At 45.9% G+C, this 275666-nt stretch overlaps 7 protein-coding genes and 1 long non-coding RNA gene across 42 annotated transcripts; 3 read left to right on the forward strand and 5 right to left on the reverse strand.

Moving 5' to 3' along the window:
• Positions 1-1814: 1814 nt before the first annotated feature.
• On the reverse strand, positions 1815-7425 carry LOC112673722 (uncharacterized). 12 transcript variants are annotated; one of them, XM_049100593.1, is made up of 4 exons: positions 7253-7421; positions 3275-3372; positions 2398-2503; positions 1815-2159 (listed from the first exon to the last, which is right to left on the reverse strand). In XM_049100593.1, the coding sequence occupies exons 1-4, from the start codon at positions 7364-7366 to the stop codon at positions 1830-1832; spliced, it is 648 nt and encodes a 215-aa protein (XP_048956550.1). In that variant the 5' UTR covers positions 7367-7421; the 3' UTR covers positions 1815-1829. The 12 variants fall into 12 exon arrangements, 1 of the variants encoding a protein (XP_048956550.1); XR_007405646.1 differs by lacking the exon at positions 7253-7421 and adding an exon at positions 6750-7095 and having other exon boundaries at positions 1874-2159; XR_007405647.1 differs by lacking the exons at positions 3275-3372; positions 7253-7421 and adding exons at positions 6247-6302; positions 6750-7085 and having other exon boundaries at positions 1874-2159.
• SDCBP2 (syndecan binding protein 2) lies at positions 3369-19995 on the forward strand. Of its 3 annotated transcripts, none has more exons than XM_025469569.3 (9): positions 3369-3785; positions 11048-11120; positions 11772-11826; positions 12556-12656; positions 15884-16042; positions 16605-16780; positions 16858-17029; positions 19123-19214; positions 19463-19995. In XM_025469569.3, the coding sequence occupies exons 2-9, from the start codon at positions 11067-11069 to the stop codon at positions 19515-19517; spliced, it is 864 nt and encodes a 287-aa protein (XP_025325354.1). In that variant the 5' UTR covers positions 3369-3785; positions 11048-11066; the 3' UTR covers positions 19518-19995. The 3 variants fall into 3 exon arrangements, with proteins under 3 accessions (XP_025325354.1, XP_048956548.1, XP_048956549.1); XM_049100591.1 differs by lacking the exon at positions 3369-3785 and adding an exon at positions 6155-6254; XM_049100592.1 differs by lacking the exons at positions 3369-3785; positions 11048-11120 and having other exon boundaries at positions 11809-11826; positions 12556-12660.
• A 595-nt stretch (positions 19996-20590) lies between these two features.
• On the reverse strand, positions 20591-57637 carry SNPH (syntaphilin). 8 transcript variants are annotated; one of them, XM_035705545.2, is made up of 7 exons: positions 57478-57637; positions 57114-57219; positions 34017-34044; positions 32628-33280; positions 31825-31932; positions 28237-28386; positions 20591-24978 (listed from the first exon to the last, which is right to left on the reverse strand). In XM_035705545.2, exons 4-7 carry the CDS (start codon positions 32807-32809, stop codon positions 23802-23804), a joined length of 1617 nt encoding a protein of 538 aa, XP_035561438.1. In that variant the 5' UTR covers positions 32810-33280; positions 34017-34044; positions 57114-57219; positions 57478-57637; the 3' UTR covers positions 20591-23801. The 8 variants fall into 8 exon arrangements, with proteins under 8 accessions (XP_035561438.1, XP_035561443.1, XP_035561437.1 ...); XM_035705550.2 differs by lacking the exon at positions 34017-34044 and adding an exon at positions 36634-36689 and having other exon boundaries at positions 32628-32724; XM_035705544.2 differs by lacking the exon at positions 34017-34044 and adding an exon at positions 36634-36689 and having other exon boundaries at positions 31825-32031; positions 32628-32724.
• An 8524-nt stretch (positions 57638-66161) lies between these two features.
• Positions 66162-95849, reverse strand: RAD21L1 (RAD21 cohesin complex component like 1). 6 transcript variants are annotated; one of them, XM_025469575.3, is made up of 15 exons: positions 95725-95849; positions 94920-95015; positions 93684-93857; positions 92397-92526; positions 90409-90502; positions 87924-87997; positions 84090-84260; positions 83090-83185; positions 81595-81705; positions 79497-79723; positions 79156-79255; positions 77711-77835; positions 75721-75816; positions 73306-73383; positions 66163-67684 (listed from the first exon to the last, which is right to left on the reverse strand). In XM_025469575.3, exons 3-15 carry the CDS (start codon positions 93825-93827, stop codon positions 67496-67498), a joined length of 1635 nt encoding a protein of 544 aa, XP_025325360.1. In that variant the 5' UTR covers positions 93828-93857; positions 94920-95015; positions 95725-95849; the 3' UTR covers positions 66163-67495. The 6 variants fall into 6 exon arrangements, with proteins under 6 accessions (XP_025325363.1, XP_025325360.1, XP_048956399.1 ...); XM_025469574.3 differs by having other exon boundaries at positions 66164-67684; positions 87891-87997; positions 94861-95015; XM_025469573.3 differs by having other exon boundaries at positions 66165-67684; positions 87891-87997.
• A 10209-nt stretch (positions 95850-106058) lies between these two features.
• C24H20orf202 (chromosome 24 C20orf202 homolog) lies at positions 106059-125486 on the reverse strand. 2 transcript variants are annotated; one of them, XM_049100193.1, is made up of 4 exons: positions 125351-125486; positions 112565-112606; positions 111992-112143; positions 106059-108180 (listed from the first exon to the last, which is right to left on the reverse strand). In XM_049100193.1, the coding sequence occupies exons 3-4, from the start codon at positions 112052-112054 to the stop codon at positions 107947-107949; spliced, it is 297 nt and encodes a 98-aa protein (XP_048956150.1). In that variant the 5' UTR covers positions 112055-112143; positions 112565-112606; positions 125351-125486; the 3' UTR covers positions 106059-107946. The 2 variants fall into 2 exon arrangements, with proteins under 2 accessions (XP_048956150.1, XP_048956149.1); XM_049100192.1 differs by having other exon boundaries at positions 112530-112606.
• Positions 125425-131401, forward strand: TMEM74B (transmembrane protein 74B). Of its 3 annotated transcripts, none has more exons than XM_025469582.3 (2): positions 125425-125566; positions 130384-131401. In XM_025469582.3, exons 1-2 carry the CDS (start codon positions 125425-125427, stop codon positions 131121-131123), a joined length of 882 nt encoding a protein of 293 aa, XP_025325367.2. In that variant the 3' UTR covers positions 131124-131401. The 3 variants fall into 3 exon arrangements, with proteins under 3 accessions (XP_025325367.2, XP_025325368.1, XP_025325369.1); XM_025469583.3 differs by lacking the exon at positions 125425-125566 and adding an exon at positions 126302-126586; XM_025469584.3 differs by lacking the exon at positions 125425-125566 and adding an exon at positions 126704-126790.
• An 11009-nt stretch (positions 131402-142410) lies between these two features.
• On the reverse strand, positions 142411-187874 carry PSMF1 (proteasome inhibitor subunit 1). 4 transcript variants are annotated; one of them, XM_025469581.3, is made up of 8 exons: positions 187717-187874; positions 183590-183733; positions 176261-176413; positions 174536-174618; positions 163496-163681; positions 146658-146711; positions 145147-145305; positions 142411-144664 (listed from the first exon to the last, which is right to left on the reverse strand). In XM_025469581.3, exons 2-8 carry the CDS (start codon positions 183716-183718, stop codon positions 144613-144615), a joined length of 816 nt encoding a protein of 271 aa, XP_025325366.1. In that variant the 5' UTR covers positions 183719-183733; positions 187717-187874; the 3' UTR covers positions 142411-144612. The 4 variants fall into 4 exon arrangements, with proteins under 4 accessions (XP_025325366.1, XP_048956148.1, XP_025325365.1 ...); XM_049100191.1 differs by lacking the exon at positions 187717-187874 and adding an exon at positions 183834-183941 and having other exon boundaries at positions 142411-143442; XM_025469580.3 differs by lacking the exon at positions 187717-187874 and adding an exon at positions 183834-183941.
• LOC112673728 (uncharacterized) lies at positions 163983-179480 on the forward strand. Of its 4 annotated transcripts, none has more exons than XR_007405411.1 (7): positions 163983-164100; positions 168640-168749; positions 170838-170968; positions 172298-172373; positions 176233-176439; positions 178436-178531; positions 179255-179480. It is a non-coding gene; the product is annotated as an uncharacterized LOC112673728 (long non-coding RNA). The 4 variants fall into 4 exon arrangements; XR_003145022.3 differs by having other exon boundaries at positions 163984-164100; positions 176236-176439; XR_004808901.2 differs by lacking the exon at positions 172298-172373 and having other exon boundaries at positions 163985-164100.
• Positions 187875-275666: the final 87792 nt, after the last annotated feature.

A 275666-nucleotide genomic window follows, 5' to 3' on the forward strand; every position in this document is an offset into this window, starting at 1 on the left:
TTGGATGTACCAACTCGAGGTGCCCCTGGGATCTGTATTTTTTGGTATTTGAAAAAAAAAATTAAGTAATCTTTATACCCAGCGTGGGGTTCAAACTCATGATCCTCAAGATTAAGAGTTGCCCACTCTTACTGACTGAGCCAGACAGGTGGCCCTATAATCGGTATTTTTAACACACATCCCCCTAGAGGTCTGTGCTGTGGATGGCTGAGGCCACTGCTTTTGGAATAATAATATAGGACCCAGTGGGAAGCAGAATGGAAGTGGTGAGGGTCCAGATGGCTGGGCCAACAGAGTAGTGGGGTGTAGGGTCCCTGACATTAGCTTCACTCTTACTAGAAACTTCTATAGTAGCCATATCAGGGACAGTCCAACCTGGATTTATGTTCCAGAATGCAGCTAATTTCTGTATGTTTGATCTTTGATCACATTTACAACTGTAATGGACACATTTTTTTCTCACTTGGATAAAGGAGTAATTCAATAACGTGGATATCCTAAGTCCAAATTTAGTTAGCGCCTCCCAAGGACCAGGCAGGTACTTTCATCTGTGTGGATAAATACAAAGTGAAATTATTCTCATCTCTCACGTGGGACACTGAGACTCAGAGAGGTGAAGTCACTTGCATGAGGCCACACAGCCCAAGTAGGGATTTGAGTCCAGGCAGGCTGGGATTCCACAGCCCATACAATAAGCTGTGCCCCTTCAAGATAACACTTTGGGGGATCGTGTGGGAGTTAGAGCTTGGGGTCTCAGACAGGTGCTGTTTCCAGGAATGGGGCTGAAGTGTTAGATGGGACCAACTGGGGTACAAGTATGAGGGAGTGTGGGCCGTCAGACCCAGACCTCTGACTCACTAGGGCCACTGGCTACCGTGTGGTATATCTGACTCAGCTGTTCGGGGATGGGAAAGACTCTGAGGCCAGGCAGCTCTGTTGGGTTCACCACCAAGGTCTGGCCTTACCACGCAGGCTGTGTGGCCTGGTCCATTCTCTAAATCTGGGGGCTGCTGGGAAGAATATGAGATCGGGTTATGCCCCACACCCAGCATGCAGAAGGAGCTGTGAACAGCCCCTGCAGTCCTCATACTGTGGTATGGGCACAGGCGTGGCCACCTAACTGGGCTCATGCCACCTAAGCAGGCTCGTGCCACACCACCCAGAGTCCACGCTGAGAGTAGGAGCACCCAGCTGGTGCTTCTCTCTGCCTGGCAACCATTCCCCCTTCTTCCAGAAAGAGCACTTGTGTTTCTCTAACTTGCAGCCACACCGACTCCATGAGGAAGTCAGAAACTGGCATTTGCTGCATGTGAGCTGCGTCCTAGGCTCTGCCCAGGCTTCCTTCATCTCACCCTCAGGATGAGCCCAGAAAGCAGCCACCAGTACTCCCATCTGTAGGTGTGGAAATGGAAGCTCAGAGAGGTGTACGAAATGTGCTACGTCACAGGCCCCGGCTTTGGATCTAATGCCCCAGAACGGACCATTTTCTAAATAAAACTGAGCCACTGTGTTTACCAGGAGGGGCATTTGTTCATTCAGCAAACACGAGATCCCACTATGGGCCAGGCCTCCGTGCCAGGCCTTAGGGACAAGGACCATGCAGCCGAGCCCCTGCCCTCAGGGAGTGCCCATCCCAGATGGTACAGGTGTCCTTCCACAGGCCAAATCCAAGTGGCAGTAGCTGTCTGCAACATTATTGGGAGAGGATCCTGAGCCATCTCTGGGCTCAGTGGGAAGGGGAGTGAGGTAGTGGCTGATTGATTACTCAGGTCCCCCGGGGCAATCCTAGGGAGTTTCTGAGTGTAAACTGCCTAGTGGATACCCATGTCTTAGACTTCTGACAAATGTGGAACGCAGCAGAAACAGATCCTGGTTGGAGCACAAGTTCCAATTTTTATTTTGAAAATGGCCACTGCCCATCTAATAACTAAGCCTTGCCAGTGCAACTTCGGGTCTAACTGGCAGACTGATGTACACAGAAGACGATAGTTGGATCCAGAGGTCAGAGGCTGGGGAGGCCAGACAGATGGGGATGACCAGGTGCCTTCCTGGAAGAGGAGCTCAGAGATCTGGTGGGGGGCAGGGGAGGCATTCCAGAAGTAGCAGGCAGGCAAGGGGATGGAAGTGTGAGGTGGGTGTGAGGTGGGGGTAGACTCCACCTGAAAAGACAGTAATGGGGACAGGCCGCAGAGGCCCTATGTCAGGCCTGGGAGTTTAGTCCTGACCCTTGGGTAGGGAGCAACTGGAGACTTTGAGGAGGGGCATGTCCATGAAAGATCCTCCTGGGTGGCCAGGATGCTGGGGGGGGGGGGGGGGGGGGGGAGGGGGGAGAGTGAGAGAGGGGAGGTGCTAGGACATCGTGGAATGGGGGGGTGGTTTGGGGAGTAGGAGTCCCACCTCTGTGCTGACATGTCGTGAGACCACCGGCAGGTCTCTTACTCTTCTGGGCTGGTTTCCTTCTCCGTCTTCTCCCAAAGGCCCTTTCAGACCATGACTGAGTGAACTAAGGTGTGTGGGGAGAGGGAGTCACGTGATTCCATTAGCATCACTATTTTCTACTTTTCTTTGGCCTCAGAGACCTGGCCTAAGATGGGTCCATCACCCATGGTTTACTCCCTGCTTCAGGCCCATATGGCTCAACCTCCAGTGCATTAGCCTCACTGAAGAGAAAACATGACCTTGGAGCCACCTTCCAGCTGTGTAACTTGAGAGGAACTTTGCTTCTCCCACCTACTTAGCAGGGAGGATATGGCCATTGAGAGACCTTCACAGCACACAGGGCAGTGAGTGCTCAATTAGTGGCAACTGCCTTTCTCACTATTGTTCCTGTCAGGTTTCCTGGGTAGGACTCTTGGCTGTAAGCTCCGTGGAGGCTGGCGGTGTCTCCTCCCTGGGGCTGAACGCCAGCTGGGCCCCCAGTCAGGACGTGATGCCCAAGGCTAGTACAACTCTGCCCAGGCTCGTCATGGGGACTATGACGTGGACCTGCCCGGCCAGGTGAGCAGTCTCGATACTCACCCCACCCTGGGCGGATGCCCTGCGTCATTCCTCATGGGACTACCCCAACACAGGTCCCCAGTCCCTCCCGAGGCACCAAGTGTGACAGGCACTTATGTTCAACCAAACCCACCAGGACCTAAATTCAATTCCTCCTCCTTTTCTGTTTAATTTTCTTTGATTATTGGTGGGGGGGGGGGGGGAATAGGTAATACATTCAAATTCTTCAAAATTTAAGAGGTACCAAAAGTGTATCATAACCCCTCCCCCACTCCACCTAGTACACAGCCCCTTAGTTCCTCTTCCTGGAGACAACCAATCTAATCTTCCTGGGCTCTGGGATCTCAATGCCTTCTTGTTCACTGGGATGCATTCCTAGAAGGGCAATGATGGGTCACACGTTATGGCCATTTTGTAAGACCTTGGATGTCCATCAAACTGTCCTCAAGTTCCACAGGACTGGATGTCCAAACCAAATCTGATTTCCTCAAGGTCAAGAAGTCTGTTACTATCCCTCCTTACAGCAGCTGTGTGTCCCTAACCTGTGGCCTCACCTCCACGTCTTGACTAAGGCCAAAGCCCTCCTCTGGGCCTAGTGACTTGCTTTGTTTATACACTCACAGGGATTTTACCTAGGTCCATCCGGGTGCATCAGCTGACTGGGGGGGCGGGCACCACCCTTCCCAAAGCCGGCACCTGACTGGGTCAAGGGCCACCACCTTCTGGGAGGTGAACAGACTCTCTCAGCAGTGGCTGGAAAAGGACGCTCAGCAGCACCTGGCCAGCAGGTAAGAGCTGGGGCCTACTGACCGGGACTGGAGCCAGTGAGGCTGGCTCTTGTATGGTGTGTCCTGTCCCGACCCTTCTGGGACCTCCCAGGTGGTTTTCTTTCAAGGTGGCTCCCCTCCCTCTGGTGTGAACTGGGGTCTCCTTCTCTGACCCCAGCCATGGGTCAGGTTTGAGTGCTGAGTGAGCTGCAGCCGGACACCATGAAGGCTGCAGGCTCCCTCCGAGCTCCAGGACAGTGCTCAGGAGACACGGCCCACACCCTGCTCCCTGAAGGGGGCCTTTGGAGGGCCAGGCAAGGAGTGGATTTCCACAGGGAACCTGGAGTCTATGCCTCAGTTTCTGCTTATTTTTCTGCCTGAAGCTCTTTCTACCAGCTACCCTATCACAGCAGGAAGAACCTGCTGAGGAACTGGCCAGTGGTTGACCTCCCTCAGAACTGGTTTCCTCATGTGGACACTGGGAACATCCCCACAGTTGGGAGAACTGAGTGAGCTAATGAATGGAACCAAGGGGGACAGCCTGTGCCCTCCACACAGCAGAGCCTCAGAAAATGGAGCTTCAGACAAGGCTGTTGTGTGCTAGGAAGACACTGCACTGGCTCGTTACATATGGCAGCCCAAACTAACCAAAGAATTGTTTTTGTTTTTAAATAGTTTTTGTTTTACATTTTCGATTTCCAAACTAATAACAATTTTAACACCACTATCACTGCTCACTGGGGTTCCCTGTGTCCACCGTTGTCCCTCTGGTCAGTTCTCCAAATGTTAGCCAAAGGGGACTGTCAAAATGTTAGATTGGACCATGTCACTCGGCTGCTCAACATTCTCCAGTGGCTCCCATCTCAGCAGAGTAAATGCCAAAGCCTGGCCATGGCCCCCTGGGAACCTGACCACACCCTCTCCAACCTCCTCACCACTGGCTCTCCATCTGAATGAGACTCCAGTCTCACCGGCCAGATGCTCTCTGAACAAGAGGCACCCCGACCTCATGCCCTCAGCCTTGATGCTCTTCTCTACCCCTTTAGGCTTTTATAAAAGTCACTCATCACTCCCACTCCACAGTGAAACCCTTCTGGATCTCTCAACACTCTACCCTCCATCCTGCTTTATTTTTCTCCTCATTATTCCCTACCACCTAACACAGCAAACACACTTATCCAGCTAGAAACACTCAAGGACAGATTTTCCTTTTGCTCACTGCCTCAGTACCTAGAACAGCACAGGGACTTAGGCACTCAGTAAATGTCCTGAATGAATAGCTAACGATGATTGCATGTCTTATGTGCTAGGTACAGTGCTAAGTGTGCTTCACACATATCTTAGTTCTTAAGGATCTTTAAATCTCCACAATAACTCTGTGATACAAGTACTGTTACCCGTATCACAAAGGAAGAAATGACAGTCAAAGGGGACTTGTCCATGTTTGCTTTCACAAATTAGAGGCAGCAGTCTAAACCCAGTCCTGCCTGCCTCCCGGGGGCCTGCATTCAAGAGCATCTGCATTCCCTAATGACGTTCACAGCCTTCCTCTAGCAGGCAGCACAGCCCTGAGGAGGAGGGTGGGGGGTACATGCTGGTGGCCTAGCAACAGCCTCTTCTTTCTAACCCACCACAAACTGGGCTAATCTGGCCTTCCAGGAGCTATTCCTCTGACACTCTAACCCACGCTTCCCTCCCGCACACACTGTCTTCTGAAGGATGGATGAGTTGTCCACAGGAACAAGTAGGAGTCCCATAGTTTCAGCTCTCTTTGGAACAAGGTGTTCCAAAATCCAAAGATGAGAACTGACGACCCCTTTCAGCCCTGCTGATCTCCCAGGACATGACTGCTGGATTGCAGTGGGTGGTGTTCCTGCTTGTATCAAAAAGTACAGAAGCTCAGGGATGGAAATTCTGTAAAGTGCAACGTAAAGGAATATTCCTGTGAGAGATGGGTTATTTTCCTTTCACGGGAGCCAATTAATTGCAGGAAGCCAGCACTCAGCTAAGCGAACTCTTCCATTGTCAGACTGGAGGAGCCAGCCTTGTAGTCTACCTCATTAGGGCAGCGGGTTTTTTCCTCCCTTTCTAGGTCCAGAGCTTCTCTTCAAAGGACTTTTTTGGGGCTTTCCCTTCCGTGTCTTGCTTTCCCAGTCCTTTAAGAAACAGTAACTTGGGACGCCTGCCATGTGCCAAACACTGGGCTCAGCAGTGGGGAGACAGGCAAACAAACACAGCACAGAGGAAATCCAATCCTAGGGAATGTAGAAGACCTTGCTCACAAGAGGTACTTAATAAACATTAGTGGAATGAATGGTGAATAGGTGAATATGAGGTTCTGGGGTCTAGAGAAGGGAGGTTTGCCTAATTCTGTGTGTGGGGGGGATTTGGGGAAAAGCTTAGAACTCAAGGGGACAGTTCACCAGATGAACAAGAGGGAGAGAGAAGGCATGAATGGCATCCAAGACAGAGGGACAGGTACCTGAAAAGGTAGGGAGGCATGAACCAGGAGGGTGAGTTCTAGTGTCAGCAGGCAGTCTGGAATGAATGAAATGCAGGGTGAGTGTGGAAACGTGAGGAAGTGTGACTGTAGATGGTGCCCTCAGGAGTTAGGTCATGAAGATTTGAATGCCAAGTTGAAGTTTGGAGATTTATGCTGAGGGCGAGAGCTGGGTATGGCTTCAAGAGCAGGAGTTAACGTTAACTTCCAGATTTCTGGCTCAGACCAGGGGGTGTACTTGGTGGGGCAGCTGCAGAGGGGAAGCAATGCTAGGGGGAAAAATGTTGTTTGGAGAACCTGCGTAACCTGCAGGAGGTAGTAAAGCTCTGGAAGGCAGCTGGTCTCTTGGGTCTGGGCCTCTCTCCCCCTGGAGTAGCACACGGCTCACCCACTTCCTTCCTCCAAGAGGCTTTCCTTGGTCACCCTGGTCTTTTATCCTGCACCCCGAAAGCCAGCCTGCCTGAACCCCTTAGGGAGCAGCACACCCGATTCTGCCGTGGGACGATCTGCCCGGCCGACCACGAGGCCCCCACCCTCCGCAGCGGGGTGCGATCACTCAGCTACTCGCCGGTGGGACCCCCGCGGGATCTTGGTGGAGCGGGGGCACCTGGTCAGAAGTCAGCCCGGCAAAAAACGACCTGGAGGGACGCCCAGTGACGTCACAGTGGGTAGGGAACACTCGGGAACGGAAAGCGCTTCGGAAGCCTGAGCGACGGCGGGACTCCATTCCAGCAGCAGGCAACGGGGAGCGCAGGCGTCCCTACACCCTCCTCCCTCCCACTGCTGCCTTTCTCAGGGTCGCCCGCACTCTCCCTCCTCCGCAGGCCGTAAATGGCCCGTAAATGGGGTCAAGAGCTTGGCGCGGGGGGGGGGGGGGGGAACACACTCGTCCCTTTAAAGCTCGATCGGCTCTGCGCGGCCTCCAGTCCCGTAAAGAGGGGGCAAGGGGTCCGACAGAGCTTTTCCATCCCTTACTCTGCAGCTTTACCTGATTTCTTTTTGTGGGTGCCGGCACCGGCATGGGCACCTGGAGAAAGCGAGAGGCAGGCTGAATTCTAACAGCCCAGCCGGCCGACCGCCCGAGCGGCCCGGGAGCCGCCATTCTCGACCCCGCTACCGCGGGGCAGCCTGGGAGCCCCCCTTCGCGGCGCGCAGGCCCGGGTGTGGGACGCATGCGTCCTCGACGCCGCAGCGCGCCCCAGCGACCCGGCGGGCTCTGCGCAGGCGCCGTAGCCCCGAGCCGCTGGGAGGCGGTGGTCCCGGCGGGGGTCGCAGCGAAGGGGCCCCAGGGCGGGATCTGAGGGGATCTGAGGGGATCTCAGAGCGGGATTGCGGGTCTTTGCGCCGTCCGGCGGGCTGGGGAACGGGCCTGGGGTGAAGAGCAGGGCCGTGCCCCGGCCCCCGGTGCGTGGACTTGGTGCTTGGCTGCGCAAAGCGGGGAAGTTGAGGCCGAGGGAGGAGGCGGGTTCGTCCGGAACCGGCGGTTCCCCGCGGGCCAGCCAGCAGGATGCTCCGACTTTATCATAACGGCGGCGAAACACGGGCGAGGAAAGTAGTTTATAGCGGAAGCTTGGGCCCTTCGGTTTGCCAGAGCTGGAGCTGGATGACGCCAGAACGCGTGCGTCTGGGGTTGAGACCGTATTCGACGGAGAAGTTTCCGCCTGTTTCGGTTCGACGTCAAAGGCCAAGTATTTGTAAACGGGTGTGGAGTGAGTGTGACAGCCACGTGCGGGCGCACAGGGCCGCGTCCCGGGGTCTCAGCGGCCGTGGGGGGCGTGGCGCTGCAGCCTCCCTTGACTGACCTGGTAGATGCATTTCTTGCGTATTAAAACCAGGAAACGCTGTGTCTGTATATAAAACAGGTTATTAAAAAAAAAAAAAACCCACAACACAGGTTATAAGCAGGCTCGATGCCCACAGGAAGGTTTGGGAGGACGCTGGAAAGTTGCACAGGACAGAGGACGGTTTGTTGCGAATGGTCTGCGGGTCCATTACAAGAGGCCCAGATCTCTGCGGCCTGTGTCCTAAGGGTTCGTGATGTCCCCCACAGTCTTCTGACACCCAAAAATGCCTACAGAATTTCCAATCTGTTCTCGGAAAACCACGGATTTATTCAGATTTAACCATTTTTATCACCATGCATATTAGCCGTTATTGTGGTGGGGAGGCCTAGTGTGTGGTGAAGGGGACACGGCCCCTCCCTGTCTTTGTGAGGCGGGGTCCAGTATGTTGATCGTGTAATATGGTAAATAGCTTGACAGCAGAGGCAGCACAAGTCAGGGATGGAGCACAAGAAGATCCAACCAACTAGCGGGGGAGGGTCCAATGGCCTGAAAAAGGCAACCCAAGAAACAGCATTTGAACTAAACCTCAAAGAGCACCACCCAGGGAAGGGCGGTGAGCCAAGCAGAGGGCCCGGGATGGCTGAAACAGGTCCAGGGCCCCTGGCGCACGGTAGATACTCAAATGCTACGAGTGGGTAGACCGATGATTGGATGAGGCACAGCATATTTGCTGGCTGGGAGCCATTCCCCACTAGATCATACACTGTTAAAAGGTAGGGGAATACCTGCCTCCCAATTCTGCCCAGAGCTCAGTAAAACTGAGCGGGGCCTCAGAGGTGGAGGTGGTAAAGGTCCCAGATGCAGAGAAAGTGCTGTGTGGTTCTGGCCTGGGAGTGGTTTCCAGGAAGTGGAGCTCTGATTCTGCTGTCCCAGAGGGCAGCCACTGAAAATGTAACTGCTGTGCTGGGGGATCCCTGGGGGGCTCAACGGTTTAGCGCCTGCCTTTGGCCCGGGCGCGATCCTGGAGACCCAGGATCAAGTCCCGCGTCGGGCTTCCTGCATGGAGCCTGCTTCTCCCTCCTCCTGTGTCTCTGCCTCTCTCTCTATGTCTATCATGAATAAATAAATAAAAAATAATAAAAAATCTAATAACTGCTGTGCTGCTTCAGTGTTAGAAAAAGCCAGGCAGGGTTGGCCTCTCATTTTCACATATGCTCTTCATGCATGATCCTGGTAACAGGGCGTGTTTTGGCAGACGTCACCTGCTGAGGACTGTCCCAAGATAAAAATCTCCCAGAGTATGTGCACAGTGGGGAAGGCCACAGGCAAAGGGGTCTCTTTGCCCCAGATGGTCTAAAGGAGGTCAGAGCCAGTCCCCCTTTCCCCCGGGACAGTCTCTCTCCTCCTGAGGTGATCATTTCTGCCACAAAGATCAGACTAGGCCAAGGATCCGGTGCCGCCTGCTTCAAAGAGCCAAGCACGTGACATAACTGGCTTGGGTAGTTATGGGAACTACACAGCTGGCTTGGCTACTTTGGGAACTGGGAGAGCATAGGCAGCACCATCTAAGAGGCTGGCTGCAACTCAGCCTGGACTGGGTGTTGCTGTGCATGATTCTTGCTCTTGCAGTTGCCAAATGTTTTGACTTTTTTTCAATACAAATTAGAAGCGAAGACTATTTTATTCCCAGACTTTAAAATATTTGCACTAATTCAAATTTGAAAAAAATAAAAAACAAGACTGAGAGGTGAATGAAATACATTTGGGACCTCTGGTCCTCATTTCCATCCTAGGAAGGTGGGTACCCTTAGGACATCAGAGCAGGTGAACACAAAAAAGGAGTGCCTGGGTGGTCACAGGGAACTGAGTGGGCTGTGCCAGGGGTGAAGGGACTCCAGCCCTGCCAGGTCCAGATGCTCTGGGCATCTCCCCTGAGGGACCCACAGGGGCCAAGGTCATCCTCATCCATCACTGTTCCTTCTTCTTCCTCTGTACCTGCTGCTTTGACAACCCTTCCTCCCCCGGCATATCATTACTTCTAACTTGCCATCAAATCTCTCCTCTCTCACATCCCACCCCTAACCCCCATGTTGTGTGCAGACCTCCATCATCTTCCTGCCCCTCCCCAGGCCCTCCAACATCCTCCAATGGGTCTTACCTCCTCTCTTGTTGTTCTCCAGGTGGAAGTCAATAGGCCCTTCTGCATGAGCCTGGGATGTCTTAGCCCTGCTTAAAGCCCCCCTGGTGGCTCACCACTACTCTCAGTATCTAGCCCATATTCTCTAAAGTGGTCCCCACAGACTTCTGTTTCCTCCAGAGATTGGAACTGGTGGCTCACAGGCCATATGCAAACAGATTTTATTTGACCTTGCAGAGTACTTCATACATTCAAATTAGTTGTCTAAATGCAAAACTCAAAACACTGCCTTTAAGAAGCTTGGAGCTTTACAAGGAGAGAAGTGGAAGCCTAGGCTAAGATCAAGGCTGGAAATGGGTGGTATACAGTAGGTGCTCAAATACTCAGAGGGGAACAGGGATGTGGCTGTGAGGGAGGGATTCAAAATGCCCTGCTGCCTTTCTATTGTAATTAAGACCCCTGGAATTCTGTGCAGTTGTGGGATGATGCTGTACGCAGCAGATGCTCACTATGAACTTGCTGGAATGAATTTGGGTCTTGAGTGACCAGACCCCCTCAGCCCACCTGACCTTTGAAACTCCTGCTCTTCCTGGCCAGCATGTCCTGGGTGGTCCCCTAGGGTCTGGGGTCTGAAGCCCAGAGTCAGTTGAACAGGTGGGATGGAATTTTGCAAGGGTGGAGATATGGGCTTGGGAACAAAACAGATTTGGGTTCAGACTCAGCTCCCCCATCTCCAAAATGGGCATGATACCTTCCTGATCTCTCTCTTGTCCTGAGAGTCCTGAGTGGCACCCATGGGCACGAGGCAGACATCCATGCTTCCTCTCACCCCTCACCCCTCCTCACTCTCTGTGCCCTGAAGGGTGTTCTGAGGAACAGCCATGTCTACCCTGTACCCGTCTCTGGAGGACCTGAAGATGGACCAAGCCATTCAGGTAAGCCACTGGGCATGTGTTAGTCTAGGCCCTCGTGGGCCCTTTGTGATTGTCCCAGGGTGAGTAAGGGAGGCTTGTCTTGAAAGGTGCTGGGTGTTGCAGGTCACCACTGCAGGGCCTGCTGGTGGACAGGAGGCTAAGGCAGTGGAGTTACAGCAGGAGTGGAGAAGGCCAAGCAGCTGCAGATAGGCCTGTGCGTCCCAGCACTTCCTCCATCCCCGTTCAGGTAGACGCCACACTGTAGACAGGCTTCCAGAGTAGACCCCTTGGGCATGGCATGTGGCCTGCTCATCCCCAGAAGCTTCTTCCTTCCATCCACCTTCCATCCACCTGCAGTTCCAGTGGGTTTTGAGAATTTGGGACTTGTCGACTGAGAATTTCGTTGGGAGGTGGGTCTTGATGTTCTGGCTGCCTCATGTAGCAAGCGGGTCATGACATTTGGTGGGTTGGGCACTACAGGGAGAACCTTCCCCAGAAACATGGACATCTGCAGAGACCACATTTACACATCTCCGAGTTCCGTTGGATGCGCCACCCTACCCTAGGCCTGCCAGCATAATTAAGGCCCTGACCCTCAGCCCCAGGGAGCCCCAAGCTCCAAGGTCTGCGGGTCCTGGCCACAGCTGATCAGTGCATCTCACCTCTCCCCAGGCCCAGGCCAGAGCTGCAGCCAGGATGCCCGCCCTGCCAGTCTCCCAACCTTCAGGTGAGCGAGCCGGGGTGGGGTGCTCCTGACTGACAGTGACCTCTTGTGGCCACTTCCAAGCACTGCCTCTTGCCTGCCGCCCTGCTGTGGGCTTCCTGCACATTTTACCCCCGCCAGAACCCTCTGAGGGGACCCTGAGAATTCTGTGGCTTAGTGAGAAGACCAAATCCTCTGATGTGGGACTAACTTCTATGGCCAAGTGAGGAGACCGGGATGTTTGTGGTGGCCCCCAGAGATGATGGCAGTCCTGATTCAGGTCCTGTGGCAGCTACCTTGACCACAGGCCCACTCTTTCCCTCCTCACTGTGCATTTTCCTGGGAGCTGCCCTGGGGTCAGATGCCTGCCTCCCACAGCCCGCCTCTCCCCATCCCGTGGATTTCCTAGGAGCCGGGGCCTCACGTCCCCAGCACCAGCCCTGTGCTTGGTGTCGCATGTCTGGCTGGTGCCAAATAAAGTCTGTTGCGTTGAACAGCCAAGTGGTTCGTACATGAGGGATTCTGTGTCCCAGGCTGCTCCTGGCGAGATCACTGCCCCTCAGCCCTCCTGAGGGGAGAACCCACATCACCAGCGAGTGTTCCCTTGCCCTCTCAGGAGTAAACAGTGTCCCTGGGCCCTGTTTATTAATACAGCTGAGTGACACGGGGGAGCCAGGCAGGCATGGCCAAGCACGCACCCCTGAGTAACACCTCTCCTCTTCCTTCCCTTCCCTTCCTTTCCCTTCCCATCAGTTTTGTACCCGAGCCTGGCGGACTTGGAAAATTATATGGGTCTTTCCCTCTCCAGCCAAGAAGTCCAGCAGAACCTGCTTCAGCTTCCAGAAGGTGCTGGTGTAGGTAGGTATTCTTCTCTTGCCTGATGTGGGCACAGAAATGTTCCAACTTGCCCTCCTTGGTTTCGCCGTTTGCACAGACTGGAAGCTCCTGCTCCCTGGCGTGCCTGCGGCTCTGTTTCTTGATGGCACTTCTCATTTTGACCCGTCATTAAAAGTGCTGTGGGGTTTCCTGCAGTCTTGGGCAGAGCTGGAGGACCACTGCCTGCCCCTTGACCTCTGGCTTCGGGCTGCTGGATGAGAAGGGAGGCGTTAAACCCAGCCTGAGCCTGGAGGCATCTAATGTAGGAGCGCCTGTGCCTTGAGAGCTGTTGCCTGGATGGCAGAGCCGAGAGGGGGAGCAGCTTGTCACCCAGCTCTGGTCCCCAAATTAAACCACAATGCTTGCTTGATTCCTGCTCTCCATGGTTTTGGGGAGCAAGAGACATCATGACACTGAAATATTCCCTCCTGAAAATACGCTCATTCAGAGACCCAGTGCCCACCCAGACCCCCTCCCAGTGGGCTCCAGCATCCCCACGGGCCGTTGGTCAGCGTGCTTGTCTGCTGTCCTGTCCCCAGGCTGCTGAAAATTGGTGGCAGAGCACAACCCCAAGTCCTGTTGAGGCTGAAGGGTTTCGTGAAGTGAAGGGAGTGAGGATGAAAACTGCCACAGCCACACACACACACACACACACACACACACACACACACAGCCACTGGCAGATGAGGGTCTGACAGGAGAAAGGCCACCAGGAAGGGGACACGTGGGGCCTGGGGTGTTTCCCCACAATAACCCCCCATAGTCATGCTGTGAAATACAAACTTCGAAGCAAAGAAAGTCCCATGGTGTATACTTCCCTTGTCAGCCTTTGACTGAATTTCTCTTCGTTCCAATAATGAGGACGTGAGTGCATTTCACTGAAATGTTGATACAAATATGACAGGTGGATTCATTTTTATAGCTAAAAGTTTTATTTTTAACTTTTTATTTTTCAATAATCATGAACTCCTGGGAAGCCACAAAGACAGTATAGAGAAGGGCACAGAAAGCTGTACCCTCCAGCGAGTGTTCCTAATGGTTATGCAGGAAGTGGCTGCAGAACTACAGGATAAGGAAAACGGGCATTTTACGTTGGTACAGTGAGCGTCTGTAGTCCTGTGTCACTTTGTCACCTGTATAGATAGACTCATGTAAGTACCAGTGCAACCAAGGCACGAACTGTTTCGTCCCCACAAAGGTCTCCCCCAGGCCGGCCCTTCGTGGTCATGCCCACTCTCTCCCCCTGACCATCCCTAACCCCCTGGCCACCACTAGTCTGTTCTCTGCCTCCATGATTTTGTTTCAGAATGTTATATAAATGGAATCCTACTGCGTGTAGCCTTTTCAGATTGGCTTTTTCCACTCAGCATAATGCCCTTGAAACCTTTCCAGGTTATTCACTGTATTAATAGCTCATCTCATTTTATTTGCTTATTTGTTTGTTTTTATTTCATTTTATTTTAATTCCAGTATAGTTAACTTTCAGTGTTATATTAGTTTTAGGTGTATAATACAGTGATTTAACAATTCCATACATCACCTGCATCCTTAATCCCCATCAATGCCCCCCCCCCCCCCCCTTAGTTCATCCCCTTGCGTTGCTAAGTAGCAGTCCGTGGTATGGACATCCCAAAGACTTTTTAATCCATTGAGAGTCATTTTAGTTTTTTCCAGTTTGGGGCTGTTACAAAGTAAGTTACTATGGATATTTTTGTATAGTTCTTTTGTACAGACATAAGTTTTCATTTCTCTGGGATAAATGTCCAAGAGTACAGTTGCTAGGTTGTATGATAAATGCATGTTTGAATCTTGAAAAGAAACTGCCAAACTATTTTAAGAGTGGCTCTGCTGCTTTATTTTCTTGCCAGCGACACTCTTCCAGTTTCTTCCCATCTTTGCCAGCTTCTCACTAACGTTTGCTGTTATGATAGGTGTGTCAGTGATGTCTCATCAGGGTCTTAATTTGCATTTCCCTCACGGCTAGTGATGTTCAATGTCCTTCCATGTGCTGTTTACCAGCTATGATTTTTTTCAGTAAAATGCTCTTCGTATGTTTTGTTCATTTTCTCAATGGATAGTTTGTTTTTCTTTTCTTTCTTTTTAAAAAATATTTTATTTATTTATTCATGAGAGACACAGACACAGGCAGAGGGAGCAGGCTCCCCTCAGGGAGCCTGATGTGGGACTTGATACCAGGACCCTGGGATCACGCCCTGACCCAAAGCAGACGCTCAACCACTGAGCCACCCAGGTGTCCCTCCTTTGTCTTTTCATATAAAGTTTAGATTAACCTTGCCTACATCTACAAGACATCTTGTAAAGATTTGGATAGAAATGGCATTGAATCTTTATGTCAATTTGGGGCAATTGATGGCTTTATTATGTTCTTCTAATTCATGAATAGAAAATTCCTTTCCATTTATTTAAATATTTTTGATATCTTTATCAGCCACTTTTTTGTTTTTGTTTTCAGTATGCAAGTCCTACATATGTTTTGTACACCTACTCCTATGTTTTATTTTTGAGTAATTATAGTTGGTAGTGTACTTTTAATTTCAGTTTCCATGTGTATGCTGTTAGTGTATAAAAAAAGTACAGTTGATTTTTGTGTGTTGATCTTGTATCCTGTGACCTTGCTGAAGTCACTTAGTTTTAAGAGTTTATTTGTAGATTCCTGGGAATATCCTAGTAAATCATCCTATCATCTGCAAATAGGGACCATTTTATTTCTTTTACAGTCTGTATGCCTTTTATTTCCTTTTCTTACTTTATTGCTCTGGGTAGTTATTCCAGTACCACATTTAAGAGTAGTGGTGAGAGTGACATCCTGACTTGTTCTGGGCTTTACGGGGAAAGCACTCGTTTTTATACTTTTTGCTTACATTTTTTTTCAAGACAAAACAAATCAAGTCCTTTTTCCCCCTAATTGCTTGCTATTTGCTGTGAAATTTTATTTTTAATTGGATTTCGAAGGGGTCTTCTCCTGACACCAAAATGAGGGTTTCTTTTCTGTATACCCATTCTCTTTCCCCTCATTTTCCTGGCTGTTTTTCAGGGGGTATAGGCTTTGATGCCTCCTAGTGGCTTCACGGAGCCATGCACCCTAACAGGCCCTGAGAGAGGAGTGTGATCTGGGGATGGGAGAGGGCCCAGGGACCACTGCATCCTTCTTTCCCCATCCTTATGAGACCCCTGGTGTCTGCAGATGGTGGGCTCTGGCCTGTCACTGGGCCAGCTGGTGGCACCGCTGTCTGGAAACAGCCTTGGCACACGGCGAGCAGAGATCAAGCCTGGGGTGCGCGAGATCTACCTGTGCAAAGATGAGCATGGCAAGACGGGGCTACGGCTGAGGGCCATTGACCAGGTAGGGCTGAGGACTGGGCAGGAGAGGAGGGGGCATCTCCCACACGTATTGCCCACCAGCCTGGGAGGGGGGCTGCGGGCCCTGTCCACAGTAAGGAAGGTGCGGAGCAAGCAGGGGAGCCAAGGCTTACCCAGCCTCAAGCTGAGGCTCTTCTTCTCAACCTCCCTCCCCTAAGGCCCCAGGGTCAGTGCTGGGTTCTAGAATGGACCTTCCACTTGTGCCTCCTGGGCTCCTACCATTCGGGGTCTCTCTTCCTCCCTCTCCTCCATCAGAGGGATCTGGCTTCCAGGCAGCTCAGCTGTCTGCAGAAGGTGGAAGCCGGCGGGACCAGTGCCGTCATAAGAAGCCATGCAGTCCAGGGGCTGGATCTTAGCCTCCAGCCAGGGTTGAGATCTTACCCAGCTGCTCCCTGGCTATGTGGCCTGGAGTATTTTGTCCCCAGGAAAATGGAGTGACCGCTGTCCTGCCAGCTCCTAGACGATCAGGAGGCAAACAGCAGCCGAGGGACCTGGGCTCCGAGTGATGTGATGGGGAGCTGACCACAGGGCCCTGCCTCCTCCAGGGGCTCTTTGTGCAGCTGGTGAAGGCCAACAGCCCCGCGTCTCTTGTGGGGCTGCGCTTTGGGGATCAGATCCTGCAGATTGACGGCCGAGACTGTGCCGGGTGGAGCACGGACCGAGCGCACCGGGTGCTGAAGAGGGCATCGGCAGAGAAGATCGCCATGGTCGTTCGGGACAGGTGAGTGGCCAGGCCCCCGGTGCCTCCCTGTCTGGCCCCAGGCACGTCTAGGCCCGGCTCACGGTCTCTCCCGCCAGGCCGTTCCAGCGCACTGTCACCATGCACAAGGACAGCACGGGCCACGTCGGCTTTGTCATCAAGAAAGGCGCCGTGGTCTCTGTGGTCAGAGGGAGTTCCGCGGCCCGCAACGGGCTCCTCACCAAGCAGTCCGTGTGCGAGGTGAACGGACAGAATGTGGTCGGGCTGAAGGTAGGTGCGCTCGGCCGCGGAGCTCAGGCGCTGAGAGGCGGGCAGGCCGCCGTGCCCCTGAGGCTCGGATCCCCGCGCTCTGGTTGCTGTGGGCTAAGCCGAGGGAGGTGGAGCTCTGAGCTCAGCGCAGAGCACCCGAGCGCGGGGCAGTGCTCAGGGAGCAGGAGGCCGAGGAGAGCGGGGCAGGCGGTGCGTCCAGGCAGGGGGTGCGTCGGGACAGGGCGCCCGGGAGGGGGCTGCTGCTTGCATGGATACCTGCCCCCTCCACGGCACTTCTGCTTGCATAACTGGCTCACATTCCATAATAGGAACATCTTGGAAAATTGCTGTTCAGAGACACACTTCTTCTTTTTTTTTTTTTTAGATTTTTAAAAAAGATTTCATTTATTTATTCACGAGAGAGAGAGAGAGAGGCAGAGACACAGGCAGAGGGAGAAGTAGGCTCCATGCAGGGAGCCTGACGTGGGACCGGGTCTCCAGGATCATGCCCTGGGCTGAAGCAGGCGCTAAACCACGGAGCCACCCAGGGATCCCCCAGAAACACACTTCTGACCTCTGTTCATCTTTGGAGGGTGTGTGTGTTTTATCCTTAAAAAGCCAGAAGGAGCAAGGGGTGCAGGGTCTAGCGGATGTGGACTGAGCAGTGGGCGCCTTCAGGCACCGGACCTCAGAGGATGATGAGTCGTGTGGCTTTTGGTCCCTGAACAAGTGAAAGTGGTTTGATCCTGACTCGCTGCCGCCTGGACAGAGAGCGGTTCTTCTTCGAGGTTGTGATTTGGAGGGAGAGTCCTATCCCCTCCTGCAGCCAGGGCTCCAGGGCTCCCCCCAGCAGAAGTGGCCTGGGCAGTGGCATCTCACTCCGCAGCTGGCACGGCCTTCTAAGCCAGTTCTCCACCCCTCCCCAGGGCCATCACCCCGCCATTCCTGTCCCAGATCTGCTTCCCATGCTGGACTGTCTCCCCACCTCCCTTGGAGGCTGGCTCTGGAGGCTCATGAGCATTGTGATCAGGAAGTTCTTCCTGATGTGAGTCTGTGATCCCTCCTACTGCATATCTCCCCCTCGGGGATCAGGCTTGACAATCCAAAGGGAACCCTTTATGCCTGAGAAGTTGACGAGGCCAACACCGATTCTGAGTAGCTTCCCTCTCGGGTACCTGCAAACGCCCTCCTTTCAAAGCATTCCAGTTCTTTGATCTTAACTCCTCTGGAGACCAGTCATGCTAAAATGTGCCAAGGATTCTCTCTTCCTCCCCGAAGGCTCAGGGCATCATGATGAACTTGCCAGTTACCCTGGCAAACCGTGGTGCTCGGAGGCTCTCACTGGGTTTCTCCGTTTCCTGAACGGCCCTGTGTAGTTACGCATTTTGAGATATTTGTCTTCTGAAAGCTGATCTGTTTCCACCGTGTGGCTGTCACTGGTCCCATCTCGCACATCTCGCACCTCACCAACTGAGCACATAACCAAGTTAGAAGTGCGTGGATGGTCACTAGTCTCTGTGAAAGGGCCGGAAGCTCTGCTGTGGCCGTGCTTTAGAGTTCAGTCTGTTTGGCCCACGTGGCATAGGGGCTTGTCCTTTCCTGTTCTCCTCATGGTCTGAACGGCGTCTGCAGACCTTTCTCTCTTTACCGGTCAACAAAGTGTAAGCGGAAAAGAGCCCTGGAGGGCTCGGCTCGTCTGGCTGGCCAACAGGAGCCCAGCGGGTGGATGGATGCACCCGATGGCCTCCACTGCATGGTAATTTTCCAGAACTTGAGTGTGACTGAGTCAGGGAGATGGCATAGACAATGTGGGCGTGGTGAGTGAGGCGTTGGAGCGCTCCGGTGGAAGGGGACGCAAGGAGAGTTTGTGAGGCCTATTCTGTGTCAGGCCCACAGGACTTGCCTTCAAGGGGAGAGTGAGGAGAGGCCTGCTCATTTTTACCACAGAGATCCTCAGGTCGGGGGCTCACGGTCTTGCTCAAGCGAGGCCTCACCTGGCTGCTTACCTGGAACTCTCCCCTAATGGCAGCAGGGTCTTGGGGGTGGGGTGCTGACCCCTCCTCTGCAGAGGTGCCCCTGGCCCCAGGGTGACTGCCCCCTCACTTCCTCTCCAGGACAAAGCGGTCACAGAGATTCTGGCCATGGCCGGGAACGTTGTCACCTTGACCATCATCCCTACCGTGATCTATGAGCACATGGTCAAAAAGTAAGGCTCCCCCTCCTAGCCAAGCCCCTACCCCCACCTCCCCACCTCCTAGCCAAGCCAGCCTCCTCAAGCCTCACGCAGGGCACACACCAGCCTGCCCCCCTTCACTCCCTTCCAGGTGGCTGGTGATTGGAAGGGACTTGAAAGTCTTAGGAATGGAAATGAAGGTCCCCCTGGGGGATGCACAGGCCGGGAGGGAGGAGAAGCAGGTGCTGCCAGTTTGGGTGACTCCTCGTTGCTGTATCTAGGTTGTCCCCGACCCTGCTCCACCACGCCATGGACCACTCGATCCCAGATGTCTGAAGCCAGGGGAGCACTGCTCAGCCGTCCCATACTCTCCACCCCTGCAGGAAAGGGCTCAGAGTCCTCCTAGGACATGTGTGGGGGGCTGTGCCCAGGCCAGGGCTGCGCTGAGGGCACATGTTCCAAGTGGGGCAGGTGGGGTTCCCGGTGGGAAGCCACCGAGACACACGGGGCCTCCCTGGAACCTCTGACCGGGAACTGCACGCAGGCCCCCAGCAGTGATTCTCTGTGCCTATTTAAATGCTTAGCACGGAGGCAGTCCGGCCAAACACTTCTTAAAGTTGCAGTTGGGCCCCTCACAAGACTTTTGCTGCGCCTACCAGAAAAACAGCTTCACGTTTTGAGAGAACACAACTACATCCTTTGTGAGACTGTTTTCTTTCTCCTTCCCTTCCCGTCTGTCACAAACTACATAGTTATAATCCTTCATTTTTGAATAAATACTTGATTTTAAATAAAAGCCTTTCTTCAAAAGTGATTGAGAATTCCAGAATCCTTGGTCCCATGACACGCCAGGCCTGGTTTTCTTCTAAGCAGCGTTGAGACCGTGGTCTTTTCTACACACAGTGCCTAAGAGCAGCGCTTTGGCCCTGCCGCCATCACGTGCTGCCTGCCAGTCGGGGACAGAGGTGCTGGAGTGGAGGAGCAGTGTGGGACTCTGGAGGAGGGACTCTGGCTTCAGAGCAGCCCTGCTCAGCCTGCTTCTGCATCTGCAGAGAGCACAGGAGATCCACTTCAGGGATACCAGAGTGGATGCGGGGCACTGACAGGCGCCAGCAGGGCTGACCCTCAGGGGGCTGGGAGAGGCTCTTCTAGGTCCGAGATCATCTGTGTGACCCAGGAGGGGAGTGAAACTTCAGCTGCCGCAACAGGTACATGACAGCGCTGAGCCAGCACGAGGCTGTCTGGTTCCAACCTCAGAAAGGCCCTCTTTCTGCCAGTCCTTCCCTGTGTGTACGCCGTGTATCCTAGATTGGCAGGGATGGTTTAAGCCTCCTGCATCCCTCTCAGAAAACAAAAACAAAAACGAAAAAAACCCACCACGATATAAAGAATCAGGCCGAGGGTCTTGCTGTGGTTTCATGCTTTAATTCAGAGCTGTCTGCTGCAGGTACAACTCTATCTGAACAGAAGGACAAAGGAGACAAAATGAAGACCCTCCCCACCTCCCCCCTTCCTGTATCCCCTGAATTCTCCATCGAGGGGATGGCCGAGTGGGAGAGTACACTGTGATTTGTTTGCATTGTCCCCATAGGTCAGAGAGGGTGTCACGAGTTCCCCGGGCTCAGGCCCTCGGTAGGCTCTTGCCCTGGAACTCTGCCGATGCCCGCCCCTCCCCAGGCACTGTCAGATACCCCGGTGCTAGCGGTGCCTGGGAAGGCTGTTCAGTGAAAGGCTAAGTTATCCCCTTGGGAGATGCCCGGAATAAACTCCGCCGGAGGCCAGCTCTCTGTGCAGAGTCCCAGCCCTGGCTCTGATTCCTGCCTGAGGCTGGACCAGAGGAGCAGCAGGGAGGCCCAGACCCAGGCCCTCCATCTAAGCAGAAGCCACTTCTGGCCACTGAGCTCCAAGGAACCAGCAGTTCAGTAGGTGGTTCCTGGGGAAATGTCCCTTAGGATCTAATCAGCTCCAGCTGGAGGCTGGCAGGAGGGGAGGCCCCGACAATTTCTGCTCCGAAAGCTGAGAGCAGGAGGGAAAGGCCATAGCCCAGCAGGACGAGGTATTAAGCAAGAAGAAAAAGGGTATCTTTGGAGGAGGAGCCCCGGGCAAGCAGCCCCTGCCCCTGGCCTTGCCCTCCTGCCCCGTGCTCTGTGCCCTGCATGACCAGGGCCGGGAACCCGAGCCAGCAGGCCGCTGTGCCTCCACTGCTCGGAGCTGCACATGTCGTGCTGCCCCTTTTGCATAGATGCGGACACTGAGCACACACACGCGCACACGAAGGGCCAGGCCAGGGCCACGGCAGCGTGCTCTCAGGTCCGTCCCAGGGCTGGGCGCTGAGCCACTGCCTCCACTGACACAGGAAGAAAAACCCGTTGAAGGCCCCAAAAGAGAAGACCCTCCATGCTGTGGGCGAGGGCCCTACAACCCAGAGCAGTGGCCCATCTCGAGGGCCTTCTCCAGAGGGACACAGTGGGCTCCGGCCTCAGCCCTGACCACGTCCACCAAAACACAAGACACAATAGGAAGGCCACAGAGAGCAAGACACAGACAGAAGCGGAGGGGCTACGCAGCTCACAGAATTCCAGTGGTGAAAAATATATAGATTTCGTGTTGTCAAATATAGTCATACATTTATTTTCTCGGCAAAGCTTGGACTATTTCTAAGGAGACACTACGCAGCTTCGTGAGTACACGGCACAGGAGGCTGGGGCCACGGCCAGTCCCGGCTTGGCTTTGGATTGGGTTTGTCCACTGCCCCTCCATGTCACGACCCCAGCATCTGTGGGGCAGCCCCAGCCAGGCCCCAGTTCAGGTGTGCTTCGGCTGGGGTGGGGGTGCTCCACAAAGGATGGCTGATCTGAGGCCCCAACTGGTGGGGGGAGCTTTGGAGGCACAAAGCGTTGTGGCAGAGGGGGCTGTTGCCCCCATGGCTGGACTGGCTGCCCCTGCCCAGTGCATGCAGATGCCCCACCTGGAGCGGGGGGTGCAGGGAGGAGGGCTGGGAGCCCCTAAGTCAGGCGGCAGCTGTCGGAGCAGTGGGGGTGGGCAAGCAACCTTGGCAGAGAATCAGAGTGGCCCGGGGCCAGAGGGACGAGTAAGACTCAGGGTCCCACCAACCCCCCCAGGTGTGGGGCCTAACCTCTGAAGAGTGTGGGGGGTGCCCAGATGGGTGTAAGTCCCACTATGGAGCAGGAGTGGGTTTACTCTGTAAAATAATAGTGGTGGTAAAATCAGCAGCATTGCTGGGGGACCAGATGTGGTCCCAGGGACGGAAGGGGGACAGTGAGGCTCCCAGGCCAACTGGCCTCAGGCTGTGAGCAGAGAGTCTGCAGGCTCCCCTGCCCTGCCCTGTCCCTGCCTGGGAGACGACCCGGGGCACCCTGCTTTGGCCTGGATGAGCATCATGGCTTCAGTATCCCATCTTGCCGCTCATCCTGCTGGAATTCCTTCCAGAGGCAGACAGGTCTGAGTTTAGGAGCCTTCACCCTAGAATGTGAGCAGCCCTCAGTGGAGATGCTGGGGTGCGTGAGGGCCAAGCCCCAAAGTGAACATAGTGCAAAGCAGAAGCTGGGCCCGAGGCCCCCATGGAACCTTGGGGTGAGCTCCGGGGGCAGTCATGGCCTCTGGCTTCTCAAACCGAGTCCGGCCCTGCCTCCTAGCCCGCAGGACCTGTCCCAGGAGGCAGAGGGGCCCTGCTGCGCAGCCAAGGACAAGCAAGGAAGGGCTGCCTCCTCCTCTCGGGCGGGCGGGCAGGCAGGCGACAGAGGCTGCAGACAGAGCCGGGGCTCAGGCAGGTGTTCCAGCCCCAGCCCCAGCCCCAGCCCCAGCCCCTCCCCCAGCTCTCACGGGAACAGTGATCTGACGCAGCTGGAAGTGCCGAGAAGGGAATGGATCCCAGGGAAGGTCTAGCACAAACAGACACAGAACCCACGCTGTGCTCTGCTACCTCTTGCCCGTCGCCACCTTTGCTCCGGCCCACGCCTGTGGCCTGACCACGGTTCTGAATCCCGAGGCAGGGAGCAGCCCGAAGGTGCTGGAACTGCAGCCCAGGCCCAGGGTTGCCGACCCTGCTCAGAGTCCTGGGCCGGTTGCCTGTGCTCTGGGCGGCAGCTGCCTCCCCGTGAGGAGATAATACTGGCCTGGAAGGCAGGACTGAGGGCAAGGGGTGGCTTGAGAGAAGGCGTGGGTGGGCAGGTGACCGGACGGGGACGGGACGGGGCAGGGGCGGGGAGGCTCCCACGGGCGCCTCAGGCCAGCCTCCCCAGACCAACACACCAGAGACTTTCCAGGGCAGGGGCAGTGAAGGTCCAGACAGACAGGGCCAGGTTGGGGGGGCCTCCCCACCTCCTCTCTCTGCAGCGTGTCCCACCTGTGTGCCTCCCCACCTTTGGTCTCTCTTCCCTTTTCTCCTGTCACAGTTTTGGGGTGCCTTCCCCCAACTCTGACTCCCGGCCCCCCAACACTGTTCAATTCCTGAAAAAGCCACTTCCAAACCCAAAACTAAATAAATAAGAGGAGGCCCCGGGGAAGGAGTGGGAGGGAGAGCGGCACCCCTACAATCAGTGGTCAGGCCGCCGGAGCCAGGCCGGGGCCAGGAGGGCGGGAGGGAAGGTGGCGCACTGCTCACAGCTGGGAGCCGCCGCCCGCCTGGCCCGGGCCCTGCTGGCTCAGCGAGCGGCAGCTGATCCTGCGGATGGAGTGCAAGGCCACCGTGCAGCAGCCCCGCAGCAGGGAGCTGATGTTGTAGATGGGCTGACCCTGGCGCCGCTGTGAGCGGCAGAGCCAGGCCACCGTGGGCACAGCTGGTACCACCACAGCCAGCAGATCCACGATGTAGTGGCGGCTCCAGTAGCTCTTGGGCTCCTTCTCAGCCGCGGCCGCCTCCTCCTCCTCTTCCACGGGGCATGCCACACTCACCGACAGGCTGGGGCTGGGGTTGGCACTGGGCCGGTGTGGGCTCGGCCCTCGGGTGACAGGCTCCGGGGCCTCAAGCTCGTCACCCACCGTCACAACCACCGCCAAGTCAGGGTCTTTGGGCCCCGGGGGGCGGGGCTCCAGCTCCGGGCACCTGTCCCCGGCATCAGGGATTGCCCCGCAGGCCTGGGCCTTGGTCACTTTCTCCAGGATGGTGTCCATGTCCGGCTGGTACTGCACGAAGTCTGTCTGGATGGCTTGCTCCTGCATGCAGCTGGCCTGCACGCCGGCTTCCAGGCCACACAGCAGCTTCTCATAGGTGTTGCTGGCAGGGAAGCGGGGACCCAGGCTGAGGCTGCTGTGCAGCGAGCCCTCCTCGGGGCCGCAGTCCACCCCTGATGACAGCAGGCTGCTGGCCTCCAGCACGTCCGTCCGGCTCAGGGTGTCGTCGGTCACGGCGAAGCCACTGTCGACCCCATCCTCGGCAGAGGCCCCAGGGTGGTCACCGGGGGGGCGGTCACCGCAGACAGCCGGGTCGCTCAGCTTGGTGTAGGTGGAGCTGCGGGTGAGGGAGCGGGCGGGGGACCCGCCAGCCGACTCCCCGGCACCATCCTCCTTGGTGGCGCCATTCTGGGCCACTTCCATACTGTGCAGCAGTGTCTCCAGCTTCTTGTTCTGGATGTTGATGTCCACGAAGTACTTCTGCAGCCCTTTGTCCTTATCGATCAGGTTGTTCTTGACCGTGTCAATGACCTGCTTGAGCTGCTTGATCTCCTTGCGAGCCTCCTTCAGGGCCAGCTGGGCCTCCACGCGGTGGCACTCCTCCTCAATCCAGTCCTCCTGCATGCGAGACAGCTGCATCTTGAGGTCGTCGATCTCAGTGTCTCTGTGAGTGGACGAGACACACATGCTCACTGACTGGCCTGCCACCACCATGGAGGACAAGCAAGGAAGGGCTGTTGCCAAGGATTGGGGGAGGGGGGCGGCCAATACCTCCCGGCCCAGAGCTAAATGCAAAAGGCCTGATTCATTGGCTCCTTCTCGCTCCAGAGGGGACCAGAGGGGTGGCCAAGGGGCCTCCTCCCCACCGAGGGCAGTGGGGAAAAGAAACGTCTAGCCCTGCCTCTGCCTCCCCAGCCCTGGAGGCTGAAACCTAGACGACCGACCGTTCCCACTTAAATCCGATATCTACAGGAGAGATTAGATATGAAAGATACTTAGTGTATCAATCAATGCCTAGCACTGTAAAACCCAAACACATCTGTTTTAAAATTTTAATATAAGATAATAAGAACTAAAGCTAAAATTTCTGTTCTGTGGGGAGGGACATGGCCTCCTTCCTGTAGGTGAATACTGTCCCCGGGGGTCCCTGGCCAGAGCCCCTGGGGGTAGAGGCGGTGGGCTGCCGCACTTTGCTGAGGAACTTATTGCTGTCATGTGGGGGGAGCTGTGGGCTTCACATGTCCCCTCAGTGTAGGGATGAAAGGTGGTGGGTGTGATACAAGAAAGTGGTGAGGGATCCCTGGGTGGCGCAGCGGTTTGGCACCTGCCTTTGGCCCAGGGCACGATCCTGGAGACCCAGGATCGAATCCCACGTCGGGCTCCCTGTGCATGGAACCTGCTTCTCCCTCTCCCTCTGCCTATGTCTCTGCCTCTCTCTCTCTCTGTGTGACTATCATAAATAAATTAAAAAAAAAAAAAAAGAAAGTGGTGAAAACAGGTGGCTCTTTTTTATCTACACTGATCATCCTTGCTTTGTATCTACTGTGAAGACGATGGGCCAAAAAGTTGGACAAGAAGGCCCAAGCTACTTCTGAGAGAAAAGGCCAGTGCCAGGCAAACCAGACACAGGCACCCCGAGTCACAGACAAATCGGGGTGTGGGGGAAGGAGGTGCATTAAAAGAACATTCTATCAAGTCTGGCAGAGAAGGCAGCAGGAGACAGGGCAGGCTATTGTGAGGGCAGTGAGGGTGGAGGAAAGCCACTCCTGAGCCAGCACGTCCTGCAGGGTGGTGCAGGGGGCGGGGGCCATCCACCCCAACACCACTACCTACCCCCAGCCAGATGGCCCACGTGCCCCACATTCAAGGAAATGCAATCCACGCAGGGCTTGACCATCACTGTGAGGGTGATGAGCCCAGCAGAGGGACCATCCCAGATCAAGCACTGGGCTCTTTTCAGAGCCAGATGAGATGGCCAGTGCAGGAAATGAGGCTGAAGTGTGCTCTGCAATGTCGAAGGGTCTGGGCTGAGGGGCTGCGGTGGCCAGGAAGGTCAGCCAGGGCATTATCTGGAAAGGGGTGGACTGGACTGCCCCCCAGGACACAACCTTGTGATGGCAGCAGGGACTGGAGTGACTCAGAGTGGCAACGGCAGATGGACCCCCACGCATGAGACCCTTACTGGGGTTCACTCTAGAGAAACCTTCCCCGTGGATTCCAAGCCCTGGGAGGGAGAACGAGTTTGGAGGAAGGGACTGGGCTGCTCAGTGTGGCTGGGCCCCGCCCCTCTGTCCTTGGAGCCAGCGGGACCCCCAGGCCAGGAAGCCATGCCTTTCCCACCCCGTCTAGGACATCACACTGGAACTGAGCCCTGAAGGATGAGTTTGCCAGCAAAGCAGAATGGGGGCAAGGCCATCTCAGGAAGTAGGGACACAGCAAACAAAAGCATGGAGTGTAGAAGCTTCTTTAAGGAGCAGGGAGGTTACTGCAGGAGGCAAGTATCAAAGTGAACATGTGGAGCGTGTGTGGTACAGCAACAGAGCAAGCAAAGAGCTGCCACAGGTTCCCGCAAGAGTAACAGGCAGAGAGTGGCCAGGGATTTGAAGTGTAGGCACGTCCATGCCAGGGCACTGTGCCCAAACCGCACGGGGCAGATGGTCTGCTTGAGCCGCTGGGCCAGCCCCAGACAGGAGGCGGGGAGACGGGCTGTCTGCTTCCTGAGGACGTGAGCGCAAATGGCCAGGCAGACCCAGGACTATTTTCTAAAAACAGAAATCCCAACTATGAAGGAGGCCCACGGAATGCCACCTGTAACTTCCCGTAGTTCAAAACCACAACAGATCCATACCGGATTGGCTACTTGGCAGCGCTCTGGTCACGGAAGACGTGCTCATGCATATTGTATGCTTCCATTTATATGCCATGTCCAGAATAGACACATCCATAAAGATGGAAAGATCAGTGGTTACCAGGGGCTGGGCCATGACTGCCACTGGGAACGGTGTTTCCTTCTGGGGTGATGAAAATGTTCTGGAACTAGATACTGGGGATGGTTGCATGATTCTGTGCCTATCCCAAAAATCGCCGAAGGGTGTGCTTCAGAGAGGTGAACTGTACGGGATGTGAATTACATGCCAAATAAAGCTGCAGAGTTTTAAAAAAAGAGGAAAGAAGCCATAGTCGTGGGAACCTGCCCTGACCTCTGGTGCCTGGCATAGTGCCTGGTGTGGCTCAGAGTCGGCTGCGTGTCTGAACTGACAGTCTGGAGGAGAGGGAGAAGATGACAGAGTCAGAGGGCAGACCTGAAGCTTTGATCGTAAGAATGAAGCCGGAAGCCCAGAAAGTTAGCAGCTGAGAGGGTCAGGATTGGCCCCCAGGTCTGGAGAATGTGCTCAGAGGGGACTGTAGGGACTCCTGAGGGACCCCCGGGCTGGGTAGGAGCTCGAGAAAGGTTTTTCATGCTCACACACATCATATGCAAGTAGATGAGCAGAGAGGCCTCTGGGGCCTGAACCAGTGGGCCAAGAGCACCCTGGTGACTCCCTGGGAGGAAGCAAAGGGGGACTCACAGGGAAGGTAAGCCAGGAAGAATGCCCTGGGCTCCTGATCCTCAGGTGAAAAGGAGCCAGAGGGCAAGAAGCAGCCAAAAGGGACCACCAGGCCCAGACTGGGAGAGGACCAGCAGGCCATCAGGGGAAGCTGCTCCCTGCCTGAGCCCAAGCAGCCCCTGTGGCAGTCCAGAAGAGCAGCTGAGGAGACAATGGGGATGGCTGAGGGCTCTAGAAAGGGGCTCCTACAGGGCTTTGCTGGAAAGGAAAGGGCAGGTGGGTGTCAGGAAGCCCTCAGCCACTCCTTCCTCCCAGAAGTGCTCCTCTGAGTGTGGAGAGCATCTCTCCAGGGCTGCCCTGGGCCAGCGGCTCACCGGTCCTGGAGCCGGTCCTGTGTGTCCTTCAGCCGGGCCTTCAGGTGCCGGATGCACACCTCCTTCTGCTGCAGGGGGGTCAGGTACTGCTCCGGGGTGGGGGGCTTGACGCCATGGTTGTCGCTGCACAGTGTGTACTTCATGGAGCGTCTGCAAGGAAACGTGTCAGTGGGAAGGGAGGAAGAGGTGGCTCATCGTCCTGGTCCCACAGCCAGCAGGTGCCTCCAGGCTAGGCCTCCCCCTGGGGCCTGTGTGGGCATGAGAACGCCCAGACCTTTTGGCAGGTAGGTTTTATCAAAGCTCTTGTAAGGGAAGACCACAGTGGGAAGCTCAGGGCTCCTCTAGTTAGGGGTGCAGACACAGGGCACCACAGGACCCACAGCCTGGCACCCGGCTGTGTGGGGCACTCTACTGATGTCATCAGTCATATGACTCCTGCGGTGGTCCCAGAACTCAGGTGTCTGGTCTCCTAACCCAGAGAATGAGTTGGGCACTAGAGCCTGGGGGCAGGTGCACTTCCCTGTGTAATTCTCCGGGGCTGGCATGGGGGTAAGGGCTCACCCCAGGTAGGAGAACGCACCCCCCAGGCTGAGAGCCTTCACTGCCGGGCCTGCAGGAGTCCGGGGCGGGGGCGGGGGGCCGGGAGTGCAGGCACAGCTCTCTCCAACACACTCCGGTGCCCTCCTTGCCATCTTCATGTACACGCAGGCCTGCACAATCATGTACACACGTTTCCTTGGAGCGCGTACATCTGAGTAGTTACCCTGGCCCACTTGCGCCTGCGTGTCCACCTCTGCGTGCACACACCCAAGGGCACATGGCCCCACCATCCTGCAGCCATCCTCGGGAACGCTTGCAAGGCCTGGGACACCAGCCCATGCATGGGTTCACACAAATGCACACACTTTCCACACACACACACACACACACACATTCTCTGAGGTCACATCCAAACACATGTGTGAACACCCACTGGCTCTGGGCATCTAGTCCTCAATAGCTAAACCCTGAGGTGGCAGCAAGCCAGATGCCACATGCTGCCCAGCCTGAGGTGGCACAGGCGTGTGTGTGTGTGTGTGTGTGTGTGTGTGTGTCATACCCAGGTTCAGCACTGCCAAGAGGAGGAATTGCCACCCAGTGCAGGAGGAGGGAGGGAAGGCGGGAGGGAAGGAGGGAGGGCCTGGCCTCGCACCCAACTCTGATATGCTGTGGCCGGGCCACAGTGTCCTGCCTGCTGGTCATTCTGGGAAGCCTCCTCAGAGCTTGGCCTCAAAGCCTGGGCTTGTTCTCATGCAGCCTGGCAGAGGCCTCGTGGCCAGCCAGCCCTGCTCCCCTAGGGGACGGGGCCAAGGACATCAACAGGTCTGAATAGACAGGCCCTGGTTTGCTGAAGCAGCCACGAGGGAGGCAGTTTGAAAGGTTCCATGGGGGCCGTCTAATGTTTGCTGAGGATAAAGAATTTGTAAACTGTCAGCCACTGAAGAGAATGTGTGTGGATAGAAGAGAGAAAGGGACACGATTCTCTTCTGCTTACTCACCTCGTGGTCCCTAGGTTAAACTCAAGCCATACCACACGCCAGCCTGTTTTCCTGGTGACGGGGGCAGAGGGGTGGCGTGGGTCGGGAGCTGGGGACGCCCCCTCAGTGGGCTCTAAGAATCTCCTCCCAAAAGAGCAGCCATCCTGGTGGCCGCCGTGCCAGGACTCGGGCTCGAGGGGCACGGATCTGCAGTGAGTGGATCTCCCCCACAGGCCCTGGTTAAACTATTAAACTAGTGCAGTTGAGAATTAGAGACAAAGCTGTTCTCACTCTTCCAACTTGCTTTCATGACTGATATATATGTATATATATCACTCATGAATATCACTCATATCACAGAATATATATATATATATAAAACCCTATATATATATTCTGTTATCCATTTTATATGTATATATGTATATATAGTGGAAAAGAAGAATATTCTATAATCCATGGCTCTCTGCTATTCCCGTCTCAGAATGCCAGTTTGCACTGAAGCCACAGCCCAGGGCAGCCACTATTGATGTGGCCAGAAGATCCTCCCATGCTGCCAGTTCTCAGCCTCAGGGCTGGGACCGTCCCAGTGAGCTGCAGTTATGACAAGCACGGCAAAAATCTGCTACTAATGAAAAAGTGTTAAAGTTGCCAATTGTATACTTTTCAAAATTTGAGCGCTGTAGTACCACTCTCGCCCCCTGCGCTCAGGGTGGAGTGACGGCCAGGAGGCTGGGCCATGGGTCCTGCACACATGTGTCACCCATCACATGTGTCACGGTGGGAAACTCTGAGAAGTGCCACCTCAGCGTGATCTGAACGTCACTTCACACCCATGACACCATCTCTGCTGGAAGAGCAGGACCAGCCTTCCCATGAGGTTCTCTGGCTGCAGGAGCTGCAAGTCAGCTGTGGTGGCCCAGGACTCTCACATGGGACCAAAGGCCTCATGATGGCAGCTACCAGTTACAGGCCACCTGCAGACATCGATTCGTTGAAGCTGGAGGGACGTTGGGCACCCAACGGGAAGGGAGATTCAAGGGACGGGAAGTTGGCTGCCCAGCCTTCGCTCCCTGGCTCCACTGGGGAATCAGGATGGGCCGCTGGAGCTGTCACCCCCTGGTTTTAGAGAATGCTCAGCTTCCCTTCACCTGCCTCCCCAGCAGATCCTGCTTTTCCGTTCCTCCTTCCCTGAGCCCCACAACATAGCACGTGCCACATTGTAATGCACTCCGCTTTCCAAACCAGCTGCACCTCTGTCACTGTCCAGGTGGTGCCTGAGGAAAGCAGGGCCACAGATGCCGAGTGGCCTGCCCATATATCCATCCTTGCTCCTTCCCCAAGAAAACTCCAATTCTGTGAGAGCTGGTACCATACCAGGGACAATGTGGTGCTCCTTGTGCCACCAGCCCCACAGCCACAGCCAATCACATCACCCAGTGCCAGCTGGCAGCGTGTAGATAGAATTCCTGGGGAAGGTGACCCTTCCCAGAAAACAGGAGCCTCAGGACGCCTGGGTGGCTCAGCAGTTGAGCGTCTGCTTTCAGCTCAGGTTGTGATCCCAGGGTCCTGGGATCAAGTCCCGCATGGGGCTCCCTGCACGGAGCTGCTTCTCCCTCTGCCTGGGTCTCTGCCTTGCTCTGTCTCTCATGCATAAATAAATAAAATCTTAAAAAAAAAAAAAAAAAAAGGAAAACAGGAGTCTCTTGTAGTAGCGGAGGGGTGGCCTTTCTACCTTCCTCCTTCCCTGCCCCGATGCTGACCTGACGCCTGGAGGTATCAGAGCCTCTTATAAGGGTGAGGACAAAAGCTGTGCCCTAAGGATGGTGGAGCAGGAAGATGGGCTGGGGTCCCCAACACTTCAGGGAGCTGCTTGCCGCTGGGCCTAGTTCTGAAAGCATCCCCTTGCTTGTCTAAGCCCCTGCCTTGGTCACGGGCAACGGGGCGCCACCCTCCCCTTCACACAGGACCTGAGGCTCTGAAGGACCAGCTGGAGCCCATGCAGCCAGGAGCGCAGGAGTCCCGGTCCCCACCCATGGGGGTGCGGTGTGCAGGTGCACAGGGGGGTTACCTGGGCGTGGGGCTGCTGTCGCTGCCCTTGCAGGAGCCGGAGTTGCTGCTGCTGCTGAGAGAGGAGGTGCCGTAGGCGTCCCGCACGCTCACGGGCGGAGAGGTGCGCCTGGAGGCAGGAAGAAGAGGCAGGTGCTCGTTCTGGCTGGCGGGCAGCTGCGGGCACTGGGCGAACACTGCCAGGCCGCTGCGGCCCAAAGGGCCCCCGCTGCGGGGTCACGGCCGGGGGAGAGAAGCAGAGGAGAGAGGGGACGTACACACAGGGGTGACAAAACAGACAGCGCAAATCAAGATGGAAAACCAGGAGGAGGCTGGTCCTCCTGGCTCCCCAGGACGGGCATGGAGGCTGGGCAGGGCTAAGGGTAGGGTCCCATCTGCCCTAGCCAGGGTTCCTCAGCTTCCAGGGTTCCAGGGTGCCCCTGAGCCCAGAGGAGGGCCCTGCAAGGGCTGACACAGCTGGGGCAGAGGGGGCAGGCAGGGGTGGGGACAGGAGGGGGGCACACACAGGTCGGAGTCAGGGGGGCCAAGTGAGCCAGAGTGGATGATAGCATGAGTCCTTCTAGTCACCGTGAAGCTCAGCAGCAATACTGAGGATGGTGGGACCCCCAGGGCTTTAATGCTTCAGAGAACCTTTCTATCCACTGTGTCATTTGAGCCTCAGCAGGAGGTGAGTGTTAGCAAGCCTGTTCTAGAGCTGGGAAAACTGGGAAATGACTTGCTCAAGGCTACACTGCAGGTTGGTGGCAGAGGGGGGAACGGAGGCCCTCCCCCTTCCCGCCCTCCGAGGCCAAGGGGGGCACTCACCTGCGGGATCCAGCAGAGGCCCGTCTACTGCCCGGCAGGGACATGGCCATGAGGCTGCGGGTCCGGGTGAGGGGCGGGATGGGTGGTGTCCCCGGGGCTGAGGAGAGAGGGCGCGTTGGGGGTGCCGCGGGGAGGGCCGGACCAGGCCACGTCATCCTCTCGTTGGGGCCGCTGCCTGGCATGGCTCCTCCTCTCACCCTCTGGCAGGACACCCCAGGACTGAGCGAGGGCCTGGTAGGCCAGGCGCTAGCTGCAGCTGCCTCCACCAACGAAGTTAGCACACTCTTGCCACCTGACTTAAGACCTTGATCGATCGTCAGAGCCTCAGGGGCAGCCAGAAATCATAGATCCGACCCCGTGTTCTCCAGATGATTGAATGTGGAGCAAGAGCTCAAGGGCCTCACCCAAGGTCACATGGGCATCGAGGCAGGGCCTCCTGACCCCCAGTGCAGCACTGAGTCCTCTATGCTACAGGCCAGGCCCTCCGATCCCTTACTCGGACCCCACCCTGCGCTGGACAGTCCTCCCTCCTTGGCGGGGGCTGCTGGTTGGAGGACTCCTGGAGCAGGACCAGGAACCCCAAGTGAGGCTGGGCTAGTCTCGACGTCACCTTCCCAGAGCACCCGTTGGCGTGTGGCTTGGGGGCTTCCTGTCTATAGTGGAGACAAGACAGACCGACATACCAGCACACGTGTAGAAAGACATATGGATACACATGAATGTGAAAAGGTACTATGTCTCTGCCATTCCAAGACATGCCACACACATCTCCATGAACATGCTCGGGGCCTTCCCATGATGCAGGACATGCAGCCAGGCCCTCCCGCATGCATGCTGCACACAGCCATGCCTGCACCCACCCATGCAAACATGCATGCTGACTGGGGCATGCAGTAGGACCTCAGAGCATGGGCTCAAAGCAGATGAGGAAAGGGGTAATGGGTACAGAAGCCCTCCTCTGTCTGGGGACTCTTGGTGGGCTGGAACTAGTAGGAAGTGACCAGGCCTACAGAGACCCATCCTTGGCACTCTTGACAGGCAGGTAGAGGCTTAGGCTCCACAGGCAGCCCTACAGGGGTTAAAGGAGGGGAGAAGCCCCATGGTGGGCTGGGTGTCAGCTGTTGTAGGAAGGAGTCCCGCACCGGGCACTGTCCCAGAGCGCCTGGAGTCTGAGACGGGGGGCCCGGGCTCTTTGCAGCCACTAGTTGTGTGCCAGCTCCAGAGACCCCTGTTCCCTCCTTCCATGCTCACGGCAGGGGCTGAGGATAGCAGCCTGGGTTACTGGAGACCTGGCCAGGGATACCATGCCCTGACCTCTCCCATGCTGGAGAGAAGCGTTCACCACGCCCCACTGTGCGCACGCCCCAGGCCAAGCACATTACTACGTACAGTGTGCCATTGACTCCTCCCAAAAACCCTATGAGGAAGTGCTGTGATTAGTGCCCTTACAGACAAGGGATCTGAGCCTCCCAGAGGGAGGGACTCACCCCCGTCACACCCCCAGGGTGTGGCAGGGCCAACAGGAGAACCAGGCCAACACCAGAAGCCCAGGGGCTGGATCTCAAACTTTGGGGTCCCCCGGCTGGGCACCACCCCTTCTCGTGTTAGGGCCTCGGGGGAGTCGGCTCATCCTGCCCGGCAGTGGGGCTGCCTCCTGAGGGGACAAAGGCGCTGCTCAGGTGGCCTGTTTCCTGGCTGTGACACAGAGTGTAGCCTGTTCCTCTGGCGGGCCCAGACACAGCCAGCATTGTCTGCCCGGAGGTGTCGGATGCCGGGCGCAGGAGCTGCCGACACTGTGCCTGTCACCTGAGCTGCTCGCCTCAGCTCAGGGATGTGTCCCCCCCCCCCCAACATCGTGCCCCCATCGTCTAGGCAAGGCCTCCTGGCACTGTGGGGTTGGCCTCAGGAGGAGGCACCGTGGGACAAGAGTGCTCCCCACACTTGTCAGGGAGGTTGTCAAGGGCTCCATTCTTCCTGCGCACAGCCCAGGGGGTACAGAAGGGCGATCTGTTATCACACTTGGGCCTAAGGTGGCAGAGCTGCAGGGCCAGACAGACCCTGGCTTCTAGTCCCAGGCGGCCTGACTTCCCTGGCAGCCTCACCCCTTCCCTTCTTGCTTTTGGGAGGATGCACTGAGGAGGTGGTGCCTTCAGGAGGACTTTCCAGCAGAGGCAGGAGGGCTCAGGTCCGAGGACAGGCCTCACTCTTCCAAGCCAGCTCGGATAAGGGTTGTTAAGGAGCTAGGAAGTTCAGGTGGAGTCCTGGGCCTGTGTCCGGGGAGGCAGGCAAGATGCCTGGTTTGCCTTGGAGCTGAGTGTGGCCTCAGTACAATGAGGGCTTTGTCTCAGCGGTCCCTGCTCCTACCTCGCTTGGCAACCCCACACCTCCCTCCTCTTGCACTCCCTCTTCCTTCCTCTCTGGCCCAGGGGCTGAGAAGGGGACAGCATTTGTACCTGGATGGACCCAATGGTCTCCTGGGAGGCCAGAGCCAGCCATTCATCCAGGACAGAGGCGGAAGTGGCATTCCCCTACTGGGACAGGACCTTGCAGGTGGGGGTCCCTAAGGGGAGGACAGAAGCCACCCAGGCTCAAAGGGAGCCACCTCTCCAGGATCCTACTCAGAAGCCTGGGTGTGCCCTCTCAAGTCCTCCTTCCCTCTCCGGGCCCCAGAGAGGAGACAGGTTGCCATAGTCTATGTCACTATGCCACCTGCCTTCTCCCCTGGAGTCCCACAGCCCTTTGCCCAGGCAGCCAGAATGGAAGGTGGAAGGAAACCCTTCACCATGGGGAGCTGGGCTGAGAGTCTCCTGTCACCTCAACACCAGAGGAAAGCCAGCCCCGCACTCCAGTGTCCCTCCACTTCCCCATCCTGCCCACACCAGGACAGCTCCGCTGCACGCTCCCTTTGATCAGTCCCCACAAGGCCTGCAATAGGGTCCAGGGGACACAGCAGGATCCAGGCAACAGGATGCAAAAGGATGCAAGAATAGAGTCAAACAGGTCTGGGCTCAGATCTCAGCCTGTCGCCCTCCCAGTGCATGCCCTGGGCATGTCACTCCCCTTCTCTGCGTCTCAGCTTCCTCATCTATGAGTGGGGCTGTAACAGAATGCACCTCGTGTGGCTACTGTGGCAGGTTAATGCATGCCCAGGGCTCAGCCTAGCACGCATCACATAACACACACTCAAAAGTGGGAATCGCCAGTATCTTGGAAGTAGATCATTGCAACACAACGTGAGCTTCAAAACAGAAACAGATTCAAGACATCATGTGGTCTCATGAGGGTCAGCAAAAGCTTCTCCAAAGTGAAATTTACACTGGGTTTCAAAGGATGAATAGGAGTTTGTCAGTCAGAGAAAGCAAGTGGGAAGGAAGGAAAAGGCTGGGCAAAGGCAGTGAATAGTTCCATGGCATGGTGGCTGGGGAAACCAGGGGGTCTGGTGAGGTCAGAGGCACAATGGGGGTGAGGCTGTAGGACAAGGCAGTGCTGGCCACACAGAACACCTAAGCCAGGATCTTGTCCTCTGGGCAACAGAAGCCAAGGAAGGGCCTTTGAAGGGGGAGGGACATGATCAGACTTGCAGTTTAGAAAGCCCCTGGTAGGTAGGGGGCCTTTGTGGAATGTGGCTGGGCAGGGACAAGAATACTGGCAGGGAGATGAGCTAGGTTATCAAGACCTCCCAGGTGAGAAATGAGAAGAACTTGGGTCAGGGCAGCAGCAGAAGCAACAGAGAAGAGGCCATGGAACCTCAAGATACATCAGAGGCCCCCCGATACATAAAAATAGGGCATAACACTTGATTCTGGCGTTCAAGGCCGGCTCATCTATACCCTTGCCCACGTGCTCTCAGCGGCCTGTAGACCCCCAGGGGAAGCCCCAGCAGTCACTGTGACAGCTTGCTCAGCTGTTGGTCTAGCCTGCAGCCGTTCCCCACCGTGCCCTCATGCATACATCTGCAAGGCTCTGCCCTGCAGGTCTTTTCCCATGGACTTCTCCCATCACTTACTGTGGTGACCACTTAGCATGCCATGCCTTGGGTCGAAACTCAGGGACCACCACCCTCTGGGGGAGTTCATAAAAATAAACACAATCAACACACAACTGTTAGTAACACAATGGGTTAAGTGGGCACATCTGGTAGGCCAGGAGTTGGATTAGATGGTCTCTAGGACACCTCTGAATCCGACATTCTCTGATTCTGCGCTGTTCATGAAATGATGGACTTCCAATTAATGCTTTCTTCTCCTTCCATTATTAGGGCTCCTGGGTTTCAGCTCCCACCCCTGTAACATGAGAAAGCTGCATTTTTCAAAAAACACTGTGGCATTTTTACTCAATCAGCATGTCATGGGGGAGAAACCAGGCACTTGCATTAATTCTTGCTAAGTGGAAGTCCCCGTATGTACAATAAATGATTTTTTTTTTTTTTTTTGCAAAGACTCAGCCATCAATAAAAGAAGAAAGCTACCCTAAAATCCAAGAGAACAGAACAATCTGTGTCTCATGACTCGAGCCTCTGACAGCTGTGGAAAGCCAAGCATTGCGATCAACAGAACAGAACTTGGGAGGGGTCCTCGCTGTGCCAAGGCAACATGAGAATGCAGAACATTCCTCCTGTGCAACAGCAGAGCGCCTGGTGCTCCTCGAATGCCAAAGCCGAGAGAGAGGCAGGAGATGGAAGCCTGGCCCGGGGCTGTGCCAGCAGCCGTCCTCCACATCTCCGAGGATCAGTCCTACCAGAAGCTCAGTAAACCTGCCACTTGCTTCATGACCTCACCGGCCCCCACACTGTCCACACCCTCAGAGAAACTGAGGACATTTCTTCTTGAATTTAGGAAGGGGGCACTGGTGGCATTTCCCCCACTGGCTGTCTGTGTCCTGCAAAGCCGGTCTCAGTGCAGGAACCAGAGATGGGAGGCACGGGGCTCCTTCTTCTCACCAAGGCCACCCCAACAAGGTGGCAGGACAGACAGACCCACCACTTGGTCAGATGCCCTGGGGGCTGCCCGAGGCCAGCAAGCCACTCCACAGGCATCCTGCAGTGATTAGACTCGGATTCCAGACCTTGGCGAGCATCGAGCCCCCATGGTCTGCAAACCACCCGAGAATTTGCCCCTAGTGCTCAGGCCCCCTTCCCTCTTCACCCACAGGGGCTCCTCTGGTATCTGTTCCATGCATGCAAGGTCTGCAGTCAGACTGCTGCTCTAGCTAAAAAGGGTTTGTGGTTTAAACTCTATGCACTGTGTGTTTTCCACAATGAGCTACTTCACATCTAGAAGGATGGCTGTAATCAAACAGACAGACAATAACAAGCATGGGTGAGGGAGCGGAGAAGCCGGAGCTCTGGTGCACGGCTGGTGGGAATGCTGGTGATGCCACTGCCACCGCCACCACCACTGCTACCACCATGGAAAACAGTGTGGCACTTCCCCAAAAAGTTAACCATAGAGTTGCCATGCAACCTCGCATTCCCTGGTAGGCGGATGCCCCGAAGAACAGAAGACAGGAGCTTGCACAAAGACCTGTTCAGGAAGAACAGCATTATGCACAGTGGCCGAAAAGAGGAATCCCAGCCAGGAGGCCACCAGCATCCAGCGACTGGCTAGACTGAACGTGGTTTGTATGGCTAACGGAACACCATCAGTCCCAAGAAGGCACAAAGGGCAGACACTTGCCACAACATGGGTGAGTGGTGCAGTACAGTGAGTGAAAGAAGCCAGACACAAAAGGCCACACATTGTCTGATTCCATTTATATTAAACGTCTATAACAGAAAAATCAGTGGAGACCCAAAGCAAATGGGTGGTAGCCAAGGGCTGGGAGAAGAAGAGGGAATGGCTGCTGATGGAAGGCTCTTTGGGGAAACATGAAAATGTTCTGGAATTGGACAGTGGTGATGGATCACAACTCTGTGAATATTCTAAACCACCCTCCCAGAATTCTACATTTTAGGGGGGAGGGGTCCCTTTTTTAACATGTAAATTTAATCAATTAACATATAGTATATTATGAGTTTCAGAGGTAGATGCCAGTGATTGATCAGTTGCACACAACACCCAGTGCTCATTACATCAGGTGCCCTCCTTAATGCCCATCACCCAGTTCCTCAGCCCCCCCATCCATGTCTCCTCCAGCAACCTTGTTTGTTTCCTATGATTAAGAGCCTTTCATGGTTTGTCTCCCTCTCTGATTTCATCTTATTTTATTTTTCCTTCCCTTCCCCTATGATCCTCTGTTTCTTAAATTCCATGAATGAAATCATATGATAATTGTCTCTTACTGACTTATTTCACTTAGTATAATCCCCTCTAGTTCAACCCACATCATTGCAAAATGGTGAGATTTCATTTTTTTGATGGCTGAGTAATATTCAATTGTCTTAAGTGGATAAGTTTTAAAGGGTGGATATAAAAATATTTATTTATTCATGAGAGACACAGACAGAGGCAGAGACACAGGTAGAGGGAGAAGCAGGCTCCCTGGGGGGAGCCCGATGTGGGACTCGATTCCAGGACCCCATGATCATGACCTGAGCCAAAGGTAGACATTGACCACTGAGCCACTCAGGTGCCCCTAAAAGGGTGTATTTTACGGTGTATGAATTTTTATCACAATAGAAAACAGATTTTTTAAAACCTACATAATATATGTTTTGTGAATACAAATATGAGCAGTTCTAAAAGGACAGGCATAGTCCAAAAAGGGGGAGGGAATCACTTAGGCTGGCTCAGCCCAGCTGCCACATGGTGAAAACCAGAAGCAGCCCCTCCGCCTTCTGCCTGACTTCAAGCACTGACCAGGGCACTTCCCTGGTGCTCCTGATTCTGGGTCAGCCCAGAGGAGACAGGAGACAGAGGCTGCCCCTTCTGAAGTTTGGCCTATCCACCAGCTCATCTGATCCTCGCCTGTCCCCTGTGCAGGGAGGCCAGGTGGAGACTGTTATGTCTGACACATGGAAATCCGAAGCTGCAAGACCGCCAAGGTCACACCTTGGACTTCCATGTCGTAGGAGCCCGCATACCTACTGCATCAGAAGGTGTCATGATAACAAGGGAACTGGGACATATATTATTATGCTGCCTAAGAGAAGAAAAGTACTTTCCCATAAGACTCTAAGATCATGGTGGAAGAGCCGGGGTTATGTCCCCTATGTCCTGGCTTCTCGTGCATCTACAAGGTAGGACACCAACAAGACAGGAGGCAAGCAGAGCAAAGACCAGAAATTTCTTATGTGCCTCGCTACCTAACCAGCATCTCTCCCTGCACCCCCCAGAACCCACAAAGGAGAAGCCCTCACCATGAAGACCACCGTTCTCACCTCTCCAGCAGCAGTGGCTTCCTGTCCCTCAGCACAGATTCTGAGCGAGCCCTCCACTGAGGGACCCTTGGCGGCTCCTCCGGGCTACCTTGCCTGGTGCCTCTCGGTGACCTTGGGTCTCAGCTACTATGCATTTGGTGGGAGTCACCCTTCTGACCCCACCCATCTCTTCAGGAACCAGTCCAGGGAACAGATGGAGGGCTGGAGAAGTCCTCTGGCTATCAGAGGCAGGAGTGTTTCCAGCTATTCCTACCACGGCCTCCCCAAGGGGATCTCTCTTTTCCCTTTTTCAGAGATAGTCTTTGTTTTACCACCACCTTGGGCGCGTCAGAGCAGGTCCAGGAGTGACTCTGGAATTCCTGGCACCCAGCTGCCCTGGGGTAGCCTCCCATGTGGGGAGGGGGCAGCAGGGGAACACTGGTTTCCATCCCCCCACCACTCCCAGCTGCTCCAGGGCTGCCTGTCTGCAGATGCCCAAGAGGAGGTAGGTGAACTGAGGGGCTCTGGTGTCGGCCCCAGCTTGGTGGCCACCTGGCAAGTGGTTCTGGCAGATGGAGGCCCTCAGCAACCTTGGATACAGCGTATGCTGATAGAGCTGTCAAGCCTGAGCCTGGCTCCCCTCCCTACCTCCTCCTCCTGAACTTCCAGCTCTAAAGCATCCCAGGAAGGGGATGATGGCCAGGCCTCCCCTTTGTCCAGGTCTCTACCTGGCCCCCTCTCCTACTCTCACATTTACCCCCAAGCATCAACACGGTTATCACGCTCTCGGGAGTCCAGGATGGAAGGGATGGTGGGTAGACTTTGTCACGACCTATCATCCTACAGCAAGAAAATAAAACCCAGAGAGCCTGTGATCTGTCTGCGGTTTGCCCAGTGCCCGGCCGGGAGCCCCATTCCTGACACCAGTGACACCAGTGACGAGGTTCCTGCAGCACAGCCCCCATCCCTCACCCTTATTTGAATCTGGGCAGAAGTTCTATTAAGATAAGAACAAAGGGTAGCTTTTTGGATAAATAAGTCATGGAAGGGAAGCCTAGAGGTAAGACAGAAAACGTCCCATCTGCTTTAGGGCAGCTCATGAGTGGCAGGTAGTAAAACACATGGGAATCGAGGCCTCAGCCTGAGGGTGCACTGCGGCCTCGGCAGCAATAACAGGGTTCAGACTCTGCTCTGGGCTTCCTGGCCACCGAGGCAAAACAAGAAATTATGCCCAGTCTTCTCATTCTCTTGGTGATAGGAGAGCAAGAAGCAGACCAGTTCTTCAGGAGATGTAAAGATCTTGAAGTGAATACGAGAGACACTGTTGCATGGGGTTTGCTGTGGGGAAGGAGGACTGCCCTGTGGGAACCTGCAAGGTCAAGGAAAGCCAGTGGCCTCAGGGCCTCCCTGGGACACTCTGTGTGTGCCCTGCTCTGCTGCTTGGAGACTGCAGGACATGTGGGACACGTGGGACACAAGGACCAAAGGGCTAACAGGCTGTGGACCTGTCATCCCCTCTGCCTGGGACCACAGCCCCTTTCCATGGGGACAGCTCCCTCTGGACTTGAGATCACAGGGCTTCCATGGTCCCGGGAACCACACCAACTCCCACCGCCTCTGGCCTGCCCGCCTGCCGGTCCTCCCTCTCTCTCCTGGCATTGCTTGACAATCCAGTCCGACTGCCATATTTTCCCAAAGCAGAAAACCACAGACTTGCCAAAGGCCACAGTATGAGCTGCAGGAGCGGGGACACAAGACTGAAGGTGGGCCAGCTGATTCCCATCGCACCAACCATTCTGGGCATGCCACACCTTCTGGGAGCCAAGTCTCATCCACCTCCCTGAAGCTCCTGGGGGCCCTGAGGGGGGATACTCGTCCCACTTGCCCAGTCGGTCCTGTTTGAGCCCAGGAGCCATGCCCCTGCCCACGTAGCAGGCCTCGTCCCTCCTCCCAGGGCCCCCTTCCTTCCTAGCTGCCAGCTTCCCTGTCATCCTCAGCAGCTGATCCCTGTCTGGCTGCCTTCCAGCGGGCATTTCCCCGTGTCAGGCCCCATTCTTTCAACCTTCACTAAGGCGACCTTCAGTGGGGTCCCATATATGGCTCACACTTGCTGTAGGAGGGTGGGTGATCATAAACCCTTGTCTTAAGAAGTGTTCTCTCTCTGGAGGAGCTGCCCCACCCCTTCATTTACTGAAAATGAGCATTTAAAAATGCTTAAAAGGGAGATTCTGCAAACATCTATGTTCTATTTTGAAAGTCCTTTGAATGAGGTTAAGAGGCTTAATCTAAAAGAAAGGAACCAAGGCTTTGGGCTCAATTATAGCTGGATTTGAATTCTAAACTCCACCACTCACCATCTCTATGACAGTAGGACTTGATTTCTCTGCACCTTAGTCTGCAAAATGGGGCTACATACAGTTGTTGCATTTGAATGTGGTCATGATTAGCTATAAGGTCCGCTAAATGCCCAGCAAGGACTCAGTGTACAGAGAGCCCTCCACAAACAGTAGTAATTATTTATTAACCTAAATCTATTCTTACTTTTAATGTTATTCACATATTTTACATCTTTATCCCACTCCAGAATCTAATCTAAAACATTATAATAGCTAGTGTCTCAGAGGTCCCTGACTACAGAATCATTTGTATATACTTAGGTCCCCTGGCCAAGAAAGAAAAGAAGAGAAGAGGGGAGGGGAGAGGAGGAGGAGGGGAGAGGAGGAGGAGAGGAGGAGAGGAGGAGAGGAAGAAAGAAAGAAAGAAAGAAAGAAAAAAGAGGGAGGGAGGGAAAGGAAGAGTCACAAATCAATCATTGCCCACCAAATGGCAGAATTTTAAGACATTGCACTTTCATCTAATAGAAGGTCTTTTTTTTAATTTCTGTTTTTTTTTTTTTTAAAGATTTTTATTTATTTGACAGAGAAAGAGCAAGAGGGGGAGCAGCAGAAGGGGAGGGAGAAGCAGGCTCCCCGCTGAGCAGAGAGCTAGATACAGGGCTTGATCCCAGGACCCTGGGATCATGACCTGAGCTGAAGGCAGATGCTTAACTGAGTTACCCAGGCGTCTCTAACAGAAAGTCTTAAAGATGAACATATCCAAAATACAAACTCCTGCTCTGGATGTGATGCTTCCTTGCTCCCTCTTTGGCCCAAACCACCAGCTCCCTCCAGGTCCCAACAGTCTCAGCCCTATAAGCTCCGTAGCCAGAGGGATCCTCTTAGAGTGTGAATTTGGTCATGTCACTCCTCTGCTCAAAACCTTTCTCAATGGTCCCATGTTGGAATGGAAGCCAAGGTCCTTACCCTGGTTGATGTTGAGTCTTGCATCCCATACTCCCCCCCCCCCCTTCTCCTCTGACTTCACCTCCTGCTCCCCTCATGCACCCTGCTCTAGCCACACTCCCACAGGCTGTTCCCTCTGCCTGGAACGTTCTCTCAGGTCTCTCTCTCCCTGCAGGTCTTTACTCCAAGGCTCCTTTCTTGATAAACCTGCCTTGACCACTTTATTTAAAATACAACTCTCCCTCCCTCCCCAGCACTCCTCCTTTCTGCGCATGCATTTTTCTCCACAGTCCTCAGCAACAGATACTTCTGCATTTACTTTATTTTTAGAATATAAGCTCCAGGAAGGTAAGGGTGTCTGCACATTTTGATCTTTATCTAATTCTCAGCACCTAGACCAGTGCCTGGTACATCATTGGTCCTCAGTGAATATTTGCTGAATAAGTCGGTGTGTGTGCACATGGATTGATGTCAGCACCCAAGTAAGTGCAGGTTTCTTAGCAAATCAAAATAGGGGAAAACAACAACAACTCTATGGCACTTGGATTATATTATCATCCTTTGTACACATGGTGTCTTATCTGGCGGCTTGTCTCTCCTACTGGATCATGAATAGGGAGGGAGTAATCTGAATCATCAGGATGTAGCAAGGACTGGGGGGCAAAACCCTTAAAAACCACACCTGGGGGGAAAAGCTGTCACTTAGCACCTTGCCAGGCCCCCAGGAGTCCTGGGGGGACTCCCTCATTTATGCTCTCAATTCACACTCAGGACCCCCCACAGGTTAGGGAATATTCTTTCCATTTTACCATGAGGGAAGCTCAGGCTCTTGGGGGCCAAGTGACATGTCTGAGGATGCAGGGCAAGCAGGTAGCAGTGCTGGGGTGGGGGGGCCTGGACTGGTGGCAGCTGCCCCCCAAATTACATCTCCACACCAGAAGGTCCAATTAGTTATGCCAACTATTTTGAATCCCGATAGTAACTCCTAGACAAAGATGGAAACACAATTATAGTGGATCCTCATTATCTGCGGATTCTGTATTTTTGAATTCACCCAGTTGCTAAAAATTATTTGTAAACCCCAAATCAATACCCGTGATTCTTTCATGGTCATGTACATTAGGGTGGAAAACGTGAGTTCCCTGATATACAGGTTCACAGCTGGAGTGGTAGGCATCCAGACCTTGTTTCACTTCTTTTACTGCAAACATGTCTTTTTGCAGCCTATTTAGTACCACATTTTAAGCATTTTTGTGCTTTTTGTTGACTTTGCCATTTACAATGACCTGCACTGTAGCACTGAGGCACTGGCTAGCCTTCCCATGCACAAGAAGGCTGTGATGTGCCTTCTGGAGAAAATCTGTGTCAGGTGAACTTTGGTATGAATTACAGTGCTGTCCGCATGAGTTCAATGTGAATGAAATCAACAACTTATATTAAAGAAGGTGTCTTTAGACAGAAACACGCATAAAACAAGATTACATATTGATCTGTTGATGAAAACGGTGTGACCTGAGGTCCACAGGAATCCAGCCCCCTGTGTTCTCCCTCAGGAGCAATGGTTCTGTATTCACTAATTCCAGGTTTGTAGTGGCTTCACAGAACATACTAGTGCAAAGAACAAGAACTGACTATACCAACCCAGCTCTCTAGTACACAGATCTGCACAACATGGGTCCAGTTGTGTTTATGCACAGCATGTGTGTACACATAATCCCACTCTGTGCTCAGCCCCAGGCACTGAACACTGCCGTTAGCACCAGCACCACCAGGTCTCCTCCGAGGGGACATAATGACCACATGTAGGAGCTCAGGGGGATAGAGTCAGACGCTCCTGGATTCAAATCCCAGCACAGCTGGGAGTTGTGTGCCTTCAGGCTGGTCACACTCAGGGCCAACTTCCTTGTGGATGTGTGAGGTTAATCATTGTCATGATGATAAAACAAGGTTGTGCAGGACAACTGCCAAGCACAGTGCCCAGCACACAAGCCACAGCTGGGACAGCAGCTGGGCAGAGCCTTTTAAAACCCCTGTATTTGCCCAGGGCATGGAGGGGGCCCAGGAGACCCACTTAGGGCTCCCTCCTCCTTAGCGAACTGGCCTTCCTCCTCTGACAGGCCTGGGCCTCATTCTGCCCAGCATTATCTCCAGGAGCATTTAGACGAGGAGTCCAGGAACCAGACAGTCAAAGCCAGAGGTGCTAGAGACAGGTGACTCCAGAGGTCCCAGATGGGCAGCCCATAGGCCATATCATTATGCCTGTCGACCACTTTCCCTTGGCCTGCATACATATGTATGTTAATCTAAGTCAACATTAATAAATTGAGAAATTTTTTATTTTAAAAATCCAGATTTCTGGCTTGTCTTAAACAACCTGAAAGATCTTGCCTCTCTGCATCTGCATTCCTGCATGGCACTGACCAGCCGAGGCTGGGAGGCAGCTCCTTTTTGCTAATGTTCTTATCAGCACTCTTGCTCTTATACCTGGGCTGTTTTGCTTGTTAGCTGCCTAACACTGGAGTTTGGAACCTATAATCTAGTCCAATCTTACTTACAAGTAAGTTGGGGGTGGGTGGTACTTGCTTGAAGCCCCAGGTAAATCAGTGGTGGAGCCCCGACTCGAACCCTAGACTTGCAGCTCTGAATCTGGGGCACTCAGATGCACAAGGAGGCTGGGGACGCAGAATGGATATATTGAGCAAAAAGCTGCTGGGGCCCAAGAGCTAAAGCAGAGAACACCTGCTCTGGCGGTAGTCAGCAGAACATGCTCCTCTCCCCACCTGCTGGCGAGCTGAACTTCCCCACCCCGTAAGATAAGCTCTTGCACAGGCTCTGTTGACACAGTGCTCTCGGGTGTCCCTCTCACCTGTCTCGTCCCACCCTTCTACGTCCCCCACCCCTGCCTTGAAGGCGAAGATCTTCATAATCATAAGGGGCCCCTGGATTGCTTTATCCTGGGGTAAAACCTAGTTCTTAGCAGAAGATCCACTATGAGCATTAGCTTCCTCACCTGCAAAATGGGGTATCAGATGGGAAGATTTAGTAAGATAATGTGTGTGAAGAGCCTGGCACACACTGCCCAGTGAACACTAGTTTCTTTCCCTTATTTTATAAACCAAGAGCCTAGAGACAAGTGAATGGTTCATTCCAAGAAGTTCAAGGAATTCAAAGGGACTGCCTTAGCTCCCACTAGATAGTTTTAAAAGATTAAATATAGTTATATTTGTGAAGGTATTTATTATAGTTATAAAAGTAGCACACTTAAAAAAAAAACCCTCCAGTTTTGCTACTTAAAGATAAACCACCGATTAATTTCATTGATACTTCCTCCAGTCTTTTTCTAAGCACAGAAAAAATTTTTTACATAGTTATAACCATGGTATATATGCACCTTTATAGCTTTTAAAAATTTAATATAGCTTAAGAATTGTCTGTGCCATGGCATTTTCTTTATAAAAATTTTTTTCTAAGGTTTTTTGTTTTTGTTTTTCTTTTCTTTTTTCTTTTTCTTTTTCTTTTCTTTTTTTTTTTTTTTTTTTAAGATTTTGACACAGAAAGAGAGAGAGCACAAGCAGGGGGAGCGACAGGCAGAGGGAGAGGGAGAGGCAGATTCCCTACTGAGCAGAGAGCCCAACATGAAGTGGGGCTGGATCCCAGGACCCTGGGATCATGACCTGAGCCGAAGACAGATGCTTAACTGACTGAGCCACCCAGGCGCCCCGAGATTTTATTTTTTAAAGTAATCTCTACACCCAATGTGGGGTTCAAACTTATAATCCTAAAATGAAGAGTTGCACACTCCACTGACTGAGCCAGCCAGGCACCCCTATAAAGTATTTTGTGGGCTGCATAATTTTCCATTTCATGGATCCACCATGGTTAAGGTAACTTCCTCCCTTTTTGAATATTCAGACTTCCTGACTATCAAAAAAGAAAGCTATGATACAGACCTTTGTGCATAATTATTTTTCTGTACTGAGAACTACTGCCTCAGGATAGATCCCCAGTGGTGGGTTTATAGCGTCAACAAAGATGCTGCCAAACTGTTTTCCTAAAGGGTTGAGTTACCAGATGATTCTCTCACCCATAACATATGCACATGAGCTGTGTTTCCCATTTGACAAAACTACTGGCACTTAGCTCTGCCTCCTAAAAGGCAAAAAGTTCAGGCTCAAACACAGGAATTATCGGGGATGATCTTTCCGAGTGTCTTCAGCTTTGGGACAAGTATCTTCACCTCCACGTGGCAAGGAGGGGGGATCTCCTGGAGATATTTAGCTCTAGAATGGCCTAGAGCCTCTCCTCTCTCCTAATGACAGCACTTCTTACCTGTGTGGCAGCTCTGGCAGGGCTGCTTCAGTCAATATTCACTAAGCCTCTACTGGGTGCTGGGTCCTCCCTAATAGAGGAAGGAGTGAGTCTCTCTACAGAGCTCAGGAGGAAGTATCCATGAGCAGGGCTCTGAAAGATGAGTGCAGAGCTGCCCATGGAGGAGCATTCCAAATGTAGGGTCAGGGCCAGCATTATGGCGGTGGAGAAGGAGAGCTCCAGGGGTAGGGGCACAGGAGAGTAGAGAGGGAAGCTACGCATGGGGTGGGGAGGGCCTTTTGCGCCTACGAGTTTTGAGCAGGGGAATGACAAGGTCAGGTTTATCTAGTGCTCTACCAGCTGTGCTGGGGATGGGTGGAAAGAGATGAGTGGGGGTACCAGGAGACCCTAGAGGAGCAGAGGAGAGGGAGTGAGAGAAGCAAAGATGGCTTCCAGAGAAACTGAGGACGGAGGCTCCTCAGAGCCCAGAAGAGAGGGGCAGTAGGGAACGAGGGCACAGGGAGATTTGCGGCAGTGCCCAGGCATCTGGGTAGGTTAGGGGTGGTGGATGCTACTCACTGCCTGCCCAGTGTTCAGCCTCCCCCTTAGTCACAGAAGCCTAGTGTGGGGCAGGGGTGGTGTATCCCCAACCATGATCCACACAAGCTTGCAGAGGGGCCTCAGCCGTGCTGGCCTCGTGCTGGGAGCAACAGCACCCTGCAAGGGACCAAAGAGGAGTGGGCATCATGCCTGCAGCGGCTCAGGTCTCCATAGGGGCTGGGGACACAGTGGATTCCAAATCAAGGCCTAGCAGACACCTGCTGACAGAAGTCAGGCAGCCAAACAGAATGATCTGGAAGCCCTGGGAACCTCACAAGCTCAATTCAGGTACTGGGAAAGCAGCCCTGAGAGGGCCCCACCATCCACCTCTCCTGGGACACAGCCTGGCACAATGTCAAGAGCCGGGACACTCAGCTCTGCCACTGACTCATGAGCCTCAGGGCACAGCTCCTTTGACCTCTTGGTACCTCATTCTCTCCATCTGTAAAATGGAGATAACACCCCCCGCTTGATGGAGTGGTTGTGCTAACCCTGCTTTCTTCCTTGCAGCCTGTTTCCCATCATATCGTCTTCCCAACCATCTCCACTGAGCTTACCCTGTGGATTCATACTTTTTGCTGATGTGATACCCTCTGCCCAGAAAGCCCTTCCAAGCTCTCCTCCTCCTCGTCTTCCAAGCTCAGTTTGAGTACGGATGTATAGCTTCATAGGAGATGGAGTTCATACTCCCTCTTGGGAGGCCTCTTGCACATGCTCCCTTCAGAATACCTCTTACACCAATGAGACACAGGCTGTTTGCACACACGCTCACCTGTGGACCACAATCTTCCATCTTTTGAGGGTTTCTAAGTCTACACACCCACCCACAGACACATACACACAGAGGAGCCGGCATAAGCAGAATGTGGGCTGCCAGCAAGTGGTCAGAGGGCTTTGGCAGAAGAGGTGATGTTGTCTTCAAGCAGGCACCACCCAGTCCAGAGAAAAGCAGAAAAGATCACCCAGCACTGCTCTAGTCTACACATCCCCACAGTGGCCCAGCGTGGAGCCCAACAAAACTCAATGAACATACGGCTACTTTTCCTCTGCCTCCCAAAGGCCTTTTGATGGCAATAGAGAGTGCCAACATCTACTCCACATCCTTGGAGTTGGGACAGCCAGCTGGAGAGCTCTACTGGCCTCTCACTACTGACTGTGCCCATCTTACAGACCAGGTGAGGTGGCTCAGAAAGCTCACCTGACTCGCCTAGGGTCAAGGAACAAAAGGCATCAAGGTATCCCACCATGGGCCCTCTTCCCCTCCAGATCAGAGGTCTGTGTGGACTCTGACACCACACCCCACGGGATCTCAGGACTGAGAAGCTGTTGAGATGTGTGGCCTTTAAGAACCTCTAGGATCTGTCCTTCTGTATTCTGCATGTGGCAGAGAAGGCATGAATTCAGAAGCAGGGGTCCCTCAGGAAGCCAGTCTCCCTCGAAGCCTATCTTTATCTCTCTCCCTCTCTCTCACCCTCTTCCTGTCTCCCTCCCTGTCTCCCTCTCCCTCTCTCTCCCTCTCCATTTTCTCTTTCTCTCTCTCTCCCTCCCCACCCCTCTCATTCCCACATGTGCATGCATACACTGAGTCTGTAACTCTCACTGGGCCCTCTAGGGCAAGATCCAGGTTAGAAGAAAATACTTGCAAAATACATATTTGACAAAAAACTTGCATACAGAATGTATGAAGAACTCTTATGACTCCATAAGAAGAAGACTGGGAACCAAATGATTAAATATTAAAAGTGGGCTAAACGTTTAAACAGAAACTTCACCAAAGAAGATATATGGATGGCAAATAAGCAAACAAAGAGTTGTTCAACATAATGTGTCATTAGGAAAATGCAAGTTAAAGCCCTAAGGAGATACCACTGCACATGGATTAGAATGGTTAGAGTTTAGAAGACTGACCATACCAAGTGCTGGTGAGGATGTGGAATGAATAGAACTTTCATATACTGATGATGGGATTGTAAAATGGTTCAACCACTCTGGAGGCACTTGGGAAGTTTCTTCAATATTTAAATACATATTTGCCAAGTGATCCAGCCTTTCTACTTCACTCCTGGGTATTCACTCAACAGCATAGGGAAGTATTATCCAAACAAAGATTTATACCCATATATTTACAGCAGCTTTGTAATTGCAAAAAACTGGATAAAACCCAATTGTCCATCAGCAGATGAAGGGATAAACTAACCACATCTTTTCTTTATCCATACAATGGAATACTACTCAGCAATAAAAAGGAAGATATTGAAATATGGGACAATATGAATCTCAAAATAATTATGCTGAAAGAAGCCAGACACCCCAAAAAAGAACGAAGAAAAGCACACACTGTATGATTCTATTTATATAAAATTCTAGAAAATGCGAAGTCATCGATACCGATATAAAGCACATCAGTGGGTGCCTGGGGATGGGGGCGGGTGCCAGAGGGAGGAATTACAAAGGGGCAAGAGGAAATTTTGGGGGATGATGGATTTGTTCATTTCTTAATTGTGGTGATGATTACACAGTCAAAACATGCCAAATTGTACACTAAATATGTGCAGCTTGTTGCCTATTTGCTATAATTCAATAAAACTGGAAGAAGGAAAAAGAGGAGAAGAAGCGGGGAGAAGAGGAGAAGCAACCCCAGCAAGCAGGAGTCTTCCTCAGGAAGCCAGGCACACACAACGGACGCACACACGTAGGTAGAGTATGAAACTGTCACCTGGCCTCTAAGAGTCTCTCAATCCAGGATTCCATCTAAAAGGGACACCAAGCTACCTGTCATCTGCTCATTACTTTTCCAGAGTCCTCCCTGCATGTGTGGCTTGAGCTGGGCCCCAGGGCTTTGGAGATGAACCACACAGAGTGCCAGCCCTAGGAAGTCCATTCTGTCAGCAGTGATGCAGCTGCCTTAGAATTCAGCCTGAACATGAGCCACAGGTCTCCAACACCCCAGCCAGGTTCCCTTCACACCTTCTCTGAGGTCCTTCTCTTCTCAAGGCTCCCTCCCCATGCAGATGCCACCTTTCCCTCTGCAGTGGCCATGTGGCAGATCTGTATGTGGAGAGCACACTCCCAGTCTGGGCCTCAGCACAAGCTCAGCAGAGAGCAGCAGACCTCAGATGCAGGGCCAGCATGACCTCCAGAGAACGGGACCTGCCCCCACATCCCCCCTGCACTGAGATGCTGCCAGAAGCCTCTCCTCACGCCCATCTCCTGAGGGTAGCTTCTGTGCCAGGCCTTACAGGCGTCAGCCAAGTCCCCGCTTCTGAGGCTGCTGAACCCAGCTTCCAGAGCCCCCGTGGTGGGGAGGCCCGGCCAGCACCAGCTTCAAGGGGGCAGTGAGGGGTCTGGAGGCTCAGTCCCCGGAGATCTGATCCTGTTGGTGCTGCTGAAAGGGGCACAGGGTGGACCTTTGGAACCGTGGGCCCTGAAACAGGGATCACAAAGTGCCAAAGTAACATGGCCTTACAGACAACAGATGCCCCAGCCCAGGCCTGCCATTCCAGCCTTGTTGCCCTTCTCTGCCAACGTTCTTACCCGGCAACTACTAAGCACCACGTGCCTGGCATCTAGAACTGTACATGAGAGGACACAGACGGATGGCCTGCCACAGATGCATTTGAATATGTGTACTTAAAAAAGTTGCCTAGTTGGCCACATTTTGGAAACAAGAGATGTCACAAACATCCCATTTCTGTCTTATAAATCAGAAGATCTGCAAACACACTGACCTGCACTCTTGCATGGCAGCGTGCCTCTTTCCAGTGAGCACCTTCAAGTGTGTTACATTCCTTAAACAGCCACCTGACCTGTTTTGCCACTGTAGACAACTGAGTTTGAGGTCCCTTGCTTTACATGTTTTATTCTGACATATAGACTTCCAATGACTTTATGAGGTAGATAGCATCATGTCCCCATTTTACAGAATAGGAGACAGAGCAATGTGACTCCAGAGCCAAATGCAAGAACACTGGTCTGTGACAAAGAGAGCAAAACATGGACAGTAGGGCTTTTAATAAAGCAAAATGCATTTAATTTGAAAAAGTACCTTTTTTCTGATATTCTTGCTTTGGGGATATAGGTGCTAAAATGCTCTTTCTCTCACTGTATGGCAGTGATAGTAAACAAAAGTCTGATTAAGTGTCATTTGAATGTCCTTATCTGTCAAAATAAAAAGTTGGCAAACCTAGGATAGATTCCTAAATGTACTGATCTTTGAAATCTAAGTCCGAGAACCACTGCTCTGATATGTAGCCTCTCAGCCCCAGAATAACAGTATGCTTTTGCTATTTCTCCTGGTTCAAAAAACAAAACAAAATAAAGTCCTAAACCACTTCTGTCTGCACCTCATCTTACCTTTGAAGAGGTGGCTTTTGAACTGAGTGTTCCCCAAGCCCCCACCCTCCAGCAAACCCACAGAGCATTTGTTCCCTCTTGTCATATTTCTCTCATTCCTCCTCAAGTTACAGTTATGTGTATCCTACACACTTGCACAGCCCCCAGAGAGCTCATAGAACAGAAGAAAGAGTCGGCCAGTCAGCACTTGAAGGGCCCTTAGAGACCCCTGCCTCTGCCTGTCAGTTTGTTTGTGGCATAGCCTCAGGCCACATAGGGAGTTGAGGGCAGACCAGAGCTGAGATGAGGACCCAAGTCTCCTGATGCCTGGGTGCTGGCCTTTTCCACTTTGCCAGGCTGCTTCCCAGACTCTCCTTTCTGGTTGGCTCAGTACCTTGATTTAGAGGACAGTGCTGAGCACGTGACAAATGCTGCATGAATGTCTGTCCATTAGGAGGGGCAGAGCAGCCTGGAGAACACAGGCCTCCTCTTCTCTATGGGCCCTCTGCTCTGGCTGCATATTACCTGCATCAAACCTTCACTCAGTGTGAACTGCCCATCAAGTGAAGAAATGGCCCTCCAGCCTCTGGTGACCTGGATGCAGAAAGACCCCATAGGTCTCAGGAATACAATTCCAATTAGGCCAGAGTTATGATCTCAGCCTTGCCGAGCAATCTTGGGTAAATGCTTTCACCTCTCCAGATATCAGGTGCTCCAGACAGGTGGGATGCTGAGAATAGAGATGAAGAATTCCCCAAGCCTGTTGGCTTGGTTATCTGGCATTAGATAGGCTTTCCAAGAGGAATTTCAGAGTCTTGCCTCTAGAAGCCTCTAAAGACAGGAAAGGTTCTCATCCGCCTGGGACAAATGGATTATTCCATTAGAGCTGTGCCAGAGTGAGCTTGAATGGTCCCTCAGACTCTGTGGCTACTTTTTGTGTTGCTGGGGTTGAAAGCCAACAAATCTTTAGAACAGTTTGGAAGTGTCCTAAGCTGGGTGGATGATGATGATGACGGTGATTCATAAACTCAATTCAGAAAACAAGGACATGACAATGGCGTCATCTCTCTAAAGCCTTCCTGGCCCACTGAGTAGGAAAGATCATCTCTCCTCTCTGACCTGCCATTACACACTGTCATCAGTATGCATCACAGCTCCTGGATGGTTTGTCATACCTACATGTTTAGATGTTTGTCTCCTGCTTAGACATTAGTTTCTTAAAACTAGGGATCACCTCTTACTCTTTCCTGTATCCCCATGCACTTAACCCAGGGCCTGACTGAGAAATAATAAACAAATGCTAATCAACATTTAGCTAGACAAGGGATTCCTTCCCCCTATTCTGGTATAAAGTGGCACTAGGTCTCTTAACGCCAGTAGATGCACCCAGTTTATCTGCAGGATGGAAATGCCAACTTTCAGAGGGAAACTGGCTTACCTAAAGTTACTCAGTTAACAAGACAGCCCAGGCTAGAAGTAACCCTGTTGACTCCCAGCACAGCGGGCTTCCAGCTAAATCTTCTCAGCTTGTAACACATTAGCTGTGTAACTCTCTGCCCTGGCTTTCTCTCTTGTGAAATGGGTAAAAGTCATAACATGATTATCTCAGGAATAAATAAAACAGAGCACAGCAAATAGAGAGCACATAAAATGCGTGTCTGTCATGACTGTCGTTCAGGGTCAGTAGTGAAAGGGCCCCCACCACCCATCGGCAAAGCAGGGCTCACAGTGAAAGGAACCCTTCACAGCCCTGACTTACATGCTCTTCAACCCAGCAAGTCCCCTGCAGTCATCACTTTGGGGAAATGCCTGATCTCTGGTCATGAACCCTTCACTGCTTTCCCTTCTTCTAACCCCGAAGCGTGTGCAGAAGAGTACACACAATTCACAGTGATGACAGCGAGGTATGTTGGGGTGAGGGGGAGTGAAACCTTTGGAAGAGCATGCTGTTCTGGGTCAGACAGACTTGCTATCAGATAACATGCTGCCCTTCCTTGCTGTGCAACTGCAGGCAAGTCAATCTCTCTCAGCATTGCACTCCTCATCTTTCAAATAGGTATAATTTGTTATGAGGATCACCTGAGGTAGGTAATGGCCTGGTATTCCACAGATGATACTAAGAGTAATAATACCTGTCCCATTTTTATTTGACAAAATGTCAGAACCAGAAGGGGGCCTTAGGGATCAAGTAGTCCAGTCCTGTTACGTATGGGTGGGGACCCAGAGGTCATGACTGGCCCAAGGTCACACAATGGGGTGGGGGTAGAGTGAGACCTGGGGCCTGGGTCTCCAGATTTTCTGCTGCCTGTTCACTTTGGCCCACTTGATTCTCCTCATCCTCCCTCCCCCACCTGAACACTCCCAAGAACGGCAAGGGGCTGGAATTATGTTCTTCCCAATCCTTTTCCCTTCACGTTCATCTTAAACCAGTCAGCACCATCTGTTTGTCAATGTCAGCCTTCTCCCAGGGACACTGAGCCCCTTCCAGCCTGTCTTGCAAAGAAGGTAAACCAACTGCTGGCTACTGGCAACAGCACTAATAACACTTTTAGTAATAGTGATTAATGGCAACCAGCAAACCTGTATAGTGCCCTGTGCTCAACAGTGCTTTTCCTACAACTGTCAACACATTCCTGAAGTTTCACCCTAACCTAGTTAGCTTAGGGGCATAATTTCTTCAAACGTATTCAACACTTACTGAACACCTACTTTGTGCCTAGCCACAGGCTAGGGGTTGGAGACAGAGGAAAAAGACCAGGTCTCCACAAGGAGTTGCTCAGAATCTAATGGAGATTTAGGGGAGGTGGGGACATAACTCCATTTGGCCCAAATGATTCAGCAGCAAAATGCCCTGCCCAAGCCTATTGGGAGCCTTCTTTATCATGCTGTCAGGAGACAGAGTGTATCTGTGGAATACATTGGAGGAAGAAACGGTGAGTGCTAGGCTGAAAGAACAGCAGGGGGAAGATGAAGAATAGAAGATACAGACATCAAAACACTTGATTCCCTGTCTCAGGGAGATTCTAGTGGGAGATTCCAGGGAGGGCAGGGGAGCAGCAGGAGGCCCCATACAGGATCAGGAGGCCTTGGCCCCTGATCCCTGCAAGTACACAAGATTTCGACGCTTCTCTTCCCTTAGGGATTTTGCCTTCAGATGCCAAGATTTTCCAAACCCAGTGCTGGGCTACACATGCCTCCTTGGGACCATCATTCGCTAGAATGATGTCACACCCCTAGCAGTGGAAACGTTTGTACCTCCTGGTTGCTTCCTAGGCCCTCAGCCCAACACACTCCAGCATTCATTATCCCCTGGCAGGGATGCCATCCGCAGGGACATGGAAGAGATTGGTGAGGTGGGGGTGGGGGGAGAAGAGGCTAAAAGCAGCCACTCTTCCTCTCTTCCCCCAGTCTCTCTCTCAAGTCCTGTGTCCCTGAACACCTACCATGTGTTGGGCACAGGCACTGTTTTAAGGTGCTTCCCTATAGATCTCATTTAATCATCACTCAATCCTCTGAGGCATGCCTGCCTCTTCCCAGATTTACAGATGAGGAAATTGAAGCTTGGGGATGGGAAGCAACCCCACGAAGGTCACCCCAGTGACGGCGTAAGGATGTCACTACAGTACTGTCTGATGCCTCCTGTTCCATGAGACTCACAAGGTCATGTTTCACTAGAGGAGTCCAGAGTTGAAAGAGACCAACTGAGGAAACCCCAAGTATTTCATAAACCCAAGTTTAAATTCTGGGTTGCTTTAGTAGAGGGGTCTCCCTGACATGTAAAGTGCTGCGTGAGTGGCATATCACAACTCTACAGACCACCGAATCCAACTCCTGCATTTAACGGATGAACAGACAAACACCCACGCCTAAAGGATTTTAAGATGGCTACTGGTGGCCTACTAGCAAGCTAAGAGACTAGAACCCCAATCCCTGGCACTTTGCATACACCACTCTGCCTGCAGAGATCACCCTTCCCTGATAAGCTCCTCCAGCCCACCCCACACCACCAGATGGGCAGGGAGGGCAGAGGAAATGGGCAGCTGTGCAGCCAGGCCTCCCCTCAGCCTGCAGGGTGGAGGAAGGGAATATGGGGCTCCCGGGGCTAGTAGGTGCTCTGCTGGGGAGCCGAGGGAGGAAGCATCTTATCCCATGGAAGGTCCAAGGGATGGAGGCTCAGGTCTTCCACTGCAGGGGTCGTGGCATATTTTCCCGATCTACTGTAGGGCCCTGATGCTTCTCAGGGGGAAATGTGGTAAAGAAGCAGTCACTGGCATTTGACCTTGGGTTGGGTGTGGGGTTCCACCCCTCTCCCACCCCTAGGTACCCTTACTCCTCCTCAGAAAACGAAAGAGGCTCCAATATTTGCCAAATGCGGGAAGAAGAAGGCATTTAGGAACGGGGTGGTCCCTAAACCTCTCCTAATCGCCCACCTTGAGCATCTTCCCTGCTGCAATCAGCATCCTGTAATTAGTGATTTTCACGGTTTGGGGGCGGGGTGGGGGGGAAATGAAGGGAGGGTGAGAATGAGTCACAGTTAACCCCTCCTCGGCCGGTGCCCTCGCGGGGATTCCACCGCAGCGGGCGGTCGCCAGCGCCCCCCGCCCGCCAGCCCGTCCGCCGGCCGGTGCAGCGCGGGGCCCCCTGCGGGCTCGGCCGCGGCCTCCTCACCTGTGTCCACCGGCGCTCCGCAGCCTGCCGGCTCGCACCGCTCCGGCCCCGCTTGGCGCAGCGCCTCTGCAGTCGCGGCTGCAGCTGTCTGGCCCGGATCAGCAACCTGCGGCGGTGGGGGAACACACAGACAGGGGCTGGTGACCGCGGGCGGGGACGCCGGGCGGCCGAGCCCCCGGCAGCTGACAGCTGGGGCGCCGCAGCCAGAAAGCCCGGGGGGCAGGCTGCCTGCTGGGCGCTGGGTCCGGTCAGCTCCCCGGCGCGGCCCGCGCCTCCCCTCCCCCCACCCGCACCCGGCTCTCGCGACTGCGGTGGGTGCAGCTGGGTGGCGGGTCCGGAGGTCCCTGGGGGTCCCCGTCATCACCTGCGGAGGCTTCCATGGCTTCGGCTGCCCTGCCCAGGCCGCCGACCTGCTCTCCGGAGCCCCTGCTGGAGGCGGCTCGCCGGGGCTGGGGCTGCCGGGAGGGAGGGGACGGGAGGATGAGGTGGATGGAAGGGACCAGCCAGTGGGCGGCTCGCTGGCAGCTGCGTAAGCGGCCCGTCTTCACTTTCCTTCTTAAAGAGATAGTTGGCATCTTGCTCCAGAGGGCGCGGGAGCCGAGCAAGCACGGGGTGGGGTCCTCTCGCACCTACATGCCCGCCTGTGCTTAGAGCTGGGCAGCAGCTGATGGAGGAAAGCGCATTGTCCACTGACAGACTGTGGGATCCTGAGCAAGTCCTTTGACCTCCCTGGGCCTCAGCTTTCTCATCTGTAACATGGGTTGATGATACCAATCTCACTTCCTGGCACACTGCCGGCTTTTGTTAAATACTAACATCATCTGAATTCCATTAGGAACATTTTTCACTTCTGAGTACCAGGGTTACTTATTTAATGTGAATAGCATCTGCATTACGAAGAAAAATGATGGCAAGAATCTGAAATAACTGAAAACGAAAATGTTTGTCTTTGAAGTATTAAGATGGTGAATCTTTGAAAACACGGAGAGATAATCACAACCTAAATTAAATGTTCTTTATACACCTGTTCCCTCTGTTTTCCATCTGCTAATGCAGGGGAAACAAGAACAAAGAGTCCAGAAAAGTGGCTTCTCTGCCTATCCCTTCCACTTCTAGCCATGTAGCTTTAGGTAAGTTAACTAGCTCTCTGGACCTGTTTCTTATCTGCTCCATATGTGAGAAGCGGGGTGCAACAGAGGGGGCTCCCTCTTTTTGCAGCAGCCCTTCTGGTTAGTTATTCCTTTGCCTCAAAACCATCTCTCACTTTTTCAGATCTCTGCTCAAATGTCACTGTCTCAGGGAGGCCTTCCTTGACCACCCTACATAACACAGTAATTTCCTCTTCCCCTACTTCCTTTAACCTAGTTTTGCTGTATTTCTAGTTGACATATTGTATATATACTACTTGTTTGTCCGTCATTGTCATCCCTACTAGAATGTACTCTATGAGGGCAGGAACTTTGTACTTCCCCTGCTATATTTCCAATACCTAGAGTAGTGCCTGACACATATCAGGTGCTCAGTAACTACTGACTAAGTGAATGAGAGAGCAAGCATACATTGTGCCAGTCTTCCATAAGAACACAAGGCCAGATGCCATCCTGGTCATCAAAGCTCTTACATCCTTAAGTCTCTGTCTACTTTTGGAGAGACTGAACCTGGTACCTTATATCCTCCACCTAAACTGAGGGAGAAGAATTTGTAAAGTGATTTTACCAAGTTTATATCATGACTCTGCAGTACTAGCCTAGTGAGAAATAGTACTTGTACAGGGGGAAAAAAAAACACTTTATATTTACTGTTCCTTTTCAAAGTTAAATCTTTTCCTGTGGCTGGAATTTGTGGTAAATCTACCACTCTGTAACAATGCCTATAATTTGAAACTTATGCCTATAAATATTTTTAGTGTTGGTTGTTTTCTCCACGATTCTATTAAATTGAATTTTTTTAGTCAGATAGCCATCATTACATTATGCTTTGTGGAAAAACGTGGCAGGACAACTGTAGCAGGAATAGGAAATTGTAGTTGAAAAAGCCATGTGAAATAAGGTCTGCTGTCTAAAAAAATTAATGCTGTATTAGCAAGTTAATCGATAAGATGCTCTATCTGCCCTAAGGCCCACTTAAATTATAAGTGATTTCTTTGCATTTGAAGCAAAACCAAAGGAAGCCATGCAATTAGTTTTCTTATCAGGAGGTAATTTCTAAGATCCTCATTTAAAATTTTAAAAAAATTTTTGTCTGTACCATAGTTTTGGTTTTGTTGTTGTGGTGGGTTTTTTTTTTTTTTTTTTTTGGCTTGATACTCAGAAGACTACATTTCCCAGAAATCCCAACAAGGAACTTCTCCCAATCAAGAGAGAGCACCTCCACCCACAGTACTTCCATCTGGGATGGTGTTAGTGGAAAGAATTCTCTCTTCAGCATCATAAAGCATATGATGAAGAGAGCCAGTATTTAGTTATGATGTAAATTACAACAAACGAGGATTTTAAGCATAAATCAGATTATTCTAAAGAAATCAGTAGTTTTGTTTTGTACTAATTGGGAGATACTTAAATTTGCTTAGTTTCAAAGATAATTTTGGTTCCAATTCTGGGTAAACACTCCTCCCACTGAATGCAGCAAGAAAATCTGAACAAGTAGCGGCTACGTGAGGAGTCTGAAGAGAAAATACTAACAGGCAAACTAGGGAAGAAGACCAGAATTTTCTGGCCTAGTAAACTAGCAAATATACGATTTTTATTTCCTCTGGTATCCCCTGGCCTAGTCTCAAGGCAGCCCAAATCTGGAATCGGGGGATCAACACAGAGAGCTCTCAAAGCAACTCTCTAGTTCTGACCTGAGGGTCAGGAAAGGAGACCCTTTATGCTCAGTGTGAGTGGGGGGAAAATAATTTTTCTTTTCTTTTTTAATCTTTTCTCCATTGTCTCACAACCCAGCCCTCAGGCAATACTGCAGTGGAGGCTAGGACAACAGGGACTCATGTGTCTCAAACTGAGGGAGGAAAGACTTCTCCAATCAAAGTAACTGTGGTTCTGAGAGAGGGTGAACCTCTAATGTTTTTTGTCTCCTTCTGTCCTCCCACCATTTGGCTCCAGATGCAGGTGCAATTGTGGGAAGAAGCTAACAAAACAGAAGAGTAAATAAAACTCCACACTCCAGCTTCCTGGTGAGTCCCAAAGAGGAGAAACATCATCATCATCATCATCATCATATATTTTCAGTTACTTTTAAAAACATAAGGAAAAAAATCCTGAAAGGAATCAGAGAAAAATGATATATTAATTATACAGGAAGAATGATTTGAATAACTGGATTCCTCAACCAAAACTACAGATGGCAGGGCATCTGCCTTTGGCCCAGGTCATGATCCCAGGATCTGGGATCGAGTCCCCCACAGGGAGCCTGCTTCTTCCTCTGCCTATGTCTCTGCCTCTCTCTCTCTCTCTCTCTCTCTCTCTCTCTGTTCTCATGAATAAACAAAACCACAGATGGCAAGAAAAAAATGGAACAAAATTTTTAAATTGCTGAAAGAAAAGATCAGTCAACCATATCCAGCAAAATTATCCTTCAGGAATAAAGGTGATATAAAGACACTTTCAGACTAAGAAAACTAAAAGAATTCATTGTCAGCAGACCTGCTCTGAAGGAACTGCTGAAGAAAATTCTTCAGATAGAAGGGAAATGATATTAGAAGGAAACGTGGAATATAAGGAAGAAAAGAACAATAAAAATGGTAAATATCTGGGTAAATTTTATAGACTATTTTTCTCCTCTTGAATTCTTTGAAGAAGTTTCAATAAGTTTGACAGTTGAAAGCAGAAATCCTAACACAGTCTGGTGGGGTTTCAATATATGTAGGTAAGACAATTGCATTATAAGGAAGTGAGTGTAAAGGAACTTTTATGATGCAAGGTTTCTACCCTCCACTTAAAGTAATAAAATATCAATTCTAAGTAGGGTGTGAAAAGCTAAGTATATATATTGTAGTTCTTAGAGATCCTTAAAAAATATCTCTAACAAAAGATGTAGTGAAAAAAAAACAGGTAAATTAAAGTGGAATTCTAAAATATGTTCAAATATTCCAAAACAAGGCAAGAAAGGAGGAACAGAGAAATGAAAAATACAGAGAACAGTAAACAAATAATAAAATAGTAGATCTATATCCAAACATATCAAATATTACATTAAAAATAAATGGTTGAGGGGCACCTGGGTGGCAGCTGCTTAGTCTACCTTGGGTTTGGGTCATGATCCTGGAGCCCAGAGGTGTCTGCTTCTCCCTTTGCCTCTGCCCCTGGCTCATGCTCTCTCGTTCTTTTTCTCTCTCTCAAATAAATGAAATCTTTAAAAAAAAAAACGGTTTAGATACACCAATTACAAGAGATGATCAGAATGAATAAAAAATTACTTAAATAGATGCTGTCTATAAAAAAGCTCACTTTTTAAAAAAGATTTTATTTATTTATTCATGAGAGACGCACAGAGAAAGGTAGAGACACAGGCAGAAGGAGAAGCAGACCCCCCACAGGAAGCCCAATGCAGGACTTGATCCCCAGACCCTGGGGTCATGCCCTGAACCAAAGGCAGATGCTAAACCGCTGAGCTACCCAGGCATCCCTATAAAAAACTCACTTAAATATAATTATATAGGTAGATTAAAAGTTAGATATATACATACCAAAAAAAAATATATATATATATATACACACACATACCATGTGATCACTAATCAAGAGGAACCTGGAATGGCTTAAGATGAGAAAAAGTAGACTTTCAGAGCAAAGAAAATTACCAGGGATAAAGAGAATTATTATACAAAAATAAAAAGGTCACTTACCAGGAAGGCATAATTATTAACGTGCATGCACCTAATAAAAGAACTTCAAAATACATTAAGCAAAAGCTGTCAGAACTGAAAGGAGAAATATACAGATTCATGATTACAGCTACAGAGATGAATACTCTTTTCTCAGTAATCATTAGAATGAGTAGACAGAAAATAAGCAAGGATAAGGAAAAGTGAAGAGCACTGTCAATCAACTAGGTCCAATCAACATTTATAGAACACTTCATTCAACAACTGCAGAATATATTCTTTTCAAGTGCCATGGAACATCCACCAAGACAGACCCTATACTGGGTCTTAACAAATTCAAAGAATCAGACTCATTTAAAATATGTTCTCTGGACCAAGACCAGAAATAAACTCTAGAAAGATAACAGGAAAATCTCCTTTGGAAATTAAACAGTATCCTTCTAAATAATCTACAGGTCAAAAAGAAGTCTCAAAAGAAATTAGAAAATATTTTGAACTAAACAAAAGTGAAAATATAATGTATCAAAATGTATGCAATGCAGCTAAAGCAGTACTTGAAGGGGAATACATAGCATGAAGAGTTTAAATTAGAAAAGAATGGTCTCAAATCAATTAAGCTTCCATTTTAGCAAAACAAACTCAAAGCAAGCCAAAGGAAGGAAACGTCAGAGCAAAAATTAATGAAATTGAAAAAAGAAAAAGAGCAATGAAACCAAAAGCTGGTTCTTTGAAAAGACCAATAAAATTAATAAATCTCTAGAATGACTGAAAAGAAAAAAAGAGAGAAGACACAGATTAACAGTATCTGGAATGAAAGAGGGGTTACTACTGTGGACCTTGAAGATGTTAAAAGGATAATAAGGGAATACTCCAAACAACTCCACATACATAATCACCAGTTTAGATGAAATAGGACAATTCCTTGAAAACTGGAAACTACCAAAAGTCACTCAAAATGAAATAGATAACTGAATAGCCCTCTATTTTAAAAATGGAATTCATAGTTTAAAGCCTTCCTAAATATTAATCTTCAGATCCAGATAGTTTCATGTGTGAATTCTACCGAACATTTAAAAAAGAAATAACACTAATTCTACAAAGTCTCTTCCAGAAAAATAAAAGAGGTGGAAACACTTTCCAAGTTATTTTATGAAGCCAGTATTACCCTAATACCAAAACCAGAAAAAAAATAAGAAAATTCAAATTACCCTCATGAACCAATATCCATCATAAACACACAAAACAAAATCCCAAACAAAATACTAGAAAATCCATATGAAAACATACTCACCATTGTTCATTATTAGAAAAATGCAAATCAAAACTATGAGTTATCATTTCACATTCACTAAGATAGGTATAATTATTTATTTATTTATTTATTTATTTATTTATGTGTACTAAAATAGCTATAATGTTAAAAAGTGACAATAACAAACACTGACAATGATGCAAAGAAATTAGAACTCTCATACATTACTGATAGAAGAGTAAAATGGCGTAGCCACTTTGGAAGACAGCTTGATAGTTCCTCAAAAAGTTAAACATAGAGTTACCATATGACCCAACAATTCCACTCCTATGTATATATCCAAGAAAGATGAAAATACACATACACAGAAACTTAAATACTAATGTTCACAGCAGCATTATTCTATTATAATGGTCAAAAAGTAGGAACAACCACATGTCTACCAACTGACGAATGGATAAACCAAATGTATATCCATATAATGAAATATTAATTTGGCCATTAAACAGAATAAAATACAGATACATTCTACAATGTAGATAAACCCTAAAAATGTTATGCTAAGGAAAAAAAGCCAGACACAAAAGACCATATGAGAGTCAAAAAATGCATTAGTTGCCTGGAGTTGTGGGGAAATGGGAGTGAGGAGTGATTATAATAAGTATGGGGTTTCTTTTTGAGTGATGAAAATGTTCTAAAATTAAATAATGGTAATAGTTGCGTAACACTGTGACTATACTGAAAACATGAAGCGAATACTTTAAAAGGGGTGAATTCTATGGTACGTAAATATGTCTCAATAAAGCTGTTAAAATAAATTAGCAAATAGAATCCAGAGATACATCATAGCCAAGTAGAATTTATCCTAGAAATGCAAAACTGCTTAAAAATTCAAAAATCAATTGGTGTAATTCACCATATTAACTGTGTAAAGAAAAACCTCATGAAACAATCAGAAAAGGTGTTTAACAAAATTCAACATCCATTCGCGCATACACACACACACACACACACACACAAACCCAACTCACAGCAAACTAAGAATAGAAAGGAATATTCTCAACCTGACAAAAATTATTCCTCCCCCACAAACCAGCTATAGCTAATATACAGAATGGTGAAGATGAATGCTTTCCTCCTCATATTGTGAACAGACTGACAAGGAAGAAATGACACTGTCCTTCTTTGTGACATGAATGCCTAAAGAAAATCCCAAGGAATCTACAAAAAACAAACTCTTGGACTAGTTTTTAAGTTTAGCAAGGTCACAGAATACAAAATTAATCCACAAAATTGTATGAATGATAAAATTATAGAGATGGAGAACAGATTAGTGGTTGCCAGAAACTAATGAGGAGGGTACGGAAACAGGTGGCTGTGGCTTCAAAAGGGTATGACGAATGTTTTTTGTGATGAAACTATTCTGTTTCTTGACTGGTGGGTGGGAGTCACATGGAGCAACATATGCAATAACATTGCATAGAACTAAATACACACAAACGAGTGCATGTAAAACTGGTGAAATATGAGTAAGGTGAACAGACTGTATCAATGTCAATTTCCTGTGATACCGTACTATAATTATGCAATTATTGTACTATAATTATGCAACTGGGTGAAGGGTGATCTTTCTGTATTATTATTATTTTTCTTTAAAGATTTTATTTACTTATTAATGAGAGACAGACACGGGGGGGGGAGGGGCAGAGACACAGGCAGAGGTAGAAGCAGGCTCCATGCAGGATGCCCAACATGGGACTCGATCCTGGGTCTCCAGGATCACACCCTGGACCCAAGGTGGTGCTAAACTGCTGAGCCACCCAGGCTGCCCTCTGTATTATTTTTTTTAAAGGGCATGGAGTCCCACTATGATCTAAAAAGTAACAAAACATCAGTTGTTTAACTCTCATACTGCTAGTGTGAGTACAAAAAGGTACATCCACTCTGGAAAATGATTTGATAATTTCTTATCAAGAAATTCTTAAACATTTCTTAAACATGCACTTACCATGTGATCCAGCAATCTTACTCCTAGATATTTACCCTAGAGAAATAAATTTATGCTTACACAAAACTGTACATGAGTGTATGTGTACAGCAGCTCCATTTATAATGTCTTTTTTTTTAATTTTTATTTATTTATGATAGTCACACACAGAGGGAGAGAGAGGCAGAGACACAGGCAGAGGGAGAAGCAGGCTCCATGCACCAGGAGCCCGACGTGGGATTCGATCCCGGATCTCCAGGATCGCGCCCTGGGCCAAAGGCAGGCGCCAAACCGCTGCGCCACCCAGGGATCCCTGCAGCTCCATTTATAATTGTTAAAAACTGGGAACAACTTCAATGTCTTCCAGGGGCTAAATGAATGAATAAACGGTGGTATATCTAAACAACAGAATACTATTCAGCAATAAATAGTATCAAACCACTGATACATGCAACCACTTAGACAAATATCAAAGGCATTAGATTATTGAAAGAAGCCGTTCTCAAAAAGATGACATATTATTTGATTCCATCTATAGGACATTCTTTTTTTTTTTTTTTTTTTTTTTTATACGACATTCTTAAAAAGACAAAACTATAGTCATGTAAAAGAGTGGTTGCCAGGAGTTAGGATGGGCAAAGGAGTGATTACAAAGGGATAAAACACAAGGGAGTTATTTTGGGTGATATAATTCTTGCTATCCTGATGATTGTAGTGGTGGGCACAGGAATCTTAGACATGTGTTAAAATTCATAGAACTGTGTGCCAAAATGAAAAAGTCCGTTTTTCTTTATGCTAATATAAAAAATAAAAGATTTTTTGGGGGGCGACTTTTAATCATGTATCTCTCAAAAAATAAAAGACATTTTTATTTTTTTTATTTTTATTTTTTATAATTTTTTTTGAGAGACATAGAGAGAGAGGAGGGGGGAAGGGGCAAAGAGACAGAGAATCTTTTTATTTTTATTTTTTTATTTTTATTTTTTATTTTTTTTATTTATGATAGTCACAGAGAAAGAGAGAGAGAGAGAGAGAGAGAGAGGCAGAGACACAGGCAGAGGAAGAAGCAGGCTCCATGCACCTGGAGCCCGACGTGGGATTCGATCCCGGGTCTCCCGAATCGGGCCCTGGGCCAAAGGCAGGCGCTAAACCGCTGCGCCACCCAGGGATCCCTAAAAGACATTTTTAAAAGGCAATTTTGACATATCAATCTCATAAATTAACACATTTAAAGAGGCCATTTAGAATTTTGTTTGCAGCATAATTCCAAATACACGGGGAATGAAGAAAGTACTATAGGCTTCACTTTATAGTATATTATGGAGCTCACAGAGCATTACATGAAAATTTCCTAACTCAACCTTCAACTAAGAAAAAAGAAAAACAATGGTTTTAATGTCAAAAATACTTAGCAAAGGGCAGCCTGGGTGGCTCAGCGGTTTAGCGCCACCTTCAGCCCAGGGTGTGATCCTGGAGACCCGGGATAGAGTCCCACATTGGGCTCCCTGCATGAAGCCTGCTTCTCCCTCTGCCTGTGTCTCTGCCCCTGTCTCTCTCTCTGTGTCTCTCATGAATGAATAAATAAAATCTTTAAAATAAATGCTTGGTAAATACTAAGTAAAAGAACATTTATTTTAATGACCTTTACTTTAAATGTAGCTGCAGACAACATGCTAAACAAGTGTCTACTAATTTTTTAACATAAGAAGATTTAATTTTGCTGACACATGACTGGTAGTTATAATAATCATTAAATAATAGTAAAAATGTTAAATGAACGATAAATAGACTACAATAATTTAAAACAAACATGAATTTTAGAACTTTCAATTCAGATATTAGATTAAAAACCATGGCAGTAGGTCAAATCAAGGATTATTTGCATTGTAGAATCAAATAAATTATTGTCTGTTGGGGGGGGGAGCAAGAAAGTATTAATTGTTAATTAGTCTCATAGAATTTAAGTAAATAATCCAATGTAAAATGACTTTTAAAAATATCCTTAAATGTTTTTTGAAGGCGCATAGTATTTTAAGAACGTATTCTAAATGCAACATTCAAGTTAGGGAGATGTTGTAAATACTATACATTCAAGTTAGCTAAGTTAAACATATTACTTAGCTACAATTAAGTTTTTCTGTAAGTATATAGGTTTCCAATTCTGGCTATGATTATTCTGAATTTACAAAGAGGAAATAGGAGTCAGCCTATAGATGAAACGGATCGGACCTTTAGCTGCTTCCAGACAGCTTCTGCATTAAATCGAACAATCTATACAGAGATTCCAATGATTACATAAATCTGCATGTTCTGGATTTCCTTCACATATCATAGAACATTGGTCCCACTGTAGCTATAATATCTGCATAGGGAGCACTCTGGCTCAGCTCAATAGCCTGCTGTTTTTTTAGGACAAGAAAGCTATAAAATTTGGCAGCAGCTTGTTTCCGGTCACTATTTCTGCAGAGCTTCATCAGACTAAAGTACTGCATTCCCATCCTGTTGGATTCCTGGGAAAATAATCAGAAAAGAAGAAAGGAAAGAGAAACAGCATCATTAAAAGTACAGCAGAGGATGCCTGGGTGGCTCAGCGGTTAAGTGTCTGCCTTCGGCCCAGGGTCGTGATCCTGCAGTCCCCTGATCAAGTCCCACATTGGGGTCCCTGCATGGGGCCTGCTTCTCCCTCTGCCTGTGTCTCTGCCTCTCTCTCTCTCTCTCATGAATAAATACAATCTTTAAAAAAAATAAAATAAAAGTACAGCAGACTGTGAATGCATAATAAATAAAATACTGATATTTTTGATAAGTGTGAAACCCTAAGATGGAAAAATGCAAATGACTCATTAGTAAACTTAAAAAACATTATAGGTCATTGAGTATAAGCTTGGTTCATTGAGAAAATACATGCAAAAGAACTCCTAAAGTGTTATACAAATTTCTGATGTGTTATACAAATGTTAGATCTTTGACAAGATCTAAAATTTGATGTTAACATAAATGGCTCTTGTGGAAAGTGCAGTTAGTTTACGCTTGCAGGCAGAAAACAATCCACAAGAGTTTGAGAGGCTTCAAATACAATGAAAATTATCAGCTTCTTTTCCTTAAAGGTACTGAGAGGTGGTGTTGACTATAAACAACTATAGTTATAAATGTAAAATTACATTTATATATCTTAGTGGTAGAGGAATATGACTATCTAAACATCTCCCAGTTTCTTGGCACATACTAAAAAAATGTTGGATTAAGCTTAAGGCACCCATGAACCTATTAGAAAAATTGAGATGCAATGAAGTATTTAATTATGGATGAAGATAACTCCTTTTGTGAAGCCTAGTACTTGGAATCAGAGTTCTAGAATAGAAGTACAGTATAGTTTTTTTTAGTTAGAAATACTGTAATGAATATGGGCCACTATCCCTTGAGCATCTTACTCCTTTGATAGCTTAGCTGTAAAGCATTTTTAGAAATACCATATACAGGTTTTTTTGGGTTAGTCCACAATATTTAGCAAATTAATAAATTAGTTTATCATACTTTATCTCAACAAAAGAAGTGGACCAGTACCAGCAGCCTTTCAGAGATGGCATGCCAAACCTTTACTTAATCCCTCTTGAGGAGACAAGATGTGATTGACTGGCTTTTTCCCCTGGGAGAGAAGAGGGACACCCTTTTCTTTTTTAAAAAAGATTTTATTTATTTCAGAGACAGAAAGCACAAGCAGGGGAAGGGGCAGAGGGAGAGGGAGAAACAAAATCCTTTCAGAGCAGGGAGCCCAATGCAGGGCTTGATCCCAGGAGCCTGACATCAGGACCCTGAGATTAGGACCTGAAGTTGAAGACAGATACTTAACCTACTGAGCCATCCAGGCACCTCAAGGGGCAGCCTTTTCAATTTCAAGAACCCTTTTGAAAAACACCCCAAGGGGACAAATATGCAAGAGTGAACACACGTGCTTATTTATTCTGTTCCCTCCAGAAACGCCTCTAAAATGAAGGTAAGGGACACCTGGGTGGCTCAGCGGTTGAACGTCTGCCTTTGGCTTGGGTCGTGATCCTGGAGACCCAGGATCGAGTCCCACATCGGCCTCCCTGCATGGAGCCTGCTTCTCCCTCTGCCTCTCTTTCTGTGTGTGTCTCTCATGAATGAATAAATAAAATCTTAAAAATAAAATAAAATAAATAAATAAATAAAATAAAATAAAATAAAATAAAATAAAATAAAATAAAATGAAGGTAAAAGAATAAAAGGTGACAAAGGAAGGAGATAAAGACAAAGTGAAAGACAGACTGACTTAGCAGAGTAGAGAAAGTTAAAACCTAATTGCCAGCAAGGAAGAAAGACAGCAAAAAGCAAGCCAGTGTGAGCTATAGAACCTTGGAAAAGCTCAGGTATTACAGGCAATAGTATGTTATAAAATGGAGACAAGAATTCCTCAAAAGTCTGCTTGGGAGGAGTTACACTCTCAGGTCCACTCCACCACTTCACTGAACCAGGAGACCACAACTACAATACCCTACCAGGAGGCAGAAGGTTGCCTTTTTAGAGCTTCCAATCACTGAGACTCTAGAATTGGAATGCCAGGCAACTGTGGATGGTGAAGTGTCATACCACAAGCTGGGGGTTAAGTGAAATTCTACACACTATACAATGAGATAGCAAAGGTCTCTCCTCCCTCTTCTCAGTTCCTAAACCACCAGCATCATGCTTATATCTCCTAGGCAACAGATTTGATTTAGCTGGGAAAACGGACCATGGGGAGGGAGGGGATACAGATAATGGTGCATGTGTGGGAGCAAGTATGTGTGTGTGTGGGGGTACCACCCGATTATCTCACTATAAAGACTAAGTCTCCAAGGCCCACCCTTGCTTATATAACTTCCAATCTGATTTTTGCTATCTCATTTTTTTTTGAAGATTTATTTATTCATTTGAGAGAAAGAGAGAGAGAACATGAGTAGGAGGGGCAGAGACAGAGGAAGAAAGAATCTCAAGCAGACTCCTTACTGAGCACAGAGCCAAGGTGGGACTCGATCTCACAACCCTGAGATCATGACCTGAGCCAAAACCCAACAGTTGGGTGCTCAACCAACTGCACCACTCAGGCACTTCTTTGCTATCTCACTCCTAAATAAGAACAGATAACCAAAGATCTACCAGATATTTGGGTATAATTTCTAACATTCAAGACCAAAAAAAGAATACATTCAAGAGAATCACTAAGCAAACAGAGACAATGCAAGGACCAGAAGAAAACTATAACTTATGAAAGAGAAGATTCTGTATCCATAAAACATGTTAGGGATGATTATTGAAAGAAAGCACATTAGTGGTTGCTTGGGGAGGGAGGAGGGAAACCAGTGGGAGAGATGGGACAAAGAATGATCAAGAGGCACAAGGAAACTTTTTGGAGTTGTAGATATATATGTTCACTAATTTGATTGTAGTGATGGTTTCACAGGTATATACATAATGTCAAAACTTATCTACTATACACTTCAAATAGGTGTGGTTTATTGTATCTTAATAATACCTCAAAAAGCTGTTAAAAAACTAAATAAATAAGTGAAAAGATTAGAATGCTACAAAATAAAAGAACAATTAATAACTAAGAAAAAACTCCTGGAAGACAAAAAAGGTAAAAGCAGAAATAAAATTCAATAAAAACTGGAAGGTAAAGTAGAAGAAATTTTCGAAGGAGTAGAAAAAAATAAAAAGACAAAGGGAATTAATATAAGGGGATAAAAGATTTTTTAAAAATTAAAGGTGCAATTCAGGGGATCCAACATTTGACCTGTAGGCAATCCAGAAAGAACAGATTAACAAGGAAGAAATCTAAGAAATACAATAAAGTTTCCTAGAATTCAAGGACATGAACTTTCAGAATAAATAACCCATTACATGCTCAGCACAATAAATAAAAAAAGACCCATATCAAAACACATCATCATGAAATTTCAGACCACTACAAATAAAGAAAAGATCTAAAAGTTTCTAGAGAAAAAATCAAGGTCACCCACAAAGGATTGCCAACCAAGCAGCATCTAACTTTTCAGTAACAATACAAAAAGCCTAGATATGTTACAAAACCTTCAACATCTGAAAGATATTATTTTCAAACTATGTTCAGAGATATCCAATCAAGTTACAGGTAAAATAAAGAAATTTTCACACCTGTATATAGGGTGACTATTTCCGGTGTACTCTTTATCTCAGGAAATTATATGAGAGGATGTTAACCACCAAAATATTTAAGGTAGAGGAAGATCAAAGCATCGAGAAATAGAGAAACTAACATAGAAAAAAGACAAAGGAATTCTCATGTTATGATAAAGGAATGCCTCAGGACAAAAATATGAAAAAGACCTAGAGAAAAAAAAAAAAAAGACCTAGAGAGTAGCTAGTCTAATCAGAACAAGAGGATGATGAGCTCTGGAAGGAGTATCTTCAAGAAAACAAACTGAAACTGATCAATCAATTGATACAATTTGACCATCCTAAGAGGGGTTTCATTATGTTGTCAGAGAATTTAAGAAAAGAATTAAGGATGAGTAGATAGATAGACCCTAAGCAAATGGGAAAAACGAGGCAATGATTAACCAAAAAAAAAAAAAGAAACCAACAAAAAACAACAACAACAAAAATGATAAAGTTGACAAGAAATGTAATTACACTAATTTTTGCATAGTCTTGGTAGCAGTGACAGCTGATTATCCCTTAATATCCATTCCTGTCTTCTTTTATAGTAACAGAATTATTACCTGGGCCCAAGGTTGTCAGATAAGGACTACATTTCCCAACTAGATGTGTCATGGTGACTATGTGCTGGGTCAAATGAAATGTGAAAAGTGATACAAAGAATTTCTGGTTGTACTCTTAAAAGAAATTTTGCTGCTGAATGGAATGCAGACATGTTGGGTACTTAGCCATTTTTGATCCTGAGAATAAAGAAAATGAGATAAAGGTAACCTACCTAGGTCTGACAACTTTGTGAGTATAGTGGTCATATCAGATTATACTTTATCTTTTTAAAACATTGATATTTTGGCTGTCTATCAAAATCAAACCTGCATCATAACTATTTTAACACTGTAAACACTGAATACTGTACTAAAAACAGACTGCAGTAGCAAAGCTATAACTAAACTAAATTTTCATTTCATGTTGAAAGAAGTCAACAGATAAAACTTAAAAGCTGAAATATCAAGAAAGAACAGTAAGAACATAAAATTAGAAATATAAATATAGGGGCACCTGGGTGGTTCAGTCGATTAAGCCTTTGCCTTCGGCTTGGGTAATGATCTCAGGGTCCTGGGATTGAGCCCCACACTGGGCTCCCTGCTCAGCAAGGAGTCTGCTTCTCCCTCATGCTTGTGCTCTTTCCGGCTCTCTCTTGCTATCTCTCTCTCAAATAAATAAATAAAATCTTAAAAAAAGAAATATAGACATAAATACTAAAAGAAACAGCTTAATGTAATTGCCTCTGGTGAGCAGGATTTAGGAATAAAGAAGGTAGGATAAAACTTCTGTGTTTCCTTCTCAGCCTTATACATAGAACTACTTAACTTTAAAATTATATACATGTATTTTGATAAAAATAGAAGTTAAATTTTTGAGAGAGAGGGTGAAAGTGGGGGTGGGGGGAATTGGAAGGGGGAGAGGGAGAGAAAGAATTCCAAGCAGGTTCCATGCCCAGCACAGAGCCTGATGGGGTCCTCTATCTACCTTGAGATCATGACCTGAGCCAAAATCAAAACTCAGACACTTAACTGACTGAGCCACCCAAATGGCCCAAAATATAAGTTAAATTTTACAATTGTCTGTTTTACTCTTAAATTATTATAAACTTAGTTCCATATAGTTGATAGCTTGCTAAAGACAAGAATGGGACATACACTAGATGTCTTAGGGGCAGGAGTATAGGTAAGAAGTTGATTAGAATATACAGGCACCAACAAACTCCCAGAGTTACCCTGGGTACAGTGCTCAAAATCACTTCCTTCTAGTAGAATTTGGTCTCAACAACAACAACAACAAAACGAAGATGTCTTCATTTTTATTAACGTCTAAAAGATTGAAGCCAAAATTTTATTTGTTTTTAAAAACAAAAATAGGACAGACCCTACCACCTTACCCGCAAACTATTTAACATCTGTAGGATTCTTCGATTCCATCTCTCTGTATCAATACTTTGTTCATTCCCCGAGGACTCCTGTTTGAATGATTGATAAAATATTTCCTTTTAAACAAATTTTACCAAATGCTTACTATTTACCAAGCGTAGAGTTAGTTGCTACAAGAAACCCAATTATAACACTGGATACTGCTAAATAAGGAGCTTATATAGTCCGATGAAGGAGAGAATTGGAAACATACAAATATAGATCAATCTTTCCAGGATTATATATAAGCTACCGAGGCAATGAGGGGCTCCAGTAGGAGATTCTGCAGTCTTTATTGGTAGTACATCCAAGGGCCCTGTGTCCTTAATTTCAAAAGTAAAATTGGCAGTGACTTTTGGTTAGGACTATCCTAGCTCTGGTCAATTTGAACTGGGTTGACAGAAATATACATAAAGCTATAGAATAAACATAAAGCCTTATAAAGGCCTTTATCTGAACTTACCTGGTGATACAGAAGATTAATAAGTGATATTTGGCAATCTGTGTACAATTGAGTTACAACCTTTTTGATTTTAAGGGCAACTTGTCCAAAAAAGATCAACCCACTTCCTGTCATATTATCTGAATAGATTCATTCTTTCCAGTCTTTAAAATTTAGCCACCTTCAGAAACACCTCAATATTTAAAAATTGTCAAGTTGAAATCCCTTCACAGGAACTCACTCTAAGTTCTTATCAACTGACACTTTATGAGCTAAGAACAGAACCGGGTATAGGAAAGGTGCTGATGAATCTGACAAAAGAACAAGTCTACAAAGTGTGGGGGGTGAGGGGAGGGCGGAGGGGAGGAAGGTGGCACCGATCTGACCTACTTTATAATTTTTCTTAGGCTAGCTCTGACCATACAATCATCCTTACCACAGGTGCACTGTTTGTCAAGTGTCACTTTACATGTACCTTTGGAGCCCAGACTCTCCAATCTGTTTTTAATTTCACAGACTCCAAAATGATTTCAGAAAGTTCCAGAATATTCTGCATAATATTTTGAATCATTTGAAGCTAAGGGGACTGACTGCCAAGACCTCATTCCTCCAGCTATACTGGCTTCCTGGTCCTGCCTAGATAGCCTCCTCTCTTAAATTCCAAAGGGAATGACCTGAAAATATGGTCATTTTATTCTGAAGAGTTTTCCAAATTCCTCCAGGCACAATTTATTTTTATTTCTTTCTGGTCTGCCCTGGGATAAATGAGTTCACCCAATTACTAACATTTATTATATTGTTAAATACACAAATGCTGTTTTTCAAATATAAAAAGCAATGGCCCAACTCTTTGTTAAAGATCCATGAGATTGCAGCTTGACCTATAATTGCACAATTAAACTAACCAGGAAAAGGCTCAGAAAAAATAGTCTGTGCACTCTGCTAAAGCCTATCTACTTGATCTATCTGGACATCCTACAGCTGAATCCATTGTGTGGAAAGTCCAGTGGATTATTAAAACAGCTGAACTTGTGCTGTGTTGTGGTTTGCTTGACTATGTATGAAAATAACCTGTCTCTACAGAAGCAAAGAGGCGAAAATGAATCAACCCACTTCTGGCTGAGCTGTTTGTATGTTTCAGGTAAAAAGTTCAGGTATCTATCCTGTCCTAGATTATCCAGAGAATTCAGTTTGTTTTCTATATATGAAAAAGGAATCTAATAGTCTTGGAACTCATTATAAAGATAATTTACTTAAGAACAAACTAGCATCTGGCACTAATAGCTATTTTGACATTATTCAATAAGAAACTTTTGCTAAAATTCATTACAATCTTAAAAATGCTTTCAGCACTGTGGAACAAGGACTGGAGAAATAAGAACATGATACGTATGGAGCCAGGTGAGTCAGATATCATTTCTGGCTTTGCTATTGAATTGTGGCCCTTTGAGTAGACTTTCTTTTTCTGATTTCTAGAAATCTTGGACAGATATAGACCTTGAGCCATACAAAGTTTTGGGGAAAAAAATGTCATGTTTTGTTTTTGTTTCTTGTTTGTTTGTTTGTTTTTTTGTAAATAAAGTAAAATTTAAAATGCCCTAGGATGCTCTATTATAGCTCTGCTTCTTTAAAGCTGTAATAAGATTGAATAGTGATTCTCAGTATTTTTAACCTATGACTAACTTTGATAACGTAAAAATCTCACAATTTTCTTTAAAATTATTTGAGGTTTCAGAAGAAGTTAAAGAAAGAAAAATAGGTCAGAGCAATTCTGAGTACGTTTTATCAAACTACTGACACATCTCTTTGTTGAGATCACTAATTTAAATAATAATTCTAGAAAGTAACACCATAGCTCTAAGACCAATTTTTAGGTATAAATAAAGTGATAACTATTTAGGAACAAAGTTTTTAAGAACATTCTCAAGACTATGCATATATTTACCAGCTCCACTGGACAATTCTCAATTTCTCGTGCTAACATAGCATTCATTAGAGAGGATTCTTCAGCAGCCGAAGAGACCAGTTCAACAATAACTTGCTAAAGCAAATTAGGGAAAGTCAGGTAAGTCGTCACAGTAGTAGTAATCACAGGAACAATTTTATTTTGTTAAATGCTTTAATCACATAAATGCTCATTTCTAAAACTAGTTTAAAATGTTACCTGCATTCACAAAATATTATTTCTGAACTATCCCAGATAGCCTCTGTTTTCCATATGTCTCCTACAAATGAAGAATTGGCACACCCTTGCCCTCTTGGCTGCCTATCTTTTCCTCTCCTACTTCCTTCACCACTGTAGACCTCATATCAAACACATTCATGGCTGTGTGACTGAGACCATTTTCTTTTGAAGCATTTTGTCTAGCCCCACCCCCTACCTTTATCCTCATGCCAGTACCAGGTGGCAGAGGGAGAACTCTAAACAGTGCTGAAAGTGGGGGAAGGGATATTAATATCTTTATGTAGAGCCATGATGAGATTCTTGCCACCACTGCTGGAGCTGTCACTGGCAAAAGGGAAGAAAAACTGTGCCCTCTGGAAGGGGAGCAAAGGCATAAGGGAAAAAGGAAAAAGAGAAAGCAAGAAATTCTCCATTCCTTATTATCACCTTTTTTCATCGTTACAGAAGTGTCGGCCCCCTTTTCATCTTTAACCAGTCTTCAAGTTAGGAACTTCCTACAACAAAGCTTACTTGATTTTTAATTTCAGGTTTAACATTTTTAGTAAATATAAGGAGCTGCATTTTATTCTTTAATCTACATATTTGTCGAGAATTATGTTTTTTCTCTTTTAATTTCTATGAATATTCTACATTTTAGGTACTTCCAATTTTGTAGTTACTTTACACAAATGTTTCATAAAGATTTGAAAATGATTAATCAGAATCAAAATTTTTCTGTCCTGTCAATGTGCTCCCTTTCCTGATTATATTTCACAACTGTTCATCATTTTTGGAAGTAGTAGAAGAATGGAATTGAAGCTTAAAGCATAAATGTAGAGTTAAGAGGGTCAATAGAATTGTACATCAATCTCTTTAATTCAAGCACTTGGGAAAATCTATTTTGATAATACGTTAAAAAATCACGAACTAAACAAGCTTATCTATCATAATTTTCAGTAAGTACACTCTAAGAAATGCTTGAGCCCAAATAAGAAAGATAGTAGTACTGGCAACACAGTATCTCAATATCTAGTGTACTATCAAATATATAGTAAAATACATTATTTTAATGCATTATGAAATTGTCCTTCCTTCCAATGGCATTCACTTCCAGTGTGGATTGACTTTGAATTCCCTGAATAATTATCAGAATACAGTGATGGTGAAACAAACCAGAAAAGCACCAGTTTATTTTTATCTGGTTTGCCTATAATATTTACATTTGTACAACCACCAAAGTGACAATGGGGAAAATATTTTAAAGCACATTGTTTCCAACCATGTTCTTAAATAATTATGTTTTTTTTAAATAAAAATTACATCTTCAAATAAAATTTTTGTTTAGTCATGGGTCTTTAGATAATCTTTTGAATTCAGAGTTAAGGTAGGTCTAAAACACAGCCTTAGAGGTGAGAAGAGTGAATTTATGATCAGAAACAACATAGGTGCACTGTCTAGAGTCCTAAGAAGTTCCATGATATACTGAATGTGGGGCCTAGTAGAATATAATCAGATTCAAGTACATTCATTTATTTGATGTACTATGTAAAATATTTCAGTATGAAACTACTTATCTTGTGATTTACTATCCAAAACTTCTAGAAAATACTGTCCTGTAGATGCTTTACATAGTACTGCCACTTACTAAACAAATTACAGAATAACATAAGATGAAATATAAACTATAAATGTAAGAAGACATACTGGAGTCTCAAGGTTCCTTCACTCTGTGTCAGAAAAATAATATTTTTGTGATTTTTCTTTAACTTACCTCAGAATTAAAATTTTTATTGATATCTTCATGAGAACTACACTTAGATCCATTAATCACATCCTTCCAAGTTTTTGATTGATTTAAGTCTTGCTGGGAATTTGGCTCTTCCGTCTTGGAGGTCTCTGAATTATTAAGGAAGTAAAGATGATTTCACCAAAATATCTTTCAAACTTAAATTTGGGATATGGTTATTACAAAAGAAAGCTTCCAACAGAAAACTTGGAATCCAAGAATTTGGGCAAAGGGTACAAACGTTCTTTTTTTTTTTTTTTTAAATTTGATTCGTGTATTCACTATTTATTGAGCATCTGCTAAGCTTTAAGATTTTTTAATTTATTTATTTATTTATTCAAGAGAATACACAGAGAGGAGAGAGAGAGGCAGAGACACAGGCAGAGGGAGAAGCAGGCTCCATGCAGGGAGCCCGACGTGGGACTCGATCCCGGGTCTCCAGGATCACACCCTGGGCTGCAGGCGGCCCCTAAACCGCTGAGCCACCGGGGCTGCCCCAAACGTTCTTATAGTTTCTCAAGTCTCACATATTTATCTTCTTTTTCTCCTTGTCTGCTTCTTATCGTCTCCACTTCCCATCCTCCACACTATCTCCTCCCCACTCACTCCCACACAAGCACTTACAAGACAATATGGATATTTCAAGCCCATCTTGGTGTATTGTTCAGCAGAATTTAATGCCTTTAGGACAGGTGCTCAGGAAACAGATTCACTCACTACCAAAGGTGGCTTTATTATTCCTTTATAATAGTCACAATAATAATAAGTAATTATTAATACTCTGTGTATCCTCCAGGTGAATGGAAATATCTATGTCTCAGGCTAATTGCATTGTTTAAATGCTATTCTTATCACTAGGTGACTTTTCATGTTAGCTGTCTTTTTTTTAAAGATTTTATTTATTTATTCATAGAGACACAGAGAGAGAGAGAGAAAGAGAGAGAGAGAGAGAGAGGCAGAGACACAGGCAGAGGGAGAAGTAGGCTCCATGCAGGGAGCCTGACGTGGGACTGGGTCTCCAGGATCATGCCCTGGACCGAAGGTGGCGCTAAACCGCTGAGCCACCCGGGCTGCCCTCATGTTAACTGTCTTAAAGTGAAACATTACCCTACTAGGTAAAATAGTTATATCTGTTGAAGGTTTATGAGTACTGCCTATATGGATCAGGGAGGTAGGAAGGAGAGAGATTAGGAAGGATCCACATAGTATATATACTTCATCTTTTTAATGTAGCTTGTTGAACAAAAATTAATCTGCAAAGCAAAAAATGGCAATGCTGATGTAAAAATTTCTTTTAAGTTGAAATACTCTTACAGAGATGGCATTTATACTTGGGAATGTGGAATTGGTTCCCTTCTTCATTTTGAAATGTAAAATGACATTTTGTTTCTACAACATCCCCCTCAATACCAACAGTTAGTATGTCTCACCTATTATGTTTTCACTTCCTACTTCTTCCCTTACTGATTCCTTCTGTATCCATTTTCTTCCAAGTTTAAAGCCAGAGGACAGAAAGCATTTTGTAAACAACTGTAAAAATATACATTTTTATTTCTTGCTTTTGCACAAGGAAACAATTCAATAAAATATAAGCACAAATGCTAAAAAGTGAAAACTATAATTCATGCACACATATCAAGCAAATTAACTCAAAAGAAAAAGGGTATTTTTTACAAGTTTATATTCTGTTGTATATATGAATATAAATATGTATTTATTTATTTATTTATAACCAAACACTGCACCTATGTAAAAAGATGGAAACTATTACCATCTTCAGTTCAGCATGAGTCAAATCCTGGGCAGCAGTTGACAGAAGTGTGTCCACTCCTCCCTTTTTCTTCCACATCATCAATCTTTGGGTAGGAGGAGCAAGTTCCAAAACCATGAGTGTGTCGGTAAAGCAAGTAAGCTGTTTATGCATAATTTTGCTACTGATCTCTTTGACTGGATCTATGAGCAACTTTCTCTTTTTGCCTTTTCTTTTCTCAGCAATGTCTAAATATAAGAAATAGGCATAAATGTGATTGGTTGTACAGCTCTGTAAAATGATATTCTAGGCACTGCATATCTAAGACACGTTTACCACAATGCAACCTACGGAACTGCCATGGGAAGAAAATCTCTTTCTCTCTACTGAAAAATTATGCTTCACAAGGTTTTTGCACAGCTGTACAGTATTTGAACAGCCAACAGTTGATGCCTTTTATAAAGTGTTCCTTCAAAGTGCTTAGGAGGAACACTGTTGACCTAGCAGGTAGACAACTGAGGAAATGTGGAGCAGAGGATATAATGAGAGTGAAGTTGCTCAGTTTTTTGAAGTTCCCTAAAATATCCATATAACAGGATATTTTTGGGATCCCTGGGTGGCGCAGCGGTTTGGCGCCTGCCTTTGGCCCAGGGCGCGATCCTGGAGACCCGGGATCGAATCCCACATCAGGCTCCCGGTGCATGGAGCCTGCTTCTCCCTCTGCCTATGTCTCTGCCCCTCTCTCTCTCTGTGACTATCATAAATAAATAAAAATTAAAAAAAAAAAAAAGATTTATAACAGGATATTTTGAAACATTAATTTGTATTTTTCCAGTATATTTTTCTCTTCTCCATTGAAATTCCCTCCTCCATTGAAATTCATATACAAATTCCAAGTAGGTAACTAGGCCCATGGGATTTCACTCCTTTAGATAAATTTACCAGGTAAAAAACAAAAGTTAAGCTCTTCCTTATGAAGATATAAAGGGGGAGGGTTAGATTTCCTAAAATGGGTGAAGATCTAAGATCAGATGGAGCCAGAAGGAAGAGTAACCTGCCTGCTAATGTGCCTTAGTAAAATCCTGGGAACATGACAAGATCCCAGAAAGGCTGGCTGTGTGATGACCCCAGAGGCTATTCAGGCTGGGACAGTGGGTACCACAAACTGTTGTGGCTGATGACCACAGTTTACTTTCCACCTGCCACACCCCTCCCCCAAATTTGGATGCTACATGGCTTAAGGAACACAGGGGAACTATACAGACTCAAATTTTTGCCAAACCAGTGAGATAGAAGCTCAGAGTTGCATACAATAAAGAAAAAAACTTGAATGCTTTGTTTCTTGCATGCTTGAGTTTATAACTGAAATTCATATCAATTATCCTACTAAAGGTATGTTGTCCTTACAAGGTCAAGTTTATATTAGATTCATATTTATCTTTTATTCCTAAAAATATGTGTGCGGTTAAATGTTAGAGGGTATATGCGTCTCTTCTGATCCTTTTATTCCATCTTACTTTATATTCATTTGCATGTTTATCTATCTTCCCAATCAGACTGTGAGCCTCTTAAAAGCAGGTACTATGTCTTCTTCATTTCTGTGCCCAACAGAGAGTAATGATTCAGTAACTACTGGCATTGAACTCAATTTTAGATTTTCCAGTTTCCCAAACTGGGTATATAGTTTGACCAGGACTGACTACAATGAAAGGATCACATCAAATTTCCTCCACATTCTTTCCCTTTTGTATTGCAAATGTCACTACTGGGTTGACTACCTCCTATAATATTTTACAGATTTTCTCATGGTAAATAAGATAGTAGTATATCAAAAATAAAAACAAAGTTTTTTAAAACAACTAAGCATTGTTTTTATTTACATTAAAGGAAAAACAACTAAGCCTGGGTGGCTTAGTCAGTTAAGCAGCTGACTCTATGGATTTCAGCTCAGGTCATGATCTCAGGGTCGTGAGATTGAGACCCATGTTGGGCTCCATCCTCAGTGGGAGTCTGCTTGAGATTCTCTGTCTCCCTCTCCCTCAGTCCCTTCCTCCACCCCCGGCTCTCAAATAAATAAATAAATCTTTAAAACAAAAACAGAAACACAAATGAGTCTGACCTGAAATATCAATTGGTTCAAGAGTAATTCCTTGTTCTTCAGTTGATAATGAGGTTTCATCCATTTTTCCATTTTCAGGTAGACATATATACTCTGGATTATCTGGTTCCACTAATAACATCACCATAAAAATAATTTTTATAAAAAAGGTTATGTGTAAGCTAGATGCTTATATGAGAATAAAAGCAAAAGATAATGATAATTGAAGATTTATAATGCTAACTGGAGCCAAATCTGATTTTTAGAATCATGTACTTAATAGAGTTGAAGAGACACAAGAGATTATATGGCCTGGAGCCCAGTGTCTAAGTGAATCAAGTATCATCACCTTCTTTTGCACATGTGATATCTAAGGTTGGACTTAATAGATACTGTGGTAGCAACCACAGTACATGACTGATATAAATTTGATTATATGTCTGCTAAAGAACTTGTATTCTGGGATCCCTGGGTGTCTCAGTGGTTTGGTGCCTGCCTTTGGCCTGGGCATGAGCCTGGGGTCCCAGGACTGAGTTCTGCATTGGGCTCCCTGCGTGGAGCTTGCTTCTCCCTCTGCCTGTATCTCTGCCTCTCTGTCTCTCTGTGTCTCGCATGAATAAATAAATAAAATCTTAAAAAAAAAAAAACTTGTATTCTGTTAAATCACATAATAATTAGTTGACCCACAAAGAACCTAAGTAAACTTGTATCACCTTTCTTTTCACATTTTAAATTTCTACTCTGTGTTAGGAGGGAAATGCAACATCAAAAAGAGTGAAGACTCAACATGGGGCTATTCATGATTTTAATTCTTAAGAAAAATCAGACAAAGACTTCAAATAATTTGAAGGACTTTCACATGAATTTCAAGTAGAAAATATCCCCACAGGGATCCCTGGGTGGCGCAGCGGTTTGGCGCCTGCCTTTGGCCCAGGGCACGATCCTGGAGACCCGGGATCGAATCCCACGTCGGGCTCCCGGTGCATGGAGCCTGCTTCTCCCTCTGCCTATGTCTCTGCCTCTGTCTCTCTCTCTCTCTCTCTCTGTGACTATCATAAAATAAAAATAAAAAATTAAAAAAAAAAAAAAAGGAAAATATCCCCACATCTATAATTTTTCTCAAATGGTATATGGATTTTCCAATTATATTAATGCCAATATAGTATTAATAATTAATAATATGAATAATCAATAGCCATATTAATGTCAAACATTAATGATGTTTTGAACAGGTAAAAAATATTATTTAATAATTCAAAAACATAGTATTTTGGCAGAGTGTTTAAATGTGCTCTCATACCAAATAAACCCAATCCTGGTTAAATACCATTGTTGTACCTTTCTCAGAGCCTAGTTTTCTATTCCATATTGTCTAGGGTCAGACTCAAAGTTTGAGGGACAACATTCTTTATTATTTTTCACTATACTATATTGCTACTTATACTGCACAGTTATAAGGCTTAATTTGAATATTCCTATCTGTTCACTTTCTACACAAAGGATGATTTCATCATACCCGCTATAGTTTCAGGAGGCTCAGGAGGCAGACAAATTTCTCTGCTCAAATGCATGTCTTCTAACAGAATATTCTGATCATCTTGCAGTAGATTATCTTGAAAAACACAATAAATACTATTGTCATACAGAGTTGAATCTGTCATTTGTTCACTAAACATTTATTGACATTATTGTATACAAGAATTGTAAGGGGCTACAAAAATGAATCAACTCTACTTAAATAGATTTGATTGGTTATATAGACTCACATTTTAAGCAGGATAATATAGAATTTTATATATATATATATCATTTCCTTTCCTTTATTAAATAGATGTTTCATTTCAGGAGATATTTACTAAACTAATACCAAGATAGTAACCTTGTTACATAGCCATGTTTAGATTTTAAATCAAGAAGTAAAGGCTTTCAAAACCCTTTGCTAGAGATCTAAGGTAGAACCACTGTTTCTTCAGTTTTGAAATTTCAAAGTTTGCCATAACCAGCCTTTTAAAGTAAACCAAGAATTAAAAAAAGACTTGTTATATAGCCATCAGTATCTTTAAAATATGTGTATTTATATTTCCCAATTTTTGTCTACCCTATTTCTATGATTATTTTATAATAATAACATAATAAAAATATATTTATAATATAAAATGTTGGAAAAAAAACTTTAGAATAGCTGTTTCACAATTTCTGTTAAGGAAAACAATGTTTCTAATATATGATCTAATATATTTTGTGAGGAGTATATTAACTCCACTCCTTTCCCCTTAAAACTTAGGAATTTGTAAAAATAAAAACAAGCAGTATTTTATATCCTATATGAAAAATGTACTTAGATGGCTATTCACTTAGACCTACGCTAAATGTTTAACTACATCACAGACTTTGAAAACTTGTATAAAAAATGCAGGGGCATACCTGAAATTTTAGTTTGATCTAATAAATCTATTAATATATATTCTAATATGATTGAAATAAATATCCAACTTCTATATAATTAGACAGTATACCGATCATCTCTCCTGCAGCCCCTTCATCTCCAAATCCATCTCCACTGTCATACAACAGAGATTTTTCTCCAATGAGGCTTCCAGAACTATGTTCAGCTAAAGGACCACTGGAATTCAGCAATATGTTGTCATCAAAGAAGCTATGTCTTCTGAGAATTTCAGGTTCCTCCCCTAAATAAATATATATTATCAATACTGAGTTAGCCATAGAAACATAGAGTTTTGGGGTTAGATAGAAATTCATATATTTTCTTATATAGCCCCTTCCATTTTACAGATAAGAAAAATGAGAGCTAAAAAACATATTTGGATTGTTCAACTAAAGTCACTCAGTTAATCAATCAGTGGAGACTGGATTTCTAGACTAATACTTTTTCCAAAACAATAGGGAAAAAACATTAGGATAGAATTTTTAGTTGTGGTTCAGTTTAATAATTTCCCAGATGGGAAATTAGTATTGACAGTGGAATGATTTTTTTCTATGTTAGATAGGTCATGTCCTTCTTGATTAAGTATTATTTTATATTATTTCAAGTGTAATTGCTTGTGTTGTTTATCCATAGTGGAGATTTGGAAAATAAGGAGCATATCTGTCTTCTTAGGAATGGAAAGGCAGGTAAAATATTAAAGAATGCGCTTACAACATTCATGCAATAAATCTTTATTGAATGACTGGGTATTAGGAAATATGCTAGGTGTTGGAGATACAGCAGTGAAAAAGACAAAACCCAGTATGCTAACATTAACTGAGTACTTATTATGTGCATTATATTATGTAACAGAAGATACTATTATTATCTGTATTGTCCACAGAAAAGGAAATATGTCCACAAAAAGGTTTTAGAATTTGCACATAGTTATACCCTAATGACAAAGCCAGGATCTGAACCTTGCAGACACAGTAATAGTATCAGTGTTAGAATTTCACTGGTGAAATATTTTGTAAAATGGTGATTTATGAGAGCAAATTCTTAAAACACTGATAGCAGATAAAATGAACTCCCCTGCTTCAAAATGACTTCCTTCCAGATTGGCCACCTGCACATGTATATTCTTTCCCTTTCTTGGTTTGAATCTCTAGGTCTAGGAATCTGAAACCCAGAGGTCAGACAGACGTTGGTATTCTCTTCCCTCTCTCTAACAACTCATGTTGGTTAGTGCTAGTTAGTAAAGAAAATAATAATTAAGTATCATTTATATTAAAATTCTTCTATAGGCCTATATCTTCTAGAAAGGAAGAGTTGAAAAAGGCAGCCTTCACTGCACTGGATTAAAGATTTGCTCAATAGAAAAGACTGGCTTAAAAAAAAAAAGCAACTACCCACCCCAAAACCTAAAAACATGTTCACATCTTCCAGGAGCAGCTTAAAAGCTCCCAAAAGAAAAACCAGCTTTGGTCAATAAGAAAATAACATTTATGAACAAACACGATATTCTGAGCACTGAGCATCATGATACCCTGAGATTACTCAAAAAAAATTAAAGAATTATTGCTTTCAATCTTGTATTATAGCTCAGAATAGGATGGATTAATATTAAACACTTCCCAGAAACCATTAGGTTTCAGCTAGTTTTTGAGGAAGATAAAAATCACTTATTGGTGAAAAAGACTGAAGGAGGGAATAAGAGGAATAACTCTCTGATGTTCTAGTAGTATCCCAATTTTACAAATAGGATAGTAAAGCTCAGAGAAGCTAGGTAATTTGCCCAATATCACACAGCAAGGCAACAGAAAAAGCTTATTCAAACTCAGGTCTGTTGGTATACTAAAAACATGTTCTTCCCTCTTTCTGAATTGTAGGAGACACAGTCTGAGAATAGCTAAATTGTACTGGTTGCCTAATAAGATATTTTTGTAACTTGAACAAAAAGTCGTAGTGAGAGTAAAACAAAGTTGATAAAACAAAGAAGGTAATAAACTGGTAGAGGGCCTTGAGGATAGGCAGGGGTCTCTAAAGTCAGAGGGACCCAAGGTACTCAAGTAGAGGAATGTGATATGAAAAAAAATGGAATTTAAGGACAATTGCTCTTGCAGAGATATATAAAATGTAGGAAGAGCTTGGGATATATAGGAGGGTATTACAGTACTCCAGGTCTAGTCTCCATGCCCACCATGGAGCCCAGTGCAGGGCTTGAACACAATGACCCTGAGATCAAGAGTCAGACACTTAATCAACTGACCCAATCAGGCGGCCCAGTACTGGTGTTATATACATTGGTGGCTAGGGAAATAGAAGACCTAAGAGACATTTCCAATTTTTTTGTTGTTGTTAATCAGCACTGGCATTAAGCTTACAGAAAGTGTAAAAAGTGATCCTAGAGGGGTGCCTGGGTGGCTCAGTCATTTAAGCATCTGATGCTTGGTTTCAGCTTGGGTCATGATCTTAGCCCTTGCATGGGTCTCCATGTTGAGTACAGAGTCTGCTTGGGATTCCTTACTCATCTCTCTCCCTCCCTCTCTGTTCCTACCCCATCCTGCTTACTCTCTCTCTCTCAAATAAATTAATTAAAAAAATTTTTTAAGTGATCCCAAAGTTTCAGGCCTAAAGAAGAATAATAGCATTTACAGGGAAATGTGTAAAGAGTATCTTGGCAGTAGGAAATAAGATTAAAATTGCCACTGTATTACATTTTAAGGCTTGGGGTTACAGACAGTAAGAAATCCAAACACCTCAAAGTATGGTCTGTGGGTTGGTGCTTTACTGTGATGGAGTAAATACACAAATTAGAGGTAAATATTTAGAATATTTTATAGCAATTTCACAGAGTAATTTTATATATGTTGAATTCAATAACAAAAATTGAAGCATATATTTTGATTTTAAACTTTTAATTTTTCTAGTCATCAATTTTTAAATGTTTTACAAAAGTATTATTCCATGACAGACTGGAAATTAACAAAAGTTATACAACTTGTCCTGTCCCCACAGATCATTTAAGAACACAGCTATAGATCATGAGAGTTATGGAAGGAGAGTAAGGATGAGAAATGGAGGTTAGAGATACAGTTCAAGCATTACTGCCTTGACCACCCACCCTCACCGAACACAGATTTAGGTCATCCTTCTCCTATGCTGCTTCAGGCACTATATGAGAGTCAGAGATGAATATGACACAGATCTTACCATCATGGAGTTTTCAGACCAACACAGGATATACATAATATCATGGCACAAGACAGAGGTAAATGCCAGAAAAAAAAAAACAAATACTATATGGCTCAATTCTAAAATACACTCAACAGTTTCTGTTTCACAATCAATGAGTAAGTATTCAGCATGTGATATTTCTCCGCAGTCTCAAGCCATGTTAAAATGTTATTTTACAATTGATATCATCATATACTGGAGGAATTATCATATTTTGAAGGCAGTATATGCAGCACATATGTAAAACCTTATATATATGTTACTATAGCAAATGTTTATTTGCATGTCTATCTCTCTGCCTGAATCTCCTTCAGGAAAGGATTCTGCAAACTTTGTGCTGCCTATGCCTACGACAACACCTAACATATAGTAAGTATTCAATAAATAATTGTACACTAAGGGAAGTTTATAGCCTAAGACTGAGTCTTGGCATTGACATCTATTTAGAAAAAGATAAAGGCAAACTTAAGTAGAGTTGCATTTACACAAGAGATTCATTCTAAAGATATTCATTCTAAAGATATTCATTCTAAAGATTCATTCTAAAGATATTCTATTCATTCTAAAGATATTTCTATTGATGTTGTTTCAGTATAAAAATGCAAATATAATTGATTATAGCTTGTAGCTTTAATTTCTCAAATATTCTCACCAAAGCTCCCAGCTTGGAAAAGTAGATCATTACCATAATGTTCTCTAAGTGTGATTTCTTCCGGTCTGCTTTGGTTGTGAGTAAACTGTTCTGAAACGTCAATAGCACTACGGAGAAACAGAAGATTGAGAAAAACATGTGAACAGAATTCAAGGATTTTGTGGTATACTGGAAAAAAAAAAAACCCCACAAATCCCTAAAACAAAAAACAGGTTTTATTATAAAAATACTTTTTTCCTCAATAGTATTATTTATAAACACTAACGTACCATACATGCTTCTATACAAGTGATCTCCAGGTTGTCAAATCCAAATGGTTGATTCGCAGTCCTTATCTTACTTACACTAACCAACCACATTTGAAACAGATGTTCATTCCCTAATGGAACCCAGTCTTCTCTTGGTCTACTTTCTCTTGATTTTTTCCCTACCTCATTGGCTGCTCTTTTTCCATCTCCTTTATTAGTTCTTCCTCAAGTCTCTCAGACTATTAGCTACTAGGAACAACTCAACAACTCTGTTCTCAGATCTCTTTTTAAAAAATTACACTCACTCTCTAGGGGTTTTATGACTCACAGTTGAAGTTCCACCTATATACTCACAACTCTCAAATTTAGATCCTAATCCAGACTGCTTTCCTGAATTTCAGACCCAGATATTCCACTACCTGCCTACTCCCCTTGGATATGCAAGTCATCTCAAAACTTATGTCTAAAGCCGAATTAAGCCTTTACCCTGCCCCTCTTAGACCTGCCATTCTCTAGTTATCCTCATCTCATTAGGTGGCTAACTCCATTCTCATATCCAAATCATAGTCATCCTTCACTTGTTTCCCTTAAAGCCATTTCCAACTCTTCAGCAAATCCTGTTGGCTCTGTCTTCAAAATATACTCATAATTTTGACTGCTACCTCCTTGATAACATGAAGTCTGAGAAGTAATCACAGACATTGTTATTTCTCACTTGGACTTTTTTTTTTTTTGAGGGGATAATACCCTTTATTAAGGAAGATCAAGACAAAGACCACAGGAGGGTCCCTTCTAGGACACAGAGGCCAGGCATCCTGACCCCACATTTGTGGGCTGCTGGTGGGGAGAGTGTATGCCCTCAGTTGGACCCTGAGGTTCCCACAGACAGGACAGGGCTGTCAGTCCCAGTTATAAGTCCTGGCATCCTCCATCCAAGGCACTAACTCTTTTCAACCACCAATGCCCTCTTCTCCCCATTCCCCTGGGCTTTCACTCCAGATTATTGGGGTGTGTTTGTGTGTGTGTGGGGGGGGAATGTAGCCTGGTATGGGAAGGGAGACCCTCTCAGTGCTGGGCTCTACCTGTAAGTGTTGAGGGGGAGTTTCCCTTGCAGCCTCTGAGGGCAGAGGACTTGGGCTATGTGTGTTGTATACGTGTGTGTGTGGGGGGGAGTCATCTGGACTTCTTACTGCAATAACCTTTTCATTGGCTCTCTGCTTCTGCCCCTTCCCCCTTGTAGTAAGTAGCCTGAGGGAGCATGTTAAAACCAAGTCAGATCCAGTCACTCTTCTATTCAAAACCCCTCTATGCCCCCATCTGAGTAAAATAAAAATTCTTATTGTGGCCTACAACACCCTACATCATTTGCACCCCCAGCTACCTCTCTGACCTCGTCTCCTACGACTCAGACGCTCATTTACAGCACTTCAGTCTTACTTGCCTCCTTGTTGTTCCCTGAACTCGTCCAATGTGTTCTGCCCTAGGGCCTTCCCACTTGCTCTACCGGAAACATTCTTCCTCACATTACTGAATGGTTTATTCCCACACCTCCTTCAGATTTCAGCTCTGACCTTATTAGAAAAGCCTTTCCTAACTATCCTGTCATTTATTTACTTTATGTTCTACTTTTTTTCATATTTTTGCTGATCATTTCCTGACATATTGTGTATTTATTTGTTTATTATCTGTTTAAACTATAAGATTCATGCAGACAGGAGCTGTTGTTCATTGCTATCTCCTTGGTGCTTAGAGTAGTGCCTGGTATATAGAAAGCACACAATAAATATTTACTGAATGAATGGACATACTGTTAATACTGCAAACTACATTCAGCAAATATAATGATACATTTTTGGCATTGTACTTCAAAATTTCACACCAAATTTAAGTCTTCATCAACTGCATGTGTATTTCATTTGTTAACTAGATTCCACTTGTGTACATGAAATATGAAGATGAAAATAATACAATATCAAGAAAATCAAATTGAGGGCAGCCCTGGTGGCTCAGCGGTTTAGCACCGCCTTCAGCCCAGAGCCTGATCCTTGGGACCTGGGATCCAGTCCCATGTCAGGCTCCCTGCATGGAGCCTGCTTCTTCCTCTGCCTGTGTCTCTGCCTCTCTCTCTCTCTCTCTCTCTGTCTCTCTCTCTCTCTCTGTGTGTCTCTCATGAATAAATAAAATCTTTACAATAAAAATAAATAAATAAATAAATAAATAATTTTTTTTTTTAAAAGAAAATCAAATTGAAGGAAAATTTAAAAATTTACTTCACATTGTGGGTGTCAAAATCATGAAATTCTTCTGGCAATGTGATAGCACTGTAAGCAGCTTCAAAATTCTCTTTTGGAAGGTCCACCAGTCCTGAAAAAATAAAAAACCACAATCAATGAGGAATAATGCTATATAAAAAACTCCCAACTCCTGCTTTTCTTCAGTCCATGCTCTACAAACAGCCAGAGTGATATTAAAAATATTTAAAAAGCAATCAGATCAGCTTGCTCTCATGCTTAAAATGATTCAGTGACTTCCCCAGTGCATTTAAATAAAATCCAAACTTCTAATCAGGGCCTCTGCAGCCCTACAAACCTATCAGCATCATCTTTCCCTCATTCTCTAGACTCCAACTATACTGGTCTTTTTGTTCCCTTAACAAGTCAAACACTTTTCTTCCTCAAGACCTTTGCTCTCACTATTCCCTCTGCCTGGAATGCTATTCCCTCAGGGATGTTTTACATGGCTAAGTACTTCTCATTCATCAAGTTTGACCTTAAATTCTATCCTCTCTTGGGATGCCTGGGTGGTTCAGTGGTTAAGCATCTGCCTTCGGTGTGATCCCCAGAGTCCTGGGATTCAGTCCCACATCGGGCTCCCTGCATGGAGCCTGCTTTTCCCTTTGCCTGTGTTTCTGCCTCTGTGTGTGTGTGTGTGTGTGTGTGTGTGTGTGTGTCATCAATAAATAAATAAAATCTTTTAAAATAAACAAATAAGTTACATCCTCTCTGAAAGGCTTTTCCCAATCAGCCTAACTCAAGTAGTTTCCTGTTATTTTTTGATGAAACATTCTGTTTATATTTCTGCATAGCAAAATTGCAATCTATAATTGTTGTAATAATTAAAAAAAAAAAAAACATGGTCATTATCTGATTTCCTCACCAGAGACCTTATTTGCCTTGTTTGTCCTTGTATCCCAGAGCCTAAAATAGTGTTTGGCACAGAGTATGGGATAAACAAATATCTGTGGATTATATAAATAAAATAATGAGCAAATGAACCATATTTGATTGAGTATAAACCCTATGTAGAGATTCTACAAATATTTTAAATAAAGAACAAAACCCTGTCAACCCTGATTCAACAAATATTGAGGGAAGAGTATGTTCAAGGCGTTGAGACAAGTTGTATAAGAGATTCAGGAAATAAATACAACAAAGATGTTGCCTTCAAGGGGCTTGCAAACTGGTGTGACAGGCAAGGCCTGTACCTAAATAACCAAAATACAAGGTAGAAATGATGAATGTCTTAAAATTAAATTAAAACTAAAAGGCATTATATTTATGACACATGTAAATCTTTTTTTTTTTTTTGACACATGTAAATCTCTAGCACTTTGGAATGCCTAGAGATTTTCTATGATATTTCATAATAGAATGCTGCTTAGCATCCTGAGAATTCTGAAAACAATGACAATTATGATATCTGGGTTTTGTCAATTACGCTATTTCTAATTCATCTAATAAAGGCAAAAACAGATACAGCAAACTAAGCAAGCCATTAAAATTGAGTATCAGGGGACGCCGGGGTGGCTCAGCATTTGAACATCTGCCTTTGGCTCAGGGCGTGATCCTGGTATTGAGTCCTGCATCTGGCTCCTTGCGAGGAAGCTACTTCTCCCTCTGCCTGTGTCTCTGCCTCTCTCTGTATGTCTCTCTTCAATAAATAAATAAAATCTTTAAAAAAATCCTGAGTATCAGAGTTTCTTACTCTGGTAAGGTAGCTTTATGTATATTTCTTAAGTAAATATGCAGGAGTATTACAAGTTTCTGAAAACATAACCTTTCCCTGCAAACATAGGAAGAGCTCAAGGGAAAGAATATAACTTGTCCTTAACTACAGAAACTTAGAATCAGTAAAAAGGAAGTTTATATTTACTATATATCTTGGAATTACAGAGTGCCACCAATGAAAAGAGCTCACTCAAAATAAAAATACAAAAGGGAACCAAAATAAGTGAGACCAATCAACATTGCAAGTATACCTGGGCGAAATGTCATCTTCATTTTAAGCAATGCTTCACTGCAATCTGCCAAAAGATATTTTGCCTTCCTATTATAAATTCGCACAACTCCCAAAAGAAGGTGTCCTGAAGTTCGAAGTGCAATTTTCACCTTTCAATAATTTTTAAAGTATTAGAATGGTAAGAATTAGACTCATAAACCCTGTTTGAAAATTATAAAATCATAGAATTTCTTCTCTTTAAAAAGCAGACATTTTGCTTATTCTTATTTAAAGTGAATTATTTAACTTTTACCTCCTCTTGTAAAATGATTAACTTTTATTCTTATTCAATGAAGATAATCTCATGTACCATTTAAGTGAAATACGTTATTATTGGTTTTATGGGAAGACTATAAACTCTGCAGTCAGGCCAACTCAGGTGCAAGCCCTGGCTCAGTTGCTAAGGCTGCCATTCAACCTTCTGGAACTTCAGTTTATTAATAATGGCTACAACTTATTATATACTTATTTTATGCCAGCCATTGTCCTAACAGCTCTTCATATATTATTTAATTTTGACAACTTGTATTTACAGAAGGAAAAAACAGACTCAGAAATGGTAAGTAGCATGCCCAAAATAACACAACTGCTAATGGAGTAGGAATTAAATTAGATTAATTCAAAAGTTCATGCTCTTATCTATTACACTTCACTGGGGTTAAAAGAAGCCCATCTCATAGGGTTGTTGTGAAGATTAAATAATCTAATGAACATAAAGCCTAGCCCAGTGCCTGACAAATGGAAGGTTTTCAATTATAATTTATCCTTCTTTCAAACATAAAAATACTTAACCTAAAAAAAATATTAAAATATTTTAATGCAAGTTCTAATACCTTATTAGAGTGTTTTATAAGGAACATAGTACTTTGTGAAGTGTTTACATACATATTTTGATTTATACTCAAGACTTTTTTTTCTTCTCTCCATATTCATGTACTCACTATTTTTCTAAGTACTTATTTGGTACCTACTACATACATGGTATTTTATTAAGAGAATAAGAAAAGATTACAAAGCATGTATAAAACATGACCTTTCTCCTTCAGGGTCCAATCTGTTCATGATAAACATATGAAACAGTTAATTACCAACAGAAACTGATATGTTTATTCTCAGGTAATAAATGTTATGGGAATGAAAAGAGAGAAGACCATTGTAGAAAGTGAAACTTCCTTGGAAATGTATTTTGTGATATTAACATAATTCAGTTCCTTTCTTCTTCATAAGTCATGCCAAATACATACTGTAATTTTAACCAATAACATACCTTAGGTGAAATAATTTTTTCAATGGTTATCTCTAGATTACATTCAAATACATGAGCCTTTGTGAGTTTCTTCTCCCAGTGAGCTGCAAGCCAGATTTTGGCCAATGGCCCTCGCTTACTCATAAGCACATGTGTGTAGAACATGTTGCCTGTTTTCCTTAGCTGTTTAACAAACTAGAGGGAACATTAAAAGATATTTAAAATTTGATTACAAAAATATTTCCATGCTGTTTCACAGTAAAAACACTTTTTTCATTAATTCTATAAAATAACACTCAGATTATCTTCTAGTTCAAGGCATCATTCAAATGATTTTCTTTAAAGAAGAAACGTCATTTAAAATATGAAATCATAAACTAATGAGAGCTCTGTTTGATTGTGAACCACAACCAGTTTATATGTATTCTGATCACTGATGGCTTCTTACATTCTACTTATTTTACCCAGCAAAGGATTTGAGTTCTCTTACTAACACGGTCAAATAAATAGAAGAGAAAGCCTGGGAAAAATAGGAGATGGAAACAGGGAACAAAAAACAAAACAGGAAAAGGTGGACTAAACTAAGAAAAGTGAACACATGTCCCCTCTTTTCTAAAACTTAGGAATTTGAGACATGTTGGATTATTGGCTTGTAACTAAGTGTTGAATTTCTTTCTTTTCTTCAAGATGATCTGGTTCCATAATCCATTCAACAATGGATTAATCTTTGGAGTTAAAAAAAATGAACTCCAAAGGATTATAAAGTGGAAAGATGAAGAAAACAATAAAGTGCAGGAAAAACACAAAGAAAGGAAACTGGAATCAAATGTAAATGTTCTCAAATAAGAATGGTGAAAGAAAACCTTAACTTAGAAGAAAAACAATTTATGCACGTTTCTACCTATTGTACTATCCTCGAGAATATCGTACGTAAGACTCCACTTTAAGCAAAGGAATAATACTTTGGCTTCTAGAGAAGAATCAAGTTATTGCCCACATAAAGTAATCTTAAGCTGCCACTATAAAAGCCTTTTTTGCTTTTCTACTTAAAGTTCTGATCAGGAGAGAAAGCCGAGCCAAAATGAACACAAAAACAAAATCAGTCGCAGAATTCCAAACTGAGGTGAACTTGGATCAACGCCCATCTCCTCCCCAAAACCAAATCACTGTGCCCCAAAATTAAAACTTAGGCATCTACCGAACCATATTCCCCAGTGAGAGAGCTGGAGATTTTAATGTTTATGGCCTGTGCCTTGCCTTGGGTCCACTTCTTGTCTGTTCTACGTTCGGTCTTGGGATAAATTCCAATTTATCTTACAGGATTGCTCCCAGGTATATGGTTATTGACGTATTCTAAGGAAAAACAACAACCCTGCGATTTAATTTTCCTGAGACACGGATTTTCCCGAGCACACTCTCCACCCCCCCCCCCCACCGTCCCCCCTCACCAAAAAAAAACCCCAAAGTCCCGCGGGGTTATTTCTAGATTGGCCTGGCTTCGCGCCAAGCCGAGAGGCTGAGGAGAAACAGGAACCGGGAGCCAGGGAGAGGGAGGGGGAGGAGGGGAGGAGGGGAGGAGGGCGGCGGGGAGCGGGGGAGGGGCGCAAAGCCGAGGGGCGGGCGGCTCTGGGGCAGGGGCGTGGGGAGAGCCCGGGCGCTGCTTCAGGGGAGGAGAAGCCGGTGAGCGGCGAGGAAGGGGAGGCGCTGGGGGCGGGGTGGGGCGTCCACGAGGCGAGGCGAAGGCGCGAGCGCGAGGGCAAGGACGCCCGGGGGCTTCCTCCACAGCGACTCCTCCTCAGCCGTCAAGGCCGGCGGCCCCGAGACCCTGAGGGCAGCGCGGCGGCCGCAGGCGCCCGTTCCTCCCGCGCGGGGAGGGGGCGCCGGGTCGCGCCTCCAGCCCGGGAGGGCTCAGGGAGGCGGCGTTCCTCCCTCAGGCGCCGTCCGCAGGGCTCGCGCCGCTGAGGAGCTGGCGGGGCGCGAGTCGGGTGCCGGCGCCGCGGCCCCAGCACTCAGCCCGCCTTCAGCCCCCGGGTTGCGCCCAGCCCCTCAGGCTGCGCCCTACTTTCGGAGCCGGGTCTGAAGAGAGGCGTGCGGGAGCAGGGGCTTGGAGGACCAGGTGCCGGGGTCCGCGCGTCGAGTCCTCCCGGGGCTGCCAGGCGTCAGGGGGCGCGGCGGGGCGAGGGGCGGGGCGAGGGGCGGGGCGGCCGGGAATGGGGCGGGGCGAGGGGCGAGGGGCGGGGCAGCAGGGCGAGGGGCGGGGCGCGCCAGGACCCGGCTGGGTGCTTGCGCTGTCCGAGCTCTAACCTGGGACTCAAGCAGTGCGTGGCGGGGAGCGGAGGGGGCGGGGCATGGACCCTACAGGGAGGAGGACAGGGGCGGGGCCGGGCCCCACAGAGCAACTGTGAAGGGTGGTCTGACCCCTCTGCCTGGTCTCTGAACATCCTAGGACGGCCTCTCTTCTCTTCCACTTAGTACCTGGGGGGTTCCCTAGAGAAGTTACTTGATCGCCTGAACCCCAGGTTTTCTCATCTGTGGAATGGAAATGATGCTAATAAAAGTACCTGTGCCGGGCGCCTGGATGGCTCAGGTCGCAATCTGGAGTCCTGGGATCGAGTCCCACATCAGGGTCCCTCTCAGGGAGCCTGCTTCTCCTCTGCCTGTGTCTCTGCCTCTCTCTCTGTGTCTCTCATGAATAAATAAATCTTTATTCTATTTATTTATTCATGAAACACACACACACACACAGAGGCAGAGACACAGGCAGAGGGAGAAGCAGGCTCCACGCAGGGAGCCTGACGTGGGACTCGATCCTGGGTCTCCAGGATCAGGCCCTGGGCTGGAGGTGGGGCTAAACCGCAGAGCCACCCGGGCTGCCCAATAGAATCTTTTTAAAAATTTTTTTAAAGTAACTGTGCTGTAGGTATCGTAAGAGATAAATGAGACAAAGCATGTAAAGAACCTGGCAATAATAAATGCTCAAGAAATATTAGTTATTATTACTGTTATTATTAAAAAGATTGATCATATTGACCTACCTTTTGGGGACAGCAGTTACTTTCCTGCCTGGGAAGATCACAGCTTTCAATAGTCAAAAACAATTGCTAGAGCCTAAGAAAAATCATACCACTGAATAAGGATCCAAGGCTGGTTTCCTCCCTCGAGATTCATGGTAAATGCTAATAAACCTTGGAAGAACTCTGACATCTAATATGTAGATTATTGATAAGGTCCCAGGCTTCTCCTGATAGGTTGTCGCATTTACGCGTGTTAAATAACACATATTTAAACAAGTACATTTTAAAGATCTAATTGGCTTTATTAAATGATTCATGAATCAGGCAGCACCACATCTAGCAAGTAGACGGAAAAGCACAAAGTAGGTTTTTATGGAATAGCAGTGTGGCGTGAAAGTTAGCAAAAGAAGGATTGTTTCAGGTAATCTTGCTTTCACTTAGGAGCAAGAGCAAGGGGTCTTACTGTGCAAATTAACTCATCCTTTGTGGGGGATGGGGAGGGCTCCTTGGCAGACTCATTAGTGCCTGTCTGAAAATTCCTGACTGACCAGTTAAGACCACATTTCTGGGGGAGGTTGAAACTGCACTTAGCTTATGGATTAAGTCCCCGATTTGGGGACTTGGCCTAAGTGGCATTATTTTGGGCCTGTGGTTTTCTTTGTCTTTTATTTCTTTTTTAATTTTAAGCATTTTATTTATACATGAGAGACACACACACACACACACAGAGGGAGGCAGAGACCTAGGCAGAGGGAGAGCAGGCTCCCTGGGGGGAGCCCAGGACCCCAGGATCACGACCTGAGCTGAAGGCAGATGCTCAACCACTGAGCCACCCAGGAGTCCCAATGGTTTTCTTTTTAATACTCTTCAAACAAAATACTCTTTTCCCCATTTTGCGATGAGGAGATGACCCAGAGAGGAGAAGCGACCTGTCCCAGATCACATAACTGGGAATGATGGTAGAGACAGGATTCAAACTTAGGTCTAAGTCCCATTTTCCCAGCTTGGGATGGGGTCACAGCAACCACTTAAGGAGATATCTGGGAGACACTTTTTTTTTTTTTAGATTTTATTTATTCATGAGAGACACAGAGAGAGAGAGAGAGGAGAGAGAGAGGCAGAGACAGGCAGAGGGAAAAGCAGGCTCCACACAGGGAGCCCGACATGGGACTCCATTCCGGCTCCCCAGGATCACGCCCTGGGCTGAAGGCAGGAGCTAAACTGCTGAGCCACCCAGGCTGCCTGGGAGACACTCTTGATGCCCACCGCACGTGCACTTAATATCAGTCCCTCAGCACACCCACCACTCACCTTATGCTATCACTTCTCATATCACTTCTCACCACCTCTACCCAGCCCACCCTCATCTAAGCCACCTGTCTCCTGGAGAAGGCCCACCAGCCTCCTCAGCAGTTTCCTTCCTATCACTTGCCCCTTAAGCCCACTGTCCACACCAAAGCCAGAGTAGTCTTTGAAAAATATAAATCGGGGCACCTGGGTGGCTCAAATCATGATCCTGGGGTCCTGGGATCGAGTCCCACATCAGGCTCCCCATGGGGAGCCTACTTATCCCGCCGCCTATATCTCTGCCTCTTTCTGTGTGTCTCTCGTGAATAAATAAATAAAACCTTTAAAAAGAAAAAAAGAAAGTATAAATCAAATCACTTTACCCTCTGTCTTCCTCCCTTAAAACCCTTTACATTTTCCTGTTTCTCTTAGAATAAAATCCAAACTCCCTCCTAATAAGTGCAGGGTCCTGCATAGTCTCTCCCTTACTTATTATTCTAGCTTCATTTCAGGTGGGTGGATTTATCTTGACCACAGTGAATCTTCAGGTTCAGAGCCCTCCAAGGTCCTGGACAAAACATAGCAATGTGTTCATCTGGGCACACGTCTTTGTAAACATTGCAGAAGTAAGATATTTAACTATAATCCTTTAAGATTGATGTCTCCTTCCATCCTAGTTCTCCATCCATCACACCATGGTGGCAGGGAGTCTTGAAGGATGTAGCTTTTAGCCTTAAAAATAAAAACTGCCAGTTTTACCTCACCAAAGATGGGTTTTATTTAGGAATAAAAGAGAATTGCAATCTAGAATAAATAAACCGCTGCAGACCTGCAGGCATGTCGGGGAAACAGGTGAGAGGCATGATTTTTTTTTTTTTTTTTAAGGGGAAAGGGGATAGATTGGGAAGGCTGTTATGAATTAAAAGTCCATTGGAGTAAATGAGAGTTTGAAGTATTGTGGGTTTTTATTGACTGAGCTGTTGCTGGAGGGATAAGGAAAACATCTCTTCCTCCAGCTGGAATGGTAGAGTAGTATCCACATCCAAGGTCAAGTTCATGAAAGGTCAAGATCATGAAAGGTCAACTCTGGCTCTTCCTGCTGGGTCTGTAACTGACTAAGAGTAGTAGGGCATGAAAGTTCCCTCTGCCAAAACCTCCCCACTCCATTTAAGTGAGGTTCCCTATTAGTAATTTTCACACAGCTAAGGCGGAGTTGAGTTAGGTGTACATTTAATTTTGGTTGAGATGTTTTGGACCGAATATTTGTGCCCCTCCCCCCCAATTTGTATGTTGAAATCCTACCCCCCAATGTGATGGTATTAGGAGGGGGCCTTTGGGAGGTGATTAGGCCATGAGGGTGGAGTCCTCATGAATGAGATTAGCGTCCTTATAAAGGAGACCCTGCAGAGCTCCCTTGCTCCTTCCACCAAATGAGGACAGCAAGAAGAGATGTCTATAAACCAGGAATCAGGGTGTCTCACCAGATGTAGAATCTGTTAGCACCTGAACCTTGGACTGCCCAGCCTCCAGAATGGTCAGAAACAAATGTTTATTCTGTTGATTAAGCCACCCAGTCTATGGTAGTTTGTTATAGCAGCCCAAAAAGACTGAGACAAAAAGGGTCCATTTATGTGGTTCACAGTAGCTTTCATCTATAGTAAGGTCACTGCTGCCCATCTCAGTGCAGGGATTCTTCCAGGAATACACTCACTGGCCCCTGCTGACTCATCCTGCATTGTGACATGATGGTGCAAGACCATATATCATATTTAGGGCCCAGCATCGAGAGTCAGTACATAGTACATAGTCAGTACACAACATATAGACTTGAAACCTATAGAGCCAGAAGCTAGTCTACAAATAATGCTCTCAATCATCAGACATATTAAACTATAAGCAGAGGATTTGGTTCTCACCAAAGCCTAGTTAAAGCAGACGTTCTTGGCCATCAGAAATATACCGGGCAGGGATCCCTGGGTGGCGCAGCGGTTTAGCGCCTGCCTTTGGCCTAGGGCGCGATCCTGGAGACCCGGGATCGAATCCCACGTCAGGCTCCCGGTGCATGGAGCCTGCTTCTCCCTCTGCCTATGTCTCTGCCTCCCTCTCTCTCTCTCTCTCTCTCTCTGTGACTATCATAAATAAATAAAAATAAAAAAAAAAGAAATATACCAGGCAGTGCAGCACATGCAATTAGAAATGCACTGCATATTTTTTCTTCTTTCTAACAGGAATTTCTTCTTCTTTCTAACAGAAACATCAGAGTCCTGTGTTCATAGGCCATGTGGCAAACGTGGCAGGATTACAAACAGCTAGTACCTCCATGCGGGAAGTCCCATGTTTCATGACCTCATTTGTATTGTGTCATGTCTTTCTTAGCATTTCTGCCCTAGGGACGTCTGATACTTACTGATAAAATGGCCTGCAGATCTAACAAAAGTAGTAATTCATTAAGAGAAATAGGTACATTTCAAATCAAAGAAATGAATAGACTTGGATTGTTTAATAATCTCATTAATTTAAAGAAGTGAATTATAAAATTTATTGGGAAAAGATTAAGATTTCTCACTTCTTTGACATGAAATACTGACATGTTAAAGATTTCATCTTTCGGGGGCAACGTTGGTAAACTGGTTAAGGTTGGTACTCTGGTCAACTCAAGAGTACTTAAAATTAGGGAATCTTGGATGGCTCAGTGGTTGAGCATCTGCCTTTCGCTCAGGGCATGATCCTGGGATCCCGGATCAAGTCTCACATTAGGCTCCCTGCATGGAGCCTGCTTCTCCCTCTACCTATGTCTCTGCCTCTCTCCTTCTCTCTCTCTCTCTCTCTCTCTGTGTGTGTCTCTCATGAATAAATAAAATCTTTTTTTAAAAAAAGCACTTAAAATTAGTCACTATTGTACATAAGACAGATCATACATAAAAGAAATTTAGAAGCTTTCCCAAATTTGACAATAATATGAAAATTTTACATGGCAAAACCTTTACAACCTAAAAAAATTGTTTAAACTATCCACAAAGAAGTTAATCTTGTAAAGACCAAATTACCTTCCTTATCTTTCTAGAAAAACAAAAAAATCATTGTTTTATGACTGGATGATCAAAGAATACACAGCAAAAAAATGTAGAGAAAAATTATTGTAGAACTGTATCATTAATAAAAATATTATTCAATGTCTCTAGAATGTATGATGTTTGTGATAGTTGTCAGCTTTATGAACTCTGTGATTTGTTATTTCTTCTGTCCTTCTTTTAAAAATTCCCTTTCTAACCTAGTTCTGTATTTATGACCTGCGTTCTGTTTCTTTAATAAAAGAAGACTCTAGATTTTTTTTAATATTTTATTTATTTATTCATGAGAGACACACAGAGAGAGAGAGAGAGGAAGAGACATAGGTAGAGGGAGAAGCAGGCTCCCCCCAGGGAGCCCGATGTGGGACTCATGATCCCTGAACCCCAGGGTCATGCCCTAAGCCAAAAGCAGAGCTCAATCGCTGAGCCATCCAGGTGTCCCAAGAATACCCTAGATTTTAAAAGCTTCAGGCCCCATGAAACTTGGTCCTGTCTCCTGCTCAACCCCCTTCCCCTGGCTTCCTGTCTTCTAGCCATATTGGACTCCCTCTATGCCTGCTGCTTAGGAAAGCGGCTGGCACATAGTAATATCAGAGAAAAATATTTGTGGATCAATGAATGACTCGGAAACTGGAATGCTAGAATGTTAAATACATGAAAACATACATTTTATATGTTTGATTCCTTGCTACATTCCCATGTCCAGAAAATTGCCGGGTTTATAGCATGTGCACAATTCATATTTTAAAAAATGAATCCAGGCCTATTCGATTGCAGATAATGCTTCTCGCCATTGTCTCCGATTATTCCCAGTTTACAAAGCACTTTCTCAAGATCCTCTCCATGGCTTGGGGAGGTGTCATTTTCATTTGAGAGCTAAGGTTAAATGGAGGATCAGAGAAGTGATTCGCCCTAGGTCACTAAGTCAGTGGCAGAGCTGAAATTCACACCCAGAGTTCGAGGACCAGAAAGCCTCATCCTTCATAGCCTTCCCAGGAAGATGTCCCACCGCAGGAAAGGATGGTGAAGGAGCCAGTCCTGTAGAACTCAGAGCAGGCAGGTTCCAGAGGAATTACTCTGCGTGGACACCAGGTGGCGCCCATGGACAGAGTAGTTACCCCAGGCTGACAGCTCTTGGGAAGGACCACAAAAACGTTGGTCAAATATCAAACTTTGAATGGCCCATTTAATTGGCTCTCAACTATCCTGCTTTTAGCTTCCTTGGCTAGTGCTTTTTGGGCCTGGATAGAAAACCTGGTCTCTTCCTCCTGAGTAGGGAAAAACCCAGTTCTCCACACCTCGTCTGTCACCAAATGTGCATTTTTCCCTCCCACTCCAAGCAATTGTCCATGATACCAGCTGGGTGTCCCTTACAGTTTAGCTCAATTTTGATACTATCTACCTGGAGATCTGTGTGTACAGGTGAAGGGCTTAATCCTACGAGACTGCTCCTCCCTCCCCCACTTCAGATGCCAGTAGCAAGTAGTAGGTTGCTAGGTTACCCACAACTTCCACCTGTCTTGGCTACAAATTGGGTCTTCCCATGACCCCGTCCCTGGCTCAGTTAATTTGCTAGAATGGCTCACAGAACTCAGGAAAAACTTACCTTTACCAGCTTATTAAAAGATGCAGATGAATAGCCAGAGGAAGAAATACATAGGATGAGGTCTTTGAGGGTCCCAAGCACAGGAGCTTCTGTGCTTGTGGAGTTGGGGTATGGCACCCTCTGGTACGTGACTGTATTCACCAATCTCGAATTTCCCCCAACCCCCTGATATTAGGATTTCATGGAGGCTTCCTTATGTAGGTACCATCAATTATAAGCTCCATTTCCAGCCCCTCTCTCCTCTCTGGAGGATGGGAGGGAGAGACTGAAAATTCTAACCTTTAATCATGGCTTAGTTTCTGGTGACCAGCCCCCATCCAAGAGCCAGCTACCCAGGAGCCTACCTGAGTCCCCTCATTAGAATAAAAGATGCCTCTAGTGCTCTTATAACTTAGGAATTTACAAGGGTTTATTGGTACTCTGCATCACGGACGGGGTCAGGCAAATATAGAATAAGAGATGCTCCTAGTGCTCTTATTGCTTAAGAGATTACAAGGGACTGAGAAGCTCTGTACCAGGAACCAGGGGCATAGATCAATATATATTTTCCATTATCTCCCAGAGCCTCAGTTTTCTCCTCTGTCAAATGGGAATATTAATATGCGGTCCCTAGCCAGGTGATATGTTTTGGTGCCTGTGCATAGTAGATGTTCAATAAACATGTGTCATCCTTCTTTGGACAGGGCCCAACACACTCTCCAGCTATACAGAATTCTTCTTAGCCCTTATGTTGTCCAGAGAATGATTTCCAAAAAAAAAAAAAAAAAAAAAAAATGAGAGGGAAGTTCTCTTTTGTTGATTACCTACGGTGGTAGCTGAAAAGTGATGCCCACACCCTAATCCCTGCTATTTGTGAATGTTGGTTTACATGGAAAAAATAAGAGGGGGCATGGCTTCACAGACATTGACTGTGTTAAGGATCTTGAGAGAAGTTTATTCTGGATGATCCTGGTGGGTCTTAAAGGCACTCACATATATCCTGAGTAAGAGAAAGGCAGAGGGAGAGTTCACACACATAGGAGAGGACAATGTGAAGACAGACCAGAGATGGGAGTGATGTAGCCTCAAGTCAGGGAGTGCTGGCAGCCACCGGAAGCTAGAAGAGGCCAGGAATGCACTTTCTCCTAGAGCTTTTTAGCTTCCAACCTCATCTTTCTTTTTCACATCTGTGGCCCATCCTCTACTCACCCTTGAATGTAAAGCTTGAGTGTATAGTCCTGTTTTTGTTGCTTTAGCAGAGAAAACACTGGATTTCCCTTTCTGAGACCATGACCACATGCTCCCTCTGGTGCTCACTGTCTGTTCTGGATGTACGTGATTTTCAGCTCAGTCCTGTAGGAGCCCATGCTGATCCCACTTCCACTGCAAGCCCCTAACCCCAGCCTCTAGGCTCAGTCTAAGTTTGTTCTGACCAAGGATCAGGAACTGAACCTTGGTTCCAGATGTGGGGTCTTGGAGAACAACAAATAATCCGACAGAGGAGACAGGCTCAGGAGTTCCAGGTCTGTCTTCCTAGATTGGTTGAGGGGCACTTGGCAGGGGTTTTTGGTTGGGGATCCAGCTGTGGGAAGCTGGGAGGGACAGTGGATGCTGGTGGTTGGAACCGGGCATGGAAGACCAGTGTCCTGCTTTGCCCAGCCAGGCAAGTATCTCTCAATGATGGTTGCTAGCAAACTTCTCTATCTGTAATAATCATAGTTCTGCAAATCAGCACACAATCACATGACCTGTAATAACAAGCTGTCATCTACTAGCCTTTCCAATGCCAGGTGCTGGGTCAAGTGATTTCTATGCATTATCTCATTTAATCTGTACAATCATCCTAGGGCATAGATACTATCTTTTTTTTTTTTTTTTTTCAGGTGAGGTAGCTAAATAAGTAAATGGTGGACCTGGAATGAGAAGTCAGGTTAGCACCCATGTTTGTATTCGGGAGCATGCCTGTTAAGACCACAATGTAATATCATTTTGCACCCATTCTCTTGGCAACAATAAACATTGATAATACCAAGTGTTGGTGGAAATGTGGAGCAACAGGGACTCTGAGACACTGCTTGTGGGAGTCTAAGTGGCCCACCATGAAAAACAAGTTTCTCATAAACTTGATCATTTGTCTACCTCCAATTCAACCCTTTGTTACATGCCTTGGAGAAAGTCTCATTCTTGTGCACCGGGGGACATAAACACCAGTGAGTCCAGCAGCACTGGTAGGAATAGCCATAATTGTGTCAGAGACAGGCAGGAGACAGAAGCACCCCAGTTATTTAAGGGAGAGAATTTAACACAAAGAATTACTGGGGTGCCTGGATGGCTCAGTTGGTTAAGTGTCTGACTCTTGGTTTCAGCCCAGGTCATAATCTCAGGGTCATGAGATTGAGCCTTGTGAGAGGCTCCATGCTCAGCAGGAGCATGAATCTCAATCTCTGCTTGATATTCTTGATTCTCTGCTCCCCCAGCTCCCTCTCATATGTGTACTTGCTCTGTCTCTCTTTCTAAAAAAAAAAAAAAAAAAAATTGCTAACAAGGTATAAAGTTGTTAACTTGGTGACTGAAGGGTTATTAGGGTTATCTTAGTTATTACTAAGATAGAATGAAGGTAGCACTTGCAGTAAGCATTTACCAGCCCCAGGGCTGAGGATAAAAAGAGAAGCGACTGAAATTATTAAACTTTAGAAACAGAGGAGGAGCTCTGGGGAGTAAACTCAGATACTTGAGAAGGGAGCTCTGCTCAGCTGGAGCTCATGTCTCAGCCACCCAAGAAGGTCCAGATGGGGCAGGAACTGAGCTTTAGGGGAGGAGACTCTGGCTACACACCTGAAGCTGGTGCCTCTGGCTTTGGGGGAAAGGCCTCTCGAGGCTGGGACCTAGCACCTTGAGAAGGGAAGTACTGCTGTGAGATGAAGCCCTGCTGGCTGGAACTCCCAGGAACTGGGGCCCATGGGCAGCCACAGAAAACAGAGATGAAGAAGCAAGTTCTTTCTCTCTGCTCTAGCCCTGCAGTGTGCCTCCAGCCTCACCCTGCTTGTTGGCAAAGCCTCACAAAGTCTAACCCGGAGCAGCTGGTAATGCAAAAATGTGTTACCAGCCCCAGCATCACAGAACAGGTTTGTTTGTTTGTTTATTTATTTCGATTTTTAAAATTTGTTCATGAGAGACACACAGAGAGAGGCAGAGACATAGGCAGAGAGAGAAGCAGGTTCCCTGTGGGGAGCCCAATGCAGGACTTGATCCCAGGACCCTGGGATCACAACCTGAGCCAAAAGCAGACACTCAACCACTGAGCCACCCAACCTCTGAGCCACCCAGGTGTCCCAGGTATTCTTTTTTAAGTATTTATTTTTAGTTGTGGTAAAATATCACACAAATATTACCATTTTAACCATTTTTTAAAAGATTTTATTCATTTGAGAGAGAGAGTGAATGTGTGGGAGGTAGGGGCAGGGGGGAGAGGGAGACTCCCTACTAAACAGGGAGCCTGTTGTGTCTCGGGGCTCAATCCCAGGATGTTGGGATCATGACCTGAGCTGAAGGCAAACACTTAACTGACTGAGCCACCCAGGCACTCCCATTTTAACCACCTTTAAGCATGCAGTTCAGTGGTATCAAGTATATTCACACAGTCATACCACCACCACCATTTATCCATAGAACTTTTTTATCTTGCAAAACTGAAACTCTGTACCCTTTAGACACTAACTCCCCACTGTCCCCTCCTTAAGTTCCTGGCAGTCACCATTCCACTCTGTCCCCTATAGATTTGACCTCATATATAAGTGGAATCATACAGTGTCCTTCTGTGACTAGCTCATGTCACTTAGCATCATGTCTTCACGGTTCACCTGTGTTGTAGCTTGTGTCAGAATTTCCTTCCTTTTTAAGGTGGACTAATACTCCATTTTATGAACATGCCACAAAATGTTTGTTTACCTATTCAGCTGTTGGTAGACAAGTATTTTTTTATTTTATCAAAGACTGTATTAAAATCCCAGGTTAGTCTGACTAGAAACATTGTACAGATAACATCCACACACACACTTTGCTTCTGTATACAGGGGTTTACTTTTTCAAAACCATAAAAACAGTATCCTAACAGCATGCAAGTGGATTTTCAATAATAAAAAGTCCTACCAATAACTGGATCATCTTAACACGAAGCCTTTAAAATTTTCTCCTAGCTAAAGTCTCTCCTATGGGCAGATACAAGTTGTCGAAGTCATGACCCCAGCACCCCATATGACGGAGTGTTCTGCTACATCACAGTCCCCAGTCTGCGGTTGAAAGGCTGTTGTTGCTAACCCCGAGTGAGCAAAATGCCCTTTTCTTCAGCATTGCTTTTTGCTTCTTTGAACATCTGGATTGGGTTCTTCAGGATCGTTTTGTTTGCACCTGAGGGAAACTCTACTCAAGTCAGCTTAACCAAAACCAAACTGGTGTGTGTGCTGGAGGATGGTGGTGGTGGTGGCATTTACTTGTTTCCGTCACTGGAAAGAACGCAGGAGTAACTCACAGAACTAGGGCCTGAAACCAGGGACTAAAAGCAGCCAGCGCCCTTCCTCTCTGCCCAGCTCTCCGTGGCCCTCCCTCTTCCTCTCTTTCTTTCCTTAATGCACTCATGCCCGCTTCACCTGGCGGGGGAATGTGGCCATTGGCAGGCCCTGCCTGGCGAATGCAGTGGCAACACCATCCAGAGAGTGATCCCAGAGAAGGACTGTGATTGGCTCTGTTGAGTCATATGCCCTCCCTTTGGGCCAATCATGTTATGAGGGTGACCGTGAGTTTTTATTGGCCAGGCCTGGTCTCATACCCATCGCTCTGGCCAGAGTGGTGGGAGCCTGTGGCTTTCAGAGAGGGAAGTGCAGACCTACTGGGAAGACAGTAAACAATTGTGGAGTCACTGTGAAGGGGGTGGGGGTGGGGGTGGGGGGGTCTGTTGTTCACCATGGCAACAGGAAACATCTACTACACACATTGAGCTCTTGTTTAACAATCACCTGGGGGGGAATGCGCGAGGGCAGGATTGATGTCTCGGAGCTTTGCCAGAGGCCATGTAACATGTTTGTGTTTTCAAAGCATGTCCACATCTGATAACTTATTTGTGTCCCACCAAAACCCCGGCGGGGCAGCAGAAAAGGAACCAGTGACGCAGAGAAGTTGAGTGATGGGTTTAGGGACACACGGCAGATGAATGCAGACAAGAACCCAGAGCCCCAGCTCCCTGACTCCCAGGGCTCTGTCCCAGCAATATCACAATCAAAGTTTGGACAAGTGGTGGGAGGTTCAAGCCCCGGGGGGTCAGGCCTGGCCAGCTAAGGGAGGGAGCTTCGTCTGCTGTCTTCCCCTCGTATGAGCCGGGCGAGCCCTTTGGAAGAGACGGGAGGGCGGCCCCTGGTTTCAGAGCCTGCCCGAGCTCTGATAGGGGACGTCCCTCCGCTGGACCTGGCATCCTCCCAGTGGGCGCTCTCAGTACGCAGCTCCTCCAGGACGCTGTGAAGATGCCTCAGTGTGAGCAGGAGTCTCTGGTCTTGCACTTGCATCTCAGCCTAGGAGACAGAATCAGTGTGAGGGGACTGGGCGTTCTCCAGGAAGGTTGTTCTCATCACTGTCTCATTGGAGACAAACCTGCAGCCTTGCAGAAGCCGAGTCCACCCAACCCTCAGTTTCTTCATCTGCAAAGTGGAAAGCAAATTGTACCTTTCAAGGCTCTTAGGAGGACTGAATGAGTTAGCCCATGCTCTAAAATCTGAGATGCACAGGGCGCCAGGGTGGTCAGTGGTTTGGGCCTTGGACTCTTGATTTGGGCTCGGGTCATGATCTCAGGGTTGAGCCCTGCATGCTGCTCTGCACTCAGCAGGGAGTCTGCTTGAGATTCTGTCTCTCCCTCTCCTACCCCCACACCTCAAACTCTCTATCTCATAAATAAATAAATAAATAAATAAATAAATAAATAAATAAATAAATAAATAAAGTCTTTAAAATGCTGGACCACCAAGTTATATGATCATCTTCATCATCATTATCAAATGTTATTCTTTTTTTTTTAAAGATTTTATTTATTTATTCATGAGACACACACACACGCACACACAGAGGCAGAGACACAGGCAGAGGGAGAAGCAGGCCCCATGCAGGGAGCCGGATGCGGGACTCCATCCCGAGACTCCAGGATCATGCCCTGGGCGGAAGGCAGCACTAAACCACTGAGTCACCCAGGGATCCCCCTCAAATGTTATTCTTATTTATACCTCCACTGTATGCTTTAATTCTCACTGCAACAAACAAATCACTTTATAGGTATTAAGGTGCACGTGACTTCATAATAAAACAAAGTGGAGTATACCTTGCAGACAGGCAGGAGTCCTTGGGAACAGTGATTCTCAACATACGGTCCAGGGAACCCTTGGATCCCAAAAACTCCTTCAGGTGTTCGGGGAGGTCAAAATGACTTTCATTACAACACTAAGATATTATCTGCCCTTTCATCCTCTTATGAGCCTACAGTGGAGTTTTCCAGAAGCTATATGACACATGATACGATATCTGATTACTTGCAGAAGCAGATAGGAGAATCCAGCAGTTTTCTTTCGTAAAGAGTTTACTAATGTTCTTTTTAAATGCATTCAGTAAACACTAAAAATTTCTCCTTTTGCCAGCACTGGTTGGTATAACTATAACTCTCATAAGAAGATGTTAAAACCTTACCTTTCTGACTAGGTAATTCTTTTTTTTTTTTTTTTTTGACTAGGTGATTCTTATCCATGATACAAAATTGAGAAGCTACAGAAAGGGCATGTGGTTAAATTCCCTCCCACCTGTTCCACCCCATGCCGCTACTCAGTCTGCTCCCCCAGAGGCACCACTGGGAACAGTGTCCCTTCTGTCTGTCTGTCTGTCTCTCCAAGAGATAATTATTAACATTATCTCTTCACTAGAATAGGTAGTCATGAGACACACGCACGCACACACGGACACACACACAGGCAGAGACACAGGCAGAGGGAGAAGCAGACTCCATCCATGCAGGGAGCCCGCTGTGGGACTCCATCCCAGGACCCCGGGATCACACCCTGGGCCAAAGGCAGGCGCTCAACCGCTGAGCCACCCCGGCCTCCCTCTTCACTAGAATAGTATTTTATTTTCAGGACAAACTACTTTACAAGTGTGAAGATAAGACCCATTTCCTGCACTTCCAAGAGAGTGGATAGAAGGAAGGAGAGCCACCTCCTGAGAACCCTGGGGCTTCCCAGGCTGTGGTGTGAGTGGGAACAGGGACACCTCTTCCCAAATTCTTGGGACACCATTATGTCTGTGTTTTCTCAATTTTAGGGTCTTCCTCCCATACATTTTTATCGTTCAACCTTTAGCACCAGTTCTGGGCACATGCTCGTGAGAATGTAGGGCAGCACCCAGCATGGAAGCAGTGGTAAGGAAGGTGATAGACTCCATGCCCTTGGAGTTGAGGACCGGAACCCCTGAGCAAGCTGGCCTCAACAGGAGGGAGATGTCCCCTCTCACAGGGCAAGAGGGGGGACAGGTTAATCCAGTCCAGCGTGCTCTGGACTCAGTTTGCTCAAGTTCTGCACTGAAAGCTCTTTCCTCCCTCTGAATGAATGCCCCTTAGTCATCAGACTGGTCTGGCTCATCACAAGATGGCTGTAGGTCTCTCTCCTCTGTTAGACCCCACCAGACCTTTGGGGCTTCTATGATCACCCATCACGTGAGGGCCATGAAAGGAGGGAGAGCACCGGACTTTCATCCATGGTAGTCAGTGCTACCAATGTGTTCCTTCACTGCATGAAGTACTGATCCTTCCCTGATGGTCAAATGCAGCTTCCTGCTGCATAAGCACTGAGATGCCTTTATGGAGTCATGTCAATTCCATGTGATCGAGGAGAAAACAGGCTTGCCTGGGAAATTGACAAGTCTGGCAACAGGAAGTGGAGACTCAAGGCTCCCACCTCTTGGCATCATGTGGAGGGAGCTGCTTGGACCTGGGAGGCTGTACCCAGGTGGGCTTCCTCCAGCCCTGCCTTGTTTTCCTTCTTTATGTGGTGAGAGAGGGGTACCTTATCAGGTGGATATTGGCCCTTTGGGTTCAGGAACCAAGCAGACTCAGTGTGGGAGCCCGGGGTTTAGGGGAGCATGGGGAAGGCCCCTGCTCAGCCTCTGGATCCCTGGAGACTGTGAGAAGCTGCCCCTCCTGCAGCTGGAGTCTCCTGGTCCCATGAGATGCCCCACTGGGTCAGCCTCTTCCATTAGGATGAGAACAGGTTTGGGTCCCCAGCTGATCTGTTTCCTGGCAACCCAGAAAATCATTTTTGGACAGTCCCATGTGTCTCTCCCCTGACTGAGAAGCTGGCCTATTGGGATCCAAACTTCTTTCTATCTCTTGGCTGGTGTCCCCATGTGCTTTGGGGCATACCTCTGTTTTTGGACTTGGAGAAAACTGCACAAACAGAGGCAGAAGGCCTGGCTTCTTGAGGAGCCATCAAGGCTTACTCAAGCCTTACTCAAGGCTTACTTCCATGTGGGAAGTAAGCAACATAATCCATAAATTTAGGTGAGTAAATGCCTATAGGAAGGAGACAGGAGTGAGCTGGGCAGGCAAAGTTCGTCTTCTCCCCTCTCCCCCAGGGTGCAGATCCCTTGCCACCCCTGCAGAGAAGCCCAAAGCCAGGAAAACCAGCTGCTGAGAGTGTGCTGGGCCTCTGGAGGCTCCTTGCAAAGTGATGGCCTGCTTGGTGACACAGTGCATCACTTTACATACCATCACCCTTTGCTGCCACCCTGTTTCCTTCACTCTCATCGCTCTGCTCGGGGCTGCATCTCCAAATAAATCGTTAGTACCCCAATCCTTGTGTGGGCTTCTGCTTTCTAGACAGTCTGGGCTAGGACAGTGGGTGTGATCCATGTCTACCTGGGCCATGGTTTTGATGGCCAAGCAGACACTAAGTCAATTATACCTGTCTCCTTCCCAAACTATTGCAATAACCCACGCCATGTTGGTACTGTTGTCACCCCCATTTTATGATAAGGAAACTGAGGCTCATGGAGGGAAAGCTACTGGCAGAGGCTATGCAGCAGGAAAGCTGGGCATACTCCCAGGATTTTGGTGTAATTCTAAGGCCAGTCGGGCCAGCACCCAGAGCCTCCTCCTATATAGGCCATGACCTACTTATCCCGGCACCCGAGACAGTGATGGTGTGCTGCATGGCTGGTATCATGGGGGAGACTGCTGGGCCTACACCGGAGCTGCAGCCTCTGTCCCAGCCAAAGGGCTCCTAAGAGGGGGCCCAGGGAACCTGAGAAGACATGGAGTGAGGCCATCAGGTAAAAAGAAATGCAAAGCCTTACCAGCTCCTTTCTCAGCCACTCCAGGGTCTGTCCAAGACTCGTGGTTGGTGCTTCTGTTTTCATCTCAGTGTCCTTGGAGAAGATGTTGTCACTGACCTGGTGATGGGCCCGAGGGACCTGCTTCAGGCAGGGAGCAGGGTCTGGCTAAGTCACTGAGGATAGAGTTAATGAGAGCAGGAAGTGGCTTACATTGGAAAAATGTAGGTTTTTTTTTTTTTTTTTTTTTTTTTTTTTTAAGGGCTTCAGTATTCTGAACAGAATAAGGAGGGAGGGAGGGAAACCACTGGGGTATGGGCACTTCAGGGCCCAGTGGTTCTGGAGTCTAAAGTCTGATGCCAATAGGATCACAGTGACTATAAAGCTTTCAATGATAATAATTATCAATATACTATTAGTATAGTATTAGTTATAAATTAATAATTAGGAGGATAAGCATCCCTTTCTGAAGGCTTAGTTTGTTCCAAGGGCTTTACTACATATGACTCCATTTGGGGCACATACTGCATCTGTGTCCTTAATCCCCTTCCTCCTTCCTCACCTCTCTGTAGAATCTAGTTAAAGGGAAATGTTCACCTTCCAGGTCCCTTAGCTTCTGAGTGTCCTCGCGACCCATTTCTAGAAAAGGAGATTAAGGCAAAAATTTGCTGTTAGACTTCTAGGAAAGTCACCTTCCTGATAAAAGGAAAAATGTCAGTGAAGCTCCCCCTAAACTCCAACTTCTCCTTCCTTCAGCCTGGAATATGGACGTGATACCTGGAGCTACAATAATTATCTTGCAACCCAGAGACAAAGGCCAAAAAACTTGCAGAGACGTTAGAGACCACTGTGTCACTGAATCACCGACAGCATCTGCCTGTTATGTGAGACAATAAAACCTCATTTTTAATTGGGCAAACACAGGCCGACAGACACATCGTTTATCCTTCACAACACACTATGAAGTGGGTATTCTTTAGTTGTCTCTTTCTTTTTCTTTTTCTTTTTTTTTTTAGTTGTCTCTTTCAACAAACACTTATTGAGTATCTATTATGTGCCAGGTTCTGCTCTAGGCACTGGGGATGTGGCCCCAAATCAGAGAGACATGGGTCCAGCTTTCCTGGAGGACATTGGAGTGGACGGAAACAAACAATAAGTAATTAATCACCATTAATCATTATTAATATTATGACGGAAATAAATAGGATCTATTATCACATAAGATTTAAAATAATTTATTCTACCCACATGAACTAGGAACCCCAAACTAAGAATTAACATGGTGATCCCAGATAAAGAGCTGAGGGGACCAGCAAAACCAACTCAACCCGTTTTGGAGGGACTTGCCCTCAACCTAGGCTGCACAAGTTGATCAGAGACAAAGCTCCCCTACAGATGAATTCAGAATTCAGAATTACAAGGAAACTGCCCACCATAAGCAAGAGTCAGCAGACACTATCAACAGCAGGGTTAGGTGCCTCTTTTCCCAACAACTTCAGATGAAGATAACAACAAGGTATTTTTGGAAAGAATTAAATTCATACAAGAAGGGATAAAAAAATATAAGAGAAAAGACAACTTAAAAAGGTGGATTCAAAAAAGAACTAAATAGAATTTATAGAAGTAAAAATGAAAGCAAATGTTTCTAAAATACAGAAAAAAAAGAGTGTACCTTTAGAGTAGTCCCCGACTACTTCTGGTGGTAGGTACAGGAGCTAGGGTGGTAAACTGGTATTCAGTGGGAGGAAAGTGCTGCACAGAATTCTCTCCAGGGGCACTCAATGGAGTGAGGATGTGCAGCATGAATGATCAGGGAGGGGTAGGGGCTCCCCTGGTTTGGAAGTGGGACCTGGGGCTCCTGGCAAGGCTGTGATGGACCAGGTGGGAAAAGTGGTCCTGCAGGAAGCCAGGACACCTGGGATCCAACTCTGGCTCTACCAAACTTTCTATGTGAACTTGGGCCTCATCCTTTCTGACTTAGGTATAATGAGACTCACAATAGTTGCCAAACTGAGTTGTAAGAAATGACACAGCCAGGGATCCCTGGGTGGCTCAGCAGTTTAGTGCTTGCCTTTGGCCCAGGGCGCAATCCTGGAGTCCAGGATCGAGTCCCGCGTCAGGCTCCCAGCATGTAGCCTGCTTCTCCCTCCTCCTGCATCTCTGCCTCTCTCTCTATGTCTATCATGAATAAATAAATAAATAAATATTAAAAAAAAAAAAAAAAGAAATGACGCAGCCTGAGACTTACTGCCATAGGCAGAGAAAATTTTATGTGCAACTTCTCCTGGTTCTGGGGTCACTCTTTAGAACCAGAGAGGGTCTGAGAACTCTCATCTGCCACATTCACATGCCTTCTAACCACAGGGTCCAGAAATGGATTTCTTCCAGGCAAGTCGACAGATGGTGTGTCACATGACCCTGTAATTACAGGGCAATGGTCTGGGTCAGAGGTGAGTGCCCTGGCCCGAGGAAGCCATCTATGGATGGGACAGGACAGAATGGTTTGTGGGTATGAAAGTGTGTGAAAGGAGCTGTGTCCTGGGAGGTGACTAAATGACCTAATCAGATCTTCTCTCAGAGAAGGTGAATTTGCCACAGATGGAGAGGTTGGAATGTCATAGAACACTGTGCAACAAAGCTCTCCCAAACTCCATACCTTCAAACAGTAATCACTTCTTTTTACTCCTGAGTTTGTAGGTTGACTGGGATAGTCTGTAGGTCTGCAGGTCTGAGCCTGCTCCGTGGGCCTCTGGTCCTCCCTGCATCACTGAGCTATGGAAGCTTGTTTTTCTCTTGACAGCGGCAAAGGATAAGAAAGCAAGTGGAACCACATAATGCCCCTTAAGGCCTAGACTCGAGAGTTCCACACTGTTGCTTTGCCATGTACCACCGGACAAAAGGAATCACATGGCCCAGCCCAAAGTTATGAGGCAGGGAAGCACATTCCACCTACAAAGAGATCCTGTCATTCGTGTGGAGTCAGGGAGGAGTGGAGAAGTGGGAGCGCCAATTCTAGACCAGAAAGGAAGTTAGTTCTGGAGTGGGGACCTGGGTATGGAGGGGCCCACAGAGAAGGCGGCAGGCAGGGAGGGAATCAGAGGCAGAAAGAATTGCTGTGGCAGTGATATGAGACACAGAAAGAACTAGAAAGATGATGATTTCAGAATGAGAGTGGAAGGATAATTTAGGACCACCAACATTTATTGAGATCTTCTACTCTAGACCAGGCATTGTGCTAAGCTCCTGACATACATAACCCCATTTCATCCTTAAAACCTTATGGTTGCAGTTCCCAAACCAAGTGCCCCGGTCCCCTGAGGGACTGCAGAAAACCCACAGAGACCCTGCAAAATATTTTACAACTTTGAGGGAGCTACGGTGACATCTGCCAGATGCTGGGCAAACTATTATTAAGCTATTTGAACCTAAATGCTTAATAAACAACCCTCTGGTATTTCTTTGAGCCTGGAACACTGAAAAAATTATGGAGATGCTTAGGGTGCTGTGAACTTCTGCCTGTGAGGTAGGTACCATTGTTTTCCATGCTTGATAGTTGGTAGCAGATAGAGCCTATTATTAACCACTTTTACAGATGAGGAGACTAAGGCTCAAAGGAGTGTGGATTTTCCTAGGATCCACCCAGCAGGTGAGCAACAAGACTGGAACTAGAACCTGTCCTCCCTGACCTCATGGGATGGTCTTGCTTGATGTCTCCCAGTGTGGAGGGTCATGGAAGGGCTCAAGCCAGGCCACATGCTGTCCTTTTGGGCAGGCCCAGTGGGTTCTCTGCCCAACACAGAAGTGGTGTTGATAGGAGCACTTGGAAATTAGAGGATGATGCTCTGTCCTTGGCCTGTAGCACTGATGCCTAATTACCCTGGAAAGCCATTTCTTGTGGTTAACTTGTTTTGATGCACTTTCATTTATTTTTAATCCCACTCTCAAGATTCTGGCTCACAGCACATTTTATTTCACAGGCTCAGCAAGGCTTGGCACACAGGGATAAGGGGTGGTGGAGCAAGGAGGCCTGAAAAGGGAAAAACTTAAACCCTTGAGTGAGGAAAAATATCCTCACCAAAAACAAAAGCCAGAACAGTCATCCATTCATCATCCATGGGCAGCTGATAATATGGTTTCTGTGTGCCAGACCCTGCACTGGATGTTGCAGATATCTAGTAGTGAGCAAGAAAGATCTCACACCAGACCTCTGGGACCTATGGTCTAGCTAGAGAGAGGATCCATTAGCAATCAAGTGGTTCAAAAATCATTCTTTAGGGATGCCTGGGTGGCTCAGTGGTTGAGCATCTGCCTTTGGCTCAGGGTGTGATCCTGGGATCCTGGGATCCTGGGATTGAGTCCCACATCGGGCTCCCTGCATGGAGCCTGCTGCTCCCTCTGCCTGTGTCTCTGCTTCTCTCTCTCTCTCTCTCTGTGTCCCTCATGAATAAATAAATAAAATCTTTAAAAAAATCATTCTTTATACTATAAGCATGGCGTATATATGTATATATATCTCACGAATGAATGAATGAATGAGTGAATGAATGAATTTGCAAATTAAAAAAAATTAAAACTATAGGTCCACTGGAGATGTGAATTGCCCACACAAGTTAGCAACTGTGGTAAAAATTGCAGGTTGTCCCTCATGGCAACAGATGGCAAAAGACTACATTCCCAGACTCCCTTGCAGGTAGGTGTGACTGTATGATTAAACCCTGGCCAATAGGATATGAACAGAAATGTGTGCAATTTCTGGGTTGTGCCCTTAAAAGGAAGGAGGAGGTTTCCTTCCCCCTCTCTTTGTCCTCCTTCTGCTGATTGGAACATAGACCAAAGGGCTGGAGGTGGAGCAGCATCTTGGACCACGAGGGGGAAGATGGCAGAGCAACAAGATAGAAGGAACCTGGGTCTCTCGTGTTTGGTGAAGCCACCATGCCAGCCTTAACTGCCAACCCTTAACTCCCTTAACATGAGGGAGAAAGAAGTTCTGTTTTATTGAAAACACTATTATTTTGGATCTCTGTTATAGGAGTTAAGCCAATGACCTAAAAATATAGCAGCAGAGCTAGCAGCAGAGGCCAGGCTTCTTGATTTCCTCCTCTCAGGCCCTTTCCACAATCCTCCCTGCCCCAGTGTATTTTATTTTCTTCCACATGTTTTCTTGTTTGTGACCAGATCTGTTCCTCATAACAGCTCTGTGAAGTTCATAGCAGAGAGAGGACATCCATGATGCTCCCTGGGCAGAGAGGAAAGCCAAAAGGCAAGAAGAGATCTGCCCTAAGGCACATGGGCAGAGTTATTCCCATCTCTTAGATGGGGCAAATGGGCTTAGAGACGACATTTAGTTCTATTCACCTTTTGGTGATATCTCTTCTTGTACCCTGGGCACCTTTGCCCTCATCCCTACTTCTCAAAATGCAAATGAGGTGGAAGTTTAGCAGAGAGAAGCCTCCACATTGTGACAGCCTTGAGCCCTCCCAGTCTCCTGTCTCATCATGCAAGCACATGGTAACGTACCAACTAGAGGGAGCACAAGGATGGGGTCCAGCTGGCTTGGGGGGCCCAACACCACTTTTCCTTCTGTGGCTGCTTATCCCCTTCCAGCAGGCCCCCACTTCAGCCCAGACAAGCAAGGTCAGTGATCCAGTCACTTGTCTGCTGCTCACGCCCTGCATCTCTGCACTTGCAGGTCCTGAGCGCATGCCTCATACTCCTGGATCTTGCAACAAATGCTGCGAGAGCCCCATCCATATCCCCTCAACCCCCACCTTCTCCATATGTGTCCAGGCCTCCTACTGCAAAACGCAACTGACTCTCTGCTTAGGAAATATGCTTGACCTGTGTGGAAGACAGACTGGAGTATGGAAGCAGCCCTCACCAATGACAAACAGCGGTCAGTGGGTAAATCTCTGCCTTCCCTTGACTCTCAGAAATCTAGCAGGACCAACCTCCAGTTGCCCACAGCGGTCACATGCTCATCGATGCCCCTGCAGTGTGTTGGGGGCCTTCCCTTCTCCGTCTCATTTTCCCACTCCTCTACAGTGCTTCCTGGGACTGCCTCCCAAATAAGCCACTTGTCCTCAAATTCTTGTCTTAGGTCTACTTCTGGGGGAACTGAACCTATAATACATCCTATCCTCATGTGCCCTGTACACATGAGTCCCTTTCACCTCTTTCTGCACACGCTGTGCTGCATGTGAGTGTCCTGTACATGGTATGCTGGCTCCATGGTACATAGGTACCCTATCTTACACACAACTGTCCAATGTCCAGGTATCCAGTACACAGTCCTACATCCTATGTCAGGGAAGTGTAGCTTCTGCCTCTGATGAGGTGGTGCAGACTCTAGTGAAACAGGATGGGACAGTAGGGAGAATGTCTTGGACCTCAGCTGGCTTTGGTGTGTGACTCTGAGGCACGTTGCCTGATTGATCTGAGCTCCAGTTCCCTCCTCTGGTAAATGAGCTACAAGTTACTAAGTTGTCATGGGGAGATAACCCACATGAAGTGCAGCACGGACTGGTGGCACACAGGTGCTCCATCAAGGCTTCTCCACCTCCTTTCTTCCTAGACTCACCATCTCCCAAAGGGGTGTTTTAAATCCAGGTAGCCCACTGCCTCCAGTACATTGACCCTGTGCTGACCCGGGAAGAAGGGCACGTGGATGAGAGGAGACAAGGCCCCTGTCCTCATAGAGCTGCTAGGTGGAGATGCTCGCTTTTGCAGAGCCTGGGGACAGGAGTCTTGATTCCCCTTCTTTCTCTCTCCAGGTTAGGGAGAAATCACAGCATGCAAGTTTTTCATTCTCCAAGGCTGGGAGCTTCAGACAGACCCAGTGGAGAGGAAAGAAATGTAGGCTGAGCTGGCTGAAGATGCGTGTGCATGTAGGGTAGTGTGGATGCTCCTTCCAGGGCCTGAAGAATGCAAGGCCACCAATTCATTTCCTCAAATCCCCAAAGCATGTCCTGTTATCGTGATATCAGAGCCACTCCATAAAAGCATCAGAGCTCCAGGAAAACCAGATGAGCCAGGTTGGTGCCGGAGGGTAAATATAAAGCAAGTGAACAAACCCAAACACCAGAACTCAGCAAGATGCCCAGAGACAGATGAGAGTGAATGGGGTAGGGGACAGTAGGCATATGGCCAATCAGCCCTGGAACTTTAGGTTTATCTGAGGTCCCGGAATCAATCAGGAAGTCAGAGGCCCTTGGTTCTGGTTACGCTTCTACTAAGCCTCTATGTGGCCATAGGACAATCTCTTTTCTCTTTGGCATTCAGTTTTTCCAAATGTAAAAATGGGAATAATGTTAACAACTCAGAAATTTTACATGTGCTTGGAAAATTATGATGGGACCCAGCATAGTGGTTATGAGCACTGAGTTGAGGGTTTTTCTTTTGAAGATTTTATTTATTTATTTATTTTAGAGAAAGAGGGAGGGAGGGAGGGAGCGAGAGAGAGAGAGAGAGGGAAAGCTTGCTCCAGAGCAGAGGAATGGGCAAGAGGGGTAGAGGGAGAGGGAGAAGAGAATCTCAAGCTGGTTCTGTGCTGAGTCTCAAGCCTGACACGAACCTTGATCTCATGACCATAAGATCATGACCCTGATGTCATGAGGGAATGTCATGTCCTGAGCAGAAAACCAAGAGTCAAACATTTAACTGATTGAGCGACCTAGGTGCTCCGGAGGTTTGGATTTGAATCAGAGGTCTCTGGTATACTGACTGTGGGCAAATAATTAACTTCTCTGTGCCTCATTTTCTTCATCTTAAAATTGGGATAATAGCAAGATGCCTGGGTGGCATCCCAGTTGTTGAGCATCTGCCTTTGGCTCAGGGTGTGATCCTGGGGTCCCGGGATTGAGTCCCACATCAGGTTCCCTGCAGGGAGCCTGCCTCTCCCTCTGACTCTCTCTCTGCCTCTCTGTCTATGTCTCTCATGAATAAATAAACAAAATATTTTTTAAAAATGGGAATAATAGCCACCTATGTGACAAGCTGGTTATGGTGATTAAGTGGGTTAATATTTGTAAAGCTCTTAGAACAGTGTCTGGCATATGGGGAGGGTTATATAAGTGTTTGTTGAATAAACACACAAGTAATTCATTAGTATTACTTCATCTCTGTTTAAGTGTTGTTAGCTCTTCCAGGAACACTTTTCCTTACTGCCTCCTCCTTCACATAGCAAAACCTCAATCTTACCTGGGTTATGTTTTCATATCACCCTCCTGGACACACTGTTTCCAGATTTTCCTCACTCCGAACACAGAGGGGCAGTTTTGATCTATATTTTTCAAACTCCAACCATTCACGTTCCTCTTTCTCAATTTTTGCCCACTACCTCTACTTTGATTTGTCTTTAAGCTGACCATATTAGATAGGAATAGTTCCTCTGAGTGAGAGAAAATCCCAATTAATAGTAGCTTATGTAACAGAGGAGTTTATTTCTCTCATAAATAAAACTATCCCAAGCTGGTTGTTTCATGGTCATTTGGGATCCAGATTCCTTCCATTTTGTTGCTTCTCCATCCTAACATGCTTTCACTCATGGTCCAAGATGGCTGCACAAGCTCCAGCCATCAAGTCTGCATCCTGGCAGCAAGAATAACAAAAGAAGAGGAGAGTATATCCCCTTCCTTTAAGAACACTCAATACATTTTGCCCACATCCCACCTCCTCTGACAGTCTAATGGCTTACTGTCCACTTGATCACACCTAACTTCAAGAGGGGCGGGGAAATGGAATCCTTATTCCAAGGGCACTGTGCCAGGTACTGATCAAGGGTTCTATCCCAGTGGGAGAAAAGGAGAGTAAATTTTAGAGAAAACCAGTAGAGTACATTGCCCCAATTTTATAGACACTTGTATTTGTTTTTTCTCTTTCACTCTAAGCAATGTTATCCATGATATCTCTGGTTTCATAGGCTAGTTACATATTTTTCTAAAATATATTAAAATAAATACCCAGCCATTAAAATGAATACATATATACATAGAGGTGTGTGTGTATGAGTATAGATACAGATATGCTCTAGAGGGTGGGAGACTGTTACCATCCCCAGTAATCCACACCTCTCGGTATTCATATCTTTATGTAGACCCCTCCTCCTTGAATCTGGACTAGACTGTGACCTCCACGAAAGCAACAGAATGCAGCAGAACTGATACCACGTCTGTTTCAACCCCCAGCATTTTTTTTAAGAGATAAAGAATCCTAAGCAGATCTTGCAACAAACAGGGCTTCAATGAGCCCCCAACATGGGGCTTGATCTCACAACCCTGAGATCATGACCTGAGTGAAAATCAAGAGTTGGATGCTTAACCAACAGAGCCACCCAGGCGCCCCTCAACTCCCAGCTTTAGGAAGCTCCAACAGCTTCTTCTTATGTATTCTGGGGAAATTCAAGTGCCATACAAAAACTCTGACCACCTTGATAGCACCATTGTGTGAGGAAGCCCAAGCTAATTACCTAGAGAATGTAGAAGAAAACAGAAAAGCCCAGCTGATGACTGACAATGAGAACCAAGTCCTGGATACGTGGCCATGTCTGAGCTTTTCCAGCCAACTCTCAGCAGTATGGACCACTCCAGTAGACACCATGTAGAGCAGAATTGAGCTGTCCCTACCAAGCCCAGCCCAAACAGCAAAACTGAGCAAATAAATGGTGATTTTTCTTTCAAGCTGTTAAATTTTGGGGTGGTGTGTTAGGCAGCAGTATATAACCAAAGCACATTTCTCTCTATAACACCTAAAATCATGTTATGCATCCTTACTCTTTGAAAAATTCTGAATTAAGTGATGCTCTGATATTCTAGAAGAGCATGCATGCTGTCTCCCTCTCACAGACTCAGACATCACCAGATAGATGCACAAACAGGAAATTGATTGAAGACTTGTGGCGTGCCAACATGACCACAATAGCCTCCCAAATGGTCTCTTTTTTCTCTTGTCCCCTTGCACCTGGGAGCAGCCAAAGAGAGAATGTTTGCAGAATGCAAATCTGACCACATCACTCTCTTGCTTATCACCCACTGCAGTGTGCATGTGGGGTCTTCCCAGGTTCAATACACATGCACACTCAACAGATGACCATAAGCCACACTTGGCATTGACCTACTCTGAAGGATATAGGACAGGAACCTTAGCATGGCATTCAATGAATGCTAGCACCAGGCCCTTCTCTCAGTGGGGTTCCTTCCTGCTGGCCAGCAGAGTAAAAGCATCGGTGCAAGGAGATGGGATCCCCTCAGTGGGTGCAGGAGCCATCCCAGCTTAAAGGCTTCATGCCCCAAGGGAGCCAATATTTTTGGACCTGCCCAGTTACAGGAGTCACCATGCTCAGGAAGCCCAAAGTATGATTTTTCTACCAGGTATTTATTATTCCTTCCAGATGTAGGTTACCAATTTCTCAATCCTTGTTTTTTTTTTTAAATTATTTTAAGAACAATTTTAAATTTAGAGAAAAATTGGGAAGGTAGTACAAGAGTTCCTATATACCTGGCACCCAGCTTCCTCTCTTATTAACACCTTACATTAGTGCAAGACATTTGTTACAACCAATGAACCAATATGGATACATTGTTGTTAGCCAAAGTCCATATTTATCCAGAGTTCCTTAGTATTTACCTAATGTCCTTTTTTTTGTTCAGGATCCCACTGGGGATACCGCACTACATTTAGATGTCACATCCTTTTAGGTTCCTCTTGGCTGTGACAGTTTCTCAGACATTCCTTGTTTTTGATGACCTTGACCATTTTGGGAGAATTGATCAGGCATTTTGTATAATGTCTGTCAATTGGTATTTGTCTGATGTTTATCTCATAATGAGACTGGGATTGTGGATTTGGGGAGGAAGACTGCAGAGGTAAAGTGCCATTCTCATGATATCATATCAAGGGTACAGGCTGTCAACATCTGTTGATGTTGACCTTGATCATGTGGCAGAGGTAGTTATATCTGTCACATTTCTCCTCTGTAAAGTTATCCCCTCTTCATACTGTACGCCCTGAAAGTGACCATACTCATCCCACACTTCAGAACTGGGGAGTTATATTCCGCTTCTTGGGGACGGAGTATCTATTTATTTGGAATTTTTTTGTGGGAGATTTATCTTTTCTCCCCCCTCTTTTTTTCTCATTTGTTATACTTTAGGTTACAATTCAATAATACTTTATTTTATTTGATCAAAATTGTCCAGCTTTTGAAAGCTCTTTTAGGGGCTCCTTATGTCCTTTGACACATCCTCATCATTGTGTGTATGTGTGTGTGTGTTTGTGTATTGAAGGACTTCTTTACTTCCTGACACTCCATGCTCTCCAGCAGCATGTATGTCCTGCTCCCGTCCCAGAATCAGCCATTTCTCCCTGGTTCCTTGTGCTGGTGAATGGTATTAGAAACCAAGTTTGGGCACCGTGTGTGCTCGATACTGTGCAGCATCATTGTCCAGGCTCTCTGAGCTGCTAGAGAGAGGAAATGTACATGTGTACACTAACCTGTGTGCATACACATATCTATAAATATTTCTGTATGTAATCTTCTGCATCTAAATTAAGTTAAACATGAGTTCATACTGATTTCTCCCCTTTTTTAAAAAACAGATTTTATTAATTTATTTGAGAGAGACAGAGAGAGCACAAGCAGAGGAAGGAACAGAAGGGGAGGGAGAGGGACAAGCAGACTCCTTGCTGAGCAGTGAGCCCCACATAGTGCTGATCCCAGGACTCTGAGATGTTGGCAAGAGCAGAAGTCAGACACTTAACTGCTTAACCAACTGAGCCACCCAGGCGCCCCTGACATTTCCACTTCTAATCAATTACCATGTGGATCATTCTAGCCTCTTCCTCAGGGGTCATTTTTATCATAGCTATGTTGCCTAGTAACCTAGTGGACATATGTTTATCTGTTTCCAAGGAAACAGAGCTAGATAGTTAACCAAAGGTCAAATTCTCAGGCAAAAGAGGAAGAGGTTTTGTTAACTCTTTACTCACACAGATAGATCAGTGGCTGCCACTGCTCTGTGGGTCAGAACCAACTCCCTGGCCTATGGGCCCTACAGCCACCTGGCTTCCTGACAGTCCAGCCTCCTCTGCTCCCATGTTCCTCCATGGCAACCGCCCTGGCTCTGCCAAGCCTCACACCATCCTTCTCCTCTCCCAGGGCCTTTATGCATGCCAGTCCCCCTGCTGGGCAGGTCTCTTTTCTCTACCCTCTTTATCAGACTGCTGCAATTCATCCTTTGGACCTTAGCCCAATCCTTGTTTCTGCAGGAGAGCCATCTCCATCTCCTGGACTTGGTCAGCACCCTGTCACAGGCTCGGCACAGCACTATGTCCTTCTGCTTTGTGGCACTTACTACCGTAGCAGTGTTACATTTTCTCATGCTTTCCTTCCATTAGAATATGAGCATCTTGAGGGTAGGGCTGAAGTTTACCTAGTTAATCAGTATATAACAGGTGCTCAGTAAATATGTGCTCCTTTTCTCCATTCCTCATTTAATAAATATTTATTAAGGGCCTACTATGAGTAGGCCCCTTTTCTAGTCTCTGGGGATCCAGGAGGAAGGGAAACAGGCCAAGCTTCTGCCTCTTGGTAGTTACTTTTTAGTGGGGTGGGGTGGGGGGGGGTGACAAAAACAAAGAAATAAGCTAATGTCAGGAGTTGATAAATGCTATGGAGAAGTCAGAGTCACTCTTTAAGGATTAAAGGGTGCCGGGCCCTGCTAGTTTTAAAAGGATGGTCTGGGGGCACCTGGATGGCTCAGCGGTTGGGTTGTTCAGTGGTTGAGGGTCTGCCTTCGGCTTAGGTCGAGATCTGGGGGTCCTGGGATCGAGTCCCACATAGGGATCCCTGCAGGGAGCCTGCTTCTCCCCCTGCCTGTGTCTCTGCCTCTGTCTGTGTCTCTCATGAATAAATAAATAAAATCTTAAAAACAACAACAAAAAAAAATGATGGTTTGAGAAGGTATCTCTGAGAAGGTGACATCTGACCAAAGACTGGAAGGAAGAGGGGGGTGAGGTCTGGGGCTATCAGGCGGAAGAGTGTCCCAGGAAGAAGGAACAGCAGGCAAAGGCTCTGAGGCAGGACTATGCATGACTGTGGGAGGGAACAGTGAGTGCCTTACAGGGAGGTCTCAGCCAATCGCCCGAGCCCTTACTATGTCCATTTCACAGATGAGAAGCTGGGCTCCAGAAGCTCTGGCGCCCTTTGCACAAGACCACGCAGGTGCGGCGGGGGCGGTGCTGGCAAGCACACGGGAGTCTGGCGCCACGGCCAGCTTCCACTCCAAGTCCTGAACAAGGACTCTGAAGGCAGGAAGGAGGGACCGAAGCGTCCCCATCCCCAAGGTCCCGCCCAGGTCTCCACCACACCAGCCTCAAAGGCAAACGCACCCAGTTTCCAGGCAAGCAATCCTGGTTGGCACGGACTGCACAGACCTCTGGGGCAGGACACGTCAGGCTCTCCCATGAGGTGGCAGAGGAGCCGGGACGGGACATCCTCATCCGCCTGCCCTTCAGCGGCCAACGCCCGACTGATCTTCGGAAAGCCTCCCAGAGCCTTCGTTTTCATGATCCCGCTGACAGAGGTGAACACTGAGGCTCACAGAGGTGAGAGGACTCAGCTGAGGACATGCAAGGGATCTGGCCTCTACGCCTTCCTGGAAACTCCATCATCTTCACACTGAACTTCTCTGGGGGCTTGTCCCGGGCCAGAGACGGAATGTCCCCCTCACCTTCTGGCTTTGGGCACTTCACTTGATTCCACCTTCACCCGGGCCTGTAAAGGAAACAGCGAGAGCCCAGCCACGCACATCCATCCACGCACACTGCGCGGGGCTCTAGGGGATCAGAGAGGGGCCCTGTCCTCTGGGAGCGGCCAGTCCCCGGAGGACGCTGGCACGCAGAGAAAATGACTTTTCAGAGCTCAGAGCAACACTGTGCGCCGAGGGCCAGCCCAGCGAAGGGGCCCGAGGCAGGCTTCCCCCGGGAGGAGGTGCGGGCGGCGGTGTGTGTGGCCACCCGCAGTTCCCAGGAGGACTCGACCTTGGACCCTGCGCCCCGCCGTCCCACAAAGAGCAGGGAAGGGGGAGGGTTCGTCAGGAGCTTCCTTGCAGCCTTCAGGTGGCGCCCTTGAGCCACGGAGCCGCACGCGCCTGGGAAGACCGTCCCGACCCAAGGACCTGGGAGAGGACCCGGGTCCCACCCGGGGGCTGTGCGAGCTGGGCGGGGGGGGTGACCCGGCTGCGCGCGGCAGTAGCGCCCCCGCGAGGGGCTGGGGGGAGGCCGCCGGCGGGGGAGGGGTCTCCCTCGGCACCCACCCCCGCGCCCCGCCCCTGCACCCAGCCCCGCGGGCTCAGAGCTTCAATTCCCCGAGCCGCGGCGCCGGCGAACAGATAAGCCCTCCGGGGCCGGGGAGGGCGCGGAGCCCGATCCCCCGCCGGCCCGCCACCCGGCCCGCCAGCCGCCTCCCGGTGCCTCCCCGCGCGAACTCTCCGGGCGCCCTCGCCGGCCGCGGGCGGAGCTCGATCGGTCGCACCGGGAGCTCCCGGGCCCCCGCCCCCGCCCCCGCCCCTCCCTCCCCGGAGCCCCCAGCGGCCGCCGCCGTAGAGCCCCGCGCGGCGCGAGCAGGTACGTGCGCCTCGGCAGCGGCTCCGGGCCGGGCCGGGCCGGGCCGGGGAGGGGGCGGGGGCCGGGGAGGGCGAGGCGGCGGCGGCCGGGCCCGCGCGCGCCCGGGCTGCGCCGCAGCGGAGACACCGGCGGCGGGCGGGCGCCCCGGGAGGGCCGGGCGGGGAGCCTCCCGCGCGCGGAGCCGGGGAGGGAGGCCCGGCGCAGGTACGCACGCGGACGGGGCGGCGGGGGCTGGCGGGAGGCCGAGGGCCCCGGGCGCGGGGGGCCGGCGCGGGGAGCTCGCCTGACCTCGCGGCCCGGCCGAAGGACACGCGGCGAGGGGACCCGGGCGCACGCCGGTCGGTGCGGGGCCGGGCCTCGCTGGGCCGCCTGCCCGCCCTGCTCCCGGCGCCGCCCGGCCCGCTCCGGCCTGGCGCTGCCGGGCGGGGTCCGGGCCGAGGGCAGGAGCGGGGGGCGTGGGCTGCGGGCCGAAGGGCGCGCGGTGCGGCGGACGGCCGGGCTGCCGGCTCTCTGCGCGGAACTTTGGGTCTAGCAGCGTGGACCTGCGTGTGCGTGTGTGCGCGCCCCGAGGCTTTGTGTACAACTCGTGCGTGTGTGTATCGATTGGGTTTTGTGAAGCTTCACCCGCAGCCGCTGCGCGTCTGTCTCCCCGCGTGTTAGTGAGCACGGGGGTGGGGTGGGGTGGGGTGGGGTGCTGGGCCCTGGGCGGGTCTCGGTGGGTGCCGTCCCGGGGGCAGTTGACTGCGTGTGCTGACCAGCCCTGCCCTTTCCCTGGGTATGAGCCCCAATGTGGTCTGCGGATCTGCGGGTCAATACTGCGTGGCTTCCCAGGTCTGTGGGTGCTGCCTGTGGAAAAGGTCCCTGGGGTGTGAATGTGGAACTAGGGTGCGTCCTTCAGGTCCTGTTGGACTGCAGATGAAATCGGAGTGTTACCGGTACCCTTGGGAGGGGGGTGGTGAGCAGTGGCCACCAGCATCTTTGTCAGTATGTCTGTTTCCGCTTGTGTGGGGGTAACTGGGCATGCCCTTGTATAACTGCTGGGAATCTCTGAATCTGGGTGGGAGACATCACAACTCTAGGTGACAGGGGGCCTCTTTTTTTCTCTGCCCCTTTCCTAACTCTGGCATCCTCAGAAAAAGTTTTGGGTCCCTGCTCCCAGAATTTGGGTGCCCTGAGTTTCCTTGGGATATGGAGGCATGAACATGCTGGTCTGGGAGGAGAGTTCTTCCACCACTCCAGGAGCTGAATTCTGTGGAGGAGGCTGAAGATCTGGGTAGAAAGGGGCACATCCAGACACCCACTGGGCAGGAATGGCGACTGCCCCTCCCTGTTTGTGGTGGCACTCAGGAAAATGTGTTTGGTACCAAGAGTAAAAAAGCCAGCCAGCACACCACATCTCGCCTCTCCATTTACTGGAAAGTGGGAACAGTCTGGGCAGAGCCTGGCTCTGAGTAGGTACCCCGCTACCCTGGGTTCCGCTACCCTGGGTTGGGGGAGGGATTGTCTGCCTGGGCTGGTTGCCAAGCCATTCCTGAGCGCTGGCAGTGTTCCAAGCCAGGGGGCTGGGATCCAGACGGGACTCAGACACATCCCTGCCCTCAAGCTGCTCACTGTGGCCTTAAACAGTGGGACAAAGTAGAGTCTACGAGTGGGGGCTGGAAGAGCCAGGGAGGGAGGGTGGAATGACACCACCTGTTCAGGGGAAGGTGGGGCCGCAGGTCTGTAGGTGGTAACAATTCTTAGGGAAACTGTTCAACTTCTGGCCCCCACATGCATGCCAGGGGATCTTGGCTACAGTCTGTAAAGCAGAGATAGTAATTCCTGCTCATGGGGCTGGTGAAGGTTACAGGAGAGTCTGCCACAGGGCAGGCGGGTGCTCAGTAAACGTTTATTAAATTGGAACTTGGGAAAGAGGGACGTGGTGGTAGGAATGGGTTGTAAGTGGAAACAGGCTTTGTACTCAGATGAAAGGCCCTGTGTGTGCTAAGAGGAAGTATCTGCTGCAAAGTCCACATTGGAAGGAAGATCAGAAAGATTGAAAAACGTGCCTTCCTGCACTGGGGCTCTGAGTTTCATTCATTCATTTGTTCCATTCAATTGCACTTCATTTGCTCATATTCTTTCTCTCTTTCTCATTCTGTCTGTCTCTGTCTCTGTCTCTGTCTCTGTCTCTCTCTCTCTCTCTCACACACACACACACACACACACACACACACAGAACCACAGGGCACGGGAGGATAAACTCAGGCATGGCAATACAGAGAAACATCTAGAATCACGTGTATATGTGTCGGCACACCAGGGCGTGTGAGCCACTCTGTACCTGGGGGTCTCTGTGCAGCATGGGGACTTGGGTCTGTGTGCCTGGAGCGCTGGGTATATATGTGCCCCCAGGATGTCGGTGTGTACAGGGAACAAAGGAGTTCTTCAGTGGGGTCAGGTGGGGAAGGGGCCTGAACCGGGAGCTGGGAGCGGGGGCAGCACTGCATCTGCCTACGGGAGGACACATCATCCAGTCCAGCTGAGTGTGGTCGTGAGGGAATGAGGACCTACGTTGGCCAGATTCTTCCATTTTGCAAGAGAAGCCAGGAATCCAAAGTTTAAAATGTAAAATCTTTTGCTTTTTATATATTGGCAACTACTTCAAAAACAAATGAACAGACCAGAAACAACAAAAAAGTAAAACTTCTCTGAGCCAAATATGGTCCATTGGCTGAAGTTGGCATTCTTTGACAGGAATGCATATGTGTTGTCTGTGTGTGTGGGTGTATGTTCGGATGCTTGGGTGGTGTATCTCCTCTTTGAGCAGCAGTGCCCCCTTCCGTCCCCCATCCTCAGCTCCCCTTCTGCCCCTCCAGGTGCCCCCCTATCTTCTACTTCCATAAAAGGCATTCAGCTTTGACCTCATGGCTCTCCAATGGGCTCCACGCAGGAGTCTGAGAGAGCTCCCTGAAACCTAGGCAGATGTCAGCACTCCCTGTGCCCACACCTAGCCTTCCTGGTTCCTTGGCCTAGCCTCTAGCGTCCTTGGGGAACTGGTCCCAGCTGACGTCTGAGGCACTCCTCTCTAGAATGTCCTCACCTCCGCTCACTGCGGGGGGATTGCCCACTCATCCTCTGAGGTCCGGCTCAAATGCTAGCAACTCCTAGAAACTTCCCTTTCTTCTCTTCGTCTTCACACCATCTTCATCATCTCTGTCCCGCACCCCACCCTGCGTGAAGTCACCCTCATTTCATCACAACAATGTCCATTAATTGAACTGGCTGAGGCCTTACATTATTTTATGAAATCCTCACATCAACCTTTGGAGGGAGGTGTTTTGCCTATTCCCATTCAACAGATGAGAACACTGAGTCCAGAGAGGTCACATCACCTCCCCCAGTTCGAGTGGCGGAGCTGGGATCTGCACCTGGTGTCCACTGTCTGAATGATAACTGAGCACTTACAGTTCTGAGTCCTTGATGTGGATGATTTCAGTTCTGACACCAGTCCCATTAAGTAGGGAGGTGTAGTATTATTGTCCCTTCATAGACAGGGAGCCGAGGCCCAGAGAGGATAAGTAAATTGCCCAAAGCCACGCGCCAGCCAGTGGTGAAGCAGCATCCTGACCTAGATGGGATGGCACTGCTCTTCCATTGTCTGATTCCCCATCTTCTCTTCTGCCTGGCTGGCTCCCCTATGGGAACGGTGCCCAGGACACCCTCACATTGCTCCTGGCCTCAGTGTGATGTCTGGCGCCAGCAGGCTCTTGGTAGAGGTGTGTTAAATTTGACTGATTTTCTCTCCTCTCTTCCAGCTGCCAAGGGGCCAAGGGATGAGCGGGGGCCCTCCTTCCTAATGGCATCTCCCCCTGGTCTGGAACTGAAGACACTGCGTAATGGCCCCCAGATCCCAAGGAGACCTGCTCCTCTGGGCCCAGTGGCTCTGCCCCGGGAAGGTGTGGAGAACGTCTGCTTTTCCTCAGAGGAGCATGAGACCCATTTCCAGAACCCTGGGAACACCAGACTGGGCCGGTCCCCTAGCCCCCCAGGGGGCATCCCCTCACAGCCCCGATCCCAGCGGGACGATCTATCCCTGCGATCAGAAGAGGGGCCCGGCCTAGAGCCCGTGAGCCGCCCGGTGGATTATGGCTTCGTCTCTGCTCTGGTTTTCCTGGTGAGCGGGATCCTCCTGGTGGTGACAGCATACGCCATCCCCCGGGAGGCCCGTGTCAACCCTGACACCGTGACAGCGCGGGAGATGGAACGCCTGGAGACGTACTATGCCCGCCTGGGCTCCCACCTGGACAGGTGCATCATCGCGGGCCTGGGGCTGCTCACAGTGGGCGGCATGCTTTTGTCAGTCCTGCTGATGGTCTCCCTGTGCAAGGGTGAGCTGTACCGCCGGCCCACCTTCGTCCCCGGCAGGGGCTCCGGGAAGACCTACGGCTCCATTAACCTGCGCATGAGACAGCTCAATGGGGAGGGCGGCCAGGCTCTGGTGGAGAACGAAGTCGTCCAGGTCTCGGAGAGCAGCCACACCTTTCAGGGGTCTTAAGGAAGAGTTCACCCTGTCTGGCTGCTTCAGCTGCAGGGTGACAAGCTCCCCCCCGGCCGCCGCCCCGAGTCTGGCATTGCAGACTGAGCTCCATGGAGGGCCCTGCGGAAGGAGCCTTGGGTGCTGGTGGGGGTGGGGGGAGTCCTGGGGTCAGGACCGGGCTGCACGTGCCAGAGTGGCCCCCTGATCTGTTTGCAGCTTGAGGTTTTGCATAAGGTCTGTTTGGAGGATGGCTTCTGCTGCTAAAAATACAAAAGTTTGGAAATGCTGCCCTTGGAGGATGAAGTTTCAAGGTTTCTTGGCATTTTGGAGGATTGAGAGCCGTTTGAAAGGCTGCCCATCCTGTTCCCCAGGCCTTGGGGAATTCCAGGATCTCTGCTGCCCTCATCAGCCAGGTGTGGGTGCTGGGTGACCTTGGAGGGGATGCCCTCTCAGCACTGACTGTCTGCTGGAAGGTGGCCTCCCGATGAGAGGAGAAATCAGTGCTGAGGTGACCGTCCCCTCTCCAGCCCGCAGTCCCTCTGCCTGGGAAGTGAGAGGTGTGGGCTGGATGATCCCCGGGGCCCCTCCAGTTTTGCCCTAGGAAGAGGAGCCCACTAGATCTCTGCATCTGGCCACTCCTGCAGGAAAGGAGGGTGGCTGTTCACCATTCTTTTGCCATTTTCTAGCCCCACTTTGATGACTACCCCCTGTTGGACATCCAGCAGCTCGCACAGTCCTGCTGAAGAGCCCTGCTAAGGCCCCCTGGTTAGGCTGAGTTCAAGTCCAGAGTTTGCTACTGCCTGATTTTGGTCTTGGGATCAAATTCCCCGCAGTGACCAGATCTTAGTGCACATTTTGCAGAGTCAAGTGCCCAGTTTTCAACAACCCCATGGACATGAGAGGTCTTTCATCCAAGAAAGGGTGAGGGCTTTGTTGTGTTTCCATGGAGATGATATGGGCTTCCATTACCTCCCCCTTTTCAATATTATGTCTGGGCCTGACCTTATTCTGGTAGCAGAGACAAAATTATTTTCATGCTGAATTTGTAACCTCCCTTCTCCCCCTCAGCAGTAAAGCAAGCCCCTATGTATTTGGGAAGAAATCAGGCACATTCTGGTGGCCTAGAAGCTCCAGCCGCAGTGACCACCATTCAGTTTTTTCTGTGGCATGCTTGCAGGCTCTGTCCAGATTCTCTAAACCACTGACAAGGAAAGGAAGAAGGCCCTACGGGGCAGGGAGATACAGGTGCTTGGGGACTGGGGGAGGCATGGCCCCATGTGAACTGCCCTGGGGGGATTTGAGAGTATGTGCCTTCTCCACCCTGCTGGTGTGAAGACTCTAAGGGGGGGAGGGGCATTTCCAGGAGACCCCTGACCCCATGCAGATCCAACTCACTCCATCTCAGTTGGCCATGTGGGCTCTGGCTGCTAACTGTCCCTTGAGGGTGGGAGGGTTGGGTGGGGATGGGGTCTGTAGGCTAGAGCAGCCCTGATTAGCTGTAGCCTGAGCCTTCCCTCCCGGGAGCCGAACATCTGGGCAATGTAACATCACAGCTGCTAGGACAGATCAAATATCTGCTCCTGCTGGCAGATTTTGCCAGGAGCAGAGGGCTGGGGGAGGACTAGAGGGGACAAGGGCTCTTCAGCTTGGTCTGCTGGGTCCTGTTCCTGGTGCCGAAGGGGTATGGTTTCAAAAGAACAAAGCCTCGGACTTGGTAAAAGCTTCACAAGTCCGGGGCTTCCCTGATGTTTCTATTCCCCCCACCTGCACTCCAAGGGAGGAGTAGATGCACAGAGTGGCAGGAGCCCTTCTAGGTAAACTGCAGCCATGCTGAACATCCCAAAGGATGGGCTGAGGCCTTTCAAAATCCACAGTGATGATAATAGAAATACTGGTCCAAGCCACATGGATTACCATGACGGCGGGGGCCTCATTTGACACAAACTTGTTGAGTGGATGCATATGGGGCCACCGATTCTGATCAGTTTAAAGGCAGTGAATTGTATTTAAGGGCTAAATCTGTTAGAAGATGAAATCCCGGGAATCTCAGGTTTTCTTGAAGCCAGAGAAGCCTGCTTTGCATCCTAATGCAGAAACTCCTTTAGAAAATTCGTATAATGGATCAAGGCAGTCATTACCTTGTCAGTGAATTAAGAAAACTTGAGAGATGCCAAAAACATTTCCCCAAGACTGCAGCTGAGCTCTCCCAGACGGTGGGGCAGAAACAGGTTTAGGAAGGAATCAGGGAGGAGCATGGTGCACGGTACCGAGAACATTCTTTGCAGGTTTTTTGATGGTAGGTGTGAAGTGGTCCCAGGAGACCCTGTGGTCACTGGACCGTGCCTCACCTCCAGGAACTGCCTCTCCTACCCGATATGCTATTAGGGTCCCCCAAACCTTGCTTCCCTTGTGTGTTAGATATCTACTTTGGAGTTGGTAAAACCTGGCTTTGAGTCCAGGCTCCACCGAGTCCAGCTCCACCTGAGTATTGTGTTCTTTATCTGTGAAGTGGGAGATGTATGAAGTCCAGTCAATATGCTCACTCCTTCCCCACCTCAGTTGGGGGATAACTGGATTAGGCCTTAAACGCCAGGCCCACATTCTACCTGCCTCCTCCCATACCTCTCATCCTACCCATGAGCATAGCTGGTTGGTTCTGTGTTAGGAATCTGCCCCCTGCCCACCCCTAGGCTACAATTACCTGGTCCACATTGCTCATTGGAATTTGAATTTCTCTCCTGTCCACCCTCTGTGTCCATTTCGCCTTCCACTTTGCAGCCAGATTTAATTGGGTCAGGTCACTCTCTGCTCAAAACCCTCCTATGGCTCCCTCTCGCTCTGGGCAGAAGCCAAAATTCTCCCTTTGGCCAGAGGTAGATGTACTGTCTAGGTCCCTCACTTGCCCCAGGCCCCTCCAAGGCTCTGAGTCAAAGTTTTATTTGTAATTTTGATTTTCTTTATTCTTTAAAGAATAAAGAATAGAATAGCCCCTGAAATTGCATAAATTCAGGTCCCCCAGACATGGGTACATCCCCCATGTGGCCCATGAAACCCTACGAAATCTGGCTCCTATGCCTCTCTGACCTATTTCTCACCCGTTGCTTCTTTGCTCTCTCCATCCACACTTGCCTCCTTGCCATTCCTGCCAGGCACACTACCACCTCTAGGGCCTTTGCACTTGCTGCTCCTTCTACCAGAAAGGCATTTTCCCTTAAAATGTGCAAGGCCCACTCGCTCACCTCCTTAGGGGCTTTATTCAGTATCACCTTTTCAATGAATCCTCTGCTGACTGCCTATTTAAAATTACACCTTTCCCCCACTCCAACATCATTCTCTTTTTCTTCCCTGATTTTTCTCCAGAGCACTAATTGCCATTCAGCTGGCTGTGTTTTATACTTACTTATTGTCTATCTCTCCCACCACCTGCCCACTGGATTGCAAGCAACAGGAGGGCTGGCATTTCATAGTCCCAGGGTTGGAACACGGCTTGACACCTGGTAGGTGTTCACTGTTGAATGAATGAACGTAACCAAAGTTTCCTCTGTCTGCTGCACTGACCCAGGCCCTGCTGGGTCCCAGAGACCCACAGCCCCTGCCTCAGCTCCTAGAGCCCCACTTAGGGATGGGAGATAGTCATGCAGAAGAAGATCCCGTGGCTGGAAGTAGGGACAGAGTTGTCTCTGGGACCTGAAGTTGGAGCTTGGGAACCCATCTGCCTCCTCTCTCAGGCCCTTGGTACTGCTTTATTATGTGGGAGAGGTAGAGGACTTTCTCTGACGGAGGAAGACCCTTTTTCCCCAGTGTTGTTGAGGAGATTCCTCATAACTGCTGCCTTCCTTGAGAATAAGCGTCACCTTCTCTGGGATTCTCTTTAAAATGTCCCCCCTAAGTACATGTACACATGTACACATACCCACACGTGCAGGAGCACATGCCTGTGCATGCACACATGTGGGTGTGCACACACATTCACACGACATCCTCTTGTCTGACCTAGCTCGGAAGCCAGGACATGTGCTCTTTTGAAGCAGTTCCAAACTAAAGCAACCTCTGGATTATTGAGAACGTACCCTCTTTCTCCAGAAGCCACAGGCCTTGCAGTTCCCAGGATGCTAACCTCACAGCAACAGTGAAGTTTCCCCTTTCCCGATTATCCTGGTGTCTCCATTCTTCCTGCTTCCCTGTGGGGTGGGGGTAGGCAGGGGAGATGTCCACAGAGTCTTTCCAACTGGCATCTTGGGAGGGGAACTGTGTGGTCCTGGCTGGGAACCAGATGAGCCAGGTCCTGTAAGTCACCCCTTCCCTGTGGGCCTCTGGGCCATCATTCCCCCTCTGGTCCTCCAGGATGAAATTGGAACCTTGCCACTCTGCCTTGTTTGGGGACTGAGGAGATCAGGAAATACAAGCAGAGGACATTTCAAAGTTAAGAGTATGTTACTCCATGTCTGGAGAGCTTTGGAAGGGCAGGAGGAGGGAGAGGGAAGGGAGGTATTATGAAGAAGCCACAGGAGCTGGAGTTCCGTCTATGGGTTCTGTTGGTGAGGAAAGTAGGGTGTTGGTCATGCTGACAAAGTCAAGGAGATGCCCTCCATCTGGGCCTGTTGATTTTTCTGAGAGAGAGTAGACTCCCTGTGATATCCCCAAGGAGGTAGGTTTTAGCTAAGGAGGGAGGAGCTTGCTGAGACCTTGTCCTGGTTGGAGTGGTAGGGAGCTCCTTGTTAGTGGAGGTATGTTACATTACTCATCAGGTGTTGGGTATCTTTAGGGATGGCGCATAGTAGAGTTGGGAGGATTTAATCAAGAGACTCCCCTCTAGCTTTCAACCCCCATTCATTAAGGAGAGCCAATGTCCCAATGGCCAGAGCCTGGCCCTCTGTATCTCCCTCATTCCCTTCTTCCCCAGATCATTCCTTTTCCTGGGTCAGGTCATCCAGGAGCAAATGAGGAGGTCCAGGATATCTGAATGGTGTTGCAGTTGGCAAGATTATTGCCTTCCTTCTCCCAGGAGGCCCCATACTTCTGAGCTTTGTCCCTACTCAAATTTCATGGTGGAGGTTGACAGATGGCCCATCAGTGTATTGGAAACTGGCTTCAGAGTCTGATTGCCTGGATGCTTGGTTAATGTCTAATGTCTCTGAGCCTCTGCTTCCTCATCCGTAAAACGGGGGCACTAATAACAGCACCTTCCCCAGAAGGCATGGCAAGCAGTAAATGAGATACCTGTAGCACACTGAGCCCAGTGCCTGGCACTTCATAATTGCCAATACAATGAGCTATTCACACTCATTCATTCGCATCTCATCAGCATTCTTCCCTGGGAAGGTACTGTGGGGACACACGCCCCTGTCCCTAAGTTAGTCATAGACTGCCTGGGGAAACAGAACAGTGCATGTCAGGGTGTGCGCGCGCGCGTGCACACACACACACACACACGTACACAGAGGAAGTATCTGATTGAGTTGGGGTCAGAAAGGGCTTTCCTGGAAGGGAGATGACTAATAGAATCTTAAATAGGGAGGTCTTATCTGATATGAGAGTGCCTGACATGGGGGAGAAGGGTATACTGGGCAGGGAAGAGCACGGGCAGAGGCTCAGTGAAATACAAAGCTCGGGGTTTACCTGGGAGGGTAAGAAAGGGGAGGAAGGTCTGTAGGTTCTGTGCTGGGGTGTTGTGCTGAGGCATGCTGAAGGGAGGCGTGTCATTGTGGGCGTGTCAGTCCTCAGCTCACAGAGTTGTTATGAGGAGTCTGAGTTCACAGTGGTATAGGGCAGGGCACAGGGCCTGGTACATGGTGAGAGCTCGCTGCCGACCATCATGATGGCCTGCAGATGTGTGTGGAAGACTCTTCTGATGGCAGATGTACTGTAGCGGTTAACACGGGCACTGTGGAGGCCAGTCCACGGGACTGTGGTCTCCAGCTGCAGCCAGAGGACAGGACCTTAACCTCCAGGCTTGTCTTGGCAGCCCGGTCCTCTACGCCCTCAAGCTGCCAAGGTCAAGGTGCTGACTGCTGCTCAGCTGGGCCTAGGGGAAGGTTAGTGAATGGAAGGATCTTCTGGTAGGAAAGCTGGCCCCACCAGGGGAGCAGGGAGGGCAGAAGAAGGGGCTGCCATGCTGGTCTTTCCCTGGGGGTGGGGCATGGGGGCCAATACTTAATGTCAAGGGCTTTCAGAAAGGGCCACGTTCCTCCCTCTCCCCTCTTCTCTTCCCATCCCCCTATCCTCCTCCTTTTTGGCTCCTTTCTTTGTGTCCACATCTTCTTTCACTAAAGCCACTCCTGAGGGTAAGGGGCCCACAGGTGAGTTGTCACTATTGCTGACTCACCTGTTAGCCCCCTGACTCTCCTCCTGAAACACCTCACCCTTTCCCATCAAAGATGAAAGCAGGGCCTACCAGGTGACATTCACGAAAGAAGCAGGTGGCTGTGGACACTGGTGGCAGGATTAAAGGGGCGCTTGCTTCAGCTCAGCTCTGGCTGGCTGGTGCCCTGTGGTGGATGGGCTCAGACTTGCTAGGGCTCCTCATTTGTCAGGAGCAACTGGACATCTGGACATTGTGGGTAAAAGGATGCTGACAGGGATTATCCCATGGCTTGAGAACTGTTGACAGTCAAAACTAAGGACATGAGAGTGTCTGATGAGATGCCGCCTCCTGGGCCCAGATATCCACCCGGCCCCTGCCCAGGGCTTCCCAAGTCACTCCAGGAGATTAGGTGCACCCTCAAGAAGTGGACTGACCTCTGCCTCTTGGCTGGAGGCTTGAAGTGCTAGCCCTGCAGACCATCTAAATGCTGGCCATCCGAGGATCCTTCTTTGTTCATTTTTTCAACAAATATTTGAGTACCAATTCTCTGCTACGTTTTGGGGATCCAGTACTGAACAGATGCAAACTGTATGGAGCGTACTCTTGAAAGGACTTGAGATAGGCCTTCTGGAGCTCAGGAGGGAGGGGTTTGTGAACAAGATGAGGTCTGTTGCTGACCTGGAAAATTTCTGATGTGGGGGGCCATGGAAGTGGCCTGTGCTGGCTCGAAGCGACAGTGGTGTTGGAAGGGCACAGGTAGCAGTCCTGCTAGGTAGGAAGGGCAGTCCTGCATTCTTTCCTGGTGTTCTGAGGCCCTAGAAAGGTAGGCACATGGAGGACCCTGTGGCTGGCGGGGCCCCAAGGGGAGAGGAGGCTGGAGCTATTGGGGGCACAGGTAGTTGTGTAGCCAGCACACTAACCCGAGAAGCAGATGGGCTATGAGCCTCTGGTGGACTAGATAGAAGCCCCCATCCCCTCTGAGGGTCCAGGACACAGCTCTCATCACCCCTCAAATTATACCTGCTGCTTACTGGGAACCCCAGCACCAAAAAAACCACCAACCCACCCAGTATGAACTAGAGCAAGAGCACCACTCCCCTACCCCATCCCCACCATGCCAGTGAAGAGATACTTTTTTCTGTTTTCCTTCTCCTCACCCTACCACAGAGGAGCAGCAAAGGTCTGAGAGGTCAGGGGAGACCTATTAAAATGGCACGTGAGCTGGAAAGTTTTACTTGGACTGGACTGAGTCTGAGAATCAAAGGGCTGTTCTTGGGCTGTAGATGTAGGGGTGAGAAAGGGGGAATTGACAGAGGTCAGCTGGATGAAAGAAAATACTTTGTGTTTGTACATTTCAATGAATCAGTTATGCATTACATACGTCAGTCATCCCATTTTTAAGTGAAATATTGTGTTCTCTGCCAGGCACTCTTCTAAGCATTTGGCACTAATAGCTCACTTAAATCTCTCAACCACCTTGCTGAGTAGATGTTATCATTACTTCCATTGTACAGATGAGGAAGCTGAGGTTAAGTGACTTGCCCAAGGTCACACAGGCTGATACCTAGCAGAGTCAAGACTCAAACTTAATAATATGCCATCAGGACTCTTATTATTTAATAACATGGGGGCAAGAGTATGTCTTTGGGTGGATCTGGGCTGTGGGCTGCCACTTTGAGGCCTGTAGTTTCAACATGTTGGGAAGCTCTGTAGTGGAAAGGCGGAAGGCTAGAGAGGGAGTGCTGAACTGGGCCAGGCCCAAGGCCCACTTAGAATCATGGATTCTCACAGATGGGCAGGATCTTGCAGACAGGTCCAACTTTAACCCCATTTTACTGATGAGGAAAGCCACAGGGCGCCAGGACTTGCCCAAGATCACTATGCCTCAGACCCTCTACCTGTCCCTCTCTTCTTCATAAGCTTCTTACTTGAATTTTATGTCCTGGGACTGCGCTCCTGTGATTCTAATCTGAAGGAGGGAAGGGAAGGACTGCCTTAGAGGCACAACACCTAGGTCCAGGCCCTTTTCTCTTACCGATGCCTGCCTGCTTGCCCCAGGAATGGATTATCCTGGATCAGAGAGTAGCCACCACAGTTTGGCTTATCCTCCAAAGGCAGCTGCACCGAAGGTTGGTGCTGACCAGGGTGCTGAACCTGGATGGCCCTTCCTCTAACACTCAGCCTAGCTGAGGGGAGGAGGTAGAAGGGAAGGAGACTCCTATGAGACCAACATGACTGTTATGGGCAGTTTAGTGGAGCTACAGTTTCTGTGGTCTGAAGCTTTGGGAAGGCCACTCAACAGCTCTGGACCTGCTTTTTCATCTGTTCAATGGAGAGAGTTGCTCTGATCCTACTATACTTAGAAGGCAGAGGTGAGCATCCCTTGGGGACAGGTGACAAAGCCCTGCACAGACCCCAAGCCCATCTCTGGGCCTGGTGATGGCTCTCAGGAGCTCACCCTCACAGAGGGGCTTCACAGGCCTGTTTCTTCCTCTGAAATAGGGGTTGTGCTGGGTAATTTCACAGGCTCCTAATGTGGGTACTCTGGGCGCTGTGGCTGTAGATGGAAGTGCTCAACAACATGAGATACACATGGCACACCTGAGAGTCTTAGACCATCCTGGGGATTATGCTGCATTGTTCCTTTTTCACACAAGTCCTGACTTCTACTTTCCAGCTTCAGGAATGGGTCCTGCACACAGATCCATGCTCCTCCCCTGGAGAGGATCTGGGGATCTGGGTATAGCAGTTCTACAAAAAGAGCACTGGCTTTAGAACCAGGCTGACTCAGGTTCTCCTCGTGGTTCTGCCATCCCTAGAGGAGCAAGCCTAGAATGTCAACTACTGAGGCTAACAGTGTTTGCCTTGTGGGTGGCTAGGGTGCTACATGAGTAGGAAAAGCTGAGTAGGAACACCTGGGTGGCTCAGCGGTTGAGCATCTGCCTTTGGCTCAGGGTGTGATCCCAGGGACCTGGGATCAAGTGCTGCATCAGGCTCCTTACGGGGAGCCTGCTCCTCTCTCTGCCTCTTTCTGTGTCTCTCATGAATAAATAAATACAATCTTTTTTTTTTTTTTTTTTTTTTAAAGAAAAGTTGAGTACACCATGGGTACCAGATAAATGCTTGTTTCTTGCATTGGAGGGCAGCTTTATGCTGAGCCTTTATCCTCCATCCATATGGCCTCAGTAATAACTGGTACTGAGCTCCAACTATCTGTTTTTAAGATACACTATTTGGCTGGATGCTGCAACGATCCTGAAGGTAGAGGTAATGCTCATTTTGTAGATAAGGCCACATGCCAACAAAGGTAATTCTGTGAGTCATACCCATGCCCACCTGATTCTTAAGACTCCTGCTTGACTTTTGAGCAAGCCAAGCTTACTGGACCTTTTCAAACTCTTTTTCTGGTTTAGAGAAAGAGGACACTACCTCATTATGGTTGTTATGATTTGAAGATATAATGGATGTTATTTTACAAGGGTACATGTATATTTAGAAACATATATGAAACACATGTGAGTGACCCATAGGTGTAAGGGAATGGAGTGGGTATAAGGGATAAAACTCGAAAAACAAAATGAGGGAGTTCTAACATGCATTAGTCATCGTGTGCCACAAACCAAGACGACTGGCTGAATTCTTTGCACCTGATAGCCAAGTGAAAGGAAGTGATACAAAGATTGTACACCAGAGCATCTCAAACTTTTAACCAAGCACCTCAGGAGACTGTTAGGCTCAGGCAAGCTGGGGAACTGTGGCTGTGGTATTCCTCTGTATCCTGGCCCATGGTGCAGCCAGACACAGGACACAGAGTAGACAGAAGCAAAAAGAAAGATGGCCAGCTATAGGAAGTAGGAAGGAAACAAGGCAAGGAGCAGCAGGTGAGGACATGGGGGGCTCTCAGAGGTAGGACAAGTGATTTATGGCACATCAACAAAAGATAAGGATTTGGAATCACACGTTTATTTTCCTTGTAAGCGACTAGGTAAACAGGAATTGTAAACCAAGCAAAAGAGTGCCATGAACTGCACTAGACTTGAAAAGGTCAGAGGAACTTCCCTAGAAGTACTTCCTAGAAGTACTGCACATTCTGATCAGAATCTTCCCAAGTCAAACCCAATCCCTCTGTAGCTCACCAGCCATGGTCACCCCAGGGGTGACTGGTTCTGATCTGTCTTGCTCAGCCTAGAAAAAATTCTTTTCTTTTTTTTTTTAAACAGAAGACAAAACCAACCATAATGAAATATCACTTTGCACCTACTAGGATAGCTATATGCAAGAAGACTAACAAGTACTAGTGAGAATTTGGCAAAACCAGAACCTTCATACCCTGGTAGTGGAAATGTAAAATGGTGCAGGCAGTCTGGAAAAGTCTAGCAGTTCTTCAAAATTTAACTGTTTAAACTGAATTGCCACACAATCGAGCAATTCCATTCCTAGGTATATACCCAAGAGAACTGAAAACCTAGGTCTACAAAGAAACCTGTTACACAAATGTCCACAGCACCATTATCCACACAAACAAAAAGTGGAAAAAAAACCAACCACTATTCATTAACTGATAAGTGGATGAAGAAAATGTGGTATATATCCACACAATGGAATATTCTTCAGCCATAAAAAGGAATGCAGTACTGACACATGCTACAGCATGGATATGAATCTTGAAAATGCTAAGTGGAAGAAGCCAGACATAAAAGGTCACATATTGTGTGATTTTACTTATGCAAACTGTCCAGAACAGATCTTGAGATCTCATCTTGAGAGAGAAAAAAGACTAGCGGGTTGCCTAAGGCTGGAAGGTGGTTAGTGGGGGGTGACTGTTAGTAGGTATGGGGTTTCTTTTTGAGGTGGTGAAAATGTTCAGGAATTAGATGTGTTGATGGATGCACAACACTGTGAATATACTATAAACCACCGACACGCACACTTGAAATTTATGAGCATATGATATATCTCAATAAAGCTGTTTTTTTTTTTTTTTTTTAAAGAAGGCACAGGTTATGAAGTGCTGATATTTATTGTTAAGGCTCCCACCTTTCCATTCCACAGGACACATCCACAATACCATTCCTTTTGGCTACTTGGCAACTGCTCACAGCTGGGAGGGGGAAGTGGCCCAGAAGAGGACAATCACAGACACCATGACTTGAAAGTTCCTGAAGGCCCCATTCACTACCCCCACACAACTAAGACATTGTATATGTTTCTTAGTGTCCCTGATACAAGGAGACACATGCAAAAAGTGGCAGATTCTGCAGAGGAGAATCCCTGAAGTTTGTTTTCAGAAAACAGAATTGTGTATAGGAGCATCCTTTCGACCTCTAGTGCTAGAAAACCTAAGTGGCGAATTTATTGTTCCAATCACCTTTTCCTTGAATCATGGTTCTAAAAGTGGTCTACTTTCCCTGCCTGTCTGATGGTTTCTAGTGTGATGTTCCTTTAAATGCTTCCTTTCATAATAAAGGATGCTTGTGTGACCGAAGTGTCCCAAGTCCTTTCTGTAGCAGGTATGACCCAGTTCCCAAAAAGAAACCTCCATCTACCTGCAGGCCCTGGACTGATGACTGCATTTGCAGCTCTGCCTAATCTCTGAGTCCCTCTCCAGAGTGGAAATGTTCTAAAGGCTTCCAGAGTGTCTTTTACTAGATTGGTGCCTGAGATAGGGCCTGCCAGAAATGCCTGGGGAGTCTGCTCATGCTAGCCTCCTGACCCAGACCCCAACTTAGTTTACCCCTAACCCACTCTCAGGCAGGGCAGACAGGCAGTTCCAGTCTATAGCATATTAGCAGACACCTCAGGAAGGCTCTGGTAGCTTATCCTCTACCCACAGATAAATATTATGTCCTAGTATCCGGGAAGGAACCCAAGGAGCTGAGATGTAAAATGACCCACCAATGGATGAAATGCTAGTTGCGGAGGGAAAGTGACTAGTGAGTGCCTTGATCTCTTGCCTCTGAGCCTGATGCTCTTTGGTGCTCTTTCCACTCCAGCACAGGGGTTCATCACTGACCACGTCTGTCAGGCCTCGGGCTGAAAAGGATCCGGAGAACACCAGAAGTCAGGCGGTCCTGGACAAAGGACACAGGTTTCTAGAGGCTGGGGCTCCCTGGTGAAAGGCCCTCCCTGGGTTGTTTCCTGCTTTAGTAGCTCCTCCATCCACCACAGCCACTGGCTTCCAGAGGCTGGGCTCCCTGCTCCTTTCTGGAGTTCAATACCACACTCTGATGGAACCCATGCTCCTGTGCTCTTCTTGTCTGGGCCCCGAGGGGGACTTCCCTATAGTTACACTATAGGGAAGTGCCACACAGAGCCTCAAAACTTCATTCCTTCCTCTGCTCCAGTTCCTAGCAGTAGCTACACAGAAGCAGACCCCAGAATGTTTTAGAGTAGGAAAGGCCCCTCAGATCTCATAGGCCACAAGAAAGTGGACGGGAAAGCCCCTTGGGTTAAGTTGGTAGCAGAAATGAGCTCAGACTTCAGGTCTGTTTATTCTGCTTAGAGGCTGCCATTGTCCAGGTACAGACAGACCAGAGGATGTGTGCAGACAGGCAGAACTGGAGGACTCTGCCCTTCTCGGAACGACAGGCTTTTTGCTACATGCCTGCCCTTGTGAAAGTCATCCTTAGGGCCCTATGGGGTTTCCAGTCCCTCATTTTCATCTCTGCAGTCACATGGGGACCCACTTAGTGAGGTCAGGAGCAAAAAAGCAATCTATGAAGAGAAGGTGCAAGAACAAGCCCCGGGTAGGAAAAGAGTCATTTAGCCCTACAAAGACAAGCTCTACGTGTCAGAAATGGAAGAAGCTGGGCAGTAAAGAACAGTGGGAGACTGGCAACATGATTTTTGTATTGACATTTGGTTCTTATAATAACATCCAAAATGCGTTCTGTTCTTATAGCGCTGCAGCTGGGACTGCATCAGACCAAGTGTATATGTTGCCGGAGTCTCCTTTGAGAAGTGTGGGGCAGCTGGTGGGGAGAGAAACACTGATTTCTCTATGGGACCTATATGCAGCCAGGTGGAAAGCTGCAGCAAGTGCCTTGGCTCTGACAGGTAGGGGGGAGGCAATCCCAGCCGGCCCGCAAACACATGGGCAGAGTCCCTTGCCCCCAGCCCGCAAGAACACGGTTGCTGATGGGGCCAGCAGTGGCAGCTCCAGGAGAGTGGAGGGAAGGCTGGGATGTTACATTCTTGAGGCCTTCACAGGTACATGTCATCGTAGCCCGGCGGGGGGAGATGGTCTGGGTTAGGTCTGGAATGGAAAGAGGGGCTGGTGAGTTGGGAGTGATGAATGCGGTCCTGAGCTGAGGGAGTTTGTCCACCAGAACAATGCAGGATTTTGTGGGGTTTAAGAGCATGTGCTCTACGGTCATGGTTTGAATCCTGATTCTCCCACCTTGGAGAGTTAATTCATCTTTCAAGGCCTTGATTTCTATAGGATGTGGACAGTAATATGCACCCAGGAATCCTGAGTTCCTGATGCAGATTAAATTTCCTCAAGTATGAGTAGCTCCTCCTCTGAGTGCTCCCTGAGAGGGGCTGGAGGAAGGGAGGCATTGAGGGATCGGGAGCTCCAGGGAAGTATCTGGCAGAGGCCTGGAGGAGGCTCCATTCCCTTGGCAGTTGTGGATGGAGCCCAGTGGTGACTCTGTACCTGGAGTCAGATCCCTTGTTCCTGCAACACGGAGCAGAGCTGCCATCAGGCCTTACTTCTCAGCAGGCCTGAGTACCTACCCAGATGGGCTGGTCCCAATGGGTCCAAAGGGGTCAAAGCGTGCTCCTGGGGGCACAGCGCCTGGAGGAAGACGGTTTGGGAGGCCCGAGGATGGGTCAATGAGTGCTCTTGGGAAGCCAGATCTCAGGGGATCCACGATCATGCCACCTCTTCGACACCTGAGGCAAGAAAAGATGTGTGAGCAGGAGTGGCAAGCAGCTGCTGGAGAAGGGGCGAAGGAGGGGAAAGGGGACCAAGAATGCGGGGGGGGAGGGGGTATGTACTCTGCACAGCCCAAGCAGATGTAGGTGGATGGTTGCCTGAGCGCCATCTGCGCAGGAAGTGTGCAAGAACAAGAATGCAAAGAGCACACCTTTCTTGACACTCATGGCCTGGCCTGCTAGCTCTTCGGGCTCCCTGAACCCACAAAATTGAGATTCCTGCCATGTCCTACTTGCAGGGGGGACAATTTTATCAAGAATAGGTGCCACGGGTGCCTGGGTGGCTCAGTCAGTTAAGCGTCTGCCTTTGGCTCAGGTCGTGATCCCAAGGTCTAGGATCAAGCCAAGCACTGGGCTCCCTGCTCAGTGGGGAGCCTGCTTCTCCCTCTCCCTCTGTGCCTCCCCCTGCTCATTCTCTCTCTCTCCAAAATGAATGAATGAATGAATGAATGAATGAATGAATACATAAATAAATAAAAAGAACAGGTGCTGGAACCTGCCAAGGTCAATGTAAATCCATCACAAGGCTCTGCAGAGTACTACTTTAGATCTAAGGACTAGTAGTAGCTTGGAGACAATTCACAAGGCTGGCTTTCTTGTGTTTCCTTAGAGGGGCTCAGGGTGATCCATGACAGCACGTAGGTTGCCCAAGTCTGGCTCCTGTCAGCATGGAGTTCCATGGACCCAACCCCCTTGTGCTCAAAGCAGGATGAGTGAGTTGATGTTCCCCAAAATTTGAGGTCACTGTTCCAGCTTAACTATAGGCTCCTGTGATTTCCCACTGTCTAAAAGAAAGGCTCAAGTTGGGGTCACTTTGCAGCAGAGATTAAAATCTACTCAGAAGCATTCAGGGAAGACAGGGCATAGCCAGGCTATAATGACTTTGTTGGGTGCCTGACAACCACCACACACAGTCTAATGGGGATCAGAGACTCCCCCAAGCAAGTAACGTTGACCTTTGAATAGCCCTGAACTGCCCATCAGTCTGTGGCCCCCCGTGTGCTCTTCAGTCTGCACCTGAGAAACCTTCCATCCAAGGGAGGCTGTGGTCCTCCACCAGGGCCAGTAGGCTAAGGCATGACAGAGGCTGCTAGCTGGGCTTGCTCAGTCATTCCCAAAACACAGGGCTTTCTGGCACTGCTCCGGGCACAGCAGAGCAGAACAGCGGCAGTGACTTGTTGGCTGCTCAGCTACAGCAGCCTCCTTCACCCCAAAGGAGTCTGACGAAAAGCTCTAAGATTAGAAGATGAGCTGGGCTGAAAAGTCACAAGAGTAGGTTGTGTTGCTGCCCCCTCCCCAGCAGTACTCACCCAAAGGGGTCCAGGTCCTCTCCCCCGACAGCAAATGGGCCCAGGGGATCACACCTGAAACAAACAAGGGGCAATTACCATAAGTCCCAGAGCAGTTGGGCTCGTGGGTTCCCAGGGGCTTGAACCTGACACCTGCAGGGCCCAAATGCATTCCCCGGTATGGGGGGAGGGGAAAACCTGTGCCTGAGACCATAACACACCAGACACTTCAAAGTGGTCTTCGGCACAGACCAACACTGATAATATTACAGAGGCAATAGGAAAGGAGCTGAACACGAAGCTGAAAACAAGGAGGATCTCCAGACTGTCAAAAATACAAATATTAACTGTGGTAACCTCCAGATAAATTTTATTTATTTACACATTTCTCAAGTTCTTAAACTTTGTGTAAAGAACCAAGAACTTTTAGATCAGAAAATATCGGAAAACCAAAACCAGAACTCCAAGACTAAGATTTAAAAGCTTCCAGGAGTGGAGTGAAATGGGTGCCCACACACAGCTAGAACAGGGCTCCTCGGCCTTTTTCCATGATGGCCTCTGTATGACACTTCAATCCCACAGACACCATGTATCTGTGTACTCACTGCAGCCCGCTGGAGGGCCACAAACCACTGCAACCTCAGAGTTTTTCACCCCCATACCAAGAGCCCATTTTTGCTCTCCCTGGGTATGCACGAGCTAGGAGCATGAAATGAGGGCATGCTTTCTGGAGAGCAGTTCTATACTGTCTAACGTATATACCACATATGCGTCTTTCAAAAGTCAGGTATTTTCATACTTTTTTTTTTTTTTAAGATTTTATTTTTTATTTATTCATGAGAGACACAGAGCGAGAGAGAAAGGCAGAGACACAGGCAGAGGGAGAAGCAGGCCCCATGCAGGGAGCCCAATGTGGAACTCGATCCTGGGACTCCAGGATCACACCCCGGCCTGCAGGCGGCACTAAACCGCTGCACCACCAGGGCTGCCCATTTTCATACTCTTTGATCCAATAGTTTTATATCTAGGTATCTGTCTTAAAGAACACATCATTCAAATGAAAATATCACATAGAAGCTTTAATCAAGGGAACTGGAACTGGCCTAGATAGCAGCCAGATAAGCATGTTACGGTATATTCCTAAATGCAATTATGAAGACCATATATTCTTAGAGTGTTTTAAACTGATAAGAAAAAAATGCTTATGCTCTGGTGTTGACTGTGGGGGAAAAGGGAGAGTCTAGGAAATCAAGGGTGAGAAATGTGTGTGTGGGTGTGTATGTATAAATAAAACTAGAAAGAATCACACTGAAAATATAAACAGTGATAGTTGCTCCTGGGATGATTTTCTTTATACTTTCCTGTTTTTTTTCTATAAAGGATATAGATATAATAAAAACAAAAAAGATTTAGAATTTGCAAAAGTGTGCTTTGGAGTCTGCCTGGAGCCCTAGTGAGCAATATGAACCTGGCAGTTCTGGGTTTGGGGTGGGGCGGCGGTGGGGGAGGGCGGGTCTTGCCAGACCTTAGGAGCTTTGTAAACTTGTAAACAGCAGCTAATAAATGCTTATAGGTAAGAAGCCCTTAGTTAAAGAACTGGGAAAAAAAAATCTAAATGAGGTGTTTCTTCAGTCAGTTCTACCTAATAATGCTAGAAAAGATACTGTAATTTAGGTGGACGTGGCTAGATTTCCAAGGGAAGGAATTTTTCCTGACCTAGATAACTGTTCCCAAGTCATGGTTCATGGAGCTGGTGGTGGAAATTTCTGGTGACCTCTGTTATCATCCTGCCACCCTTGATACACCAGGTATACTGGAGAGCTGAGAGTATCTTACTTGTTATCCCCAAGACCTGCTCTGGTACAGATCAGCAAACAGAAGGGGCTTCAAATGGCTATAAAAATGCCTGGGACAGAGAGCCAAATTGCTCCTGAAACACACAGCTTTCTTTCTCTCTCCTAGGCCACAGAGCATGGCACAGGGGAAGAAAAAGGGAACAATGAAGGCTGGAAAGGCAGCTGCCAGGCCCACCCCAACCACTGTGTACTTGAAATTGTCACAGCATATCCTTTGACTCAACATACTTAATGCAGCCTTCATTATAACACATGCACACTACTCTGAACTTGTTAAATACATGCTCAGAACCCACATTAAAATAGTCTCAGTCCAGAATGTGTTGAATGAGGCAGATTACAAGAATTAAAAGGTAATTTTTGTATATAGTTTCTGAAATCAAGCCCCTACTACTTCATCTGAAATCAACTGAAGGAGAGTGTTACACACTAATGCTGTAGGCAAAAGTGCCTGGCTGGGTTCATGTGGTGGTATGTCCTAGCTCCTATAGGGGCTCCGCTAGGGGATTTGAGTGTGATCCTGACCACAATTTCCTCCTTCTGTGCTCCCCCTCCTCCTAGATAAAAACAACACTCCTCACTTCTGCTACCTAAAAAAGGTTTTGTACCAGTCTTACGGAAAAAACAAAACAAAACCAATACCTGGTTTTCAGAGCTCTTTTGATTTCAAAATTGCACATAAAAGACTGTGGGCCCATCAAAGTAAAAATGATCCCTCTCACCCCTGTTCCCAGCCTCCCAGGTCTTCCTATAGACAACTAAGATATCAGTTTCTTACATGTCTTCCCAAAGATACTCTGCATATATAGACAGCAAGTATATATCTCTATTTTTTTAAACAGATGAATGTGTTCAACTCCTTATATATATTATCTTATTTCATCTTTGCAGCAGCCCTCTAAGTACATATGTTCTTTAGGATTATTTTACAGATGAGTAAACTGAAGCTCACAGAAGCAAGGTTTCTATACAAGGCCACACAGGTAGTTAAGTGTCGGCCCAACTTCAAAAACCATGCTGTTTTAACTGATGTGTTGAAACCGTTTACATTTAATGTGATTTTTTGGTGAGATATTTAGATTTATATCTACCATTTATTATTTGTTTTCCAACTGTTCCCTGTTTTTCATTCCTCTGTTTCCTCTCTCTTTTTTATTCAATTTTAGTGTTTCTGACTAGATCTCTTTGCAGAGTTGCTTTCCCAGTGGTTGCTCCAGGGATTGAGTGTACTTAATTTCTTCAGTCTACTTAGAAACAGTATTTTAGGGGCATCTGGGTGGCTCAGTCAGTTAAATGTCTGCCTTTGGCTCAGGTCATTATCTTGGAGTTCTGGGATCAAGACCCAAGTCAGGCTCCTTGCCCAGTGGGGAATCTGCTTCTCCCTCTACCCCTCACCCTACTTGTGCTCTCTGTTTCTCAAATAAATAAATAAAATCTTTTTTAAAAACCCCAGTTATTTTACCATTTCAAGTAGAAGGCAGAGAACAAACCAGCACATACAGGTCCATTTATTCTCCTCCCTTTATGCTGCAGTTGTTCCACATTACACTAACATACACTAAGATGCTCAATTTTTGCTTTCAACTCTAACACATTTTGGAGAATTCAAGATTGGAACAGTGAATTATATTTACTCAGACATTTACCATTTCTATTGCTTTCTTTTATTCCTGATGTTCCAAGTCTCCATCTGGTATCATTTCCCTTCTGTCTGAAGAACTTCCTTTAGCAATTCCTTTTGAGAAGAGCTGTTGACTATAAATTCTCTTAGTGTCCTTTCACTAAGAATATCTTAATATCCTTCGGAAATAAAGCAAAATATTTGCTGGATACAGAATTCTGGGTTAACAATTCTTCTTATTTTACGAATATTGATCTACTTCTTCCTGGTGTCCATGATCTCTAATGAGAAATCCACACTCAAGTTCTTACTCTTCTATAAGCAAGTCATTGTTTTTCCCTACGCTTTCATTATTTTTTTTTCTTGATTTTTAGTTTTTAGCAGTGTGATTAGATGTCTGTGCATGGACTTCCTTGGGTTTATCCTATCCAGGGTTTGCTGAGCTTTTTGAATTTGTGGGTTTATGTCTTTTGCCAAATCTGGGAAATTTCATCCATTATTCTCTTGAAATAATTTTTCTGTACTGTACTCTTTCTCCTCTTCCTCTGAGACTCTGATCACCGCAATGTTAGACTTTTTATAATTGGCTCACAAATCCCTGAAACTTCATTTTTAAATCTTTCTTTTTCTCTGTGTTCAGACAGGATAATTTCTAGTGCTCTATCTTTAAGTTCACTCTTTCTTCTGTTATTTCCATTCTGATACTCATTCATCCAGTGAGGTTATTTTGATTATTTTTCATTTCTAAAATTTCCATTTGGCTCTTCTTTTATCTTCTATTTCTTTGCTGAGACCTATTATCCCACTCATTTCAAGACTATCTGTCTTCACTTCTTGGAGCATTTTTATAATAGCTACTTAATATCTTTGCTTGCCAGATAATTCCAACATCTGTGTCATTTTGGTGCTGGCATCTGTTTGTTGTTTTTTTGTGAGTTGAAGTTTCCTTGGTTCTTTGTATGCCCAGTGATTTAGGACTGTATCCGGCAAAACTTGAACATTTGTTATGAGGCTCGATGAATCCTGGTATTTTTGTTTTAGTAGGCAATCAACATAGCTGGGTTCAGAATCCAAATTCTGGTTTCAATGTCAGTCTGTTTTCAACGCCTTTTGCAGTGCTATTCAGTTTTGTACCACATATGTGCTACAAAGCATTGTCTGAACCACCTAGGCAGTTTTACTCAAACTGTACTGTGCACATTAATCAGTGGGAGATCTTACTAAACTGTAGATTTTAATACGGAAGACCAAGAATGGGACTTGATATTCTGCATTTTTTATAAGCTCCCAAGTGACATGATTTTGCTAGTCTGGGGAACACAGATGGCTAGGCCTGTCAGGTTCAAGTTCAGCTATGAAATTTTGGTGGTCTGGAATTATTTACTTTGTTCTACTAAGTGTGGAAACCTAGGACTGGGGACATGGAGATGCTGAGAACTGTAGACAAAAGCATGTATGTGCTCATGTAGTAGAGTGCTCTGAGCAAGCAGGGCATGAACCCTTTCCTTTTCCCCACCCTGAGAATATCCTGTGAGTTCAAGGGTTAGCTGGGGACTGAAAATGGCTGGGAAGTATTGTGCTTTTAGGCTAGGTGAACAAAGATTTTTAAAAGAAAAAAAAGATATGCATACATTATACTAACTGTAAGAAAAATGTCACCATAATCTAACATAATGATTCTTTTTGTTCTTTTCTAGTCTTCTTTCATAAACATGCTTTTATAAAAGTATAGTGTTGTAATTTCAGGTCCCATGGTTTTCCTCCACTTATGTCCTATATTTCTTGAGTTGTCTGTCTTTGCTATTGTCATTTTTAATGATCAACTAATAATCACTCAAGTGAAGCAAATTTTTAACATTTAATCTTCTACTGTAGGTACTAGTATTGCTTCTGATCTGAGTAACTATAAAGAACGGTACAATGAATAACTTTTGTGTAACTGTTATCCTCTGCCTGTCCCACCATGATATGATGGGGGCAACCTATTTCTCTGGTCAAAAGAAAAGAGTTGTGTCTGGGACCCTCAACTGCATCTGACTTAGGTAATTCAGAAGGTGAGATTTGGGTCCTGCAAACTGATGAGATTCAGGTAAGAGTGGACACTGAGCTGAGTAGCAATGGGTAAGACTCTTCAGAACCTTAGGGGAGGGAAGATGCATTTTGCATTTGGGAGGCCAGGGGGTAGACTGTGGTAGGTAAAATCTCTAGAAATGGTCGCTCTTAGTATTCCACACTGTCTAATCCCCAGAACTTGGGTATGAGAAATCACTCTTGTGATTGTTTTATAGCAAGTTGCTATAGTATAGTACAGTTGACTTCAAAAAGGGGAGATGATCTGAACAGGCTAATCTGCTCACATGGGCCCTTAAAAAGCAGAACACTTTCTCTAGCTGGCAGTAGAAGAGAAGGTGGAAGGGAAGAGTCAAAAGCATGGGCAAGACTTGACAAACTATTGCTGGCTTTGTAGATGGAGGCCTGTGAGAAGAGGTGTCGGAAGTCTTCAGGAGCTGAGAGAGGCCCTCAGCCAACAGCCAATGAGGAATGGGGACCTCAAGTCATACAAAAACAAGGAACTGAATTCACGTTCGATCAACTTACAAATATTATGGGGATAATGCTTTTCTAAATAATTTGAAAGAAAAAGGGGACTAAACCCAGCAATATGGCAAGGATCTGGAAACTTTAAAATATAGCGGGAATGACAAGTAGTACAACTGTTTAGGAGCACAACTGGGCAACATCAAAATCTTTAAAAACATGCTTAGTCCTTAATGGAGCAACTCTACTTTCAGCAATGCATGCTAAGGACATATTCAGAGATGTGCTCTGAGTGTGAATGTATGTTCACTGAGGTGTTAGCTGTGGTAGCCCCAAATTAGAAATGACTTCCCATGTATCATCCTTGATTTGTCTCCTCTTTGTTAAGCCAACCCATCAGCAAGTTCTGTCAGGTGTACTTCCAAATATACCCAAGATCATCTGCCTTGCCTGCCACCATTTACTACCTACTACTACTGTTTCTTGCCTGGGTGCCTGTGTCAGCTCTTGACCTGGTCTTCATGTTTCTACTCTTATTCTTTTATAATCCATTCTCTACAAAGGAGCTAGAGATTCAAAAATAAAATGTAAACAGGATGAAGTCCCTCTTTTGTTAAACACACCCAGGGGTTCCTACTGCTTCTGATCTTGCCCCTAAGGCTCTGAATGCCCTGGCCCATGCTTACCCCTGCAGTGTCATCACCCATCTGTACCCCACCAATTTACTGTGCTCCAACCACACTACTTAATCTGTTCTCAGAACAATCCAAGACAAGATTGTTTCTTTCAAAATGATTGCTGATATGTGTGTTACAAGGAGGAAGTAATAAGGGCTGAATCCTGCTCCAGGTGTTTATGAGCTGTGTTGGTTTGGATAAGTTAATTAACCTCTCTATGCCTCAGTTTTCTTTTCTTTAAATGGAGATGACAACAGCACCTAGCTTTCTCTACTGCGAAATATGATAACTGTATTTATTTCTCAAGGTTAAGTATCAAATGAGAGTATTTACAAAAGCATAACACCTGGTATGTAGCAAAGAGTTCAATAAATGGTATCTAATATTCTATTATTATATCACAACTTCTGCTTTCTACTGCTTGTGATCAAGTTACTTATTATACATGAGCCTCAATTTTCTTACTTGTAAAATGGGGATAGCCCTTATCAATCTTATAGGGTTGAGAGGATTAAGTAAGAGAATATGGATGATATGCCTCGCCTGTTGCTTCAAACAGTTGGCACTCAGTAAGCAGTGGTTGTATAATTATTATTGAACTAGCTTTGCCATCCATGGGAGAAACTAAAGAGATCAAGTTTATTTGGCTCTAAGATGAAAAGCAATGAGGGCAAAATTTAAGAACAGGGAATAATAGTTTCAAGAGCAGTGAAAAATGAAAATTTGATTATTAGGGTGGCATAGGTAGAGGAGAATTCTTCTCAAAATATGGAGGATCAACTTATCAACATAGTAAAATATCAACCTATCTTGTACCACACATAAAAATTAATTTCAAGTAGATTATAGATCTAAATACAAAAGGTAAAACAACAAAGCTTCTAGAAGATATATATGAGGAATTCTCCATGACCTTAGGGTAGGGCAAAGATTTCTCAACAGATCAAAAAAACACCAAACAAAGGAAAAGCATTGAGAAGCTAGATTACATAAAAATTAAGAACATTTTATTACAGAGTGAAAAGCCAAAGTATAAAGGGAAAATATTTCTAATACATTTATCTGACACAGAACTAAAATCAAGAATATACAAATAATGCCTACAAATCATAAAAAGATAAGACAACCAAAGAGAGAAATGGTCGAGACTGATTTGGAAGATGCTTCAACAAAAGGGGATATCTAAAAGGGCTTGTAAACATTTTTAAAAGAGAAAGGATTCAAAATGTCCTCCACAGAATCTTGGAGGTCCCTGAAATTCATTTCATTTCAGGGGGTCCATGAGATCAAAACTATTTCATCTTAGAAGCTATCTGCTTTTGGGGTACCTAGGTGGCTCAGTTGGTTAAGCATCTGCCTTTGGCTCAGGTCAAGATCTCAGGGTCCTGGATGGAAATGAGAATCTAGTTGTCTTCCATACCTAATGATAAACAGGTCGCAACAATATGAAACAAGTCATTCTTTTCATAAAATTTTTGTGTTTGGGGAAAAAATAGATAGTTCTGTAAAAATTTCTATTTGTGTTAACATGTAGTGGGTTTATTATTGTTATTTTTAAATAAATTAATGTGTAATTTAAAAATTTTAGTTGTAACTTCTAATATGATAAATATTGATTGAACCCCAACAAGAACTCTTTAATAATTCAAAATTTAGTGATTTCTCCTCAATGATTCAGAGTTCAAGGTTTCTGAGACCAAAAATGTTGAGATCCACCAGCATAGAAAATATAACTCAATGAAGTTAAAGAAAAAAACTATATACAGCTGCATATAGCCTTACTATTTAAAATGAAAAATTGAACATATTTAAAATATCCCATGGAGGTTAGGCAAACTACAGCATATCAGCAAAATAAAATATCAGATACTAAAAAAAGATATATTTAGCATTTTAGTAAACAGATTTAAAAGGAAAATGCAGAACACAAAATATTGGAAACATTAAAAATATGTAAAGAGACAGATTGGGACTGAAAATGAATTTTGAATGGCAAGAGTTCTATATCTAAGGATTTATTTTTAGTGAAGCCAGTTGAGCATAAGAAAAACTGGTTTTTCAAAACAGCGAATAGATTTGGGGCATACAGTCTGAATGAGGACAGATGGAGCAAAGTGAAATGGGTTAGAATTTTAAGACAACAACAACAAAAGTTAGGCTTAGATTAAAACAAAAACAAAAACAAAACAACAAAACCAAAAAACCGTTCCCTTACAGATGGGCTGTTTTCAGTAATTCTTCCCTAGAGATTTCAGGAGTAAACAGACCTACTTTTCACAACCAATTCTCCATCACAATGGAATGTCCTCTCCATGTGTACTCCTGGCCTAGAAGCAGCCAGCATCAAACCGGCAGACCAGTATCCTTGACAAGCTCCCAGTACATGTCTCTGCACTCAGGGAGGCAAATCTCTTTCTGCACTGCAACAGACATTTGATGTGTTTGCTTCTGGAGGTTTCCAGGGGTGGACTAGACAAGATGGGGTGTGGAAGGCAAGCAGTGAAACACAGGACCGTGTCCTACAGGAAGGAGGCAGAGGCTGCTATTTCCCGGCTCAGAGCACAAGCCTCGGCTGTTCAGTGATGGGCTAATTAACACCCTGCAGCAGCCAGATGGGCCGGCTCCTAAGTTGCTCTTTCCCTCCTTCCTGCTCTAAAGCCCCACCCCCAAATCCTGCATTTGAGGGAAAAACAAAAAGGTGAAAGTGTGAGTGCTGGTTGCTCAGCAACTTGGTGGTAGTGGGGGCTCTAATAAAGGAATGGTGTCATTCCAGACATCTGTGCTGACAGAGGAAGGGGACTGGTGAAGAGTGGGGGTGGGGGTGAGTGGCTGACAAAAAGCCTTCTAAACATTCCGCCTCCTCTCCAACCATGTCTTGTAGTTTAATGTCCTGGTCCTGGGAGACGGATCTGCTTGAGAAAGACCTAGCTGAGGGAGGGCAAGGGGATGGATTTTTCTCCACGCTCCACATGCACTCACTATATTGAATTTGTACACAAATTGATTATTACATGAACTAAAACTGGATAGTGCAGTGGGGAAAGCATAAGCAGAGTTAGAACCACTTAATGGCAGACTGGGCCCAGTCTTTACCTCCCAGTGAGGTAACTGGACAGTTACGCTATGTCCTTATCCACCTTCTCCTCCTGTGTAAAGCTGGGATCCTAGTGATCGCACAGATCTGTCTGGAAGATGAGCAACCATAAATGAAATCACCTAGTTCAGTGGTCAACACATGGCCAAACAGCCAAGAAATGGCAGTTATTCCCCTCCTCGATAAACACAGCCAATATGGATGATAAAGAGACTATGTTTATAAGGGCCTGGGGCCTAAATATAGTCACCCAACCCACCCTCCAGGTCCATACTCTCACATCTAAGTGGCTCCACTACTACATCAAATCCTTTTCTGGGGGGAAGAGGCTAGGTCTTTAAAAATATAAAACAAGGTTCTGTCTTTGGGAGGACCCTCTACTAATTAACCCTGGTAGTCTGGTTTTGAGCTTGACCATGAATGGGATCCACTGGGTATTTATCAAACCTTTACTATATTCTGACCAATGAACTTGACACATGACATTCACCTACATATCAATATTAAGAGATACAGGAATAATAATAAAATAGGCGTAATAATTCTCAGAGTGCAGATCAGGGGACCAAGATCCTCCCAGAGCTAAGTGTGCTCACTGAAGGACAGGTAGAGCTACAAGGTCAGGGTTTGAATCTAGCTGATCAACTCCAAAGCCTGTGCTCTAGAATACCATATAAATACTCTCTTGTTGATATGGGGGGGCGAGGGTGTGGATGTGGAAAAAAGGGACCAAGTCCCCTGTGCTAAGAGTGGTATGCTGAAACAATGAGGCTCAGCATTCAGCCTTAAACATTGTCCCCCTCCCTATCCCCACCACCGCACTAGACTCTAACCACTTCCTATCCTTCCAGGGCTCTGTATAGGACAGGCCTTCATGCTGGAACACGCTTCCTACTCTACTCTTCACTGACTAACACATCTTTCTCATTCTCTAGGAGCCCACTGAAAGGTCAGTCTCTTCTTGCTGAAGCCTTCCCTGAACACCAAGTGTGGTTCAGGCTCTTCTTCCATGTGCTCCCCAGTATACTGATGAGATGACAGCAGGAGCAGAAGGCATCACTGGTCTTCATGAAGCACCCAAGGCTAGATCTAGGGCCCACACCTAGTGAGCTCAAGAAATACTGTGGCCTTAAGAACCTAAGTGGCTCCTTAGCACCAACATTTTTAAATACTGTGTATTTTAAAATAAAAAGAGTTACAGGAAAAATAGTGCAGAGAAATCCAGTTTTCTCCAAGTTATACCACCACAAAGCTCCCTCATGCTACCCCGCCCACCTTTATAATCACACCTACAGCCTGTCCCCATCCCTAACGTCTGGCAACCACTAATCTGTTTAGCATGTCTATTAATACTGTCATTTTGAAAATGTGTAAGTGGAATTGTACAGCATATGATCGTTTGGAATTGGCTTTTTTCATTCAGCATGATGACCCTGGGGTCCATCCTAAATGTCACTCCTTCACATTGCTGAGTAGTATTCCACAGGCTGCACTGCAGCATGCTTACCCACTTAACAATTCAGGCACATCTGGATTGCTTCCAGTTTTTGGCTGTTACAAATAAAGCTGCTACGAACATCTGTGTACAAGCTTTTGTGTGCATAATTTTTGTTTCTCTAAGATAAACACCTAGGGGTAAGATTCCTAGATCATACTAGGAAGCGTTTAAGAAACTGCCAATGTTTGGGGATCCCTGGGTGGCTCAGTGGTTTAGCGCCTGCCTTTGGCCCGGGGCATTATCCTGGAGTCCTGGGATCAAGTCCTGCATCAGGCTCCCTGCATGGAGCCTGCTTCTCCCTCTGCCTGTGTCTCTGCCCTCCCTCTTTCTCTCTGTGTGTCTCTCACTGATAAATAAAATCTTAAAAAAAAAAAAAAGAAAAGAAACTGCCAGTGTTCTTGAGTGGCCATACCATTTTATGTTCCCACAAGCAATGAATAAGAGATTGAGTTTCTCTGCACCCTCTCCAGCATTTTAAAACATTTTAGCCATTCTAGTAGGTGTGAAGGATTTGCGTAATTTGCATTTCCCTAATGGCTATTGGTGCTGAATACCTTTTCACCTGCTATGTGCCATCTGCGTATCCTTTTCAGTGTACTATCTCTTCACATCTTGTCCCATTTTCTAATTGGATTGTTTTTCTTAACCTGTACACTTTTGAGTGTTCTGTATCTTTCTAGATATGATTGCTTTGTCAGATTGCTTGATTGCTTTGTCAGATGCATCGTTTGCAAACATTTTCTCCCAGTCTGTAGTTTATCTCATTCTCTTAACAGGGTCTTTCACAAAGCAAACATTTTTAACTTTGATGAAGTATAATGTAACCATTTCTTCCTGTTACAGACTGTGCTTTTAGTGTCCTTCCTTTACAGTGTTGCAGCATTAAGTTTCACATTTAAATTTGTGATCTCATTTGAGCTATCAGCTCACATTCTTTCTGAGCCCTGAGCTGGTACCCTTGCTGAACTCATTATTAATTACTGTTGTTACTGCTATTATTTGGTAGATTCCCTGGGATTTTCTATGTAGACCATAATGTTACCTGCGAACATGAACTGTTTTATTTCTTCCTCTCTTAACTGTATCAGTTTTATTTCTTGTCTTAATGTGGTAGCAAAATTTTCCAGTACTACCCAAATAAGAGTGGTGAGGGTAGGGGAATCCCTGGGTGGCTCAGCGGTTTAGGGCCTGCCTTTGGCCCAGGACGTGATCCTGGAGTCCCAGGATTGAGTCCCGTGTCAGGATCATCCCTGAATGGAGCCTGCTTCTCCCTCTGCCTGTCTCTCTACCTCTCTAAATAAAATCTTTTTTTTTTTAAAAAAAAAAAAAAAAGAAAAAAAAAAGAGCGGTATGGGTGATATCTGTGCCTTGTTCCTAAGGGGGAAAGCAGTCAGCAGTGAATTTTAAGTAAACCATTTTTGCTCGTATGATGATAAACCCATAAAATATCATTTAGGTACTAACTAACTACTCTCTAATAGAAGGAAAGACACAAAGTCTCAATCATGAACAATTATTATCAATTCTCTTATGATTTGAACCCAGGAACCTCATTTCTACTGTTATATGTTCACATTTCCTAAGCTAAGGCTAGGACTTTTTTTTTTTTTTTAGTTTATTGAGATATATTTCATATACAATTTATCCAGTTAAAATATACAGTGGTCTTTAGATGTTCACAGAGTATGTAAATATTCTAATTAGAATATTTTCTGAACCACAAAGAGAAACCCTGTACCCATTAGCAGTCCCACCCTATTCATCATGCCCACTAAACCCTCCACTTCAGTTTGTGGCAACTACTAACCTGCCTGGTCTCTATGGATTTGCCTATTCCAGACATTTCACATAAAATCACATAATATGTAGCTCTTCTCACTTAGCATGTTTTCAAGGCTCACACAGGTTGTGACATCCATCAAGTACTTCATCCTCTTTTTACTGCTGAATTAACATTCCACGGTATACGTGTTTCACGTTTGTGTACTTGATCATCAGCTGATGCATAATAGGCTGTTTTGACTTTTTGGCTAGTATGAATAATACTATGGATATCCATGTACAGAAGTTTGTACATGATCATGTGCACAAACAAGTGCTATTTCACTGTGGTTTGGAGTTCCATTTCCCTAATGATTAATTAGGGAATTTTCACAGGCTCATGTGCCACTTGGACACTTTTGAACCATTTTTAAATTTTATTACTGAGTTGTAAGGGTTATATATTCTGGATACAAGCGTACTATCAACTCTGATTTGCAAATGCTTTCTCCCATTCTAGGAGTTATCCTTTCATTTTGATGCTGTTCTTTAAAGCACAAAAGATTTTAATTTTGACGAAGTCCAATTTGGGCTTTAGGTATTGTATCTAAGAAACTACTGTGGAACACAAGATCATGAAGATTTATTCCTGTGTTCTGCTAGGAGTGTTATAGTTCTCTTATGCTTAGGTCTATGATCCATTTTTAAGTTGCTTTTCGTGTAAGGAAGGGGTCCAACTGCATTCTTTTGGCTGTGGATATAGAGTTGTTCCAGTATCATTTGAAAAGACTATTGTTTCCCCATTGAATTGTCTTGGCACATTTGTTGAAATCAATTGCCCATGAATGTACAGGTTTATTTCTGGATCTCAATTCTATTCCCTCAGCTATGTCTATCCTTATTCCAGTACCACACTGTCTTGATTACTGTAGCTTTGTAATAAGTTTTGAAATTGGAAAGTGTGAGTCTTCTTTTTTCTTTTTCAAAATTGCTTTAGTTATTCTGATACCCTTGCATTTCCATATGAATTTTAGGATCAGCTTGACAATTTGAAAACAAAAAATCTGCAAACAAAAAACTCTGGGATTGGGACTGCATTAAATATGTAGATCAATTTGGAGAATAGTAAATCTTCCTATTTATGAACACAGAATGTCTTTCCATTATTTAGAGCTTCCTTAATTTCTTTCAACAATGTTTTACAGTTTTCGGTGTACAAATTAACTTCTGTTAAATTTATTCATAAGTAGTTTTTCTTTTGGGTATTATTATAAACGGAATCATTTCCTTAATTTTCAGATTGTTCATTGTGCATGTGTAGAAATACCATTGATTTTTGTTTTTTGATCATTTATCCTGTCACATTGCTGAACTTGTTTATGTAAAACACATTTTTTAGAGGATTCCTTAGAATGTCCTATATATGAGATCTCATGTAATTGGCAAACAGAGTTTGTTTTACATCTTCCTTTTTAATCTAGATACTTTTCCTTTTTCTTGAATGATTGTCCTGGCTAAAATCTCAAGTATGATATTACACAAAAGTAACAAGAGCAGACAGTCTTGTCTTGTTCCTGATCTTAGGGGGAAAGCATTTGGTCTTTCTCCATAAGTAGGATGTTAGCTGTTAACTTTCTGCAGACACTACATATTGAGTTAAGAAACTTCTATTGCTAAATGCTTTTATCATGAGAGGGTGTTAGATTTGTCAAATGCTTTTTATCAATACACTGAGATGAACCTTTGGTTTTTGTTCTATTAATGTGGTATGTTACACTAACTTATTTTCAGATGTCAAACCAATCATTTTTGGGATAAATTTTTTTTGGTCATGGTATATAATCCTTCTTCTATGTTGCTGAATTTGTTTTTGCTAGTACTTTAAGGCTTTAAAAATCTATGTTCAAAAGGGATACTGGTTTGTAGTTTTCTTGTGAGGGCTTTGATTTTGGTATCAGGGCCCCACAGATCCAAACAAGATCCAACACTGTAGTTCGTTGATATAACTCTTTAATAACTCTTCTTTTTTCCTCATGCCATTTATTTATTTGACAATGAAAACAAGGTCAATTTATCCTGTAAAAATTTTTCATGTTCCAGTTTTGGCTGGAATACGTGTATCCTCATGTATCTTCCTCAGCTAGGAATTTTTATCTTCACAATTGTAAACTTCAGGTCTGATTCCTAATTAGGGTGGCAGAGCCTCCAGGTGGCCACTGTGGAAGCCCTGGGAGGATTTTTGCTTACTATAGTGGTTACAGGGTCCTCCCAGCACTTAGAGGCAGATACCAGAGACAATGCACATTCTACATAATGAATTCTACATTATAAGAATGACTTGCATCCCATACTTTTGAAAGTCTTGTTAGATTTTCAAGAAGGTGCAAAGCCTTCATAAATTACCCAAGTCTAAGATGATTTTACATATGAGACACTGTCCATCTACTATTTTGTTTGCCATTCTCCTAGGAACTGTTCATCATTTCAGAAAAGTCATGTTAGTAACAGCAATACAATTTGTAGTATTTGAGTTCTGTTATAATACATCTGTATATGCCAGCTTTTGTTACTGTCAAATTCAACATAATTACACATACAAGTGCAAGTGTCTGACTATATTTTCCAGTGTAATTGTGCTCAAGCATGTACACAAACAAATTATCTTATTAGTTACCACCTTTCTACTTCTCATTTATATTATAGGGAGGACTTTATACTGATTCCTTCTAAAGTGTGCATTCAGTTAGATTATCTATGAATTTCATTTCAAGAGAAGTAAAAGAGATTTCACAGAATATTTGTTTTGACATGGGCAGTGAGTGTGAGAGAGCTGAGAATTACTATCTACTTAAGGTGTAAAAATCCGCCTCACCCCCCCCTTGACTGCTGTCGAGAGCTTATTCTTAAAGCTTGCCACCATATTCTGGTTATGTGACAGCCAGAGCACTACACTGGGATTTGACACCTGAACTGCAGCCCTGGCCCTGCTTCTTTATTAGTGGCTGGTGACCTAGGCAGGTCATTCTACCTCTGTTCCTGTCGATAAAATAAGGAGGTTAGATCAGATGAGATGTTCCAACCCTTCAACTACTTTTTATGATTTTCCCTCCCCACAGGAATTCTGAAGAGTGCCAAAGAAATTTACCAATTATTACTTTATTGTAATAAATTAATTTCCCATTTTAATAAAAAAATAAATATAATCTTAATATAATCAAAGATAATAACTGCAAAACAGGATAAAATAACAATGGCAGTTAACACTTACTGAGTGCTTATTATGGCCCCACAGTGAACCCCCAGGCAACCCCCCCATTACTACCACACAGGAGACTCCAAATTGGGAAGTGCTGTCTCAGCTAGAGACTAAGATCTCCCCTCGATTCTTGTCTCCTTCCTCAGACCATGAGTCTCCGGTCATAGACGTTGCCACCCTAACCTGCTAAGATCTTGGATGTGATATCCTCATACTCCATGCTGTTTTGGAAAAGTTCTGAAGCTGTCAAAGAGGTTAGGTGACTACCATGAATGAAATGAAATAGCCAAGACATTTGGCTTACATTCCCTCTGGAAAAGTACTTCTGCATCTCTCCATTTTCCTAAAATACCTGGCCTGGGGCCCTGCTACTAGAAGAAGCTAGGTAGTTATCAGGAGTTGTACAAGAACTCACTGCTTCACTTATGTCTCCATCCACCAAGACTGACAATTTGTTGCAGACACATGGAGGCCAGAGAGGGGGCCAGTGGCAGGATCACTATGGCTAGAATCCTGCAGAAGCATGGGTTAGTTGCCTGCTGGGGGCTCTGTACTCACCAGGGAGGCTGCCGGCTTGTGTGTGGGTGCTGTGGGTGAATCCGGAGGGGGTCTACCTCTCTGGCAGTGGCAGGCGGAAACTCCCGGTGGAGACTGCTGACACTAGCCTTGTCCCAGTGCTCATGGATAGGTGTAATGATCCCAGACGCAATGCGAGACCGAAGTTCCTCACTGTTCTTATAGGTCCTGCGGGAAGGAGACGAGGTGTCAACTGCTTGCACCTGGCTGGCAACCCTGTATACACTATTCTGGCGGCAGTGGCGACGGCGGAGGCGGCGGCGGCGGCCCTGACAGCTCTTGGCTTTGCGCGTGGACTGTTTGCAAGGGTGGGAACGGGCCGCCCGGCGGACCTGTGTGAGGGGGGCAACAGCCCGGTGATGTCTCCGAGATTTGGGCCTAAGCTTCTTAGGCATCTGAGTTGCCCCTCCTCATTTACCACCCCATTAGAAAGAGGTGATGGTGCAGGGGCACAGGGCCTGGACTGGCTACTCCTCTGTACCTGCCCAACCCCTCCCCCAGCCTCATTGTGTGTTCATCGTGTGTCATGGGAAGGGTCATGGACTGCCAAGGCTTCTTGGGGAGGATGAACCAGGTTCCTGGGCCAGGTAAGCAGGGTTCTGGGGGCTCAAGGCCCAGTTCTGTCACCAACTCAGGGCCCTCTCGGAAGGCTGCTCTGGGCCTCTTTTCTTTGCCTGTGACGGATAAGCACTGTGAGCTGTAGCTGAGGTGTTGAGGCAAGTTGAGGTAGCAATGAGTGGGCAGCGCTCTAGAGTTCCTAAAAATCTGGCATTTAAAAATGAGCCATATCCTGGACCAAAAAAGCAAACCTTACAAATTTTAAAAAATGGAAACCATACAGAGTATGTTCTTTGACCAGATGGAATCATACTAAACATCAAAATAGAAAGGAGTTTCTAAATACATGGAAATTAAGCAACCTAATTCTAGATAACCCACATGTCAAAGAGGAAGACATGAAAACAAATACAAAGCACTGAATAAAAATAAAAATATAACATATTACAGTATGTGGGATGGGGTGTTCAGTTGGTTGAGTGGTTGACTCTTGATTTCAGTTCAGGTCATGACCCCAGGGTTGTGAGATTGAGCCCTGCATTAGGCTCCCTACTCAGAAGGGCATCTGCTTGGGATTCTCTCCCTCTCCTGTTCCTCCCCATACCACTTGTGTGTATGCACTCTCTCTCCCAATTTAAAAATCTTAAAAATATATATATATGGGGATATAGTTAAAGCAGTGTTGAGAAGAAACTCCATAGCACTAAATGTTTACATCGGAAAAGAGGAAAGACATTGATAATCAAAATTCTGACCTCAAGAACCTAGAAAAAGAGCAAATTAAACCTGACGAAAGACTAAAGGAAATAATAAAGAATAAAAGTCAATAAAAGAGAAAATAGGAAAATGAGAGAGAAAATTAATAAAAAAAACCCTCTGGTTCTTCGAAAAAATGAATAAAATTGACAAACTTGTAGCAAGATTGGCAAACACAAAAAGGGAGAAGACACAAATCACCAATATCAAGAATGACATGGGATATTACAACACATGTGTTGCCACTGGGAGAATAACAAGAGAATGCTAAAAACAACTTACTTTAACAACTTAGAACAGACCAATTCTTCAAAAACCACAAACTAACAACTCAGGCAAAATAAAATAGATAATCTAAAGAGTTCTATTACAGTAACAAAATTTGTACTTAAGCACCCAAAGCAAAAAATCTCCAAAGCCAGATGATTTCAGTGGAGAATGCTACCAAACACTTTAAGAAGAATTAACACCAAATTACAGTTATTTCCAGAAAATAGGAGAGGAAGAAACATTTCCCAACTCATTTTTTGAGGCCAAGATTGCTTCATATCAAAGCCAGACAAAGAGAGCACAAAAAACAAAACCAAAGACTTGGATTTCCCATGAACTTGGATGTATAAATACTTAATATACTAACAAGTTGAATTTAAAAATATATAAAAAGAATCATATATCTGTTGGTATGCAAGGCTGGTTCAGTAGTCACAAATCCCTACCATATCAATAAGCTAAGAAAAATCATATGAACCTATCAATTGATGCAAAAAATGCATTTGACAAAATCCAACATGTAAATCCATTCATGATAAAAACTCTCAACAAACTAGGAACAGAAGGGAACCTCTTGAGCCTCAGAAAGAAGACCTACAAAAACCTACAGTTAACAATATACTTAATAATGAAAGACCTAAATTGACTGGAGGATATTACTGAAGCTAAGTGGGAGGAAGAGACCTGGGAGTAGGGAAGGAGGGAACAAAAGCTGAGCTATAAATTTCCCCCTTTTAGTTTACTGGAATAGGAATAGAGGTAAAAGTCTTACAAACTAAGTTTATTTCCCTTTAACTGGGAAGCCACTGAACAGGTGAAAGTGGCATATATGGATTATATTCCCATATGGTTTAGGTAGTATGTTCTTGGGATCTTAAATGTTTTGGAACAAGGCTGCTTATATATATATGGAGCAATAATGATGTAACAACTAATAGACAACTAATATTTACTGAACACTTACTATGTGACAGGAACTAAGTCCTTTACATACATTAATTAAGTTTTCAGAACTTAGTCTAGTAAATAAATAAATAGTAAATAAAGTCAGAATTTGAATGAAAATAATAATAAAAATAATGAAAGATTGAATACTTTGCCTCTAAGACTGGGAACATGGCAGGGATGTTCTCTCTTACCACTCTTAAATAACCTAACACTGAAGTTCTGATCATTGCAATAAAGCAATAAATAAATAAGAAAAAAAAACATACAGATTAGAAAGCAAAGAATAAAACTTCCCTTTTTGCAGATGACATGATAGTCTACTTTGAAATTCCCAAGAAATTTACAAAAACACCTCCAAGAACAATGAATTCAGCAAAGTATCACATACAAGATCAACACACAAAAATAAACTGCATTTCTACATACTAACAATGAATGTTTGAAAATCAAAACTAAGAGCAGAACACAATTTATAATTACCCCCCTCCTCCAGAAAAAAAATAGCAAAAACATGTTCAGGATCTAAAAGCTGAAAATTACAAAATGATGAGGAAAGAAATCAAATAGGACTTAATAAATGGATATATATCATGTTCATAGTAAAAATCTCAATTTCCCCCATTATAGGTTAATGATCTTTAGGCTTAATGTAACTCCTAGCAAGGTTTTTACTGACATAGATAAGCTTATTCTAAAGTTAGTATTTAGAGAGGCATGGACCTTAGAATAGCTAAGACTATCTTGACAAGGTAAGTGGGAGGAATCATTCTACTCAATATTAAGGTCTATTATGTAGTACATTAATCAAAACTGTGATATGGGCAGAGGGACACACAAAAAGATCAATGGGAAAAAAACAGAAAACCTCAAAACAGGCCCACATAAGTACAGACAACTGCTTTTTGAAAAAGTTGCAAAAGAAGTTCAATGAAGGAAGAACAAACAGTATTGGAGCAACTGAACATCCACAGGAAAGAAAATGAACCTCTGTCTAAACCTCATACCTTATATTAAAATTAACTTAAAATAGACCACAGGCTTAAATGTAAAACTATAAAAAGGTTAGGAAAAAACATAAAGAGAAAATCTTGGGGATCTAGAACTAGACAAAGCATTCTTGACACCAAAAACATGATCCATAAAATTGATAAAATAAATACCAAATTTAAAACTTTGTGAAGATCCTGTTAACAGAATGAAGAAACTACAAGCTGGAAAAAAAATTTTTATAAACCATCACCTAAGGACTTGCATCTAAAATATATAAAGAACTCTCAAATATACAACAGTAAAAAAAAAAAAAAAAAAAAAAAAAAAAACCTCCAACAATCCAATTAGAAAATAGTCAGATGGCAGATGGCAGAATGCCAAATAATGCCAAATAAGATACACAGATGGCGAATATACACATGGAAAGATGCTCAACATCATTAGTCATTAGGGAAATAAAAATAAAACCACAATGAGATAATACTGCATATCTATCTGAATAACTAACATGAAAAAGAGTGACAACACCAAATGCTGGTGAAGATGCAGAGAAACGGTATCACTCATACACTGGTGGTGGACATGTAAAATGGTACAGATACTCTAGGAAATCATTTGACAGTTTCTTAAAAAGCTAAACATACAATTACCATTGTGCTCTTAGGCACTTATCACAGAGAAAGAGGATTATATTCACATGAAAGCTTGTACCTGAATGTCCAAAGCACCTTTATTTTTAACAGCAAACAACTGGAAACAACTAGATATCCTTTAAGGTTATACAAACTGTGGTACACCCATATCATGAACTCAGCTTTACAAAGGAACAAACTATTGATGCATGTAACAACTAGATGACAAGGGCATTATGCTGAATAAGAAAAGCCAATCCCATAAGCTTAAGCTTACATACTGTATGATTAACATTTTTGAAATGAAAAAATTTTAGAAATGGAGAATAAGTGGTGGTTGCCAGGAGGTTAGAGTTGGGGAGGGATAGTGGGTCTGGCTATAAAAGGGCATCAAGAGGGGATCCCTGGGTGGCTCAGCAGTTTATGGCCTGCCTGCAGCCGAGGGCATGGTCCTGGGGTCCCAGGATCGAGTTCTGCATCAGGGTAGGGTCCCTGCATGGAGCCTGCGTCTCCCTCTGTGTCTCTGCCTCTCTCTTTCTCTCTGTGTCTCTCATGAATAAATAAAATCTTTAAAAAAAAAAAAGGGGGGCATGGAGGCAGCTGTGTGGCTCAGTCAGTTAAGCATCTGACCCTTGATTCTGGCTCAGGTCATGACCACAGGGTTGTGAGACTGAGCCCCAGAGTGGAGTCTGCTTGAGATTCTTGCTCTCCCTCTGTTCCTCCCACTCCTCTTTAAAAAAAAAAAAAAAGAAAGAAAAGAAAAAAGGAGGGATCCTTATGGTGATAAAAAGGTTTTGTATCTTTATATCAATGTCAATATCCTGGCTGTAATACCTAGTATAGTTTTGTACAATGTGATCACTGATGTAAAATGTATAAAGGATACAAAGAATCTCTGTATTATTTCTTACAACTGCATTTAAGACTACAATGATCTCAAAATAAAATTTTTTTATTGTTTTTATTTTTCAGTAGGCTCCACACCCAGCATGGAGCCCAAAGCAGGGCTTGAACTCACGACCCCGAGATCAAGACCTGAGCTGAGATCAAGAGTTGGACACTTATCCAACTGAGCCACCCAGGTGTCTCTTAAAATAAAAAGTTTAATTAAAAAATACATTTTTATTATATAACCATAAGATAAACTGAGAATATTGGACTAGATCAGTGATTTCATGTTTTCTCTCACATTTTAGTGGCCCAACAAGGGCAAAAGAGAAAGCTCAGGGACCCCCATTTCCTGTCTCTACCTTTTCCACCAGAGCAATTTTACTTTTACTAGTTTAATATGTCAATCCTTAAGAACATGGTGCTTGAAGAAAGAGTTCTGTTGTTCAAAAGTCTAACACCTGCAATGGTTTGGAAGATCTAAGGGCCTGTGGTCTCTATATCCCTACAACGATCAGGTTCTTGCTCAGAACACAGAATACGTGCTGCTTCCCTAAGTTGGGTGGAAGGGGTATATCTAAATCTTCTTTCCTTTCAATCAGATGAGTCGTGTGTGGTACAGCTAGCTGGAAGGCTTCTGAGCTCCCTATGTAGGATGTGTGTGTTTCCCTGCAGAACTCAGGACTGATTTAAAAACTGTCAAGTATTGAAGTTCTTACACAATTTCTAAGCCTTAGTAGCACTGCCATTTTGGTAGCAGCAAAAGATAGCCTGTAGCCTGTCATCCTGCAAGGGCAGAAAGAGAAGGGGCATGGCAAAAAGGAACAGGTGTATACTCCTTAGCAAATCAGAGTTTGCTCACCAAGGGACACAAATTCCCACCTACCATGGACAGGACATGCCACAATGACCTAATAAGGAGGGCCTGGCGGGGGAAGGTGACTAGAGGCAGGCAGTTCTGCGCTGCTGGCAGTACGAGAGCAGGGAGGGAGGGCCTGATGATCAGGAGGCAGATCCATACCCCAGGTCTCAGAGCCTCAGTTTCCATGGAGATGATTCCTGGTGATGAGATATTTTTCCCTTTGTATGTTTACTAAGAGCTGCTGCACCAGCCCTGAGCACTCTGCGCTGACATCTCGTTTTGTTCTCAGAACACCGTGAGGTAGTATTGATGGTTCTGCAACTCAGTCATCAAAAAACAAAACATTCCCCCAGCACAAAACCCCAACAAGTGTATTTAAAAATAATAATAATAAATAGAGGCACTGTCACCATTTCTCTCAGTATTACTAAGGGAACTAAATGTTGTAATGAGCACGTAGAGACTAGTACCTGGGTTCTTCCACAGGTTTTATCACCTTCTCTTGCAATACAATTCAAGCATGAAGAAGTCAAAAGAAAGACTCCATGTCCTTTCCTTACCCACTTTAGGGGTGTGGGGGGTCATGGAGTAGGCAGCATGAAGAACAACAGCCCTGCCCTCATGGAGATCACACGCTCGTGCGGGGGAGACCAACTCTAATGATAAAATACCCACTTATTAAAGCTTAAAAGGGTGCTACAAAACCCCCAATATGGTGGGGGGCAGGAGAGGCTTCTCTGAGGAACTCATGTTTCAGGGGGAATTGAAGGAAGAACAGGAGCCGGCTGTGTGAGGAGGTTGGGAAAGGTGCTCTCGGCACAAGGGACAGCTCTGAAGAGGGAAGGAGTTAAGGCATGGTGGCCCAGGCATAGCAACTAAGGGGGAAGTGGTACAGGATAGGGCCAGAGGGGTTAGGCTTTAGGCCTCTCGTCAAGGATTTTGTTTTTTATTCTAAGAGCAACCAACATTCACTGGAGGGTTCTGGGTATTTTTCAGATTAAAAAAAATTTTTAATTGTGGGAAAATACATATAAAATTTAACAACATAACCAATTTTAAATGTATAGCTCAGTGGATTCATTAAATATTCAGATTACTGTGCAATCACTACCACTACCCATCTTTAGAACTCTCCATCTTGCAAAACTGAAACTCTGTATGAAATAATAACTCCCTATTCTCCACTTTCCCAGTCCCTGGCATCCACTATCTCATCTCACCTAAGTGGAATCATACGATGTTTGTCTGCTGTTAGCAGTTTATTTTGCTTAGCATAATGTCCTCAAAGTTATTCCATGTGGAAGCAAATGTCCACCTTTTCTTTTCTTTTTAAAGGTGAATAATTGTAGGTATAGGCCACACTGCACACTTACCACTGTATGTATAAACTACATCTTGTTTATGTATGCATCTGTTCTAGGTATTCATGGATACCTACATGGCTTCCACCTTCTGGATGTTGCAAAATAATGCTTTTATGATGTGAGTGTACAAATATCTATTCTGGACCCTGCTCTCAGCACTAGTGAAGCAGAATTTCTGGATCATATGGTAATTTAATTTCGTGAGGAACCACAACACTGTTTTCCATAGTGGCTGCACCATTTTATATTTCTACCAAGAGTGCACAAGGGTTCCAATCTGTCCACATCCTGGATAATGCGTGTTATTTTCTGGGGTTTTTTTGGTAGTAGCCATCCTAATGTATGTGAGGTGGTATCACTGTAGGATTTCAAGCCAGGGTTTTAACCTCAACTATGTTTTAAAAAGACAGGTCCCATGACTGTGAGAAATTGACTGAAGGGTAGGTAGTAAGCTGGAGGAGAAGTAGGGAATCTCCTTTATGTAGCACGTAAAGGCTGCACGGAAGAGGGGCAGAAATAGACGGGTGGCCACAACCATGGAGGCAGGTGGTTTGCAAGCCTAAGAGGAGTGGAGTGGGTTCAAAATGGTTATTGCTAATTAGATAAAATACAACAAAGTTTCTAGGCAGTTCTGATGACTGGGACTTTACAGTGATGTCCAGCTTCCTCTAAAACCGAGGAGGTCAATGCGGATGGCAAAATGGAATATAAAGTGAAAATAATGGGGTCTAACTATGTAACAACAACAACAAAAGCATTCACCTAAATGCCTTTTGAACACAACAGTCTGACTATGTACATCATCAGTTGGACAGAGTTGAACAAAAAGAATTGAAAAGAGATTGTATTTGGAACTTTACTTGGTTGATTTGTTCTTTGTTGATACTGATGTGGCAGTTCAGAAACTCTGTGTATATGTTAGGATCAAACAATTGAATAAATATGTTGGTGCTGTTGGAAATTGGAGTTCTCACCACAGAAGAGAGATACAAGCACGGAATAAAAGAGTAAGAAGCCCATGGTGATTAGATTAAAAATGAAAGCCTCAGTTTAACATTTAAGAAAAGGCCTTAAGGAAAGAGCTTCCAAGCTCTATGCATTCACTGAAAGGGCTGGGAAGCCAAGGTATCCTCAGTATTAACAAGCACATTCAGGGCCCAGGTTTTGGTTCTTAAATATGATTCCCCACTAACAGAAGTCAAGACTTCTGAGAAAACCGGCTGATTTCAAGGCAGGGCCAAGGAAATGACAAGGTGAGGCTGGAACATCTCACTGTACCAGCAAGTATGAGATGCTTGACCAATGATGGGGACATGTCACAAGGATAGAGGAGGTAGTGTGAAAGGGTTTCCACTGGTCAACTCCTGAACAACAGCAACCAGAGAATGACAGAAACAGACCATAACCTAGAATACAGAAGAATCCTTATGTCTATACTGGTATTTTAAAAAATAAAAAGTAAAGGGGACAGGAAGAATAGGAAACTCTTTTTTTTTTTTTTTTTTTTTTTGTACAGAATGCTGATTAATGTGGAAAGAATGCCTAAGATAGAAAATTACCCTCTTCCAGGCGTCACTATTTAACGGACTCAGGTGAGAACACTGACAGATGCTGAGACGGCTAGATGAAAGACCACTAGGAAGCAGAGTACTCAATGTCTGCTGGTAGAATCCCGCAGATCACTTCTTAAGCATGAAGGAAAATAGACACCTTTACTAGAGAGGGAGCTGGGAGATACTGTCATAACCAAGTGATCAAACTGAACAGAGCCAACGAGACAGACGTCTGGGCTTGATGTGAGATGCTGAGGAGAACGCAGGAGTGCTCTTGTTGAAAATGTTCAGTCTGAATCAAAGATGACCAGATAACCTAATAAATCTGATCATGAGGAAACAATCTGAACATTCTACACAATAAATGACTTGGAGTCTTCAAAAATACCAAAGCCGTGGAAAACAAACATCTGGAAAACTGTTCAGGATGAAAGACAATTAAGGAGCCATGAAAATAAATGCAATATGGGATCTCTGGTTGGGTAAGAAAAAACCCTCAAACCAAACACTCAAAAAACTAGCTAAAAAGGACACTGCATGACGGCTGCAGAAATATCAATGTAGATGGTGTATTAAGGGATACTCCCGTATCTGCGCTACATTTCCTGAGTGTGAGAGCTGTGTTAAGATTATAGAGAATACCCTTGTACGAACAAGGAGCTACTGCTGAAATATTTAGGGGTGAAGGTTAACAAAGCCTGGAGATAATTCTCAGGTGGTTTGGGGATCCCTGGATGTCTCAGCAGTTTAGCACTGCCTTCGGCCCAGGGCATGATCTTGGAGACCTGGGAACGAGTCCCGCATCAGGCTCCCTGCATGGAGCCTGCTTCTCCCTCTGCCTATGTCTCTGCCTCTGTGTGTGTGTGTGTGTGTCTCATGAATAAATAAATAAAATCTAAAAAAAAAAAATTCTCAGGTGGTTTAAGAACAGAATGGCGCACAGAAAAAATAAGCAGATGTGGCAAAATGTTAAGAACTGGTAAACTTCGGTGATAGGTATATGGGTGTTCACTGCAATATTTCTGTAAACCATCTTTTCTGTAAGGTAGCAAATTTCAAAATAAAAAGTCAGGAGAATGAGAAAATGAGCCAGACTGGGAGAAAATATTTGCAAAACACATATATGATAAAAGATGGTTAGCTAAAGTATACAAAGAACTCTTAAAACTCAACAGTAAGAGAACAAACCAATCAAAAAATGCCAGAGATCTGAACAAACGCCTCACCAAATAAGCATATGAAAAGATGCTCCAGGTCATCATAGGTCACTTGGTAACTGTAAATTAAAAGATACTACTACACGCTAATTAGAACGGTCAAATCTGAAAAACTAATACCACCAAATGCTGACAAGGATGTGGAGCAACAGGAACTCTCATACACTGCTGGTGGGAATGTGAAATGGTACTGCCACTATGGAAGCCACTACAGCAGTTTCGTACAAAAATAAACATACTTGGGGCTCCTGGGTGGCTCAGTTGGTTAACTGTCTGCTTTTGGTTCAGGTCATGATCCTGGGGTCCTGGGATAGAGCCCCTGCTGAGCAGGGAGCCTGCTTCTCCCTCTCCCTCTGCCCCCGGCTCATGTTCTCTGGCTTACTCTATCTCAAATAAATAAAATCTTAAAAAAAAAAAAAAAAAAAAAGGTAAAGGTTAAACATACTCCTACACTGCCAATAGTGAAGTGAATGTAAAATATGGAATCTGAGTGAGAATGTATATTGATGCAGGTTCTTCCATTATAACAAATATACAGTAAGCTGATAGTGGAGGCTGTGTCGAGGTGGCTGGAGGCAGACCTATTCATGTAAATTCTCTGCGCTTGTTGTTCAGTTTTGCTGTTAACCTGAAACTGCTCGAAAAAATTAAGTCCATTTAAAAGAAAAAGCTGGAGGTGGAGACCAGATTAGGCACACCTTTTCTCCAGGAGCCTATTCTTACTGACTCCATTGGCCTGATTCCACCTCTCCCCTGTAGCCACCGAAACACTTGCGGACTCAGGCTTACATCATTTTACTTCACGCGGCATTTCCCATGTGAATCTTCTCTTAAAATAAATTGAAAAACAAAAAAGAGAATTGAGAAATGGCTATGCCCAAGAGACAAAGACCATTCTATTAATTTTTCTTGGCTCTCTGAACTTCTCCACCCCGTTCCATTGTTTCTTCTTTTTCCCAGGGAAAAGCCATCCCTTAGAAGTACCTGTGGAAGTCACCCAGGTGTTCTGAATCGATATAATCATCCAAGTTCAGGGTCAAATCTGATACCTGCTGTGACCCAAATTCCTAGAAAAATGAAAACAGAAAACGAGAGACGGGATATTTCTGGGCTAAGGGGAGAATAACAATTAAATATTCAATTTAAAGAAATACAGATGCACAAAGAAATATAACAGGAACATCTGTGATATGTGAAACACCCTTCTGATGCTTATTTAGAAATACTGCCTTTCTGAGGCAGAGCCCAGTAAACCTATTTCCTGGGCACAGGCATATAACTGAGGTGTCAAATGGATGCACGTCTTTGGCTTAGAGGTGGGCAACATGGAAAAGCAGGCCCAGCAAGGGGCAGACATCTCCCTAATGAGGGGGCAGCAGATGCATCAGTGGTTCATTAGAAGGGGCTCTAGGGCCTGGAGCATAAGTCAGCACCTCATGCAGCAGCAGCTCATGTCTGGGGTGGTGGCAGCAGGACTAGTTTCCATGGGGTGGTTTGAGGCACTGTCTTGAAAGCCCAGACTTGAACCTGTTTTAGAGAAACAATTCCTCCTAACAATTCAATAAGCTATCCCAGTTCTATTAATAAACCTAGTCTAACTAACTTGAGGGGATTTCTATAACTAAGAACCCTGTCTGATACAAGATCTAAATGTTCATCAAAACAGAAAAGGATAAGGTGAACATAAGAGAAGGGATGGAAAAATGAAATAAGATAAAAACACAGCAGGAGGCAAACCATAAAAAACTCTTAACTCTAGGAAACAAACCGAGCGCTGCTGGAGGGGAGGGGAGTGGGGGTATGGTAGGTAACTAGGTGATGGGCATTAAGGAGGGCATGCGATGTAACTGGGTGTTGTGTGCAACTCATGATTCGTTAAATTCTACCCCTGAAACAAATAAATACACTCTATGTTAACTACATTGAATTTAAATAAAGGGAAAAAAAAACAGAAAGGGATAAATTATGGTATTACAGAAAACTACATAGTAGTTAAAATTAATAAGGTGTATCTCTATGCATTCCCACGTAAAGACCTCCAAAATATATTGAATGAAAAAAGCAAGGTACAATGCAATTTTATATGAGCACATGGAGATAACCAGGACAAACTTAAGAAGACAGTCACTGCCCTTGTGGTGCTTACAGGCCAGTGGCGGAACACAAATATCAAACCAAAGGATAACTACATGGTTACAAACTGTTGTAAGTACCAGCAAGGAAATAAAAGGATGAAGTAGAAAGGCATAATTTAGATTTTGCTGGCAGGTTAGAGTAGGTAGTTAGAAGGGAAGAGGGTGCATATGGGGTGGCTCATGGCGGCAGGGAAAAGTTTTCCATCCCTGAAAAGGAGAAATGTAAGGGCACCAGGATAGCAGAGAGCAGGCTTCTCTAAAGGACTAAAAGTAGCCCCTTGGGCCTACAGTATGCTTTTTTCATCCCTATTGTCACTGAAAGGATTTACCCTAATTTATGTAATCATTCCCCTGTGATGGAAAGTCCCTCCCTTGATAATACTAGAAGGTGAACCTCTTTGAGCACAAAGCTGTTCTATACTGAGGATTCCTGTCTTGGTTCCAAGAGTAAGGTCATTGGGTAAAGTCCTCACAAACATTTAAGGCTCTTGATCTGTACTGTTAAATGAGTGACACAAAAGTGATCCCAATGTCCTCTCCCACCAGCAGATGCCAACACATCCCTGAGACTCACCAGCACATTGATGATCATGCTGTTCTCTACAGTGACAGCCTTCACAAGGAGCTTTCTGGACCCATCCTTAGACTCATACCGGAGGACATACAGGTCTTTATTGCTGTTCCATTCAGCCGGCAGCAGTTCTGATTTCTTATCATTGGGACCTGGCTGAGAAGACACCAGGATTGAGAGAAGTAAGTTCACAACCTCAGAACACAGAGCTATGAAGGATTTTAGAGATAATCTAATCCCACTTCTTCATTTCACAGATGAGGATATGGAGGTCAAGAGAAATAAAATGTCCAAGTTAAGAGGTCTGGGACTTAGGTCTCTGGACTCCTGCTCCAGTACTCCTTCCCTTGTAGCTGACTGCCTTGATGACACAGTACTAGAACCTGTCCAGAATCTGTAGCCTTGTTTTAGTAAGAATCTCCTCTCCACCCCCCCGCCAAGAATAAGGCCAATTTCCTGAAGGGATAATGTGAAATTCTAAGACCATGTTTTTTCTAAGTTCAGAACTGGACCATCTGCAACAGGATCACCAAAGTGTTGACTAAAAATAAAGATTCTAGGGTAATCCCTTCCATACTGTAGTGGTTTCACAGAAATTATGAACAATTTTCATACACAAATAAAATATAGCATATGTATGAGATAAAACATTATCAAGTGGATACCTGTACATGTGCCACCTGCTTAAGAAATAGAACACCACCACCACCAAAGCCTCAAGTACAGTACTCCTAATGAATCTCTCTCCTTCCCCTCTTGGGTAATCGCTACTCTGCCTTTTTAAAAATTTCTTTACTTTTCCTTATAGCTGTGTTACTATACAAAAAAACCTAAAAATATACTGCTTCAAATGCTTTTGAATTTGTATCACCTTCATCACTTCCTTTTTCGTTCAATATTATGAGATTTCACTGTGTCAAAACATTTAACCATATATAGTCCACTATGCAGCACTCCATTGCAGTACAGTTCATGGCTGTATATAGTGTGGAGTTTATGAGCATGCTGCAAGGTACACAATCACTTACTGATAGATATGTGGACTGTGTACAGGTGAGCTGTTATAAATGATGCTGCTATGAACACTTGTGCATACATCTGCTGACAGGTGGATGAATTTCTATAGAGTATTTGTGGGAAAAGAACTTTTAATTTCTAAGGTAAAGTCAATGAGAGTTCTTGTAGTTCCATGTGGCCAGCAACATTGTCACTGTCCAATTTAAAAATTTTTGCCAACCTGGTGGGTGTAAAAATGCATCACTGTGTGTTGTGAGGTCTTCTTTTTCCTTTTAACTTATCCTAGGACTTTCCTTCTACACCCTGAAGTTTGAGAAATCGTTTTTGAACTATTTCTATAGGAAAAAGTAATATAGTGATTTCTAGGTGGGGAAAGAGTTCTTAAGATCTGCAAAAGAAAAAATGTACTATCTTTGAGACTATTCTAAGTTTAAAGCTTCTTTTCAACGACAGACACTGCAACAGTATCAGACAGCAACAGGCCAGGCGAGAGTGAGATATTTGCCATGGTTACAAATGAAAAAGAATTAATAACTAGCACATTAAGGGAATGCCTGGAAAATGAATGATGATAAAGACTGGAGGGATCCCTGGGTGGCGCAGCAGTTTGGCGCCTGCCTTTGGCCCAGGGCGCGATCCTGGAGACCCGGGATCGAATCCCACATCAGGCTCCCAGTGCATGGTGCCTGCTTCTCCCTCTGCCTGTGTCTCTGCCTCTCTCTCTCTCTATCATAAATAAATAAAAATTAAAAATATTTAAAAAAAAAAAAAAAAAGACTGGAAACCTGGGGATTCCTGGGTGGCTCAGCAGTTTAGCGCCTGCCTTCGGCCCAGGGTATGATCCTGGAGTCCCGGGATCAAGTTCCATATTGGGTTCCCTGCATGGAGCCTGCTTCTCCCTCTGCCTGTGTCTCTGCCTCTCTCTCTCTCTCTGGGTCTCTCATGAATAAATAAATAAAATCTTAAAAAAAACAACAACAACAACTGGAAACCCACTTGAAAATCTGGCAAAAGATATGAACGAGCAAAAGAGCAGACAACTGTATATAGAGGGCTATTCAACTTTATTGGCACTCAGAAAAATGTAGGTTGAAACAATGGGTGCCATGTCACGCCCATCACACTGGTATTACTCATTTCTTGATTTTTTTGTTCATATAGGTGTGAGGACAATGGGGACCCCCAGACACGGCAGGTGGCCACTGAAACTGCTGCAAATCCTCTGGAAAGCAGCCTAGCAGTATGTGGTACCCTCAGGTAAGCTGACACCTTTTGACCCCAAACCCCCATTCTTGGAGGAAACCTTGTGCACAAAGGCACAGGGGACATGACAAGGGATCTTTGTCATAACCTAGTCATGAACAACAAAGTGGAGGTGAAATAAAAAAAAATAAGCTCACAATGGAAGACTATATAGGAGCTAGAAGGAACAAAAAGATCAAATTGTAACACCACAGATAAAGGTAGAAAATAGAACTTAAAATATAACTTAAAAAATAGTGGTACTTGGGTGTCTCAGTGGTCAAGCATCTTGCCTTTGGCTCAGGGTGTGATCCCGGGGTCCTAGGATTGAGTCCCGTATCAGGCTCCCCACAGGGAGCCTGCTCCTCCCTGTGCCTATGTTTCTGCTTCTCTGTGTCTCTCATGAATAAAATTCTTGCATACACACACACACACACACTTAAGGGGTGCCTGGAAGGCTCAGTCTGTTGGGTGCCCGACTCCTGATTTCAGCTTAGGTCCTGATCTCAGAGTCATGAGTTCAAGCCCCGTGTTGGGCTCCACACTGGGCATGGAACCCACTTAAAAAAAAAAAAGTTTATATATATAAACACATAGAAAAACTTAAATTTTTCTTAGAAATTAAGAAAAAATGAGATTTATAGCCAGGTACCATCTATGTAAAAAAAAATTTTAAGACATACAAAAGTAACCTATATATATTTTTTTCAATACCTATTTACATGGCTAAACACAAAGCAAGTAGATTGGAAAGCTCTGGACTCAGGAAAATATGGTGGGAAAAGTTGGACCAAAGATGAAGAACAAGCGCAAGAGACAAAAGTTCGGCACCACAGTCCTTACACACACCAAGGACAACAAGAGGCCAAGAGCAAAAAATTGTGGGCCTCTCCTCTCTGATCACCCTTGGTACTCAGGAGTCCAATGGGAGAAGTGGTCCCAAATACAATTCAAGATGTTGCAACTGGTGTGGTTTCAAAGCTGGCTGGATAACAAGGAAACTGACAGCCTGAAGCAAAGAAATGAGACTGACAAAAAACGAAAGTGATACAAATCTGCCAAGTGAGAAAGAGAAACAACAATCCCTCACCTCCAGCTGGGTACATTTCCCCTAATAGGTTTAGTAGATTCAAGGTTTACTCTGGAAGCTAAGATTTTGATAACTGTGCCTTGTGTTTGTTCTGTCAGAGGTCTTTGAGTTTGTATGTATATCTTTCACATACAGCATATAACCCACCAGAAGTTTTCCTTGGAATATAGATAATCCTGCCTGCTCACTCTCCTACAGACTCTGGCTTGTGGGCAAGAGAGAACCCTGGGGTTAGATGAGGCTAATGCCTCTCACTGCAGGGGGACTGATGGTCCCAGCCCACGGGCCTGCTCTGATATAAGGCAGATGGAACCAACAGGGATCAGCCCTGGTGATATCAGGTCAAATAGGGCATTTCAACCGTCTTCTAGGCCCCGACATCAAATATCAGGCCCCCCCAGAAAGCTGCACCTGGAAAGTGGCCAAAGCATATGGCTGTGTAGTTGAACACCCTCAGATGAAAAATTTAAGGGATCAGAGGGGCTGAGAATCACCTAAGGTCACAGTAACTCAGATGCAGAGCTGGGTTTGGCATTCAGAGCTCCTGGCTGCTTGGTCTACGGCTGGAAATTTTTCCCAGCCAGGGGACTGGCCTCAGGAAAGTAAAGATAGTTGTCTACAAAGGCAAAATCCTGGGGCTAGAAGCATTCTGCAGTGGCTATGAGTTTATCCCAGGGTCTCTCTGGGCTAAAATGCAACCAAAAAAACACAACCAGATCATTCTGGGCATTTCCCCTCTTTTTTCATAACCTTTAGATTCCTACAACAGAAAACAAGATTCTTTTTTTTTTTTTAAGAAAACAAATTTCTTGAACTCCTACCTGTAGCCATCTCTAACCTTTGCCGCCTAACCCACTTGACACCTTTGTAAAGCTCACATGAGTGGTACTGACTTTGAAAAAGTAATCCAAATTCAAATTTTGGATTTTTTGTTGAAGCCAGTGGCCTCACCGCTCTTCTAACCATGTTTTACATACACAACCGCCCCACACAAGAGGAGATAAAACCAGAGGAGACCAGCAGACAATTCAGCTATTTAACTGTCAATATACTGTATAATGAAGCACACACTTTTGGAGCCTTCCTCTCTCATCACCTCTACAAGGGGTGGGGCGCAGGAGGTTGGCTGGAGAGGCAACATAAGCATCCTCTGAGCATAGAAGAATCTCAGCAGAGTCTGCTGGTCCCAGGCCAGAAAATTAAACTCTCTCTTAATTAATTAAACTAATAGATGCCTCTCTAAAGGGCTTCTACTCTCATGGAAGTGGACTTAGCAAAAGTCACAGGAGGACAAGTGCAACCAGAGCTTGAGCAGCACTGGAGACAGGGCACAGAAGCAAGATGACACATCAGACAGCAATACAAACACCCAACCCCAGAGGGCATGCCTGATTTGCCACTGGGCAGTGTCTTTCAAAACCCTCCTCCCTGGTCTCCCTGGCCTCCTGTAAGACATTTGGGACCAGCATCTTTTCCCGGCCTGCACGAACTCAACAGGTGGCACCATGAACAGAGTGGAATTAGATGGATCTTTAGGAATCAAAGATCTTTTATTTTTTAAAATCAGTGCTAAATGGGATTGTATTCTTTCTGCACAGTTCACCTGAAAAATTGGGGCCCAGAGTATTCGGCAAGGTGATGATGTCGAAGGAGGCAATGACCCATACAAACTGACATCCCTAAGCTGTCAGAACAACCCAGAGCTGCTGACAGGTGTGTGAAGGGACAATTGGTGGGAGCAGATCTGCAGTGATGACATGTCCCTGTGACATGGGAGAGAAGTGAGGGAGTCACACAGGCCCTTGGTAACATGTTCCTGTTCTGGGGGGAAAGATCCCAACTGTGTCAGAGCAGAAGTAGCTAGTTAGGAGTAAACAAGGTGAGGTCCATGAGCAAAGGCAGAGAGCAGGGCAGATCTGTTATATCTGAAGGACAGAGCAAGGGGTGGGGGGAACTGAGGGCCCACAGAGGAGCCCCAAAGGCAGGACCAAGTAAGTCTTCCTTCCCTCTCCAACCCCACTGCACTCCATGCCATTCTGTACATCAGCTTCCTGGATTTCCCAGGCAGAGCTGAAATGAAATGACCAGGGCAAGTTAAAGAGTCACACAAGATTAGAAAGCTAAAGTGGGGGCAGCCCGGGTGGCTCAGCGGTTTAGCGCCACCTTCAGCGCAGGGCGTGATCCTGGAGACCCAGGACCGAGTCCCATATTGGGTTCCCTGCATGGAGCCTGCTTCTCCCTCTGCCTGTGTCTCTGTCTCTCTCTCCTCTCTGTTTCTCATGACTAAATAAATAAAATCTTAAAAGAAAAAAAAAAAAAGAAAAGAAAGCTAAAGTGGGACAAGTGATGAAACATAAAGTTGCTGTTGGGGATACTGCCCTGGAGTGGGAGTCTAATACTTGTGGGTAGAGGCCTCCTCTCTACCCAATCCCAAGGCTTGAAATGCAGAAAGACAGGATAAATGGAATGGAGTGCAGAGTGGACAGTAAGACCAAGAACAGAGCTATTTGGGAGGAAAACGTGGTTCCTGCTTCCACGTGTGTGAGGCCTCTTCTTTTCCAGCCTTATACCCAGTCCCAGATTCCACATGAGGGGCAATGTATGTCTGAGCCTGGAGGGGGCTGGGGATGGGGGATGCTAAGTGTGTATCTGGCGTCCCTGTGAGATACTCAAGGTCTGGCAGGAAAAAAACAAGCCTGACGTCATGACAGTTCTTGTGCTTTTGATGTGACTCCTGTTGGTGGGGAAAGTGTGAGAGGGAGTGGTGATCTCGTCCACTGCTCTAAAGGACAGAGGGAGGGGCGGCAGGGAGTGGAAGGGAATGCCTGGCCTCTCAGTGCTCGGGATGTGGACGCTGTGTCTGAGGAGGGATCCTTAAAGCTGTGTCAGGAAAGGACAACATAAGACGCTAGATGTACATCTAAGTAACTAAGAAAGGATTAGGGAGTTTGAGAACTGAAGCAGTTAGAAATGAAAGTAGGGCCCAAATCTCACCATAAGAGATGCAAGGGGTGAGGTGCCCTACTCCCCAGAGCTGATCTAGCTTCTGAGGGTGAGAAGGTGGTGGTGAGGGGCAGGCTGGGGCATCCCGCGTGTATGTGGAGTGGGTGGCTAAGAGGGTATCTACTCTGATGAAGTAGAAGAGAACTGAAGGGGCAGGAAGGCAGCCAGGCCCAGTTCTCACAGGAAGCTAATGTGCAGGATGATGTGGAGGGTGAAAGCAAGCCAGGGAAGGGGCAAGGAAGATGAACAAAGGCTCCCCCAAAGAATTACGCAGTAGGCAAGGCCCAGGAGTCCCAGGGCTCAGTGGGCGTGGACAAGGCCCCCAGCTCCCAGAGGCAGCCTGAGGATGGGCGAGCAGGAGGGGCTGATCCTGTAGGGAGGGCAGCTGTTGGGGAGGTAATCTTACCTGGCCCTCACATCCCAGCTGCAGGAGTGCACCTGGGGGTGGGGGTGGGGGTGGGGGAGCGGGAGGGGATGGGGTGGCTGCTGGCTGTTTCCCAGAACTGGAGCTAGGGATGACAGCGGCGGGTGGGAACCTCACGGGGCCCTTCAGTGAAAGGTGAAAGCCGTGTGGAGTGAAGGAAGGGCCCCTGAGGGGGGCTGAACAGGTCGAAGCTCACCGTGTAAGCGCGCTCGGATTCAGATTCACCCGTGGAGGCTCGAGTGGAGCCCCCCCCCCCTCCCGCCAGCGCAGTCCTCAGCGGAGCGACGCCCGGGTCTCAGCGTCAGGACCGCACGATCCAGGCTGTGCTGAAGCAAGCTTCCGTCCTCGGGCTTCCGAATCATGTAGTCCCAGCTGTGTCGTGAGGGGCGCCGGGCCGGGCACCCCGCACCGCTCCCTGGACCGACGGCGTCGGCAGCCCCCGGGGACCGGACTCGGGCGAGGCAGCGTCAGGCCCGCGCCCCGGACCCGGGCAGAAGACACCACCCCCCACCCCCCACCCCACGCCCCCCCCGCCACGGCTGGCTCTCCGGCCTACCTGGTCGCCGGTCCCCACGCTGTAGTAGCCGTGCGTCACCACCTCCCAGTGCAGAAAGCAGACGAGCGCGTCCTGTGCGGAGGTGATGGCCGGCGCCACCGACGCGAACAGGACCTCCAAGCCCGCCATGCTCGCCCCCGGTTTCTGCGGGCGAAGGAGAGGAGACGGTGCCGTGAGCCCACTCGGCCCCGCGATTGCCGAGGACGCCCCCCCGAGACTCCGCCCGCCCAGGCCTAGTCTCCACCTGCGGCCAAAATGGAGCCGCCCGGGGGCGGAGCGCGGCCGCCGGAAGTAGCTCCGAGCGCCGGCTCAGCAGCGCGAGCGCGCCGGCTGGAAACCGGAGCGCGGCACTTAAAGGTTCTGCTAGGCATCTCGCGGGCGGGGCGGGGCGGGGCGGGGCGGGGCGGGGGCGTGGTCCTTTAAGGCGGGAGTCTCCCTTTCCCCGGTAGCCGGGAGGGACCGCCCCCCGCAGGATGTTAAGTTAGATCCCCGAGGAGAGGCCACCTGGTTCTGAGCCGCAGACGACCCATCCGCAGAGTGAGGCGGGCATCTGCTGGTGGGGGAAGAATTGACGAAATATGGGCAACATATATTCGTAATAATAGCCTGCACGTATGCGGTGCTTCCTCCGGGCCGCCTCATTCTAAATGGCTTCCTTGTACTCATTAATTTAATCATCACGACCTGACCCTCTGAAGTTGGAGTTCATGATAGCCTCGTTTTACAGAGGGGTGAATTTCACCGAGATGGCACAGCCAGCCAGCCAGTGCGTGGCAGAGATGGTACTGGAACTTAGCAGTCTAGCTCCCAGGATGACGCTTCTTCAATGTTTATTGTGTGCTGGATCCTGTGCCAAAACCTTTACATCGCCCTGTCCACAGCTCTGTGAGGCGTGTGCCATGATCATCCCCATTCTGAAGATGACAGAACCAGCTCAGAGAATGGAAGTCGCTTCCTCCAAGGAGACACAGCTGCTGCCCACAGAGCTGGAGCTCCTGATCCACTACCAACTTTCAATCATTTTTAATTTCCTGTCTCCATGATTTTCACCACCTACTATTTCTTCAACAAGTTTCTAAAAATATATGCATACAGCGTCCCCCCCCCCCAAGTTTCTCGATTCCACTTATGGTTTTTGCTCAGATAAATTTAGTTTTCTCATTGCAGTCAGCACACTGTGGGGAGCCACTATCCTCTCTTGTTTGGATGTCTGCACCAGCCTCTGAACCGCCCTAGTCCATCTTTGTCTCCCTAAAGTCTGTTCTGTACTCTGTGAACACACACCAAGTGACCTCACTCTTCTGCTTAAAACCCTCCCGGGGCTCCCATCATACTCAGGGAAAGAAAGTCCTCTCCCTGGTCTGCAGAGACCTCCATATGGTCTGTGCCCCCACCCCACCCCACCTTAAGTCTCTCTGACATCACCTCTTCCAACTCTTCCCTCATCCCCTGCACTCTTAACTGCAATAACCTTGACTTCTGTCCTCTCGTGCCCACAAATTCAAAAGCAAAGCTAGTCAACTTTACCGTCTGAATCTGAATTCTGAATCTGACCACTTCCTACCACCTCTGCTGCCTCCACTCTGGTCTGATCCTCTGGCATCTCATACTTGGACGATTGCAGTAGCTTCCTAACCAGGCTTCCACTTTCACATGTTCTGTTCTCCAGGTCTTTGCCTTTACTGCTATCTCTGCCTGGAATGCTCTTTCCCCAAATATCTGCATGGTTCACTTCTTCATTTTAAGTGACTCTTTCTCTCACCTCCTACTGGCCTCCCCAGATGGCTTCCCTGACACCCATCCAAAATAACGTGTAATACTCTTTAATCCCTTCCTTATCCTGGTTTCTTTCCTGCAAAGCATTAATCATAACCTGACCTTATAACAGGTATTTGTTTGTTTGCTTGTTTATTTAATAACTGTCTTCCCATTAGACTGTGACGAGGGAGCAGAGAGCAAGTCTGTCTAGTGCACAGGTATACTCAAGTGCCTTCCTGGCTCAACATATACATATTGAATGAATGAGTAAATGAATGTTGAGTGAATGAATTATTGGTGTGGGCTCGACGTAACTGGGCCAGTCTCACCCCTTTGTGGCTCACCACTCACTTTGTTAGCTGGCCCCATACTGCTCCAAATTTTGTGTTCCTGGGACTCCTCTGGGACGCCCAGATTCCTGAACCCCATCTGCAGAGACTCTGAGTGTCTGAGGTAGAGTGCAGGTATGTTTACCACAATCTAGGTGGTGCTAAAGCTGGTGGACTCCTGAGATATACTGCCTGTGGCCTAAAAGCTGTTTACCCTTTCCACTAAGAAGCTCTGCACTTTTAAGCATCCCTGCTTTTGCTTGCTTTGTCTCTTCTGCTTTAAGTATCCTTCCCCAAAGGGAATAAAGGGGAAAGGAGAGAAAATGAGTGAAAATATCAGTGAGGGTGACAGAACATGAGAGACTCCTAACTCTAGGAAACAAACAAGGGGTAGTGGAAAGGGAGGTGGGCAGGGGGTTGGGAAGACTGGGTGACAGGCACTGAGGGGGGCGCTTGACGGGATGAGCACTTGGTGATATGCCATATGTTGGTAAATTGAACTCCAATAAAAAAAAAAGTATCCTTCCCCAGTTATTGAAAATTCCACCAATCCATTCACTCACTCATTCATTTATTGATTTGCTAAATATCCAGAGGCTGTGTTACCACGGATGGTGATGCAATCTGTGCACAGCACAAAGGTGCCCACCCAATGGCAGCCCTATTCCTAAATGCTTAGGTGAACGAGCTCCAGTTCCTGCCACTATGGAGCCCACTGTCTAGAGATAAAGAAAATTATATACAAAGGAACCCAATGTGAAGACCATCATAACATAGGGGCACGTGGAAGTCTGTGTGAGCCCAGAGGAGACATCTAATTCAGATCGGGGTCAGGGAGGGCTTCTTGGAGGAGGAGGTGCCCAACTACACTAAACCATGATGGAAGAGTAGGAGGGAGTTGAGGCACAAATGGTATCCCCATAGAAGGGACTGGCACATGCAAAGTTATGGAGGTGTGAAACGCGGCTAATACTGTGTGATAGAAGATCAATGCTGCCTCTTGAGTGAGGCCTTCCCCCATCTCCTCTGCCCACAGTCAATTTCTCTGTCTTCAATTGGCATCAGTGGGGTGCTAAGGAACAGGCACGGGATGTCAAGAGCCATCAGGGGAGGGGAAGGAGATGAGGAGGAGAATTTTATAATTGAAACATTAGAATGGCTGGTTTATAATTAAAAGCAGACTGGTCAGTTTTATTATTACTTTTAACTTTCTTACAAAAGATGCACCCGCTCATTGCCTGTACCGGGGCAGATAGCAGATAGCTCCCTTACCCATCCTTAGTGGTTCAGCCACTGCTTTGCAGACAATTGGTTATAGCTTAAGTCTCACAGAACTTTGGTTCCCTGTAATACATCATCATCCCCGTGTTAGTCAGTGTCCCCTGAGAAGCTAACATGAGACAGGGATTTGACTGGTTTATTTGGGAGCTGATTCTAGGAAATAGCAGCAAGAGGGTAGAGAAGTGTACTAGGAAGCAGCCACTAGGTATTATGTGATGAAGCCAGGTCCCTCTGGGCACCTGAGCTCAGTCCTGACCAGCAACTCTGGGAGAGACATGTCCCAGTTTTGTTCTGACTGAGGGTAAGAGAAATAAGGTTTTTTTGTTTTGTTTTTTGTTTTTTGTTTTTCACTCCCTCGTTGAGGGCTGCTTCTGGGGGGCATGAAAAGCCCTCAGGTAGAGAATCATAAAGTTTAGAGGAAGTAGCCTTTGGTGCTTAGAGATGACTGCTAAGAAGTGAGCTGGACACCATGGCATCTGCTATTCATTCCCCAGCCCCCCTCCCCAAGGGCGAGCCATGCCTTTGGTAGTTTGTGTCCTAGTACTCAGCATGGAGTAGATACTGGCACCCGTGTATTGCTAGAATGAGGTAAGCTCTGTCTCTTGCATTATGCTATGTGCCCTTTAGGCTGGTACTGTGTTCTGTCCACCCCTGAACCCCAGGGCCCTCCATGGATGAGAATAAATGAGAGGATCCTTTGGGACCAGAGGGTTGTCTGTGTCCTGCCCTTCATCCATTTGGCACTTTCTGTGGACTTACCACTATCAAGAGTCTTGGTTGTCCCTGTGAGGCCTGTGATTGGCTGAGAAGGGAAGCAGATGGAAGATGCCTCCCCCAGGTGGGCCCCTGCTACCTGGGCAGTGCAGAGCCCATGCCAGAGATGAGGGCTCAGGGTGATGAAAAGAACATGGGAGGTGGCTGCAGCCACCAGCATCTGGTTGCCAAGTGACAGCAGTGTGAGGATCTCAAGCTCCCTGGAAACTGTCTCCCTGGAAACTGTGAAGAGGTGAGTGGAAGGGCAGGGCCCAAATGGGCACCGAGATGGAGTTATTCAATACTGTAGGCCTTCTGCTTTTTTGGCCTAGCATCATTCTAACACCCTCACCTCCTCCAGGAATCCCTCTATGATTAGTAGTGTTCAGTACTGGAACCCACTGGATGGGTTGGAATGCAAAGATTAGGGAAAGCTACCTTCAGCTTTCAGAGAGTCTGGAAGTTGCAGGAACTGAAGGAGAGCACCAGCAATGATCACAGCTGCCTCTTGTCCTAAGGCAGTATTCAGGATGAAATCTGCAGGAAGTGGCTGCAAACCTGAACTGAAACTCTGGATCCACTGCTATTGGAGAGGGTATAAGGTGCTTCTGCTGCCTCCCATTGGCTGGATCTAACCCAGAATCCTGCTGGCAAGACATTCTGGAAAAGGGTGGGTAGGAAGGGGATGGTATTGTTTTTTAAGATTTTATTTATTTATTCATGAAAGACACAGAGAGAGAGAGAGGCAGAGACACGGCAGAGGGAGAAGCAGGCTCCACGCAGGGAGCCCGATGTGGGACTCGATCTCGGGGCTCCAGGATCACGCCCTGGGCCGAAGGCAGACACTTAACCTCTGAGCCACCCAGGTGTCCCAAGAAGGGGATGGTATTGAGTCTTTAACAGACAATTTGGCCAATTTTATCTTATTTAATTCCCTTAACTCTTTAAGGTGGAAACTATTATGACCTTTGTTTTAAAGTGAGATGAGTGAGCACAGTCAGGTTGTACAATTGCTCCTAAGTGATGCAGTCAGGATTTGAGCCAGATGGTATAGCATAGTGTAGTAGAGTATAGACATACACTGCTTCGCCGCATGGCTGTGCCCCATGATGGCATCGAAGGGGCTTGCAGACACACAAGCTCCGTGTTCTGAGGTCTACGCCAGAACAGGTGAGAGAGCTGAGTTTTTCAGACTTTGGCTGGAGGCTGGTAAGACTGGGAACAGGGAAAGGGTATAGGCTGGGGACAAACCATATAAGCCTGGGAAGCCTCTCCAACCACAGGGACAAGAGGAGGGTCCATGCAGAGACAAGAGAAGCCACAAGAGGGCGCCCGGGCCCACCCAAATGCCCACCCAGGGCAGCCACACAGGGTAAGATGCAAATCTCCCCTGTCCTCTTTCTACTGGGAGATTCAGGGGAGCCCTAGACTGGGGGCCCCACTGGAGGCTGTGTCCTCAGTGCGGTTAGAATCTTCATGCATGGAAATGCGTGCTTGTAGTTCTCTGCATTGTTCACCCCAAGGGGAGGCAGTCCTCAGGGAACCCTGGTCCCAGAGGTGAGAGAGTCTGCGTTGCTCCTCTCTGAGGCCATTCTTCTAGAATCCGCCACTTCCCTCAGCAGACATCTTTGAATCCATCCTTTCACAGACTTGGTCCTGATCCTATCTCCCGCCCCCACCTCAGCTATGTCTAGCCCCAGCCCCAAAGTCCCCTCAGGCCCTTGCCCCTCCTGGTCTGGCAGGTAGCATGGGTGATTAGCCTCATCTTGGAAGGCCAGCAGCTTTGCCTGCTACTCCCCTAATTAGAACATCAGTTTCTTGAGTGTAGGGATGTCATCTGTTTCGTTCACTGCTGCCATCCAGATCCTAGAACAGTGCCTGGCATACATAGTGATTCCTAATAAATATTTGTTGAATTAACGAGTAAATGAACAAATGCATAGGCTGGAAGTGTCTAGATCTTGGAGTCAGGTAACCTGTGTTTACATCTCAGTCCCAGTGCTTACTCTCTGTGCGACTTGGGCCAAATGACTTACCAAATTATCAGATAGGGATTATAATGGTGTCTCCAGCAGGATTGTCAAAAGGATTCCTGGAGATGAGGTCACAAAAGCACCTCCCACAGTGCCAGGCCCATGGCAGGGACTCCTAAGCAGTGGCTCATTATTTGAGCTAATGAGCCCTTGGAAAGCAGCTGCTATTTATTGAGGATTTGCCATGTGTCTGGCAGTAGGCTTATATTCTCCAATTCCATTTTCTTTTATTTATTTATTTATTTATTTATGATAGTTACAGAGAGAGAGAGAGAGGCAGAGACACAGGCAGAGGGAGAAGCAGGCTCCATGCACCAGGAGCCTGATGTGGGATTCGATCCCGGGTCTCCAGGATCGCGCCCTGGGCCAAAGGCAGGCGCCAAACCGCTGCGCCACCCAGGGATCCCCTCCAATTCCATTTTCTTAACTATTTTGTGAGAGGTTGAGGAGCTCAGAGCTCAGAGGGGTTCAATAACATGCCCAGAGTCACAGAAGAACAGGTCTGAGAATAAACTTAGGTTTATGTCCAGGTGTTGCTAGATTAGACTTCTTGTGTTCAAGTCCTGCTCTTTTGGGCATCTTTTTTCTTTCTTTCTTTCTTTCTTTCTTTCTTTCTTTCTTTCTTTCTTTCTTTCTTTCTTTCTTTCTTTCTTCTTTCTTTCTTTCCTTCCTTCCTTCCTTCCTTCCTTCCTTCCATCTTTCTTTCTTTCTTTCTTTCTTTCTTTCTTTCTTTCTTTCTTTCTTTCTTTCAGATTTTACTTATTTATTCATGAGAGACACACACATGAGAGACACAGGCAGAGGGAGAAGCAGGTTTCATGCAGGGAACCCGACATGGGACTCGATCCTGGAACCCTGGATCATGCCCTGAGCCAAAGGTCAACTGCTGAGCCACTCAGATGCCTCTGGGCACGTCTCTTAATGGGGAGATGTCAGAAGGGGCAGAAGTAGGCCACTGCATAGGCCTGGGCCAGTCTTTCAGATTTGGAGGAGCCAAAGACACCACCAACTGTAATGCTCCCTTGAGATTGGGGGACATGCCAAAGCCTCTGGAACCTGCTTTTTTAACCACAGCACCACCTGAGCCCCCTGGGCCACACACTGAGCCATTTCCAAATGTATTCTTTGGACTCCACCTGGAGCTGGATTCACAATAGTCAGGGAGGCAGCACATACACACACACACACACACACACACACAGAGCTTCAGAGGAAGAAAGGTTTGGCTGGCTTTAGCTGTGTAACTTGGGCTAAGTTGCTCTGCCTCCCTGAGCCCTAATTCCTCAATTGCAAAGTGAAGGGTGATAAGAAGCATCCTGTATGAGGATCATCTAGAAAATGTCCATGGCAGGGCTGAGTCCTAAGCACTGGAGCTAAGCAAGGGGCAATGGGAAGGTCGATTTACAGGATTATTGCCAGAAGGATCTGCTACTAATTTCTACGGCCCTGTGAATGGTCATTTTCAGAAAAAGGTAAAAATCATGATTCTCATACAAATCTAGAAGGAAGCATGTGTTAAAGACTCTATTTTACTTGTTAAACAATGAGGGAGTCTGACAGATGTTATAACAAGTTCAAAGAAAAACTCAAAAAGGCACAAATTCATACAGATGGCAAGGACTGAATTAGGAATGGAGGCAAAGCTAGTTTCTCCACAAAAGGGAAGAAAGAGGGGCACCTGGGTGGCTCAGTGGTTGAGCATCTGCCTTTGGCTCAGGTTATGATCCTGGGGAGTCCCACACTGGGCTCCTGCAGGAAGCCTGCTTCTCCCTCTGCCTATGTCTCTGCCTTTCTCTATATATCTCTCATGAATAAATAAATAAAATCTTAAAAAAAAGAAAGGGAAAGAAGTGAATGCTACTGGATGAAACAGAGTTTGCATGTCTAAATGGGGCGAGAATCACACCGCAGGAAGCTGTTCTATCTTTTCTCTGCAGCCTATTTTGGCCCAGAGATTCCAAGCAAATGCAGGGCTTCTCAGCCCTCTGGGATCAGTGTCCTCATCGGTAAAATGGGGGCATTCAATGTCTGGCCTCCCAGGGTTGTTGTGAAGGCTACACAAGCTGGTGGAGTGGAGTGTTTATTTATTAATTTTTAAGGGATTTTATTTATTTATTCATGAGAGACAGAGAGAGGCAGAGACATAGGCAGAGCGAGAAGCAGGCTCCACATGGGGAGCCTGATATGGGACTCATTCCCAGGACCTGGGATCATTACCTGAGCCAAAGACAGACACTCAACTGCTGAGTCACCCAGGTACCCCAGGTAGGGTGTTTAGATGGGACCTTGTACATGGTGTGGATCAGGCCATGTGTTATGTTACCTCACTTCATCCTCCCCATAGCTAGAGATGGGAAAGACCACTGTAACCTCTGATGAGGGGACCAAGGCTCATGATGCTGGTTGCACTTACCCAGTGAGTGTAAACTGGATTAAAACCCAGATCGGTGGCCTCGCAAGCCCTATGATTCTACTGAACATCTGTGTGACCTTACGCAGGTCACCTCCCCTCGCTGGCCTCAATCTGCCCATCTTTCCAGGACGATTGGATTGGCTGACTTCTGAATGCCACCTCCCAGCTCCTCCGCTGTGTGAGGTGCTCCATGGCTGCCAAGCTGGCCAGGCCAGAGGAACTGTGGGACTGGCCTGGTGAGCAGGTGGTGTGAGTATTGTGGTCAGTGAAACTGACTACCAGGGACATGGCAGGGATGAAGTCCAGCCTCCAGCACGCAAATCTCAGCCCATCCAGAACCACCATAGTTTCCACCTTGCTCACAAGCCTAGTAGGAAGGGCTGGCCCTGGCTGGACTTTAACAAAGAACAAAGAAAGGAGTTTCCCAATTGCTGGGTCAAACTCCAGGTTGGCAAGGATGGAAAGGATGAGGCCCAGACCAGCTCATCTGAATCAATGTTTTCCCTCTGCCTACCCACAGCCTAGTTGTCATCCTGCACACAGCTGTCATCTTGGAGCATCCCTGTGGCATTGCAGTTGCAAGGCAGGTTGTCCTACTTTGGATCAGGGTCTCCCATGCACCCAGATCTCTGCCAAGTCCTTTGGTGGAGCTAAGGAAGGGAGGGTGGCCCTGTCTTCAGAGGGTTTCACTGTCAAGTCTTCATCAGGGATGCAGTGCTTAGGATGTTTGGTGTGCAAAGGAAGGAAAACTCAATGCAAACTGGTTTGGCAAAAAAAGCAATTTATTGGCATATATAAAAAATTTGTCTGTCCTAAGGAAACAAGTAAAATGAAGAGAAAGGGAGGTAGGAGTGAGGCAGGTATATTTTGCCTTGGGAGAACATGGAAGGTCTGACAAGAGACATTTGAGCAAAGACCTGGAAGAGGTGAGGAAGTAAGCCATATGGAAGTCTCAGGAGTATGAAACAGCAATTGCAAAGGCCCTGAGGTAAGTGTGTGCCTAGCAAGCATGTCCAGAGCCTAGAAAGGGAGGAGAGAGGTGGGAATTGAAGTCAGAAGGATCACCTAAAACCAAATATTGGAAAAAGACAAAAAGAAAAATAAATGTTTTTCAAGAAAGCTCTTTATCTCACAGCCTGAAACCAAGTCTTGTTCCTGTAGGCTTTGGTGGGGATGAGTGTTGAGATGGAAGAAGTAGGGGGATTGGAGAATAAGGCAAGGATCGCCTCTTCCAAGCCCAGCCCTCCTTGGCCTTAGGAGGTTCAGCCTTGAAGCCAGAAGGAAAATCAGTGGCCTAGTTCCACAACACAGCTGATAAGGGGTCCTATCGTGAGTAATAGCCCCAGCAGACAAAGCCTACTCTGGACTTACGTAAAGCCCTCAGGCAACTGGGATGGGCCAGAGCAGTGTGTGATAGCTGCTGGCCCACCAAGGATGGGCTCTGGTGCACAGAGCACTCTCTGTAGCAGGAGTGCCCAGACTTGGCCCCATCCAGGGGTCATAAATTCATGGAAGAGCATGGTGGGCATTCCAGGCTCTGAAGAGACTCAAAATCTTGGGAGAGAATAGGAGACATCAGCCAACTACTTTGTTTTTCATATGGGGAAACTGAGGCAGAGGGTAAAGAACTGGTGCACCTAGGATCACACAAAAGGATAGCAACAAAACTAGGACTTAAATTTGCACTTCTTGATTCCAGTGCTCCTAGACACATAATCAAACTACTGAACATCAAGGACACAGCAAGTATCTTGAAAACAGCTAGAGAGAAGTGACTTCTCAGGTACAAGGATCCTCAACAAATTCACAGCTGATTTCTCTTTAGAAACCACTGAGCTTAGAAAGCAGTGAGATGAGATATTAAAAACACTGGGGTGGGGGGTGGAAAGACTGTCAATCAAGCATTCTACATCCAGCAAAACTATCTTTAAAAAATGAAAGAGAAAAAAAAAATGAAAGAGAGGGCTGCCTGGGTGGCCCAGTTGGTTGAGCATCCAACTCTTGATTTTGGCTCAGGTCATGATCTCAGGGTCCCGGCATCTGGCTCTACGCTCAGTATGGAGTCCGCTTAAGATTCTCTCTCCCTCGGGAAGCCCGGGTGGCTCAGCGGTTTAGCGCCGCCTTCAGCCCAGGGTGTGAACCTGGAGACCTGGGATCGAGTCCCACGTCTGGCTCCCTGCATGGAGCCTGCTTCTCCCTCTGCCTGTGTCTCTGCCTCTCTCTCTCTCTCTCTCTCTCTCTCTGTGTCTCTCATGAATAAATAAAATCTTAAAAAGAAAATTCTCTCTCCCTCCCCCTTTGCCCCTCTCTTTACTCCCAGTTTCTCTCTCTAAAATAAATAAATAAAATCTTTAAAAAATAAAAGAGAAATTAAGACATTCCCAGATAAACAAAACCTGAGGGAATTTGTTGTTAGCAAACCTGCCCTTCAAGAAATACTTGTACACTGAAAATGATAAGACACCATTGAAAGAAATTGAAGATCAAAATAAATGAAAAGATGTCCTGTGTTCATATCTTAGAAGATATATTAGCAATATACCCTCAATTGATCTGCAGATGGATTGCAACCCCTATCAAAATCCCATGTTTTTGAAGATATTAGTAAGCTGATCCTAATATTTTCACCCAGAATAGTGAAAATAATCTTGAAAATAAGGATAATATTAGAGAGTGTAGACTTCCCTACTTCAAAATCTACTATAATAACTCAGCCATTAGAAATGAGAAATACCCACCATTTGCTTCAACGTGGATGGAACTGGAGGGTATTATGCTGAGTGAAGTAAGTCAATTGAAGAAGAAACATTATATATTCTTATTCATTTGGGGAATATAAATAATCGTGAAAGGGAATAGAAGGGAAGGGAGAAGAAATGGGTAGGAAATATCAGAAAGGGAGACAGAACATAAAGACTCCTAACTCTGGGAAACGAACTAGGGGTGGTGGAAGGGGAGGAGGGCGGGGGGTGGGGGTGAATGGGTGATGGGCACTGAGGGGGGCATTTCATGGGATGAGCACTGGGTGTTATTCTGTATGTTGGCAAATTGAACACCAATAAAAAATAAATTTATTATAAAAAAAACAAAATCTACTATAATATAACAAAAACTGTGTGATACTGGTATGAGGATAGGCATATAGATCCCTGGAGTAGAATTGAGAGTTCAGAAATAAGTTCATATATTTATGGATAATTGTTTTTTTTTTTGACAAAGGTGCCAAGTTAATTCAGTGGGAAAAAGAATAGCTTTTCAACAAATGGTATCAGGAAAAGAGAATATCCAGGTAGAACGGAGATGGATCTCTATCTCAATCCATACATATAAATGGACGAAAAACAGATCAAAGACTTAAATCTAAGACTTAGCATGATAAAAGTCTTAGAAAAAAATTAGGAGTAAGTTTTCTTAGCTGTGACACCTAAAGCACAAGCAACCAAAACAAAAATTTTAAATTTCTGTAATTCAAAGAACACTATCAAGAAAGTGAAAAGACCATTCACACAATGGGAGAAAATATTCATAAATCATTTATCTGGTATAGTTGTGGTATCCAGAACACACATAGGACTTTTATAACTGAACAACAACAACAAAAAAAAACCCAAATAGCTCAATTTAAAAATGGGCAAAGGACTTGAAGAGATGCTTTTCCAAAGAACATATACAAATAAGCACATGAAAAGATGCTCAACATCCATTAGTTATTAGGGCAATGCAAATCAAAACCGTGATGAGGTAGCACTTCATACCCATTAGAATGGGTCAGATAAAGTGAACAGTAAAAATTGTTGGCATAAAAAAATGTAAAGAAATTTAAACTCTCATGCATTGCTGGTGGAAATGTAAAATCATGTAGACCCTTTACAAAATAATTTGGTAATTCTTCAAAAAATTAAATGTAGAGTTACCATATAATCTATGAATTCCAATCCTAAGTATATACTCAAAGGAACTGAAAACATATTCACACTAAAACTTGTACATGAATGTCCATACCAGTACTATTCATAATAACCCCAAAGTGGAAACAACTCAAAAGTCTATCAATTGATAAATGGATAAACAAAATGTGTTATATCTATCCACTGGAATGTTTTTCAGCCACCAAAAAAGAATGAAGTACTAATGTGTTAGATTACATGGATGAATCTTGAAAATATTGTTAACTGAAAAAAGCAGACTGAAAAAGTATATATCTTGTCCTATTTATATGAAATGTCCAAATGTCTTTTTCTAAGTCAAATCCTTAGAGAGAGCAGACTAGTGGCTGCCAGAGGCTGGGAAGAAGGGCAATAGGGAGTGACTGCTAATGGGGATGGGGTTTCTTTTTTTTCTCTTTTTTAAAAAAAGACTTTATTATTTTATTTTATTTTTTAAAAGATTTTATTTATTTGACAGAGAGAGAGGACAAGCAGGGATAGCAGCAGGCAGAGGGAGAGGGAGAAGAAGTTCCTCACTGAGCAGGGAACCCAATGTGGGGCTCCATCCCAGGACCCTGGGATCAAAACCTGAACTGAAGGCAGACGCTTAACCAACTGAGCCACCCAGGTGCCCAAGACTTTATTTTTTAGAGCAGTTGTAGGTCCACAGCAAAACTGCAGAAGGTACAGAGATTTCCCAAATACCCCATGCCCCCGCATCAACACAGCCTCCTCCACTATCAAAACCCCACACCCGAGTGGTATATTTGTTACAATCAGTAAATCTACAATGACACAACATTATCACCCAAAGGCTATAGCTCACATCAGGGTTCACTCTTGGTGAAGGGTTTTTTTAGGGTGATAAATGTTTTGCATTTAGATTGTGGCAATAGTTGCATAAACCACTGAATTGGACACTTTTTTAAAAAGGTGAATTTTACGTGAATTATGTGACTATCTTTTAATGAGAATTATCTCTTAATAAAAAAAATGTCAGAACAGTGCCAGACACAGGGTAAACTCATTAAACATTAGCTGTTATTATCTTAAAATTGTTTTACCAAATTTAGTGGGTTGGGGGGAATAAATGAACTATAATTTGTCTTATTTTGACCTCTACTTATTAGAGAAGAAAAAGAGGGGGAAAAAAAGCAAATAGGAATGATTCTTGGGACCTGGGTGGCTCAGATGGTTGGGCATCTGTCTTCGGCTCAGGTCATGATCCTGGGGTCCTGGGATCAAGCCCCACATTGGGTTCCCTCCTCAGCGGGGAGTCTGCTTCTCCCTCTACTCCTCCCCACTGCTCATGCTCGCTCTTTCTCTCACATGCTCTCTTGCTCTCTCTAAAATAAATAAATAAATAAATAAATAATCTTAAAAAGAAGAATGATTTCCAAGTTTGTGTGGCCCTCTTATTTTTATAAAGCAGTCTCAAATCTTTTTCTAAAGAAGCTACCCCACTACCCCAAGGCAATTATAACCCTTGAACATTACTGTGATTATTTTTTTTAATCATCTCATTATTTTGTCTCTTTCCCCCCTCTAGGTGTGGGGATAGTTTGTCTAATTCACCTGGTACTTCTAGCATACAGTTGGAATTCAATGTACCCATTTGTTTTGTGAATGGATGAACGAATGAAAAAGCACCTCCATGATCTTAGTTGAACTCTGTAAGTCTAGACTATGTTTATTAGCTCTATAAAGTGAGGAAACTGATCACTTTAATGGCAGGTGATGAGCCTAAGGCACTCGTTCCTGTTTTGTGGAGGCACAGGGACCTGCTAAGTCCATCTTCCTCTGTTCTCGGGATTCCTTCCTCTGGCCAATGCTGTTTCTCTTCCCAAACTGACTGAGCACAGGACTGCTCTTGCCATGTTTCCAGCTGTTCTAGTGACACCCAAAGAGTTATTTCTCACAGTGTGCCCTCTCAGATACTTGTGATCATCTTTGTTTCAGAAATGCCTGAGTCACACTTCTCTATTACTAGACTGAAATTCAATTTTCTCATTCCTAAAACAGGTAGAATCCATGTTCATATGTGTTCAGCATTGATCTGTTCTACAAATTCAATGCAATCTCAATCAAAATTCTAAGAAATCTTTCTTTCTTTCTTTCTTTCTTTCTTTCTTTCTTTCTTTCTTTCTTGTGAAAAACATCAAGACTATACTAAAATGTACATGAAAATTCAAACAGCCAAAAGTAACCAATAAAGTCTTGAGAAGAAAGAAAAATTTACTCTAGCAGGTATCGGGATGTATTGCGTGTTGATATATTAAGCAACCAGTAATTAGAACAATGTAGTATTGGTAGAAAGGGACCAGTGGAATGAGTAGAGAGGCTGGAAACAGATCCACATGTATGCGATACTAGATTCAGGACAAAATTGACAATGTAATACAGTGAGAAAAGGATAAACTTTTCAATAAATATTGGTAGGTCAACTGAATACTGAGCTGGGAGAAAATAAAATATTGATTTAAAAAAAGATTTTATTTATTTGAGAGAGTGTGTGTGAGAGAGAGAGAGAGCATGGGGGGTGCAGTAGGGAGGGGCAGAGGGAGATGGAGAAGCAGGCTCCCCACTGAGCAGGGAACCCAATGTGGGGCTCCATCCCAGGACCTTGAGATCATGACCTAAGCCAGGCAGATGCTTAACTGACTGAGCCACCTAGGCACCCCAAAATATTGATTCTTTACTTAACACCATACCAAAAAATTCAAAGTGGTTTGTGATATTAAATGTGAAAATTGAAATAATAAATAAAACAATAGGTAAATATCCTCATAAGCCTGGGTTAGGTTAAATTTCCTCAAACACTTCAGAAAAACACTAACCAGAAAGAAAAATGGTGATAAATTGGACCTTATTAAAATTAGGAATATCTTTCATCCAAAGATACTACTAAGAAAGTGAAAAGGTAAGCACAGAGGGAGAGAAGCTACATTTGCTATTTGAATAACGAACAAAAGACTTGTTCTCCAGAACATATAAAGAGTGCCTCCATTCATTAAGGAAAAAGATGAACCAATTTCAAAAATGACAACACACACAGACAAGCAGTTCACAAAATGGGGGAAGAGGAAGGGCCTAATGATCAGCAAGGCTATTGCCACTGTCCCTCCAGGGCTTCTAGTAAACTGTTGACAGAATTAGCTCTTTCTGGAACTCATTTCCCCTGATTTCTAATTGTAGCATCATCTACAATTGATTTGGGAGGAAGGATTGGAAAGACGGTAACATTATTGCAGGTGATGGGGGCACAGGGTGCTGGGTGTCAGCACCACCCTGCCTTGTGGATAATGAAACTGGAGGACTCCAGCTGCTTGCCAGGTCAGTAGGAAGTTTTGTGATAGAGTCACTGCTACTTCCCTGGGCCTTCATGTCCTCATCTGTAAAATGGGTTGGGCACATCTGGTTTGAAGTTTCTGGAGTGGGAGAGTAAAACAGCAAGAGAGAGGAGGACAAAGAAAGAGGAAGAAAGGAGGATGAGATACAGAGTGTCAAAGAGGTGGCTTAGATTTCAGCTTTAATTTTTTTTGAAATTGTAATGAGAAGAGATTCAAACCAGATGTGGTCCTGGTGGCTTGTAGTAGCTGAGGGTGGAACTCTGTTGTGATAATGCCATATTAGCTGGAAGCAATATATCTATCAACAGCCTCAGCCAGCACAAAGCAGTTGGCATTTGCAGGAACCGTGTCCCCATGGTTGAGTTCAGCGTTTGAAAGGGCTTCGGACCCCAAATGGACTTCTAAGCTCTTCCAGGAGGGACCCGTTCTTCAGAGGTCATCCAGCCCCTGTCTTTCACTCATACTCCTGGGGAGAACTTCACTCACAGGGCGAGGCTGGGACCCTAGTCACTCTCTTGGCGACATCATTGAGGCCGAGTGGGAGGCGGGCACAGCCCAGAAGAGCCAGGCTCAGTGGGGGCCCGATGGAGCACGGCCCAAACAGCCCACGGGATCACAGGCCACATTGTTATTACTTTTAAATTAAAATGGCGTCTTTCCCCCTTATTACAAAAGCCATGTCTGTTTATTTTAGCAAAATTAGACAGGCCAGACCAGGAAAAAGAAAAAATTAAAAATGACCCATGACCCAGAGAGAGCCATTGTCATGCCCTGTTGTGTTCGGGGGTCACAGAGGAAATTCACAGGAGCCCGGGTAGTTAATATGAGTGTGTATTGGATGGCACTAAAATTAATAATAATGTGTGAATCGAGTGATATTAAAATTAATGTATATGTGTAAGGTGAATTAATTTATATGAAAATTAATATAAATATATGAATTGTGATATTAAAAAATGTCAGGAAATGTTTGAATCTGTAGCGTACTGCAGAGTAAGCAGCCAGTGTAAAGACATTCAAAAGCCAAAGATATTTTAAATACTGACTTGGATTCTAGTGGTTACCAGTCTGCCACCTCTAGCCCCCTAGGATCACACCCTTGCTATATATCTTTATAGATCTACCAATCAGTCAATTAATCAATCAACTTATCCATCCATCTGTCTAAATACTTATATATGTGTATACAAAGATAAACACACATTTTTACATATATAGATAACCACACATATATGCATGTACATCAAGTGGAACTTTATGTGGATGTTCAGTACATTATTTAGATAAAAATGGAAGTTGTTGGTTGAAGGAAGATTGGGACCTACCTTTACCCCTTCTTGTATGTTTTTGCCCTAACAGCCATGCCTAAATAACACTGGGCAACACAGGAATGTGGTTTGAAAACCAGTCATTTGTTTCAAGGGTTTAGTCTTCAGCATTTTAAGGACCAATAAATTCCACTTTCAAAAATTAGGGGGCACTGATCTAGGGCTGCCAAATCTCTTCCCATAAAGGGTGACAGACATGGCTAGCTACCCTCTTATTAGTTATAGCCTACCACTCTCCCCCCTTCCTTCTTGGTTTTGTTTGAGGGGGATGCGTATTCTGTCCCAGCCAGTTTATCATCGTCAATAAATCCAATATGATAATATCATTTCCTTTTGCCAGATTTCAGATTTCTTGGACTCCCTTGCAGCTAACAGCAGCCCCATGATCTAATTTAACCAAAAAGACTAAGAGGTCTGCAGGAGACTTCTAGATAAGCTTTTGCTTTCCTATAAAAGGGAAAACGTCCTTGGCAGTATCTCATCCCTACTCTTCCTACCAAGACCAGTGGCAGCCTTCCTGGACCCATGAAGCAAAGGGCAAGAGAATCACAGAGACTCCTACCTGCCTCATGTTGTGAGCACTGAAACTTCCCCAGTGGTCTCTACTTCCAGACTCCCTTTAATGTGAAAAGATCAGCTCCCGTTTGTTTATGGCACTGTTAATTAGATTTTTTTGTGAAATTGAGAAGAAAAAAGTGGACATTCATTATCGTCATCAAGCCAAAGAGGTAGAGAGGAGACAATGTTACAGGAAGAAAAAGTTTTATGGACGTCTTGCTGTTGTCTCTGTGTTTCTCATTTTGCCATCCACTAGCAGCAATTGTTCACAGAGCCGCCTTGGCTCAGGGACAGATGTCTGGAAATTGTCGATTCTGACCACAGCAGCAGAGTGAATGACTAAAGAACAGTCCATCATCAGACTTCCAGTCATTCGATAGGGCAGCTCTGGGTGTTGGATATTCGGATCATTTCCAGTTATTTCCCTATGAATGGTGTTGCAATGAACATCCTCAAAGCTAAATCTTTGCCCTCATCTTTACTGATTTTCTTAGGAAAAATTCCCAGAAGTGGAATTTCTAGGTTTTAGGCTTTAGTTCAAATTGCCCAACTGTCTTCAAGAAAGAAAAAGCGAAGTTATAATGGCCACCTCCTCACAGATGTTTCACACAATTTGGATCAATAACACGAGTTGCTCCAAAATTCTTCCCAAACAGCACTTTGGGCTAAGATGGTTTCAGTTGAGTAGCTTCTGCTTCCTCTAACCAGAAGTCCTCATTTATATACCTGTGCCACTTCTAGGCCTCCCAAGATCAAGGCCACTTTCATATTTACTAACGGTCACTGCCTATCTTACAATCCTCCCCTGCCCTCCTCTGTTTCCTCAGAGCAAGAGGAATAATGTTGGGGCTCTGGTAACAGGCCAATGTCTGTGCCTGCTGAAATCTCCAGCCTTATCATCTACCACTCTATGGCACATCCAGCTATTTCTGTTCTATGACCACATCACAAGCTATTGTGCTTCTGTATTTTTGTACATGATGTTTTCATCACTGAGAAAACCTTTTCTCTCTTCCTAGCTCAACTTGCAAAATTCATCTCAAGCATCACTGCCACCAGGAAGCCTCCTCTACCTCCCCATGCTGGGCAAGAGGCTGTGCCTGGACCCTCACCCTTTCCTACGTGCTTTCTCCTATAATGTCCTGATCACACTCTGTGGCAACTGCCATCCACCTGTCCTATTTCCATCCTCCCCCACAACTGCTAGGTTCTCAAAGGGAGAGGGAACTGTTCCCATTCCTCCTCCCTGCTCCTTCACACGAAACTCTACCCACCCTTCAAGCCTTCGCTCAAAGACCTCCACAATCCTCCTGAAAATCTTCCCTGGTGGCTTTGGAACCCCATCAACTCCCTTGGGGTCTGGGTCCTTTGGCCTCACCCCTGAAGAGGCAGTTGCCAGAGGGTAAGGCCTAGAACTATGCCTGGACTTTGTCACTGTCTCAGTCTGCTTGGGCCCCTGTCACAAAACAAATACCCTAGACCAGGGAGCTGTAATAACAGACATTTATTTCTCACATTTCTGGAAGCTGGGAAGTCCAAGATCAGGCTTTTGGCAGATTCAGTGTCTGGGGAGGACTCACTTCTTGATTTGCAGATGGCTACCTTCTTTCTGCATCCTCACAAGGCAAAGACAAGACTATGTTCTCTTCTTCTTCTTGCCAGAACTCCATCATGGGGGGTTCACCCTCATGACTTCATCTGAACCTAATTACCCCCCAAGACCCTTGCTCCTAATACCATCACATTAGGGGTAGGGCTTCACATATGAATTTGTGGGGAACACAAACATTTAGCCCATAGCACCTCTGACAGACTGCGATTATAGGCACATCATTCCCCTCCCAGCCTGATCTCCCTTTTTGTACAGAAAGTTTTGACCAGCCAGTAAGCTTGAAAGGAGCATTTATCCTCCCAGCAGCCACTCCCCTTTCTTCTGGAAAACACCCTGATTCTCTTTGGAGGAGGGGCAGGCCTTCCTTCAGTCCAGGAGGGTTGGGAGTAGGGCTCTGGACCTAACTAAACCAACCGAACTTAGGTGTTTCAGGATACAGTGATTAGTTTAGGCACATGGGCATGTGACCTGAGAGCCAATTCGAGTGACTCCCAAAACTGCTGCTGGAGTTGCTGGAGACTGTCCCTGCTTTGTATGGCTCTGGAACCCAAAAACTGCCTAGGTTGTTGAAGAAGGGGATCCACACAGATGGATCAAGAGAGAGGCCAGAGTCTGATGACATTATTTGAACTCTGTCTCCAGTCTCTCTTAGGTTTGATTTTCTCTTCCCTCCCCTTCCCGTCTTTTTTTCCTCTCTCTTTTATTTCTCTGTTCTTGATCTCCCTCCTACCCCCAACCTGCACCGGGTCCTGAGGATCTTGCCTCCCTGCTGCCCTATCCCATTCAAGTCAGGCCTGTTCCAGGTGGTGCCTGGCCCAGCTACAACCTTACAACCCAGCAGGACAGGAACTGGGTCTTTAAGGGAGCTGTGAGGAGCAGTCTGCAGAGGGTACATGGAAGGGACAGAGAGACCAGGTAACAGGTAGTGTTCCTTGTCTTCAATAGAGAGCTTCTTCATTCTGGGCTCATGGCTCCCTTGGCATTGGCAGCCTTGTTACCAGCTTAGGAGCTTGCCCTGTGCTGGCTCCGCATGCTTGTCACAGCACTGGGGAGGGGAATATTTCCCCCTTATCTGACCCATTTGCTTATTATTGAGATACTTCAAGGTTAGCACTAGACAATGCAGGGAGAATCAAAGGAAATGGTCTGCATTGTGGCTTTAACATCTTCCTGGGATATTGATTGGTAGGAAAAACAAAAGGCATCTATGTTATCACCTGGGTTCCTACATCTTCTCATCCAAACCTGAGATCATTTTCTCTTCCTGGGACCATTGATCCCCTGCCAGGAGCTTCTAATCCAGCCTCCAAATCAACAATATGCTTTGCCTGAAATGTGAGGTATTCAGGTACTTCACAAATTCAGGGAATGGGTTACTTACATATTGCAACACAACAAATTACAATACGAAGTGGCTTAAAATAGAAGTATGCAAACCATAGTCCTCAGGCCAAATTTGGCCCATTGCTTATTTTGGTCAATAAAGTTTTATCAAAACAGCCACACTCATTCATTTATGTGTGTTCTACAGCTGCTTTTGCAGAGTTGAACAGTTTACATAGAGATTATATGAGCCACACAGATAAAAATACTTACTATCTGGCTTTTTACAGAAAAGTTTGTCAATCCCTGGATTAACACTACAGTAATCTTTTATTATGTCTACTGGTTTCTATGGGCCAGGAATCTGGGAGCAGCTTGGCCACGTGGTTCTGGGTCAGGGTCTTTCTGGAGGTTTCAGTTAGATATTGGCTGGAGCTGCACTCATCTGAAGGCTTGACTGGAGCTGAAGGATTTCATCCAAGAAGGTTCCACTCATATGGCTGGCCAGTTGCTGCTGGTTATATCCTGGGGGACTCAATTCTGCTTTACATGGGCAACACAGGATAGCTTGAATGTTCTCATGCATGGTGGCTACTGTCCCTAGAGAGAGTGATTCAAGAGAACAAGGTTGAATCTCAATGCCTTTATGAGCTAGATTCAGAAGGCACCCACTGTGACTTCTGCCATATTCTTACTCATCACATGGCCAGCCCTGACTCAATGTAGGAAAGGATGACACGAGAGAAGAAATACAGGAAGTGGGATCACTGGGGCCATCTTGGAGGCTGGCTGCCGTATGGAAGATGCAAACTCATGCTTTCATGATCAATAAATGCATTTTCTTAGGCTTGTACCATATGTTATGTCAATATTTTTAAAATTGGAGATTTCACAAAATATCAAAAATATCTAAATTGTCCCCCACATGGGTAACAACAGGATAGTGGTGAAAAATAGCTGCTCTCTTTGCATGGGACATGATTATTTCCAGTTTACCACATTTTCCACCATTCTTTATTGATCCCTTACAGGGAAACTGGATTTTAGTGATCATTAATAATAATCCTTGACCTGGGATGCCTGGGTGGTTGTTAAGTATCTGGCTCTTGATTTCAGCTCAGGCCATGATCTCAGAGTCCTGAGATTGAGCCCCGCATCAGGCTTTGCACTTAGTAGGGAATCTGCTTGAGATCCTTTCCCTCCACCTCTGTTCCTCCCCTTGCTCATAGTCTCTCTCTCTCAAAAATAAATTAATAAATATTTTTAAAAAATCCTTGGCCTATTTCCTTACTGTAGAGAAACAGTTCACTTCAACTTCATCTATATTAAAGAGGGCAAAGAGGGTCTCCCATTTTAAGAAGAATCAGGGTGACCACATTTCTTATTAGGAGAGAAGAATATTTCTGTATATTTAATATGCACATAGCATATATATATATATATTTTTACTTCTTTTGAGGGAGAGAAAGAGGGCATGTGCATAAGTTGTGGAGGGGCACAGAGAGACAAAGAGAAAGAGAGAGAATCTTAAGCAGGCTCCACTCCCAGCATAGAGCCTGACATGGGGCTCCATCGTAGGAGATCATGATCTGAGCTGAAAACAAGAGTTGGATGCTTAACTGATTGAGCCACCTGGGAGATCCACCTGGTTTTAATTACCAGTGCCACCACTCACCTGTTGTGTGCTCAATTCTCTCATCTCAAAACTAGAGATAATAACAACACTCATCACACCGGGTTTTGTGACCACCAACTCTATCTCCAGCCCCGACAATGTCCTACCTACCTGAACACACCAGACTATTTCAGGTCACTATGTCTTTGTATATTCTGTTCCCTGTCTACTGTTCACATGTCCTGCTTCTCTGCTGCAAGGCTTAGTCCACAGCTACCCCCTGAGGGTGTCCCTAACACTACTCACCACACTTGTTTGGTTGTCCTGGACATGATGTGGGATGATACTTCCTAGCCCCTTTGTGATTGGGTCAGAGCCATGTGAACAAGATCATGGTTATTTGTGGTTACAAATAACACATGTCTTTTCTAGGCTGGAGCATTTAACAGCAGTTTCAAGACTTTCTAGAACTGTGTTTTCCCTCTGCCACAGTAACTAGACCCTGGAGTGAGGATGATGGCATGAGTAAAGTTGCAGGCACACCATTTTTAGATGTGTTGAGCAAAAAACATCCGCCTTGTGGTTTAGGACTCCAGAGTTGCAATAACAGCACTACCTACCCTGTATTGACTTCTTTCATTAAGAAAGCCTCCCTAAGCTTTCCTCAAACAGAGCTGATCACAGCTTGTGGGTTGCCATGGCAACCAGCACATACTTCTATCAATACTTTATATCCTACGGCTCTGTATTACATACCTGGCTCCATGGTACCCACTGGTACTCTTTTCTCCTTCGTATGGCTTGCCCTAACTACCCATTGTCAAGGTGCTCCCTCTGCTCATCTCTCAATGAACACCCAGCTTATTTATTTCTTGGTACCTTATTCTCAAAGGCAATTATTTTTATTTACTTGTTTGTTTATTGTCTGCCTCTTCCACTAAACAATAAGCATATAGCCCTGGAGTGTAGTTCCATGTCTGCCACAGAGATACTAGTAAATGAATGATTGAATGAAAACTGTACATCAGTGTTTAGCATGATGTTTGGCACAGTATGTAAGCCTGAATGAATGAATGAATGAATGAATGAGTAAATGGCTCCTGGTACAACTCAACAACTCAACCACCCTTGACCATGATGCAAGCATCCTCTTTCAGGCCACTGGTGGCACTTGGGACTCCAGAGGCAGCAGAAGGCCCCAGCATAAGGGGCTCCTGCTGTTGCCTTTTTGTTTTCCCCCATGCTGCGAAATCTCCTGTGACCGTTTAAAGCCAGGAAGCAAAATCAAAGGGCCCTGGATTCAAAGGACACTAATTACCTTTCAAAGAGTTCCCCTTGGCTTTAGCCACACGATTCCCGTCAGAGGCTGTGGGAGTTTGTGGTTCTTGTGCTGGGCTTTGAAACTGGGAGGGATTAATGGGGCTTGATTAAACCACAAATGTCAGGAAGTGTAGAGGGCAGTGTGGAATGCTGGCCACCTCCATCCTGAGAGGGACGACAGTCACTGACCTCCCCTCCCCCACTAGGCTTGTACTTCTGATAAAGATGGGGGAGGCATTTTCCCCCTACAATCAAGGGTATCACTTCCTGACTTACAGGACACTCATTGACATGCAAATGACTGACACACTCATGAGAATTTGGTTTGGCATTTTGTCTAAGGAGGACTAATAAGAAAACTGTCTACTAATTTTCCATGTCCTGATGTCTGAACAGCAGCCTCTTCTACTGCACAACAAGCATGTGCTAAAATAATTGATAATGACAATAACAGGTACCAGTGCTCTAAGTACCTAGCTTAGTACTAGGTACTGAGCTTGTTGCTTTATATAGTTGATCTCATTTCATCCTCATAATCTCCCCAGAGGAAGGTAAGGGCTCTAATTAGCTCCATTTCACAGATACAGAAACTAAGGCTCAGGGAACCTGGGTAGCTCAGTGGCTGAGCATCTGCTTTTGGCTCGGGGTGTGATCCCGGGGTCCTGGGATCGAGTCCCACATCAGGCTCCCTGCATGGAGCCTGCTTCTCCCTCTGCCTGTGTCTCTGCCTCTCTTTCTGTGTCTGTCATGAATAAATAAATAAATAAATAATTTTTTTAAAAGAAAGAAGCTAAGGCTCAGAGAGGTGGAGCCACCTGCCCAAGGTCACACAGCATGGAAATGGCAACAGGGAAGTGACAGACCAGTCTCCCTCTCTGAACCTAAACTGCTTGACCCTTTCTCATCTTGTGGATTCTAAAGTCCTATCCCTTTGATATTCTAGTAGGAATGATTTTATAAAAAGCAAAAAGGTAAGAGAAGAGAAGGGGAAAGACATGTTGGAGAAACCCATACGAACTGTGGTGGATCCTCATTTAGTTTTTGAGCTGATCCTGGTTTGACTCTTGAACCATTTTATCAATCCCCCAACTACTGAGGAAGAAGCTGGAGGAAGAAGCTCCCTGTCAGGGAGTCTTTCAGCTACCAGCAGTTAGAACTCATTGTCTTCAGTAAGAAGACAATGTGGATTTGCTCACCCCCAACCCTTCTCTGCCTACCATCATTATAGAGCCTGGAAAAAAACCAAACACCTACTTTCCCAACATCCCTTATTGCCAGAGGTGCCCACATGGCCAGTTCTAACCAATGAGACATGCACGGAAGCCTTCACTTTCCTGATAAGAGGGACATACAATCTTCAACAGCCTGGAATATGACATGATACCTGAGTTGTGGCAGCCATCCTGTGTTCAGAGGGAAACTCTGAACACACGTTGTTATGTGAAAAGAATAACACACATTGCTGAGCCATCAAATCAATGCTAGTCCCTTCCTACTTCTAGAATTTTTGAAAGTGAGAAGAATAAAACCTCTTTCACTTAATCTCCTGTTAGCTGAATTTTCTATTGCTTGAAACCAAAAGCAGGATATTGGGTATAACCTTTCATCCTATGTTTATTATTAAGAATGAGAATAGTTCCCATAAACCCCACCCCTACAGATTCCTCTCACATCTCTGTCCAGAATTTTGTCCAGTGTCTTTTCCTAAGCTAATTGTTTGTCAGAAGGGAAAAAAACCCCGATGTGGTTGGCTTAGATCAGTGGTTCTCAAACTTCGAAGTGCATCAGCAATCTTGCAGGGAGGGCTTGTTAAAACCCAAAGAGCTGGGTCCTATCCCCAGAGTTTTTGATTCAGTAGGTCTAGAGGGAGTGGCTGAGAATTTGCATCCCAGGGAAATGTTCTGCTTCACTACCTATTTGTATAAAGTCAGAATTCCCTGTGGAGAGAGATAGTCAAGGAATGCTTCTTGGAGGAGGGGTCATGAGCTAAACCTTAAAGGAGGCTTAAGGGTGGAAAAGAAGTTTAAGGATGGTTGCAGGAAGAAAGGCCCTGAGTGAGAAAGGAATAGTGAGGAAGGAGGTACAGAGCATAAGGAGATACAGTCAGGACTAAAATGAAGAATTAGATGGATTGGGTAGGTATCAGAGCTAACAAAGGCCCTTCACCATTAGCTTCAGAAGCCAGGAGGTGATTTGGGAGGCAAGAGAAAATCAGGTGGATTGAGAACTCAGTTTTTGTTGTTAGACTTGAATCCGAGCCCTGGCTTCTCTCTTATTTTTGCTGTGTTTTCTCTGAGCAAGTCAATTTATCTTTTTGAGCCTTCATTTTGTCAGTTATAAAATGGGAATAATGATGCCTCTCTCTCAGAGGTTAAGAGATGTAAGTGATATAATGCATGTAGGGCACCCAGTGTACAATATATAACAACAGCAAAGAGAGAAAAAAAACCTGTATCCCAAACTCTCATGATATGTTAAGTCAGGCTAAGGGTTCTATCACCTAATGATGTGGAGAAACACTGAGTTAGTAAAGTTTTCTTTCCTGCACAATTTTGGAGGATATGCAAATATGAAGGATGGATCTCATCTGGGAAGACAGTGGCCTGCAGCATTTCCCCAAACTTGTTTTTAAAAATGCTTTTAAATGTAATACATCCTTGAAAATAATTTGAGGAATTCTCTGGTTTAGCAGAGCAATGAGAAACCAGTGTAAAGCATCAATGTATTAATTACAAAAATTTGCCATTAATAACTGACAAAGGATAAAAATTGCAGTATTTTATTTAATCCATTAGGTTATGTTTCCGTATTAGTCAGCGTCTCTAGATTATGCTGAGGTAACAAGCTTCAAATCTCTCTGGCTTACAACAAATGTCTATTTCTTCCCCATCCTATCTCCAGGATTGGCTGCAGCTCTCGGTACATGTCTTCCTTATGGGACCCAGTGACTCTTTTTGGGTTACGCTGCTTTGGTGGAAGGGGGAAAAACCCACATTGGAAACATGTGATGGCTTTTAAAGGTTCTGCTCAGAAGTGGCATTATATCATCCAAGATTACATCTTATTGGCCAAAGTAATTGGCCTGTTGTCAGTGATACAGGAAGTATAATCATCTTGACAGGAGAGAGAGCTTTGGGAACAACAACAAAAAACCTGTCCACTCTGTCATTTTGGAAGTGGCCTTCCTATTTTAAAATACTGCCTGATTTGGATTGTTTGCTAATCCAGAAAGACATTCAATGCATCTATATTTGGTGTTTCATGGTTTCATTACTATAACCTTAGAGTGAGTGCATCTTGATGTCTTGCACGACAAATCTTTCTTTCTTAGGTTTAATGTTTCTGGTCTGTTATTTCCCAATATGGATTTTAGCATCAAATTGTGAAGTTTAGTGAAAAACTCTTTTGGGATGTTAACTAAAACTGCATTACATTTATAAATTAAATTGGGGGAAAGAATTGCCATCTTTATCACACTGAGACTTCCCATCCATGAATCTGGTACATTTCAGCACCTATATAGGCCATCATATAGGTCCTTCACTACAGATTTATAAGTTTTTACATCTCCTTAGATTTATTTCTGGCAATCTTAGAGATTCTATGGCTAGAGTGAATGAGGTCTTTTAAAATGCATATATTATTAAATATATCACTGATGGTATACTGAGATACTATTTGTGAATCATGATCATCTATCCAGCAACTTCACTGAACCCTCTTAAGATCCTCTTATGTCCAGAGTTTGAAATTTCTGTGAGGATAATTATATCATTTGCTGTTGGCAGTAATTTTTATTCCTTTTCATCATAACCTTGCCTTAGCCTCTTGTCTTTTTCTTTCTGCCTCATAGTTTTTGAAGTATATTTAACTCTCCAGAAACTATATTTTTGGTATTTTCATTATTCCCATTTTACAGGTGAAGAAACAGAAAAAGAACACAAGTCTGTCTTATCCTAAATTTGTGTGTCAGGGCTGCTTCAGGTATAAGTGATAAATGAGGAGGAAGTCAGAGTGGTTCTCACATTTGGGAGTCAAGGCATCACTGGATCTGGGGCCTCTCACTGGTGCCACAAGAACAGTCTCCCTCCCTCTGCCTCTCAACACAGCTGTCCTCTCTGCTGATTTCATTCTCAAGTGGGAATTCCCCATCTGCCAGTAAAGCCAGCTGCCAGAGGCTCCAGGCTTACATGATCCCCATCATGGGCAACCTTCAAGAAAATACTGAGACTATCTTTTCATTAGCATCCATGTTAATCCCTGAGAGGTACTGTGATTGGCCTGCCTGGCCTTGTGCTCACTCCTTATAGAACCATATAACTGACAGCCCACCAGAATTTCTTAGAGTTGGAGGTGAGAGGGAGAGATCCCACAAGGAAAAGATGGGATAAGTGGAAGTGATGCTAGGGGGTCAGAATGGCAACTATCCTCTGTATCAGGCAATCCACACTGCCCCACTTACTGGAGTGTGGAAGTCAGGAGGCCTGCATTGCAGTTCTGGCTTTGCCACAAGTACTTTTGGCATATGGTTATTTCACTTATTCATGAGAGACACAGAGAGAGGCAGAGACATAGGCCAAGGGAGAAGGAGGCTCTCTGCAGGGAGACTGAAGTGGGACCCGATTCCCCGTACCATGACCTGAGCCAAAGGCAGATGCTCAACCACTGAGCCACCTAGGAGTCCTGGCATATGGTAATTTCAGAGACTCTTATTTTGCTCTTTTGGCAAACAAGGGAGCCTAACCACAAAGGTGGGAATCAAATGAGGAAATTCATGGAAAAGAAGATCTGCAAAATAAAATCCTCTGTAAGGAATTGTAGAGAGGACAGTGCATCATCACTGGCCTTAATTAGTATAGTCACCCCTCAACTCAAGAACCTTGAATAGGTCCTTACTGCCCAACTCATCAAGCAGAGGTTTCTTCGTGGGGCTCACAAGGCTCTTCAAAGTCTGGCTCTACCTGGCCCACCCCCTTCTTCTCTAATCTACCTCGTCCACTCTAAGCAGGCTGGTCTTCTGTTTCCCCATGCACCTTGGCTTCAGAGTCAACCCCATGGCTCCACCTGGTGTGAACCTACCCACTTACTTGAGTAATTCTGGAAAGTTATGTACTTCCTGTAAAACTCAATTTGCTCATCTCCTAAATGGGGACAGTTGCTTTGCAAGGTTATTGTATTACATGCAAGAATGGATATAAAGATGGGGTGCTTGGGTGGCTCAATCAATAAAGCATCCAACTCTTGATTTCGGCTTAGGTCATAAACTCAAGGCTGTGAGATCAAGTTTCATATCATGCTCTGCACTCAATGGGGAATCTGCTTGCGACTCCCTCTCTCTCTCTACCCCTCCCCTCCCTCTTAAAATAAATAAATAAAATCTAAAGAAGGAGGAGGGTGAAGAGGAGGAGGAGGGGGAGGAGGAGGAGGAGGAGGAGGAGGAGAATGGATGTAAAGAGACCGAATGTACGATGCTTGGCAAGAAGTCTATACTTGCTCCTCCACTACACACCCATTTCTGTGCAGTTCCACAGGGATTGCCTTTCAGAAGATGATCAGAAAGGAAGATATTTCCTCCTTGGGAGGACTTGGGCCCACCAGAGGCACTTATGTCATATTGCCTAGAAAAAGAGTAGGATCAGCCTTGTATGTCCAAGGACTTAAAGATCTCTCAGACAGGAAGAGGAAGGGCAAATGGTTGAGGCTTTGGGTCAGTGAGGAAGCAGATGCCTCAGCCATGCTGAGATGTGTTCTGGGTCAGGAATGGGTCTGAGCCTGTAGATAAGGGAAAGGATGCCTATGAGTAGGTTCTGCGATGGTGCATGTGTTGGGACTTGGACCAGAAGTCCCACAAGACTGCGTGTTTCAGGGAAAGCCCATGCAGGAGACACCCCTCTATTCTTGGCTCTACACCTGTATCTGTGCCCTGAGAATATAACTTCTAGTCTTCACTCTACTGTGTAAGCTGGATCTTCGTCCATTTCTTTTTTTTTTTAATTTATTTTTTATTGGTGTTCAATTTACTAACAGAAATCTCACAGAGGAAGACATAGACATGGCCAACATGATTATGAGAAAATGCTCTGCATCACTTACCATCAGGGAAATACAAATCAAAACCACAATGAGATATCACCTCACACCAGTGAGAATGGGGAAAATTAACAAGGCAGGAAACAACAAATGTTGGAGAGGATGCGGAGAAAAGGGAACCCTCATACACTGTTGGTGGGAATGTGAACTGGTGCAGCCACTCTGGAAAACTGTGTGGAGGTTCCTCAAACAGTTAAAAATATACCTGCCGTACGACCCAGCAATTGCACTGTTGGGGATTTACCCCAAAGATACAAATGCAATGAAACGCCGGGACACCTGCACCCCGATGTTTATAGCAGCAATGGCCACGATAGCCAAACTGTGGAAGGAGCCTCGGTGTCCAACGAAAGATGAATGAATAAAGAAGATGTGGTTTATGTATACAATGGAATATTACTCAGCTATTAGAAATGACAAATACCATTTGCTTCGTCCATTTCTGCCCTTTGAAGATGCTGCTGGCCATATTATGGTCAAATCCAGCCTGCAGACCCATCTGGCAGGGCCACACAGTGTGTGGTGTTTTTATATATGGCTACAAACTCTTTGACTCTCCTCCCACCTAGAGGTGGGGTCTGTGTATCCTGTCTGTGAATCTAGGTGGGTCTATGGTCGCTTTGACCAGTAGAGTTTGGTAGAAGTAACACTGTGGGACTAGAGGCTGGATTCCTTCTGCCTGGTTCTCCTGCAGTGCTCACTGTATGGATTTGCAGTGCTCCCAACTCTAGATATTCTGTCTTGGAACCAGCCACATGATGTGAGAAGCCCAAGCCACATGGAGAAGCCATGTGTAGGCACTCTAGTGGACAATCCCAGCTGAGCCCAGCCTTTGAATCATCCCAACCCAAGCACCAGATATATGAGCCGAGAAGCCTCCAGATGATTCTAGCCCCAGCCATGTGAGTCTTCCCAGCTGAAGCCCTAGACACTGTGGAGCAGAGTAAGCTATCCCCACTGTGCCTTGTCCAGACTTCTGACACAGAGAATCCATGGACACAATAAAATGGTTGCTTTACGTCACTAAATTTGGAGTGGTTTGTTACGTGGAAATATTAACTAGAAAATTGTGCTTTAAAATTTGTTGATTCTGTTGCCAACATTTAAAATTAGGAGATTTCCAATACAATTTTGGATTTCTGGCTTTTAATGAGAAATCAGAAAATCTGGCTACACTAGCATGCCTATTTGGCAAAAATCGGTCAGAGCTGCCCTTTTGAGAAGGGATATGGGTGTGCTATCTGCCTAGGCCCCCATCCAGCTGTCTTTGTTTAAGTCACCTGCCTGGTCCCTGTGGGCATATGAGTATGTTGATCCTGTGCCATAACTATCCAACTGCTTTGTAGGCTGCCCAAAGTCTTAGCACCTTTTCCCCTCTCATGATGGCCTGGTTATCTTTGACCTTTTTGGGTGCCCCCTTTTTTGTCCTTGGATCTACATAAACCCATCAAACTAGGCAGGCTTCTACCCTTTTCTCTGCTCAGAAAACCACTTATGTGAAATAAAAACCAGCAGGAGCTGGGGGTGGTGATGGCTATGTCTGGAGCTTGCTTGTCCTGTAAACAATTTCCTGGTGATAATCTTTCCAATTATCCCTCCAAGCTGGAACTGCTGTGTGAAATCAGGCTGGGTGCCCTCAGCTTATCCTGTACATCTTGCAGTCATTAAGATCTGGCTTTAGGGATCCCTGGGTGGCGCAGCGGTTTGGCGCCTGCCTTTGGCCCAGGGCGCGATCCTGGAGACCCGGGATCGAATCCCACATCGGGCTCCCGGTGCATGGAGCCTGCTTCTCCCTCTGCCTGTGTCTCTGCCTTTCTCGCTCTCTCTGTGTGACTATCATAAATAAATAAAAAAAAAAAAAATTAAAAAAAAAATATTTCTTAAAAAAAAAAAAAAAAAAAAAAAAAAGATCTGGCTTTATATTTCAGGGTGAGCTGTCCAGAGCCACCAAGGCCAGGATTTCCAGGATCCTTAACGCAGACACAGAGAATCACAGTATTACAGAAATTTATAAACAAGTATAGGGTGGATTATAGAATCTTATATACAACAAGACTCTTAAAGAGCCAATCTATCTTAGCACTAAGCATAGATGAGCCAGATACAAATTCCAATAAATATAATTTTATTTTTCCTTACACAAACTTAAATTTATCAGCTTCCATTAATACAGCTAGTAAACACTTAACTGATCAGTTAATTCATTCAATAAATGTTTATCAAGAGCCCCTATGTACCAAATATTTTTTTCTTTCTTTCTTTTTGTGGTAGGAGTATAACCATGACATGTCAAATAAAAATCTCTGCCACTATGGAGGTTAGTTTGTATTCTAGTGGAAGAGACAGATCAAAAACAAATTAACAAACAAATATATGATAGAATGTCAAAAGTGGTGATAAGTGCTCTGAAGAAAAATCAAGCAGGGGTAGGGATAGGTAGTGATGGAGAAGGATCTAGAAGGAGTGTTATTTTATGCAGTGTGATCAGAGTACATGTCCTGACAAGGCAGCCTTTATGCAGAGACTTGGAAGACATGTGAGATTGAGGCCATGAAGACCCAGGGAAGAAGGATTCATCTGGGTGAGGGAATGGAACGTGCAAAGGCCCCGGGGCCAGCCTGGAGTGTGCTTGGCCTGTCATGGGACAAATAGTAAGAAGACCTAGATAGCTGGGCAGAGGTGAGAGAGGAGGAGGAGGAGGAGGAGGAATAGAGATGGAGGTTGAAATCTCAGTCAGTTTAATGTTCTTCTCTGCTAGGTTATGTCTAAATCCTAAAGTGCTTATATAATCCCCACATGGGAGGGAGTAGCTAGTCCTACAGCTATGCTCTCTGCCCCTGCTATAACTTCTTCATTCTGATTTTTAGCCAGGACTATTAGTTTTTGATGCTTCACCTGTGCCACCTTCAGGTGCCTGATTCACCTCGATTCTCTGACCTGTGGGAATCTGTGAGAGGTAATCTGTTTCTCTAGGCAACTCCTGAAGAATTTTCCTGTATGGTGATAAGAAGGAGGGCTCTGGCTATGACTCAGCCAACTCCTGTCTTTTTTTGACCCTGACATGTCCCCGAAGGGATGAGGGTGCAGAAGGAGAGTGGAAGCCAGACTCAATCTGGTTTGGGTGAGGTCTAAAGTTTATATCATTTTGGGTGAACCTCCTTAAGAAAAAGAAGAGAAAATTATGAATATACATTTAGGTATGAATGTGAATCTTTTTTTAGAATGAGAGAAGGAAATGAAAATAAATCACAATTTTTAAAAAGCTGATATATACCACAAGCAATACAAAATCCAGGAAAATAACACACTAGTTTTTTTAACTGTCTGACACTCCCTGTAATACTTTCCCCCCACAGTTTGGCTGCAGATTTTACAGCAGAAGCCATGGAGGTGAGAAGGAAGTGGAACAACACATTTATGGTGCTGAAATAAAAGAACTGTCAACTCAGAGGTCTATAATCCAACAAAAAATATCCTTCAAGAATGAAAATGAAATAAAGACATTCTCAAATAAAAAAAAAAAAAACTAAGAGAATTCATAGCCATCAGGGGTGCTCTAAGAGAATTGTTAAAGGAAGTTCTTCAAACAGAAGGGAATTTAGAAGACCAGGAAATAAGAGCAACAAAAATGGTAACAATGGTATATATCTGGGTAAAAATAATGAACTATTTTTTCTCTCTTGAGTTCTTTAAAATATATGGACACATAACAGTGAAAAATTGCCTGATCATTGTCCTTTAGAAATGTCAATGTATGTAGATGTGATATATAAGACAACTATAACATAAAGGAAGGATGGTAAACAGATGTATAAATGGTAAGGTGTTTATCTTCCACTTACTGTGATAAAATGTTGGCTCTAAATAGATGATGACAAGTCAAGTATATATGTTGCAATCAATAGAATAGCCACTCAAAATAACCATACGAAGAGATAAAATAAAAACACAATAAATAAGATGGAATACTGAAAGCATTCAAGTATCCTCCTCCCCTAAAAATCCAGTCAGAAATGGAATGAAAAATAGAGGAAACAAATAGAAAACAAACAATAAAATGGTAGATGTAAATCCGAACCCATAAATAAACACACTAAATATAAATGGTCTAAATATATCAATCAAAAGTCAGAGATGGCCAAATAGATAAAAAAGCCAAACATGACCCAACTATATGATATCTGTAAGTACCTCACTTCAAATATGGTGACATGGGCAGATTAAATTTGAAAGGATAAAAAATGATATACCATGCCAACAATAATCATAAGAAAGCTGGAGGGACTATTTATATCAAAGTGAACTTCAGCAGAAGGCAAATCACTAGGGAGAATGAGAAACATTCAATAATGATAAATGGGTCTATCCACTAAGATAAAAGAATCCTAAAGTGTGTATGCACCTAAAAAAAAGAACTTTATAATATAGGAGTGAGGGGCACGTGGGTGGCACAATCACTTAAGCATTGAACTCATGGTTTTGGCTCAGGTTTTGTGATCTCAGGGTTGTGAGACCCAGCCTGGTTCCATGCTCAGATGCTCAGCACAGAGTCTGCTTGAGATTCTCTTCCTCGGCCCCTTCCACTTATGTTCCCTTTCTCAAATAAATAAATAAATCTTAAAAAAATATATATATATACATATATATATATATATGAAGTGAAAATTGACAGAACTGAAAGGTGAAAAGGACAAATTCACAATTATTATTGAAGATTTCAATAGTCCTCTCTCAGTAATCAATAGAATTATCAGACAAAACTAGCAAGAAGATAGAACTGAACACCACATCAAACAACTGCATCTAATGGACATTTACAGAATACTCTTCCCAACAGCAGCATCATACACATTCTTTTCAAGTGCACATGGAACATTCACTAAAACAGACTTTATCCTATATGAGGGAATAGGACAGAGTATAATAGTGCGGGGGAAAATCCTTCAGTTAATATCCTAAGATGTACTAGCATACATAGTCTTTGGATCTTGGAAATAAATCCAGAGAATCTTAGAAGTACAAACACAGATTCTTTGGAAATGTAGTTTCATCGACTAGTTGTTGAGTCCTAGATGTATATAACAAAAAATACTAACATCTTGAATATTTTAAAAGCTTAGAATCTTAGAAAAACTATTTAATAAATTTGTAGACTCTTGGATATGTAGAATATTAAATATTTAAAGAATATCTAATCCAGGGGTTTCAAAATTGATGTCCCAGAAGATAGTACTATTTCAAAAAGTGTAAAAGAAACTATACCTTAATAAATGCAGTTTACTACAGACATAAAAATCTTTCACAATTTGGGCCTTGTAGAAGAAAAATAAAGAGTCCCTTGGTGGAAAAAAGCTGATATAGCTCGATGTCATTGTCTTTCAAATGGTGAAATCTGTAAAATAATGCAAGGACTCTGAAAAGCACTGAATCACAGAGGGGGAGTCTTATTCCACTTTCAATTCTTCAACAGTCCTAATAAGTTTGAGGAGAAATTCTCAATTAGGCACTAATACTCTTCAACACCTTTCCAACACTGGCTAATCCTTTTTTTTTTTTTAAACAAAGAAGTAAGGTTCAAGTTTTTCAGATAGGTAAGAGGATCTGGCAAGAGTCTAAGAAGGTAGTTTTTAGAGCATTTATTTTTATAGGTCTCTGCTAGTCATAGCAGAGATAGATATTGCCTTTCTGACTTAGAATTGTGACATGATTTTCAATTTTTAAATTTTAATTATATTTACTTAAGTAAATATATTTTAACATATTTATTCGCGTGAAGAAAAAAGGAATCTAAAGAAAAATATGGAGTCAATAAAAGTGCAGATGTCGGTGGATCTTGTCCAAACCATACTGTGGCGATATACTACCTTGGCATTACATCCCGTTGTGGCCAAGGACACATCTAGGCAATTCAGCTGGGTGCTCAACATGGGGATTTTTTGAAACAAACATCACCAAGGTCATGGGTCTAAGATGTGCCTGCAACAGCTCCCTTCCACAATTTATACTTCAAGGCTGATTCATATTATGTGATGTCTCTGGACTGTGAATTGGATCCAAGAGGGTCCAGCTCTTCCCATCCCTCTGTGTGACCTTGGCTGGATCCCTTGCTTTTCTGGGTTTGACTCAAGGGGCCATTCTCTGTATCTAAGAAAAGTAAGTGAAGTGAGATTAGTATGTAGGGTAGGCTGGTGTGGACTCAGACTTCTTCATTAAAAGGGACAGCTCGGGGATCCCTGGGTGGTGCAGCGGTTTAGCGCCTGCCTTTGGCCCAGGGCACGATCCTGGAGACCTGGGATCGAATCCCACGTCGGGCTCCCGGTGCATGGAGCCTGCTTCTCCCTCTGCCTATGTCTCTGCCTCTCTCTCTCACTGTGTGCCTATCATAAATTTAAAAAAAAAAAAAAAGGGACAGCTCATGTCTGCCTGCTCTCCTTCCTTTACCAGTTTTATCTGGAGACTTCCCCATGTGGTTTAGTAACAGGCTAATTAAGAACCCTAAAACTGCCTTGGAGAAATTCGGACAGGGTGCTACCACTCTCGACAGGAATGTATGTTTCTCCTGCAGATACTTAGAGAGGTGTGGGCTTGGGTTTGAGTTTTTCCTGGGGACTCAAGTGATGGACTGTTTCCCCAAGAAAAACTGGAGAAATCTGAAGGATTCCAGGATCATGACCTAAGCTGGTCAGGTCTTAACAGACTGAGCCACCCAGGCACCCCAAACTCTATGTTCAAAAACAATAACACCACCATAAGAGCATCAATCACAACTAGTACTGCCTCCATTTTTTATGTCTACCTTATAGCCTCACGTCAAAAATTTAGGTCTGAATTTGATCTAAATTAAAAATTAAATTAAAATTGAAATTAAAAATATCCTGGAAAATTCTGGAAAGATGGCAGCAACAATAGAAGCATAGTTTTTGGATCTTTCTAAACCCTCTCATAAAAACAATGCAGATAGGTGGATAGTAAACTAAAATCTATAGATAACATTTATGGCAAAACTAAGTAAAAAAGTTCCCTTCAATGCTAAGTATAGGCACACTGTGGGGAAACTATCAACAGCCATAAAATCTGTGGGGTACAACAGCCATAAAATCAGTCTGTACTGGAGGAAGCTGGGGAAAGCAAACTGTGTCTGGCAAGCCTGAAAGTAGGAGAAACCCCAAAGCCAACAGGTATTGAAAATAGAGCAAGATTGAGATGATACAGAAAGAGGAGAAAGGCCTTGACTCAAGTCGGGGAGGGGATTAGAACCAGAATATCTCAGAAAGCACATAGAAAGAACATTTTTTTTTGGGGGGGGGGCACCTGGGTGGCTCAGCGGTTGAGCTTCAGCCTTTGGCTCAGGTCGTGATCCCAGGGTCCCAGGATCAAGTCCCACATCAGGCTCCCTGCAGGAAGTCTGCTTCTCCCTCTGCCTGTATCTCTGCCTCTCTCTCTCTGTGTCTCTCATGAATAAATAAATAAAATCTTAAAAAAAAAAGACTGGATGTTTCTTGAAAGAAGGGAATATAGTACTGGCTTTCGTATCTGGCTTTTGTATCTGGTAATGGAAACTTAAAAATGCAGGAGGGCATGAGACTGCTTATGCAAAAAGTTTTTATCTACTCTTAGTGATTAGTTAATGATGACAGTGTTAGTATTATTAATCTAAGACTGTTGTGTGTGTAGCATGGAATTTAGCAAATGACTAGTTGTGGACTACTGCTATTATGCTCCGTGACATTGAGAACTAGAATTCTGTGAGAGAAAAGATACACAGCAATTGGAAAGAAGTTAAACACCTGAGTCCTGAGTTCAAATGGAAAATACCAGTATGAACTCATGAGTTATTTTACATACTGTGTTGTAGCTCTGTCCACTAGCAGGACCTATAAATAATAACCAGCCCACTAGCAATGAGCATTTTTAGCATCCAGATCACAGTCTTAATACATCATTTCCTATTAGAAGGAACCAGGACTCCTTGGAGAAATGACTGCTTTGGGCCTGAGGATAAGAAAAGCCTGGAATATTTTGTCATACCACATATAAATGTTGCTAGATATAAAGACTAGTGTAGAAATGTCCAAAGGACTCAAGAGCCAACCTAAAGTGTTTCTTACTGGCCAAAGGTGAGACAGTTTGAGTGTCAGGATAAAATATAATGGATTAAAGACCATGAACTATACTTAAATCTATGACTTAAGTATATATCATAAGTGCAAAGGCCCTGTGGCAGTAATATATTTAGTGTGTTTCAAACAATCTTCATAAATTTCTTAGAACTACCCAGCAACCCTCATTGGATGTTGTATCTTGAGCCCCAGTGACTCATTTGGTTCCAATTTTGATGATTTGTAGCACCTGATGCTGGAGCAGGGCTGCCTCTGGAATTGTTAACACCTTGTAAATCTGTCCCTTTTAAGTGGCACCATGTGCATATGCTTTGGCACAGTTATAATTTCAGTTTTGGTTTTAATTAGAGGAAGCCCCCTGGGGGATTAACTACATGCTAGCCAAGGCAGTTAGTTAGACATCCTCCTGCAGAGTGCTCATAACTAAGCATCTGCTCCAGTTGCTAGGACAGGCTGGTCCACTGGGGTTGCCTGGGAAATTGAGGGCTGTGGATGACCCCCATCAAGTGGAGGTGACTGCCAGTCTTTACTTCTAGGATGGAGTCCTTAGGTTTGGCAGCAGCTCTGTGGAAGGGGGCATCAGAACTGCATGCCCCCTTAATGGGGAAACTGAGACAAGACTATCTCAGAACTCCTTTGGGTAATGCATTTGGGTAAATGCATTCAAATCATTCCTAAAACATTTAGTGAACACTCACACTGGGCCTGGGTCTGTGCACACACCAGTGCTAAAGGAGTGATCAAACCATGATTGCTTATAGACATTTTCACATTTTGGTTCTGCTCCCTGCATATTCTGTCTCTCAGGTAGAAGCAGTTCTGAGCTTCCAAGCTGGAGACCTAAGATGTAATCTGTGAGTAGAACCATCTCCTGGGCAGAAGCAAAGCAGGTATGGTGGGTCATTCATGGGCTCTATTGTCAGACCTACTTTCTTCCTCCATTTCTCTCTCTCCTTCTTCCTCAAATATATTTTGAGCACCCACCATGTTTCACTCCCTCTTCCGGGCACTGAGGCCTCAGATGTGAGCAAGACAAATGCAGTTCCCACCCTCAAAGAGCTCACAGTCTAGTGGGAAATTCACTGAACCAGTAAATAAATCAATAATTGCAGACTCACAGGTGCTGAGAAGGGCATAGGCTGTAAAGAATAACAGGGGGCCAGGATTATTATCTGGGGGGAGTTGACACTTAGACATGAGGTGAGAAGTCACTGGCCAAGCAGAGACCCAGGGACACAGATGTCCAGGTGAGTAGAAGAGTGAATGCAAGAAAGAACTGGGTGTGTATAAGGGAGAGAGGGCAGGCCGGTATGGTTGGAGCCAGGAAGAGTGGAATAGATCAAGTTGAGAAGGAAGCAGAAGCTGAGATTTCATATCAGGGTGAGAAGAAGTTTTGCTGGACCTTAAATAAAGGTAGACCATGGTCTGGTTTAGGATTTGCAGAGATGATTCTGGCCACTCTGTGGAGAGTGCCTTGGTACGGGGGAAGAGAGGGGCAGGGGAAGGTCAGGATGCTACGGGGACAACCCAGGGAAGATGGTGTCCCGAGCCAGATGTAAGCCATGCAGGTAGAGAGAAGAGGAGAATTGGGCACTGTGTTGTGGAGGTGGCCACAGCAGGATGTGCTGAAGGATTACATGTGGGACTGGAGGGGAGAGAGAAGTTAAGGAAAACTTTAAGGTTTGTAGCCTGAGCAACTAAAGAGGTGTAGTTGCTGTTTTTTGAGAGGGGGTAGATAGAGAAGTAGCATGTTTGGAAGCAAAGATCCAGACTTTTGCTTTTGATGTGTTCAGGCTGAGATGTTGTGTGCCAGGTGGAGATACTCAGTGTCTAATTGGGCAGGAGCTCAGAGGATGAGTCTAGGAAAGGGAAAGGGATTTAGGAGTCATCTGTCTGCCGGTAGTATCCAAACCAGTGTCTTGCAATTTTGGATGCACAGTGGAAGCACTTATGGTGGTTTATAAACTGTCTAGGATATAATGCAGACTGTTCGATTCAATCTTTGGGGGATGGGACCTAGGCGTCAGCATTTTAGGGCTTCCTTGGTGATTCCAGCATGTGGCCAATGCTGAGAGCCAGGGCTCTGGACACAGGTGAGTGGTTCTCCAGGTGTGGTCCCAGGACCAACAGCATCACATCATCTAAAACTTGTTAGCAAAACAGACATTCAGGTTTCCTCTCAGACTATGGGATCACAGACCATAGGGGTGAGACCGAGCCATCTCTGCATCAGCAAGTGCTTTGAGAACCCTGGGGATAGGTGGAGAGGAGAGGAGGACAGGTGTGAGATCCAAGTCAGTCTGCTAGGTGGAGGGCAGCCTAGATCCTATGGAGGAGGGAGCGAACAACTGGTCAAATTAAATATCACAGATGCTGAGGGGGATTCAAATAAATATAAGGTCAGAAAAAGGAGTGCCGGATCTCGTAGAGAGGAGATCCTGAGTGGTTTGGCGAGGCTGTTTCAGCTAGATTGAAGAGATCACGGGGAGGAGATGGGCTTGCAGGTGAGGCATTGCCATGGTTCTGGGACCTGGGCTGTGCTTAGTGTTTGCTTTTCTTTCCAGCTTGAAAAAGCCTATAGTTAAACAAATGCAAAGTATTATCGATCTCTTCCAATATCGATTTCTCTTAACAGGTCATGAATAACAATAAAGACAGATTGTTGTCTGACATGCTGTGGCCTGGCCTTCAGAGTGCTCCTAGCAAAGTTAAGTTTTGACACAAACACTCTGTGAAGTAGAGACACCGGGGCACCTGGGTGGCTCAGTGGTTGAGCATCTGTCTTTGGCTCAGATCGTTATCTCGGGGTCCTGGGATCAAGTCCCACATCGGGCTCCCTGGGGTGGGGAGGGGGACTGCTTCTCCTTCTGCCTATGTCTCTACTTCTCTCTCTGTGTCTCTCATGAATAAATAAATAAAATCTTAAAAAAAAAAAAGAAAAAATATTTAGCTTCCCATTTGAAAAAAATGAAACATGCAAAACCACTTGCCTTTTCTTGGGGTTTCTCTTGACCTTAGCTTGGGCCATACTGATCCTCCAGGATAGGTCTCCCTAATTGTACTGGTTAGTGTGGTGTGTCCCCAAAACCCCTCTCAAAGAAGTGGCCCCGAGAACAGTGGCACTCAGAACCGAGGCTGAGCCTGAGGGACCTGACAGCCAAAGGCAGGGAGACTTCAGTGTCAGCCCCTTTGGAGTCTTTGGCTTTGATAGAGGTCATGTCTCCCTCAGGCAGTCTGCACCTGCCGGATAAGCAGAGTAGGGAATACAGATCTAGACATTTAGGCACCTTCTGGGGCACTCTGAAGGGTAATTCTTGCTCCTGACTTCCTCACCAGGTTGGCCCACGCTGTTTTGGGCCTGCTGCTTGGTTCTTCTTCGCCTCCCTTTCTTCCACAGATGTTGGTAATAACAGGTCCTCCACCCTAAACTCCTAGCACCTGCCTGCACAGATCTCCACCTCTGGCACCAATTTTGATTCATTGAAGTTGGGTGTTGGCTCCTCTCACTCTCCCTGGAAGATCCAGGTTTCCTTATGAGCAGGACCCTGACAGGAGCTCTTTGAACCTGAGATGTGGTGAATTGTGGCCTCAGTCAGGCTGCAAAGGCATCCCCTGCACCTGACCCCCAGGAAACGGCGCCAACTTGTGTGACTTCTACGCACGCACCACTCAGGGCCAAGACTGTCTAAGGCATCTTGTCATTTCTTCCTGATCGGAGCAATCGGTGGGGGTGGCTTCTGCACCTCATTATACATTTTACTTATGTGTTCCTTCTCTGTTTGGGGAACTCCCTCTTTCTTTGAGAAGGAATATCTTACTCGTCTCTGTACCTTGAGAACTGGCATGGAGAAGGTCCTAATAAATGTATATTGAATGAATGCATGTGATTCTTGCTTCCTCCCTTGGACTGAAATCCTTGGGGATGAGAATCCTGTCTTCTTCTTCGTTGGTACCCTGAGGCCTGTGAATGGCCATCGAAAGTGCTAATTAATAATGGTTAGGTGGTTGGGTGGATGGATGGTTGCATGCTGTGAAGACTGGCCACTCAAGGCCCTGGGGCATCACCAGAGAAGGGATAACTTCACCTGGGCCTAGGGGAGAGCCTTCAGTGGAAGAAGCTGTGAGCTGCATTAAGATGAGTAAAGGGGCTGAGGGCTGAGGGTAGGGGTGGGGCATTAGGAGATGCCCTATGCAGAAGGGGCAGTGTGGTTGTGGGACCCCTTTGGCATTCATGAGCCCTTTGGCAAACACATTCCTGGTCTCCTTCTGAGGAATAGCCCCCACTCTAGGTCTAGGGGTGTCTAGCCCTTTCCTACCCCTAAGACACAAGGGTGGGTGGGCACAGGACTCAAGCCTGCCACATGGCTAGTTTGGGGATGTGTTGTTGACCCATAAATGTCTGTGAGCTTCTGCCTTGAGATATTTGCCAAAACTTACAGGAAAGAGAACAGAATCTGTTAGGATGCTTTCAGTTGCAATTACAAAACAAAGCAAAACCAACAACAAAATCAACAGCAAAACAGCTGGCCAGGCTTAAAAAAGAGAAAATGCATTACTTCACAGAAAGGGGAGATCATGTCTAGGGCAAATTCAGGGATGGTTACTTTGTTCAATGATTTGATCAATGTGTAGGTTCTGGTGTCTTATTTGGCCACCTGAAGCAAATCAACCTTGTCCTCACAGTCACAACATAGCTGCTGCAGATCCAGGCATCATATCCAGCCATGATAAGACCAAAAGTAGAAAAAGAACTGCTTCCTCTGTTGTGGATATCACCTCTGTTGTCTATGTTGACCTCACCTGCCCATGTTCTAGCCAATCACAGGCCAGGAAAATTGCCTCAGCGGATGCATTCCTCATGGGGGCAATATCTCCCCCAAGGGGCTGAAGATTTGTTTGCTGGAGGTGACTGAAAAAAAATTGTAGACACTGCAGTGGTTTGTGGTCCTCTAAAAGGCCATAGTATGTGAACATTTACATGGTATGCTTGTTGTATTAAAATTTCGTAGGGCACATTTAGAAGGAAGAATGTCTAAGAAGCCTCCTGAGGAGGACAAGTTGGAGAAACACTGCCTTAGATGAATGTTCACCTCCTGAGCCTGGAGCCCACATCCTCTGAAACAGGTGCATCTGGGGAGGGAGCTGAAGATAGGATCAAACCAGCGCCGCACCCCCATCAAGAAAGTGGGCAAGGACTGTGCTGGCAGCCATCCTTGACTGAGGCAGGCACTCTTCCCCTGGAGCTGCTAACGGCAGGGGGCGTGGAGTTGCTAAGATGGTCAGAGAGTGCCATTTAATTAGCAGCAGCCACTAATGAACATCTATATGTACACGCTTTGTCTTGCATGTTTAAACCAGCTTGAGTTAGGCACCTGCCACTTGTCACTAAACAGTGACTGGCTTGTGTGATAAGCAGAAGTTGTTAAGTCCTCTCCCAGATGACAAGTGGTCCAGGGGTTTATTTTCCAGAATTAGAGGCAACATTGGCCTCTGAGCCCAGGGGGAAAGGCAGGTACAGCATGGAGGATGCTCACTGTAGGAGACTATTCAGGAGGTAGAAACACCATACATGGAGGCTGGATCTTAAAAGAGCACTGAGTGGAAAGGACAAGAAACAATTATATTTATGGCATTTATGTAAATTAAAAACTTACACACAGAACACAACATTGCATATTCTCCAAGGACATGTACATATTTAATGACATTTAGCAGCTGTGTTAGAGGGCTGCCAAGGTGCAGGAAGATGACAGCAGGGATGGGACATGAAAGAGACAAATAATAAAACAAGGGAGGGTCTCATTCTGATCAGTAACAAAAGTGCTGAAGCTAAGGCCAATGATTACCCCAACCCTGCACCTGACTTCCACCTGGGGTAAGAACAGAGGTGGATGTCCTTTTGGGGCTGACGGGCAGCTCAGTGTGGTGGGAGCACAGAGGGTGGGAGGAAGGTAGAGGAAGGTAAAACTTGAAATCTGAAACCCTTCATGCCCGGATCTCTGAGGCTGAGGTTGTTAGCTATATTTTGTAGACAATGGGGAGCATTGGAAAGTTTTGCAGCTGGAGGAACATAGGGTCTGTGTTAGGCTTTTGGAAGGTCACTCCTTCGAGCTGTGAATAGTTGACATCTGATGGCATGTTTTAAAATGGCTCCTGATCAACACATGTCTATTTAAATAGGCATAAATATAAGCCACTCTCGACTGAAGGATAAAATCATATAGGCATCACCAGGCAAGGTCCTTCTCTGAATGCACTCAGACCTTAATTCTGTATGTAAATTTGGGGTTCTGACACCAATATCACATTTTCTAAGCTCTTTCCCACAATGAGAGAGAGAGAGAGGGGGGACTCTACATAATGATTGGGAAATGTCAACTGGAGGACTTTGGGTGCCTTGATATTTTCTTCCTATGATTACCTCAAAATCCAAAGTTCAAGCTGCTAGTAACTTGCTGAGTAGCCATGGATGGGAATGAACATGGATGCTCTGTGCGGAGTGTGTCGTGAGCATTTCTCATCTGGTCCTCGCAGGACCCAGGAGGTGGATGCTGTGCTCCCATTTCAGAGATGTGGGAAAGAAGGCTCAGGGCCCATCCTCTTCCCCAAGAGACCAGGCAGACGCTCGACTCACTTCTTTCCTATTTATTTTCTGTTTTCCAGTTTAATTTTGGGCATATTTTTTCTATTTAAAGTTATTTGCTGGCAATAAAATACTGTACTCAAAGAGACAAAAATACCCAGAGTCTCCTAATGAAGAGCAGGGGACATTCCCTTAGGGGAGAGAAGGAAGAAACAGCTCAAGGCAGACAGGGAAACTGTGTGTGTATGTGTGTGCGGGGGGGGGTGGGGGGGGGTGGGGGGTGACGACTGGGGCAGGGAAGTGAGAAAGACCCTTTGGGGTGAAGGGGGAATTGGTTGCTCCTACCAATTGCAGGAGGGTCCTAATGACTCCTCTCGGGGACCTCAGATTTCCTATCTGTAAGATGGACACAAGAAGTAGAGGAGAGGGAGATTTGTTTCCAGCAGAGTTGCCACCATCTGCCCTGTTAGCACAAAACACAGACTGCGGGTCCCAGCCCAGAGATGCTGCGTTTTTAGGACCAGGATGGGGCTCTGGTCAGTCAGGTGTGTGCTGGCAGGATTAAGTGGACGCTCCAGGGTTCTGGAAAGTGATGTATTCTCTTCTTTTAAAAATAAATTTTACCCTCCCCTGCCGAACACTCCCCTTTTGATTGCTTGGTTACACATGTATTTCCTTGATTCTTTTTTTGTTTGTTTGTTTTTAAAGATTTATTTATTTACTCACGAGAGACACAGGCAGAGACACAGGCAGAGGGAGAAGCAGGCTCTCTGCAGGGAGCCTGATGTGGGACTCGATCCCAGGACCCCAGGATCAGGACCTGAGCCAAAGGCAGACACAACCACTGAGCCATCCAGGCATCCCTATATCCTTGATTCTAAGGCACTTCCTCCATAGGCAGTTAACTTTTCTAAAATTGGGAGAAGTCTGACAATTCCATAGGGTCATATTTCCCTCTTTCCTCTGGAAAAAAATGCTGTTTGGTTGACAGGATCTCCTAGCTCATGATGTCACTGCATAAGGGAAACAGTATAATATTCTTTCAGTCTGAGATCCTGGGGGAAAAAAGAAAGCACATAGAAGACAACAAAATCACCCAGAATCACATCCCCTGAGGGATCTCTTGCCAACAATTTTGTCATATTTCTTTCCAGTCTCTTGCCTTTGTTGTTCCAAGTCTCCCTTCTACCATGAATGAGTAATTTTTTAAAAAATATTTTTATCTATCCATTCATGAAAGATACGGGGTGGGGGGGGGAGCGGTGGGCAGAGGGAGAAGCAGGCTCCATGCAGGGAGCCCGACGCAGAACTCAATTCCAGGTCTCCAGGATCAGGCCCTGGGCCAAAGGCGGCGCTAAACCGCTGAGACACCAGGGCTGCCCCAAGTAATTTTTGAGCACTTATTCTACGTGCCCTGCTTAAGGACCTAGAAGTAAAACAATTCTAGCCACTCTGTGCTAGCACCCTAGGTACAGGATGGCTTCATTCCATAGAACAAACCTAAAAGATGGGAGACAGTATTTCTACTGAACGAAGGGAGAAGCAGAAGCTGAAAGGTGCAGCAGTTGTCTGAGTTGTCATGGCTAGTGACTGGCTGAGCTGGGACTTAAGCCCAGGGGGCTGGCAACAATGCTGCCTCTCCAGGTGGAGGCCAGCCTGGCTCAAGGAGGGAAGGTTCACGCAATACAGGTCAGTACGGCTGGATGGGGTCATTTCTTGGTGGGACCAGAGGCCTCCTGGAGAATCATGCCAAGGCTGTGTTAGCAAAAACATGGCTGTGCAGCTCTGGGACATGGGTTCAAATCCAGACATGACTCTTATAGATCATTTAACCACTTTGAACCTTGATTTCCTCATCTGTAAACTGGAGATAGATGAATTCTCCCTCACAGGGCTGTAGAAAGAATGAGGAATTATATACACAAAAGTACCTCGCTCAGCAAGAATTCTTCACATAGAGAAATTAGAACCATGGGGATGTGGATCAGGGCTGTAGAAGAAATGCTGGAAGTCTTGTGGCATGTCAATATCAATATGAGTATTCTAATATTTTAGTCAAGTTCTATCTGGGATATTTTGGATAAATTCTAGGAGATATATTGGGGGCTTCTATTATGAACTGACTCATCATATTTTTTTTTTTGCCAAGAGAAAAAAAGCAGTTGGGTTCACCATAAGCAAAAACAAAAATAGTTTTCAAATTTGAAGTCAGAAAAACAGTATATCCTTTTCTGGCTTGGGACTTCTCTTCCAGTGGAAGTTCAACCCAGAACATTTAGCTCTTTGACCCCAAGGATGGGGCACGAGTGTCCACGCTTTTCCAGGGGATGCTGATGAGTGGCCCGAGTGGAGCTGGAGTCTACTGTGCATGGGCCGTGGGCACTGGGACCATACCCTCCTGATGCCCACAGCCTAGCAGTGACAGGGTGGGGATAGGGTGGGTAGGGGATAGGGTGGGGAGGGACAAGATAGAGCAGATCTGCCAATCCCTGGTGCTCAGGTTGAAGGCCGAGAGAAAGAGAGAGAGAGAGAGAGAGTGTGTGTGCACCTACGGAGTATCTACACACCTGAGGCTGTAGAGGCTGGGGTCAGGATGCATGTGTTAGAATCTCAGCCCCTCCACTGTTAGGAGCATAACTCTTGTCATTGTAGTCATCTATTGACCCTTTATCACAACACTGAGAAGTTGATGCTATCATTTCTGCCATTTTACAGAAGAGGAAACTGAGGCTCAGAGAGATTAAGTGAATTGCCTGAGGTTGCATAGTTGGAAAATGAAGGAGCTGGAGTTGGAACGCCTGTCTGTCTGCTCCAGAATTCGTGCCTTTTCCTTTTGTGGGCTGGATAAAACAGACAAAGCAAAAACAGAGGCTTCCAGCTTGTGAGTGATCATGCCAGTTTGAACCCTGAGCAACCCAGCCCTGAGGTCTGTGCTTACTGGGGACAGGAGAGAACCTCCATCCTTTGCTTTTGACTCAGGCCACACCAGCCAGACAGGACCCCGAGGAGACAGGGCTATGGGGTCTCCAACACGGGAGGGTTTTGACAACTGGGCTTTGTTTGGGGTTAGTTATTTTGGAAAAGCAGAGGGGGGCACAGGAGAAATGGTCTCATTCCCAGGCATATGGGAGCCGGCTGTCAGCTAATATGGAAAATGATTAAGACAGCTTAATTTTTTTATTTTTTATATATACTAATAATGAAGCGGGAGGAATTTGGAGGAGGAGGTCCACAGTAGAGGGGAAAGTATTACAGATGTTGGAATCACGCATGGGGAATGGCTCTAGCCCTGGTGGGACGGCAGCCCCTACAGCTGGGAGTCAGGGGGAGGGGAGGGTCCAGCAGCATCTGGCCTCAGCAACATGGAAAATCTCTGCAGTCTGTTTAGGGGCATGAGTGCATCTGGCCTGGGATATAGGGGTGGGCAGGGGGGCTGGGGTTCCTCTCTGGGCTGGTTCTAGTCCCCATGTTTAGATATGACATGTGTTGGGTAGGAGGGCTGGGGAAGAAGGAGAGCATTCACTCATCACATAGAGCAAAGCACATGAGAGGTGGGCTGAAGAGGTCAGTGGAGTACTGCCTGAGACGGCTAAGACCCTAGGGCCACAGAGCCATCGGAGGATGCTGTGAGGCCCTGGAGGGATTCCTAGAATAGGTAGAAATGGGGCGGGCGGGATGCAGAGGCTGGCAGGGGTGAGAAAGACCAGAATTTATTGAACACCTGATTGGAGCCAAGCACAGAACTAAATATTAGGTTAAGAATGCATGCATTCAACAAATATTCACCTACTATGTACTAGGGCCTGGGAACCAAGCAGGGAAGAAAAGAGACAGAATCCTCGTCCTTATGATGTTCACTTCTGGTGGAGGAAGGGGACAAAAGCAGACAAATGCCACATTGGGTGGTGATACAGTTTACAGAGTCAGAAAGTGAAGAAAGATCCAGATCATTTACTAAGTACCAGTTGGGTGCCAAGCATTGGTCAAGGGCTCTGTAGCTCTTGCTCCTACTTTAAAATTAGCTCACCTTTACCACGTGCCCAGCACTGGTCTAAGTGCTTAGATGGATTAACTCATGTGATCCTGACAGAAAAATAGGAGGGGGTACTATTACTGTCATCCTCATATTACAGATGAAGAAACTGAGGAGAAAGAACCCAGGTAGGCCCTAGGACCTGTACGCTTAACCACAGAGAGACCAGAGAGATTCAGCCTCTTAGTGGAGGAGAGTGACAGGGTTCTTGAAGAGTATGTGGGAAAGGAAATATTGTTGTGGCTATTTTTGGAAAATACAATCTACCACAAAAAGCCACCTGACAAAGAAGGAAACAGAAGCTCTTTCCCCCTTCCCAGGGGATGACTGGCCTCTGTTTGCACAGAACCCAGTGGTCATACCTTCCAGCCTGGGGCCCAGAAGTCTGGCCTGCCCCTCCTGTCCTCTGCCCTGGGAGTCCCATTCTTGCACTGCCAGGCCAAGGCTCCTCAAAGGGTAGACAGCCTGTGCTTGGCTGATGGCAGTTGACTCCATTTGTAGCTACGTTCTTCCTTTCTTCTGGGATGGGTGGATGGGAGAGCATTCTTCCTCAGCTCCTAGACACATCTCCCTGGGAGTCTCCACCAAGGACAGAGCCCAGGGATCTTATTGGCTGAGCTCCAATTAATGAGCTCAACTCTGATCTATTCAGCAGCAGGGGAAGGGCCAGATGATGAACAAAGCAGAGTTCCCATGGGTGGGAGGTTCTCAGGAGAGGAGGTTGTGAGCTGGAAAAATACCCTCCATGTGCCTATTAATACATTTTGGCTTCTGCATTAGATTTTGCTTAGTGGCTTATTGGCTTATCCTATAATGGATTATTTGATTTCTTTTGCCCTCCACAACCAACCCATCAGGAAGTCCTCCAAAATGTACCCTAAATCAATTCCTTGGATTCCCTCTCTCTTGCCCCCAAACTCATCTAGGCCCCCATTATCTGCCATGACTGCCTCAGCCCCTCTCTGCTCCCACGTCCACTCCTGCCTCCCTCCAGCTCACCTCTGCACAGTGACCAGGGGGATCTTTTCAAAATGTACACCAAGTTGTATCTCTCCCAGGCTTATGGGCCCAGCCACAGTGGCCTCCCCTAAAATCTGGATTTCTGACTGAGGCCACTGCCTGCACATTTCACCTCTTTATTCATTCTGGTCACACTGATATCCATCTGTTCCTCCATTATGCCAAGCTCAGTCTTGCCTTGAGACTTTTCCACTTGATGTTTTCCCTGCCTGTGATACTCTAACCCATTTTGCCATGTGGTCTTTTGGGTCTCAGTTCAAGCATCATGGTATGCCCAGGTTAGGCTAAGGTGCTGTAATAAAAAGACCCTGAAATGTGCAATGGCTCAAGCACACTAAAAGTGTATTTCTCACTTATACAGTGATTGTGCCAGTGCAATGTGGCTCTCCTCCACGGGGTGATGCAGGGATCTAGGCTCTTCCATTCTTCCATCTTGGAGCCTTTTCATCCCTTGCTTTCAGCCAGGGGAAAAGGAAAGAGAGCACGGGGGAAGCTCGACCACATCTGAGAGCCTAGGTTTGGAAGGGGCACTTATCACTTCTGCTCCCATCCCATTAACAGGGAATGAGCTGGTCCCCTGAATGCAGAGAGGAGTGGGAAATATTGCACCTGCCTGGACAGCTCTAACCATATACCATCAAAGGGGAATATAGATTGTACAGACAACTGACTACCTCAGCCATGGGTACCTTCTCAAAGAGGCCCTGCCTCCCCAACCATCTCATCCAAGAAATGTCCCTTCCATTACTATACATCTCATATCACTAATTTTTTTTTTAGACATGTAGGGGGGTCAGAGGGAGAGAGAGAGAGAATTTTAAGCAGACTCCACACCCAGCACAGAGTCCTATGCGGGGCTCCATCTCCTGAGATCATGACCTGAGCTGAAATCTAGAGCCAGATACTTAACCCACTGAGCCACCCAGTGGGCCCTCATATCCCTATTTGATTGTCTTCATGGTACATTTTATTTATCTGCTTGTTTATTATCTCCATCACCTTCTAGAAAGTAAGCTCTGTGAGGGTGGAAATCTTGTTTAGCTAGTTAACACCATATTCCTGGCACTTACATCAGTGTTTGGCCAGAGTAGATATTTAGTGAGTGCTTGTTGAATCAATGAAAGGACACACAAATAGTTTCCATTTTACCAGTGGGAGCACAGAGGAGACTGGAGGCTTTATGATCAGGAAATTCTTGGTCTAGCGCCTTGGCATATGCAGGAGCTCTGCTAATGCTAATTTCTTTCCATCTCCAATGTCAATCTTAAGGCCACAGATTTCAGGGAGAGGCTAGGCTGCCGTCTGTGAGTTGGGAGACCTGAATTTGAGTGTGGCTCAGTCCTGGCTTTTGGGCATGTCCCTCTTCTCTTCTGTGTGGGCCTTGGCTTCCTAACCTACAAGATGGAGGTGGAGCAGGTTGGCTCAAGGAAACTTCCACATTCCTCATAGCTCAAGAGTAGACGACCACCCCAGAGTACATCTGTACCTTCTTTTCCCAACAGCTGACCTTTGGGAAAAAGGTCCCCTCCCCTTCTTCCTCCCACTCTGAGGGCTTAATAAGGCTTAATGAGGGGCATGGGAGGGTCCACCTCCTCAGTGGCCACCAGCCCATACTTCTACTCAAGGGCCAGGGTAGGAGAGCATGGCTAATAACAGGGTCCTGGTAGGGGGTGAGCTTTCAGCCTTGGCTGGCCTTTCTGGGCCTCTATTAACAGACCACACAAGGAAATGTCTTCCCAGGGCCCATGATTTTCAATTTTCCACTGGAAAAGGCAACTCAGGGGAGGTGGCCAGAAGGCCAGAGATACTTGCCGCCTGTGCTTCTCTCAGCATATTCTAGTGTCTTCACTTCTAGCTACCTACCCATTCTTCTATCTGTCCTTCCACTGATTCACTTGTTTACCTACCCAAGCATTCAAGTGTCTGCCCACTTATCCACACACCCATCTTTCTGTCTAACCATCTACCAGTTTACCCTTGTTCCCAGCCAATAATCCAGCATCCATCCATCCTTCCACCTACTGACCCATCTATTCCCCATTCATTCATTCTCTGTCCATCTGCCCTTCCATCCATCCACATACACCTCCATCTATCTGTTCTTCCAACACAACTCGGGTCATTCAAGATCTGTCTGGCATCAATTGTGTACCTTGGACTAAAACAAAGATAAGTAAACCATTCATTCCATTCATTTCAGGCTTTATGTCATGTGATGACAAGTACATAGCCGAAAGTATTATTTTGCTTGCTATCAGACTTAGGTTTAAATCTGAGCTCTACCTTTGTGACCTTAGACAATTTCATGCAATATTATAGTTATCTTTATTTTTGAGCACTTATTTTATGTAGGCTCTATGCTAAACACTTTACAAATGTTGACTCATTAAATCCTTTCAGCAGATCTTTGAGACAGCCCCCATACTTCTCATTTTGCAGACAAGGACATTCAGCTGAGCCACCACATAAGGTTGTGAAGATTATACATTGCACAACTCTTGGAGGCATTTTTCACATCATAATCTGTGGTAGGAGTATCAAGATTAAAATTCAGATCTAGCTGGCTCCAAAGTCAGCAATCTTTATAGAATACTGCTGTCCTTTGGCACCTAAATGGACATCCCTCCCTGGTAACTAAAGTCTGATCCCATGATTCTAAGTACAAGATGACCCTTTTCCAAACTCTAGCCTTTGTTTTTCTGAGTGGATTGAGAAGAAGAGAGAAGAAAGGTAATAGAATGTGCTGATTCCATGACATGGTAGAAACTGATTCTTTGAAGCATGGCAAGAGATAGAGAAATTGAGTCCTAGAGAGACCCATAGAATCCAAGGTTTAATGATCCTCTGATGCTAATGATAAACAGCAGCACTTACTGAGCACTTCCTCTGAGTTAAGCCCACATGGTGCCCCAGTTTCCATAACTCAACAATGAGGATTAATAACAGGACCAATTTCACAAGGTTGCTGAAAAGATTGAAGAAGACACAGAAAGACCTAGAATCATGCCTGCTGTGAAGAAAGTGCTCAATAAATGTTACTTACTGTCATTCAGAATAACCCCTACGAAGTCCTGAAGTCCTGCAGGGACGGAGCATTTTCTTCCTCCAGGCCCAGCTGGTCTGAGGTCATACATGCAGGCTACTTTCTGTCCCCTCAGATAGTTCCAGACGAGTTTGCTCTGAGTGTGAATTTAATTAAAGCCAATGCTGCCAAGTGTCAGGCTGTCCGAGAGGGTGTCCCAGAAGACCTCCTGGGAATGGCATCCTCCTTGTAATTATCTGCACCAAGTCTGAGTTCAAGCAGATGTTGCCTGAGAAGCAGGATGCACACTTCAGGGTTCAGGCTCTGGTGCCAGATGGAGCTGGGTTTGAAACCAGCCTTTGCCCCTTCCTAACTGTGAGCATGATTTCACCTTTCTGAGGCTGGTTCCTCCTCCATAAATTGGTAAAGCGAACAATATCTGCCTTGCACACAGTGAGTAAATGTTGGTTGTTTACTTCCCCAGAACTCATTTCCCCTTTAATTTTTATTTGGGGAACCTTTTCCTGTTCTTTGGTCAGTGGGGGCCACTTCCCAGGCCTTAACCAATCCGGGTATTGTACTCTTTGGCCACAGAGATTGGTTCAGGATGGGTGTATGACTGCATTGGTTCAAGAAGACCTGCCTGATGCTGCCATCTTGCCTCCACAGGGACCCTGGGGATGAAGCCAACTCTGAAGGATGCTGAGCAGAGAAATGGAGAGAAATTTCTGATGGTATCATTGGAGTCCTTAGACCCTGCCCCATCTGAAGCTCCAGCCTGGGATTTCCAGTCCAAAAAATCCCCTTTTGCACAAGAGATTTGCCCACAGCACTGAGGTGGGCACTTGACGGGATGAGCACTGGATGTTATTCTATATGTTGGCAAATTGAACACCAATAAAAAATAAATTTATAAAAAAAAAGAAACTTGCCCACAATCAGAGGAGTCAACTGATAAAAACACAATCCATGTTAGCAGTAGGATAGCATCCCTCATGTGGGCAGCATGCGAAGGACGGAGCCCTGTCTTCCTCAGGCCTCATTTGGTTTTGTGCTGCACACTGAGGCAGGCCTGGTTCCCTGGATTTGGGGCTCTGATGGGGTCCAAACCCTTTTGCTTCAAAGAATTTGTGTTCTGATGATATCTTTAATTAAGGGCTTTGCAAGCCTCTGTGTGAGGACTTACAAACTCTGCTCCATGAGAATTTAGGGACCATCCCCAGAGATGTTCCTGTTTCCAATTATCTGAGCTCCACACCCTGATTTTTTTTAGACCTCTGAAGTCAGATGCTGCCTTCAGAGGTCTAATGAGTAGGTGATATGAGGGCAGAGAGATCCCACCTGTGCTGGGTAGATGGCATCACCTTCATCCCATCATACGGCTACTCTGGGGTGTTCAGTGGTTCCTCGCAAGTGTGATGTCAGGAGTTGCAGAACAGGGATTGAACACAGCCCTCTCCAAATGGAAGGAGAATGGGAAGTGATGTCTCAGGGTGAAGGAAAACTACAGTGTCAGTAAGACTTCCCAGAGGAAGCAAGGCTGAGGCAGCCAGGAGAAATGGGCAAGAATGGGAGATGTAGAGGGGAAAGAAAGGGAAACAGCACAGTGCAGGGCATGGAGGTGAAGATATGGATAGAATTTTGAGAAATGGGGCTGGTAGAGGTTCTAGGTCCCAGAATCCTGTAAGGTTCACCTCCTATTTCTCATTGTTCTAGCTCCATGTTCCTTGCAGGATTAGGTCCCACTATCTCCCCTCGATGGTTGCTCTAGGCTCCTCATTAGTCTCCCTGCCTCTTGTCTGGATCTTCCAATCCACCCCCTACTAGTAGCCATCCATTTTTCCATCCATCCAACCACCCATCCATTCATTTATGCATGCATGCATTCATTCACTCAACAAATATTCCTAGAAGGGCAGGGCTTGTCATGTAGTATCCTGTGGCTGGCCTCTCTACCTGGTTGAACTTGCCTCCTTTCCCTGGCTTCCAGGCCAGGAATCACTTTACCCCCCTCACTGCCCCTGCCTGGGTCAATTCTCCTTATGATACTTACTGTAAGACATTAGATGCCTTGACTTCCCCACTGGACTCTGCACTCCTTAGGGGCAGGAACTTGGACTCCAGGGACTCAGAGCTGAGTTGGGTTAAAGGAAGGAATTCTTACAAGGGGCAATGGTAGGATCCTGAGGTCCTCCTTAGGTTGGGTTAGAATTCCAGCTGCAGTGTTCTCCATGCATGTAACTCTGGGAAAGCTCTTCATTGCACTGAACCTCAGTTTCCACATCTGTAAAGTGGAAATAATAGTGTCACCCTCAGGGTTGTCACAAGGATGAAATGAGGGAATCCACCTAACATGTAGAGAGGTGCCTGAGAGATAGACAGTGTTCCAACAGTGGTTGCTTCTGGAGGCACAATCCTTGTTTTTCAGATGATGGTGGGCAGGTGGAGTGAATCCTGGAGGCTCTGCCCAGAACCCAGTCCTCCACCCACTCCTCCTGATGGGAATTTCGGTCTCTGATGGCTCCCAGATGGGAACTGCTCTCAGCTGCAGGGAAATGCCTGCCCAAAGACACAGCCTTTCCCAGAGGAGGTCCCTGGTTGATGTGCATACAAATACTCAGCTCCACCCTTAGCTGGGGACAACTGTGAGGGGCCATCTCAGCTCCAGAACTCCTGTGGCATCAGCTGAGGTCTTACTGTAAATCTACTGTGTCATCCCAGACCTGTCTTTTCCATTTCCTCCCTCCTTCCCTCCCCCCTAAGAGCACTCCTAAATAACACGGATTACCATCTCAAGAACCAATAGAAGATAATAGGCATTTGGGGCTGAAGTTCCAGAACTCCCAAACAGGGAAGGTGATGTAGGAACCCAGGTAGTGGCAGGGTGAAAGATGGAAAGGAAGGCCAGGAGAGGAGATTGGGACACCGGCCCGGACAAAGCTGGGAGGCCCTGTTCTAGATCTCTGGAACATTCCTGCCTTCTTCTTGCCCTTGTCTTTGAGCCCTCCCTAGTTCTGTGGTGATTGGTCACAGTGATTGGGGATGCTGGCTTTGAGGCCTCTCCTTGAGTCTGAGTCCCCACTCTGTTCCTTGGATGAGTCCCTTCACTTTCTGGGCCTCAGTAGTACCAACTATATAATGGGGCTGGAAAGAATCAACAAGGGGTGCTGGAGAGCTCTTAGCATAGTGTCTGCGAAGGGGTGCCCCCTAAATACTGCTTGCTATACAACCTCTCCCAAGGGATGAGGAAGACAGTTTATAAATCAACCTGCACAGGCAGGGGCACCTGCTTTTACACTTCACTTCCAGGCCTTCTTCTCTGTGTCTTCCATAACCTATCAATTTTCCCAAAACCTTCCAGAAATCATAGGAAGTTTATCCTCTTGGAAATGTTTATTCTATGCCCTTTTGTTTCGTGATATCAAAGAAGATTGGGTCACCTGAGCCCCGGGCAGGGGCCTAGGAGCTCTGTAGGGTTTGAACTTTCATGGGAATGCTGTGTCATGGGTCCTATTTAAAAGATAAACTGAGGCTCAGAGAGGAGGCACGTGCTCTGACCACACAGCAGTCGGAGGAGTAAGGCCGTGTGAGGTCATGGCCAAGATGCAGCACAGACTGGCCTGAATCAGGGTCCAGCTCTGGCTCCATCACTCACTAGCTGAGTGTTTGTGGGCGTGTTAGTCTTTAACTTTGCTGTGGTCCCAGCTGCTTTATTCATAAAATGGGGGTGAAAATAGACCTACCTCATGGACTGGACCATTGAGAGGGGATGAGACAGGACACATATAATGCCTGGGGCACAGACAGCCCTTTGCTCACCTTGCACCAATACAAAGCACCTCCTATGTGCTGGGCACTGTTCAAGGGGCTGCGGCAGAGCAGTGAATAAACAGACATGATCCCTGCCCCTGTGCAGCTGACATCCTGCAAGTAAAGACTAACTAAATGTTGGAGTAACAGTTAACTGAAAGTTAACTGGAATTTGAACCTATGGCTATCAATCCCTCAGAGAGGCCTCCCTTATCCCCACCCCTTTGCAATATTTTTTTTTTACCATCGCTCTTATCACTCCGACATAATACAGATCCGTTTATTTGGCCTAGAATAAGTCTCCTCTACTAAAATGTAAGCTCTTCCCTGGTCTTTACTTTTCTCATCTCTGAAATAGGACAATGACATCTTGGCTGTCAGGACATTTCTATAAGCTGATGTTTTCAAATCAGGGTAGTAGACAAGGGTTTTTGTCTTAACAAAAGAACACCCAGAGCAAGGAGTGATTTATTCTGATGGAAGGAGAGTCAGGGAAGGACCCTAGGGGATAGGACTACTTGAGCCTAGCCCTGACAATGAATAAACTATGAATCATCAGACAGATAGGATGGCATCCAGGCAAGGGCAACTGCCTGAGCAAAGATCCAGAGGTTTGTATTCATGATTTGACTCATCCAGTTTCTAGCCAGTCCAATAACTCTCTTGTCTCACTTGATTAGTGCTCATGGGTGGTGGGGCAAATATATAGCACTTAATGCTTCATCAGACAGCATATCCAGTGTTGGTTACTGATGTTTCCAGCAATCTGTGTTGCCTTAGGCATCCTCGTGAGTGCCTGAGCATCAGTAGGCAATTGTTCATCATTTATTCATTTACTCATTCATTGATGATGAATTGGTTTATTTGCTCAATAAATATTTCTCAAGGGCCTCCTCCATGCCAGGTGCTAGGTCAGATGCTGGGACCCACTCTAAAGACAGTCAGACTTCCCGCCCTGGAGGAGCTCATGATCTCATGGGGAGAATGGATATCAACCATCCATGCCAACAAATAAAGATAAAATAGGTGGTGATGATGTCTGTGACAATAACAAATGAGAGGTTGAGAGAAAGCTAGAGAAATCCTGCTTTCTATAGGGTGATCAGTGTAGGCTCACCCAGAGGAGGTGACAATCAAGCTGGAGAGGATGAAAGGCTACCAAGAGTGAAGAGAAAGGTGTTCCTGGAAGAAGAAATATCATGTGCAAAAGCCCTATGGTGGGAAAGAGGACTGGAAAGAGGCCGGTATGGAGCTAGGAGCTAGAGGCCCCTTAGGGCCTGGAGTGGGAGATGGGCCAGGGCACACAGGCCATAGAAAAGAATTTGCATTTTGGTCAGAGTGTGATGGCAAACCATTGAGAGACTTTGGGTGGGGAAATGAGAAGATCCGTTGGCTGCTAGTGGTGATGTGGCACCCCTTTACACCCTTAAAAACTATTGAGGACCCCAAAGAGCTTCTATTTGGGTGGATTACTTTCAGGGCCAGGATTAGAGAGAGTTAAATGATCATAAAAGTTGAGTGTCCCCAAATCTCAGTTATCAAAATAAAAAATTTCAAATAATATTTAGGTATATCAATATCAGAGCCTGAGGCAAAAGGAAAAATTAACAACATCGATCTTGTCTTTATTTAAAATTTTGAAAAAAAAAAAAAAAAAAAAAAAAAAAAAAAAAAAAAAAAAAAAAAAAATAAAATTTTGACAATTTGTTGATCATGAATTTTTTTTTTTGCATTTATTTTTTTCATTGTTTTCCGAATGAAAGTGCAATCACATGTCATATTAACTTGGGAAAATCTCATTGAGAGTGAAAAGGGTACATGATGTCTTAGTACTATTATGAAACATGGTAATGTCACCTGTAGACCTCCTGGGATGGTCATGGGACCCCAAGGGTTGCAGACTGTACTTCGAGATTCACTGCTTGATTGCTTTTGTTTTTGTTTTTGTTTTTAGAGAGGGAGGCTGGGGCAGAGTTGGAGAAAGAGAATCCTCAAGCAGGCTCCACCCACACTCATTGCTGGCTTGACATTGGGCTTGATCTCATAACCCTGAGATCATGACCTGAGCCAAAATCAAGAGTCAGGCATTTAACCAACTGAGCCACCCAGGTGCCCCTGAGAACCACTGCCTTTGATGGAAGCCAAATCTCCTCCAGTAGTTTCCACCCTTGGGTTTTAGGTCTGCCCCCCAAGGCTTCCACTAGCCTTTCTTTCACCTTCAAGGGGGCGGCACCTGGAAAGCTAAGTTTCCTGCTTCCTGACCATATGCTCCAGGCTAAAGACCTCCCAGTGCATGGGCTTCCCACCTACCGCTCCCCAGACCTTGTCTGGACAAATTGCATTGGCGGATGTCTCTGAGAGATCAAGGACCCCCATTTAGGACATACATTCCCAGGTGTGGTCTGAGAAGCATGGAGCCCTGTGGGCCTGTCACCTCCTGCCTTGGGACACTTCATCTCTATCCCTTCTCCTGTGTCTGTACATGCCCCCACACACCTGCTCCTGGTTCCTATACCCTCTTCCCTTCTGCACTGCCAGTGTGAGTGTACAAAACCTCTATGGGCTTCGCCTGAGCTCCCAGAGAGCAGGCATCTCACCAAGAAACAGGATGCAAGCAAAGAAAACCTCCAATGTATTAAGCTGGCTTCTAGGAAGCCAACTTCTGAAAATTCAATTTGTTGCAGTATAAATAGGATACAGAGCCTGGTGAGGGCAGGCTCCGAGGAAAGCATCAGAGGGAAAGGGAGGAAGCAGAAACCTGCGGACTAGCATAACGTGAGCAAATTCCTTGGCAGCATTAAACCCACTGCTCTTCACTGACAGATCCCCGTCCACCAGGGCCTTTCTTTGTTCCTTCCAGTTTCTCCCGCCAAACGCCAACATCCAGGCCTCCAGGCTCTACCTCTCCTAGATACCTCCCTTCCTGTCTGTGGACCTCAGTTTCCCTGGCTGCCATTTGAGAGGAAGGACCTTGGTTTGCTAATTTTTCTGTGGGTCTAATACCCTAGAATCCAAATGTCTCTGACTTGAGGCCCCCATGAGTTTAGAATTCCATAATTCTAAAATGCCTGGATTTTATGAGTGCAGAATTTAACAAGTCAATGATGGTGGGTTCTAAAGTGCTATGATTTTTAAGATTCAGTGGCTCTAATATCCTGCCATGTAACTTCCTATGATTCTGAAATTCTGAGCTTCAGTGATACTCAGCATCTGAAGCAGTGCAGTGTCCTCTAGAGCCAGATGCCCTGGGTTCATCTACTGGCAGCCCCACCCTTATTTACTGCATGATCTCAGGCCAATGATATGAACTTCTGGTGCTTCTTTGCCTCATTTGTAAAATGGACTGATTCACCACCTACTAGATATAGTTATTATAAAGATAAAGAGAGCGAAAGACTTAGCACAGTATTTGGCACAGCAGGTCTGCCATCCATGGGAGTTGCTAGTAGTGTTACTGATTTCAATCCCCACCTTACTTCAGGGAACTTAAGGTGGGTTAAAAGCCAGACAGGCCTGGGCTCCAGTCCTGGGATGTAAAAAGGAATAATCACAATGCTTGTTTCCCAGGGCTAGCTGCCTGACATGCTGGGCATAGCCAGCCCGGGCTTGGATTGTAGACGGCCATCTTCTTACTCCCCTCTAACGTTCTCAAAACTCATCTCAAGCAGTCCCACTACCTGCATCAGCTCTCACACAGCCTACAACTGCCATGTCCTCACCCCTCTGGGTCCCAGAGTCCTCTACATAAGATCTGAGGAAAATCAGCTCTAAGACCTAGGCTGAGACAGTTGGGCATGACACAAAAGGCAATGGAGAACCAAGCCTGGCTCTGGAGAGAGAGAGTCTCCAGATGAAGGGTACCCGCTGTCCTCCACTGGTCCTCTACCCTTTGCATCTTGTCCTCACAGCTGCCAGGGGCTCTCGCCAAGTACTAGCCATGAGTCCCTGCTGTGTTTTGGGGTTAGGTTATTTTTTCATTAAGTTTGCAATTATTAAAAAAATGCAAGTCAAATTGTGACATGCTGAGCCGAGCAGGCTGGAGGTTAAAGCTTTTTCCCTGCCTGCGGCCCACTGGGCCCCCACCCTGTTCTGGGTAAAGGGCAACATTTTCGGGAAAATAAACAAGGAGGCCTTGATGCTTTGGGGACTTTATGAACTTGACCCTACCCCCACTCCATACCCCACTCCATTAGCAGGCTTGGTCGCTCTCCCTGTTAATTAAAGGGAAGACTAGTTTCCAGGGCAATTTCAGCTCTAGCCAGGCCCGTGCCCACATCCTTGAGAGGGAGGCCACGGTGATAGGCTGGCTGGGTGGCTGGTGGCCTCAGAGGTAACAATTTGTCTTGGGATGGAATCTACTCCCCCGAATAAAGAGACCTTGTGTTCTCTCCTTTTCTCATAGCCCCCTGACCTCTATGGAGGGAATTATTAGAAGGGAAGCAGTTGTGGTTCCCCAAGAGCAGGGCCCGCCATGGTAGGCAACCCAAGCCCACTGCCTGGGTCAGCAAGGCTCTCTCACCCCGCCTCAGCCTCCACCTGTCCTCACAACTCCTGCCTTCTTGTAGAAACCTGTGCACTCACAAGACCATTCATTTTCTCATTTGTTCATTTAATAACTCTTTGTTGAGCCTCTACTAATGTACCAAGCACTGTGCTAGGCACTGAGCATATAGAAAGGTAAGAGGAAAAAAATCCCTCCTGTCATGGAGCTCCAATTCTAGAAAGATACTAAAGATGAGTAAGTCAATATAAACCCATCAGCAGGCAGTCAGATGGGGACAGCTGAAACAGTTTGCAGGTAATGAGTGATGAGTTGGCGCATGTCTCTCTGAGAAGATGATATCTGAGCAGAGATCTGCAGGTAGAGAGGGGCACTTCTGCTACAGCAGAGACAGAGCAGCCTTGTGCCTTCACTGCTCTTTTCTTTTTGTGGATTTTTTTTTTAAGATTTTATTTACTTATGAGAGTTACAGAGAGAGAGAGAGAGAGAGAGAGAGAGACAAGCAGAGATATAGGCAGAGGGAGAAACACCCAATGCAGGACTTGATCTCAGGACCCCGGGTCATGCCCTGAGCCAAAGGCAGACGCTCAACGACTGAGCCACTCAGGTGTCCCATCCTTCTGTGGTCTTTTGTCAGGGCCTCCTGGACTGCCTTTCTCTCTGCCTAGCCAGCGATGACTTATCTGTATTTTCCTTAGTATGTGATTTGCCATTTTACTAAGTGAATCAAATACCTTAGTAAACGTAGAACACAAAGCCATCTGGGTTATAGCACAAGTTGTCCAGCAAGACTCAGGAAACCCACATTGCTGACATGCTTCTGCTCAATATAATGGTGCTTTTACCATTTAAAACTCTAATAAAATGGTATTTCTACTAGACAAAAGGCATTTCTACTCCTCTTCTCTTGTTAAAAAATCTCCCTAAAACAAGAAAGAGAAACACAAACTCTGTCTTTGAGAAAACTGGGAGATATTATAACCCCGAACCACAGTTTACAGAGAAGGGAAATGGATGAAGAAATGGCCAGGAGCTTCACAGTGAGGAATAGCATCAAATGGAAGTGCCCAGGGAGAAGGTTGCTCTGTGGATGGATAGATGCAAAAAGAAACAAGCTGATATTCCTGAAAGGCTCGAAAATGACAGATATGAGTTATCACAGAAGGTGCCAGTGAGACAGGGATGGAAGAGGGGGTTGGTCTGGAAGTCCATACAGGGAGCACCAAATCCTCAGGTCCCTGATTCCTACTCTGCCCATCCTGCCAATAGCCCCTGTCCCATCCAGGCCAGCAAAGGGAGAACCAAAGAGGCTCTAAAAGCAGGGACAGCAGTCCCAGAGAAGATGAGATCCTTAGTTCCATTTATTGGTCTAGTTCCAGAGTGTCATTGGGTGGGCTTATGCCCTCTCCTCACCCACAGGCAGAAAATTACCTGGAGAACCACTTCCAAGACAAAAACTTATAGATAAGATAATTTGGGAGAAAGGAGAATGCTCCAGAGAATGAGCCAAGCAGCCACTTGATCACCCGCTCTACATGGAAACGTACCAGTCCATCAGCCCCACCCACAGAGTCCAACCAGGTGTTAATATGAGTGAACAGCCAGGGATCACTACACATTTAAAGAAATTTCCAACATGAAAGAGACCAAAGCAAGCCATGGGGGTTGGGGGGAAAACTTAGAGACAACGAAGAGAACAGAAGAAAACTGAAAAATAAGTCCTACAATTAATATCCTTTGAGAGATGAACATACTGCATCCATAAAACATGAACAGGAAGCTATTAAAAAGAAACAGAATAAGGAAAATTAAAAGTACATGTGGTAGATTGAACAAATAGCCACAGTTCCTCCCATTCCAAAATGCCTGCCCATTTGCCCTTCAGGAGATGGAGGCTCTACTAGTTAGCCACTGCTATGTTAACAAACTGTTCCAAAAATTAGTGGGCTAATTTCATGAATTGGAAACTCAGAGAGATCTCAGCTAGGTGATTATTCTGCTCCAGCTGGTGTTGATGGAGGTCACTCAGTGGTTTTTAACTGGTGTACAGGCTGGTTTAGGGGTTCAAGATGGTGGCACTCCCTGGCAACTTTGGCAGGGATGACTAGAAGGCTGGGTTCAGCTGGCACTGTTGACTGGCATGATTACATGTGACCTTTCTAGCATGGTGGCCTGAGGGAGTCGGATCTCTTAAGGTAGCTGGCTTCCGCTAGAGCAAGTGTCCCAAGAGAACCAGGTGGAGACTGCCTGGCCTTTTCTGAGCTAGCCTCAGAAGTATGTAGCATCACTTCTGTGGTGTTACAAGGTTGGTCCAAACTCAAGTGAGGTGTGTGTGTTTGTGTGTGTGTGTGTGTGTGTGTGTCACAGATTCCATATTCTGATGGGACAAATATCAAAGAATTTGGGAACATGTTTTAAAACTGCCAAGCTACTGAAGGATGTGCTCCGTCAAAAAGCAAGACTAAACCAAAACACCAAGGAAGAGGAAAACACATATCAGCTTTTCCTGTGTAACAAACTGCCTCAAAACTTAGTGACTTGAAATAGCCACCATTGATTTGCTCATGACCCTCTGGTCCAGTAGTATGGGCTGGGCCCCCTCGTGTCTGTAGTCAGCTGGTGGCCCACGGCCTCACTCATTTGTCCAGTGGTCGATCTCAGCTGATATAAGCAGGGAGAATGGAGATGATTTGGCCATGAGTCTCTTATCCTCCAGGAAACCAGCTTGGCTTCACTACAAACTGGTGCTGCTCTTTAGATTTCCCAGACCTATAAAAGGGCAAAGCCCCAAATGCATAAGTACTTTTGGATCCTCTGCATGTGTCATATTTTCTATTATTGTGTTGGTTAAAGCAAGTCACATGACTAAGCCCAGCAGTCGTGTGAAAGTGGCTTGGGCAAGAGCTCAGCCACCAAGAGATCTTGAGGCTTTATTTGGTGAACCTAGGCAGCATGAAATACAAGAGACTGTAGAGTGAGACAAGGGAATTCCTCCGGGGTATCTGTGCCCCAGTCCTGGAGCAAACCAAGTCCAGATGAGCACTAAAGGTCAGAGAGCTGGGAAAAAAAGATGGCAGCATTACATTATCAGCCAAGTTTGTCTGTGAGGATCACATGGAGAGGTGTTTTACAGAGCTGTTTTCAGGGTGTGGGAAGGTAAAATGTTCAAAGAAAACAAATGAAAATAGGCAATTATTAATTCCAGGAGAAAGTGCTAGGCGTTTAAAAGAAAGAAAATGTCCTTATAGTACACTGCTGACTCTGCAGGAAACAATATTTTTGCACAATCATAATAATGAAAACACTGATATTAAATTAACAAAAAATGGATATTGATTATGTTGGTAGCAGAGGAGAAATGATGTAACTGAGCTAAAATCTCTCCTCTTATAACTGGAAGTCAACAGAATGTCTAAAATGGTTACATGAAGAGATAACTGTCCATTTGTAAGATTTATTTTTTTAAAGATTTTATTTATTCATAAGAGACAGAGAGAGAGAGAGAGAGAGAAAGGCAGAGACACAGGCAGAGGGAGAAGCAGGCTCCATGCAGGGAGCCTGACATGGGACTCGATCCTGGGGCTCCAGGATCACACCCTGGGCTGAAGGCGGCACTAAACCGCTGAGCCACCCGGGCTGCCCTATTTGTAAGACTTAGAAATATGGAAGTCAATACCAGAAAACACAGCTAAAACATATCAGTCCGCAGGTGGATCAGGTGAGGAATGGTCACATCCTGAAAAAAGGTGACATGCTGCATGACCATTATCATCACTCACCCAACAGACATCTTCTGAGTCAGCTCCAGGATGTGGTAAGGAATGTACTGCAGTGCTAGTGGCTATAAGTAACAGAACACCCAATTAAAAGTGGCTTAGGGGCTCCTGGGTAGCTCAGTGGGTTAAGCGACTGACTCTCGGTTTTGTCTCAGGCCATGATCTCGGGGTTGTAGGATCATCATGGGATCGAGCCCACATCGGGCTCTATGCCCAGTGCAAAGTCTGCTTCAGACTCTGTCTCTCCCTCTCCTTCTAGCTCACACACACTGTCTCTCTCAAATAAATAAATACAACCTTTTTTAAAAAAAATGGCTTAAATCATAAAGATAATTATTTTTAGCATTTCAAAACTGATATATCGCATAAATAAAGTGCATAAATCTTGAGTAACGCAGCTCAATGAGTTTTGCAGATGTACTCACCCTCCAGATGAAGATATAGAACACTTTTGGCACCCCATTTGGCTCCTTCATGACCCTTTCATAGCTAATCCTTCACTCCTCCTACCACTACAAAGGGTAACCACTGACCTGACTTCTAACAGCATCAATGAGGCTTGCCAGTTCCTGAACTTCATAGATGGGATCATGTAATATGTATTATTCTTTTTGCTCAACATAAGGATTTTAAGCTTCATCCATGTTTCCTGTTATCAGTAGTTTATGCTTTTTACTGCTACATAATAGTCCACTGAATGGATATACCACACTTTATTTATCCATTTTCTTGTAAATGGACATTGATGGTGTTCCTTATGTTCTGCAATTATGACCAAAACTACAGTGAATTCTCATTTGTTATAGGATTTCTCTTCCTTTAGTGCCTGCAGTTCTTAATCACATGGCTTCAAGAATGAAGAGGTAGAGCAAAGAGTGGTGGGCAGCAAAGCAAAATTTACTGAGAAATAGTAAAGTTTATTGAGTGATAGTACAAAGCTCCTGAAGAGGGAGGGGGCCCAAGAGAGTTGCCACTGGTTTCTAAGTCTAGGAGGTTTTATAGACTTGATGGTGGGCTCTTTGAATCTGATTAACCCTCCACAAGCCTGTCACCCAATCGGGTTTTTGTCATCACATAGGAAGGGTGGAGGGCTCCTTCCAGGATGGTGTAAAATCCTTTTAAGGGTGGTTTCCTCTTAGGGCAGGGACCCCTTGTCCCTGCCTGTATTTCCTCCAAATATCCTTTATCACATATACACATCTTTTTGTGGACATGTTTTAATTTTTCATGGGTAGATACCAAAATGTGGAGCTGCCTAGTTATTGGGTAAGTTTGTATTTAGTTTTTAACAGCTGTTCCTCGATGGTTTTTTGAAGTAAGTGTACAAATTTATATTCATACCAATAGTGTATGGGAGCTCAGTTACTCATGTCCTCACCAACACTGTATTGTCAGTGTTTCAAATTTTAGCCATTCTGATGGGTTCAACATTACATCTCACTGTAGTTTGAATTTTTATTTCCCTGATGGATAACGATGTTGAACACCTTTTCATGAGCTTATTGGCCATTTGGATCTCGTCTTCTCTAGGATTCCTATCTAAGTTTTGCCCCAATTTTTAAAAATCAGGTTATTCATCTATCACTGATATTTTCTGTATTTGAGTCCTCTGTTGTAGAGGTATTTCAAACATCTTCTGCCAGAACATGTGTTGCTTTTTTGGTCTCTTAATGTTGTATTTTGATAAACAGAGTTTCAAATTTTAATGTGCCTAGTTTATTGATTTTTCTTTTTGTGATGGTGCTTTTTGCGTTCTGTATAAGATATTTCACAATAGCCAAGAGTATTAAAATATTTTCCCATGTTTCGTTCTAGAAAAGGCTCATTAGGCCCAAGGGAATTTATTATTATCACTCATAATAAGAAATCTATGGTAATAGGATTGCTTTAGAGAGTCAATCACATCATCAAAGTCTAAGGCTTCTTGGATCCTTCACTTTACCACACTCCATGTGTGGCAAGAGTGGTTTTCTCATGGTCACAAGATGGCTGCCACAGTTCCAATTATCACATCCTCATATGACAATATCCAAAAGCAAGAAGAAGATGGCGGGGGGGGGGGGGCAGGTGTTTGGGGATGAAGGGGGAGAGAAGTGTAGATAGAGGGAAGAAACTCTTTCCCAGAAAGACTTCCCCTTGTTTCATTGGTCAAAACTGGGACACATGACCACTCCTCACCACAAGGGAGGCTGGGAAAGCATCTGGAGTGGAGAGGCATTCCAGGCATGAGAACTATTCTCTCTGATCTTTTTTTTTAAAGACTCTGGGCAGCTCATGCTTGGATATTTTATCTTTCTCTTAATAAGGTTTTATTTCCTCCTAACACCTGGGTGGTTCAGTGGTTGAGTGTCTGCCTCTGGCTCAGGTCATGATCTTGGGCAGGGGATTGAGTCCTGCATCGGGCTCCCTGAGAGGAGTCTGCTTCTCCCTCTGCCTGTGCCTCTGCCTCGCTCTGTGTGTCTCTCATGAATAAATAAATGAAATCTTGAAAAGAATATAAGAATGGCCACTCTTGGGTGCAGGGCTCCCTGCTAAACTTTTCTGCACCCACTCTTCTTTGATCTTCACAATGGCATTATGTGGGTACAGGGCTATGAGTATGATTATCCTCATTTTATCCCTGGCAGCCCAGCCAAGGGAGTCATCACCTGCCCAAGGTCACATGGCTACTAGGTGCCAGAGTGGATAATTAAACTCAGTTCCATTTCCTTCCAGCTTCCTGTGCTCAGCCAGGACCAAGGTTCCCCTAGTGCACTGGAGGTGAGGTCAGGTTTCCTCACGGCAGACCCCTCCCAGACCTCTGCAGTGTCCCCGGGCATTAGTATCATTAGAAGTGCTAGGGACCATTGTCTAGATATGGACTCAGGACCTTCCCATTAAATACTGGCTAGCCACCAGGAAGGCCTGCCTCTGTCCCCACCTATGGAGCCCAGTTTGGCCCCCTTGGAAATAGGGAGTCTTCTTCCCCCTGTCAGACATATGGGGGTCCAGGAAAGAAGGCAGAGCCACTGTGGTGACCAGTCACTTCGTCAGACAGCCCGACCCAAAATCCAAACACAGAAAGCCCTCTGCAATCACCTTGCAAATGGAACACCATCAGCCCCAGGCTCACCAGAAACTTGTGTGGATTTTCTCATTCATGCCTTCATCCATTCATCTATCCACCAGCTACTTTTTGAATCCCTTACCTCAAAAAGCTTCTTAGTTTTAATGGAGCCCAATGTACCTTTTTTTTCTTTTAAAATAGTGCTTCTCTTCTATGATATGCCCTATTCCTGGAGCTAGGGAGACAGTGGTGGACCTGACTACCCCACAGAGCTGATGGTCAAGGGCAAGAAAGACTTTAAACAATTAGTCCCATCAATAATACACAATTTGAGTGAGGTAAACAGTAAAGGCAACAGGCTATAGAGACAACACCAGGTGATCGTGATTATTTGGGGGAGGTGTGGGAGGGTGGCTCCCTAGGAGCCCCTGGCACTGTTATTTTTGAAGTAAAATTGTATCAAATATTTTTAAATGCACCCACATTAAATATATTTTTTAGCCATACAATTATTTGAAAGAGTTTTTAAATTTTACCTTCTATAAGTATTGGCTATGGGTGATTTATTTAACTCACAATTGCTTAAACTTAATGGCAATTGGTACACACCTCTAGGAGTTCTAGCAAAGTGGAAAAAATAGAACCCACATTCAAGGTAGAGTTGAAATGTTGAACAGGCTAAGGTTCTGAGTAGGATTTTATTTGAGCAGAGAGCTGTAACTAAACCACTCTGGAAATTCTCCTCTTTGGCTGCAAGGGCCATCCCTTGCAGCAGGTTTGGAGGGTTTGGGTCAGGTGGGAAAGGTGTTTTAGGACAGTCTATACTGGGAGGGGCAGTATGGGGAAACTGCAGCCAGCACAAGTTGGGGACAAGGGTTGGGTCTCCAACCCTGGAGTCTGGTTCAGCATCCAAGAGATGTAATGGGCCCGGCTGGGGACAAGGTGATGGTTAGGGGCAATAACTCTATAACTAAGGACTGGCTCTCAGGGCAGGGCTATAATCTTGGCCTGGGCCACCTCTACATGCAGCCCCTAACAGCTGCAGCCTCCAAGGAGTAGCAGGGGGCATTTCTCTGTCCTCTCCTGAGGCCAAGAATGTGGGGGGAGGCCTCTGGCTGCCATCAAGGAAGGCAGACCAAGCCCATCCCTGGGTCTGAGATCCAGATGTATTTTGGAAAGGAACCTTCCTTGGAGATGCCAGAGAAAGGAGGATTTATACAAAATCACTATTATCATCATGAATCAAGAGTTATAGGGCTAAGCTTAAAGCATGCAGTTAAAAACATACACACACACACAAACTTCCAAGTTGAGGAAAAGAAAATCATTATTAAAATTCAAAAAAGAAAGAAACAAAGAAAGAAACAAAGAAAGAAACAAAGAAAGAAACAAAGAAAGAAAGAAAACCCAAGGCTCTTAAACACAGGAGCAAATGCTTCCCATCACTCCAGATTTTAAGTTCAGATTTTAAAAGTACAACAGGTTTGAAAAGGATAGATATTTAATAAAGAAATTAAAGTATATACCTAAACATTAAAATTAATTACAAAAGGAAAAGTAATGACTTTATAGTGGAGAAACTGGATGCCACCTTCACAAGTGATCGTAGTTCACATGAAGGGACAAGTTGACGTGCCTTCTGATACAATGCACCAAGGACACAGCATCACTTCCAGGGTATTCCTGACAAAAAAAAAAAAAACATAATCTGAGTCTAATTATAAAGAAACATTGCACAAACCCAAATCGAAGGGTATGACATCCTGTAACACAACATAACTATGTTCCTCAAAAAACAGCAATGTCATGAAGGACAAAGAAAGGTCGAGAACTGTTCCAGATTAAAGGAGAATAAAAAGGGACAACAAATAATGCAATATATGATCCTGGGCTGCATCCTGCACTGGAAAAAACATTCTATAAAGGGCATTATCAGTGCAACTGACAAAATTGGAATACAGACTGCAGATCAGATGAAAAGTATTGGCCAGTTGCCCATTAGGGTACAGGCACTCTACTGCGTCAATTGGAGTGTCAGGCCATTGGCAATATCTACCCAGGTACAAAGTCACATCCCCTCTATCTCCCCTCCTTGCCCCGTCCCACTTCTAGGAGTTTATTCTGCACATGACATATTTGCAAATGACATCGGCATAAGGACAGGCATGGCAGCCTTGTGGTGACAGCAAAAGGCAGGAAACAACCTACACATCCATTCGTAGGGCACCAGTTAAATAAGCTGCTGGCACATCTCAACCACAGAATTCAGGCAGCTGTGCAAAAGAAAGAGGCAGGTCTCCAAGTACTGATGGAGAATGACGCCTACGACGTGTTGCAGAAGCGAGGTGCAGAACACTTGGTCCTATGCGATCATCTCATCGTTTGGTAAAGATGAAAGGGGAAGAGAGGATGCTCGTGCGCATGCGCAGAAATGCGTAAAGCGCTCCTGAGTGGAAACACAAGGAAAAAACCCCAAACAGTGGCAGTTCCTGGGAAGGGGAACTGGGTGTCTGGGAACAGGTGGGACCGACAATTCCTTCCCCAGGATACACTTTTGTACTGTTTGTGTTTGAACAACCTATGTCTAGGACCTGTTCAGAAAAAAAAGAAGAAAGAAAGAGAAAGGAGGAGGAGGAAGAAGTAGGAGAAAGGGAAGGGGAAGAGGAAGGAAGGAGGGAGGGAGGAGGAAGGGAGGAAGGAGAAGAAAAGAAAGAAAGAAAGAAAGAAAGAAAGAAAGAAAGAAAGAAAGAAAGAAAGAAAGAAAGAAAGAAGGGAGAAAGAAAGAAAAAAAGAAAGAAAGAAAGAAAGAAAAAGAAAGAAAGAAAGAAAGAAAAAAGAAAATGAAGGAAGGAAGAAAAAGAAGAAAGAAATCTTTAAAGGCATTTGAAGCGATTGTCAGCTTACACCTGTTGTCCTGGCGCACTGTTGGAAATACATAAAAATAATCACAGACAACAGCTGAAATGGAGCCATACAATTCGTCCCCCACTGACTCAAAGTGGAGACTTTGGCCCCCTCCTGCCAGAGGAGGATGCAGAGGCCCAGGAGGTCTAAGATGAGCCTCCAGGCCTCCTGACCCCTAGCTGCCCACCCCACCCCCACCCCCACCCCCAACGTGCAGGCCTTTTTTCGGCATTTTGCATCAGCGTCCCTGACCTCCCACCATCCCATTCTCTACCACTCACGCCTCCTGGGTGTGGATTTCTGTGCAGCCACATGTGTCTTGCTTTGCACGCTTTCATTGTTTTCTTGGCTGCCTGTTTCACCACCAAATCATAAAATACTGGCTCAGAATCTGAAGCTAAGACAGACCTGAGTTCAGCCCCCAAAGCCCAAGTCACGTCTTCTCCCTGGGCTGCTGTGTGAGCTGGAGCTGGTGTCTGCAAACACTTGGCAAGGTGGGGCTCACCACATGGAAGCTGCTGTTATCATGGAAAATGAGCACCATTTCCCAAACCTCCAGATCCCATGAAATCCTCAGCCAAAGCCCAAAAAACCTCACGAAACAGGTTTCAGGACTCCTTCTGCCTGCGGGTTCTGGGGTGAGGGGTCTGAAAGAGCAGCCTGCAACTGTGCCCAGCAATCCTGTTCTCTGGTTGTACCTGAGACTCCTTATGGTACTCGATGAACACACACTCTCTATGTTGACTCATTTTAACTAATAAATTGTAACTATCCAACTCACATATGTAGAAAACGAGTGATACATTCTCTTGGAAAATAGTTGAAATGGATCAATAAATGAGTAAAAATAATGAAATACATAAACAGAACATTGCATGAAAACAGCCAAACACAAAATTGTATCCACCTTATGATTCCATTTATATAATGTTTAAAAATCAGCAAAACACGCTTAAGATAATAAAGGGGATAGAAGGATAGTGATGGCTACCCTTGAGAGGATAGCAGACAGGGCTCCTGGGATGCTGGCCATATTCTCTTTCTTCTTCTGAGTGGTGATGACAGGGATGAGCACAGTTTGTGAAAAATTTATCAACTTCCACCCTTATCCGTGTGCATTTTATTTTTTCAAGATTGATTTATTTATTTGGGGGGGGGGCAGGGAAGAGGGGCAGAGGGAGAGAAAAGATCCCAAGCTGATCATGGAGCTCGAGATCACAACCTGTGATGAAATCAAGAGGCAGTCACCTAACCAACTTAGCCACCCAGGCACCCCTCTGTGCATGTTCCAAATGTGTGCTATACCGGATCCAGGCACATAGACAATCCAAGCACAAATAAAATTTCAAAGTAAAAATAGCTCTTTGCATACCACCCCATTTTGTTTTCTCCTCCAGAACCCACCACTGTTAAGTTTGACACTTCCTTCCAAAATATTTTTCTATTTGTTTATGTTGATAGATTTATAGATGATAGATGGATGGATAGATAGAGTTTTTGTTTTTCCCATGAACATCATACACTGTTTTTCTGTAACTGTTTATTTCCTGTTAGTAATATATCTTACAGATTGGATCATATCATTATCAGAGACCTGATCTTGTTCGCTTTAAGAAGTACACAGAGTATTTCATAGGATATACCATCAGGATATTTAATCAGTGAGTGCTACTGGGTATGTAGGTTATTTCCAACTTTTGCCATTTAACCAATGCTTTAAGGAACACCCTTCTACCAGTCCTTTGCGAATCTGTGTATCTCTGTTGAGCAGAAGGTAAAACTTCTGAATCTGTGAATGTGCACGTAAAATTCTAATGAATGTTGCCAAATCACTTACCAAAAAATACTACACTAATTTACATGCTGTCTGTTCATTTTTTTCACTTACTCATATGCGTGATAAATATTTATTGAGCACCTTTCCTGTGCTGGGCATGCTCTTCTAGGTTCTAGGAATTCAGCAGTGAACTGGAAATAGTCCTCATCCTCCTGGAACTAGCAGTCTGGTCAGGCAACAGCCCCAAACAAATGAATACATATACAGGGTGATATGTCAGGTGATGAGATTCTCCTTCACCCATTTTATGATGGAGTGCTTTGTCTTTTTCTTGTTGATTTGTAGGAGCTCTCAATTTATTATATATTTTGATCTTCTGACATATATGTCACACCTATTTTCTCTATCTAACCCGTTACTTATCTTTTATCTTTGCTCATGGTATTTCAAAAAGTCCTAAGAACCACAGAAAGTTTATTTCAGATTTTTCTTCCAGGAAAACGTGGGCTTCCCCTCAGGAACTGGTTTGTTGTGTCCTTCCCCCACCCCCACCCCCACCCCCAAGTGAATCTATGTATCTCTTTTCATGCTTGGGCTGCAAGGGAGCTCAGAACAAACCTTCCTGTTCACCTCTAGCAACTGCCCAGAACCTCACAGCAGGCATTCTGCAACCTGATCTCATCCCTGAGTTCCCTTTTCCTTTTCCCAGCTTTGTTCTCCATTTCTTTTCCTATCCTCTAGTTTGTAACACCTGTAAGCTGCCTAAAAGCATTTTTGCTTCCAGATGGAACATAAATAAATGATTTTATTTTTCTGCTCATAGCAGCTCATTTCACAGATGATGAAACTGAGGCCCAGAGATGGGACAGCACCTTGAGCCAAGGCAGCATTGAGTCATCAGAGAAGGCCAGACTCACGCCCGCCTTCTCCGTGTCTATGCTCCTTCCCGGCTCTGCTTGTTTCTGAAGAGGAGCCTTGTCTGATTTGCCAACTGTATTAATCAGAATTCTTTCAGTTGCCTATGACAGAAATCCTGTCAAACAAGCAAGGGGATTTATTGATTCACATATAGAACCAATCCAATGGGCTGCAGGTATGGCTGGATTCAGGCACCTAGACAATATTGACAGGCCTCCCTCCACACTTGGCTTTGCTTCTCTGTCTTTTTACTTGGTCATCACCCTTTCCTGCTTCAAACAGCTTCACTCCATGTGGCATAAGTATGACACCAGCAGCTCCAAGTCTACAATTCAGATAGCCTGAAGAGGGGAGACCTTCCCCTAGAGCCTCAACAGAAAGAAAAGATTCCAACTGGCTCCACCTGGAAAGCCCTTCTCTTGTAGCTAGAGTGACAGCAGTCTTGACCCACAGCTCTGCCAGGTTCCTGGAATTGGAGAGTGTTCCTCAGAGATGGAGGAAAGGGAAAAACAGTGTGGTGGGCAAAGTCTGCACTGACCAATGCCTATTGTCCTAGGGAAGCAGATTTCCCAGGAGAGGAAGAAAAAGATGCTCACCCAAAGAATATATTAACCCACGAGTGACTGGTCTTTCTTTAATGGAAACTCATCTTTTTCCCTCCTGCTCCTGAGCTCTCAGTGACTTTGGGGGCTAATATACCATCATCATTGCCAACTACAGTATCTTTAATGTTGTCCTGATGGCATACACTGACTTTTACTGTTTCTACCTCCTGAATGCCCCCGTCTTGCCTCCTAACCAAATCCTAGCACTTCGTCCTTAGAGCCCCTGACCCAGGAGATGCCTCCTTCTTCTGAACTTTCCACACCATCCAAAGACATTTTTACCATAATGACTGTGTGCTTAGCTCCATGGGGAGAGACAAAGATATGTCAGTGTAGGAAGGTGCACCAAATTTGACCTGAAATGCCAATTCAGAGAGCTCACTGAATGGCTTCTTGAAGGCTAGAGCTGGTGCTAGAGAAAGCAAACACTCTTACTATGGTCCCCAGTGTTGTTTAGGTGACTAAGTGAGAAGAGACATAGGAAGAGAAGGCAGTGAATATGTGGCAAGTTTTTATGGGTTTAGATCTCCCCAAATTTTTCTGCCAGGGAAATATTAATTTACAGACAAGGAAACTGGCGCTCAGAGAAGCAAAGAAGCCTCTCGAGATCACACAGCCAGTCAGAGACTTGCAGAAGCTGGATTTGAATTGTCCAACTGTCCTGTCTTCTTTCCTTCCAACCCGTAATAAACTACCCCCCATTATTAAGTGATGACTCACGTTACAGAAATGTCTCCTAATTAAATTTGAAAATAGGAAAAGCATTTGGAATGTACTCTGGGGAGGCTAGCTTTAGAATTACTTCCATACCAAAAATTTGTTCTCCAGCTATGGTGCAGCTGGAATTTTTTTTTTTTTTTTGCATTTCTTGATGCTCCCCATGAGTGAAATATAAGAAGACAGAAGATGACCAGTTTCTACTTTTGCCTTCCTTCCTAAGATGCCTCAAATCCTTTGAAGACATAATAGGGACATAGAAATCTATTGATCAATCAGGGACGGAAAGGTGGCTCATTGGTTGAGTGTCTGCCTTTGGCTCAGGACATGATCCCGGGGTCTTGGGATGGAGTCCTGCACTGGGCTCCCTGCAGGGAATCTGCTTCTCCCTCTGCTTATGTCTCTGCCTCTCTCTGTCTCTCATGAATAAATAAATGAAATATATTTTTTAAAAAATCTGTCCATCAATTAAGAAGCCTGTTGATAAATTTAATAAATTCCCACTTTTACCAGATATGCTTTTTTGAGGCAGTTATTGACTCAAAGTGCACACACCAAAGTCCTAGACTCCCTCCCACAAAACACAATGACAATCAGTGGGTTAGCTTGCTTTGTTTTACAGCCAACAGTCTGAGAACACATCTGTTGTTAAGCTCCAAGTCAAGCCATTAAATTGTGAGAAAAATATGGGCTCTTTCCCTTTCATTCCATGTAGAGCTGTGATAAAACAAGCTGAGTTTGAATGTCACAGCTTCATCTTCTCTAAGTTGTGTGATCTAAAGGATGAACATTCTCAGAGCTTCTGTTCCCCCACCAGTAGAACGGTGGGCTGCACCAGGCTGGTCCCTCCAGAATTGACCATGACACTACAAGTGCCTTTCACTTTGAGTCCAGCACCCAATAGCAACTCAAACAATTTTTTTAAAGATTTAATTAAGTAGAGTGAAAAGACAGGGCCAGTGTGGTGCTGCCTCCTGGTCATGTGTCCTCCAGCAAGTTCATGACCACTCTGAGCCTCAAACTTCTCTTCTATAAAACGGAGCTAATGATGCCAGCTTTAGAAAGTCATGAAGATGAAACAGGCTAAGGTCTATGAACATAGCTTAATGAAGGTTATCAACAATAATAATAATCCCTCTCTTTCTTTATCTAACAGAGTACAGACTCATTTTCCATGGGAGCCAATGCACAGATCTCAGCCTTCTGAGCCCCATCCCTGCTTCAGTTGCACTAATAAAAGCCACTGGGCTGGGAGGTTGATAAAGGGGAGATCAGGAAGTTCTGATGCCTGGAACTTTGTGGCCCCTTTCCTGGAAGAAGAAAAATCACCTATTTTGGGGTAATTCTGTTGGTCAGCTCACTTGAAATAAAGTCCAGGTAAGGTAACCAACAGGGCCTCATGCCATCTAGCTCTAACTGGCCTCTTCATCTTCCCTCACCCTGCTTCATACCCACCAACCTCCTTGCTGATCCAAACAGCCTTTGCACAGCTGTTCCTTCTGCCTGGAATGCTCTTCTCCCAAGTGATCACAGGGCTTACTCCGTTACTTCCTTTAGGGTTCTGCTTAAATGTCATCTTCTCAAAGAGGACTTTCCTGACTACCATCTTGCCCGGGTTATTCCCAACATTGTTCCTCTGCTTTATTTTTCTTAGTAGCACTTATATCTCATGTATAGTATGTATTTATTTGTTTATTGTCTGCCTCCCACAGCCAGAATGTGAGCTCCATGAGGGCAGAACTTGATCTGGCTCTAAGTTGTATCTCATTCACTGGAATAGTAACTGATGGATGGCAGGCTCTTAGTAACAATTGAATAAATGGGTAGATGGGTGGATGGTGATTAGGAAATGGGAGGATAGACTGGAGGATGGGTGGATGGATGGGAGTGTGAGAGAGAATGGGTGGTTATAGATTGGTGGATGGGTAGATAGGAGAATGGGAAGATAGGTCATAGGTCAATGGGTGGATGGGTGGATGGTGGTTGAGGAGATGGATGGGAAGATGGTGAGAGAATAGATGGAAAGATGGATAGATGGGAGGAAAGAAGGATGGGTTGATGGGTCAATGGATGGATGAGAGAATAGGTCTATTGATCAGTGGGTTGATGGGTTGATGTATGGATGGTAAGTGAGAGGATGGTTGGGTAGGAAAATGATGGGTTGATGGATGGGAAATTAGTTAGATGGGAGGATGGAAGGATGGATTGATGGGTCAATGGATGGATAGAAATATGGGCCTATGATTTTATGGGCTAATGGGTACAGGATCAGTGAATAGAGTAAGGAGACCACTGGTCTTGGAATCAGACAGACCTGGGGTTTTGTTCCAGTCTCCTCCCCACTCACCAGGTGACCTGAGCTGACTTACTCATGCTTTCTGACTCTCTGTTCCCACATCTGCAAAATATACAAACATTTTCTTTGTATCAGGTGTCTAGCAATTGCTGTGTACCAAATGCAATGCCAAATTCCTTTAACTTCGTCAGCAACCCTGAGATGAGGAGGCTGAGGCCAAAGTAAAAGACATGGCCTGACTGTGGACACAAGTTAGCAAAGACCAAGAAGGAACTCAAGAAACTCAACTGATACCAAGATCCCGTTATTTGTGAATGTGGAGGGCTGAACACAGGAAACTATGTTGTTGTTGTTGTTGTTGTTATCATTATCATTATTATTACTATTATTGATTATCAGAGATAGGACTTGACCAGGAAGTACAATTTATGGTGTTTTGGAATATATTTGGGGCTTTCCTGTGGCTTTGAGGTCATCCTTTACATCTTGATTTCCAAAAGGATCTCCATTGGAGAGTTGAGGGTACACCAGCTGGGTAAAATAAGAGACATCGTCAGGAAGCATTGCTTCCTCTGACTTTGTCTTCAAGTGTGAGACCAGAGAGCCAAGATAAAACTGAAGCAGTGGGGCTAGAAAAGAGGAGACGTAGATGGCAAAACTATTGGGAAGGGAGGCTGGATAGGACCAGTGACTCACTTGATAGAGTCTGAGAGACAGTGGAGCTACACATAGATCTGGTAATTCGATGGAGGGTAGGACCACAGTCCCAGCAAGGGGAGGTCTACATCAAGCCAAAATGATCCTGGATCCATAGCCACAGATCATTCACTGAAAGTGTGTGATGATTCAGACAGGCAGCCCAGTATTTAGGAACAGGGCTTTGGAACCAAAAGGACCAATGGTCAAGCGCTAGGTCTGTCCCTGACTCGGACAAGTTGCTTCCTCTCTCTGAGCTCTGATTTCCTCAGCTGAGAAATGTAGATCAAAGTCATTTCTGTCCCTTAAGGATGGTATGAGGATTCTATGAGGCTCTGTTGTGAGGATTTGATGAGGTTCTGTATAAAGAACATAGATAGTACAGGAAACCAGCTGCCACACTGTGAGAGTGGTCAAGCAACCCTGTGGAGAGGAACTGAGATCCCAGCCAGCAGCCTGCAGCCAGCATCTGCTAAATGGCCATATGAGTGAGCCACCTTAGAGGCAGGTCCCCTGGTCCCAGCCAGACCCTAGGGTATGTGCAGTCCTAGCCAACATCTGCACTGCAATGTCCTGAGAGACCCTGAGCCACAGCCACCCAGCTAAGCCCTTCCCAAATTCCTGGCCCTCAGGAGCTGTGTGAGATAATACATAATTATTGGTGTCATATGCCAGGGGTCAGTGAACCATTTCTGTAAAAGTTCAGATAGCAAATATCTTAGTCTTTGCAGGCCATGTGGTCTCTGTTGCAACTACTCTGTCATTGTAGTGCAAAGTCGACCATAGGCAATACATAAATAAATGTGGCCATGTTCCAGTAAAACTTTATTTATAAAAACAAATGACGGACCTGATTGGGTCCATGATTTGCCAATCCCTGTTTCAAGCCACTAACATAAATGATTCATGCTTTTCTAATGGTGTATAAAAATAGTTCCTTTCTTTGTGGAGTTGATGTCTTGCCAGGAATGCCAACTCCATCTCCTGTACATCTTCTGCATTGGATTGCTCGAACCTCAGGGTAGGCTCTATGTTGACTCTCCTCCATGTCTTTACCTCTCCCAGCTCTCAGAGCCATGTGCAAAGAAAATGCTAACCTAACCGTCTCCTGGAGGAACAAACTAAGTATTGTGCCACAAGCAGGGAGCCAACTCCTGGGGCTGTGGAAACACTCCAAGGATCAATGTGATTTGGAAGTCCTCCTCACAGAGGAGGACTTGAGCTGAACCTTGAACAGTAGGTGTAACTCAGATGAACATTAAGCAAAAGGACAATCATTTCACACCAGCGGGAACAGCATGAACAAGGGATAGAAGGGCAGGTACATGGTGGGAAGGTTGGTGCACTCGTGCCTTGATTGCCTGGTAAGGGGCTTGGCTGTCATCCTGCAGAGCAGAGCCTCTCAAGCAGAGGCAAATGGGCTTTAATTATGGGCTCTGGGGAGAGAAGCCGTGACTTTCATAAAATCCCATGACCCAGAGGCAATGATGACACTGGGGTAAGCTGAAGACATATGTTTTATTTTAGACAAAAGAGGACGGCATCTCAGTTTGAGTTCCCCACAAAGCAGACACCCAGATGAGGAATCAAGCAAGTGGCTAATTTGGGAGGTGATTCAGAGAAACACAGGGAAGTGAGGCCTGGAAGGATAGACAGCCAAAATGATGCATAATCAAACAGGTTGCTGACGTGGGCTATGGGAGCTCCATCCCAATTGTATCTCAACAAGGGGCCTCCGGGAGACAGTGAACAACATCCCTCAGTGGTATCCCAACTGAGGGCTGGAAGCTGAGCATTTATCCACTAGCTCCCATTGGTCACCAGCTGGGGATGCTTGGCTCTGTTAACTCCCCAGCACCTCTGGCCTCAGTAGAAAGCTGCAGGTGTTTGCAGGATGCTCCTTGGGCATGGAAAGTTGGGTACTGAGGGAGTGATGATGGCCAGTGCTATAGGTGGGGTGACACATACAAAGTAGTGGGTTAGGAAGAGTACTTGAGCGCTCAGGGTGGGGTGGGCAACAGAGGGTAGGGGGAGACTCAGAGCCTGAGACCCAGGGAAGTGGCTGCAGAAGACACTGGGGCCCTCCTGCTGCGGCCGGGCTGCAGCTTGGCTCCACAGACCTGGTGAGTGGGCAGATGGGTGCCTCCCAGGGTGGGAAGCCTGAAGGGGAAGAGGCTGCACCCGGCTCCGGACAACCTGGGCTTGAGGTGCCCACAGGACCTCCAGCGGAGCAGTCACATTTGGGAAAGGACTTGCGAGAGCAGCACAGATGGAGGGAGAACAGAGCCCAGACAGACTCAGAAACACAGCAAGGCAGGCAGGCAGCAAGGAGAGGGAAGGGTAAGTCGAATTTGCAAAGGAAGAAGAAAGTGCAAACAGATTGAGGAGGGCAGCACTCTAAGCTGTGCCTGTCAAAGGCTTAGCATGGCCTCTTAAGCACTTGGTGGTGGAGTTATTGGCTTTGTCATCACTCTTTCAGGTGCATTTATATGGTTTTTTTTATATGGGTTTATGTAAATACCTGTGAGGAGTGGCTGTGCATAAAAAATTATTTAAGTAGTTAGTGGATGTTCTTAACCCCATTTTACAGATGGAGTGATTAATGGAAGCTCAGAGAGGTGAAGTGACCTTGCTCCCTCTGCCTGAACACAGAACCCAGGTTCTGTGTTTCTAGTGTGTGTGAAGTGTCACAGGGAGCATCCAGAAGAGTGCCCAGCAGTGCAGAGATTGGGAAGAAGAGTGGCTCTCGTGTTGGGGAGGGACCGGCCCTGCTGGGTCAGCTACTCCTGGGAGCGGGAACTAGATCTAGGCCATGCTTCTGGAGGGAGCGGAGAGAGAAGAGAGCGAGAAAACAGCCACCACAGGCGTGGGCAGAACTTTGGGGATGTTTCGTGAGGAGGGAGAAGCAGAGCGAAGGTTGGAGCAAAGATGGACAGAGAGGACAGACCCCAGGCAGATGGAGCTCCAGGACAGGGAGGTCCATGCTGAGGGCCACGCAGGAGGGTATGAGGGCTCACAGGTGGGTTCAAGCTCGCTGAGAACCATGAGCAGTCATCCTTCCCTCCACCATGCACCAACTGGGGACATGCAGAAAACAGGAAGTGAGGACCAGTGGCTTCCAGCTGATGCCTGAGGCAAGAGCCGCCAGGCATCTCCCATATCCAATCTCCCTTTCTCTTGGGTAATACATTCCCTCTGCATTTTAGCTAAGCATGAGGCTTCCCTGTAGCATATTAGCTTTCCCAGACTCCCTGAAGACTGGACTCGGCCACGTCCCAATCACACCGGCTGGAATATGGGTGTGCTGGAGGCTATCTTGGGTAGCTCCTAGGGAGCCACGGAGCTACCATGTGCAATGAGTCTGTATCATGGAGACTTTCCACCAGCAGCACTACTCACATCTGGGCTGCTGAGGGGGAGAGCTACACTTGCACCTCACTTCAATCATTCCTGTCCCGGATCTCTGTTCTTCTACAGAATCTAGCTACCCAAGCGAGCATGATTTTCCATTGCCCATCCCCTGCTAGGGGATCCCGCTTTCCCGGTGGTATTTTCCATAACTGACCTAGCATCTGCCTTCCTCCCCCACGCCCCACCAGCCAGACTGCCCTGCCCTCCAAGAGGGCAGGGACATCATCAAACTCACAGCTGCACACTGGGGCCCGCACAGGGTCCCTTGGCAAAGAGGTCCAGCATATGCCAACTAGGTCCCTGCTTTCAGGGGTGCAATCAGCAAGCCAACAAATCAACAAGGCCCATTCAGATCCTGGAAGATGGTATAAAGGGAAGGAAGCAGAGGAAGGGAATGGATGAAGGATGACTCAGCGGTCAAGGAAGGCCTCTTTGAGGAGGTAACCTTGGAGCTGAGGCCAGAAAGACAAGGATGAGCTCACTGCACAAGATTTGGGGGGTGCTCCAGGCAGAGGGAACAGACCCTGAGATGGTAAGTGACCAGTGTGGCCTGGTCACAGGACCACAGGAGAGCGGTAGATAAGAGACAAGAGTGGCAGGGCTGAATCCTATGGACCTCATAGGCAGGGATACGGGGACAACAACAGGCAGCCACGGCAGGTTTTAAGCTGGGGAAGGAGATGGCCTGATAATCTTTATGTCAACATCCATCTGGCTTCTTGGGGTGGGGAGCAGACTGCAGGCAAAACCGAAAGAACATTTGGGAGGCCTTTACGCACATGCAGGCAGGAGATGCAGGGGTAGAGATGGACAGGCAGTAACATGGGTGACAGAAAGGGGCTGGGTTTGAGAGTTAGTTTGCGTAAAATGGACTAGGCGTGGTGATCACCTGAGAAGACCTAGAAATAAGAATTCAAGGACAAATTGGTTACTTAGGGGCGGATCCCAGAAAACTCCAGCAAAGAAGTGAAGGAAGACAGGGAAGAAAATGAAGCGAGTATAAGGAGAAGTGAGAACTGAGTTGGGCAGCTGGGCTTCCATCCTGCTGGGACTCTGGAGACAGAGTCATCATCCCATGCAGGGGCGAGGAGCTGGGGGCTTATCCACCCACCCCTAGCACCCCTGGTTGAGAGTTGTTCCTAGGGGCATTAAGTCACCAGCACCCCCAGCCTACGGGAGGGTGGTCGCTCCCTGGGTTCCGGCAGCAAGGACCTGAATGGTGAATGCCTAGCTGGTCTGTGCAGGGCAGCCACTGAAGGAGCTACAGAAGTGGAAACGTGGAGACTTGGAAGTGAATACCTTGGCCAGCACCTCTTGGGAGCTGAACCAATAAGTGAAGATGGATTGGAATGGGAGCCATAGGGTGATGGAGGTCTGGTCCTAGGATTCAGAGGCTGAGCAAGACCAGAGGGTCGGCGCCTCTCACTTCCTCCTTGGTCCAATTTTTGCTGAGCAGCTGGAAATAAAGTGGCTAAGGACTTGATGGGCCTGGGGCGGCTGTGTGAGGGCCCTTGGGCTGGGAGGCAGAGGCCAGAGAAGGTGGGATAGCTGGATGCAGTCAGATCTTTGACCTCTCCGATCAGCATCCCATCTGTGAAATGAGTTGTTGTGAGGATTAAGGGAGAGAGAGTACAAAGACCCAGAACTCTAGACTTTCTGATGCCAGGGTCCCATCTTATCCCTCCCCTGTCCTGGGCTCCTTGGTGGCCAGCAATGGCTTTCAGAGAAAGTTGGAAACTCCCTCACCTTTCCCTGGATGAACAAGACTCCTCCCCATCTGTCCTGCCCCAGCTCTCTAGCATCTGGCCCTTTCCACCCACCCCTTCCCATCTCTGTGGGAAGACACTCAGACAAAGCCCTGCGCTAACCCCACCCCCCTGCAACAGCTCTGCTCCAGCCACTCCCTTCACTGCCTTGGCCCCAAGTTCATTCCTGCCTCCGGGTCTTTGCATCAGTTGTTCCTGCTGCCTGGAATGCTCTGCCCATATCTCCACACAGCTCAGTCTTTTATCTTATTCAGGTCTTTGTTCAGTGTCTCAGAGCAGCCTTTCCTGCCCCCGCCCTGCTCCAACTCCAGCTTTCTTCACTGCACTCACTGTCACCAATGTTATGTTCCACATGTACGGGGTTATGGCTCCTGGGTCCAAAGCTCCAAGAGGGCCATTTCTAGACCTGTTGTACTGTCAGTTGAGTCCTGGGCAGGTGGACCAGCCCTCAGTAAAGATGTGTTGAATGAGTGCATATTTAAGTCCTGCGAGCCACTCAGGACTCAGCTCAGCCATTGGCTTCTTCAGGCACTTTCCTCACCTCACCTGAGCTCCTGCAACCCCACCCACATGCCTAGATTTGAGAATTCTCCCAATATGGTTGTGATTTCTCCTTTTTCTCTCTCTCCCCACCAGACCATGAGGGCCTTGTGTCTTTAACTCTCACTGCTCCCTGGCATGCAGTTAGTGCTTGGTCAGGTCATGGTGAATTAATCAGTTCATCAATTATCAACCGCTTGTAGTCAGAATCAAGATGGAGGATATGGGACAAGAAAACTTGGGGGTCCAGTGTCCCTCACTGCTCTTCATGTGAAGTAAATTTTCTAACACCAACCTGCTCATGTAAGAAATGCATGAAATAATTTTTGAACAGGTGATAATAGCTCACACTTACTAGGCACACTCACTCTGTGCCAAGCACAGCTCTAAGTGCTTGGCATGTGTTAACTCATTTAATCCTCACATAACTTGATTACAGATGAGGAAACAGGCTCAGGGGAGTTCAGCAGCTTGCCCAAGGTCATACAGGTAGTAAGTAGTAGAAGGAGACCTGAACCCCGGCAGTTTGGCCTCCATGTGCCGCCAGCCTCTACTGCCTCTCAGCTGATGAACAATGCATACACATAATCACAAGAGCAGCAACTGTTATTACACGCACCTGGTCAGTACCAGACTTGGGCTGGAGCCTCTGCAGTCACATGCTCTTTTGATCTCCAGAGTCATCCTTGGATGAGCAGTATTGCCTCCATTTCATAGGCGTAGAAAAGTGAGGCTCAGAGTTAAGGATGCATAGCAAGTAAGTGGCTCCTGGTCTTAGCTCCTTCTAGAGTGGGAATGTCTAGAGGCCGGGACCTTGGCTTTTGTCCTCCACTTTTCTGCGCTCTGTTCAATATCTCCCCATGCCATAGTCACCTCTGTGTTGACCCAGAGCCAAGGCTGGCCCCATACCCCTGCCCCCAGTCCACCAGAGACCTGCTGGCCCTTTGTTACCAAAACCTTCTCTTTGTCCTTCCCTTCTCCCCCCACCTCTAGTCAATTACTGAGAGATCAACTTGATTGTGAACATATTTTGGAAATATTTTCACTGTTTTAAAATTTTTTCCTTTGTTTGAAAGAGTGCTACAGTTCCAACCGCAGGGGGAAGAAAAATCTTACCCCAGAGGACCAGGACGACAAACGCAAAACCAGAAAGGATAATCAAAACTGAAAACCACCCAAACAATAGAACTCCTCAGAGTTCTGGCGTCTAGAGGACCTGGGTCTTTGAGGCTGCCCCCCGGGGGTGGTTGGGGCTTTGCAAATACAGGAGATGGGAGTCTTGCTTCTGTAATGGGTTGTAAATCCTGCTCTGATGCCCGAGCCTTCTCCTAAAGGTGCTGAGAGAAGTTCTCTTGGCCATTTCCTGGGTGACACACTGGACTCTGGGGCAGATGGACAATTGGGTTCAGACAGCAGATCTAGGATGGGGCCACAGGTGGAGTTTGAGGTTAGAGACTCCACTGAGGGCTCCATGTGGGGCCAGAGCTAGGGCTCAGTATGGAACCAGTATCATGGGTCAGTATGGAACCAGGAATATGACTCAGTCCATAACAAAGATCAGGGTTCAGTCTGTCACAGGGTCAGGGCTAAGATCAGGACCAGAACTCAGCTGAAGCTAGAGTCAAGGCCAGGCAGGAAACAACATTCAGGGTCTGATTAAAACCAACATGTGGCTAGTCTGGTGCTCAGTCCATGATCAAGAATGGGATCAGAACTTCACCTAGGACTAGGATTATATTTGGCCTAGGATCAGCGTCAAGTTTCAGTGTGTGATGAATGACCAGGACTCAGTCTATGATGAGAGTCAGGGTTCAATGTGTGACCAGGATCAGGATTCATCTTGGGTCTTTAGGCCCCCCCAAAAAAGAAAGGCCTGGGACGACAGGTGAGTCAGTTCACCTTCTAGGTCTCAGTTTCCTCTTCTGTGAGCTAGGGGTAAATTATAACCTCATCCTGAATACTTCCATAGTTAAATGTCAGGCTGGATGAAATAGCGATGTCAGCAAGCTTTGCAAACTGCAGGGTGTTGGGCAGATGTTTACATAAACACCCCCGGGGGAAACCCCAAAGAAGGCTGATCATGGAAAAGTCCAAATGTCACTAAGCCTCCTACTCCACCTTCTATCCTAGTTTCTCTTCCGTCCTGTAAAACTAATAATAGCTAACAGTTACGCAGCATGGCCTTGTTCTAGGCACTGTTGTCAGAGCTTTGTGCATATTTAATTTAATCTACGAACAATCATATGAAGTACGTACTGACTTTATCCCTATTTTCAGGTGGGGACACTGAAGCAGAGATAGGTTAAGTAGCTTGCTTAAAGTCACACTTTACATGTAGAAAATCTCTGATTCGAACCTAGGCTCTTTGGCTACCAAGTCTATGCTGAGTGTAGGCACTGGGGGTGAGGGACAAGTCTGGAGGATTATTCCTGAAGCAGACAGACAGGGGTGAGAGGTGCAAGTCAGCAGCAGGCCGAGCAATGACCCGTGCCCCCAGCAGCTGCCTTTCCCCAGGAGGCTGTCTCTCAGCAGACCCCACTCCCACCAGGGGACATGAAAGGCTAGAGGAGGAGTTGGCGGGTGGCATTAAGGCATCTCTTTAAACTTGTTTGTTTATGGAAAGAAATTTCAGGCCAGCTGCTGAAAACCTGTATTTTATGGGTAATTTTTCAATTTATTTCACACTGGTATTAAAAACAACAACCCAACCCACCACGGAGGCTGTGATTCCACTGGGGTTGGCGAGGGAGGGGCGGCTGGCCTAAAGCAGCTCCTTTGTTTGCCTGAAAAACCCAGGGACAAGGCTGCTTGCCTTCCCTCGGAAAAACCAGACAAGGTGAAGAATGAAGATGGAATGAGGCAGAGGTTGTGGTTTAACAGGAAACAAGACAAAGTTCAGTGGAGGAAGGTAGAGGATTCAATGCCTGTCTTTTAAGGAGATGAAACTGAGGCCCAGATAATGAAAATTGTTAGTGAGAACTTATTCTGGGTTAGATGTTGTTTTTACCTCACTACCCCCTGCGAGGTCATGACAATTAAGATATTGTCTTGATTTGGGGTTGCTGTGAAGCAGATACTGAGACAAAGATTGGAGTTCAAGAAGTTTATTTGGGAATTGGTCCTAGGAAACATGGGGCTGTGAATAAGTTGTGAAACAGGATGGGAGGCCAATCCGTGAAGGGTGTGTCATCGACATAGGTACCACTGGGCACATCTGGAGCTCAACACTGCTGGGGAGTTCTGGGAAACAGCATAGACATGCCTCAGGCTATTCCACCTGTTGAAGGAGGAGGTTGGGGTCATTGCCCATCATTGGTTATCTCCATTCTACCACTGAGTCCATCAGCAAGGTTTTCTTTTTTTCTCCCAATTATTGTATTGTTCAATTTTATACTATTTGGCTGTTTTAAAAATAACTTCTATTTCTTTGTTGAGATTTTCTATGTTTTCATTCATTTCCAAATAATTTATAATTTCCTGCCAAAGCACTTTTTGGATGGCTGTTTTAAGGTCCTTGTCAGATGATCCCAACATCTGAATCATCCTGGTTTTAGCATCAGTGGATTGTCTTTTCTCATTCAAACTATGGTTTTCTGGTTCTCAGTGTGACAGGTAATATATGCTGGACATTTGGGCTGGTATATTAGGAAACTTCAGGCCCTATTTAAGTCTTTTATTTTAGCAGGCAACCTCACTTTTTAGGTGTAGTTTGTATCTCTCATCTACTTTTGGAGGCTGGAGTTGTAATGACCATTTAGTTTCTAGAACCCTTGCATTTCAATTCTGGTCTGCTTTGTTCTTCTGGTGCTACTAGGGCTAGCATCAGGCAAAGACAGTACAAAAATTATATATAAGTCAATGTCTTTCATGAATATAGATGCAAAAATCCTTAATAAAATATTATCAAGTAGAATTCAGCAATACAAAAAAAGAATCCTATTCCATGGCCAAATAGGGTTTACTCCAGGAAGGGAAGACTAGTTCAACATTCAAAAATCAATCAATGCACTACATCAACAGGCTAAAGAAGAAAAATCACATGATTATATTACTAACAGATGCAAACATTGCTTTGTTTTGTTTTACAAAATTCAACACCCATTCCTGATTGAAAACTCTCAGAAAAATAGCAATAGAGAGGAGCTTCCTCAACTTGTAAAGAGCATCCACAAAAATTCTACAGCCAACATCAAAGACTGAATACTTTTCCACTAAGATTGGGAACAAGGCAAGGATGTCTGCTCCTATCACTCTTATTCAGTACAGTGCTAGAAGTTTAGCCAATGTAATAAAGCAGGAAAAGGAAATAAAAGGAATATAAATCAGAAAGAAAGAAAAGCAAGCAAGCAAGCATACTGTCCCTATTTGCAGATGACACATTATCTTTGTTGAAAAGCCCTAGAAATCTACAAAAATACTCCTAAAACTAATAAGTGAGTTCAGTAAGGTGGCAGGATATAAGATCAATACATAAAAACCAGTTGTATTCTGGGTGACGGGCACTAAGGAGGGCACTTGATGGGATGAGCACTGAGTGTTATACTATATGTTGGCAAATTGAATTTAAATAAAAAAAATTAAATCAGTTGTATTTCTATATACTAGGGATAAACATGTGGGGCAACAAAATTGAAATACAATTTATAGTACTTTTTAAAAAGGAAAGAAAAATTCTTAGGTGTAAGTCAAATAAAACTCTTAGGACTTGAAAATGGCAAAACACTGATTCTTTTTTTTTTTTTTTTTTTAATTTTTATTTATTTATGATAGTCACAGAGAGAGAGAGAGGCAGAGACACAGGCAGAGGGAGAAGCAGGCTCCATGCACCGGGAGCCTGATGTGGGATTCGATCCCGGGTCTCCAGGATCGCGCCCTGGGCCAAAGACAGGCGCCAAACCGCTGCGCCACCCAGGGATCCCGAAAACACTGATTCTTTAAAAAATCAAAGAGGACCTAAATAAATGGAGAGATATATCATGTTCATGAATTGGAAGACTCAGTATAGTCAAAATGTTAATTCTCCCTAAATTTATATACATGTTTAATGCAATTCGTCAAATTCCTAGCAAGATTTTTTTGTAGGTATAACAAAATTATTATAAAATTTATATTAAATGGCAAAAGAACTAGAAGAGCTAAAACAATTTTAAGAAAGAATAAGGTGGATGAGATGAGACTACTCAATTTCAAAATTTCAGTAATCAGGACAGTGAGGTACTGGCAGACAAAAGGATGCATGGTCTGCAGAACAGAATAGATAACCCAGAAACAGATTCACACAAATATGCCCAATTAATTTTCGACAAAGAAGCAAAAGCAATTCAGTGAAGGTAGGATAGCCTTTTCAACAAATAATACTGGAGTGTTTGAACATCCACAGGCAAAAAAATTGAACCTTGATGTAAACCTCATTCTTTATGCAGAAATTAATCCAAAATGGATCATGAACTTAAACATAAAATGATATAACTTCTAGAAAAAAAATATAAGAAAACCTTTGAGACTTGAGACTAGGCAAAAATTCTTAGACTTGACACCAAAAGCATGATCCATAAAAGGAAAAATTGTTAAAATGAACCCTATCAAAATTAAGTACCTTTGTTCTGTGAAAGACACTGGAAAGAGAACAAAGGGACAAATTACAGACTAGGAGAAAATACTAGCAAATTACATATCCAACAAAGGAATTCAGTGTGGAATAAGGAACTCTTAAAATGCAACAGTAAAACTAAAAAATTCCAATCAAAAATGTGCAAAAGACATGCACAGACATTTTGCTAAGAAGGATATACAAAAACTCGTACACAAATATCCATAGTAGCTTTGTACTTAATAACCTCAAAATGGAAATTATCTAACTGTCTTTCAATGAATGAATGGCTAAAGAAACTCTAGTACATTCGTACCATGGAATACTACTCAGCAGGAAAACGCAACTGTTCATTTTTAAAAGATTTTATTTATTTATTTATTTATTTATTTATTTATTTATTTATTTAATAGAGAGAGAGAGGGAGAGAGAGAAACACAAGCAGGGGGAGTGGCAGGCAGAGGGAGAAGCAAGCTCTGCATTGAACAGGAAGCATGATGCAGGGCTCGATGCCAAGACCCTGAGATCATGACCTGAGCCGAAGGCAGATGCTTAACTGACTGAACCACCCAGGTGCCCATAAAATACAACTGTTAATCATGCAACAACTTGGACAAATCTCAAGAAATTATGCCAAATAAAAAAAGCCAACCTCAAAAGGACACATCTACATGATTCTATTATATATTATCTGTGTAACAACGTAAGTGTAGAAATGGGGAACATATTAGTGGTTGTTAGGGGTTAAGGGTAGGGAAGGGAGAGGGTGGAGTCATAAAGGGATCATGAGGGAGTTTTGTGCAGGTCTAGTTAAGTGTCTTGATGTGGTTGTAAACAAAGCTGTCCATGAGATAAAATTGCATCCCAGGAAACTCTTCAATCCCTGACAAACTGGGACAACTGGTCACTCTAGCAGGGGCTATCCTGCAGCCCCTGCAGGCCCAAGGAAAATTGTGGACTTCACCTGGAAGAAAATCCAGGTCGTCTGGCTGCTTAGGAAAAAGAGCTTGAAAAAAAAAAAAAAAAGAGCTTGTAGAGGTCAGAGCCAACACAGGCAAAAACTACTACATCATTATGGCAAGAATGAGAGTGGTCCTGTGCAATAGAATGGCCCGATGTTCACCAAACTCTTTTGGTTTTCCTCCTGAGCACATGGCTACACTATATTCCCCAGCCACCCTTGCAGGTAGGTGTGGCTATGTGACTGAATTCTGGCCAGGACATTGGTACCTGCCATAGGTGATCTTCCAGGCCTTGGAAGATCCTTCCAAGTGAGCTTCTACAGTGAGCTTTGAGACGTGTACTGAGAAAGCAGAGCACAACCTGAGAGTTCATGGAGGAGAAGGATTTGCTGACTTGGAACATCCAATATGACTATAATGCGTTGTAACCATGATACCAGTCTTATCTATTGTGACAGTGTCCTGTGGTTCCTTAATGGATGCCCCTGATGTGCACACCTCCTGGGATGCCATCAGCACCACTGGCCTCAATGTCCATCCTGGGTGCTTGTGTTGGGGGAGGGTGACCAGATGGCAGGCTAGGATTCCCAGACAGCTCCCTATAGCTGCAGAAACCCCAAGACCCTCTGTGGGTCAGAGCCGGGGAGAGGCCTGAGTTCTGGCTCCCAGAATCCTAGAAATAGCAGATTCTGAAAGGATTGTAAGACTCTAAGAAAACACAGACTCCCATCTGTTCCACTGAACAGATGGGGAAACTGAGGCCCTGCTAGCAGGAGGTGCTCGAGGTCCTACAGTGAACTAGCAGATGAGTGAGCACTCATTCATGCTACAGGTGTTTATTAAGCATTCTATGTGTTAAGCACATGAGTAAAAATAGAAGATCCTGCCCTCATAGAACTTATAAACAAGCAAATTACAAATATGAGCAGACTGTGTACTTGGTAGGATGGAGAATAAAGCAAGATAAGGGGATAAAGGAAATTGGTGTTCTGTTTTATCTGGAGTGGTCAGGAGGTCTCTCGGAGGTGGTAACCTTGAGCAGAGACAGACCCTGAAGATATCTCAGGAAAGATTTTCCAGATGGTGGAAATAGCAAAAAGCCCTACAGAGGGCATGAGGCAGAGTCTGAGAAACAGGAGAAGGCTGAGTAGCCAGAGCAGAGGGAGTGAGAAGAGAAGGGGCGAGAGGCTACAGCCAGCAGAGCTGTGTGGCCGTCCAGTAGCCAAGGGCTCTGCGCGGTCCCCACTGCACATTGTTGTTTCCCAGCCCCTGCTCACCCCGGGGGCTGTCCAGCTCCAGATTCTGAACACTTCAGCCCTGGGAGTGGTTGGATAGGGACTGACTTCACTTCCCACCTTCTTAAGGTTTGATATTCTGGGGTCACCTCATTTCTCCAAGTACCTGAATTCCATGTATAAGCCAGGAGACTCCTGCATCCAGAGAACTCATTCACTCATTCATCTTACAAACATGCTGAGCTCCTGATCTCTGTCCAGTGGGGGCCAGTGCTCTAGGGACTCAGGTAAGACCTCACCTCTAGCCTCAAAGAATTGACAATTTAGAGAGAGGGACAGAAACATTAATAGTTACCACTTAGTGTGATCCAAGCTGTGATAAAGAGATTGTGGGAGCCCAGAGGAGGCACTGAACCTGGCCTGAGAATCCACAAAGGCTTCCTGGATGAGGGGCATATCCAGGGTGGGGTCCTGAATGAGTAAGCAAAGAAAGGGGATGGGATGTAGGCTGACATTCACAGAGAGGCCATACATGAAAGGCTCAGAGGTGTGGGAGGCCTGGAGGAGTCTGTCAAATACTGCAAGGACTTGAGATCTCTGGGATCAAAGGCGTGAGTGGTGGAGTGATGGGGAAGATTAAGATCAAAGGAATCAGAACAAGAGGCCTGTATAGGCCCAGAGAGAGAGAGATCCATGCTGGAGCTTCTGGACTCCCATCCCACCTCTGCCCTGGACTTGCTGGGCTGGCTAAGCTAAGCACTCATAATCCCGAAGCCTCAGTGACCCCATCTGTAAAATGGAGCCATTTGGGTGGACCGGCTCCAACATTTGATCAAGACGGCAGGATGTTGTCTGCTGGTGTTCATGGAGCCCCACAGAAGAATGGCCCAGTCACAGCTGCCTCCCTGTGTGTCTCCTTCCCCTCCACATGCCTTCAAATGCCCTCATTGTATGGGGGACTCAGAGGATGGAAAGAAGGGACTGAAGGAGACAAGCCACACACACAGGATAAAGAAAGGCCAAGTGCTCAGCCAGAGGCTGTCCAAGGTAAGCTCCTCTG

Source organism: Canis lupus, chromosome 24 (genome assembly GCF_003254725.2).
Source record: "Canis lupus dingo isolate Sandy chromosome 24, ASM325472v2, whole genome shotgun sequence".
Lineage (NCBI taxonomy): Eukaryota > Metazoa > Chordata > Mammalia > Carnivora > Canidae > Canis > Canis lupus.

Coding starts and splice junctions, on each gene's coding strand:
- LOC112673722 (XM_049100593.1), bottom strand. CDS start 7,366: ATGGCGGCTCCCGGGCCGCTCGGGCGGTCGGCCGGCTGGGCTGTTAGA. Junction 3,373..7,252: donor CACCCACAAAAAGAAATCAG/GTAAAGCTGCAG, acceptor TTGCCCTTCTAG/GAATGCATCCCAGTGAACAA. Junction 2,160..2,397: donor CACGACATGTCAGCACAGAG/GTGGGACTCCTA, acceptor CTGTCTTTTCAG/GTGGAGTCTACCCCCACCTC.
- SDCBP2 (XM_025469569.3), top strand. CDS start 11,067: ATGTCTACCCTGTACCCGTCTCTGGAGGACCTGAAGATGGACCAAGCC. Junction 11,827..12,555: donor GCCAGTCTCCCAACCTTCAG/GTGAGCGAGCCG, acceptor CCTTCCCATCAG/TTTTGTACCCGAGCCTGGCG. Junction 19,215..19,462: donor TATGAGCACATGGTCAAAAA/GTAAGGCTCCCC, acceptor TGCTGTATCTAG/GTTGTCCCCGACCCTGCTCC.
- SNPH (XM_035705544.2), bottom strand. Junction 32,032..32,627: donor GCCTCTGCTGGATCCCGCAG/GTGAGTGCCCCC, acceptor GTGACCCCGCAG/CGGGGGCCCTTTGGGCCGCA. Junction 24,979..28,236: donor CAGGACCGGCTCCAGGACCG/GTGAGCCGCTGG, acceptor GTCCACTCACAG/AGACACTGAGATCGACGACC.
- RAD21L1 (XM_025469574.3), bottom strand. CDS start 93,827: ATGTTCTACACACATGTGCTTATGAGTAAGCGAGGGCCATTGGCCAAA. Junction 79,256..79,496: donor CTCATGCTGAACTGAAGATG/GTAATAGTTTCC, acceptor ATATTTTTACAG/TTGTTTACAAAATGCTTTCT. Junction 75,817..77,710: donor ATAAAAATTTTAATTCTGAG/GTAAGTTAAAGA, acceptor AATTTGCTTTAG/CAAGTTATTGTTGAACTGGT.
- C24H20orf202 (XM_049100193.1), bottom strand. CDS start 112,054: ATGAAAACAGAAGCACCAACCACGAGTCTTGGACAGACCCTGGAGTGG. Junction 108,181..111,991: donor AGTGGCTGAGAAAGGAGCTG/GTAAGGCTTTGC, acceptor TCTGTCTCCTAG/GCTGAGATGCAAGTGCAAGA.
- TMEM74B (XM_025469582.3), top strand. CDS start 125,425: ATGAGGTGGCAGAGGAGCCGGGACGGGACATCCTCATCCGCCTGCCCT. Junction 125,567..130,383: donor GAACACTGAGGCTCACAGAG/GTGAGAGGACTC, acceptor CCTCTCTTCCAG/CTGCCAAGGGGCCAAGGGAT.
- PSMF1 (XM_025469581.3), bottom strand. CDS start 183,718: ATGGCGGGCTTGGAGGTCCTGTTCGCGTCGGTGGCGCCGGCCATCACC. Junction 174,619..176,260: donor GCATGATCATCAATGTGCTG/GTGAGTCTCAGG, acceptor TCATTTTTCTAG/GAATTTGGGTCACAGCAGGT. Junction 163,682..174,535: donor CACCTGGGTGACTTCCACAG/GTACTTCTAAGG, acceptor TCCTTCCCGCAG/GACCTATAAGAACAGTGAGG.